Genomic DNA, 288,358 nt, shown 5'->3' on the forward strand with positions numbered 1-288,358 from the left:
CCAAAATCAAATCTCATCCAAGTAAAATACCAGAACAGATTTAAATGAAAGTACTTCACATAAAGCTTTACATTCAATTATTGAACTCACTGCCATAAAATATGTTGTAAGATTATATATGAACTTGCAAAAAAACATTACTGAATTCAGATTTGTGATTATGTAAGAAAATTGGCAGTCAGCAGGTTCAGAAATCTCTATCCTACTAATTGTTGGACCCTGAGGAGATACACATAGATATTCCCTGAGATCCTCCTGCGGCTCCACAGTATCTTCAGCATTCTCTGAAGCCTTTCTGCTTAGGCCCTGGATATGCTCAGAACCCAAAGGTTCAGTGTAGAGCTTTTTCCTAAGGAGGGATTGAACCAGTACAGCAGAAGAAAAGCTGTAGAAAGAGATAATCCCTTTTCTCGCATGGCCTAAAATGCATTGCCAGTTTTTAAGAGAAGCTGGTTTAGACTGAAACAGAGCTAGCCGAAAGCTGTAGCTCTTAGAAAAATCCTGACAAGTAAATTGAAGCAAATCAGAGCAGTGATGAAGAACAGATCTTCCTTATGAAAAAAAGCTAGGAGTAAGCTCTTTCATCAGTACTTTCAACAATCAAGAATGTTGGGGCATATGTCGAAAGAGTAGGATAATTTCTCCATTTTTTGTCTTCTTGCATGTCTAAGTAACAGATGCTTGTTTGGAATTAACATCTCTATTAAATGCTAATATTGTGACTCCATGTGCGTTCCATGAAATTGTTTAGCATACTGTCAATCTTTAACTCTACAAAGGTAATGTAAAAAAATAGCCAGGATGTTAAATGAACATTTGGAGCTACCAAGCCTGAGTAAGATGACAAACTGATCTATGAGCTGGCAGTGTGTCCTTTGGGCCAAGAAGGCCAGTGATATCCCAGGTGCAAATAGGAAGATCAATGCCAGTCTGCCTGTGCCTTTGCTTCTTTCCCTTTAGTTGACCAGCGGTTCCCTACTCAGTCATGCCTGTCTAGAGAGAATCAGGTAAACATAAATCTGTGTGTTAACCCATGCAGGTCAAGACAGATGTCGTGATAACAACCTGCAAAAGGACAGATGTCTGTGGTTTCAGTCATTGCTCAGTATGGAAGTATTGTACTTGGCTGGGTCTGTTCGATTAGGCCCATATCTCTGGAATATTGGCACTGCCTCTCACAGCTCTCCCTCTGCACCAGATAAGCAGGCAGCTTCTCCATCTACCACATGCTGGTGGTTTTGGTATGGTTAAGAGTAAGATGTCAGTCACAACTGTGTCAAGGCATAATTCACAGAGCAGCAGTCACCTGCTGAATCAGAGGCCAAACCTTGCGGACTGGTGCTTTCCTCTGTGACTGTTTCAGTAGAAAATCTCACCCCATGGGAGCATTACTTGCCACTCAGATTTGATGTAGTCTAGACATCAGACGTGCATTTACATGAAGAGGAAAAAAATGACTCATTATATAGTAACGATTCTTCTGGAATGTGCATGCTGTGCAGAGCCCCCATCTCTTCTTGCTTTTTGGAATACATCAGTACAGCAAACTTCTTATTGTGAGGAAATTGATATAGCAACAGGAAGACCTTCTTGCACATAGTATTAAGAGGTTAAGGAAGAGCAGACCACACCTGCCTTCACAAACTCTGCAAAGGACTGTTGGGTCAAACTTACTGATTTTCTAGTGAAATAACTAAATTGTTCTGCAGATTTTCAACTTTTGATTGTGGCATTAAATGCAACTGCTATATTTATCTGCATTTTGCTGCATTGAAAAAAAAATTTGATTTTGAGAGTTTGGCATAAAAGTTTCTGGATGCAAAGTTTTGGCAGAAATATACATGAGATTTGTTTGGGGTTTGAGAGTGCAGGTGATACTAATGAAGACTACTGTAGCTAGTTACAGACAGATAACCTTGGAAAAGTAAGCCTATATTGAATTCCTGAATGTTTGTTAGTATTTTGGTAAAATGATGCTATATTTTCTGTATCTAGATTGTATTTGAAGCTTTTTTAAAAAAGTCCAATGAAAGCATGTGATAGCAGTCTTGTAGCTGTTTAAATCTTGAAGTCATCTTCTATAGTTACATATTCACAAGAGATAACCAGTCCATGTATTTTCTGAGAGAAAGTTATTGGTTTCAGTGTTTCAGTTTAGTTTACTGGATTTACTCTGGGGTAGGTTTTTGTGGTTTTTGTTTGTTTGGTTGGTTGGTTGGTTGGTTGGTTGGTTGGTTTTTTTGTTGTTGGTTTGGTGGACGGTTTTTGGGGGAGAGGGTTGTGGGGATTTCCTGTTTGTGTTTGTTTTGGTTTTGGTTTTTTTTATTTGCTGTTTTGGGTGAGTTGGGTCTTTGGTTTTCTGGGGTTTTTTGTTTGGTTTTTTTTGGGTTTTTTGTTTTGGTTTGGTTTTTTTTTTGTTTGTTTTTTGGGTTTTTTTTCAGGGGAGGGAATTTTGTTCTTGTTGCATTTTTACTTTATTTGCTTATTTATTTATTTTGCTTCAAACTGTTTTAGCACAAAATAGTTTGATCACAATACTTCTACTTATTTCCAAGCAAGACATTCTAGTGATTAAGACAATGAGACTCTTTATTTTGTGCATATTGTCAGGTAATACACCATGTTTTAGTAGATTGTTTCCAGGTTAAACAATGAGCATTCCAAGGTACCTCAGCAGTGCCGAACTACTCATAATTATAATCAGTCATGGTTACAAGAAGTTCTTTGTTCTGCAAACGTTTCAAATTCTGTACTTCAGAAAATTTATTGTGTCAAATGAAACATAATATTGCCTTCTCTATTTGGCAACAGATGCTTTTGCAGGTGCTTGCAAATGAGCTTTTGATTATACCTAGCCAAGACAAATGTAATTTTGGTGGTATTCCTATTCTAGTTTTAATTTAGCTTGCATTAAATTAGTTGCTTGAGATAGTTTCAAGCAGAAAAACTTAAAATACAAACTAAACTGTGTTAGTGTTTCAGTTTACTTGATAAATAACTAGTCCATTCATTTCCTTGACAATTGTTTGGTCAAGTTTCCTTAAGATTATACAGTGGTTGTGTTTGATTTCCTTTAATAGAACACTGGGCCATTTTGATTGGTGATGAGGCAAGCAATTATTCTTGGTGACATGATCTAGACACATCTTTACTAGAACACCAACTTATCCACAGAAACAAATTACAATGCTCAAAGCTGACAACTGTCATAAAAGTTATTCTTTGCTACTTCTATTGCTTTTATTTAACAGACTGATTAATTTTTTTACTATTTACACTGACTATAAAACTCTTACAGTTATCAGTTTAAATTAAATTTTGTAAAAGAACAAGCTTACAATGCTACTCTGTATGTTTAACCAGTTGCAGTGATGTGTAAGTTTTTATTTGAATGGGCAGCATGCTTCTATTTCAGTATAATTCTTTCTGAATTTGTGTCTATTGCACTCTTAAAAGGTTTTGTTTTGTCCAACTCATTGCAATGAAAGTATTGTTAGATTTGGGAACATGTTACTTCTAGTTCTACAAAAGTGAACTGCAACACTAGAAAACAAGATGAATGTTTTGTTGCATTTAAAAGAAGAATCCAAAGACTGGGGTTGATGTGAATTAAGCTGCTTAACAGAAAGGGAGCAAATGTGTGTTTCATAATGGAGAGGTGAAACTCTTCAGCTGAGCTGAATTTATAGTTAGTTAGTCTATTCAAATAGTTCTCCTACCTGTTTTGCAAATTAAAAATTCACCTAGACTTTATCAGGTAGTTGCCAGATGGCTCTAAATGCAGGAGAAGCCCTGATTGCAAAAAGGAGTTTAGTTTTAATGCTCTTTGCTTATGAAGGCTAAGGCTGCACAGTCAATACATTCTTTGACTGAGTGCAAGCTTGACAAAAATTCTGTAACTGGATCAAAGTTCCTTGTATATGACAGGGTTCTGGAAACATTGCATGTAATCTATTATTTGGGAAGACAAAATATTGAAGAACTGGCAAAAGTATAAAAATAATACCATAATTGCATATGTGAAGGTCCCAGCAGAATTCTGCTAAGAACAACACAAATTTGAATGTAAATTTCCCTTTACAGCTAGAACTGATGTGGGCAGTAACAACAAAGCTGATTTAAAAAACATTTTCAAGTCTCTGGACTGCTAATTTAAGAGATGATTAACTAAGAAAGCAAGCTCTCATGTATGGGTTACAGTTCAAGAACACTGAAGCTGAGAACAACAACTGTGTCTTGACTGTTAGTCAAACAGTGTCTGCTCTACATCAAGAGGAGTGTAGCTGCAGCAGCATTCAAATTTTATAATGTAACACAGATATTAATTTCATGAAATATTACATCACTACATCAACTGTGAGTTACTGTGAGAGAAGCAGCACTTCTCAGAAAGCCAAGCCACATAAACCAAAATAAACTGGGGGAGGACAGACAGAGCCCCAGAATGATGTACAATAGGAATTGAGCTTAAAGAAGAAATCTCCTATACTGTGCCAAGAACGTCCCAAACCAAATCAGTTAACTCCATGTAGAACTACCAGGAATTAGATGTATGCCTTCACCTTAAATCAAGAGAGAGTTATTTTACTCAAGACAAATTAATTCCTGCTGAAGTTCTTTTCCACTGGAGATAAGACTGTCTGTGGGGCTATACCAGGGATGAAACCATCCCACTGTACTACTGCAGCATCAAAGAAGCATTATCAGAACTGCTGAACAAAGTTATCTTTGCAACATTTTAGCAAGGTTGTTTTCAAGCTGCTTCTATTAAAAAAATAAAATCTGGATGGTTGCCAACATGCACATAATTCCTCCAGAGAACATAAACCCAGTGCCAATTCTAAGAAGCAAGAGTGCCTAGGAAAAAAATAGACACTGAAATAATTGAACTCAAGTTGATGTGTTACCATCTCCAACAACTGACATGTGGTTGCAGTTCAGAACTCAAATTAAGAAGCAAAAATGAATAATATGAATGTGAGGCTTTCCAGTGAACATGCATATGTATGACAGGGATTAGGCTATAGGAAAAAACATTTTCAGATATGGGTGTTTGGCAAATTATCAGCAAACTACACAGTTGCCTGTAAGATAAAACTCAGCTTATTCAGACCAAAGAGAATATTTTTAATATATTAATGAGAGTGATATATTTTCCCACAAAATAATTTTGTTTCAGAGATCTATGCCTGCTTTTTGCATAGCTAAGGCAATCCTTTGATTTCCTGAGAACAGTAAAAGAGTTCAAAATTTTATTTTTTATGGAGGTTTTTTCAACTAAACTTAAGCAGTAAGTAATAATCGCAATTATTTATTAATATTATATATGACAAGTAGATATTAAAGTAGATTGTTTTTTATTATAATCACTATTTTTTTAATAAAAATCAACAAAGGATAAGACAGGATGTGATCATTTTTAGAAAGTTGTTTTCTCCTTTTTGGCATGGTGATACACAATGAAATACAAACAGCGTGATACTGTTTTTATATGTTACTCAATACACAGAAGCACTTCCATATCTTTTAGTAGATCAATTTTTTTTTAAATTATGTTTCTATGATGTTAAAATCTCAGTCCGTGTATTGCACATACAGTAATTAATAGAGTAAGAACTCATTGTGTACAATATCAGAGAAATATACTTCTGCTTCTATAAGAGTTGCATTTTAGTATTGATTTCTTCAGCCAAAGTTACTGATATTTATTCACCTGCTATCCAGTTTCCATCAGGCTTGCAACACGCATGGCTAGTTTATAACATAATCTGAGATAAAGATACTAATCCTGCAACTCTAAATCTCTAGAGTGTGGATCTCAGAGAAATCTTAAACATGTGGGTTAAATAAATGTCTACTGAATCACACAGACAATATTTCCTAATTTTAGTGGCACTTTAAAGAATCACAAGAGAAAGGTGCAATGTTCTTTCATAAGATATTGGATGGATCTTATGTAGTCCCAGAAATAGCTGAGGCCCTCAATAAAATTGTTTTCATTTAATAAAAGTGACTAGTCAGACTACTTTCCTCTTCCAAACCTTTCTATAAAAATTGCATTCAGTTCAGATTTGCTGGTTAAATATGCACACTGCTACAGACACCTGTAATTCATAAGAGAAATGAAGCAGTGCAATCACATGTGGAGTGGTGCAGGTAACAGCCAAAATTTTTCTTGATGGCATGATGTTAGGTTGGTTGCATCCGCCACTTTTTCTATTTCACTGAAAATTCTTTTTAGTCCTATGAAGGAAAGAAAAGCAAAGAATCATTTTCGGTAAATTTATTTATGGCTATGATCCCTTTCTGAATAAAAGCTGGCCAAATCATAGGAGTTTGGTGTTTAATCAGATAGAAAACTTAGTATATAGAGGCAGGAGGAATTTAAATTTAGCAGCTGCTCTGTGCCAAGTATATAGTCATTTTTCTTCAGGGAATTGGTTGAGTCCAGAAGCATTGGCAATGGGTAAGGGGAAACCTATTTTGCTTCCAGCTGGCTAGTCTATGACTTTATAGCTCAGAGGTTTAAAATATTATGCTGCTTGATGTGGGATGATTGCCTGATGACCAAGTGTGAAGTTGGGAAATAAAAATTACCTATTCTGACAAAGTAGTAATATTTGTATAGAGATTCTGATCTTGTTACCAGTATTATGAAAAAGACAGTCAGGTATGTCTAATTTAGTAAAATAACAGGAATAAAGATGGATAAGAAGTACATCACACACCCTTCCTGTATTTTAAAAGGTAATTGTTTTTAATTACTATTATATTTTCCAAAATGGGTAAAAAGCAGTATCCAACCATACAGTTAATTAGTTCAAGTTAAATTTGACTGTGTTAAAAAAAAATAATTTGGGTTAAAAAAATAATTTGGGTAATCTAGATCTCAAAGTCCTGTGTACCTGTCAAAAAAGCTGAATCTTAATGCATAAGCAGCAAGAGGATAGCCCTTTCCCCATTCTCAGCTGTAATTTAAGAACTTCTCAATTGCAAATACATACTGCTTAGAAATTCACTACTATCAAACCATCTGAATGTTTCAGAAAAAGCCTGTCCAAAAACAAAGATGAGAAAAGCTAGGAATCTGAATTTTAAGACAGTGCTTTAGCCATAAAATAGGATCAGGTTTAGTGGGTTTTTTAATATAGCAAAGCACTATTTTATAGAAAATAAAATAATTAAACAGTAGCCTTGCTTACCTTTCCAATACCAGCATCAGTACAGATTACATTTTTACCTATATATCATTTCACTAAAAAAAACTATATTTAAATCTGTGTAAGTAGACCTGATTAAAATAGTATAATTCTTTTAATATATGAGTTCATTATATTGAAGTCATTAAGCCCACAAGATCTTGCCAGCTCATCCACAGCAAAGTGGTTTTTTGTGTGTGCAAAGTTTTTTAACAAGTTGAGAGCTGGATTAGATACACATACCACTAGTAATGCATGTATTTACCATTCATATTCTTAATATGTCTCAGAGGTCAAGGGAAGAATTCACTTTCTCCTCAACCAGGATCAGAGAGAGAGCCAGAATGAGAATAGTCATGATATATTGCTGATCCCACAGCTGATGACTGTTTATTGTTGGTATTGCTGAACAGTGTCACTGGCTCACCTGAGAATACTGTAAGATTTCATAATTATAGTATTAAATACTTTATAGCCAAGAAAATACAAAATGGTATCCCTTTTCTACAGCTTCTTCATATTGAGTCATACAAGATTAATTCCTGTCTTTCACATAAAATATGTAATGAAAAAATTAGAGGAGCTTCTGAGGCTTAGAGGCCTAAATGTTAGCAGGGGGCAGAAGACACTTCAGTAGCAATGCATGCATCCAGGCACATTTTCTAGGACATATGTCATGTTTATAGCACAAGCACAAGGAGGATTTTTTTGATTAAAACAATCATAGTATCTAATTATACTTAACACAATGTTCATTTAGTCATCCAGAGTCCTGTTCTCAAGACAAAAGTATTCTTTTCTGCACATCATAGTTCAGTCAATTCCCCAAATTCTTGATTTGAATAAAAACAACCCAAAACCAACCAACCAAACAAACAAGACTACAACAAAAACAAACCCAAAACAACAAAAAACCCCACCTGGTTCCATCCTTCTTAGAGAGCAGCAACCAACAGATAACTTTTAATATTCAAAACTATGGTTGTACTTCAAAAGAATTACACTAACGCACATTACATCCATCTTTGCTAAGAAACCATGTAGCTAGTAAGTAATTTTCGTTTGGAAATTATTTTTTTGATTTAATGTAGAGCACAGTATGATGAATGTTGGGCTGAAAACCTGTTTGTTCAAAATTTTTACATGGGCATTTCAAGCTTCTGAATTTCTTTTTTTCATGAAGTCTCAGAGAAAACCTTTGCAGAGACAGTGCACAAAGTGAAATCCCTGGTATTCTTTCTTTTGTTTCATCCCCCAAAAGAAAGACCCCAATAGAAAAGTATTCATTCATGTGCAAAGCCGAGATTCTGGGGCAGAGCAAGAGCAAAGGTTACCCCTTTACCCTCCCCCAAGCCTATTCAGAGAGAATCCCAATTCTCACCTCTGAAAGTCAGATATACTATCTGGGGACAGAGAAAGAGAATGGCCCAGGGACAGCTTTTGGAGGATAAGAAATAGAAACATCCTGTGTCTAGACTTTATATAGAAAGGACAGGCTATACCCACAGGTGATGCTTAAAAATAATACTTCAGAAGAAGTATGAGCCATTGTTAAGGGAATAAGCAGCCCTGCACTGGAGAAAATAGCTGTAAAATATATTTTTACAAATTATACAACATTTTTGTAAATTTATCAAAAGATACTTTGGCCTTAAAATTTGCACCACCTGTAGTGAAGATGGGTTCTGGCATGAATTTAAACTGAGTTATGCAGATCCTTGAATTATGAAAAAAAAAGCTTAATTACACCTCCCTTAATCTGCTACAAAACACCAATGATATCTGGTAAAGCACAAACTAAACTTTCATTTCTGCATTACTCAAACACTAGTTGGCATGGGAAATAGGCAAACTTGAAGATCTGCTTTTAAAGACAGCAGGAAAAAATTCATCATAGATACACAGCTGCAGGTGGGATATCTCTGTATTTGTGCTCTTTATGTGTTTACCTGAATTTTTTGTAAATACAATGTTAAGTTGGCGAAATAGACAAACTTTATACAGAAGATCAGTGTGGGAAGAGTTGTGTAAAGTGTATAATTAAATCTATGCAGAAAACTGTTCTTGCAATAATTAACACAGAAGTTTATTCTATTTATTGTCAGATAACATAATCTGTGAGTGAAATTGTGTAGATGCAACTGTGGATGCAATGAGCTAAAATAAATGTGCAGAATTTTCTCCACACTTGTAGATTTCTTTAGCTGTTACTCCATTTTATTTGAGTACTTTTATGGCTGAGAAATCTCCTGATATAATATTAATTTGAAAGTTTACAAAAATAATACAGGGAAGTTATTACCATTGATTGAGTTTCAGGCATGGTGGGAATACAGAGAGGGGGTGTTGGTAGATTTTTTGTTTGTTTGTTTGTTTTGTTTTGAATAAAAGAAAAACTGAAGTTAGAAGAAGCTAATCTTCCAAGAACTCAGAAGGTTGATGCAAGAACCATGTGAATCCATTCCAGAGTTTGCAGTGATGACCACATAGAGGATGAGGCCTCTTTTGATCTGGATTAATCATGTAAGTATGTGTATGTACAAACACAGGATCAAGTTGCTCTTCCTTTGCCCCCAAGCATCTTTGAACAGTCCCACACCATCATTTTCATATCTCTGCATGGTTTTATGGTTATTTCATGTTAAAACACCAAACTGATAGCATAGACTCTACAAATCACTTTAATCACAGTATTAGGCATCTTGAAAACTTTTGAGAAAACTTAAATATTATCCTTTTGCAGTATAATCTGCATATTGATGTTAATAATCCCCTGATGGCTCTAGCAGGAACAGAAGTATGCCAAACCCAGTTCATATTTCACTTCATAGATTGTGCCCAGAATATAAACCCATAGCTAAGAAAGATAATCTTTTGACTCCTTAGAAACAAAATTTTATTTGTGATTTTAATGTACAGCTGAGTTTTCAGTAAATGTGAAAGAGATACTTTTGATGCTGAAAAACTTACATTGTGACCTTGGATCTTTTATTTCAAGTCTTTTAGTTTTATATTTAGACTGTAGCTGTATCCTTTTACCAAATAGCAAAGAGAAATTATGCAACACTGAGTGTACTTCAAGAATACTTAGAGGAATAACAAAATTATAGCACTAATTACTATGAAGGTGTTAAATAAATCTCAAGCATCGTGGTATTTGCTCTTTCTCTCAAGCTTCATATAAATGTCAGAGGTCTTTGAGAGGTTTATTTGACAAATAGCTGTGGTCATTACTGGAGGACCAGTAGCTGTCCTTTTCTACAACTACTTTTTATAGCTGTTCTCTCATGGGAGATCACTGGTCTCACAGCAGAGCAGCTAAATACAATATATGCACACTCCTGAGCTGCTCCAGTATGAAAGTCAACAGCACAGTGGATTCTTTTCTCTGTGTGTGAATGCCAGTGGATTGCAGCAGGAACTAGTGGGAAGTAGTAGGTGGTTTTACGCTATTGCTCTTACACCCGTACTGAAGGAGTTGAGGATTGCTTTTAAAGTAAGACCAACTGCTGGGTCCTACCAAAAGATTCATCTGGCCCTGGATTTTGAGTCCAAGAACACCTACAAGGAGATAATTTGAGTTATCTAGACAAAAAATGGGACAAGCATATATGGCAGTTCTCCTTTCTACTCACCAATCTCCAGTGTCTAATCACTTCCAGGTTAGACACATAGATGAGGGTCAGAGCACTTACTACTGCACAGACCAGCTTATGCAAAACCAGCCAATCCTAAATAAATCACAAAAGGGAAATGCCGGACTTTTTGAAGAGGCTTTAATAAACTCCTTCAAAGCAGAACACTATTTTCCATAAACACGAGATGTTGGTGCTGTGATAATCCTGTAAAAATGAAAAATGAAATTACTTGTGAGGTAAGAGGAAAGAAACACATTTACTAACCACATTAACATAATACCTTACAGTATTCAAAATAAGTTTTTGCATTTTGGAGTGCCACAGAAAAGTTACAAGGGAAGAAGTGAGTACTGGGATTTTTTTCAATTTTTTTCTCAAGCCATTGTCTTAACAGAATGTATGAAAGATATTTCCATTTATAAACTATTGCAAGACAGTGTGATAGAAAGAATGCCAGAAAACCACCTAAATTAGACAAAGTTGTAAGCTGTGTCCAAACCAGTATGCACAGTATGCTCCAGAATCTTTAATAAATCTTTTCCACCTATACAGTCCAGGAATATGGAAAGTCCAAAATTTTTCCATTCAAAATAAATCTGTGCTCATTTCATGATCTAGTTTTACCATCTCTGACATTGGTGTATGTGTCCACATTTTTATATGAAGCATATCAAGAAAAGGGGAATCACCACATGGTTCAGCAGATACTAAATGAGCAGTTTGTGATGCTCATCAGCGTTCTCCTTCAATTCAGAAACTAAACAAGTCACTCAGGCACCAGAGACCAAGATGTCTAATTCTGCACTAGGAGTGTCATTCCTGGAGCTGAATGCCAGACTGCAAAATATTGCACGTTAATAGCCAGGTTTTCCTGTGAGTTAATTCCAGATTTTTCATTCTAAAACCAAAATAACTGAATTCTTATGTATTTCCTAAGATTTTCTGCACAGCTTTTATATGTTTCTGTGTACACTAATCTTTGAGGAATACCATTTGCCAATTTTTTTCATAGAGATTTTCCACATACACATTTTCCACATATTGTATAATTTGTCTCAGCTTTGCTCTCTCTAAGTCTCACAGATTGTTCAGATCTTATGAACAACTTTCTCTGGAAATAGAAAAATAGCAAAATGAGAATACACAGAAAAACTATAATACATATAGCTGGGAAATGCTCCCTTTAAACATGCCTACTGACCTAATCTTTCTGGTATCTCTCTCTTGACTTGGAAAGTTGGAAATAGACAAAGCAGGAAAAACTCAGAAAAAACCCCAACTCCCTCATCTGCTTTATCTATTTTTTTCTGTTTACTATTGTTCCTGTTCTTGCGTGGAACTTTATTGGATTCGCATTCTTTATCTTCTATGTTAATTTTAATGAGGATAGCATCTGTTTCATCTTATTTGCCTGCAAAATTTGAGGTGATCCATTCTGCTATAGCATTTCCCTAATCAATTTGATGAGTCTAAGATTCCTTATCTCAGGTTTAATAGATATACCCTTCTCACTGTCCATCCCTCCCAAGTTTTGAGCAAGTTTGGGGTGTTACTCTCACTGCCTTCATATTCTCTGATCTCTCTGCCTCATCTGCGTTTACCAGGGAGGAAACTGGCCTGGACATTATGGAGGATGTCAAGCTCACATTAAGTTTTCTAGTTTTATTTCTAAATCTAAAACTAAAATAATCGGGTAGTCAGTTTCACAGGGTCTTGGAGACATAAAGGGGCTTGTGTGAGTATATAAGCCCCACATCAGTACAACACACAGAGCTGCTTGTGGGGGTGCTGTGTTTGGCAAGGCTCTTCTTATTTAAATGAAGACATTCCTGGCAATATTGCTTTGCTGGGCAGAAGTAGCCTCAAAGCCCTACTTGAAGCCAAATGCATCACTGTGAATTTTGTTTTAGAGGGTCATCAAGAAGAGCTCAACTCAAAAGGGATGCATTTTCCAACTGAAAGTACACTTTGATATGCATTCTCCCTCTGAAATGCAATGTAGCAGGCACAATTGAACATACATAGCCTGGGGTCGTTTCTAGAGATGCTGTTAGATCTCCTGCAAGGGAAGGTGAGATTTGTAAGCAGTCTGAATTCGGACTATTTACAAGGAAAAGTCAGTGAAAGACAATGGATCCCAATAGCACCATTACCTTTAAGTACCCCTGGAATCTTTTATTTCAGGGGACTAAAAATGAAGAAGCCCTTATGCACTTTTCTCTGTACAAGCACAGAAAGTACAGCACATACAAATGTTCAATTTGTATATTGCTATTGCTATTAGTATAGCAATACAACAGTTCATAGTTACTGTTTTTTCAACTCTATGGTCAATTGAAGTATTTTAATTATATACAGCATTTAAATTTTACAGTATTTATGTGATTTATAACATGATTATATATAACTCTTAAACAGGTTTATTCTCTCCACAAACCCTGCTGGGATATTTCTAAGTAAGATAGGTTACAGTCTTCAGATCTTCACTGATCAGGTAAAACTACTTGAAAAAAACCCACCAAACCAAAACAAACACACTTTCAGGCATATACATCCAAATGTTTAGGTAATAAAAAGCTCATATTACAGAAAAACTAGTAACTTGCTTTGTCTTCTGTATGTATTTCAGTAAAAAGCAAGATTTCTGGAATTAACCCCAAATACCTCCAAATACATCTCACAATTCTAAATTCAAGTTCAATATGAATATTTCTTTAAACAAAAGAGAGTGCTTCCCAATCTTAAAAGTTATTGGCTAACATCTTAAAGGATTCAAAGGCCTGAAGCCAAGACTGCTTTAGCTACTTACGTCCATGGTCCGCAAACACTAAGAAACTGGTTAAGACATAGAATAATATGCTTTGTGCTCAGTAAGTTTCTAATCCTGCCAGAGCTCCTGAGAGTTGCCAGTTGCCCAAATGGTTTATACATAGTACTAGAATTCAGAGTAAAATTACTATTGCTCATAGAAGCACTTCTAATTGCAGCAAAGAAAAATTTATACTAAGAATCTGTGTAAGACTTCCTGTGTAAGTTTCTTTTCTAAAAAGTTGCAGTTCATAAAAATGTATATATATGGATAATATTTGGGGCGAGGACACTAAAAAAAGTCACCAAATGAGCTCACTATTTTTATCTGAATGAGGTTCACTCTGAATTATTGTTTTATACAATAAAGCAAAGCAGTTAAGTCAAACTACAATGGTAGTTCTGTCAGAAATTCTAATCACAGACAGGAATTTCTAAAGATGAGCCAAAGCTTTTCCTGGTAATAGACCAGTTTTGACTGGTATATATACACCAGTGGGCTTAGGCAAGAAAATGTAGTTGTCTGGAACGGGGAATAAATAACTTGTTGGTCTGAGCAAGCAGCTGGGCTTTGTGAAGTCCATATATCTCTTCCTTGCTTTGCTGGATTTAGAGCAGGGAGCTGAATCCATGTGAGGACCCTAACCAGACAGTGATAAGCTGTCTTTCTTTTTAGCTTGATGAGTATTTATTCAGCTATACACAATGGAGCAGATCCAACCACGAAGAGGCCAGCCTTTAACACCAGAATAGTCCCCAGCTCAGCCGTCAGACAGCAACGTGAACATTCCTGAGTCTGATTCAGGCAGGGTCTGATTTGAAGGCAGGTCTCCCAAATCCCCCGAGGATACCATAGCCATGAGGCAATTGGCTGTGATGCATGTCTGCCTGTTCAAAAGGTTATTTGGTTCTGATGAAGAATGTGTAAAAAAAAAGTTTCTTCACGGTCTGTCCTTTCAATGGGATAGACTGTCCCAGTTCTCTGTACGAACCACTGAGTTTGCAGAAAAGGTTGAGCAGAACCTGTTACAATGCCTGCCCATGGACAGGCGATGTGACTCAGGTACACCTGGCTACATCTGAGCAGGTCGTGCCCTGCGGCTTTTCCATGCGGACATCGCATACAATGATTTGCTGCAGGAGAAGGAACTGTGGAATGCTAACAAAAAATACTCTTCTCAACGTTGGAAATAGCTGTTTTAATGAAGTGGATGTACCCAGATGCACCCATCAAAGGGCAGCTGCTCCCGCACGTACAGGATGAGGAGGAAGAAGGGCGGAACTGCCTCCCCGGGCGCAGCCAGCATCCCTGCACGCCCCGGGCGCTCCCCCCGCTCGCCGACGCAGGATGGCGCTCTCCGTATGAGCAATTAACCCGGGGGGAGCAGGTTGGAGATGCATTTCCAGAATAAAGCGTTTCTTTCCGAATGCCCCTATTTCCAAAGAGCATTGATTTCATAGCTCCGGTTTTCAATGCAGGGATACATTCTACTTCTCCCCTCCCCTAACCATTGTTACATTAATTTGCCCGGCGACGGTAAAAGGATCTCTCAAGTAAGTGTTCACTGTGCTGTTTCAGAATGAATAGTGACAAAGATGACTATTTAGGACGTTGTGCTTATTTTGTTAGAGCTGCAGTTAAAAGAATTTTCACATACTTGTATACAAAATGTAATTTACCTATAGTATTGCTTCATGTTCAAATGTAATTGTGTAGAGTTTATTTGAAACGATGAATGCCAGCCACGGCTCTGATTTCACCATCTCTCAGGGCATAAAGCCAGCCCCTGCTGACCATCAGACTCCTGCTGACTGCTTGACTTTGCAGGCCGATCCTGCTGTTTCGATGCTCGGAGAAGTCCCGGAGTAGCTGTGCTCTTGGACTTTTCCCTGCAATCATTTCACAGTCCAGCCAGTTATTAGAGATTCACCAGAAGTTGCAATTACACCTACTACCTCCGGCTGGGGAGGAAAACCCGCACTCGCACCGTTTGGGAAATACAGTTAGCAGAAGCTTGAAACCTTAGAACCTAGGTTTAGGAAGGATGTATTTTTTCTCCCCCTTTTTCTCTTTTTTCAGCGATCGGAAATTAACTTAGAGGGCGAGTGGGAGTTGCAGCCCACTCTCTCCGTGTGACCCTCTCTCCGGCAGCGCTGGCTTCCCGGAGCAGGGGCGGTTCGCAGGCCGCCAGCTGCCCGCTCCATGCGCACCCTCCTGCCCTGCCGGGCGGGGAGGCGACACCGACCCCCGCCGCAAATGAAACTGAAAGCCCTGTGCGAGCAGGCCCGGGACCCCCGGCCTCGGCGCGACGCTGGCCCGGCTGCCGCTGGCCGCGCGGGCTTCAGACACCGCCTCCGCTCCGCTGGGGATGGCGTTTAAGAGCTTTCCTTTTATTAACGCCTCTAACGGGGCGCAGGACGAGCAGCGCGACGGTAGCAGGGCCATGGCAGCAGGGGGTCGCCCCAGCTCGCCGCCCACCGGCAGCGCCCGTGCCCGGCGCCTGCCGCAGGCACCCCGAGGCTGCGGGGGCGGCCCCCCCGGGCGGGCCGGGCCGGGCCGGGCCGGGCTCCCCTCAGGCGGCTCCGCGCGAGGGTCCCGCCGCCCCGCCCGCGCCCCCGGCTGCGCCCCTGCCCCCCCGCCGCCACGTGACGGGCGCGCATGCGCGGCGGTGCGGGGCACATCTGCAGGCTGACGTCAGCGGGCCCCGCGCCGTCCCCCGGGCGAGGCTGCCAAGGCTCCCCCGCTGCCGCCGCGCTCGGCTTGGCCCGGCGCCGGCAGCCAGAGGAGGTCTGGGGCTACTTCAACCAAACTTTCCTGAGTCCTTCCTGCTCTGCCTGCCTCCCCTCTGCTCCCCCTCTCTTTCCCCCCTTTCTGTCTCCCGGTCCCCCCTCCCCCCCCAACTCAGATGATATTCACATGGTATTTTGCACAGAGGAGGCTGCTCAAGAGGAGGGCACCCACCCCCACCCCAATATAAGCCTGTTTTTCCCTCCTTCCTCCTCTCCCCCCCTTTTTTGTTGGAAAGACAAAATGTGCAGGGTGATAGCTTCGGTGAATTGATGGCATCCTTCCTCCTGCCAAGCCAACCCGTTTTCTAAAAACCCCTTTAGGAAGGCTAGAGAATTCTATTCTGTTGGAGAATAGAACCCTGATGGTTGCTTGCACAGAGGGGAAAAGCAGAGAGGAATACGGGAATCGTCCTGTGCAATCTCTATTGTTTGAAACTTACTTTATATCAGAAATTGAAGATGAAAACGGTAAGGAAGATTTCACGCTATTCAATGAAACTTTTTGCTTTTCTTGTGTCCCGAATAATGGTGCGTGCAGGGCTTTGGGGAGCGGGGGGAGATTTATATTGCATTAGGCGAGGTGCATTTGGAGTAATTTCAGAGAGAAACCTTGAGATGGGGGAAGGGGGTGCGAGGATTTTTCAACCGATAAGAGAGGTGATTGATGAAGTACCATCTCGAATAGTGCACTTTTAAAAAGATTTCTTCTACTTTGAATACTCAGTCGTTGGTAGAAGCAGAAAAAGAAAAACAAAACCAAACCAAAACCAAACAACAGATGAAAACCAAAGCAGCCCCCATACCCCAGCGACAACCCAGGGCTATTCCGGATTGCTGCTGAGTCGAGGACGCCCCGCTCTCGGCCGTGCCGTGTCCGCTGCCGCGGTCAGACAAGTGCACACTTTGTACCGGGGCTTGGAGGGTCGGAGCGGCCGCCGTCCCGCAGCGATGCTGGCGGGGATGTCGGGCTCTCGCTGGGCTCATCAGGAAGATGGAAGCGTGTGGTTTTGATTTACTTCGAGCCGCTTGGGATTTGCCAGACTCTTAACCCCGCGGACTCGTGTTTGTCGGTGTATGTCTGTCTCCGCAGTCGCCCAGGGTTCAAAGGGACTTTGTTTGGTGGGAGGAGGTAAGTGGGCTCTCGCTCCCCGGCGATGTGTGTGCGGATTTTGTCTTCGCTACTTTCTTTCATTGTTGTACAAGAGAGAAGGGAGAGAGAGGGAGAGAGTCAAGACTCTTGTTTTTATTTGGGCTGCCGGTGCAACGCGTTTGGGCCAAACGCCAAGTGTCTGGGTCACACGCGTTTTATCCAAATAGATTCAGCGCTGCTGTCTGGAAATGGGCTGCTGAAAGTTAACTTTAGGATCAACTCCACCACAGCAACCAGACTCTCCCCTTCAGCCTCTCTAGGGAGGACGATTTTTTTTGTTTTTTCCTTCTGAATTTTTTTTGAGGGATGTGTGTCTGGTGACTTCCAATTTTCTTCAGTACTAGTGTTTTTAACTCTCTGTGTGTGCAGACGTGTACAGATAATGTGCATGTGTGTACGTGTTTAACTGTGTGTGTAGCCATGTATTTTCCTAGCCTGTTGACTTTTCGTTTTGGGGGGCTGGGTGTTGCTTTTTCGGTAGATGCAGTGACAGCTGCCCCCTCGGCACGGCCGGCGGGGAGCCTGGGGGCTGGCGGGGGGGTCATACGGTGGCGGCCCCGTAGTACCGGAGGCCCGCACAGCAGTAATTTTACTCCTCACGCCTCGGCTTCTGGTTAATTCCCGGGGTGGAGGGTTCGATCTTTTCCCTTTGTACGTGTCCCTCTCCCCGCCACTCCCGGCGCCCTTTCTTTTTCACCGAGCTCTTCCCGGCGCGGTCTGCGCGTCGCAGTTCTCGCCCGGGGAAGCTCCCGGGGGCACGGCTAATCCCCGGCTTTTGAAGCCCTGCGAAGTTTTTCACGGCCAGCTGCGATACCTGTAATTGAATTTGTGTGATTGATGCCCATCCCCTCCCGCCGCCCTCCCCATTTCCTTAGCAACCACTCGTAGTGCCGGGCGGGCGCACGGCCGCCCCTGCCCGCGCCTCACCGCGGGCTCCCGCCGCCCGCTCGGCCCGGCCACTGAGGGCGGGAAGGCGGCGGGGGCCGAGCCGCCGGGGCGGGGGCCTGGAGGACAGCCCCCTGTCCCGCCCGCCGCGCCGGCGGGTCCCTTTCCCAGTCGTCGCTCTCCTCGACCCCGCCCCGAAGCGTAGCTGCGGTGCGGGAGCTGCGGTGCGGTGCGGTCCGGTCCGGGCGGTGCGGTGCCGTGGGTTTTCTGGCACCGCGGCCGCTAACGGGAAAGCTCGGCGCTGCTGCCGCCCAGCGCGCCGGAACCCCTCGGTTCTGCGGTGGACGCCCCTGGTGTGCCGGTTGTCCTGGGACATCGGTCTCACATGCTGCCCTGTCGTAAATCTTGAGCTACCTTCAGGTTAAGTGATGCCTTAGTTGCCCAAGGCATTTGTTTAGATAGAGGCTCCCATAGTGGCTGCTCTGAGCAGTTTGGCTAGTCGCCTCTTATAGTCCTCTTTATCATGCAATCATATAGGTTGAAGAGGACTTCTAAGGTCATCGAGTCCAACCTATGACCGAACACTACCCTGTCAACTAGACCATGGCACTAAACCAGTGCCATCCAGGCTTTCCTTAAACACCTCCAGAGACTGTGACCACCACCTTTCTGAGCACCCTGTTCCAGTGTCTAATCACCCTTTCCGTGAAGATACTATTCCTTATGTCCAACCTAAACTACCCCTGCTACAGCTTGAGGCTATGTTTTCTCCTGTCACTTGTTGCTTGGGAGAAGAGACTGACCCCCACCTGGCTATGTTTTCAATTGTAAAGAATGATAAGGTCATCCCTGAGCCACCTTTTCTCCAGGTTAAACACCCCCAGCTCCCTCAGACACCTCACATAGGACTTCCACCTCACAATAACTGAGACCTTTTTTCTCCTCACTGAGTGTCACTGGGTGGGAACCTCATGATACCGCTGACAGGACTGCCATGGTTACCTGTGCCTTCACAGAAATGCCAGTGCCATGCAGCTGTTTCATCATTGTCATCAGAAAACATCTTGTACTATTCCTTTCCTGTTTGGCAGAGCTCTTATAGTTAGATGGGATCTGTGGTTTTAGGTGGTGCTTGAGGGCACGGAGCCACACCTATGTTAACCAGTGGGTGAATGTGTAGTTCACCACATGATACACTAGAAGTTTCTTGTTGTAAGCTTAATATTGACCAAATCTTGCATGTTAACAGCAATCTACAGGCTGCCATGAAAATAGGCTGCCAAAGAAGGTGGAAATAAAACAAAAAGGGCATAGAGTCCAGACTTTGATGTTCCTACCAAACGTCATACTTAGAGTATTTTATCTTGAAGTTACCTGAGTGCTTTATCATTCACATCCATTATCACTCTTTAATTGGAAACATTAATATAGCTTTATATGGTCAGCCTGTATCCGTGGTCAAGCTGGCAATAAATATTTATGAAGAAGAGGTAAAAAATTCTGCTGAAACTTTCAGAATGCTTGACATGAAAGGAGATAGGTCTTGTGTGAAGCTTGAAATGAGGGAGACCACTTCAGAGACCTCTGCAAGAACACTAGACATGAGTGACTGTTTGACACTGTTGGCTAACATATGGTTATGGTCCATCATGTGGGCCATTGGTGGGTAAATAATAAATAATGATACTAAATAATGGGTACTGTTAATTTATGTCCAGTATTCTGAGCTATCTAGCTCCTTAGGTACTGCAGTTTCAGGAGGTCCTAATTTTAGGATAACTTTTTTATCAGCCTAACAGTCTGAACATGAGCTCCCTGTTAGGATATTTTGGCTAAGTAGAAGCTGTAAGGCAATATTACCTCTATATATGGTGGTAACAAGCCATTACTGGACTACAGTTCCCAGTTCCAGTGCCTGCAGATAAAAAGGGATGCTGGCAAATTGGAAGCGATTCAGAGAAAAACTGCAGAAGTATTCAGTCATCTGGAAACTGGATTATACAGAATGAGATAAACCAAATAGGTTGAGCTGCTTATCAGGAAGTGTCCAGAGATGCTTGTATCAGAGTATAACTGTGCACACAAGGAAAAGAAACCAGCTCATTGGCAAACGGGGGTAAAGCAAGATTCAGCGACAAGAATTTAAAACTATACATTCTCAGATTAGAAATAAGGCACATTATTTATTGTACTAATGTAGTTGAAAGAGTATTAATTATGGGTTAATTATGTATCTTCAAAACTTGCAAAATTCTAAGAATTCTAAAATTCTAAGAAATGTAACTAAATATTAGCTCGGAAATAAAGGTTTTACATAGCAATGCAAGCAGAGAACTTTTTTATTAACGTGCTTTGAGGCCTTGCCACATGTAAATGGCATCACAAAGTCTTTATGCTTCCCAAGGAAAAAAATACTACTAAGCACAAAACAGGTTTGCAAAGTATCTTTTAGTCTCTTTACAAACCTGAATAAATCCTGTGTGCTGCCTTCAAATATTTTCAAAAGGTCAGATTAACCTCATTTGCCCATCAGCAATTAGATGGGTTTGAAACTGGCTAAGATGTTATCTAAATATTCATTGCAATGTTGGTAAATAGGATTTGGGTGATGATTTTTCTTAATATTTTATGTTACAGCTCTTTATAAAGCCTTCATAAATAATCCATTAGCTCCAGTTCTATTACATGTCTGAATGAATGTTGTAAATCATTCCCAGAATTTTAGAAAGGCAGATTTATCTGGTGGATGTATAAGTGACTCTGTATGCTTGTGGAAATTGGTTTTTAAACAAGCTCCCCTTCTTAGGTGTTCTGTTTCTCCATTGTCTGCTTCAGCAGAGTTTGTGCACAGGTGTGCTGAGAGTGTTTAAGTGGACTGATGAGTACCAGCTGACACAACACATAGTTTGGTATCCCCTGGTACTGGATTGTTAGTTGACTGCACAGATCTTCCATTTAATCTCTGGCTGCACCTAGAGCTGTAGCTCTAGTAAAATAAAGACTATTATTGCAATAGTGTTGTAAATGAAAAAAAAAAATCTGACAACAAATATTTGATATATTAGAATGTGTATGATGAATAGCTTTAGATACTGAAATTTGTTCTTTAGTATTCTAACACGCAGCATTCCTATCTAAGTGAATGCGAATTCTGCCTGCATAAGCAGAACCCTGGCCCTAGTAATAACAAAATACATGCTTCAGAAAGATCAGATAACTACTCTGGATTCCTTTCCAGGTTCTTCCTTTATCTACTAGTATATTGGGATGTGTTATTAACAGTTAAAATAAATGAGTGTGTAGCATTGGTTATAGATGGAACAAGTCTGAACACAATATTTGAGCTATGAGAAACACTAAATAGGTGTAAGAATTCATAAAAATAACATGAAGTTAATAAGTGCATCATAGGTTGTATGAATCTGCTTTTCAAGGTTAATGGTAACTCTTTTTTTTTTTTCTTTCTGTAAGATTGTGACCTTGGATGAGACCATAAAACTGCTACTGAATATTATTTCAAAATATTGCCCTGTATAATTCACTGTCATGGCCTAATATTTTGCAGCATAGATCTATTTTAATAGAAAGAATTTGCCTTGACTCATATTCTTCTGTTTTTCAGGAAAAGAAATGGAACAATTTCAGTAACTGTCCAATCTAACATCTGTCTCATATCTTAAGGAATCTTACAAATACTTGCTTTGAATTGAGAAAATGACTGCAGCTATAGAAGAAAGTACCTGTCCAGAAAGTGGAACATCCTATAGTTAATTTGAAAGTAGCATAAAATAAATAAACCTGTTATGGTGCGATTCTGGAGTGAAGTTAACTCTATAGCACACAGGTAGCTCTCCAAGGAGAAAGAAAAAAGAACTTTCTGTTTTTTCTAAATTATGGAAATTTTTTGGAAGACGTGGACATGGATTTTGAGCCTAGTCATGGTTTCATCGGAATTTCTCAGTAACAGCAGGCTTTCATACAGTTCTCAAGGTAGGGGTCTGATCTCTGCAGTTGGCAAGAAGTGTGTATTTTTGCATTGTATTTGTGTAATATTTTCTAAACTGTGTTTATGTAATTCATGAGCTCATCTGGGCTCTGCTCTTAGTTTTATCATGATTAATTGTCATACAGATAAAATTTCCTTGTTCTAATTTCTCTCTGTCTACTTTTAACTGTAGGAAAGCCTTGCAAATTAAATCTTGTAAAATGTACTTGATAATATTTGAGAGACTTGCCATGATAAAATTAACATGCTTTTAGACTAGGAAGTAAGAATCTAATCTTGTTTTTACAATATAATCCTTTTCATTACTACTGTTTGTATTCTTGCAAGTGGATTTTATAGCTTTTGTCTTTGAATGGTAGTACTGGGAAAAATATGCCCTTCTTGCATTAGCCCCAGTTATTTACGTATTTTTGGTCAATGGGAAAAGATAGGTATTAAACAGCTTTTCTATTTCCAAAGTGATAAGCAAATTAATAGGAAATCAAACACATTTTCTTGACTTACAAAGAAAGAAAATAATGTTTTATTTTATTTTGTAAAATGCTGCATTGTGCACTTACCTGAAGGTGACTTTTACTCATGAGAATGATGAAATTTACCCAAAAATGGTCTATGTTTACACTACTTTTTGTTTCCTGTTATATTTTCTTCTCTTCTATGCCCACTCCCTGGACTGTCTTACCTTGTGATTGATTACAAAGAGGAATTCCTGTCTTACCTTGAACACTACCAACTAACAATCCCAGTAAGGGTTGACCAAAATGGAGCCTTCCTCAGCTTTACTGTGAAAAATCCTAAACCCTCAAGAAGGAGGAGGAGCACAGACCCTTATGACCAAGAACTGGCAGCATCTAAATTATTTTTTAAACTTTCTGCCTATGGCAAGCACTTTCATTTAAACCTGACTCTCAACACAGATTTGGTGTCCAGACATTTTACAGTAGAGTACTGGGGGAAAGATGGACCGCAATGGAAGCATGATTTCTTAGACCACTGTCATTACACAGGATATTTGCAAGACCAACACACTACAACTAAAGTGGCCTTAAGCAACTGCAATGGTCTGGTAAGTCATTATTACATGTTATAGTATAATAGTGTGCTTGTCCCTTTTCAATTACAGAAGAAGAGTTAAATTGGCGTATCTTGCAGTTTTTTGTGTCCCTGTGGGAAGCAAGTAGACAGGAAGGTGTAGAAACCCCCTAAAACCTGAGCTAGGTCCTGGGGAAAAGTAGGTGTCAGTTTCTCAAGCTTAATATAAGTACTGAGACTCAATTCTGCAGTCTTCTAGCAGGCAACCTCTGTAGTGTTCATAGTGTCCATGGTAGGGTTGCAGGATTATGTCTATGCTGAGATCTTTACAGTCATAGGAGCCTTCCAAGCTCAAGGGGCAGGAAGGAAGAAACACTGGATCCTCCAGGGTACTGAATTTCTGCAGAGAGATGTTGATTGGACTCAACACCCACTTTGAGTATTTGGGTTTAAAAACTAAGTAAGTAAAAGAATAGGAATTGCTTGGTGTAGACATCATCATTGCTGTGAATTCAAAATGTGAAAAGTCTTTAGCAAGTAACAGCATTAGAAAATAATTATATAATTATTTTACCAGAAAGATTTTGTTTACAAATTGTAAACTTTTGCATTTAGAAATAGAAGTTCTTACCTAATTTATTCTCATCTCTTCTCTTACTGGTGATCTTGTGATCACATGACAATAGTACATGCATGGAAAAACAAATTAGAAAATGAACACAAAAAAGTAAAAAAGCAGGCTATTGAGTAACAAAATACTAAAATAGAAAGGCATGACTATGAAACATTAAATCAAGAACCAGTGTTTTCTGTAGTAAAAATACACATACATATTATGGTTTCTCATTCTGGTTTTTATTATAGTAGAATGCTGGTCGGCCTTGTTAGGGGTAGGTGATCTAGCTAATTGCTGTTTAAAAAAAAAAAATTACACAGACTTGCTAAACTAATTCCCATTTGTCCTTGGAAGCACCATTGAACAATGCCTCTTGAGATGTTACTTTCAAAAAAGCCAGCTGTTCCAGACCCAAATAGGTTGCATTACACCCAACTACTTGTGATATGCCTGATAAAGGCTAGTTTAACATTTCAGAGTGTTCCTGAAGAAAAATATTTAATGGGAATTTCCAGCGCTAAGTGAACACTTTCAAAGAAATGGAGTTAAAATGATGTTCCATTGAGTGTGGTAATACAGTTTGGTTCATGTAGACTTAGAGCAGATAGGTCTGAATTTAGTACAATTTTCTCTTTGATTGCAGTTTCCATCTAATAGCATTTTTTTTCTGGTCACAGTTCTGGTCACATTCAGGCTTCAAAGCTAAGTATACTCCATCTTTGCTTGAGTTCTTTTCAGCTCAAATTATGATGGAGACAAAGTCCCTTCTTTCAGGACTCATTTCTTTAAAAGAGGCTGCAAGCCTCTTTATGCTAATTGCTGCATGCTAATTGATGCACAGACTAGTTGGTCCCCGTGGAGACTGCAGTAAGTGCCATGGTGATCCCATTTCAGTTTCTCTTTTACCTTGGCTTAGGGAGTGAGCCAAGAACTCCTGCCCTTGCCATAGCTGACTCTTGTTTTCCTTTCATGTTAGGAAAATAAAAGTGGGATGAAGCACAAAAAAGCCTGTATTTTCCCATCGTCTTTTCCCATCTGTTGCTCCTTATGGCACTTCTTTTCTTCTAAAAAGCATGGAAGATGTCATGAGGAAGCAGAATCTTTGGGTTTTTTTTCTTCTGTGCCCAACACCCTGAGGTGACATTTCCCATGTTTTCCCTTTGTCCTTAGGCTGTCCATTTTGCTGGAGTGAGGCTGCCTGTGGTTCTAGGTGTCAGTATGTTTTAGCTTTGTGTTTGTAAATTAACTTCTGTGTAGAGTGTTTCCCACTTAAATCATCATCATCAGTGGCTGTGGTTGTTGTCAGTCCTTATGTGTGTCTTTCAGGTGTTAAGGCAGCCTTAATCTACTCCTTGGGCACACAAATTCTTCATGGTCATGCGTCTTTACTCGAGACTTCACATATCAGGTGTGCACTGCATCTCTTAGGAAGATTTGGTCACAAGCATGTGAGGCTCCTGTGTTGCTCCAGAAACATCAGCAGGGTGACACATGGCTCTATCTCAGAGGCATAAATCCTGCAGAGGGTGCAGCAGTAGTCTTGACTTGGTACCATCCTCTACTGTATGGAAACTCTTCAGTGTTGGCAGTGCCTTCCAGAGCACAGTGTATGGGAGTTACCACTCCATTCAGATAAATGCATCACAAAGTTATTTTTAAATGATGATTCCTACTAATGAATGTTTTGTTATACAGCTGCTGGTTAGAACATGTTTAATAAGGCAATTGGCAGTGAATATTGAAGACAATATTACTTGTTTTAGAGTTAGCAATAGCTCAGAATGCATTGTACTTAAGGTATTTATTGTATTTTCCAGTTTGATTGCTGGTCTGTTAATGACTGCCAATCATAGTCTAATAGTCCTTGATTAACATCTCTATTAAAGCCAGTCATTGTAAGTTTAACTCTTTACCTCTTCTGCAGGTAGTAAGTAATATTTAATAGTGAATGTTGCTCACAAACAAAATGTATGCAATATATTTACTCCAGTTGTCCTGTTAGGTTTCACTGTTGACAAATAGGTTAAATTTCTTCCCCTTATTGAATGTCTTGAATTATTTTTATTAGTTATTCAGAGTGGTTATGTGAGAACATGATTTAAATAACATATGTTGTATGTCTTTGAAGAACACTTACATTTGAGATAAATGTGAGGAGGGCTTTCTCTCAGTTTCATTATAATAAAAGTGACAAGCAGTCAGTTGATTTTTCTATCACTGTTTCTTGTTTCAGCCTCTCCCTCTATATTTCTCATTACCAAGTGCCCTAGAATTACAGGCTGCTACTTACTGAAGTTTCAGTCCAGCAGCTTCCATCTGCTGGGTCCTGGATGTGCTATAAATTGTCTGAAGTTCTGAGTAAAGCTCTATAATCCAGGGAGCATTCATGTGAGGAAATTGAAGGTCTTGTCCACAAGCTAGCTGGCTTCCAAACTCATGTTTACTGTAGTGAATGCTACACTTGTGGGTGGATTGTAGGTTGGGTGTATCATGAAAGAGCCTACAAGGAACAGCATTTTAGAGACTGGGTGTTGGGTACAAGGCAGCAGACTGAGGCATTTTCTAAGCTGACTATTTCATACTGAAGGAAAGAGGAAAAGAAATGGTGGTAGAGTAGCTGAAGAGAGAGGAACTTCACCTTGGGGGAATGGAGTTTGGGAGGACTCCATGGACTCACTTTGGGAGGAGCAAATCTCAGAGAAATTCTGGGGCCTTCAGTAATGGAATCAAGCAAAACCCAAACTTTGTATTTTGACTCATCTTTGTCCTCTGCCATGTGTGAAAGCTCTTAACTGAGTCCTCAAACAAGTTTTGCATGGTAGAAAATTTTGTAATTTTGGGCTGAAAAGGTCTGTAGTAGGAACTATTTTGAGGCTACTGTGGTCCCAAGTAAATGGCTAATGTAAAACATGCATTATTTCCATATATGTGAAGTTCATGCATTGCATGATGTTTGTGCTGGACAGCACAGTTATCTCCATCCAAACAGAAATGATAAAGAAGAAACAGGTAAGTGACTTTTAAGAGCATGAGCTTACTTTTTCAGTGGGGAATTATTTTGCTGGAAGACTTAATGTTTGCCTCGTTTATTCCTAAATACATATATTTATAAATTACTAATATTTTTCTTAAGAGTTAGTTCATTTGGAAGCCATTTTTACTCTAAAGAATGCATCTACTTTTGTAGATCATAGTTTACATATACTGTGATATTTTTGACTCTATGTGAAATAATTCTGCATCAGGGTCTTTAAGGCTATCTTTGATACTCATATGTTTTTGCAGTACATCAGTATTTAGAAAATTATATACAAACTGTCCCTATCCTAGTTTTAAGGTTTTAAGTTTTTGTTAGATTCCATGATGTGCTGTCTCAGGCCAGATCACTATTTTTTTCATCTTTGAGAGCACAGTAAGTTAATGCAATCTTCTTCCTCGGTAGTATAGCCAGCTGTTGACATACTGAACAACACTGACTCGTTTTCAGAAGTTTCCATTACTAGTACTTTATATTAAAGATGGATAAACATAAAGCCTAAAGAGATTCAAGGTATGGAAAAACTGTGAAACTATAGTGCTGTGTAGAAAAGGCATGTGCTTACTTGTCCCCCATAATTCAGTTGGTTTTTGCAACTGATGGATGTCCCCCATCTGAAGGAGGTTAAGGCCCTGGCTGGACAGCCTGACAGAAAAAGATTCTTTTTCACAAATTCAGGGGAACTCCATGTGGATTCACAGATTTGTCTGAGCATGTCAAACTGCTGGAACCAGACCTTGTATATGTTAGCATGAGTTGGCAGTCTGTAGTGAGATTGGATAACACAGGACCTCAAACAATCTGTTTTAGATAATAATCTTGGGAATGTTCCTTGTAGTAACATACTTGGTGCATTCAGCTTGTTTCTTATATCCATGGTATTATGTCAAAACCTTTTCTGGTCATTCTTATGTCTTAATGATATTTCTGATGCTTTGGAGCAGAAGTTTAATTTATGAACTCTTAAAATACAATAGCAACACTTAAAAAGAAAATGAAAATTAATTTTATTAATTCATATTATTTAATGCTTTAAATGGGCATTATTTCAAACTCCTTTTTCAAATGAAGTTCTGTTTTCCTCAGATAGTGGATTATAAATCAAAGCTGATATTTAGAATGTTGGTTTGGATATAATAGTACACTTCCCACTATGTATTAATCAGGCTTTGCTGAATACATAAACAATGCCACTATCTCTAGCCAAATGAATTTTTGAAACTTAGAAAATATGCTGGCCATCACCAAGGTACTTTTTAGTTGCAGTATTTAGAGTGCTTCTTAAAAATCAGTCATTTCACTGTTGAATCATGGTGATTCATCAAGACTGGTTGCATTAATTTAGCACTGGAAGAACAGTTTTGTTTGCAAGCAAAAATACTGTTAGGCTCAAAATGGTCTACCTAAGCCAGGCTTATGGGAAGGGCATATGCAGGGTCGTTGTGTTTCCAGTGCTAAATTGAATCACTTGTCTGACTGCAGCAACTGACCACAAATGTTTTCACTTCCTCCTTGTAGTTCTATGTTAAAATTTATTTGTAGTTCCTTAACTAAGTGTAATTGAAATGTCTTTTCTTAAGCACCCTAGCATTTGGGCAAATGACAACAGATATCAGCTAGGCATTGGAAAAAGTGGTGATGCTGTCCTTACCATTGTCACTGCTGGTACCTGAAGGAATTGTGACCGTTGTTTGCAGATATTCTTTAGTTATTTGCAGGAGCAAATATGCAATTTGTGTAGAGAATTAGTGCTGCAATTAAGAGTTTATGCTTTTTGAATGAACTTAGTTCTGTTGAGGTAGTCTTGCCACTTATAATTTTCAGTATCTGATATAATAATCTCATTTATGCTTAGACTTGCAAACATGGTTGGACTTGAGCACAGACAGGAAGGATGTATGCTCTGGAGGAATTTAAGTTAGGACCCACTCTGTCTCAGACACAGTGCCACTGATTGGATGGTATCTCTGTCTTCTCAGGCTTGGCATGAGGCAGACAGCCTGATGGTGTTGGCCAGAACCACTCCACAGGACTCTCTTCCTGTGGGAACATAATACTAGAGCTTACAATGGCTCAGGATTCACTTGAACCCAGATGTCTGACATGCAGACTGGATGCAGTCCAAACTGTCAAGGTTCTTTCTGCATATCTGGCAAGCCCAGTTACAATTTGTTTTATATTTTCAATACTGTTTAAGCAGCAGTATACCAGTAAATTATTTATTTTCTAGTAAAATCTTAGACTTCAAGTTACAAGAAGGCATTGTAAGAGGAATTTGATACTGGCATCTTCCAGGTGAATTTAGACCCTGATGTTGCCTTCTGAGTTAATAATTGAGTTCATAATGAAAAATACCACCGAAGAGAAACACTTATTTTTGCATTCACAATGTAAGGAAGGAGTAATTGAAAGCTGCAGTCTGTTCATACATATATTTTCACCATTTATAATAGAGTTCTATTTGGAAAACCCTTGTTTCTGATGTATTGCATAGGTTTTTTTATTTTGTAAGTTTTATATGTTGTTTCAGTAGTAAAGAACTGTAGGCATTTTATGTACAAAACAGTAGCAGGACAAGAGCTTTGACCAAGAGTAAAAAGACAAACTCTGATATTTGAAAACAGCTTTAGGATTTTTAGAGCAGATACGGAGTAAGTGGTCTTAAGACTGATCATAGAGGTCTCAAAAAAAGATTCATGTGTAGTATTTGTTTCACAGATAAAAGGTGTGGTAGCAATTTGTGATTCATCAAGTCAGGATATGAATGTAGGAGTTCCTGCTTCCAGGCTTCTGTCTGATGGGTTGCTCTTCCCTGTATAGAAAGTTTGTACACTCAGAATTTTCTACATATGGGTATCAGAATTTTTTATTTAGTGAACATTGGCGTAGAGTCTGTCAGGGCTTATTCCCCAGTATTTCTATATCTGAAAGGATCCAAAACCTGGATTTTCTGCTAAAGTTCAGTTTTAATTGCTGAAGGTTCAGGAAATTGCATAGTTGGCCTGAAGTCTCCCCTTTCTTCCATAAACCACTTCCTGTTTGGAAGAAGCTGAGTTCACAAATGTGAAAGTTATGAGACTAGAATATCTACTATTCTGCACTGCAGTATGAGGAAAAAAAATATTCATTTGTTATGGAGAATGAGGTCTAGTACAGTCTGCCATAACTCTTGTTTGCTAGATTTATGGCAACAGTTTTTATGGAATAAATGCTTTGTAGACAGTATAACTTAAGTTAATATAAATAATTTGATTTCTGTTAACTAGCTCAGTTTTGGGATTGTGTCTGGATATAAAATAAAAATGGTTTCTTTGAATATGTGTTCTAAAATTAATCCTTCCTCGTGTTTGTCTTTGATGAAGTATTTGGCTTTAAGCATCTAGCAATGTGGCATCACAGAGGGATATTGGACTTTCCATTTATACCATTTTGGCTTGGTGTAATTTTTAATGGATATCAATCATGTCATTTCAGAACATCTCGGTGAAGAGATTATTAGTAATATTCTGAAACTATCTCTTGTTTTTTTAACTGCATCTACCAAAAAAAGGTGAAATTTCTCCACAAATAGGACAATGATAGTTCTATTTTTTCTCACTGTATTGTTTATAGGCACCTACTCTGCTCATACTAAATCAGCAGACGAGAGCTGGCTAATGCACTGTTTTATGTGTTAGCTTCTAGCTGTGGATTTCTCCACAGAGAATGTTTTTTAAAGCTAAGTTTTGTGATAGTAGTTCCATATTGTCTATTGTAAGCTTTTGTTTTTTTATTTGCTTCTTTAAGCATGGAGTCATTGCTACAGAAGATGATGAATATTTTATTGAGCCTTTAAGAAATATAACAGAAGATTCTAGTAACTATAATTATGGGAATGGTCATCCTCATGTTATATACAAAAAATCTACCATGCACCAGCAGCACCTCTATGATCACAGTCACTGTGGAGTCTCAGGTAAACAAGAATGAGTGTCATTCCTTTTAAAAAATGGTAATTCGAGATGTTTTTTAAGATCTTGCTTGTTTCACATTTAAGACATAATGAAGAATGTAGCTATGAGAATCTTCATTCTGGGTGATGTAATGTCTTGTTGAAAAGTAGTTTTGATTTTTTTATTTTTTTTTTCAGATTCAGATTGAGAATATAGTGTATTTCAAAAACTAAGACAGCAGGAATAAGTCTTGTTTAATGCCTATATTGTGTACAGTGGAAGAAATGAGCACAGGCTTACGCAAAATATGAATAAATGTACTTCATTTCCCAACAGGAAAGCATGCTTGAATGACTACATGTTACAGCTCAGTGCTTAGTATGTGTTCAATCTCATTTGAAGAAACTTGATATGCAATAAATATGTCAGCATTATGATTATCAATACATTTGGAACTGAGTCCATATCTTTCTTGTTTACAGAGGTTTATAGTGTTTTGGTACTTGTTTTTGGTCCAGTTGTTTGACATTATGACATTATTCCATTATAGTCAAGTATGTGATTTACCTGTGCCTTATAGGCAGGATTATATAGTTTTGATAGAGAGATATTTTCTTTGTAAAGTAGTTTTAACCTCTACAGATACAGGTTTTGAGTACTCTGACATAACCCTTGAATAAACTGAAAACTAACTTCTTGAAGACAGCATGGAGTAAATCTGACAAGTTCTTTTAGAACACAAAAGTAATTTTTTAACGTGCTAGAAAAATGTTTTAACCTTGTCAATTGTTTATATTTCAGTAATAGCTTATAGTATTTCTATAATTTTAAGAATAGTAATTCTTAAAAGTTCAATCATAAGCAGTTGTATTCCATGAAATTCAGTGCATGGGACAGACGGACAATAACTAATCTTAAAATAAAATAAGATAATAGTTCATTGATGTAATTTATTTTAGCTTCTTTTGGAGTTTATAATGTTTAGTGGCACCAGCTGTCTAAGCTTACAGTACAGATTGTCTGCAAGATCCATTCTTGGGAGATAGCTTTTTCTTGAGTGTTTCAGTTAATTGTGTTTATGGAATGTCAGACTTCATGTGTGTAACTTCTGTTTTAGTTTGAGAGCATTATTCAATATACATGCTTAGAGTATTGCAAAACAAATCTCTTAAATGTTACTGCCCGCTAACTGATTGTGAAATAAGGGTACTAGTATATGTTCATTTTCCTGGGAGAGCTCTCACTTAAGCTGTTTGAAATAAGTGGAAGGTTTTGAAATGTAGGTACATGTAATTTTTACCATTATTATATCCCTACAAAAAGAAAGGATCTTGGCCTCTGTTGGATCTTATCTTCTAGAGTAATGCTTAGAAGTCATTCTCCTCCAAGCCATGAAGCAGAGGCAGCTGCTTTTGTCAGGTTGTGTTCAGTTATTCTGGTGGTATCTGTTACATGGATCACAGGTTGATCAGAGCTATACATATTGCATGCATTTTTTGTAAAACATGGTATAATATTTAGCATTTATTACTTAGTATAACTGATGGTACCTTTTTTCTTGGAAGCTCCTGTGCATTCCCTCAGCTTTCATAGCCTGAAGTCCTTAATTATTGAAGTACTAAAGTATTGCTTTTTACAAGCCTGAGAATATTATGATACTCATTCATCTCAGTTTCTCCTTTTCCTGTTGTTCTGTATACTATTTCCACTCCATTAAAATGTCCAAAAAAATTCACTCTCTGCCAAGACTGCAAGGTCTTGCTTTTCCAGATGACATTCTGTTTTACCCTCATGGGTAACAAAGCCTTTTAAACTCATTTTCTTACCACTGTTGCAGCTTTATCTTAAAGGGAAATAGCATACAAAGCATCCTGAAATACCTAAAAAAAAAGGCTAAAAAATAAAGTCAAGTATTAATTTTCAGTTTTGCAGCTTTCACATCGAAGCATTAAAGCCAGGTATTCAGTGATGTTTAGGGAATTTGACTGGTTTTGGAAGTTTTGAATAGTCCAATTTTGTCTTTTAAAATGCAAACATCACAAAGCTGTAAGTACCTTTTGGCAGTGTGTGATTTATTTTGTCTGGAGACTGATTTTAACTTTGCCTTCAGAACAGTTTTCCTAGCACTCTATGCAGGGAGGAATCTGCTTGAGAAACTGTGCCACTATTCATTGTTTGTCAAGTTTCCCCTACTGTAACCTAGTTTATTTTGTACCTCTTCTCCATCAGGGAAATAGTCAGGGTTTTGAAGTGTTGATAGAGACAAGGGCAGTGTAGTTTCTGACCTTTCTGAGAAGAATGACAATAATAGAATAGAAAGTGGAGTACAGAATTTGGTGAAAGCATGATCAGAATTGATTTGGATCAGTAAATGATGGGCCACTTCATAATCAATGGTAGAATTATGGTAGGTAATGCAAGAGGAGAATTGGAGAGGCATGAAGAATCAGATGAGAGCACAGGATACATTTTCATAATTTAAATTAGACTTTAAGCATTTAAACATAAAAATGTTCAAAATATAAAAATGTTGAATTTGTGTTTCATGCATGTATTGTCACCAATTAATTTTGTTAATTTTATTAAATATAGCTGAAATCACTAAGGCCTTGGTAAGAAGTTTTCCACTGCCAAATTCCAATTGCTTCAATGGGGTTTGAGATCACTGGATTATCTTGCAAAATGCTGTATTTGTATAGGATTGAGAAACAACAAAAATTGACATATGAAAGCTGCAGAGTGGCAGATTATTTCTGGATAGTTGTCCTATTTTTTTGATTTATGTAGTGATTTCACTCATGTCAGACTTTACAGTTGGTATATTCTAAAATATGGAATAAAAGCTTGTTAAAAGCATGAAATAATGGTGCTAAAATATTTAGAAAAAACCAGCATAATGTTTTGTTTTGAAATATTTTCATAGTTGCATTTAGCATAAGTTTGCTATTACATTTTAAGATATTTTTCCATTTGTGCTTCTTTCTTTCTACCTTTACCACCACCCAATGTCTTAGATGACTGACTTAGGAATACTTGTGTACAGTAGTTGTGAACTCCATGTCTACATGGGTTTGGATTTCTTTTCAGTTGCAGTTTAAAACCTAATTTCACATTTTTGCAATAATTATTTTGGGATCAATTATAGTATTTTTCTGTGGTTTTTTTCTTTATTTTTCCATTTATTTTTACCTTTCTTTATTTCCTTATAATTATGTTCAATGTTAATGGAGCTTAATTTTTTTCTTTTTTAACTTATGAACGTATTGAAAGAATGATGTTAAGTTGCCACATAACTATTTTCACTAAATAAATAATATATCTTTATTTACTGATATATTTTAGCAGTTATACAATTTTGAGATCAGCTGAAGCCTAAGCTTCTCATCTGATAAGAAAATGAGATATGGTTGTTCTTATGGAGTTCTCTGAGACCTTTGTTTGAAAGATAGTATGACGATGGTTCCAAAATAATATTTTTTTTCCTCTGAAAGTTTTATGTTTGAAATCAGTAGGTTTTAAATCTTTAGAATAGTTTGCATGAATTTTGAGTGAAAATGTTGAATTAATGTGGAAGCAGTACTTTCTAAAATACTTCGAGCACTCCAAGAGCATCAGAAACTATTAGCATTTGTTATTTGAAAAAGAATGAATTTTAAAAAAATTTAGTACAGTAGCTGTCAGAGAGAATTCCAGACATTTCTAAGACAAATAAGTGTGATGAAAGTCTTTGAACAATTCAAGCAACTTTGAATTTTCTAGAGTAGAGGTGAAAACCAGGAGAAAGCTTAGTAGTCATTATAGAATCCAAACCAGGCTTTAATACTCTGTACAGGATTTTTTTTTAGAAAGAATTATAACCATTGGAGAATGAGGACCATTTTGTTACTGGTGTTTTTATAACTAGCAGGTTTACTTAAATTTTTTGACTGTTCTAAAATATGCGCCTTTTAGAGCCAATACCATAGCCTCAAAAATCATGAAACAGTGCAACAGTAGGAATGCTGAAGGTTTGTATTCTTGGTTTTGACCTGAACATACATTCTTTGTGGTGAAGTTTTTCTCTTTGAAATCAGTGTGCTTAGCTGACTTGCATAAAGCATTGGTTTTTTATGGGAGGTTCTATCTCTATTCATCCTTAGCTGACCCTGTTTTAGTAATGATGCAAGAAAATTACTCATTTGAGCAGTCCCGTTCAGACAGCCAAAAATGTATCTATTAATGTTGTTGTGCTCATCTGTAAATACCAAGAATAACTTGGATATTTTGAAATCCTCTTTGGATAAAACCAGACTAACAATATACTTTGCTAAATTTTAGCTTGAGATCTTTGCTGGCTCTTGTGGAAAAGGGATATATGATACACACTAAAAAAGCCAAAAAATTGAATCCATCCTTCCCTTCCTTTGTAGGGAAGGATGGATTCAATTTTTGTCTGAGGACAGGAATTAGAATTCAAAGTCATCTTGTAATGTTTGTTTTGCCAATAATTACAGCTCTTTGGATTTTTAATAATTTATCTCTTGCACAGAAGAAATATTTTTCTATATATTTACCTGAAAAAAAACCCAAAAATCAACACATTTAAACTGAAATTTGTGTTGAAATAACTATGGCAAGTATCCCATGTCAGACCATTTAAAACTTTCTATTACAGTTAATTCACAAGGCAGATAAAATATATTATGATAAGTTTCTGAAGTGAAAATTTATTCATTTTAGGCATGTAAGCCTAATTGCCTAAAAATTACAGACTTTTGCAGGAGGGAAAAAGCTTTTTAGTGTGTTATGAGCATGTTTAATCCTTAGTAATCAGATAATTTTTACAATTATTTTGAATTTTTGGTTTCTAGTATTTTTTTTCCAGAGGTTACAGCTGTTCTTGTTCTTATTCTTAAAATTCTGACGTGTTCTTGTGGTTAATTATAACTAATCTTTACTAGTAACATGAATGTGCAAAATCAGACATATTAAGAGAGGATTTTTGCTTTATCATGCTAATTCAAATTTAAGGGGAGTTGAGATTATTGGTGCTCAAATTTGCCTTTCCAATATATAAGTTAGTTAAAAATAATTTAGAAAAGAAAGAAATTTAATTTTTCTTTGCCTCAAGAAAGACTCATTTGCTAGAAACTTGGGAGATGGCAATCTCAACATAAACCATCTGCATTTGAATGAGTTTTACAAGTGACTCCCTCTCAAGTATTTTAATTGTTTTGGCTCCTAGAAGACCTCACAAGAAGTGGCAAACCTTGGTGGATGAATGATGCATCTGCTTTTCCAGCTTCACGTCCAGTCAATGGCACAGGAAGTAGTCATAGTCGACAGAAGAGATCTGTGAGCCTTGAACGGTTTGTGGAAACGCTGGTAGTAGCAGACAAAATGATGGTGGGATACCATGGACGCAAAGACATTGAACACTACATTTTGAGTGTAATGAATATTGTAAGTTTCATCCTTCTCTGTGTTCGTATCAGTGCCTATGTACTGAAATGATAATGGACCTATCAAGTGTTTATTTATTGCCATGAATTATGCTTTAATATAAGTACTAGCTTGCAGAAATGAATAGTTTAAATACTGGAAATCTTGGCGTTTTGGGAAAATGTCAAGAAGTGTGTTGTGATCACTTTTAAATTGTTGTCTTTAATTTTGAATTCAAATAATTACATTCAGATTATACAGTTCTATTCTGCTTATATCGACACTCTAGATGCTCATTGTGCTGGATGAATTATGAAACAAGGTATAAACAGTTTCAACTGAAAAGCGTGACTTAAAAAGAGGTTTTTTTAACAGAATGGTCATTTTTTTTGGTCAAAAAATAACTTATATTTAGGTGACGTACTTTACATTATGGAACTACATGAGGAAATTGGGCTAATTTTTAACTATTTAGGAAGCAAGTTGTGTTTCTTGTCTGACTTTGTGCCTTTTCTTATTTTCTGGAGGTCAGGTTGCCAAACTTTATCGTGATTCCAGTCTAGGAAACGTTGTGAATATTATAGTGACACGTTTGATTGTCCTCACTGAAGATCAGGTAAGAGCTGTTGTGCTAAGCTTTATACCTTGTGAAATACAAGTTATGTTATTATAGAATGTAGAGTTATTTAAGTATAGATTGAAGTGGCTGCCTCTGAGTTCAAAACCTATCACATAATTTTTCACTGCTTTAATCAAGATGAAGCAGTTCAAAGGAATATTCCTTGCGTATCATCTCAAAGATATGTATTCTTACTTCAGGTGACTATTATTACACCTTCGGGGATGTCAATTTTATTTTTAGATCTGTATTTTGATTTATTTTTTTTTCTGTATTGACAAAATTATTATTAAAGTTGGAGCAGAAAGAATGATGGTTCAGTAATACACAGCTGAACTTGGGGTCAGATTTTACAGAAATAAAATTTGGCAAGAAGATTTTATTCCTAGACACCACTGCTTCTAATTATAGTCCCATTTTAGTTTTCAAAAGGCTTAACAACTGACCTTAGTAATTTGTTTGGAACATTTCTGGTATGCATGTTGTATTGCAGCCAAACTTGGAGATAAACCACCATGCAGACAAGTCCCTCGATAGCTTCTGTAAGTGGCAGAAATCCATTCTCTCCCACCAAAGTGATGGAAACACCATTCCAGAAAATGGGATTGCCCACCATGATAATGCGGTTCTTATTACTAGGTATGGTCATCATAAGTATTGTGTTTATTTTATTTCTTGTAGCTTTCTTGTTCTTAGCATATATATGTCTAGAGGCTAGTTGCAAAATAATATATTTGGTAGGTAACCTTTAAAGGAGGAAAATTAATAGATGGGTTGTCTTAAATATATCAGATTATTAAAGTTTAGATTAAGAATTTGGAAAAGTAAGATCTGCAAATCACTTGCTTCTGCTATTATTTTCACTTGACAATACAAAGTATTACAGTAGAAAAGATGAATCCTATTGAACATTTTATACTTTCATAATTGAAAAGAATTCATAAGATTGCAGAGAAAAAAAGAGAATGAAAAATGTATTATTAACCATGTAAAGTGTTTTTGTAAGAATTTCAAGCCAGAACTTCAACTAGTGTAATAGTATTTCTCTGAAAACAGGTTCTTGCAGATTCCAGCAATATGAGACTCTGCTTTGTAGCTGGTTTGATTTATTATGCTTAATTAAGATGAGAACTGACAATTTTAATAGGTAGTTTCAAAGCCTGCATATGTGCCTATTTGTTTGCTTCTATTTCACTGTTACTCTGATAAATTCAACATAACCTGCACTGTAATCCTGTGATCCTGATAAAGGCATTTGTGTTTCTCCCTTTGCAGTTTGGTGTAGGCAACTGTACTTTACCAGAAGATAAGTCTCATTGTTATTTAAGGATACTATTTATTCTTTTTTGTTTTGTTTAAGTAGCAGCAGGTTCATATGCTCTTTTTTTGATTAGGATCTTTTAATTGTGATTTCTGCTTTCCAGAACAAATTCTGTACTGCTTTGTATGTAACCTATTTTTTTTCTGCATTCACTGCAGAAAAATTGAAATAGTGGTTAAAATAATGTATCTTTTGTATAATTTTGCATAGCATTTGTGGAAGTTGTTTTTTTTTTTTTTTTCCTGAGGGAGGTGGTGTTTTTTCTTGGTTTTGTTTTGCATAATGAACAAATCTTTTTGAGAGGAAATAGAACCTAGTGAATCACTTGTATGTATTTTGTATTAATATTTCAGATATAATTACATATGATCCTAAATAGTACATAGTAAAAATCAGAGTGATTAAATGCTAGAGTAATTCAGAAAGCTTTTAGATTTCAAGAAGTGTAAAAAAAAGATTAAACTCTGATACAAATAAATCAAATGCAATGAAAAATAAAATAGTTTCATTCTAAGGTCTTAATTTTTCACAGAGGCTTTTGTTTATGATCAGTTTCGTGCCTGTAAGTAATACCTTCACTAGGACTTTTGAAGCAGAATATGTGATCACAGCTTTGCTGCACATGAAACTTTCACTGGTATAATTTAGACAAGTGAAAAGGGGTAATCCTTGGGTGGTATCGTTGTGTCAGTTGAAGCTCTTTAGTGTACCTATGCCTAAGTTGTATTGGCAACTCTGTATTTTTACTGCTACAGCTGACTAACCTGACACTTTGTTGGTGGTATTCGGCATTACAAATCACAGTTGCTGTCTTTTGCAGCTGTGCTTTAATGAATTTGATTACTGTATGTTCTGTACTGGCTTCCCTGATGTGGTAGAGTGTTCCAGTGGGATGTTCCCAGTGTAGTTCCAAACAGATCTGTGTTTCCAGACAAAACCTTAAGCCAATGTTGACTTGCAAGCCTCTAAGTGTAAAAGGAGCAAGTTTTGAGAGAATGTGAGTAATAGCTATTCAAAATTATGTTTTTTCATCAAAAACCAATAAATATGGAGGACTTTTTATAGTTCTTCATTATGGGGGCTATAATTATCTAAGTATGTAGCATGTGTATGCTGTCTTTTAAAAGGGATGTAAGAATATTATAACTTCCTAGTTTTCTTCTAAGAAGTTTACACCTCCAAGAATATACCTATATTTTAAATCAGTGAAGTGCCTCAGTGTTGTGCCTGCAGGCTAGTAATACCTACCTTTATAAAGTTCAGTTATAAATGCTTTCACACCAAAATGCTTATAATAATTTATTTATATAATAATATAATAATTCTGAATCCTTAATATAATCACAAGGGCTGCACTAATCAATTTGAGTGGATAAATCCAGCTTTTACTGAAAAGTGCTAGCTATCCCAGCTGTTACTAATAAAATGAATCAGGTTATGTGAAGAATCACTAGTTCTTTTTGGGGTTGGAATGAATAAGGACAAATTTATATTCATATTAGCATGTAAATCCACTACTTTAATAATTCTAAATGAATTGCTGAAATGTTGATACACTTGTTTTCATTCTCTTGTCTATCTTTCACTTGAGAAAACAGATTTAAGGCATTATATGAGAAAGAAAAGGATATGGCTATGGTTCTTTAAAATCATCATGTAATGGAAAGGTCTTTAATGACCACGTCTATCCAAAGGAATTTGAGCCTATACTACCGAAAATTAGGATACTTTTTAGTCACTCCACTAGTATTTTGAAAGCAGTTTCCTGAATCTGTCCCACTGATGCTGCTCTGCTTTGTACGGAGTAATTACATTTTTATTGACTTTGACACTGGAATCAATTTTTTGCTCATTGTGTGTACTTCTACTTTATGGAAAGTAGGAAAGTTTCAATTCAACATTATGAATAGTTTTGTGTTGATTAAAACCAGATTTTTTTAGTAAGTATTGATGCATTTGAAAATATTACTGAGTCCTATCTAAGTATTTAAGTTTGCAACTACAACAGTCTTTATCTGAAATGTGGGGCAGAGGATTTAAGAAAATGAGTCATTCTTTTCAACCATGTAAATTAAGACAGCACTTCACCTTTTCTTTGCTATCCCTTCATGCTGCTTTTAAAGATGTCACGGTCTGATTTGGGAAAAACAGTATTCAGGCAGCACATTCTCTAGGAGCATTTGCTTGACCAATGCAGAAAGACTTTTGTATCCTAAATAAGCTGTATAAGACTTTTGTATCCTAAATAAAACCAGGTAGCCTCACTAGAGTGGAGGTATGTCAAACTGATCTCTTAAGTCCCGCAGAGGCGTTGCCATGCCTACTAAGCCACCAGTCTTTGGACAAGAGCCTGCCTGTGTTTGGTGTGCCTGGTCTGTAGGCTGTGGTTCTGCAGCCACCCTGCAGTCTGCTAAGTGGGTAGGGAATTTGCAGAAAACTTCTTGTTTGCTAATTAAAAATACACAGGCCAGAGGCTGGTCTAAGTAAGACCTTATATTGTGGATCACTTACATTTTTCCTGTAAGAGAATATATTTAGGTGTCAGAATTCAGTGTTTTCTGCTGAAATTATCCAAGTTTGGTTCTTGGAGGCAGGTGGAAGTAAAATACTAAGCAGACAGACTTGAACTATGAGGTTGATTATTGGTGTAATGCTGTTAAGACAATGTCGCCTTTTTTTTCATGAAGATTTTAGATAAACCTAGTGAATCCTTAAAATTATTTTGTACTACAAAATAATAAAAATAGGAGAAAAACTTGAATGGATGTCTAATCTCAAGTCCTTTGATAAAGATAGAGCTCTTGCATTTGGTTTCTGTGTTCTTGCATCATTATGTGATAATCTTGCTTTTTAGCACAATGTCAGATTATTAAATTTAAAAGCCACAATTTTGAGGCTTGTGCATCCCACCCCATCTCTACCCCATTGTAGAGGTATCAATTTGCCTTTTTGAAGTTAGTTCTTATTTGGTGATTTGTTTTTTGAGCCTTCCTTAAGCTGCTTCCTCTTTTTGTTTCTTCAGAAACTCTTTAAGAAATAGGGTCTCCATAGATTGCAAACCCACAAAACTTAAAAGCTATAGTGTACAGCTATTATTTTATTTTTATTTATGTTTTTGAACTAAGCTTCCTTCCATTTTGATTAGTTGCTTCTTTCTCTTGATCTTAAAGATCATAAAGTAGGAATTGTGGCATTCCTTAAGAATGCCTTCATTACCTATACATTATGAACAGAACCATTCCTTTTCCTGTGTACCTACATGGCCAGAAGGTTGGATTCTAGGTTACACTCTGCAACAGTATTGAGAAGGTGAAAATTTTTTTAAAATTTTGTTTTTCCTTTACCCTGGAAGTGTTCTCCAGTGCTACATTTCTCTAAAGCTCAAGAGGGTTAGTTTGATTTGTCCAGGTACTAAATAGTTGTTTATCCAAAGGATGTGTGGCTGACTCTCTAAACATTGCAGCAATGGAGTGTTTTGCTGCTGAGATGGAAGATTACTTTGCCTCCTGGTGTGCTAGTAGATCAAGTAAAAACCTGTACCGGATGGGCCATAGAAAGGAAGGTTTTGGGGGGAAGTTGAGGTGTGTGTCTCTAAAGGGACAGAATCTAATCTGTGAGATGCAATTGTTTTAAACAGAGAAACATTTGAAACCTCAATCACTTAAGGAAACAGTACTTCTCAAAAATTGCTGAATGAAATGTCATCTACTGTTGGTAGTTCACACACCTTGACTTTGTTTTACGTTTTAAAAGGAAAACAAATTCACTATGCTTGATAAAATCATTAAGATCTCTTTGCAGCTAGGGTGCTTTTATGGAAACATTCTTGCAGAAAACTTACTAGACTTAATTTTAAGACTGTAAACCTGTGTGGTTTTATGTAGATATACCTTCTGAAATTCTTGACTTAAATACCTTGAAATACAAAAATCTTTTACTTGGATTGAAATCCACTTGAGCTAAGTTCTCAAGTGGTTTACTGTTTTAGCAACGATTAATTCCACAGCTCCACTGAACTGATATGCTCTGTTGGAAGGATCCTTATTTGATTGAATAAAGAATGAGAGCTGTAGATGTTTTTATTTTGATATAAGCTAATAATTGATATAATATCAACTTTGATAATTGATTAAGTCAAATACACCTCAATTTGCAGGTTGTACTGATAAGAGTAAAAATGCTCAGGATCCCAGATGGCACATTTTTTCTATTTGTCTGGGTCCTAAGTGGGTTTGTATATGTTAATGTTGTGAGACAGTGAATGAGCTCTCTCTTAATAGACAGTTGTATTTTTGCTGGGTACTTGTAACTAGTTAAGTAGGTGTACTGCTAAGCAGTGTGATATGGCTGCTATTGGCATTAACACCAGTATGAGCATGCAGCATTTCTCTAGCAACACTATTGAAGCCCATATGGGAGGCATTAGCAATATTACATGGTGGATTTTTTGAGTGTTTCAAGGAGAGAATTTTACAGAGCTGGTTTATGTTTATTGTATATGCATAAGATTAATTTCATGATGCTTCAATCAGTTTGCTCATTCATGTGCCCTTATGGGTAAGGGGCACTTCCTTTTGTCTGTGAGATGCAAGCAATGTGCAGGCCAGTGCTGCCAGTTTTTCTTAGGATACAGAAAGTATATTTAAATGGCAGCAATCCTAAACCCTTGTAATTCTTGTGGTTCATAATCTAAGAACAGAAATGTTTCTGACATTGCTGTAGATACTCAAGAGGAACAAAATGTTTCTTGTTTCATTTTGCATACCTGTGTTGAGCTGACCACAATCATGCCTTTAATTTTTTTAATAACATTAGAGTTTTTAGGCAGCCAGGGATGGTTTTGTAGTTGCATTGGCCAGATAATAGTCCTAAAAGAAAATTTGTTTAATGGATACTCTTTTCCTTTTGCATGTCAGTTGCAAACCTATAAGTTAGTAGTATATTTTTGTTCTGTAATAGTAAGTAGCACTGCCCCATCAGGTTCTGTACTAGTTAAGGCATTGGGTAGCGAGGTGAGGCCAACCAGCCAGGACTCTGCACATTCCTTTACTCCTGCAGGTCCAAGCTTATTATGCTTCTTTGCTGAGGCATTTTCCACTTTTCTTCTGGGCTTCTTAAGTTGTTGCAAGATTCCTCTTTAATACAAGGTACTCTTATCAAGCTCCATGAGCACAATTTCCCAGCTTTGTCCGATAAATCTGTAGATCCAAAGCATTTCTGTTCTCATGTAGCCTTGTCTTGGATCCTCATCCTGTGGCTAGTTCCTCAGTTTGTAAGAAGAGCTCCAATTTCAAGCAGTAATTCTGTGTCTTGTTTCTTACTTACTTGACTATGAAGTCCATTAAGCAGTTTTCACCCTTGTTTTTTGTGTAGCCTTTTAGCTTTTTCTACTGGAGTTCATTGAGATGAATTTAAGCCCCTGACAGGAGACTATGTTTCCTGATTTGATTTTTGCACAAAAATCATAACAGTGTCCATTGACTTGGTTTTCTTGTCACCACGTGTAAGATTGAGGGAGAGGTTTGAAAAGCAGAGAGGCATGTATTGCCCCTAGTGACTGTCTCTGCAGGTATATAAAATGTATGGAGCCAGCTTCCAAATAGTAGCACTAAATTCCTATGTATCTTTGTTTACAGGGAATTAAAGGGGTCTAAGAGGAAAAAATATATCTGCATATTCAAAATGATGTATTTGGGGAAAAAACCCAAACAAAATTGAAGTCTTCTAGGGCTTTGCTCAGCAGACTGAGGAAAGTGAGGCATTTTATGTTGTGTACAGTGCTTCACATAGGAATGTTTATTCCAGGGTTTCTATACAGGATGCATTCCTCACACTCCTTTTTAGAGACCCGCTATTGACCACTTGAATCAGTCACGTTGCTAGATATGGCACCACTGTCATAGCTTTTATATTTCTATATTCTTACTTCCGTGTCAAAAACATGTTGGGGGTCTTTGCTATCTCTGTTAAGGCATATTCTTTGGAATGATGAGAGATTGATAAAAGAGAAATTGTGATTGAGACATGTGGCATAACAACTGTGATCTAGTGTGTAGATGATTCACTTTAGGTAAATCTGGGTCTAGAGCCATGCTCCATGATTGCAAGCACTGTGTATTCTGTGTGAGGGGGAAACCTACTCAAAGATCTCAGTGAAGAATTCTCTATTACCCATTTTCTGTCTTTTTGTGAGGTGAGAGTCTGTAGGCTGTGACATGACAGAAATCAGTAGATAAAACAGGCAATAGAAGAAAATAGGAAGTAGCTGGAAATAAATGAAATCCCTTGGCATATTATGTAATTCCCCTTTCTGTGACAGTTATAAACATGTTGGGTGGGTTTTTTTATTCCCCCATCTCATGTTCGCAGGATAAGTTTTAAAATATTGTTCAGGTGTCCACTCATGGCTGAGAATGTTTTTATGAGTGCTTTTTTGTTTGGTTGGTTAATTGATTGGATTTTTTTGAGGGGTAGATGGGGGTAAATTTGTCTTTAAACTTTATTCCTAGATTTTGTAGCTGAAGGGAATCAAATAGACTCTGTGGGATTTGAGGGAACTCATGTGGAACAATAAAGTAGCTAGAATGTGAATCTGAAAAACTGCTTATTGCATGGCAAATGTCAACCAGCAGGTTATTTGCAGCTAATTAACAAGCACAACGTGTGAGTGGAATGTTTTCTAATTAATAAAAAGGCTGTTGTTTTTAATTTCTGATGCCATTACTTGACTCTTAGTGTACAGCTGGTTAGTTACAAGATGTGTATTCTGATTTAGTTCATAAAATTTTAGTCTGTGAGGGTGAAAGGATGGAAAAGGTATACCCAGAGTTTGCCTAATCCATTCCAGATGGACAAAATGTGTTCAAACTGTGCTTTATTTAATACCAAATCCAGAAAAGTGACCAATGTCATGGAGTTAAGCTCAGATTTTCATGCTCTGCCTTGAAGTCTGAAAGCTCTTTTCTCTTTTTTTTTTTTTTTTCGGTTGTTGTTGTTAGATTGGTTAAAATAAATGGTACCGAATAAAAAGACTCAATAAAAATAATGTTCTCCTATCTCAACTGAAATAGGCGAGACGGAAATTTTGGGTGTAATCCCACAAATTTATCTTAAGATGTGCTCGCTGAGGGGAGCTGGTTAGACACCTGGTGACTTTCTGAATTGGAAGATTTGAGAATATCTACCAGCACACAGGATGAACAATGCAACTCATAACTGTCCCAGTTAAAGTCTTCCTCTAAATGTGGCAGTGAAACTTTTGGCAATTAATAATGCATCAGGATAAAGCCATAAAATACCAAACTACATGTGCTGCTGATAGTAATGGTATGTTAATGCTTTCTGTAATTTATAAATAATTTTTTCCATTTGTACACTAAACTTATCAGAGAAAGAAAAAAAACAGTGAAAAATACCTTTTTATGTCCTATTCCCCCCCCCTTTTTTTTTTTATCCAGGCATTCACCTTCTGAGTTGCACAAAGGGTCATAAAACTATTCAAATTATAGTTTTTCCAGGAAATGTTTGGTGGTAATAGTTTGGGATATCTGCTAGAACACTCAGTTACTGCTTGGCCAGATATCTGACAAAGGCCTTTCTAGCAGTTTCAAATGTTGTATTTTGCTTTTTTTTTTTTTAATAAAGTACATACACTTGTTTAAAAATATCTCATTTTTAAGTTTTCTTAGTAGTCCAAGTAGAATACTTACCTTCTTCTATGTTTTTCCCTTCTCTTGGGGATGTTATTATTTTCATAACCTACAATGACTGACAGAATAATACATTTGCCAGTATTTGAGTATTTTTTTTTTCATTCTTAACAATCCATAAAAACATATTAGGCTAGTTTATTCCCTGGATTTTGACCAGTTTTGGATTTTGATCTGTTGCATAAATTCTGTCTCTTGCCGCACATGAATATCTATGTACTACAATTTCATGTTTTCTTCACATTTTAAACATGAGTCTGGACTATTTAGGTCAACTTTACAGCTACCTTTTATTAGATTTGTTATGTATGAGTACATTAAAAATGTGGTTTTAATTAGGACGCTGGTTGTAAATTCATTCTTTTAGTGGCAACATCATATCTATTTAGTTTTAGTATTCACTATTCTCTAGTTTCTGATAATTTACTCGAATCTTTCTAATGGAGGGCATGATTCTTTATGCTTTGAGATCACTTGCAGCATGACCATTATTTTAGTAGGATCTGGATAAGATTTCAATTTGAGTTTATGGCTATTTGATTTTAATTATGCAAATAGTGAAGTAAAACCTAAACTGAGCACTGTCTGTTCCATGCTGCTTAAAACTTTCTGAAAAACATTGCAGTGGAATAATGAAGTAATGTGCATGAGTGTCTCAACCTTTTTTAAATTAGGTATGGTATTTTCTCTGAAGAGCTACCTATTTCTGTATTAAATTAATGGCTTTTATAAACTTTCCATCTAATTTTTAAGTATATTCAATGTGTTAAGTGTACTTTCCAAAGTGATTAGCACTACTTACAGTGGGTTTTTTGGTGATTTTTTTCCCTTGCCTGCTTGCTCTCAGTGAATCTATAGCAAAGAAGTGACACCTCAAGGGAAGTGTCTGGAAATTTTCTAGTTATTTTCAAAGAACAGGTGTGAATAGGCAGGAGCAGGATATTACAGAGTCATCTCAAGTAAAGAAATAAATTGAATTTCATGTCTGCAATTGTAACTGTTCTGTTTCACTTTCATAGTGTATAATGAAATGTAACTTTAATAGCTATTAAAATTCTGACAGACATGGATGGTGGAAGTAAAGAAAAAATCTGCAGTTAAAATTATATACTTGAATATTTTGTAATTGCCATGCTGGACTAACCACATGTGCAGGGCTAATTGGTACTGAAGTTGATTTTGAAATCAGATTTACTAAACAAGAGATAAATTTTTTCTAGAAACTCATATAAAATCAAAGTCTTTTGTTTTCTGCTTCAAATACAAATATTTTAATGAATGAGAAATTTGATATAGAAAATAAGAAACCACATTTGTTTACATATGATATATTCAGAATTCAATTACTGCCTATGTTGCATTCCCATTTATTTGTGAATATGCGTTCCCAGTTATTTCCTTGACTGGCATTTCTACTTTTCTAAAGATACATGTTTTACAGTCATTACTGTATGAACTAAGTGTAAGACACATGCTATACAGTCTTTGCTATATAAAGTTAACTCTGGAAAATATGGTTGCTGGAATATGAAGACTGAGATAACACTGAGAACTAACTGAAATTCTGGTCAAACCATTTATATTGTCAAAGCCTGTGAAAAAGCAGTGGTCTGGCAAACTGTAAAGAATTACATGTGCAATTGTAAACACATTGAATGACTAGGAAGTCTTGTGTAGATTTACTCTTTCATACACTATATTCTAGTTCCTCCTACCTTTATTTTTTTCAGTTCTCTTTTATTGCTGCTGCATTGACCTATTATCAGCAAGTGAAATTGTGGCAGTAGGAGTATTCTAAGTGGGAATATACTCTATAGTTGCAACAATTTTTGGGTTTTTTTAATGCTGTAATTCTTACTGATTTCTAGACTTGTAAATCTTTGAACTTCTGATCTGGCCTTTCCTTGCTGTATGGCTTCTCATCAATCTAATGGGGGCTTGCAATAACAATATTATCAACACTGTGAATAAAAAAATCTCTTCCAATACTGTATAATTGAGTGTCATTCTTAAATCACTAGTCATTCATTAAACACCCAAACATGCACTTATGCCAAATTCTAGATACTCCTAATTTAAACTACTAATATGCACTATATGTAGTATTTCAAGTCTGTATTGAAGCAGTCCATGACACCTGCTCTCCTGTGGGCTGATGGGGTCAATCTATCAGAGAGGGAGAAGAGCGTCTTCAGTCATAGGCTTGCCAGGCTGGTGAAGAGGGCTTTAGGCAAAAGTTGCTAGAGGAAAGAAACCTCAATTCATTCCACTCCTACCAGTTTGATCCCAGGGCCAGCAAGACATGCCTAGAGTTTGGAGAGAGACCAGAGGTCAGGACAACATGTGAAGAGCAGCACGAAGGAATTCCAGCTGCTCAAGCCAGTAAATTGGCTTCATCCTTCACCAAGAACCTATTTTAAGTACCTCTGTGCTAACGCAAGTAGCATGAAGAGTAAACAAAATCGAGTCCTGTGCATGCTTTCAGGGCTATGGTCTTACCAGTGTTGCAAAGATGTTGTGGGATGACTCCTATGACTGAATGCTGGAATGGAATGATGAGGCTGTTTCACAAAGACAGACAGTGGAGACAAGCAGAGGGTGTTGCCTTCTGTGTCAGTGACCAGTTGGAATGCACAGAGCTCTGCCTGATCATCTGTGGAGAGCTAACTGTGAGTTTACAGATTAGGATTTAAGGGAGGGCAGGTGACATTATGGTGGGGGTCTGAACAGGAAGACCAGGTGGGTGAGGCCCCCTGTAGACAGATAGGAGCAGCCTTATGTTCCCAAGCACTGGTTGTTCTCATGGAGACTTCAGCCACTAAGAGAGCTGTTGAAGGGACAGCACAGCGGTAGAGTACTGTGGGATAAAGACTTGCACAGGGAAGAGTGGCCCAAGAAATCTGGTTAATATTCAAGTGTCATCTCCTCTAGGTCAGAAGCAATGCATCCTAACAAAGAAGTCAGACAGAAATGCCAGGAGGCCTTCAAAGATGAACAAGGAGTTTCTGGACAAATTCAGACACAAAAATGTAAGCTTGCAGAGGGTGGAAGCAGGGAAAAGTAGCCTGGGAGGAATTCAGAGAGATTGTGTGAGCAGGCAGGGATCAGATTAGGAAAGCTAAAGCTCTGATAAAATTAAACTTGCTGAGAGCTGTCAAAGGCCACAAGGGAAACTTCTCTCAGTATGTCAAGGATAAAAGGAAAACTAGGGAAAATGTGGGTCCTCTCCAAAAGGAAGCAGGAGACTTGGTTACCTGGGATATCGAGAAGGCCAAAGTACTCAATTACTTTTTTTCTCAGTCTTCACTGTCAAGTCCTCCAGCCAACACTGCCTGAATTGCAGGAGGCAATACAGAATTGTATATTGCTGGCTATAAATATCAGTGGCTATCATTATAGAATGTAGAATCACTGGCTGTAGGAGAAGATCAGGTTTGAGACCATTTAAGGAACTTGAAGGTGCATGAGTCCATGGCATCTGCTGGGATGTATCCAGCTGTCCTGAGGGAACTGGTGAAGAAAAGGGTTAAGCCACTATTCATTGTATTTTTGAAACCATGATAGCTCAGTAAAGTTTCCTGTGACTAAAAAGGGGAAACATAACCCCCATTTTTAGAAAAGGAAAAAGAAAATATCTGGAGAAGTACAAGCTAGTCAGTCTCACCTCTGTGATCAGCAAGATCATTGATTGAATGCTCCTGGAAACTATACTGGGACACAAGGAAAATAAAGAGGTCATTGTTGATAGCCAACATAACTTCACCAAGGGGAAATTGTGCCAGACCAATTTGGTGGCCTTCTGTGACTGAGTTATGGTTTTGATAAATAAGGGAAGAGTGAGTGATGTCATCTACCTGGACTTCTCCAAAGCGTTTAGTACTGTCCCCCATGACATCCTCATCTCTAAACTGGGGACACATGGATCTGATGGATGGCCTACCCAATGGATAAGGAATTGTCTGGATGGCTTACACTCAGAAAGATGACTAGTCAACTGCTTTGTGAACACATGGAGATCAGTGACAAGTGGCATTCTTCAGGGGTCAATACTGGGACCAGAACGTTTTCACTTCTCTGTTGCCGGTGTGGGCAGTGGGTTTGAGCACACCTCAGCGAGGTCACGGACAGCACCAGCCTGTGTGGGGCAGTCGACACAGCTGGAGGAAGGGATGGCATCCAGAGGGACCTGGACAGGCTTGAGAGCTGGGCCAGGGCAAACCTCATGGGAGTCAACAAAGCAAAGTATAAGATCTTACACATGGCTTAGGGCTGTCCCAGACATGAACACAGGCTGAATGGAGAATGGATTGAGAGCAGCCCTGCAAAAGGGGTCTTGGGGGATCAGCAGATGAGAAGCTGGACATAACCTGTCGATGTGCATTGACAGCCCAGAAAGCCAATTTTTTCTTGGGCTGCATCCAAAGGAATGTGGCCAGTGGGGCAAGGAAGTACTTCTCCCCCTCTACTCTCATGAGATCCAACCTGCAGTCCTGCATCCAGCTCTGGGGCCCCTATTATATTTGAATTAGGTCCAGAGGAGGGCTACAAACTAAGTCAGAGGGCTGGAGCACATTAGGCTAAGGGATCTGGAGCTGTTTAGCTTGGAAAAGAGAGGCTCAGGTGAGACCTCATGGCTCTCTACAACTGCATGAAAGGAGATTGTATTGGGGTGGGGGCCAATCTCTTCTGCCAAGTGTCAAGTAAAAGGACAAGAGGAAATGGTCTCTAGTTGTGGCAAAGGAGGTTCAGATTAGATATTAGGCGATATTTTTTCACTGCAAGTGTGGATTAGAATAAGTTGCTCAGGGAGGTAGTACAGTCCTCATTTCTGGAAGTGCTCTCAATATGAACTTAGGGATATGGTTTAGAGGTGACAGTAGTTGTGCTGGGTTGGTGGTTGAACAGATGATCTTGAAGACCTCTTTCAGGCTTGATTATTCTGTGATTCTCTAAACTGAAAGAGGGTAGGTACAGGAATGAGCAGTGTGACCTGGCCTCCAAGAGGGCCAAGTGTGTCCTGGGGCCTTTAGGCACAGCATCACCAGCCAGGCAAAGGAGGGATTGTCCTGCTCTGCTCTGCACTGGGGTGGCCTCACCCTGGGTGCTGGGGGCACTTCTGGGTGCTACAGTATAAGAAAGATATTAAACTATTAGAGAGAGTCTAAAGGAGTTCTACAAAGATGGTGAAGGATTTAGAGGAAAAGCCATATGAGGAATGGCTGAGGTCAGTTGGTCTGGAGGAGACTGAGGGACACTCATTGTGGTATACAGCTTCCTCCCAGGGGGAAACAGAAGGACTGGCACTGATTTCTTCTCTCTGATGACTAGTGGTAGGACCCAAGTGAAAAATGGCATTAAAGAGAAGGCTTAGATTGGGTATTAGAAAAAGTTTCCTCAACTTTTTTTCCTCAACTCTGGACACTGGCACAGGATCTCCAGGGAAGTGATCACAGTACCAAGTCTGTCAGAGTTCAGGAAGTATTTGGACAATGCTCTTGGGCTCATGGTGTAATTATTGGGGAGTCCTGTGCAGAGCCTGGAGCTGGTCTCAATGATCCTTATAGATCCCATCCATTTTATGATTCTATTATTTAAATTAGTTATTAGAAAGGAATTCTTCACTGTGTGGGTGGTGAGGCACTGCTAGGTGTTCCTCAGCAAAGCTGTGAATGCCTCATACCTGAAAGTGTTCAAGGCTAGGTTGGATGGAGCTTTGAGCATCTGGTCCAGTGGAAGATGTCCCTGGTGACAGCAGGGGTTTTTGAACTGCATGATCCATAGCGTCTGAGATTCTGTGAACACTGTGGAGACAGCCCAAAGTTGTTGTATGTGCATTGCCAAGGCTTACCACCATTCACACATGTGGTAGTGATACCTCAAGCTAATACATGTAATCAATAATTTGAATTAATTTTTAAAAAATTTATATGCATGTATGTTCTTTTGACTAATGACTGGTCACTTCATTAATAGGCAACAGTTATATTCAAGCAATTTAGAATGGTTTATTGACTCAAAGTGTTAGTTTCTCAATAGTGATGGGTATTCTAATATTTGATAATATGGCACCACATTGTGCTTAGATCCTTTGTACTGAATGTTTCATGCACTTTTGCTCTGTTGCATTTTGTGAATATTTTATATCCAGAGAGAATTTAAGTTATAAATGCTGTTGAACTAGACTTGGAACACTGGTCATGATCAGCATCAACTATCACAAATAGGAAAATACTGCTTTGTATGAAAAGTGCTTTTATGTTCATGGAGCTTTTTATATTTAGGGTTTGCATAGTACCTATAAACTTAAGGTCTTATATAAGTGGAACGAATACTAAAATAAGTAGGGGTGTACAGGTTTTATTTTAACATTTATTTTCGTACACAGCTAGGATGGTAAATTTCAGCAATATGGTAATTAACAATAGAAAATATTAGACCTAGGGCAGGGAACCCTTGGGTAAATAATAGAAAATCTTAGATCTAGTACAGGGAACCCTTGTCAACTCAAACTGCCATGAAGGTGTTTCTGATTATTTGACTTGAAAAATTGACCCAACAATCACTAATTTTTCAGCACATATTGCAATAGTAATTTTCCCTTTCTGGTTTTATGTGAGAATTGTTTCTCTTTCTCTCTGGACCCCAGCCTTAATCCATGATTAAAAATGATTTTAAATACCTGATTTATATCTTCAGAGCAATTCCTGAAGTGTGTTGTTCTTACTTTTGTATACAAAATAAGTAATCTGCAAAGACCAGTCTTAACCAGCTAAAAACCAAAGAACTTTTTTGTCACCTTTGCCTCTCTCTCTTCTCATCTACTTTCATCATGCATGGTCATGAAAGTATTCTTTAATTCTGACTAGAATTCTTTCTGTACCTTATCTGTTTATTCTGTATTAGTCTCTATTTTTTCTCTACTTTGAACTATTTTATCTCTGTACATCCCTTCAAACTGACATATGCTTTTCTTAATGGTTTATAAAAGCTTTTACTTGAAACTTATTCAGGCAAGCACTGAATATATAAAGTGTTTTAGTGTGGAAGGGTGTAGTGGTGAACTTGCATTCTTTCAGAGAGAGGAGAGGTATTTATTTTCAATATGTATTTTCCTGCCTGAAGATTAAAATTTCCTTTAATTTCCTTTATACCACAGTATGATTTTTTTTTGTGGTAGCACAGTGCAGTGAAATATATTGTGTTCTAGTTGGATAAAAATCATTATTTGTTACATGCAGCAGTTTTATTTCAATAAATTTGATATATCTATTTATGTGTAATGGATAAATTGAAGTTGTTTTGACCATTAAAAGAATCAAGAATATATTAAAACATTGAGCTGTTAGAGACACACAGATGCAGTGTGGCTGCTTTGGCTGTAAAAGAAGATTTTAATCTTTCTCAACCTCATCCAAAAGGCCTTTCTGCCATCAGAATAATATCTAATTATATAATTATAATACATAATTTTATCATCCTTTGTGACCTCCATACATGTAACTTCTCTTTAAGTGTTTCTGCTTAGTGAGTTGTCAGGAAGAGTATTTACTATGGCTGCAGTCCTGTATTTTGATCTCTAAGTCAAACTCTAATACTTATGCCAAGTGCCTTAAATATTAACTTGGCTCTGCACAACTATATATATCTAAAAACTAACTCTGCATGAGTATATCATATTGAAGGATTTAGGCCATTTAGAGGGCAGAGTACTTTCTTCTTGCTTATAGGGGATAACAACTAGATTTAGTGTATGGAAGGAGGGGGAGGAACAAAAGAACATTTTGTGTGTTTGCATGTGTGGGGAATGACACCAAAACCACTTTTTCCTTCCACACTTTAAACCCAACAAAACCATGCAGATTCCTCAGCCTGAATCACCAAAGTGTCACTCTAAAAACAAAATGTAATACTTAGGACTTCTTTTACAATGTATAGTGTTACTTTTAAAAAGCATTTCTCCCAACTTGATGGGTTTTTTTCCCCTGCCATGCTTGAGTTCAAGTTATATGACTTCTGTAGAATGAGGAAAGGGAATAAAAATGTTAATGGTATTATGCCTGCAAAATTATATCTGCTATTTCAGTGATGCTATTTCTCTGTGCCTTCTTTTGTTAGAGCTCATTGTTACTGACCTTCTTGTATCTTGTAAATACTGTATGCCATAAGCTCTTCTGCCATCCTAGAGATTCAGATGTATCCTTTGCTCCCTCATTGTGTGTTGAAGAGAGTCTTCTCCCATACAAATCTTAAATCACTTGTGTCCCAAGTGTCTGGTGCAGCTGTATAAAAGTATTTTCTGTGAGGTAGTCTGGAGCAATGTTTTGTGGGACTGGTAATACAGATGTGTTTTAGTGTCCTGTTTCTAAAATCACCTCATCTGTAGAAATAGAATTGCTCTATTGTTAAACAGTTATTTGGAGTCATACACCCATGGCAGTGTGAAATAAATGTGTACTTTGGAATTTTTTTTTTAAAGTCTAGAGACAATAGGTACATAATAAAAACTCACAAAACTGAAAGGTTCATCAAGGTCCTTTGGCTAAGGTTTTAGTTCCTGTGCTTCTCTGTAGTCTTGGGGAAGATTTGGCAGTGAGAAGTCATGTTCAACTGGGATAGATTTTTCTCATTTAAAATTCCTTCCATTCCCATAGGGTATTTCATTAAGGAATTTCAACCTTTTACATCATTGTCTTCAACTTTGGAAATAGTGTTGTCCCTTGATTCTATATAGTTAGAAGTATGCAGTCTATAAAGTCTGTTCAGAGGCTCAGAGGAAAAATGTTTTTATACTAAGACAATGTACAGTCCTCGGTGTGTGAACCTCCTTCATATGAGTGCCTGAATTTTGGATTTCAGACACACTGGTAAATGTATTTGATTTTTGTAAACGACAGGCATATGATGGAATTTATCAGTGTGTGTTTTCAGAGACGATTTTTTCACTTGATCACTTGACACTTAATCAGTTAAGTTGTACCTGTTTTCCCAAGTTATCTTTTACCTTTACTGTTTTAGTGTGCATGGTTTCTTCTAGCTCGCAGTAAAACACTTTGGTTCTGGAACTGCTGTTTCCATTGTGTAATATACTGTTAGGTAAACTACTGTGTAAGATGCTAGATTAAAAACTAGAAATAGATAGAAATTAAAGAAAAGAGTATAATAAAAACTGAAAGATTTTGTGTCTGGTAACACAATATCAAAGATACATATATATGTAAGTGGCAGTTTAGTGTAGTATTTTGAACAAAGGGGATTATAAAGACACAACAGAGAAAAGGTCATGACTATCTCATACATTTGAGGCGATTTCATACATTACCTCTTCTCCTGTCACAACAAGCTCTTGTAAAAAGTCTCTCTCCAGCTTTCTTTTTGGATACTGAAGGGCTGCAGTAAAGTGTTCACAAAGCCTTTTCTTCCCCAAGCTGAACAATCCCACTCTCTCAGCCTGTCCTCCAGGAGAGGTGCTCCATCCCTCTAATCATTTTTGTGGCCTCTTCTGGACTTGCTCCAGCAGGTCCATATTCTTCCTGTGCTGATGCAGCCCTGCAGGTGGGGTCTCAGCAGGGCAGGGCAGAGAGGCAGAATCCCCTCCCTGGCCCTGCTGCCCACCCTGCTCTGGATGCAGCCCAGGGCACGTGTGGCTCTCTGGGCTGGGAGTGCCCATGGCTGGGTCATGTCCAGCCTCAGCCACCAGCACCCGCAAGTGCTTCTCAGGGCTACTCAATTCATTCTTCACCCAGCCTATAGTTGTCCTTGGTATTGCCCTAACCCACATGTCTAAGACCTCCCCACTCATTAACAGCAGTCTGTCTCCTTTCCTTTTAATTACCCTAGGTTGAGACAGGCCATTTTCTTCTTTTAAAAGGGCAAGCCTCCCCTCTCTGAGCCTGCTATGTATTTGTTGTAATATCTTTTATGTAATTGGTGTGAAGAGTTCTGCTTATATATGACTAAACTTACTAAAACCAAACAAATTTCTTTACTGCTACTTGCCTTTATAACTGAAAGATCTGGAATAACAGTAATTTAGTTAAAATTACCAAATGGATAGTGGTCTTCTATGGAAGACCTTGCCTTCCATTTCAGAACTCGTTCTATCATGCATGCATGCTATGGTAGCTCTGTTGAAAAATACTTTCATGTCTGTCATGGACCTCAAAGCAAGGACTGGGGCAACAAAGTTCTACCCACTCTAAGTGAAATGCAAGTTTGTGACAAGCTGGAGAACTGGAACATACATAAATCTATAGGATTTGATGAGATGCACCTCAGAGAATTCTAGTTTTTCAGTGCTATACACTCCCTGAACACTATATGAGACATAATTTTATAGTTGCTCTCAACCCAAAATCTTGATGATCTCCTACTCGATGTGTCTATTTTTTTCTAAATAGTTACCAAGTAATTTCCTGTTACATTTAGTGAGGTTAAGTCCAAGAATGCCAGCTCATGATTGCTTCATATTTCAAATGCAGCTTTTTTTAGGTAACTGTAGAAACATGGTCAGATTTCTGAAGTTTTGCTTTCCACAGATGAAATTTTTTGAATTTTTTCTTTTAAATAGCCATCATAAAGCTGTGGTTTATTATACTTGAGTAAACTACCATGTGTATGCATTTGAATGTGTTTTCCCATTTAGATAGTAAAACACAAGTGAGGCAAGCTATTTGAAAAATGAAACCAGAGAGGTGAAAAATAGAAATTGAACATTTTACAAGTACTGTAATGGTCTTCATGCAGATTTTAAGTTTGGCAAGGGCTCCAGTAGGACAGTTTGCTATGCTATAGTTTTATTATGCTGTATTGGAGAACAAAATTTAATATATACCTATGACCTTTAAAGAAACATTGATTGTACAATTTGTGATCCATTTCTAGTACTTTTCACTGACCAGATTTCAGATTGTATTGTATATTTAGCAAATATATAAAACACAGGAGGAATTGGTTCACAACCATCCAGAACTAATCACTTGCTTTATACAATTTGAGTTAAAGAATTTGAAATCTGTACACAAATAATATTCTGCTATACTTGGCAAAGAGTGTCAAACAGAACACACTAAGAGGTTATGTACTTTTCTTTGACTACTGCATGTTTCTAGAAGTAGTTAATTTTGCTGAAAAGTATGCTTCAGGTTGATTATCAACAAGTTTATTAACCCAAAGGTCAAATAAATTCAGAATATCTTCTGTTACTGATTCTTTATGTTTTTATTTTTTATTTTTTTTTGTCCTCCAACACAGTAATACTCCAAACCAGACTCTTATACGAAGGAAAATAAAAAGGCATAAAGGCCTTTTTCAGTTGTCCCTTTGAGTATCTTCATGTTTCTTTGTCCAAATATGAGGCTTTTTTAAGAGGCAGAATATTCAGAAAGTGACATCTTTTACTTGGAAACTAAAGCTCCTAGATTGTTTAGAAATAGAGCCCTTAGAAGTTATTCAGGCATATTTTAAGTATTAATTCAGCTAAAACACTAGCCTACTAAGAACACAGAACCACCATCTTATAAATGGTAGTAATATTTAAAAATAAAAAGCTTAGATTTTCAATAGGATATAGGAGGCACTTAAATATTGCCTTTAAAACTTCTTTTCTGTTTCACAACAAAAATAGGATTCGCTGGTTGTATTATAATTAAGTTATTGCCTCAGTAGATGGCACTCTTCCCTCTGAGTCACCAAGGTGCTGGGTCATCTGTATGTAAGGTTCCCTTTTTTTACAGTGTGGAATTGATCCTGACTCCCACTGCTCATTAGAACATGAGTATCAGTTGCCATATTCTGACAAAATTTCTATTTAACTGTTACATTTTTGCTTGTCTCAGTCTTTGCTGTGGCTGCTTGATAACATTCTTTTTCTGTGAACTTTCGTGTGTGTTAGTATTAAAATACTTGTTAAGACGCCTCATACATACACTCCTCCACCCTTCACCCCTCAGCTTGCACCTAACAGGGCCTGATTGCCAAATATTTAGTCACCTAAATCTTATGGTTTTGATAGAGTTGTGTTCATGCCAAGGTGAAAATTATCTGTGTGAAACTTACACGTTCAGTTGTGTTGATACTCTGGACTTGCTGAGAGATCCAAACAGGATCTCTTACTATGGGTTCTTATCTGCTAAAAGGTCTGATTGTGGCACTACAGGCATAAATGCAAAAAACCTGTAAATCCTTTAAAATATGAAGTACAGTATTTAAATGCATGCTTTTTGCATGCATGTTATTGAAATTCACTTGGAAATTGAATTTTACAGTGAGTGTGCTTGGGTCATATAAAGTTACAATTCTTACAGTTTTGAATATTAGTACCTTTGTCCATGCCATGCTGCAGATGTCTGCATCCCCTGAACCCATGGCAACAATAAAAAAAGGGCTTACTATCTCTTCATTATTCTTAGTACTTATGCCAAAGATATTGTACTTTTATATCATCCACAGACTTCTACACCACGTACTTTTTCTTTTAACACTTTATATAGCAGATTAGGGTAGTCTGAATTCTTCTGCTTTTGTGCAACCTGGTCATTGAAAAACAGTATCCACACCTTCTTCATACTTTTTCTGTACTTTCCACAGTAAGACAATTTAGCAAGTTACAGGTGGAAATAAGAACCAAGTTTAGAAATATGCCCATATTGTAATGCTGCTCATTCTGTTTTATGATACAGATTTGAAGTAGCATTCTTGGACACATCCAAAGATTTTTGGTTTGTGGTGGGTTTTTTTTTTTTGCTTGCTCATTTGGATTTTTGTTTGTTTGGTTTGATTTTGGTTTGGCTGGTTTTTTTGGGTTTTTTTTGGGGGGGGGGGTGTTTGATTTTTTTTTTTTTTTTGAGAGGACAGTTAAATCAGGAAAGACAATCTTAAGCTTTTTATAGTATTCAGTGAGAGCTTCCACAAAACAGAAAAGAATGCTATATGCTTGTTGTTTATAATTGTGCTTTGATTTATCTTCTGCTGTTCCTCATGGAACATTTAGTTTTACTCTTTAATTGGAGTTTTTCTTTCTCTTTGTAATCTGGTAAAATGAAAAGATAAATGCTCTTCAGCCTCCCAAACAGAAATTACAACTACAGTGTGCTCCTCTGATGTTTTGTGATGTTTTGTTCTTGACACCTGTGATATATTCTCAGCCAGCAATCTGTGGTTGCTTTACTAAAAGCTATCAGCTATCTGCCTCTGGGACTAGTGATCTGTTAAGTGGTGACAAGCACTGAGGAGTAGATTCTCCCAGAATCAAATTTCTTTCTGTGGTGACTTTGAAAGCAGAGTTATTATTTTGTGCCTTTTCCTGCTTTAATGCTCTTTTAATGTACTACCAGTTACACTTTGCATTTTTCTCCAGTTTGGATGGTAGACCATCTTTCTTTCTATAGAATTTTAGATTAGATTTAGACTTTTAGATGTGATTTCTAGATTCCAGGTTTCTAGATTCCTGCCTGCCTGCCCCCTGCCAAAGAAATCTTCACATGACTTGAAATAGTTAATTACTTGTTTTTTCTGCCCAAGCCTTTCTTGGGCAAACAGACTATCCTGAATATGTCCCCACAGCTTAAGTCCACAATCATTTTGAATCAGTACCTTCATGAGTTTTCAGAGTTTGACAATTTACTATTAGTCTGCAGTCTGAGTTTTTGGGCATGTGGTATTGCAGTTTGCTGGCAAGGTACACTTGTGTCCTGGGTACTGCAGAAAAAGGATGTTTTGACACATATGCGCTTAATATATATACATATATATATATATATATATATATATATATATAATAATATTATATTTAATGAGAAATCATTGTAACTTTTATAATTTGGAATTGAAAGCTTTTTATTATCTCTCAGAACATAGTTGTCATTCAGGACAATTCTCTGTTTAGGTAATTAATATAATTAATATTTCTCCAAGTAGAAGAAGATATGTGTCCATGTTACAGAACTTGCTACAGGGACTGACATAGTTTTTTAGCAATTAAACTGCATTAATCTATTAATGATCTTTGTGTCTTGTATCAGTTTTGGAGGGATGCTGCGAAAACACCTCTTATTGTTCATACCAGGTACTAAAGCAAGTCTGTGAATACATGGAGAGATGTTTTTCCCTTGTGAAAGCAAGTCCTTAGGAATAAGAGATTTCATTAAAAATACTTATGTATCTAGAAACAAAAAACCATGAAATGTTAAATTGTTTCAAGTCAAATACTTCTTTAATTTTTACCTGTTTTTTTTTAATTCTGACCCCTGCTGCCTGCCCCCTCCCCCCACTTGACCCCCTCAAGTGTTTTTCAGAAGACCAACAAAATTTCTGATCTTTTGTTGTTTTAAAAAATTGAAAATGTTGTCAGTAGCATATCTTAGCAGTGAGATTTTATTTGGTAGTCTGGAATTTGTGTAACCAGACTTGTTACTCATTCACAAATGATGAAATTTTAGAACTCTTAGTAATGGCTTTAGATTTGGTACAAGACTAACTGGAGTGTCAAATCCTGGTCAGTCTAATGGAGAAGGAAAAATATTCAGATCATTTAACAAAAATATTTTTTCATGTTTTTTGGTTGGATTCTTTCTGAAGTTTAGACATAGTTCATAAATAACTTTCAGTTTTGCATGTTTTGGTGTTTTAAGTACATGTTGACCAACATGACTTTTCTGGGAAGACTCCTAGATCTACACAGAGTAAGGCTCATGCCAGGGAAACATAAGAGTCTGTGTAATAGTTAGACATATAAGCAACAAGATAATAGAAGTTAGCTTAGTCCATGAAGCTGACTGTTTCACTGTCAATAAGCTGAGAGTTAATGCAGTTATGATCTTGGAGGACAAGATGCCTTAAGGTCAGGGCAGGAAGGATAGAAACTGCCAAAATTCATTTTTTCTTTTCCATATGGCAAATAACAAAACCTTGTTTTAAAATTAGCTTTGTAGTGAGTTACAGAATGAATGACTATCCAATACTGCTGTTTGAATCAAATTGCTGCTGTAGGTATTTGTAACATTATGTTAGGACATCAGGTGTAAATTATTAAAGTTAGTATTTTTGTTATTTCTGAACATTTTGTTCAGGTTGTGTTCTGAAAACTGTAGAACTTGTGTTTTTGGGAGCTGATAACATTCAGCTTCCAAATGTATGTGATTCTTTTTCAGACCTTTTAAGATGGCTCTTTGGATAGCACTGAGGTTGCATTTGGATTGCCTTCTCACTACTTCAGCCAGACCCATGTAAATCTCTCATTTATTACTCTCAGCAGCTTGAAAAAGGGAGTGCTAAGTTATTGGATAAATAGGCAGGAAGAGGTACAGGCAGTTCCTTAGCTTGCACATTAATTTAGCTGTAATGAAAGGTATTTGCTTATATTGTTATTTTAGGACAGTTAGTCCTACTTAGAAATTGCAAGGTCATAAGTAATGCTGACAAATGTTCATTGTCCAGATTCTTTCAGAAGAAATTTCTACCCTATGAGCTCTTTCAACCACCTGCCAAAGCAGAGTGAAATATGTTACGCAATTGTGAACAGTGTGTTTGAAATTAGTTAAGAACAAGAAATTGTACTTCAAAAACCAAGGACTTTTTCAGATGTGTGAAATGCAGTATCTTAGGCCATGGAAGTGTTTATGGGTCTTTGACCAAGACTGGTTTTGAAGCTATTCCATTTTAATCACATTTTGGTTATGATTGTTAATTATTTAGTGGTTTAAAAAAACAAGCATAAAACAATAGTAATAGTATGAGATGCACTTGGTCAGGAGAATTGTGATGTTTTGCAATTCTATTTTTGGTTATGTCTTGAGTCAATTAAGCAGATTGTTTGGTAGTCCAAAAACCTTTGTTCCTGTATGTGTCCCTTCCTAAAAATGGCATTCTAAATAGTATGGTGCTGTGCTAGAGGTAGTAACTTCACTGAAACATGTGGGTCTTCTTTATAGTCTGTGCACCACTGAAATCACCATCTCTCCCCTCATTACTGGAAGGAAACTCTTTTCTTGCATATTCTCGTAAGTAGCTCAAGAACTTAAACAGATTCATGACTCTTAATTATATAAAAAATTTAACTAATAAAAATAACATTTTAATTCAGATTTTTTTGCTTTAGGCTTTTACAAGTTAGAATCATAGAATAATAGAATCATTAAGGTTCAAAAAGACATTTAAGATTATCAAGTCCAACTGTCAACCCAGCATCACCACCAATAGACCATATTTTCAAGTGTCATATTCACATGTGTTTTGAACATTTCCAGAGATGGTGATTCCACCACTTCCCTGAGCAGCCTGTTCCAATGCTTTACAACCCTTTCTGTAAAAAAATGTTTCCTAATATGTAATCCAAACCTCCCCTGGCACAATTTAAGGCCATTTCCCTTCATCATGTCACTTGTTGCCTGGAAGAAGAGGCTGACCCTCACCTTTCTACAGCCTCCTTTCAGGCAGTTGTAGAGGGTGATAAGGTCTCTCCTGAGCCTCCCTTTTTCCGGACTAAACACCCCCAGCTCCCTCAGCTGCTCCTCACAGCACTTGTGCTCCAGGCCCTGCCCCAGCTCCATTGCCTTTCTCTATCCCCACTCCATCACCTCACTGATTTGTAGGGAGTGGCCAAAAGCTGGGCACAGCATTCAAGGTGTGGCCTCAGCAGTGCCCAGCACAGGGGGCCAATCCCTGCCCTGGCCCTGCTGGCCACAGCATTGCTGATCCAGGCCAGGATGCCATTGGCCTTCTTGGCCACCTGGGCACAGCCTGGCTCATGTTCAGCTGCTCTCACCAGCACCCCCAGGTCCTTTCCAGCCACTCTGCCCCAGCCTGTGGAGCTGCCTGGGGTTGTTGTGACCCATGAGTAAAACTTGGCATTTTGCCTTACTTGACCTGACACCATTGGCCTCAGCCATGATCCAGCCTGCCCAGATCCCTCTGCAGAGCCTCCCTGCCCTCCAGCAGATCAGCACTCCCACCCAGCTTGGTGTCACCTGTGAATTTGCAGAGGTTTATACACATAATTGATGAAGATGTTAAACAGGACTGGCCCCAACACAGTTCTGAGGAAGACCACATGTTTTTTTCCAGGTTCTTCCAAGCAAAAGTGGGAATTTGATTAAAGTATTTACATTTGTAAATGACTTGTATTTGTTGAATAAAGCTATGCCTGACAATAATAGAAACACTAAAATAACTTAAGCTGAACAAATGAGAACCAGACTACTTTATAAAGCAGAAATTACAGTTAATATATTAAAAAGAAAATCAAATCGTGGTAGTTCCTCCATGCTATCCAACCTTAAATAATCCTTACTTTATTAAACTTCTAAATTGAGCCTTCCTTTTTTATAAATCTGGGAGAATTTAAGTGTTTTAGTTCAATAACTTTACATAAATGAAACTAATAATTAAAAATAATACTTTTATGACCTTAATACAGTGAAATTCTCCCCATTTCTTCAGCCACAATTGAAAGAAATATTTTCTTGGATGTGATCTTGTTTGGAGATCTTACGGTATTTACCTGGCATTATTTATAATGGTTTAGCTACATTAATTTCTAAAAGTTAATGAGGCAAAAAGAAATAAAGCATGCTTATTTTTCTTTCAGCTTCAACTTCCTGGATTTCTTACAGTTAGTGTTTTGGGTGATTGTGTTGGCATTGCAGAAGAGAATGTCCTTTACAGAACAATGTCAGGTGTTTCAAACTTTGCAGTCAACTAATTGGGGAATGAAGTTCAAGAGCTTTCATGTGTAGTTGTTAGGAAGATGTAGCATTATTCCAACTCAGAGTGGAAGGGAGAGGGAACCTCTTCCCCCAGTTTTCTGTACTGCTGAAAAAATTATTTCTATATTTATTATTAATATATTAATACTATATTGTACTATACTATACTACAATATCTATGGTTCTAATGATGCTTCTATTTTGAGTAATGTAATTTACACATAATTTACTTTCCAATGAATATTCTGAAGAGTTGTGTTAGAATGTAATATTTATTTTTTCATAATTATTAATTAAATGATGTGAAGATTTTTAGGTAACTCCTACTTAGAATCTATTGGATTCAGTCTGAAAGGAACCTCTGGAGGTCTTCAGTCCAATGTTATCCTCTAAGCAGAGTGAGCTATGAGATCAAACTAGGTTTCACAAGACTTTACCCAGTCAAATCTTGCAAAACCTTTTTGGGCAGACCACTTTACTGCTTGACTGCCCACATGGGAATAAAGGTTCTCCTTGGAGCCAGCCAAAATTTCTGTTCAGTATTTAAAATTTTATAAAACTCATGGGAATAATTATTTTAATAGTCTCATGGTAATATGCAGTATGTGGTAAAAAATAAAACAGAAGTTCAGGTCAATTTTAATATGAAGGAGTAGATTGTCAATTAAAAAAAGTAATGGAACTTTTCTTTCATAACATCTGTAGGGGGAACCAAACTAATTTTGGAAATATAACTGTAAAAGTTTTCAGAAAAGACAAAGTGGCTAAATACTTGGTGGGCCTAATAAATGTAATAAAGAGGAATTTATTAATTTATTTTCCCACCTCAAGACAGGTTAGCTTTGAAAGACTAGTTTAGAAAGCGAAGTCTTGAATCATGTATGGAAGGTTTAAACCTAAGGAATCACTGATAAATTCCTTTTGACAATCATGTAGTTTTAATATGGATTTAATAACTTAGGTTGAAGAATTCATATACAGAGCACCCTGACACGTGCATCCCTTTGCAGGATAGATCATGGTTTCTGAAGCTCATTTACTTTCCTATCTAGTTCTGTGATTCTTTTCTTTTTGTCAGGAGTAATAAAATAAATTGCACCAGCTTAACTCTTACTTTCTTTAAGGTAAGAGGAAGCAAGGACAGATGCCTGCAGACAGCCTGGATAGATACAGTTGATTAATCCTAACCTGTATACAATAAGAGTGGTGTGGTTTATGAGCAGTGACTGCTGTAAAGTCAGTTAATGTTCTCATGGTATGCAGCCCTTCGTTCACAACAGTTAGTTGCTGTTGACATTAAAATGATTTGTAAAAAATAAGTTATTTTTCCTGAAATGAAAATGATAATGATAAATGATAATAGATGCTACACAAACTTTTTTTGTCTTCAATAGAGCTAATATTTCTTCCTGGCTTGTATTACATAGAAAAGAAGATGAAACAAAGATTTGCATGCAGTTCTGAATTGTATGGATTCTGCTTTTCATGCAGACACACTTCAAAGATCCATGTGAAGTGCAAGTATTCCATTTGCCTGCCCCTTTTAAAAAAACCAGAAAATCAAATTAAGTTCCTTCTGGTCTCAACATGACAGGTTGATGTGCTCTAACCAACTCGGACAAGATCTCTGACATTTCTTTTCTTGTAAACGTGTGTATTTCTTTTAAACAGATCCTCTTTGTTAGAGCAGTCTTTGCCTCTGCTGCCATTTAATTCTATGTATTTCTTTTCTTTTCCATTCACAAGCAGACCACAGAATATGCTAGCTTCAGACTTTATTAGCTGTATTTTGCATGTCATCTGGAAAACTACCACAGATGTCCAGCACTCAATTGGCTTTGTATTGTTCTTTAAGCAATCAGATCAAATTGTTAGCTGACATTTTTTGAAGAGAAGAAATCCTTTATTGTAACTTATTGTAACACCACTTATAGAAAAAAGCACTGAACTTGTAAAATATATTGCTGTGAGTATGCTCGTAAGACAAAAAATTATTTTGATTCTAGTCCGTGTTAAAAATCATTTGGGTGGAATGACTGTTTTTGACCTTTAGAAGAAGTCAGCAAATAAACATTATTGCATTGACTGAAGAAGGTTTTAATTAATGCATTAAGGTACTGAAATTTAGCTCTTTGTGTCAATATAATTTTGTGATTCTTTAGCTGAGTCCAAGCACAGGGTTCTCATTATTTTCAGGAAAAATAAGTTGTGACAGTATATATGTAAGAGTTTCAATCTTTTTCTCAGAAATTTTGTACAAATATCAACCAGAAGTAGCAAAACACAACCACTGCTCCTGTTATTAGATAATATTATTATTTTCCTGGGAACATTTGGACTACTTGTCAAGTATACATTATTAATCCAGCAAATTAAATGTATTAAAGATTATTGGGAAAGAATAAAGAACCTTATTATGCAGTTGGTTAAACTGGGCATGGTATGCCTTGAATAGTTTGTATCACTCTGGCCTACTCATCTCAAGAGGTGTTCAGAGAATTGGAGAAGGGGAGCAAGGATGACTGCAAAATCTGTGACTTTCTTACAAGGAATGACTAAATTGAGGACTCTCTTACTTGAAGAAGTCAACTTTTGGGAAAGTCAAATCTGGGACAGCACTTCAGTGATCTAAACAGTTACACGATTGTATGGGGGGCATAAATGAGGAAAAAATCGTTCATAGCATCTTTCACCACAAGAACTTGAGGCTGTCCAGAAAATAGAGAAGAAGAAAGACTCAAAACCAGGAGAAGAGAGGCAGCCCTTCTTAATGCAAGGTTTAGCTAATGTTGAAACTTCTTGGCAAGTCACTTTATGGAACCTGCACATATGTATAGGTTGAAAGGTTGGCTAGGCATGTTCACAGAAGAAAAATCCATTGAAAGTACTAAATACACAGTAGCACATCTGTCTCAAAATGTCTGAGCCAAAAATAGTTGGGAGAGTACTGGTATAATTGACGTTTTATGCTTGCAGTGGTGTTATTCTTTCTTGGGCCTTCTCTTAGTTCGTTGTGAAGGCAAGGTATTGGGATAGTGGAATCTGTGGTCTGGCCCATGTTGCAATTCTTAGGTTCTTCTGTACCAGGTGTGGTCTGTCATCCTAATGAACTGATACTCTTTACAGCCAAGGCTTAGCCTTTATGCCATATGCAGTGTGAGTAAGGGTAAATAAAGTGGACATTTTGTGTGTAAAGATTTGTGATCTTCTCAGAGATTGTAAACTAATTGTTTACAATATTCAGAAATTTAGGAAAAAGGCATACCCACAGTAAAATCACAGAAAGAAATAATAGAAGAACCCAGAAATATATGTGCAATATGTTATTGCTCTAACTTGTCTACTTTATTTCCATCCAACAGAGCTAAACTTGATTAGTAATCATAGCTGTTAGCTGTGTTTCCCTTCTGCCAGAGGTCCAGACTAGTTGCTTCCTATTTTCTGCTGTGTGGCAGGATGCCCCCAACCACACCTATGTAATTAGTTTTGCTAGCTTTCCTTTTCCCCAGACTTGGTTGCATTAGCACACTCTAAAAAAAACATTGCCCTACAAGCTGCTTAAGCTGTTCAGTATCAATGTCCTTTGAAAAAAAGTTTTATGTGTTAGTTGCTGGACTTATCCTGAATGTACTGATAGAGAAATTACTAACAGTGTACTTAGAGCAGATATGTAGAAGTTTCTGGTTTATTCTCAAGCTCAGTTTGAGCTAGCTACGTCTGTATAACTCCATCTAAATTTTGGCTCAATACTGAGAATGCAATAAAAGTTTAAAATGCTTCTGAGGTTCAGAATGCAACAAATCATCAAGTATTTCCTACACTCTGGCGATAGTACGAATGCCAATCTCTACGTTACCCCTGAATATTATTGAAATCACCATTGTCACGCAGGTAGGTGGCTCTATATTTCTGATGCACTTTCATAGTATTTTTTGTGTGGATCAGGAGTTATTCTGAGTGTCCTAAGGGCACTAATAATAGTACTGATTGTGATAAACTTGCAATTGCTATTCTATTCTTACATTGCTGAAATTGATGAATACAAATGGCAGCTTAATTTTTTTTTTCAGAACTGTGTTTATTTTTACATTTTTGACTGCATTTGCAGTTTGCAGTTTAGAAAAAGTTGTATGGAAGTGTTTCATTTACAGTGCAGTTATTTAAAAGATTTATATAAATCAGGAGAACTAGAACTTATGGCAGCAATAGTTTTTCTGGCTGTAAATCAGAATTTATCCACCCAAGCTAAGTATCAGAATAAAGTCCAATAGAGACAGACTCTGGTTGTCTATGGCAGCATTAAAGACATGGAAAACTAATAATAGAAAAAGCTATTTCTGATGAGTGATGTGTAACATGTATGTTATTCTTTTCCTTCCTTGGTTTAAATAGCTCTTTTTGGTTTGAGGTTTTTGAGGAAGGAACCAAATAAGACATGTTCTTTATTTTAAGGCAGAATGCTGTTGTGGTGTACCACTTTCTGTAAGGCAAAGGATGTGCTGAAGTAAACCTTTAAAAAGACATAAAAAAACTGTGTAGCAGAGAGTATTAATATTGGTAACCTGTGCAAATCTAATGAATGACCAAATTATCTTAGGAGTTATTAATTCCATTGCAGTTCTCTAGTATTAGTGACATTTTCTGCACTTGCAAAATGACCACTTTTTTGATATAGCCATGCCAAAAAACCAAAAAGGGTGAAGGTACATGACAGTCACTGTTTTTTTTTTTCTTTTTTTAGATCTTCCATACTTCAGAAACAGGAGTTGGAGTTGTCAGATAGCCTGAAGGTTTTGATCCATTCAAGAGAAATCTGAGATGCAGTCTGATCTGTTCAGTTTATAGTCATAGGTGTTGGAACTAGGTTAATTTAATTTTTCGTAAGAGGTACCTTTTTGCCTGGTCTTTTACCTTTGTTCAAAAATGGGACAACTATGATTGGGTTCATAGATAAATCATGTTGCACAGCATGAAGATTAAAAAGTAAAAAATATGTAACCCTCATAACTTGTTAGGTATATTGTTGAGCAAGAGTGTGTGAGAAGGATAGTCCTTATTTAAAGAGCTTGTTCTTAAAACATATAATAATTAGAAAGTGAGTGTCAAAAAGTATAATTTGGTTTAAAAGTAAAAAATAGAACCTTGCTTTCAGAGATAACATATTTGGAAATATTCCCTAAAAATGAAATATAATAATTCGTAGTATTTGGCTCTGTTTACTCTTAGCTGGGAGAGAATCAGTTATCTTTATTTTCTGACAACCCTTTCAAGCAGATTAACTGGCAAATTGTCTAGTATTATATATATGAAGTATGTGTTCACCTATCTGAAACTTATAAAGAGCTTCATGTCCAATCATACATATTTGTTGGTTTTGCCTAACCTGAATTTTCTTACTTTTTTTTTTTTACATTTGAATTCCATCCAACTTGGTAGGTTTTCTCTCATTCACTGTGACTGTATTTTGGTCTCATAAAATATTTTCCATTAAGAAATATTCCTTCAAAAGTCTTGGTTATTTATGTTACTATGTATCTTAAATGTTACTCATGCTTATTCGTGGCTCTCAGAGTAGTTTTGGAGTAGTTTGATGTATGTATAAGTAAACAGCTGGTGTTTCATACTGATTTTGAACAGTTTGCTTTTCTAATAAGAATGTTCATGTACTTAAAGCAAAGACATTGTGTGAGTTATTCTTGTTGATTAATGAAATTCTTTAAAGTGTATCTAATACTAGTATTCATGTATGTTTCCAATCCTGTAACAGGTATATTTCTATCTCAGTGTTAATTTGATGCAAATAGTCCCTTCTGGCACACTGGACATTTCCAGTAACATACAGCTAGTAATAATAGTGTTTTATAGAGACTCTTTGCAGTTAATGGGCCAGTTTGGATAATGAGACTGGTAGAAAGGGCAATGTTATCCTCGAAATTATAAATACACATTAACATGTAAGGAGAAATAATTCATTTTGCCTTTGTATCTACTACTGTTTATGCCACTGTTATAATAACTTTTTGAACTGTAATACAAACACTTCAGAAAGTTTGAAAATCCCGTGAGTGCACATGGTAGTGGCAGAAGGGCCACAGTGTAATGGCACAATTCTGAGAAATCCCATATATTAATCTGATTAAAATGAAAATTTAAATAGTGATTTCAAAGGGAAGAAGCTCTACTGAAACAGTGGGACTCAGCTTTGCTGATAAAGGCATGACCATATCCCCCAGACAGACACTGAAACAATTGTTTTTTTCAGAATAAAGAGGATTTCACAAAGGGCTGATGACAGTAAAAGAAAAATCAATTAAATGGTAAGATGCAGTCTCTGTCCGTGAAGTACCCTAAGCCACAGAGCTGGGGACTTCTGTCAGGGGAGGCATCAGTATGAGCGGTCCTGTTTCCTTTGCAAACACTCGCAAATGACTGCTGTGGAGGGAAGGGCAGATAACTGGAAAAACCTCAGTTATCCAGTTGCTCTCAAATTATGCTCTAAATAATTCTTAATGTGAGATTGAATAGCTTTTAAGGAGTATTTTTTAACCTCTCTAGCTTCTAGAATAGATTACTTACATTTTTATGCTAAGGGTGGGTGGAGGTACAATTGAATCATTGTGATGCTTTCATATAATCAAATCTGTGAATTAGTATGTCTCTTTTTTTGAAGTTTATTTTTATTTTTTAATGTGAGAATACACTGGCAATCATGGAACTCTCTGTGAGGTACATAGTTGCACAACTGCATGCATTAGGCCTGAAAATGGACACTTTGCAGGGATCGGGAAGAATCTTCTTTCTCTGCAGGAGACAAATGGCTGTGTTCCCCTAAGGTGCCTGAGATTGGCTATAACTGCAGATAATTTACCTGACAAGTTTGAGCAGTGCTTACAATATTCACAGAGGATTTGTCTTTCTTATCTGTTTGACTTAAGTGTCCTGATCAAATAATCAGTGTCATGCCAGTCACCAGATTTGCAAAGGAAATGGACTTTTTTTCAGGTTAGAGTTACAGATAAGAGAGACTTCTTGAAGAGATAGTCTGTAGCTTACATCTACGCTAATACATTAAATAAACACATCACTGCCTTTTTTATTGCACTGAGTACCACTGGCACAGATCTTGTGTACACACTACTAAGCTGGCGTCTCCAAAACGGATTAGTTTTCTATGTTTTGCCTGTTAAGAATCATGACCATCTCCACAACTTTTCGTGGGAGTTCTTTGAGATCAGTTGTTCTCATGGGTCAAATCTGCACAAGGAGTTTCTTAAAAAATTGTGATAGAGTTTTAAAACAGCTTGATAATGCAAATAGTAGAATTTCACTGTCCAGTGTGATCCCTTTCACTTTTTAATACAGTGTGCAAGTATATTTTAGCATGGTGCCTGTATATCCTGCCAAAAAAGGCCAGGATTTTTCCTTTTTAAGGTGTCCCTGTATGGTGCACTAACTCTTGCTGTTTGATCCATGGCATGACAGGAGTGTACTGCTGCTCCAGTCCTTGACCAGCCTGTTGAGCAGATAAAGGTCTGTCTGTGCAGTTTCCTTCTGGCTGATGTGTCAGTCAGAGTTGTCAGTGACAGTTGTACATTCATCATGCATTTCCTGTCTGTCTGTGCAGCTCTTCAGCAGCCCCACAGGAATGCCCAGCAGTCCCAGACCACTTCCCCATCTGCCTCATGAAACATCTTCTGATTTCTTCAGGGCAGGCATGGCCATGTAATCAACCATCTTCCCTCCTACCTCTTTTCCATTCCACTTCCCCAGTGTGGTCACATTTCAGGGGCACTGCACCCACTTTATTAGGAGTTATATGATCTTCTTTTTTGGCTTGGGCACAGATTTTTCTTGGCTGTCTCAAAATGGTCTGGCTGCCATCTTATCCCAAGTTATTTACCTATGTAACTGTGTTCTTTCATTCAACTTTTGTGTGGTGTCCCTTTTACACCATCTGTCAGTGAATTGAACCAACATTTTTGCAGTTGTCATAATTGTGACTGTTTTCATAATCTTTAATGGTTGGTTGAGATAATTGTTGGCTTGAGACTCTACCTTTTGGGTCTCTTTAGCTCCTTTAGTATTTACTAGGCTCCTGGTGATTAAGCTGCATCTTTGTGCTGCTTTTTTGCGTGTGGGCTTTTTGTTTGTTTGTGGGTTGCCTTTTTATTTTTTTATTTCCCATAGCAACTAGACCTAGCTAATCTCATGGGCAATCTTGATTATTTGTATTTTCAGGGGTTTCTTATCTTAAAATTACTAGCTGTCAAGTATTACATCTGTCTTCTGCATTTGGAACCCAACATCTGAGAACTAAGTGGATTCCTTGAAGGTTCAAAATAAAGTTATAAGAAGTGGTGTCAAAACAAAAAAAAAAAACCAAGTTAGTCTGTTTTTAAATCATATAGAGAAGCAAATGAGGAAGCAGGCAATTTGGTTCATAAGAATGCTGTGAGCTTTCAGACAAATCACAAGGAGAAACCATTCATATGAAAGTAATATGATGAAGAAATGGAGCTGGAAGATGATGTAGATAAAGTAAGTCATTAGACTGAAATCTTTTCCAAAAATTCAAAAAATTTGTTCTTGGGAAACTGGGGGCTAGGAGAGTGTATGAATATCCTTACAGGAAATTAATCATCGTCTATAAAATTTGAATATTTAGTGATGGCTTATTTAGAACATGTCACTACCTAGGTATGTTCTTGAAGAAATAATTGGTGTATTGGAAAATAAAGTTATCTTTTCCATAGTTTTATTATCTAATTTAAGTTTCATTATCATCACATTGTCTTAAAAATGCTAGGTTATGCACAATGAAGAACACACAGTTTCCAGCAGAAACTGAAGAATGCCGTGGTCTTTGTTTTTCAAAAATATAACAGAAGCAAAGGACTTAATTTATATAATTCTCTCCTGTCACAGTTCTTTGTGAAACTCAGCCTAAGGTGAGGAGTAACTTCAGATTCATACCTGTAGGACAATATTTTGATTCAGACCATCAGGAAAGTTTTCAGCTCTGCTGAAGTCAATGACAACATTTTACTTGAGTTGAGTGGAATTGCCTTTATTCTCAAGCATCCATTTTATCTAAGGATGTATGTCTTCAGTTGTTTTTCCTTACTGCCATTGGATATTAAAAAGCAGAAAACCTGTGTATTTCAGAGACTTTTTTCCATTCAGTTCTCAACTATGTTCTAAAGAATTTAGCTAGGGTTTTTCTCACTAAACAAGACTGAGCCATCTGCTTTCTCTGAGGAACAGATTTTGCTTGAACTTCAATAGGATTAGGTTCAGACACTCTCATGAGCACAGAAAGAAGAAGTTTGGTTCCTTAATTATGTAAAAGGCAGGAAAAATTTCAGTAAAAATCCTTCCTTTACTCGAATCCCTGTCATCTTGGAACTTAGGGACATTTCAAGAGAAATAAGAATGCTTTTTTATAAGAATGTTTTCTATAAGACTGCTGATTTGGTTACCTTCTCCTCCTCCAGACAGCAAACAGGAAATCAGTGCACATTTGAACCACCTTGATGAAATTAATGCACATGAATATTTAAGTTCAAAATCATAGCTTAATCTCACAAACTGCTCCACACTCAGTACCCTTTAAAAATCAAAGGAATTCCATGTGGTCACAGCAGTCTGCATGCATAGAGAGTTTACTGGATTTGTTCCAAATTTTAAGCTTTGTTATTTTGTCCATGGATTTGGCTTGCAGACAGACCATAACTCTTTTAGCAGTGAAAGGTATATATCTTGTGATCAGACTCCTATATGATAGCAGTCCTTACAGTATTTTTAGCAGACAATGTCTGGTGGCCCAAAATTAGTAACTATTTGGGTTTAAAATTAAAGCATAAAGATGGTATCTTTTCATGTTTTTTTTCATTTGGCTTTCTAAAGAGTAGAAATTATTCTGAAGCATAGTATGCTTCAGAAATAAAGGAAGTCAATATAAATCCTTGAAAATAAATAGCATTGTGGGAGTGTACTTTTATCACTATCCATATTATAGGATTGCATATTCAAAATATGAAGGTGTAATTAATGAATTGACTGCTGCATGACCACTGCTATTTTAAAAGCTATGCCACAGAAAACATTTTAATTTCATGCTAGCTCCAGATATTTACATATTAACCACACAAAAACTCATTAGCTTCTGTGTTTCAAAGATTGTATCTACAATGACAAAAATTTTCCTTTAAGGAAATATTTCAGCTTTTTGCAGAATTGGTTTTCATTTTATGTTGTTAGCACATATTCTTAGGATACACTGTAATTATGGAAGGATAATGAGAACGGCACTATAATGACAGTTGATAAGATGTTTTTAAAAAATGGTATAATAATTAAGGGTTCAGTTTTTTAAATGGAACAAAAGACTAAGTAGTACAACTTACACTTAATATTGTTTAGTTGATAAGTGTGAGACCATAGGAGGCTTCCAATTATGCTGGATAAGTAAAACTTAGGGTTTAAGAATCAGTAGCAGTCTGTAGCCATGCTGCTGTAACTTCATAAGAGAGTGGTAGACTGCTTTATGGAGCTGGTGATTACAAAGATCCACTTTAACCATTTTTTTCTTGCTGGCAGGTGTCCCACTGGCCTGAGGCCAGCGGCTGTGAGTGTACTGCAGCTTGTGGTTTACACCAGAGTGTAGAAAAGGCCGACACCAGCTGGCTGCACATAATTAAACTGATTGCGGTCTGACAACTTGGACTATGATACAGATATGTGATAAATATACAAAGTATCTTACAAACCTGATTCACTGACATACTTTATCTACTTTTTTTTCTTAACAGATATGATATCTGCACTTATAAAAACAAGCCTTGTGGAACACTGGGTAAGATTATAAAGAGAAATTTCAGCTCATATTTGCTGTTTCCTGGCTTTATACTTAGCTATTGGTTTATTGACTGATTACATCTTTTTAAGTTTGTACTTTCAAAGTTTTGCAGTTTTATAAACATGAAAAATAAAAATAATCTAGGTGGATTTTGGATTTGATATATTGCTGGGAGTTTGAATTGTGTGAGCTGGTGCTGTGTATTTCATCACTGACAGCTGTAATACTGATAAAACCTATGACTCAATTTTACTTCTTACAGAAGAGAACTTGCTGTTTGTTTCCATTTACTGGTGTCCATAATCTAAAAAAAACAGAAGTAAAAATCCTCAGGAAGGTTATAAAACTACCCCCATAAACCTTACAAAAGGAATGGACTCTGAGGTTTACACTATCACCGTGCTGTACACAGCAAGTACAGCTTCATGTTTTTCCTTTCACAGACTTAGAAAAAAAAAAGTACAGTGATAGAAAATACAATAACATTGAAACTACTTAAAACAGTACTTTGAGAATGGAGAAGTGCACACGTCAACCTTAGATTAAGGATGGAGAGCTATTGTTCTCTCCATTCCTAAATGTCACCAGTAGTTATTTACTACTATAAATAACTATAGATGACCTGTAAGTATAGGTTGTTGCCTCCAATGATGCTCTAACATATAAAGGGAATGTTCTTCAAAGATTAACATAGTACTTGTTTAGATTTTGTTTTCAGTTTGCATCCTTTCATAAGCCTGTTTCTTGAAGGTGATTAAAGACAAAATTCTAATTCAGCTACTTCATATTATTAATACTTTTCTCATTCTGAATTCATGATGTATTTGCTTCGTCTTTCCCTATATTACTGTATATCACTATTACTGATAGCCTTAACCCATGTTAATTTTTTCTATAAGTCTCTCACAAGTCAGTACAATGCTTCTGGCAAAGGGGTGTAGTTTACATGGGGAAAGGTACCAGAATTTTGCCTGCTATAAACATAACAAAACCCACAGCATGCTTTAGTAAAAGGCAAATCATGATGATGAATTTCCAAATGTAATTGATTTTATTTGACATTGGAGGTCATGAAACTGAAGAGATGATGTCTTAGAAGTGGCTTTGCAAGTGTTAAAAAAGAAAGGTTGAAAGAGAATACATTCATGCATGAACTATCTGATATTTTTACTTTTGACACAGATCATTAATGTACTAACTCTTACCCTATCAGATTTTGGCATAAAGGCAAATTTTGCTTCACTTGAATCCAGTGTAACAGAGGATAGATTTGGCAAATATTTTATAAAACAAAAAGTTTAATTAAAAACAAATTAAAAATAAGAGTCACATATGGTATCAGTTCCAACTTACTGTTATAGGGGTCTTGGCAACTAAACCATGACAATTTTTCTGCATTATAGGCATTGAATTGGAGAAAAGACTAGGCCCTGTAGTCCTCTTTTGCAAGGCATTTGATATGCTTAAGTTGTACTGACATCCAATAAATAAAGTTAATCATATATATAAAGGAGTCTGTGAAAAAAGCCACAGAGAGGTCTCAGAAGGTCAAAAGAAACCTGAATAATTGGTATTCTAGGAAGAGACAGAAGTAGAAGATTTCATGTGGCATAAACATCTGTATCCTGTTTCAGACACCTGAGGCAGGGAACATTTCATGGAACCCCTTAGAAAAGATCTCAGACATCTGTGCAGTGTGTCTGTGGCTCCGGTGAAGGACAAGTCCTTTTAAAGTCTGAGTCACTGACTGAGTTCTTAGCTTGATCTCTATCACTTTCTGCAAGCATGGTATGGAGTTATTTTACTGTGATCTTCTCATTTGCTGAAGCAAGTCTTCAATTATAAGACCTGAAGATGGAGATGACTTTATCATTCAAATACGGTGGACTTTGCAGGGGAGCATGATAGTTGTATATATATGTATTGCCATGTTTTCTTCAGAATTCTTCAATTTGAACACCATGGGTGAACTATAATTATTGCATTTTTTGCAGGTTCCACACTGCAAACTCTCCAGACACACATTGTCAGCTTTTGCCCACGTCAGTTTGGATATCAGAGTGGTTTTGCTGTGTCCCAACTAGATTTGTTTGGGAGAAAACATAGAACAGATACCCCCCAAATGCTCTACATGTGCCTACAGGAAACCTGAGATTGCCCATGGGGTGTGTTCTCATGATACCCCAGCAATATTTTTTCCCTTCAGGAAGCTTTGAGTCACGTGTGTAGTAATGTTCTGCCTACAGGATTCAACTAGTCCAGAATGGCCAAATCAGCATGCAAAGATATGTGAAGAGCCCCAACTTCTGTGCTTCACTGTGCTGATCCACTCCTATGTCTTCAAATTAATTGCTAATGTGGATACAACAGGAAGCACTTGTCATATTATGACTTCCTTACTGTTAGTCCAAATAGAATAATTTGAATCCCCTACTCATATAAATAGTTTGCTTTCTCTCTTCCCCACTGCCTGTTCCATTCCCCTTATCTCTTGACCAAAGTTAAGTTTTTTCAATTTTTTTAGTTCTTATTTTTGGGGTTGTTTGGATTTTCTTTCTTTGTTTATTTATAAAGTATTATTTTTTCTGTTTTTTTTTTTTTTTTTGTAATGCAGTTAACTCAGCAGGTAACTTCCTTAAAGAAACGTTTACTGCTTCTTTCAGATCAGAAATTCTAGGGGAGAAATATATTAAATAAACCTGATGTTTAAAGCTTTCTTTAATGGCACTAAATTATGACTGCACTATGTTCTGTAATAATCTATTGCTGCAAAATGTGTAAGATACAGAAGAGCCATAGTCAGTTAGTGACAGTAGTGTCCTCTCTCTGAAGAAAGTTTTTAAAAGCCCTTGTAACACAATAAGGTTTTAATGCCAGAAGATAATGGGTGATAAATGGAAAAGACTTCCATGCTTAAATACTTGCTTGTTATTAACATGTCTCCTCTCTTTTCACTGATGCATTCAGTTTTGTTTTTTTAATTTTTTTAAAGTACTATGTGAGGTTTTTCATAGCTAAAAAAGTTGCTTGTATGTTTTTATGAACCCACTAAACTTAAACAGATTTCTTTAGAAAAATAATGTGGATACATTTTGCTTTCTTCAGGCACAAGAATGTTAAAATAGAAATACTTTCTTGAATTCCCTCTCCTGGCTCAAGTTACTAGGTGGTCCCAAGTTACCAGAAGTAAAATTTATAAATCTAACCCCTAGTCTAGACATTTTCCAGCACTGACTGCAGTTCAAAAAATATTAATGTCTAGCCGGCAAAGTGAAATTCCCCCCAGTGATTTTGCAAATGACTAGAAAGTTAACCTTTTGCCAACTGCTCCTTCTGTGCATAGAAGTTATTAAAAAGAATCTAGGCATTTATAACTAGGGCTTTTAAGACTGAAACACCTTGGCATGACCCTTTGTGTCTCCTTCTGTTTATTCAGGCTTGGCCTCTGTGGCTGGAATGTGTGAGCCTGAAAGGAGCTGCAGCATTAATGAAGATATTGGCCTAGGTTCAGCTTTTACCATTGCACATGAGATTGGTCACAAGTGAGTGAGTTTAAAATAAGAATACATTTTAATTTACCACCTCTTTAATATTAGTTAATAATCAGTATAATTTTTTTTCCTGCATCATTATCTATTCTGATGTTCCACGTTTCTGTATATGGTATTCATGAGTAGCGTTTCATTTTATTTAGTATGTATTACCAGGGGCTTTAAATTTAGAACTGAAGACTCATTGTATACCCTTTGATTTCAGATTCCAGTTAAATCTGTCCTTCTGAGACTTGACTCACAACCTTCCTACTCTGTTTAATATTTTTAAATATTTGGCTTTGAAAATATTTTCTCCCCCATTACTTATTTTTGCCTTTCTTTATGAAAGAGAAGTGGTTAAAAGGTAAAATTTTTTTCTATTTTTATTTTGCCTTTATTATAAGTCAAACTACTATCATTGAAACATTGATTCTGTTGTCAATATTGATATGCTTTAAGTCCTCTTTCACTCGAGAATGATTTATATAAAACAGGCATAGAGAAGTCAGCATCACTTGTTACATTTGAAGTATTAGCATATAGTTTTAAAGAGTATGTTGTTATGACACTGATAAAATCTGAGTAGTGTTTGGAAATATTTCAGGCCTCCCATCAAAAGACAGCACTCTTAGTACCATGTGATGATTCTAAAAAGACTGGGCACTTTCTTTTACCAAGATGTTTTTTTTTTATGTACATGGGTTGAACAATACAGAGTTATGGTTGACATGCTTTTCCACCCATTAGTGGATGGAACTGTTGAAAGTTCCAGTGTGGACTGAAATGAAAGCTAGCAATCTGCTGATCAAAAAAAGGAGTTGGAAGTAAACAGTTATTTTTAGCCCACCTATTATATTTGATAATGACCAGGCAACTATCCTCTCGTCTATATTATGTATGAAAAAGCCCTTACACATGTAGTGTAGATGAGTTTTGGAATTCCAAAGCAATTGTATAAGAGCTGAATAATAATAATAATTTAAAAATACATGTAATAACTTCCCCCATCTTCCTTCCTTCCTTCCTTCCTTCCTTCCTTCCTTCCTTCCTTCCTTCCTTCCTTCCTTCCTTCCTTCCTTCCTTCCTTCCTTCCTTCCTTCCTTCCTTCCTTCCTTCCTTCCTTCCTTCCTTCCTTCCTTCCTTCCTTCCTTCCTTCCTTCCTTCCTTCCTTCCTTCCTTCCTTCCTTCCTTCCTTCCTTCCTTCCTTCCTTCCTTCCTTCCTTCCTTCCTTCCTTCCTTCCTTCCTTCCTTCCTTCCTTCCTTCCGCCACTTCCTTCCTTCCTTCCGCCACTTCCTTCCTTCCTTCCGCCACTTCCTTCCTTCCTTCCGCCACTTCCTTCCTTCCGCCACTTCCTTCCTTCCTTCCTTCCGCCACTTCCTTCCTTCCTTCCTTCCTTCCTTCCTTCCTTCCTTCCTTCCTTCCTTCCTTCCTTCCTTCCTTCCTTCCTTCCTTCCTTCCTTCCTTCCTTCCTTCCTTCCTTCCTTCCTTCCTTCCTTCCTTCCTTCCTTCCTTCCTTCCTTCCTTCCGCCACTTCCTTCCGCCACTTCCTTCCGCCACTTCCTTCCGCCACTTCCTTCCGCCACTTCCTTCCTTCCTTCCTTCCTTCCTTCCTTCCTTCCTTCCTTCCTTCCTTCCTTCCTTCCTTCCTTCCTTCCTTCCTTCCTTCCTTCCTTCCTTCCTTCCTTCCTTCCTTCCTTCCTTCCTTCCTTCCGCCACTTCCGCCACTTCCGCCACTTCCGCCACTTCCGCCACTTCCGCCACTTCCGCCACTTCCTTCCGCCACTTCCGCCCTCCCCTCCCCTCCCCTCCCCTCCCCTCCCCTCCCCTCCCCTCCCCTCCCCTCCCCTCCCCTCCCCTCCCCTCCCCTCCCCTCCCCTCCCCTCGCCACCTGCATTCCTTCTTGAAGAAAGAGCTCCTCCAATCACTAAATATTAATAGTTCTCAAATTCCTGTAAATAAAATTTTGTATTGTATAGGTGACCTTGCTGTGAATTTGTCACATATATAACAAAACCCCCTATCTTCCAATAAAGTATTTTCATTCTAATTCCTATGTCATACATCTACATATTCATGGAATCACAGAATTACTAGGGTTGGAAGGGACCATCTTGAGTGAAACTTCTTGTGTTTTAGTTTTTGGCTCCTTGTCCTGTTCCTGGGCACCACTGGGAAGAGTCTGGCACCATCCACTTGGCATCTGCATTTGAGATATTTGTATATGTTTTGTACATAATATTTCCCCACAAAAGTATTTAATATATGCAGAAATTTTATCATGCAAAGATGGCATGATGACCAAAATTTGCTTGAAGAGCTTGGACTGGTTAGAAACTGAAAAAAACCCCAACATATAATGATAGCATATATTCTGTGATCATAGGAATTTTTTTATCATTGTTTTTTTCTGTGTTTCATATCTTTTGGCTTCTTGTATATAAGGTATTTTAAAATTCTGAAATCTCAGCTCTTTGAGGCTTCTAGCTAATTCTTGAGATGGCATGATATGTCAAATGCTAATTTGATAAGATGCAGAAATAACATTCCTTTAGCTTTTATACAAGTTTTTTTGTAAAAAATCTTCAAATTTATGATTTGTGGTAGCCACATCACCTGTCATTCTACCCCTGCGGTGACAGAATGCCTCTACAAATGTCAAAGTTGTTGTTTCCTCTCAATCTCCTAGTTTCCAGTACCTACTAGACATTACTTGCATGTGTGAGTAAAAGAATTGTTTCTGAGAGCCTTATAAACATTTTTCTTTGGCTGTACCTCTTTTCAGACTTAGAATAGGAAATTGAGTTCATTGTTAAGTGAAAAATAGAAGCATTTTAAGGACATACCTACATTGAATATGTAACATACAACAAAAGAGTGCTCAATTACACAGAATCACAGAATGGGTCAGGATGGAAGGGACCTCAGTGTCATCTGGTCCAATCTCCCTGCTCAAGCAGGGTCATCCTAGAGCACATGGGACAGGTGGTACCCAAATTGTTCTTGAATATCTCCAATAAGGGAGACTTTACAACCTCTCTGGGTAATCTGTTCCAGTGCTCACTCACCTGCATGATAAAGAAGTTCTTTCTCATGTCCAAGTGAAACTTCCTGGGCATCAGTTTCTGTCCTATCACTCAGCATCTCTGAGAAGAGCCTGGCTTGGTACCTCCCATTCCTATACCTACAGGCACTGATGAGGTCCCCTCTCAGTCATCTCTTCTCAAGGCTGAAGGGACCCAACTGCCTCTAAGCCTTTCTTCATAAGAGAGATGCTCCAGACCTGTAATTATCTTCACACCCCTCTGCTGGACCCACTCCAGGAGCTCCATGTCTCTGTTGTCCTGAGGAGCCCAGAACTGGACACAACACTCCAGGTGAGGCCTCACCAGGGCTGAGTACAGGGGCAGGATCACCTCCCTCCACCTGCTGGCAATGCTCTTCCCAATGTCCCCAGGATACCATTGGCCTTCTTGGCCACCAGGACACACTCTGGCTCATGGAAGCTTCTTGTCCACCAGGACCCCCAGGTCCTTCTCCACAGAGCTGCTCCCCAGCAGAGCAGCCCCAGCCTGTGCTGGTGCCTGGGGCTGTTCCTCCCCATGTGCAGGACCCTGCACTTGCCCTTGCTGTATTTCAGATGTCCATCTCTCCATCTTCTTTGTCCATCTCTCCAATGTGCTGAGGTTCTTCTGAAGGGCTGCATGGCCCTCCGGGGTATCACCCACTGCTTCCAGCTCTGTGTCCTCAGTGAATGTGCTGAGCAGGCATCTGCCCTTCATTCACCTCTTCATCCATATGATTGATGAATTGACACATAAAAATATGTACAAGTAGTGAGGAACAAAAAGTGAGCAAAAAGAAATAATGCCCTCCCCTCAAATAAATATTTAATAGAAGGTATGACTGAACATTATAATCACAATCAGACTATCAGTCTTTTAATTTTCAAGGAGAAATGCTTTTCTGGATAGCTTTCTAATTAGCTTAGAATGGGACAATTGCACTTTGAAAGATCATGTTTTTACTAATTGTATAGTTGCTATGGAATACCGAGTTTTTAAAAATACTTTTGAATTGAAGATCAAAATTCTTTAGTGATTAAAAGAGAACAATTATGATAATACAATTTTTTGATAGATTATCCACAGTTTCTCCAAAATTCAATTTATAAGCTTCCCTGAGGAAGCAGCGCAACTTGTTGTTAGTACTTTATTGAATTATACAGTGATGAGAAGGCATTAGATCTTCAGTCTGAATTCCTGTATATCATAGTGTGTTAAATTTAACACTTTTAACCTTGTATTGATTCAAATTAGTTCAATTTTATTGAAGAATAATAGGGAAGTACTTCTTGAAACCTTAAAGGAACTGGTAGTCTGATTGTAATAGTCAGTCATACTTTCTGTTAAATAGTTACAGTTTTTTAAAAAAAAAATTTTTGGCTTCCATTCCTTACCACTTGTACTGTTCATATGTATATAACCCAGTTTTGGTACTGTTCCGCTGTGTGAGCAGTTCAGGCTCATTACCAGCTGTTTTTATTGAAGATGGTGGTACACAGTGATAGTTTCTTTCTTGAGGGCATAAACAATGGAGAAACTAACATTTTATGATTGTTTCTCCCTAGCCATGATTCAGAGAGCCTTGTATTACTCTTAGTACTTCTGTGAATTAGATAAAATTAAAAGTTGGCCCTTTAGACTTCACAACAATTTCTCTAGAAAACTGAATTTTATGTTTGACATACAGAATGTCTGCTTTCCTACCATCATATATTTCACACCAAAAATGCTTAAGATGTCTAATAAGCAAAAATCACAAACAGTAACTTCTTGTACCAGGAGTGAGAATTGAGTGTGTATCCCCTAAACTGTCAAAGTTTGACTTTTTCTCTTGGTGAAGAGAGGAACACTCCAGAAGAGTTAGGTGGCTTTCTGCTCTATGCTTTTATATTTGGGTACATTCTAAAATGTCTAGCTTGTCCTATACATGCTGTAAAGCATATTTAGTTAAACTGGTAAGGAATTCCAGATTCCACTGGAAGAGGTGTATCAGGAAAAGAAAGGTATTTTACCATTCACTGTTACAGTTTTGTGGAGGAATTGGCTGAGATTTTGAAAGTGAAAAACAGAGTGAGAAAGAATAAACAGAATAAAAATGGGTTAACAAAGGAAATGTCAAAATATGAGGATAGTGGACTAGGCTTACGACAGAAAGTTGCCCATAAAACTTGGAGTAAGAAAATAATTTACTAATGACAGACAACCATTGAGGGCTGTAGGAGTAGATAAGATTGGTAGCTAAAATAGTTTCGGAAAGTCGGAATTACCTTGACTTATAGATGATGTAATAACACTAAATTTGATAATTTGACAAAAAAAAGTGAGAAATAATAAGAACATGCAGTCCAATTGACTAAATTGTCTTCAAAATGAAGAGCAGCGATACTCTCAAGCACACATTTAGTTCATGCAGCTAAAGTGTGCCTGCAATTCTAGCACTTTTCAAAGTCTCTTTTCAGCCTGTATGCAAAATGAAAAATATTATGAATACCTCTCCTTCTATATGAGAAGGATGGTCTTCAGTGCTGGAGTAAATCTTGTAATCTGGTGGTACTTTCAGGAGGTGCTTCTCTGTACCTCATTCTTCAGTGACCAGTGAGCTTCCTGTCTGAGCAGTGCATTGGGTTTGCATGCCCAGGTTTTAGCAGCAGGCAGGCTACAAGGATGCCTTTTATGAGAAGCTGCCAGAAGTTTCCTCCATGTCCCACAGAGACAATGCCAAGAGACTCCAGGATGGAGTGACAATGGTAGGACAGTGGGCCCATCAGTGACAGTGGTAGGGCTTCTGGGATAACACATTTTAGGAAAGGGATAGAAAAATTGCTATACAACAACAGCTAGAAAAGATGAGAGAGAATATGTGTCATAAACAACTCTGCAGACAGCAAGGTCACTGAGAAGGCAGCCGAGCTGAGGTACCCCTGGTGCAGACCATGGTGAGCAGCTGTGCCCCTGCAACCATGGAGGAGCACAGGGAAGCAGAGATCCACCTGCAGCCCATGGAGAGCACCCTGTTTGGGGCAGGTGGATGCCTGAAGGGAGGCTGTGACCCTGTGGGAGGCCTGTGCTGGAGCAGGGTCCTGGCAGGGCTTGTGACCCTGTGGAGAGAGGAGCCCATGCTGAGGAGGTTTGCTGGTAGGACCTGTGACACCATGGGGGACCCACACAGGAGCTGGCTGTGCCTGGAGGACAGGACCCACCCTGGAGCAGTTCATGAGTGACTGCAGCCCATGGGAAGGCCTCATGTTGAAGAATTTAGTAGAGAACTGTCTGCAGTGGGTGGGTGGGACTCCATGCTGGAGAAGGGAACAGTGTGAAGCAAAAGGAGCAGCAGTGATGTGTAATGACTGTAACACCCATTCTCCATTCAGGAGTAAATTTGGGGCTGGGAAGAAGGGATGGATGGGTGAAAGTTGTTTTAAGATTTAATTTTTATTTTTCATACTCCTACTCTGATTTGATTGGTAATAAAATCAAGCTGAATTCATCAAGTTGAATCTATTTTGCCCATGATGGTAATTGATGAGCAGTCTCTTCCTGTCCCTATTTCAACCCATAAACCTTTCCTGATATTTTCTCTGTCCTGTCCAGTTGAGGAAGAGAGGAGCAGGCACCTGGCATTCAGCCAGGGTCAACTTACTACTATTAGTCAAATCTCAGCTGCATTACAAGACTTGCATTTTAGTGAAAGTAACCTTCACTGAGAGGTTTTCTAGAAGAAATGCATGTCAAGGAATGTTTTGGACAACTAGAAAGAAAATACTCCAGTCAGAGGTACAAGAGACACGTATACCAAACTTAATAATAGCTTTTTCAAAACTAGTTGAAACACAGCTAGAATGAATTGTAAGAATGTCACCTCCTGTCACTTCTCTGGTTGATGCAGGTGTCATTGTTTTCTCTCATTGTCTTCTGTCTTTAACTATGGCAGTCTCTCTCAAATCTACAGTGTATGAACACTTCAACAACAAACAGAATGCATTAAGCTTATTCCTGCCAGAGGTCTAAGAGTGGTGGAGTTCAAATGGTGTGTATTTTTAGGGACAGTTTAACTATCTCTTTTAGTTTAAAAACCCCAAATCAAAACAAAATCCAACAAAATGAAATGAAACAAAATGAAACCAAACCAAACCAACCACAGAAACAAAAACTCCAATGAAATAAAACCAACAAAAACCATAACCAAAATGTGTCCACAAGCCATGTAAGACCATGCATAACTATTTCTCTCTCACTCCCCACCCTCCATCTCCTGCCCTTTTCTTTGTTGCTAAAGGAACACTGTTTTATGTCTACTTTTATAATGTTGCAGGTTTTAAAAAGTTTTCTTTGGGACTTCAGATTTAGTGACGTGCATATAAAATAAAATGTCATGAACAAATGGCAAAACCCCCAATTCTGTGACATGTTTATATTTAAAATACCTTCCTATTTTAAAGTCTTTTAGAAAAGACTTTAAAAATTCTTTAAAAGTCTTTCTCTACATATCTGAAATACTATTTGAAGTTCAGAATTTGCAATACTAAAATAATTTTTCTAACATCAAAGCATTTTTATCAAGGAAACTGAACATTGTAGCACTTCACAGGTCTTAACAAAAGTACAAGAAGAATAAATGGGGATGAAGTGGAAGGTTATCATAACCTTCAGGGCATCTTGAATTTCCAAAGGACATCTGATTTCAGAAGTTTGCTTCCTGATTGGAGCCAATATTTTCCACTTTGACCTACAGCCTAAAGACCTGATGAATTTGCATTGTTGGCTTTGTGTAGCATACAAGCCTTACTTGATGTTACTGTTGTGCCATGAAGGCTATGAAGCTATGGCAGTGTAGTCCAGGAGAAGTTTGTGCTCTACTTTTTTGTAACAGTCTCACAGAAGTCTGTCATTTTCCCATAAGAATGTTCAGGTTTCTGAATGAATTCCATTGTTTTTTAGTAATTTAGAAATTGCTGTGCTTTTAAGAGCCTCATATGTTATTTAATACTAAATGATGCTCCTTTATATAAATTGTTGGTGGGGTGTTTGGTCATCATCCATAACTGAGAGAACAACTATATTTAGGAAGTAAATAGGAAAAATTATGATAGAAGTGTGCTAAAATTATGGCAGCTATGCTTTTTATAAACCTCCTATTATTGAATTAGTTTGTTTCCTAAGTTTTCAGGGCACTAATATATTTCACCCAAGTTTAAAATTCTGCTTTACTTCAAAATAAAGCATTAGGGATACTCCAAACCGCAGAATGATGTCCAAATGCAGGAAGTCAGTAGTTAATGTTAAAATCCATGTTAAGACATGGAAATAGAAAGTGAAGTAACTAATTAACCTTTATTCCTCCCTTCAGGAATATGTAGTGTTAGGTAGTTTCAATACATGCTATCAATGTTTGGATCCTAAAATTAAGAAAATTGATTTTTCGAGACAATACTTTTTGATTATTTTTCCCTTCATTTGTAATGTCATTTAACAGTAAATTTTAATTTTCATGCTGTTATGTAGAAACAACCAATACTTTTATAACATTGGCTAAAATTATAAGGAGGGCTACATGGGAAGAGGAAAATTCTCTTTTAAGAGACAGTATGGGGGAAATATTTACAAGAGTAAAGAAAAAATGCTTACTTTTGTTACTGAGAAAGCATAAAATCTGATGATTGTAATGTCTCCAACATTTACCATAACCTCATAAAAATTGACAAATATTTCACTCCTAGTAGACACAAGAACAATTAATAAAATTACCATGTTCACATGGAAATTGTGCTTTGTTCCAAGTAGCTCATAGCTCTGATATTGTAGGGAAAAAAATTCTACTATTCTTTAATAGTAGTTTATGTTCAGATTCACCCACTTTTTGCTGAACAAAATAATGTTAAAACATGGTAGTTTTCCCTTTCTTCCCTCGTGTATTTTCTACTGACACTAAGAAAAAGCCATGCCTATATTTACAGAAGTAGGGAAGCTAACAGTTCTAATTTTTCAATGTAGGCCTTAAATAGACATTCTAAGCTATATGAAATACATATATAGATTTAAATTACACTTTTTAAACCATTACGAGAATAAGTACAATACAGTGGAAAATTGCTTAATACAAATTTTGTGAAAATTTTGGCCTCTAATATAATAAACTCAGTTTCTCCAAGCAAATTATGATTCACTAGGTCTTCTGTCAAATACAAGAATACTTGCACAAGCATGCCCACACTGTGGCAGAGCTTTACTTTAGAAACTTTTAAAGTGTTTTTCACTGATACACTTTATGACTCCACTCTATCCTTTATGTCAATCTCCATAAATGTTAGGTCAGTGTGAGACACTGGAGGAATTACTTGCAATGTACCTAGGGTCAAGATACTCACTTGAAAATAACCCATTTCACTCTTAGCATGTGTCTTCACCTCCTAGTACAGATGATTAGTATCATCAAACCTCTTTAGGTGTAAGTTGCTTTTCTTTCTCTTAGGAGAAGGGTGCCAATTCTTTATTGTGAGAATATGTACTTTTTGTACATATCCTCACAGTAAAGATGCTTCAGATAATGGACAAGGAGATCCAGTACTTTACTTTACAGTATTTCTCTTGCTTGTGTTCCTGTAACTTTTTTTCCTCACCTGACTCACAATTCTGTCTCTGGCACTCTTCTTCCTAATGCTGTTCTGTGGCAGAGCAACATAAACTGCTTAAAAAAGAAGGGTCAAATTCATGTAACTCATGAATTGGTAAGAAACAAAAAAGCCTAACATTCTCTATTGTATTTAAAGAAATGAAACAATCTGCGCTTTTCTGAATCCTCCAAGCCCTAAGAAAGCTAGGAAATTGTTTAATATGAAGATAATTAATACTTCAGCTGGATAGCAGAGATAATTGGTTGAGAAATAACATTTCACTGGAGTATCATTTTTAAGGTAACTTTGGGGCCAATAAAGTGCATGGAATACAAAATAGATCTCAGTGAAGAATATGGAGATGCATTCAGATTGGCGTGGATCTGTCTTTTCTGGATCTGAAGTGTCTAAGTAATACATAAGGACAGAAGCGTTCTGGCTGTTTCACAAAAATGACTGCTGTAATTTCATATGTATCAGCAATAAGTGTTTTGGCAGCCATAACCACCATTGTTTAGAACTACCAAACATATCAGTAACCAAATGAAACTGTAGGGACCTACCTGTAGTGATGGTTTTCTTGCAAGATAAAGGAAGGGCAGATAAGAAGTTTATATTCACATCCTTCCCTCTGCTTATACTCCAGGGTCTCTGCTTATCTATTGCCCTTTTATTCAATGCAGCTGACATTAGTTATCTCCCCTGTGATTTTTGGGGTTGGATCGTAAGTTGGATGCGTATTACAAATAATTCCCTCAGATAATTTTTTTCAGATATAATGAAAAACATATTGCCAAAGGAAAAAAAAATTATTCAGTTACAGATGTTAGTAAGTGAAACAAGGCAGTGAGCACTACTAGGATATGCTGCTTTAGAATTTTTTAAGAAACATACAAACTAGAGATAACTTGCAGGAGAGTTTCAGTTATAATTTTAAAGTTCTTAAGTGTTCTTATTTTGCACAATTCTTTAATGTAAAGTAAGTGCTCTCCTGGAAATGAGGACCATTAATGCATGAAAATGCAAGAGCTTCTGGGTTAAACATCCTACCTTGACATGGCAGGTGGAAAGATAACTTCATAGAATGACTTCTGTGTCAGCTGAGGAGATTTCAGTTTCTGCTCACCCATCTGGCTGTTCTTGTAAAATTATACTGATAGTTTTAGACAGGCTTTTTAAGCCAATGACAGGAAGAAGTCTGTGTATTTTTAGTGAGCTTGAAAAAGGTAGGCAAATTATAACAGTGGCTCCACAAAGAATATTTTATGTTCCTTACTTTCTTCTCTACTTTTCCATGACAATCCAATTGCAAGCATGCTTTTGTAAAGACATAGTTTTAGTGTAATGATGGCCAAATATGACCAGCTTGTTCTGATGGAAATAAAACCGGTAATTTGGTCAGAAATGTGTTTCCATCTGCAATCCTGCCCACAGGAGGGCAAGTTACTGGACTGTAATGGCATGCTGCCACTACCATCTTTGGAAATGATGACAGTAGTTGTAAAACCCTTCTGCAAACATCAGAAAAAGTTACCTGCACCTCATGATCACATTCCTCTTAAATTCAGAAGCAAGGACAAGTAGAAAAGCCTTCTTGGAAAGGGATGGATGATTTAGGAGAATGAATATTTATAAAGCATACTATTGGCTCATTGGAAAGACACTGATTGAGTTCCCATGTGCGTCAGAAATTATGACTTCCATTCACAGACATGCTTTTTATCAGGCATATCACTGCCACTGTCACCAACATTGTCTTTTTCACAAGGAGAGCAGGTAGAAGGAAGGTTATTAAACTATGAAGTTTGTTCTTTTACTTATACAAAAAGTATAGTGCCAAAAGATAAAAATTTCATTTCCCAGAGAACTGAAGTCTGTAGGATTTTTAACAAATGGAATACGCTAACTAGAGATAAGCTGAATACAAGAATCATCCAAATAGTTTCTATAAAAGAGTAATTTATGGAGATTATTAAAAAATAAGGTTTTCTGTTTTCAGAAATGGTACAGAGACATTTGAAAAAGGAATGTTTCTGTTTGAAGTACCCTAAATTCTAGGAAATAATTGCCGCTGAGAACAGGTAAATAAAACATGTTTTTAATTGTAAAATTCTGGTTCAGTTTGTTGCACAGGACATCTAAATTCTTTCCTCTCCTAATACAAATGGATTTTGATAAGATCATAAGAAATAACACTGGTCTGAAAGTTTAATTGTGTTATGTACATTTCTCAGATGAGTTGATTAAAGCTATGTTTTTAATAAGCAAGGGACATCCTTTATTTGATTATATAATAGTCTAAGGTGTCAGTTTGACTTTTGCAGTGTATAATACTGTATATGGCTTCTGCATTTGTGAGATACCACAAACTGAGCCAGACACATGCGGGCATTGCTGCAGAATATGTATTCCATAGGGACATATCCCATAGGTGAGGCAGCCATGCATTTTTGATTATGAAGTCCTTCCTGATCCTGTAGGAATCATCCATCCTTCACTGATGTTCTTTGTTTTTGGAAGGAATGGTTGCCAACGCCTTTCACTTGTAGGTTGTTATGATCATCTGAAGAGGTGAAATAGTACCCAGTATATTGAAATTCAGGGTAACATTAAACTCTTGGGGTATTATACCATATTCTGGAGCAATATGTTCAGATTAATATAACACAACTGCACTGATTTCAGTGAGTAAAGTGTCGTGAGCTGGTATGAAGTGGTATTTTCAGCTGAACAAAGGTCAGTTTCTTTTCTTCTACTTCTTGTGTGTTCTTGCATCAGCCCTAAATGTTAACAGAAAATCAAAACTGAGTACCTCAATGCATTTGTTTTCCTGAATGATGAGTAAGAAATCAGAGAGTCAGTCCTTTTAGCATACAGAAGACTTCAAAGACAGACTTCTCTGTATGATTCTGGGAGTTCAGAATCTCAGTTTTGGCACTGTTTTAATCTGCCCCTCTGATTTTGTAAGCCTTTGGGAAGGAGTAAATTTGAATAAAGCTTAAAATTTTAAAAAATAAGAAATGAGGGAACAAATTTTTCTCCCCAAGTGATTGAATGGAATTTGATCAAAGACTAAGAACGTGGAGTTTTATAATAATAAGAATAAGGATTATTTTATAATAAGAAGAATAAGGATTCTTTAGGATATTTTTTTACTAGGGTCATATAATTTTTCTTGAAAGTTAATTTCTTTCCTGAAAATCTCTTTTGGCCAAGTTCCATCCAGAGGTTTTTTATTTCATTTTCTGCTGATTTTTAATTGTCTTCATTTTGACATTCTTTGACAAAGCAAAGCTCTGACAGGAGGGATTCAAGTCCCTCTGTGAGTAGATACAGAGAGGGAGTGTCCATACGGGATGGTCCTAGGAATTGCAAAACCCATGTTCTACTTGAATTATCATTAGTTGCACTGTGCCTATATATAGTGTATTGTTACAGCAACAGTACCTATTCTTAGTCCTTTTTTACTAATCCAAGAATCTGCACTATAATAAATATTCCATATCCAGGTACCATAACAAATAAAGGCTTGAGTGCTCTGTATTTGTCTTGCAATAATACTGTTATGTTTTCTCTAAAAGCTTTAGTAAACAAAATGCTTCCAAAAATCCATACAAGGGAAGAGGGTTATGCCATTGTGCTGTATTATGAGACCTGAATAAATTAAACAGAACTTAACTGACTCTCTACTTTGGAGTTCTCCTGCACTGTGTTCTTTTAGGTCCAACGTGATTGCTGTAAAGGCGACATTATGTTTTACGCTATATATGATGCTGTGGAAAAGTAATGGGCTGTTTCTCTCCTATTCTTTTGGGCAGTTTTGGTATGAATCATGATGGAATTGGAAATTCCTGTGGGACCAAAGGTCATGAAGCAGCAAAGCTAATGGCAGCTCATATTACAGCAAACACCAATCCTTTCTCCTGGTCAGCTTGCAGTCGGGATTACATCACCAGCTTTTTAGAGTAAGTAATCTCTCAAGAAAAATGAGTTTTCAAAAAATTGACACCTTTTGGGATCAGTTGTAGCGATACACTGACCTGTTCTGATGGTTTACATTTTTATAATGAATAGACAGAAATACAGTGAGTCATTTAAAACTCTTTATTTCTGTAGAGCATTATTTCAATGTAATGGCAAAAGCTTCTTTTACTCCATTCACCACCTTAACAGTTCTCCACTGATTTTAATCTTCTCAAAAGATTCTAAAGTTCTGATCATACCTCATTACTTCATTAATCTGAGAGTGGGAAATAAAAGAGGGCAGGATTTATCTATGGATCATGTTTTGTTAGCATACATAATGTGAGGGAATCTAATGAAGGGAAGATGGTCATAGCCCTGTTTGTTTTGCATTTAATTCTTCAGATATTTTTCATGCAATCTTGTGGGTTTTTATCTATCAATGTTCTTTGGTACTACAGGCGAGAATATAAAGATTATAGAAGAGGATGGCATAGATCTTTATATTAGTACCTTAAAATTCTGACAACCTCTACTTCTGTGGTGATTTTATCCAGAAGTAGCTTGCTACCTGAAATTTCAGTATGAAAAAAATCAGACAGTCAAAATAGGTCATTCACAGAAATGTATCAATATATACATTTATATATATTGATGATTCATAATGAAGCCTTGTATGTGTTTTAAATTTTGAAGACAAGTACATATAACCATGAGTTCACTGAGAACAGATTCTTAACAGATTTGTTTAGATGCTGAAAGATAGTCTTTATTGGAAGCAAATAACAGCTAGTTGGCAGCTTCAGTGTCATTAGTGCAATCATGCCCTTTAGAAATACAGGTTGTTCAGAAATTCGGACACTCTGCATTTTAAGAGAGGGACTTAAACCAGTCAATTGTCTAACCATGAGGCTACTAAGAAATTAGCATCTACTTTTCTTTTAGGGATCTAACTTCAGAATAAGATGCTGTCTTCTGTATCTTTTCTGAAGGGACTCATCTAGACCCAAACCGTTAGATTTGTTCTAATGTAGTTTCCCTCAGGATGCAGAGAATCACTGGCTTGGGCTGTCAAGGTGCTTGAACTTCTGTAGAGTCAGTGGGTAGACACTAACATTTAAGTATTGCTGCTATTCAGAGGAAGAGGAAGTATTGCATCCACACAGTTTCATATACTGGCTATTTAAGATGAATATTTTAGTCTAAACTAAAGCAGTAAATGAGTAAATCATCCTTACCATATATGTGTGGTACAGATTTCTCACAATATAATTTCATTTGCTAAGGGGATATATATATGTATGTATTAATTTAACTCTAGGATTATTTAAAAAAATATACATAGCTATTTTGTTTTATAATTACCAATTACTTATGTTAATTCAATGCTGTTCCTCTTAGTCGTCTCTCCTCTTTCTAGAATGTCATTGCAGTCTGGTTTTAACTGTGAAAAAGAATATGGTTTTCATATATCTTCTGAGATTATTTCACAGCTTTGTAGTTTTAACTGTAAGCTTACTGTTCAGGTATTATTTTGTAGTATTTGAGAGCTTGTTCTTGTTACACCTCTGCTGTTCTCTGTCTTGTTTACTTCTATTTGTTGCTTCTCACCGAAAAACTAAATTTTGATCCCATAATTGATCCAATAAGTTGTCTGTTAATGAGGACATAATTCAACATAAAGTGAAGATGTATTTCTTATCTATGGATTTAAAGGAAAGGAACATGATAAAATTCTGTGGTGTGTGTTATTCTGCAAATGTAATAGAGCTGAACATTTGTTCATATGCTCCTGCACAGTTTCAAATTTTAGCCTGATGCATGCAGTGGTCTTTTGAATTTTTACTGCCAGTTAAAACATTTTTATCTTGAGCATTTTTACCCTTTTTTTAAAATTGATTTAGTTTATTATTTACTGTTAGCACCTCTATTATTCTTTTCCATTCCATAGGTTTGATTTATGTTTAATTTTGAAATCTGTGGGATGGCAGTGAAATTGTAGTTATATTGCTATAAAGCCAGAAGTACTCTGTTGATCTGGTTCCATAGTTCTAATCTCCTCAGGTTTTTTGAGATACTTCTCTATCATTGCCAGTGTTTGCAACTCTACTCAAATTACTACCAAAAATGAATTTCACAAAAATAATCATTACTGAAGATACTAAGTGATATTTGAACTAGAGAAAAACAACAACCTGTGCATAGGAGATTCAATGATAAATTATTTTTTATAATACTTCAGCTCTATTATTGTAACCTGGAATAAGGATGTTATTTTTTCTCAAAGCCATCTTGGACACATATTATGTTACACATTGCGATTTTTGTAGATTTTTCTGTTGTATAGAATACAGTGTTAAATATAACTTTAATATAACTTTTCTTTCATCTACTAATCCTGGAATCTGTTTTCAAAAATGTCAGATTTCTCAAGCATGATCTATTCATTATAAATCTGTGCTTCTTCTTGTTTGTGGATCTAATATCCTATAAATGAATTGATAGTTTATTCCTTAAAATATTTGATTATTTCATAAGGTAGATAGTCTGTAAAACTGTACTTTGTTTCTCTAGTTTCTAGATTACTCACCAGATTTTATACAATCTCAATGACAACAGGCAGCTGTTAGAGTAAAACATACCTTCAGGACAACTGAACCCAAAATCACTTTTTACCCATTCACACCTTTCCTTAAGACAGAGCAGCTCTGAGAGCAGCTATATTTCAGTTGCAGGTAGTAAACAGTTAGCAAGAATCAAAAAAATAATAGCAAGTTTCATGTGGCAACATATCTGTGATTGCTTTTAGAAGAGTCTGCATCCTCACAGGAAAAATTATTTTTTTCCCCCTAATATTTCTTGATGACTTAGCAACAGGTGAGAAAAATACTGATTTAGAGCTTTAGAGGCCAAGCTGGTTTGGAATTCATTTAGTTGTGTGTAACAAGAAGGTAGGACTTGAGGGTATTAAATGCAGATAACCAAGCAGAAACCAGGTCTGTGAGACCTTTTAAATGTATATCTTTGGACCTCTGCCCACGTTTGGGCCATGCTGTCATGGTACTATGTTAATGCAACTGGAATGAGTTTTGATAGAATTTCATTACACATTTACAGTATTTTATGGTAAGGAAGGCTAATGTGAATTTACTAGTTACCAGCTCAGGTTACCACTTGCTACAGCAGTTTTGCACTGAGGAGTAACCATGAAGTATCACCTGGAGGGTTCAGTCAGATAGTAGTTGGGAAAGCAAATTATTTTTCAGGAGTGCTGGAAAAAGGACGAATATGGCTCAAAGGTTGACCTAAGACAAAACAAAGTTGTAATGCTAATAGGTCTACTAAAACTCTCAGCAAGGGTGATCAACCAGCATAGATACTGAAATGGCCAAAGGAAGTACTTTTTTTCTGGATAAAACATTCCTTGAAGCACATAAAAGCTGTTGTCTGCCAAGCTTAAAATAGCTGTTGTCTATCAAGCTTTTAGGTAGAGTGAAAGATTGACATAATTCAGTTTATCAACTGAATTGTTCATAAGTGCTTTGCAATGGCTTTAATTTCACTAACATTATATGGAACTAATTACTGTAGTACTGACTGAGAATTGGAGGCTGGGAGGGCAGTCTCAGGGGACAGAGACTTCTGTGAGATGAGTAGAAACCTGTAATATCTATTCATAGGAGAAAAGAACCAAGCCTAAAATTTTAGTGGCTGAAAAACAATTAGTATGAATTTAATTCTGTTCAACATGTGTGTGTGTGTATATAACTTCTACATTTTGGTATTAAAAAACTGTGTGATTTCTGAAATCATAGTTTGTTTTTCTTGTCCAGTAATAGGAGAGGAGTTAAGAGAAGCAAGATAGCCAGCTCTGTCTTTCAAAGGCAGGATTGTCTTTTGAAGATGGAGGAGAACCAAGAATCTTAAATTATTTCATTAAGATCTATCACAGGAAATTCTTGGAGACACTCTATGATTGCCATACAGCAGGATTTAGATCTTAGGCCACAACTTTCTAACTCTGGAAGGGAGCCAAAACTATCTTGGTCCAAGCAAGCCCATGCAGACAATATAGGGGAAAAAAAAAAAGCCATCATTCAGTGTTCTGGTCCAGATATCATCTGCCCAAGAATCTTAAATGTACAAGTGGATATGCAAGGTAAATATAGGATATGTCTCATATATTATCTATGGCACACTGGCCAGTTCCCTCATACTCCAGAAATGTAAAGTAACTTTTGAAAAAAAGTATAAACCAAGACTAGCTTTGAAAGATAAGATCAGATCAATCTTATAAAAATTTAATATCTCTTTCTACAAATCAGTGGAGAAAATTTGCATGTGTTGACCTATATTTTGGATTATAATTTACTTATTTTCTTTAAATTATACTAAGATTTAAATTATTTTTTACTAACAGGCAATGAAATAAAAAAAATGTGCCCTGTTTTGATATAGATTTCTGAAACTTTGCAAGTCTTATGTTTTACTTAAAAGGCTCTTTCATTGAAAAAAAGATCTAAGAGTTTCTGTAATTATGGGACGGCAGTATGGCTTTGAATGTTTACTTTGCAAGAATTACTCTTTGTCTACCTTTTGATTTATTTAAATATAAAGAAATTGTAAAGGGCAGAATCAACCTCAGATTTCCATTAACTTATTTGTAGAATATCTGATTAAATAAATGATTGGTCCAGTATTTTATATATTAGTATCTCCTGAACTCTTAAAATTGGATTTTGGAGGGAGGATGATTATGATAGATCCAATAGATTTTTCCTTGTACAGCTGCTGGCTATTCCAATGAATAAAATTAAGCTTTGGAACACAGGAAAGCATGGGGGATAGTATGCATTAAAGAAACAGCAAATTACTACCTCCAAGCAAAAGAGCTCCAAGGAACATTGAGTGTGATGAAAAGATTGTGCAAAATTGCAGAGTCTTTTGTATGAAATAGATACTAAGACAGAGCCAACCTTGGCATAAAAGAATGGAAAGAAGTAGATTTTATCAGAAGAGTGAGAGGTAAATCTGAATTTCCCTAACATTCAAGAAAGTTTTTATTTAGTAATTGCATTTGGCTTCATTTAATTGAAAGTACACCAAATCCAAATCTCAGTCTGTTACTTATGTCCAGATTCTACAAATATTTATGCCTAGATCTGTAGACTACTGAGCAATGTGCAGAGTTTACCCATTAATGTCAAGTAAAGCAGCTTTTGTAACGTGTACAGAACTGTAACCTAGTGCTTCTAAGAGATCAATTTATACTTATAAATATGAAGTAAGGATTCTGTTATGAGTCAGATATATTGGCGTGTAAATAATTAATGGTATGTATATGTAAAAATGCTCTCTGTTTTTGTTAATAATTTTTACTATTGCTTTTTTCATATTTTATTACTAATTTGGGATCCGAATTAAATAAAACATTATGTACGATAGCAGTTTATGTATTTATGTATATGATTGTTTAGCTATAACAGGTATTCACAAATATTTATATTACATTTAATTTGTAATCATTAAGTGTAGCTTGCATTATAATCCACATAATTATTATGAATTAAGCCATTGTGTGACATTCAAAACCAATTTTCAGAGCCAGTGTTCTGGGATATTTTCTTCAGCCATTGAAGGAGTTGAGTTATACTATGTAAGTAGGGATATTTGGGAATAGATACTGTAATAGGAACATAAACCCTGAGAGATCTACATCCATGGTTTTTGCTTTTTCTCTTTATTGGTCCTGAATACAACTGTGATATCTGTGCTGAGGTGGTGATCCTGAGTTTTGTGTTCAGTCTGTAAAGATTTAATCCCTGGTTGATATTAATTTGGTTGAGCAGTTAGTAGTGATCACAGCCTGAAATCTTAAACTTTCCTAGAATGTTCTAGTATTCTTGTTATCCTTTCAAACAGAAGAGTAATTTGCTGTCATGTGATATTAAAATACAAAAAAAAAAGTTTAAATTATATTGTAGAGTGTTTTAAAATGATCTCTGGAGACACTACACTGGAATTCTGGGCTGAAATGACATCAAGCTTAGCTATTTCATAATTGAAACAAGTCCCAGTATGTCCCATAAAACTTCACAAAATTAACCTAAAGTTAGGAAAATGAGAAAAACTGTGAGTACTATTAGTACCTTGTAGAGTAATAGAATGTAATGGTCAGTTCGAGATCATCTTATTTCTGTTGTAGGCATTAAAGATTTATCCACGCCATGTTAAAAAATGCAAATGCTCTGCAGGGATATCCTGTAGATTTTTTGACTTGGTGTATATACTACCTGTAGAAGATAAAATCACAAAGCACAAAAGCAATTATGAGTAGAAATTTTCTAAAAATTGGGGCATTCTTTCCAATCCTTTTTTACATCTACACTTTTATATGCCTGACTGATAATAACTATGAGATCTCTGTTTATAAAGTTCTCCAAAACCATGAATCTTCTTGGACCCTTTTGGTTCATTCCCCTAGATTTAACATAATTTTTTTTCTCAAGTATTTGGGCTTTGCTTTGATGGAACAAAGAGAGAACAGGGCCATACACACAAGAGTATTGGACCATTCCCAAGTCCTGTAAAAGTTTTCTGGAAAGGTTAAATGGTCCTCAGCCTGTATTCATCCTTTGCACAGCTTTGGTCAGACCTTTCATTACCAATGGAAAGTCTCTGGTTTTATTAATGTGTTTATAAAGATCATGCCATTTCTTTTCCAGGATACTTCAGTTCCTGCAATGCAGTATCAAGGGTCAGTTTTGCTCGACTGCTTGAGATAAATAATAGAACTGAAGCAGAAGGAAAGTCAGAAATAAATTTTCAGTCTAGAGGTTGTGATATAATGTAGCTAGTAAGAGAACAACTTCTCAGTAATACTTTTCTTAATTACTACAACAATTTTTCATTAAGCTGCAAATCTGGTAATTAGAGCAGAAGAGTCATATTTTTGTATTCAATGCAAGGATTTATGACTTGCTTTTCTGCCATTGTGTATCTCATAGAGTAGGTATAGATTTGCATTTACAAATTTAAAGATTTAGAATGGGTTCTGTAATCTAATTTGGGCAGGGGTACATATGCCTGTGGAGGGAAGTCACCAAAGGTAATGAGGTTTCTTTAAATGCTGTGTCCTCAGCCGTCTGTTTACAAGATAGCAGTTTACAGCCATCTTGTCAACTACAATCTTGGAATCTATGGAAATGTTCCCATCATATGGCAATACTAGCTCAAGCTGTGCCAAATGCTAAACTTCTCACTGCTTGTTTAAGGAAAGATGCTATCTGTAGTTTAGTCCAGACGTTGCAGAAAAATCAGCTGTATGTCAGTTTTTTAATACTGGAATTATTAACATACATTTCTCATATATGCAAAATACAACACTGACATATTTTAAAAGATTGAAAGATATTTTCCCAACTTCTGCTGCTAGAAAATATATATACTTGCAGCAATTACATGAGGTAAAGGGGAAAGTACACCATTTTTTTTATGTCAGAACCACACAGTTGATATTTTAAAAGTAGATTTCAACTGAGTGGATGCATTGGTGTGGTGTGTGTGCATGCATGCAGGTGAATCACACCGAAATCCTTGGAATTTGTCATCAAATACTGTATTTTTTCCAGTATTTACCTGGTTCTTGCATTAGTTGCTATTTGCCACCTTCTGAAGGTTGGCAGAGGTTGTTTCGTCATTTCTCCAAAGGATCTTTTCTAGTATTTCAAAGACTTGATCAAAATAGATTTAAAATAAGAGCATAAAATGTGTAGTTAAAGGACGCTTTTTGCTCTTTTTTTATCTGCAGATGAAAAGTATAGAAAATTGGAGATCTCCAAAAAACAGTGTAGAACATTCACTTCTGAAATTACGTTCCTTTGGCAAGGTGCATGGAAAAGATTTGGAAAAAAACAGAACATAAGTGCTGGCAAAATTGGTAGGAATGTCGGAAAAAAATTTTAAGTGTTGCCATAAGAATTCTTTGAAAATCCTCACTTATTCACATGTGAAATGAAAGTAAAAAAGCATCTGTCCTCTTTTATGCATACTGACCCAATAAAACTGAATAATTGTATTTAGCAAAGTACAAAGTTTTCTAAACAGAGCTCAGTCTGGTTTTGGCTTTCTTTGTCATTTATTCCACTACACTAAAATATTGTGGTTGAATATGGGCATATTTTGGAAAAAAATCATCAACCACTGAACAAAACAGTGAATATAAAAAGAAGAAAATATTGAAGTTTGCAAAGACGATTCTTTTGGTTCCAACATGAATTTTTTAGGACTAACTATTAGTACAGTAAAAAAAGATCTTGGATACAAATACAAATTTTTTCACTCATCATAGTATAGGTAAACTTGAAGTTCCTGCAGAATTTTTACCTCTGTAACCATTTTCTTCCCTCGAATGGAAGAAAAACTTGGATGTTATGGTCCTGATCCTATAAACATTTTGTCATGTTGAAACTTGAATGTGTTTTAGTTTTACATAAACCAGTTGAACTGCTTCTATCTATAAGATTATATTTTGCTGTTTGAAGGATCAGAAGGGTAATTTCAAATTGTAAACTGAATTTCTTGCATTTGCTTGTTTGTTTTTTTTTCATTCTATGACTAAACGTAGCTGTTCTTCAGTGAAAACAAATAGGAATCCTAAACAAAAAATGAAAATCAGTCTTGTGTGGCTCAGAAATTATCACACTTTTAAAAAGGATAATATATAAAATTATTTCACAATCTAAAATAAGCATTTTTAAAAATAATAATGATGAAAAATTATTTTAACTTCCTAATTCCCTCTAAATATTTTCTCTTGTTTATATGGGTGTACCTTCTTAGTGTCTGTTTATTGCAATCATATTTGTTTCACACCCAGCACTGTTAAAAGTAATAACTAGATACATAATATCATTACTGTGATTTACAGTCAGTAGAATTCCTAATTGATTTGGTCCTTTATGTTGAACAGTTCGGGCCGTGGTACTTGCCTTGATAATGAGCCTCCCAAGCGTGACTTTCTTTATCCAGCTGTGGCCCCAGGTCAGGTGTATGATGCTGATGAACAGTGTCGCTTCCAGTATGGAGCAACATCCCGCCAATGTAAATATGGGGTAAGAAGTCTTAATCCTTATGCTGAGTGTTCTGCTTAGTTATTTGTATATATTCCTTTATAGCATAAATCTGTAGTTAGCTGTAGTAGTGGGTTGCAGATTTCCGGTAGCATGTCCGGTGCCATAATTTGTAAGCAAAGGGTTAATTTTAATCCTTATGCTGCATCTTTTGCTTGAGCCCTTTGTATGTGCTGTACACTAAATGTGGGTAACGATGAGCTGGGTAAGCTGTTCTTTAATTGTAGGGAGAAAAAGAGCCGAGAACACTTGAGCCCAATCCTTGTAAAGTGTAATTGAGAATTTTCACTGACTTCGCTTGATTGAGATCAGGTTTATATTGTATTAATCTTGAAACGTGAAGTCTGTGGTTTTGGCTTTAATCTCTCCATATAAAGCTACATTTTGGAGCCCCTTTTGTACTTGTATTAATTTATCAAATATGATTTTATTTTCTTGTTTGTTTGTTTGCTTGTTTGTTTGTTTTTCCCCTGACATTGAGTCTATTGCATCTCACGTTATTCAGATATCTATTTTGAAAGATGAATTATGGTTCTTGGAATAGATGAACATGAAGCTAGATAGCTGGATAAAATACTGAGTAGCAAAGTACTAGCAAAGATTTGGCTGCAAGTACCAGTCTGCAATAATTAAAGTAAATAAATTTACAGTAGAAATAAAAACTTTCACATGTAGGTCATTGTGTTACAAATATTTACTTAAAATCTTCCAGCCAAAAGTATGCAGTTAAAGGCAAAAAAGCATTCTGCTATGCTTGTTATGAAATAATCAGCTGAGACCACACTAAGTAAACATTGAGAACGTATCTTATGGCTTAAAAGTAAATAGTTTTAATAATTTTAAATTTTTAGATTATTCAGATAAAATAATGAAATAAAACAAGAAATTCCATTTTTAATATTTCTGGGGTGATAAATGCAATATTATTTGGGATGCCTCTTTGGCAGTTTGCATTTTGGAAAGGATCTAAGAACTATGCAGCTGGCTAACTAGTTCTGAGTCTTCTGATTCCTCATCAAGCCTCTTTTAGCCTTTGTTGTTCCTCTTTAGGTTCTCACTTCCCATCACTGTTCTTAATGGCCCTATTTCCTGTCTCTTCATCTAAATCATACCATTTTAGTTTTCTTTTTTCCTTACAAACTTTCACCACAATCTTTTATTTGTAGACTAGGGAAATCTGCAGCTATTTAATCTATGATTTATAGCACCATTTTTGGAGACATATTGCATTCTAAATTAAACTGGAAAGTTCATAATGTGCAAAACCTGGCTTTTCCACATATATGTAGGGTTTTTTAAACACTGTTAAACTGTGTAGCCATTGTTGTGATGATCATACTGTACAGTGCATTTTCTTTCTTAAACCAGTTTCTAAACCAGAAATAACTGTAAGTAATGAAGACATATAGGTTATTTTTGCTTTTTGCCTTCTGCTTTCTTTTTTTTTTTAAAGTTTTTTTTGGGATTCCCTAAGAGTTATGGAAAATATGTTGACACTTAATTGAGGCAATGTCTTCATGAAGTGAAGCTATGTGTTTGTTACCAGACCTCTAAATTGATAGAGGGTGAGGTGTTCCATCACTGTGCCATCAATATGAACATAGTTTCCAAGTGTCTCAGAAAATAACCACACTATTTTGATCACAGGATTCAAACTGCATCTATTAATATATAAGTTATTGTAGAAGTCTTGTAGTATCCATTCTAAGAAATAATATGAATTTAAAATAGTATATACATTTAAAATATTATCTGCCACGGCCATAATGCTCTTTAAATGTGACCATGGTGATTATTATCTTAGAGATTTGAAGTGATAATTTTGAAGCAGGGGGAAACAGTTTTTGGGAGATTGTAGTGCAAGTAATAACCTAGTTAGTGCAAAAAATAACCTAGTTAGAAAAGATTTCTTTATGTATGAAAGGGTTTTGGGACTGAAGAGTGAAACTGGATCTAAATGCCAGGAGAAGCTAAATTGAATACTCTGCTCAACTCTCTTATTATCAAAAGTAAACAGTCATTGCTTTGGATATTTCTTCTCAATGTACTATTCAATGAAGATGCCATTAATAGTTCATGGATCTTTTTTGAAGACACACTTGCAACTATGATGGAAGAACACAGCAAAACCCAACTATTTACAGTGAATGTAGTTCATATACCAGCTCATTTCAAGCATTTCTTTTAGCCCTTTTTATTTAAAGCATCTTATAAAAAAAGGTAGCAGGTTTTCCAACAGGGAATTTTGTGACCCAAAAGGAAATAAATTCCAAGTCTCAGAGAAAATTGCTTGCATTTTTCTCTTGCTCATGTTCTTTGCTGGTTTTTAGTGGCAAGCCATGACAAGAGACACAATTGAACTCTCAAATCAAAATACATGCAGGCAGAAAATCTTCTGTGGCCTGTGATGAACCTGTTGATATAATTGGTGTTTTTAAAAAAACTTGGAAAGTCTTCACATTCTTTCTGCGTAGGAATTCTGCCACAATCTTCTCAGCTTTAGAAAAAGTACTTCTTTCAACCATGTAGCTTTAATGTTAATCTATGTTTCTTGCCTTTTCTCCCTTATTTCCTCATCTGCTTCCTCTGGGTGTTAAGTCAAACTGTTGCTTTAGAACATAGATCCTGTCCTCATTCTGCAATGAATTTTTCACTGTTAAAGTTGGAGCTGTTCTTACATAGGATTGTGAAGTTAAATAGCATGAGAGGTGGTTGACCAATTAAAGCATCAGAACTCAATTGCTAAAGGGACTTCAAGTTTCTGCTTTTATGTGTGTTTGTTTACTGATGAGGGGACAATCTGGCATAAAAAGGAGCTCTTCAGTTTTGGTACTGTTTTGAGGACTACTAATCAAACAGTTTAGTTACATTCAGACAGAACTCTTGTAGCAAAAGCACTGCGGCTATTGGTCAGATTTCTCTGTGTTGTTTAGCATATTAAGTGAGACAAGAAGTCAAGGTGATGTCTTAGCTGTTTGAGCTGAAAAAATAAAGCTGTGTTTTAGCAAGTAGACACTGATCTTTCTAGTGTTACATGTGCATTGTTCTTTATACTATACTATATTATACTGATCAATATACTATATTGTGTCCCTTTTGATACAGGGAAAATGTTTCAGAATTTAGGTGAAGAAATGGGTATTTTGAATATAAAAGTGAAAGGCAATGGCTCAACCTATTTAAAATATTTCATGTTTAGGGTATATTTTCACACTCGGGAGAATGTTAAATTTATGGCTTACAGTGATCCAAATTCTAATGGTGGAAATTGCACCATTCAATACTGATGCATAGCTTTTTCCTAAGGACAATACATGCTTTCAGGTATCTTACTGAATTCACTGCAGTGGAAGGTTTTGAGGTTGTTAGAAACAGTGCTAGTTCCTCTTCAGTTATGTAACTGCTGGATAACCTACATCTACTAGGATGATGCAGTGTGGATTTTCTTCTGCTGATTGTGCGTCAGATGTGTGTCAATTCTCTGCCCTGTTTGTGTTTTAGTTCAGAATAGTTCAGAACCTCCTTTTTAGTCATTTGGTTTAGGTGATTGTAAGGGAAACGTTTTCATTGACTTTTGATCTTAACTTCTGAGCATCTGCTGAGTAACAGTTGGCTGTTGGCTAGCTCTGGGTTAACTCAGGAAAGAATTCCAGTCTTGACTTTTGATTTCTCTGCTTTATGAATTTAAATAATACCTGAAAAATGTCTAACTTACTGATTTTGTGGTTCAAAATAATGCTCTGCTTTAGAGCTGTTCCCTACATTTTTAGGAGAGAGGCTAAAACCTCAGATATTTTAAAAGCAGTTAATACGTTATGCATGTGGTTGGTATTGCTGTGTTGCATTTTACGATCTCTGAAGCTGCTGGCTGCTAGCAGCAGTGTTTCAGAGATAGTACCTTACAATTATTTGGTATATTTTTCTTGCATTTTATGCCTTTCTACTGGCATTGATCAGCTGACTTTAAAATCCAGGAGACTAAATATGATACTATATATCTATAGTTCTAAAATATTTCCACTAGGCCAAGAAACCTGAATTGCAATTGACCCTAGTGATTGGGTGATACAAATTTTAATGTTCATTAATTAAACTGTCGCTTTTCTCTTGAAATATGGATGTGGTTTACTCCAGCTAAATAAAGAGCAGTAGCATTGAGCTTGAGGTAGGGGTTTTATAGGAAGATAGAAGCAGAAGCAGATTCTGGAAGCTGGTGATCTTTCACAAGGAAAGGCAGAGAAGCCACTGTTGTATCTTTTCACCAAAGCTACTCTTTTCCTTTTGTTTCCTCACTGTTGATACTATGCCTAGGATCATGAATTCCGTTGAATTTGGGCATAATAACAACTTACTGTAAAGTGCCTTTTTTGATCCTAGTTTCATATATCATACCATAACTAAGTTGCCCTTATGCTTGTTAGCTGAACATATGTAGTTTCATCAGATGGATTTATTTTGCATTGCTCACAAAGTGATGTTAAAAGTATGTGTAAGCAAAGAGAGGAATTGAAGATACTGGTATCATACTCTGTCATTTTTGTCAACCTTTTTTTTTTTTTTTTCCCCTAGTCAGTTGAAAGAACTCTTGCCACTGTCGTGCAGGCCTTCAGCATTGCAAATTATTAAAGTTTCAAGCTTTTCTTGTGTAAGGACTTACAGGATTGTGTTGTAATTAAATGAATTTTGTTCCCTCTTTTTTCTAAGTTTATGGTGTGTATAGCCGAGGGAAGTCCCAGAAGTTTTCCTCTTTCAGGAACCCAAAGCAGTTCTGCATCCATTTTCAAACGAGTTCCTGCAGTCCCCTTTTTTTCTTCATTATGACTATCTTGTCTTCAAACCCCCCTCTTTTTCCTTCCTTTCTGTCTTTGTTTTTCTCTTTCTCTCTCTTAGAGACATAGATATCAACACCAATGTGCCTGCCTCTTATGAATGCTGTTAAGAAAGTACAAAGAGAAGCTGATGATGAGAACAGGAGAAATACATTAGATGATCATAGAAGCAATAATGGTTGAGATTCCAGATACCAGAATATAGTTTGAATAAAGATGGATATGTTGCATGGGTTTGAAAGGGAAGATGGTACTTGGAGGTGATTGACCTTGTAGGGTTCCTTTAGTTTCCTTAAAGTTCACATAGGCACCCAATGTTTCTTAAAGCATTTTGGAAACATAATACAAAGGTAGGACTTAAGTTTTGTATTCTATTTCACATTCTTTGGTGTGATTCACCACTTAATGAGCTTTTGGTAGTGAAGCACTAAAATGGTAACTTTTGGGTTCTTATCTGGATAAAACTTTGAACCTTCTGAAGTTCACTTATTAATTAGGGTCTTCTAGTTTTAGTCAAGTTGTCATCTTCATTTCAGCAGTGAGCCTGAAAATACTCTGTTGAGGATTTTCAGGTCTGAATTGCAATTCAAGCTAGTTGTTTTTATGCTTTCTTTTAGCAAATGCTCATCAAGAGGTGCAGCATATTATAAATTAAACATGCTGAAGTAACAGGCAAACCTATTTAGGATTTTTAAAATTTTATGAACAAAAGGTGAACCTCCCAAATTATCATAATTTAATATGCCTTGTGAATGTATTTCCCTTCATTCTTTTAAATTTTAATTTTGTAGGTTGAACTACTAACTTTTGTTGGAAGTTTTCATTAGTTTTGAAAGCAAGAACAGCACAGCAATTTGATCTTTACTCATATTACTGAGTTTTCATCGTGCTGTATTATAACAATTTATGATGATTATGATATAGGATGCTTAGATGTTGCATAATTTGAAATGCCTATATGTAACTCTGCATGATGCAACAGAAAGAGGCTCCATCATTTATAATACTTAGGCAAAATGAAGGTAATTTGATTTGCTGTGTTTTTTTCTCTAGATGGGTTCAGCTTTGTTTAATTTACTGCAAATACAAGCATCCGAATTCCAAACTGAAGTCATGGAACCCTAAGATACACCGTTACAGGTTGTCATCTATCTTGTCTTGATCTTGTGAAAGGCCTCAGCTTCAGTTTATGTTTCCTGGATTTTTAAAACTTTTCCCTTGTTTACTTTACAAATTAGTAGTTACTAAATCCAGACAGTTGGAGACTGACTTTCAAATCATTTTTTAATTTTCAGATTATGCTCCTTTCTCTTAGTTTCATTGAGTTATTCAAACAAATATAATGTTGGCCAAATATACATTAGCTTCATCCTTTTCTGAGGAAGAAAAGACTACCCTAAAAGGGTCACCTCTTGGTGGGTGGGTGTGGGTGTGTGTGTGTGTTTGTGTGCTTGTGTGCATGTGTGTGTGTGAAAAAAAAGCACGATACTTTCTATTAGTTATTTTGGGCTTGACTTTTTCAGGGCAGTTTCTTGTATGTTTTTAAGGCTGGCTTATTAAAAACCATTGGTTAGAGGTGTTACAGATAATGGTGGTAGTAAGGAGATATCTCTTGTCAGTAACTAAAGTAGGAGCAGGTATAGGGTTCATGGGGTTGAGCTGGAGAAGAGAAAGCTTTATGAACCTTAGTCAGAACTGCTTTGTTTAACTTTCCAAGGTCAGTTGAAAATAAAGAAGACTTAGCCATAGGAACACCTGGTCTAATTCCATCTTCATTTAATCAAATAACAACACAGATGGATTTTTTACTTCTTGTTAGGTATCTCATTTGTTTTCAAATGGCTATTAATGTTATTTTTCATTTCATGTACAGGGTGATGGAGAGTATACTTCAATGTCTATGTTTTCTTTTAAATGCAGTACAGTGGGGAAAAATAAACAGTATCTTAAATTTGGCTATATTTAAAGATATTACCAAAATACTTTCATTTCTTGGGTTTAATATAAATTACATCTACTTCTGAGCATCTGCTGAGTAACAGTTGCCTGTTGGCTAGCTCTGGGTTAACTCAGGAAAGAATTCCAGTCTTGACTTTTGATTTCTTTTGATTTTGATACATTGTTATTTTTGTGGATCTTTGGTGCTTTGAATAGCTTCTCTTTAAGGAAATATTCTGGTGATTTTAGGATATTGTATATCTGTGTCAAACAGAACTCCCTTCTGATTTAAGGAGAAGTTTCTGCTCACACATTAATAGTATGATAAAGCCCATAGTAATTTTTCAACACTATCATTTTGTCTTTAGGGATTTTACTGAGGTAAATTCCTGTTGAAATTACCATCTGAAAAAGGACTATCAGAATATGTCAGTAATAATATCTAGTTTTGATGTACTGCTTCTCAAAACAATTTAGGAATAAATGTTTTTTTTCATTTTGTGAAGTAGAGAGGTGAGTTGACCTGCTTGTTATCTTCTGGCAAACAGATGAATGACTAAAATAGTTCTGGAGTGCTGTATTCATTAATTCACACTGTTGAATTAAAATGTCAGGCTGGTATTAGATCAGTGAATTAGAAGAGTCTAATGCACCAGAAGAGTCTAAATATACAGAAAGAATCCTATTGAAAGGAAGTTGTCAAATGCTTCATTTGTAGAGACAAATGGTAAAGACATTAATTATTACTTCCACTTACGTGATGTGTAAAAGGTATACTTGTGTAGGTATATCAGAAGTGGGATTCTGCACATAAACTCTGGAGCAAAAACCAGAATTCTAGATTCAAATAATCCTGGAACATAGATGTTTTGAAACTCCAGACTGCTATCCAGACCTGATTTTTTGCTTTTGTCCATATCAGAATGTTCGAAATCTTTGTTTCTTAATGCAGTTGAATGTTTTGCTTTTCAGAACATTGGAGCAAACTGTATGAGTAAGAACAGCTATTAACTTAGACATTTGAACTTGGTCAGATCTAAAAAAATTGAAGGTCACAAGTAGAATTGTCACAGCTGACTCTTTTTTATTTAACAATATAAACCATGTGTGAAGAATGAGTGAGTAAATTACACCCATTTTGTTCATCAAAATGAGGAAGTAAATTAAAGGTTAAAGTAAATAAGGTAGGATTATTACAGGAGGACCTCATACTGTGTCTGAAAATAAGTCATTTTACATTTTAATTTTGTAATCTGTACTGTACTGAAGTTTGGATTCATGGTTGATTTAGATGTGAAATTGTTTTAGTGTTGAATTTTAGCACCTTAGTTGGTTGCTGTTAAATTTGTAATTGAGCTAAATTTTTCAAGAAGCTATGTGATGTATCTTCTGTTACTTCTCTGTTTTATTTTAATTAGTATATTTATTTATGTGTATCTTAATTTGAAGATTTTTCAGCTGAGTGAGAAAAAACAAATTTGCTCAGAGTTTTACGTAAATATTTATACTGCTTGCATTTCTTTGTTGAAAGAAAACTAATTTGAAGAGTTCTGCATTGCCTACAGGTAGACTTTTACAAGGGGCAGTTAATCTCCCAAAACAGGCTTAATAATTTTAAGTTTTCATAGAGTCAGACACTAAATAGGATTAATTAACTTAGGGGTAATTGTCAAAAATGAGATGGAAAGTCCAGAAATCACCAGTTTTCATTCAGTTTAATTTCAAACCGTTCCTATAGTCTATTTTTTTAATGGACTGTAGAGAAGATACCTTGCTTCTGCCAATCATGAAACTAAATACACTGTACTAACATCCCTGCAAGAATGACACCAGCTGTTTTTAAACTTTGTAAATAATTCTGCATTCTTCAAGAAAAGATTCTACTGTTGAATTGTTGCTGCAGCCACTAGAGAGTAATGTATAAATAAATCAATTTTTATATGCAGTACAATGTAAGAAATATGAATCTTGGGGTAAAACATAGCAGTTGTTCCTGGTGATGTGTAAAGAACACATCATATAGGGTGTATAGGTGCCAGATAACTTATTCATTACCTCAGAGAAACAATGAACCTGGAGGGGAGTGGACAATTACTTTAATTCATTCACACTGTCTTTTCCTCTTTCTTTTTCTTTCAAGTTTCACTATAGAACCTATACAAGGATTTTTTGTAGAATATTACTTCAAGCAGCAGTTAAATAAAATGAAATAGTAAGGATTATCATAAGATCGTTTTAAAGATCTTGTTATATTCCAAAATTTAAAAAAATATTTTAAAATATAGAATATGTATAAGGAAGTTGTGAACTTTTGCACAGATCCCAAAGTAATACACTAAATATTATTATGTAAGTAATTTACTGTAAAAGCAAACATTCTTCATTCTTTTGTGTGTACACAGCTGAATCCAGGGGCAACTGAAGCAACTGTGAAGATTTCCGGTGTTCACCCAATTTTGGATCATGCCCACACTATGAATTTCAACCCTTTGCTAGTTTTAACAATTTATCTCCAATATCAGCAGATCTGGCTTAATTTAAATTAATAAATTAATAAATGGACAAAACCAAATAAGAAAATAGGAACAAAAAGATTATTTGAAGATCTCAGTTAGTTTAACACTGACAACATAGGGAAATAGGATAGGATAAATAATTTATGGAAGAGCAGCTGCAAATCTAAAAAGCCTAAAGGAAATATTTTAGTATGTAGGTTAGTTAGTTCTAACTAAACATGCACCGCTTTAACAAGTGTTGCACAAGAGGAATGTGGCTAGTCTGAGCTCAAAAACTTTCTTTTTACATAAAGGAAAGAAAAATAATTGTTGCTGTTTCAAATCTCAAGATGATTGGTATCCTTTTTGGCAGGTAATTTTGAGGCAGATAGCAGCCTTAATGGAGACACTACAGCTCATCTGAAGACTACTTCTGTAACACTAAAATATACTAAGCCCAGTCTTAGCAAAAGTCAAGAAAAAAAGCAATTATAGAACATTACTTACATTGCAGGTGTGAAAAAAATATTATTGTCTAGTTTTGATGCTTCCAGAATGGTTTTTTTTGGGCAGAGTATTCTTAGGCAAAATATAGTGGCTTCAAAATTGCCGCTGTGACAGCTGTCTTTAGATGTTTCTCTGCAGACGATGTCTTAATTGTCTCTGTTCAAAACAAATTTGTGCATACTTGTGTGTATGAGGACTGGAAGAAATTTTAGGCTTTTATTCTGATCAACTTGCTTCTCCCTTCTTTCCTAGGAAGTGTGTAGAGAGCTCTGGTGCCTCAGCAAAAGTAACCGCTGTGTTACCAACAGCATTCCAGCAGCAGAAGGTACTCTTTGCCAAACAGGGAGCATTGAAAAGGGGGTGAGTACAAAAAGTTTTATTGTTTTAAGAAGCAATTTATTGCTGAAAGACAAGAAGAAGAAAGAACTAGAAAGTCAAAGTATTTCACAGAAATTACAACAGTTCAAACAAAAATATTTCCATTACAATGTATACATAATATGTGTACATTGTAATGGAAAGTGTTCTACAGAATTTTTTCACCATTATTTTAAATGTGTAATTTATAAAATATTTATCCTTTCTGTACAACTCTAGAGCCTGGATCAAAAAATAACCCCCAAACTTGTTCTATTTCTTATGTCTATTTTTTGAGTAATTTTTTGTAATTTTTTTTAAAAAACTCTTCGGCTTTAATCTTTATTTGATTTTATACCACTCCTTCATTAAGAATTGTTACAGCTTTAGGCCTGCCATGGACTTTGAAAATGTGCAACATAATCTAGAGTCTGAACTATGTAATTCTGTTAGAAGGGAACAGAATTTTATTTTTTCAGATATATGCCAAATCATACAAGCATATAGAAAAAAGGATGACTCCATAAAAGGATTTTATAAAAGCCTGTATTTCCCAGTGACCTTTCTATTTTGACTTTGAATTATTTTTTCATTATTCAGTTATGCTTGCATAACTGTTTGGCTTTACAGACTTTGATAGAGAGTCAGATAAACTCTTCTACCTAACAGAAAAGTACAGAAAGATAGTGTTGCAATAGATACATTTAGCACTACAATATCTGTCTGAATATGAGAATTTTGATTTTAAAACAATCTCTGTATATCAGTAGTTTCAGACAAGAATATTAGAAGACTGTTTCTCAGTTACAAGGCAAAATCTATACAGATCTTGAAAAGGAGAGAAAAATATTTGAATTGATTTTAAAGATATGTACTGGGGAGGAAAAAATGCATTCTACATACCTTTTTTCAAGATAATCTATTTTATGCAGGTTTGTACAAAGTGAAGAGAGTTTGTTACATTAAACCATTTTGAGTCTCTGTCTGAGAGTGGTTGCATCTGTTCATGAGATTCAGTGATCCAGATTGGATTTTTTTCTGAACATCTATTTTCACTCTGACTTTTGTCATACTAGCTGAGCTGGTTTCAACAAAGATAACAGTGCATTTTGACTTGCAATCTGATGTTTAAACAACAAGAATGAAGGCTTTTGGGCGGCTGTCACAGTTTATTAATGTGTGTTGACGGCTTCATTCAGGACCCATGACCTGGTATAGTTCTGATGGCTTTTCCATGCTGGGTTTGGAAATATTGGTAAACCATGTTAAATAAATTTGTTGAACTGGTCATTTTAAAAAATAGAGTGAATAGAGCTAGCCAATAAAAATAGAGGGACGTTCACAGTTTTACCAAAAATGTTGCCCTATATTAGAGTAATAGAAAATGTTAGAAGCCCTGCTCTTAAATCAGCAGTCTAGGTTTATTTTGGAACCATCCTCCTTTTTGATGACAAAGAGTAATTTACCTCAATTTATGTTTTTTGAACCATGAGACTACAAGTTGAGATTCTTTTAGACACTGTTGATCTATTCCCTTGTCAAGAAGTTTTAATCAGTTTGCTCTCTGCCAAACATCTTTTTCCAGCCACCAGTCGCCAGTATTTTTTTCCATTGTGAGATTTTAGAAGGAAGTGAGAGAATCCATACCATTTTACAAAGATAAACCTGTTAACCTAATATGCCTGTTAACAGCAGAGAATTGTGTCTATAAACTGTATCCACAAAGCTTCCTGTAAATTAATAGTTCCTGGCAGCAATAAACCAGAAATCATGAGCTTTTTCCAAATATGTAATTTCCTTTCCCAAAGAGTAATGTGAAATAAATAGGTTACTGTGCTGTAACACGTTCTTAGTGTTGTAATAATATTGTTATTATTGTTAATATTGTTATTATTATTATTATTATTATTTTGCAGCCATACCTACAGGCCCCAACCAAGTTAAGGCCTATTTTTATGGATTCTGTGCAAATATATAATAAATTAAATTTTCAGCTCTAAATACCTGACAAGATTTCAGAGTATTTAATTGTACTTGTATATTTACTTATGTATTATGTGTACCAAAAAGTCCAAACCATAATTTGATGCAATATATATTAGTATCTTATTGGCAGAATGTGTAGGGATTTCTACAATTAAAACAACCTAACCTTCTATAATAAAACCTTCTTTCAGTTGTTTTTATAGACTTGCCAAGCTTTTAACCCTTTGGGCTGAAATTTTCCGTGGTAGATGTCTGCTTACCCAGGAAGGTTTTTACAATGTTTTCCATAAGAGTTATTCAGCTGTTGTCTGCATACAGGGAAAAGGAATAGAACTGTTTCTTGCTGTTGATGGAACTGTTACATCTGTTCTCTTCTGAAGCTTTAATATATTCATATATTAATATATATGGTTTGGTGAAGGGTTTTGCATATCAGCTGGGTTCAAAAAGGTACACTTTTCCTAATTTGTAATAAGAATTTTAAATATGCATGAAGCTTCTCTGTGGTATTCCTAGAGATGTGCCTGTGAAGGTAAATTAACTGAGAGGTTTTTTAAAAATACTGTCATTAAGAAATTGTGTGTATAAAACAATAAGACAAAACTGATAGGAACACTTATGTTGTGTTTTAATTTACAGTAATAAAAAAGGTGACCCTTTCTATAGATCACAGATTACATCCATGCTGGGGATAGAAAAGAGGGGCACACCATGCAAAAAATGCAAACACAGTGCTGAAAGGATAATTTATGCTACATTGTGGGATGATTTAACTTGTCTTTGGACATTAACATAAAATAAATGTATGTTATTATTGAATATGACGCTTTTTTGCAAAATAATTGTTGAATCAATGATTGAAAATTAGTAGTTAAAACTTACACTAATATTTTTTTTCTTCATACAAAATAGGAAATAAATTTTTCTCTATATTAGAGTACTTGCTGTGTGGTTTTGCTGAAATCATAGTGTTATAAATGTTAATTCTGTAAAGCAGCTAATACTCGTAAAAGTATCTCAAATGTGCCACGTATCATATTTTATTTTCATTAGTTATTTCTTCAGGAAAAATTTCAGAGTGCTTTTATTCACAGAGGATTTGCATATTTTATGTGTATTTGAATGCATCACTGTCATCTTTCTGCTGAAATAATGGAAAATTATTCTTTCAATATTAGAGAATAATTAATATTTCAGATCTAATCTTCTGTGTAGAACTGTTCTTTTAAAATATGTCCTCTTCTTTCTTCATATGGTGATTACTCAATAGTCCTAACCTCATTATAGCAGATGAAGTTGCTGTCATTCTTGGAGGAAACACATTTCTGCAGTCCCATTAGAAGTAATGAAGACTTTTGTAATTTTAAATTATTATGACAGAGATTGTATGCATCACTGGCTTCTAGTGAAAGATAAATTTTTACTAGAAAATTAAGAGACAGAGAGGTGAGGATTAAATCCTCAGATTTAAGTTCAGTAGATGAGAAAACCCAGCATTTATAGAGGTTTTACAGGGGAGCATGGGAATGTGAAATACAATGTTTGCATGACAGTGGAAATTATACATTATAGGGATTTTATACAACTTTGGAAAAATAATGCACCTGTCTATTGTCTCTATAGTTCTAATAGTATGGAATATGATGGTTTACCTCTTCAGTTCTATATCTGTGATATTGTTATGAGTTTAAATCTGAGTAGCTTGTATTTTTTAGCTTGGATCTTGATATGTTTGTAATGTATGTAGTGTAATTTAAGTTAAATTAGTTGATTACAGTTTTACTCTTAGAAGCATTTTCATTTTTAGCTTTTGACTTTAGCATATCTGTTCATGTACTTTTGTGGCATCTCTAATAGATTTTAACACGGAGATTCTTACATTTATTAATAAAATTTCTATCAATTTATCACTGTAAAGAGAAGAAAACCATATGATTTTAGGACTCTTCTAGCTCACTTTATACTCCATCCTTATCGTGTCATGAGAGGCATTGCAAAACATTGTGGTGATGAGGGGTGGACACAGAAGTTGTCTTTTTTTTGGAAATGATCAATACTACAGAAATTTGAGAGAGTTTAAAAACAGCACTTGCTCAGCTTTTGGAAGGGAAATGTGCAGATTCAGGTCATGGTGGACCTGAGTCCATGCTCTGCTCTGTCACCTAAGCCTGCAGTAGTAGGAAAGGGTATCTAATCGAGCTTCAAATTCTCAGTGATATGGTAGACACCAGAATGTGATCAAAATACGGGCTCCAGGTATTTCTGAATGGTGTAGAAAAGGTCTCTGATGAACTAAATTATAAACTTGTTTTAATAGTTAATAATTTGGGTGAATTTTGTCTGTCATTTTGTATTTCTGATTTAAGTAAATAATATTGCAAAGTTTAAATGTTTGCTTGAATGAAGTACATGTATGTGTCCATTCTGCCCCAAACAAGTGGCCAGTCACTATTATAAAATGATTTTCTGTACCATGTCTAATGCTTCAGGACTAGTTTTATTATGTCTATATGTTAGTGAATGAAATACTGAGAAAAATTCCTCCTTCATTGTAATACCCTCCAGATTTTCTTTTATAAAAATAAATACTTTCTTAAAAATGTTATCAGGGGAATTTTTCATTTTCTGTAATGAAGCCTCTACATAAATCTTCAGTAGACGGTCTTTTACCAAACCAGGCTTGGAAATGAATCTTAGTGTTTAAAAGAATGTAAGCAACTTGTAGTTCCTTAATTGTGAAACATTAAGGAGGCTGATGAAATAAAAAATACTTCTGGTGTGTGTTAGGGACCTATAATTCAGGACTGAGTGGAGACATTTAACAAATCACACTCACCCTCACCAATGTCTAAACATGGCTAGAAAAAGTAAAATACTAGTCTTGTTATCTATACACAGAATGCTAATGCCTATAATTGGTCATTGTCTGACCCTTATATTTTTCTGTCCTGATAACTCTGTCAGCCTCCAAGCTAATTTTGTGTTTCTTTTGTGAAATCTTTCAGTGGTGTTATCAGGGAGAGTGCGTACCTTTTGGCACTTGGCCCCAGAGCATAGATGGGGGTTGGGGTCCATGGTCAATATGGGGAGAGTGCAGCAGGACCTGCGGGGGAGGAGTCTCCTCATCTATAAGACACTGTGACAGTCCAGCGTAAGTAGCTAAAGTAAGCCGGAGCCAACAAAAAGACACATTTGGAAATTATTCAAAACTGTGGTTTCACTTGTTATCTGTAAAAATGTTTTGCTAGTTTGCCAACATTTGTCTTCAAAATAGCAGACAGAAATGCTTAAACAGGAGTTCACTAGACATGCTTCTAACATTTTTAATGTATCTTATGTACTGTAAAGATAGCTGGATTTATATTTAGCAGTAACCAGAATGGTTTTCTTAATGCAACGTGTTGTTCATCAAAATATATTTAAATCATGCCTTAGAAAGGTTTCTTTCTTAGGGCATATTTCCTTTAATGCTTGCCTCAGATATAAAATAACAATTTCCAGTTACTTATTAAAAAAATAAACCCCAAACCCAACACAGTATTTCCAAGGTTTTCAATATAACTGTTTACATATAAGCCACAGGTAGTAATATTATATTACATACAATGTATTTGTGTGCTGCCTTGTCCCACATTTCACATGTGACTTCCTACTGACTGTTTAAACAATTCAACATCTTTTTTCCCTGCCACTACTCTCTATTGGTGTATTTGCCCTCTTTGAGGAGGGGCCAGCTTCTCCACTACAGCTTGATCTGTTGTATATATCTGTACTTGTCTTACAATCTGTCTGTTTTCCAATGTCCTGAGCACTGTTCCAGAGAAGTTCTGTCAGGTCAGAGCTCCTCTCTCTGTCATTATCTTTTCTCAAATTAGGAATGCTTATTTCTATTGCTATTCCTTGCTGAATGAATTGCTGCTCTTTTCTGTTTTGGCTTTTACCTGTTCTGATTACCTCACCACAGCTATAGGCTTTCACAGGATAGTTCTATTACTCCATGTTCTCTTCTTGTCATTTCTCATAATCACTATCTCCTTTGCCACTACTGGTTTTTAAGACCATTTCTTCTAAAAGTCATTTGTGTTTCTTTCATGAAAATTCATTCTCTGTCTTTTGTCACTCCTTTTCTTGTCTTCTGCTCTCTGTTCACTTGGGTTATTTGTTTCTTGTATCTGTGTTTTCCAAGCCACGCCATCCAACAGCTTTCCACTGCACTCTGCAAGACAATTACCATAATGTCATATGACTTTTACTTAAGGTGGTCTGTTTGTCCCCTATTTTAGCAATAACTACCTAATCTGGCCGTTATCACTACTTACTCAATGGATACAAAAGCAGAAATTACCTGTATGCATCAATAACACAGTCAGACTGTGTTAGTGAGAGAATAAGATTTTTTTTTTCCAAAGCAGTGTTTAAAAAGCCTAGGGAAATGTTTGTTAGGAGCATGAATAATATCCTAAGATTTTTTTCCAACTTCTGTCACCATATATTTGGGTTGGTATGATGAAAATTATTAAATTTTCAGTGTTTAACAGGCAAATGCATTTGGAAGAGGGTATGTCTACAATAGGAAAAAAACCCAACCCTGTTGATTAAGGATAAGATTTCCTGGTTAAATACTGTAATATGAAAAATAGTATTGATTTGATTTTATAGTTAATTTTAAATTGTAAATATTTAATTTTTTTTATTATTAAACCCTCACAAAGTATTTTTTTTCTTTTTGCTATTAAATTGCAAGCCAAAGAGCTGATGTCTGATTAATCTTCCATATAAGTCTAAGTTAGTTCAATATTTGACCTGTATGGAAGATAGATAATGTTCTTGAGCAGTTTGGGAATTTAACAGTCAATTACCTAAACTAATACAAATCTGCTTACTCTGGAGTTTCCTCAGATTTAATACTGATTAACTCAAATCAGATTCAAATTTCTGAACTAGAATATACAGTGTTTGCTGGTTCTGAGTATAAAACCGGTCTTTGTTGGTTTTCAAGTAAGATGAGATGATTGAAAAAAGAAGCATCATATAGGTTGTTTACATATTTCTCATTTTAATTTTATAAACGAAGTAAATTATTAAAAACAACAGGGATTTTTTTTTTATTATGTTCAAAATGCAATTAAACTTTACTGTTTGGAACTTATGCAAACTACATTAATATTATGAGTAATGATTTTTCAAATACCAAGTAATATTTTGTGTCTGCTGCAATGCATGTCAAAGATGTAATTCTTAACAAAATCTCATTTTAAAACTTGAATGTATTTTTTTTTTTTTAATGTAATGGATATCTCTTGGACTTGGATTAATTATACCTGCATTAGTATATCTCATGCAGTTGTATTTGTTCTAGGGCATACCCTAACATATAAACATGTTTTTCCAGGCCTTCAGGTGGAGGCAAATATTGTCTTGGAGAAAGGAAGCGTTATCGCTCCTGTAATACTGATGTAAGTAATTTTTATTCTACTGTGATCAACTTTACTGGTTTATGATTTTTTCTCCATTTCAGAAAGTGTATGGATTTTGTGTTTAATTAGCAAATAATCTTGTAAGGCACATTTTATTGCAGGCACCCTGTGTGTTCTGGTAAATGTTAGGATCCTGTCTTGATGTGTTGTCTAGCTACTGCCTTTGCATTAAGGCCTGGAGTGAGCTCCACTTGAGTTTCCCCAGAAAATGTGAACAAGGGTAATTCAATAAAGCATATGTGAAATTTTCTAAATATTGACTGACAGATTTCAGTAAGCAGTCATCATGTGGTTGCCAAATTTGAAAGCAAATTCAAATTTGCGTTTTCCTATCAGCCATAAGAATTAGAAAGACACCTGATAAAACTTAATATTTTCATATGTGAACTACAATTACAAAAATATTTTTTATGTTACAAAAATATTTTATATTGTTTATGAAATATTCCAATTACAAAAAAACTACCTGAGTGAAAGTAAAGAGAAAGGTAAATTAATTACTGTGTATCATCTGATAAACCAGATCCATTCAAATTGAGATTGTAGCAAGACATACAAATGCAAAGATACACATCTACAGAAAAAAAATAACACAGTCAAGGTTCCAGAATGGTGCACTGGATTTTGGAGGCTGGATAACTGGAAAAGTTTTACAGCTCCTACTGGACAGCATCAAACTTGAGTTTTTCTGGCTATACCGTGGCCACTTCTTGGCTGTGTGAACAGGGCAGCTGTGATCAAAAGTAAGAAAATAATTTTTAATTAGGAAATTTTTAATGCTGCCTAATAATGAGAATTACCTCCATGGAGAAATTTGCAGAAAAAAAATAATTAATAATGATCATAAATGTATTTTTTCCAAAGAATTATTATATAAACTATTATTTTTTCCTGAATATATTGAAAGATAAATAGGTGAAATAATGTCTCTAGGTTTAGATTATTTCAATGGCACAAACTTCCTTGGTTTAAGATGAAAATTAACATGAATTTAAAGCTAAAATAGTAGGAGAGGTTTTTTTATATTTGCAGTGCTACTGACCTGTAATTTGACTTGGAAACTTATTAGTGAAATTCTTTATAATGTGTATTTTTTTCTGGTTTGAATTTTAAGTTACTTGAGTTTATAATTTAGGTTCATAATTTGACCTTATACATTTATACTGTGTCCAGCCCCTTCAGGGTCCCTGTCCAATGGGTTCAGCTCTAAAGTGGAACTGCAGGATCATTCTGGTAATAGAGTAATTAGCAAATACCTGGTGGCAAAACAGCAGGTTTTGAATACATTTGCACAGAGTGTGTAAGAGGACTGCGTAACACACTAGCACTAAATTTTATAAAGGTATAAAAAGTGTAAGAGGGCTTAAAAGTGGGTTCATGGAGGATACTTTAACTTGTGGCAGTTGATGTGGTACAAATGGAACATTAGTTCCAGCAATCTTTAGAAACAAAGCATTTAGAAACTCAGAAGGTAAACCAATAGAAAAGTTATCCCTTGCCTGTCAAAAGTGTATAATTTATTCCCTTAAAACCTGTTATAAGCCAAAATAATTCTCAATAAACCATTTTTAACTGATGGCTGGGCACCTGACCTGTTTTGAAATACCTCCAGTCCAGGAAATAACATTAAGAATTTTTAATATCCTTATAGTCAGTACAATTTTCATAAGATATTATGTATGTTTTTCAATCCTTTAAGATCCCTACTTACCCCCTAACCCAAATAAGAAGATAACTGGTATTATTCCCTAGATTGGAACCTTTCCTTTGTTTGCAGATTACTATCATGTCTGTTCTTAGTTTTCTTTACACCAGACCATCTCTGTGTCGGTAACCACTGAGATCCCAGTAGCACACCCCTTGGAGCATAGGGCACAAACCACTGCACTAGCTGAGGCCTGTCAGAGAGAACTCCAATTTCAAACTTAGTTTGTCACCTTAGTGATGGAATTCTGTTCATTCATTTTAGTATTTTGTTAATTTTTCTTATGGCAGTGACAATGTTCATTTAGTCCAAGTGGATTCCAAGTGCCCAAAACTCTTTCTTAAAAGTGCTGTTTAGGAGGTCACTCTTCAGCTGTGCCTTCACAGCCAATTGTTCGTACCTGAGTGTAGCAATTTGCATCCATTCAAACCACTGCAACAATCTATTGAAATATTTAAAAATTACAGCACTCTCTTCTGAGGTACTGGTTTCCTACCTATTCTTATATTTCAATCAGTAATTTCAACAAGGTATTGGAAAGGGAACTTTTAATTTCATTGCCTAGGTATGAAAAACAACTGATTGCAAACTCAAGCCAGGCAGTTTGAAAATGCCATTCTTACAGTTTGTGATCCAATTTTTAACATGTTTTTTGGTATGGTTTTCATGTGTGTGAATGTCTTGGTACTTTCAGGAGTCTAAATTTACATTCTTAATGCTTTTGACAATTCTAGTCCATTTCTGTCATATCAATATTTAGGATTCTACATCACTAAGAATCAGAGACACTAGTAGACACTAGTGAGATACTTGTTTCAAGATTTATGTTAGTCCTTAGTGCTTGATAGATAGTCCTTGATAGTTTTAATGGAATAATATGTTGATTAATGTAAGTGAGCATGGAAGAGCATGGAAATCTGTTATTTTTTTAATGAGTAATGTGCTGTTTGTACATTTTTTCTGTTGAAGTTTCTTTTACAGCATCAACATTCACTGCCCATATGTAACTTTCAACATAGCCCTGCCTAAAGTGCCTACCATTCCTAACCCAAAAACCCTCTCATTTTGACTTCAGTGTTCTTGCAGACATAAGTTAGTTCTCTTGTCTTTGTTTTTTTACCATTTTAATCCTTTGGAAGCAGTGCACACACTCCTACTAGACTTATTTCTCATCAAGCACTTCCAAAGCCATATATGACTTCTTAATTCAAAAGGCATCTGCTAATGGAAACATTGAGATCAGCAGAAAATAACATTAGCTAATAAGTTCTGGAAGCATAAGGGTGGTAGAAAGAACACACTAATCAGAAAATTGTTTTCTACCGCGAACCACATTATCTCTAAAAAAAATATGTATTTTTCCAACCAAAGTGTTTTTAATTAAAAAAATGCAGTAGTAAAAAATTCTAGTAGAATGGCAAGAAACATAATTTCTCAGTTATAGTAACTAATTGATTTAAAATATTTATAAGGATGTGAATCTTAATTTGACATACATCTAAAATTGTAAGTGTCCTTTTTAATATATATTATGAGAAACATGGTTTGCTTACAAATTCTGGAAATGTTTCATGCATATACATGTGTAGACATACTTTTAAAAGTTTATTGTTTTTCAGGCCTTTATCTTAGCAGAATGTTATTTTCTTTTTTTTTGGGGGGGGGGAGTGTTCCTTTCATTATGCATACATGCACAGATATTGTTTGCTGCTTTCATAATTTTAGTATTTTCAAGCACTTTTTTTCCTGAAATTAATTAATGTGAGAAGCCACGTAATGTAATAGTACCTGAGTTTGAACTGCTGCTCTTCTGGCTTGTTTCTCATCCTCTCTGAGGGATTGTACAGACCTTTGTTAATAGGAAACAACAAGTTCATTGCTGAAATCTGCCTGACCCCAAACTCCAAGATGAACAGGTGTTGTGTCAGTGTTGGTTTAGTAATTTGTTAACACTTCTTAAACTCAAAACATCTTCTTCTCAGGACTTTCTTCAGACATGATCTTAAGTTCTCATATTCTTGCTGGATTCCTACCTCACAATTTGCAGTCTCATAAAAGAGCATTTGGAGACACAAGCAGTCTTTAGCTTGAGAAGATTGTACTATAATTGGATGAAAAAAGTGAAATATCTTACCCAGTAAAGAAAAGCAGTTATTACATGTTTACTTTAGGAAAAGAACACATAAACAAAGAGATAGTGCCAAAGAATATGACATTTTGTAAATACATTCTGTGGTTTACCTTGTGGTAATCTTTTTGCATTTCTATGCCTAGGATCTTCATAGAGTCTTAGTTTGGAAGGGACCTCAAGGACTATCTGGTCCAACATTTCTCTGCAGAAATATGGTCTGGACAAGATGGCCCAGCACCATGTCCAGCCAAAACCTAAAAGTATCCATGGGTTGGGAAATTACCACTGTTTTGAGGAAATTATTCCAATGGCCAGTTGTTCTCATTGAGAAAAGTTTCTATTCTGTGTTCAATCGGAATCTGCCCAGGAATTACTTGTACACATTACATCTCCTCAATGCCATGACTCCTTGTAAAAGAGGGAATCTCCATCTTCTCTGTAGCCACCCTACAAATACTGTAACATGGCGATAAGGCCTCCCTGAAGCCTTCCTTTCTCAGGGCTGAACAAACCCAGTTCCCTCAGCCATTCCTCACATGCCAGGCTTCCCAGCCCTGTGATTGCCTTCGTGGGGCCTCTCCAGCCTATCCACATCCATGTTGTGCACCAGGAGCCAAAACTGGACACAGAATTGCAGGTGTGGCCTGACAAGCACTGTGTGGGGTGGGATAAGGACTTCATCTCTGCTGGTGAGGCCCTTGTTGGAGCCACCCAGGATCTGCTCCCTTTCTGTGCTGCAGGAACACACTGGGCACTCAGATGGAGCTGAGCCCACCAGGAGCACCAGGCTCCTTCCCACAGAGCTGCTCCCAAGCTGGGTGGATCCCTGGCTGTGCTGCACTCCTGGACTAAGGTTTCGCTTTTCCAGGTGCAAAACTTGTCCTCATTGAACTTCACAATGTTCTCATTAGCCCACTGTTCCAGCTTATCCAGGTCTTTCTGCAGGTGGCTCTCCTTTCACAAGCATCTACTTCCTCGACCAGTATATTAGTATTGGAAAACTGCACCAGGATACACTTGATCCCATCTTCTAGATCACTCTGAAAAATAAATAGTGCTGGGCCCAGAATCAATCCCTAGGAACACCCCTTGTGCCAGGCTGTCAGTTTGGAGAGAAGTGATTGACCACTGCCCTGGGTCAGCCAGGTCCCCACCCACCCTAGGGACCCCTTGTGTAGGCCATAACACAACAGCTGCAGAAGGAGGCTGTGGGAAGCACTACTGAGAGCCTTGGAGAAATCCAGGCAAACAGTGCCCAACACTCCCCCAACAGCAATTAAAGTTACTGTGTCATAGAAGGCAACCAGGATTGTCAAGCACAGTTTTGAATGCATTTCCTGAGATCATGGCCTTGAGTTTTACCTCCTGTCAGATATTGGTGAGATACTAAAAAAAGATAGGGAAATTAGGCAACAAGACTACATCTCAAAGACCAGGTAGCAATAATATTTTTTAGAGTATAAAAAAGAAGATCTTGATCCTTCTTTACTTATCTTCATATTTTATTATTTTGTTGTAGTATAACTATTTAGATAAAGGGTTTCATTATTTACCTTGTAAGGAGAATTCAGTGCAATTAAAATACCAGTTGTGTAGATTAGGAGATGAGCAAATGGGACTGAAGGAGTGTGAAGTGACCAGTACCCGAGAGATTCAGGCTCTAGCTTTAAGGGATGTCAAGACTGATCTTTCCACTGCTTGGGGGATGTGATGCAAAGAGGCAAATTTAGTTTGGGTTACTATTAAAAGCACCCCAAAATAAATTTTTTAAAAATTTATGTGGTTATTTTGAATTCTTACTGTTATAATCCAAAGGATTCTTGCATAAAAGTATAATATAAAGCATAGTTTTAAATAAATAAATAATATAAACTTTTATATAGTATGAAAAGTAGTAAAAGTACTACTCTGTTCTTACCAGCTAATGCATTGTATTTAAAATTGTATTTTTCATTAGAAGGGGTAATAGAGTAATACAGAAAATTAAAAATATAAATACTGTCTAATGTTCACTTTTAAAATTTATATTTCATCAGAATAGCAGAAAAAAAAATTAAAGCTCCTGAATCATATGGCAATGGGCTGGCTATCATGAGATCTTGATTAATGTAAAAAGAGAATCATAATTTTTATGTTTATATTTACATTGTGTGATAAAATTTTATTATAAAAATTTTATAATTTTATTATAATTATTATAAATTTATAATAAATTTATTAAATAATTTTTATTATAAATTTATTTAATAATCCATGTTAATAGAGTCCCTTTCACTTGAATGCATTTCAGATTCCTGGGAAGTGCTAACTGGCTTAGGTATACGTGAAGACAATTAAAATGCCATAAAATGGATTCTTCTTTTGCTCATAAAGTAGTAATGTTTATTAACACCTCTGATGTCTGTCAAAAAAATCCTTTTGTCAGTCACTCTAAACAGGAATTTAATCTGTGTTTTAAATACTTTCTGATGAAGCTTTCAATTTCACCAGGTACTTAAACATTGTTAACAATGTTTAATGAGATGAGGGTTTATTCAAGATAACTTTGAATCTGCTGATGAAAAATGTTATAAATAGAAAAGAATTCTATTTCTCCTGTAATTCTTTCCAAGATAAATTTTACTTAAATCTACCCTCATTCCAAGTAAAAAAGTTACTTCATGGTTTTGTAATTGCTAATGCAAAGCAATGAAAATTTAATGAAAATTTTTATTTCTTGACGCACAGAGACTGGTAACCAGAGCCAGACATACCATCTATTCTCTTTCTCAGTCTTAAAAAAGTACTTTTGTCAAGGCTACAAGTAAGCAGGAGTGATATAGTTCTGTAGAAATTTTTTTTCCTTGATGTCTTAATAATGTGTCTCAATACAGCTGCTTAGTACAGTATAATTGAACCTACAGCTCCAACCAAATATTTTTTCCAGCTGTTTTAAATGTGTTTATAAGAAGGTAGCTGATGGATTGATTATGACACATAGTTTGACAGGATCCTGCTTTTCCAGTTTTATGGAATCTGTTATGTAACACTTACCTTTCTTTAAATTACTTCAGCTATTTCATGCCAGCCTAGGATTGCAAATGGACACTTCAACTGTAAAGTAATAAAGCAAATTTCAGAGTCAGAGCCACAAGACAAAACATTCTAATCACTTGCATGATTGTGTTTGCAGTATAAGCTTCTAAGCATTTCCTTTCATGTTTATATTTGGAATAAATTAATTATTTTGTGTTACTTTTTTAGCCATGTCCTTCAGGGGCTCGTGATTTTAGAGAGAAGCAATGTGCGGATTTTGACAATATGCCTTTCCGGGGAAAGTATTATAACTGGAAACCCTACACTGGAGGTAATGGTTAGCATTGCAAAACCATTATCGTATGTGAAGATTTTGAAATTATATAAATATTTTATAGAGGGTAATGTTTGTAAATATTATGTTTTGACAAAAATAGCATGAGCTAAGATTTTTAAGCTTGTACTTTTGTCCAGTGCTGCAAGTGTTACTGAAGAGCAAAATTTCTTTATTCTAGTAAATTTTTGTTTTGGTCTGAAGGTGAGTCACCATCATTGTTGAGGCTCCACTTTAAAAATATGGAGACACCCGCACCTGTACTAGAATTAGATATTCCATAGGTGATCTGCAAGTGCCTCTTATGCTACAGTGATGAATTTAGTATTAAGTAATCTCACAATAAGTTTGCCTTTACTAAAGTCAGGAACATTTTAGGAAAATGAGAAACAAGTAAAAGCATTTGTAGGCGTCTCTAAAGCCTACTTCAATAATTGCATTATTTGTAATATCATAATTTAATATATTTTTCCTATTCTAAAGCTGGAGGGTATAACTTGTGGTTTTTATACTTTATTGACTTGAATAAAATTATTTACCAGTGATTTTTAGCTTAACAGCCTGAATGGTTTTACAAACAGGTCTTTAGATTAAAAGCCTAAGAAAGGTTGTCATGGTCATGTGGTGTGAGCTATAGTGTATTCTGTTTCTATTCTTCCTTTTGAAATAGTGAAGTGGTATCCTTGTTTTAAGTTGTTTAATAATCATTAGGATTATTAAATGCCAATTTAATATGGCATCATTATGGTCCCAGCCAACCTTGTCATATCTTACTGTATGAAATAACATACAACTCCTTTTTGCGAAAGAGAAGAGTCAAGTAGAGAAATCACTAAGGGGTAGTTAAATAAAGTGTATATCTTGTATGTGTCAGGTATGAGATAAGATTGTAAATTACAGATCTGTTTATGTATAATATTTTTAACTAAACCTTAAATTCGTAAGGTTTCTGTTAATTTTTTTCCCCCTTTCATTTGATTTTGTTGTCCAGGTGGGGTTAAACCATGTGCATTAAACTGCTTGGCTGAAGGGTATAATTTTTACACTGAACGTGCTCCTGCAGTAATAGATGGGACTCAGTGCAATGCTGATTCACTGGATATCTGTATCAATGGAGAATGCAAGGTTACAAACCTTTTATAAAGTACTTATGGATTTCTTTGTTGTGTCTGCTGTTACCTATATTTAGTTACGGTACTTGTATGTTACATGAAAGGGAGTGTTGACAGGTCAAGTTGCTAATAAAAATGTAAGATTGAGACAGAAAGTTTAAAAAGATATTGCATATAATAGACAAGTAATTTGAATTTCAGTAATTTCTCAGAGACATTAGTAGAATCTGCCATTTTATCTTTTTTCTTGCTTTATGGGTTCTGTTGAAGAGTTGATGGAAATGGCAACAGGAGGTGAACAGGCTCCTTGCACTCTTCCAAGACCTGTTCCATCATTTCAGTTAGAACATTACTCTGGCTGAAAAACACTAAATGTCAACATATTAATCTGTTTAACTAGTTGATCCTGTTGCAAAAAATCATGCTGTTAATATAATGGAACAGAAAGTCATCACTATTGCTCTGTGGTTCTAGGAAAAAATATATAATGATGTAAGTATTTGCCTTTTACTAAAAATCTGATTATCTTGTAAGATTCCTATAGAACTGCATTATGAGAATTTAAATAGGATTGGGGTTCTGTGCCATATTTTTTGGTTATTAACATTCCATTTCTTCCTCAGTTTAGCAAAGCATTTAGCTATGTACTTAGGTTTAGATATTTTAATAGTACTATCGACTCTAAAAATTATTTGATTTCAACAAAACCACTGACATAACTAAAGCTTAATTTAATGCTGAAGTGCTTTGTTAAATGGAGGGCTGAACATGTATGTTAATTTATTATCTCTCTAATGACATAGTGAGATCAAAAGTTTTGCCATGTTTTAGTAAACCAGTAAAAAGAATCTCAACTTGAGAATGAACTTAAGAAAGTTTGGTTTCTGTCATCTTAGTGAATCAGTAAGTTGAAATGTAAAGAGTTAAAATAATAATATTTTGTCAGTTATTGAATGTATTTTAACTTTTCTTATAATTTGTGTATTAGCTGTTTACAAGATGACAAATAATAGTGCTAGACAGGAAACAAAGACAGCTGGACAGTTAAGTAGCTACCTTCTTCTTTGTATGAGTCCTAGAAAAATATTGGTAAGCTGCAGTCTTTATTCTGTTCACAACCTCCTTGTTTCATCCTAATTTTTTTTCTTTTCCCAAAGGTCCTGTCTTTATTTTCATTTAATTTTTTTCATCTAATACAGCATGCAATTCAGCTTTTCACTATGTTTCATTCTGCATCTATTCTTACTGTGAAGTCATTTACACTCCACATTCATACCTATACAAATTACAAGTTTCCCCTGCAGCATATGGAAATATGGTCTATGAAGCTGTAATGCCTTAGAATACTACTTATGCTGTCTAAATATTTAAGGATCACACAGCAAATCTTGACCTTAAAAAAGCAACAGAGATGGCATGAAGCTGTTGTAATATCAAGTAACAACATCAGGAATAATTTTTTGATAAGTATAATTATTATATAATATGCAAAACACTGTGAAGTCCCTTCCTAGAAGTCACAGTAGAAATGCAAGGTTCTTATTAATCAAGATTTGATAACAACCCAAAATGCAAATTCCTCTCTTTTTTTATCTCCTTTCATTGTCAAGTGAAAACCCACTTAAAGTACTGGTTATCAAGAACAGGGTAGATAAAAATAAGAACTGAGTATCTCAAACTTGAAAGAAACACTTTAAAGAAACTTTAGAAATAATGATGCATGACCATCATCCTGTAAAAATATTTCTTCTTATCTGTTCTCAGCATGTAGGTTGTGATAATATTTTGGGGTCTGATGCTAAGGAAGATAGATGCCGTGTTTGTGGAGGAGATGGGAGTACATGTGAAGCCATTGAAGGTTTCTTCAATGGTTCATTGCCCAGAGGAGGTATGTACATGTGTGTCCATTCTGTTGCACAATGCTTTTAGATCACTCTTTAGCAAATACCAATGCTGCCTTCTTTCCCAGAGTGGCATTGCTGCTGGTCATTCACTTTGACTCTGTTTTCCTATTGTCTCCTGGTTTTGTGTATTAGTTTGGATTTATCCTGAATACAACTATGTGTTTAGTTACTGAATGCTTAGGTCTGTTGGTGAAGGTTTTTGTTATTATTTAGTTATGGTGGTATACTAAGAGTAATGTTTTGTATTATTTTACTGTGTATGGTAGAATCTGATCGTCATGCATGAAATTTTAGAATAGCAAGAATACAGAAATATCTCAGAAGTCCATAATACTAAGAATTCAGGAAATATATATAGGCTATTATTTTAAAACTTAGCTCAAAAAATATTAATCTTATAGTCCTATAGCTACCAGATTTCAGACTCCATAATTCAGGAAAATGAGTGAAGCACTGCAGTTAGTTCTGTCCAGTGGGGGATCAGCAAGATTTATGGTGGTCTGGAAGTCTTGACCCTCTGTGAGGAGAGGTTGAGAGATCTGGGCTTGCTCAGCCTGGAGAACCCCTGGTTTATTGGATCTGGTATGAACCCTCCAATACTATGAGGAGGTCATGGAGAAAACGAAGCCAGGCTCTGCACTGGTAGGTACATGGTGGGAGCTATAAACTTGAAGGTGACTAACCAAATAGAAGAAAAAACTATTTCCTCAGGAGGACAGTCTAGCAGTGGATCAGATTTCCTAGAAAGGTTATACAGTTTCTATCTTCGGAGTTTTTCATGACCCAGCAGCAGGATAAAGCTCTGAGTAACTCAATCTGATCTCTTAGCTGTTCCTGCTTGTAGCAGGAAGTTGGACTAAATGATTGACTCCTCTAACACTTGAACTATCCTATGTTCCTGAAGACATTTTTAAATGGCTTAATTTCTTAAGATACACTGTTCAAAATGCTTTATTAGCACGTAAAAAAAGGAATTCCTGAATACTTAAGTTCTTGCTATCAGTTTAAAATTTTTGTACGAAGTTTAGAGAGTTTTCTTGCTTAATAAAATTTATCTTTGTCTTACAGGATATATGGAAGTGATTCAAATTCCAAGAGGTTCTGTGCACATTGAAATAAGAGAAGTGGCAATGTCAAAAAACTACATTGGTGAGGGCATTCTTTATATATGATTCTAACATACCAAAAAAGTAAACCCCTCTTCCTCTGTTGCTGTCACACTGGCTCCTTTACTCAAACTAAGACTTTCAAACTAACTCACAGCAAACATCCCATAGTTCCTTAAACTGGAATGGAGTTCCTTTGAAATCCATGACCTGAAGTTTGGAACACAGTTAGGCAATTAAATTAGCTCAGCTAGCTCCTGTCCTCTCTCACCTTGATCTGGCTGATCATTTTTTCACCAGTATCACTCCTAGTTATGTGACAAAATTGGTCAAAAGCCCACTTCTGCAGCTGCACAAATACTACAGTATTTTAACTGATTTCTCCAACAGATAATCCAGCAGCAACAAAACTGTCTGTGTTCAGAGCTGCAGAAAGAACTGCATATTTAGTAGTGCTGTTATCTTCACTTAAATGGCTTGATCCAGGGTGACAGGTGGCTTTATATTCCTCTTATGCTAATTTTCTGTGGGCTTCCTGCATTTCAGGTCCTCATAAATGATTTCATTAGGAATATGAACTTGTTCTTTCTGTCATATATGCTACTAGAATTATGCCACTGCATAATTATTGTCATGTAATAATTGGACTGCTGTTCACAACTGTGGCCTTCACCTGTGCATAACTGACATTAGGTAAATGTACCTAAAGAATGAAAATGCATTTTTCTTTGGCAGGCAAATAAAAAATTAACAGCTTTGCTTCTGAATGTATATTAGTTTAAGCATATATAGCATACATATGTTAATTTTCAGACCTTGTGGTGATAATGGAAATGGTTACCAATTTCTGCTGAATGTCATTGTCACCAGTAGAACAGTACTGCCTCTCTCACTATCTCCTGCTCACATGAATGCTCTCTGATCTGTTTTAGACAACTTAAGCATCACTGAGGCATTTTCCCTAACTGTTTAAGGTAAACCAACTGTCCACACACATGTAGTTCAGAGTAAAATGACAGATAACTGAAGTTGTCTTACTCCTCAGCATTATGATGTGAAATTTTCCCCTATCCAGTAAAATCAGTTATTTGTCTCAATGAAAAATTACGTGCTCTTTGACTATGGGGCTCCAACCATCATTTTTCCTTTAAAAACATGATCTATTTAAAATAAATAAAATATGTAAAACTTGGTAATCTTCACCTTAAATCAAGAAGTCAATATTTAATTAACTGAATATTCACTTTAAGATACAATGTCAGTTTCATATTTAGAAACATAATGTAATATTATTAATAAAATATCAAACTCAGATCCCTGAATAAGATGTGCTTGCCCATCCTAATGGTTGATTAGCTAAGAAGTTTCTATTTTGTCTACAGTACTTTCATGTTTCAAGGCTGTAAACTAAGAAGGGTAAAGTATCTTATCAGATTAAGTAACTAATATTTCAGTTGCTAGTAGAAATATCTTGTATTTGTGCTTTAATAAGGCAAACAAGAACTAGTGGACCTAGGCAACAAAACAACAGCTGACTGGTACCATATGTCAGACTCAACGTTCCTTCTTTTTTTTTTCCTCTGCAACATTGTCTGTGATACCTATTCCATGCCCCAGCCTCTTAATGTAAAGATGAGGTTGATAATAGATTATGCATTTCAGACATGCATGTATCTCATGTCATAGTTCAAGTTGCATGAGGCATTCTGGTTTCATGCAGCATCTGCATATTGAAACCTGCAAAATAATCTGCACATTGAAGATTATTGCAGAGGCAAAATTGTTGAATTGCATGACGGATATTTTCACCAGGACTAAAGAAAAAGCTTTATATAGGTTGAAAAAACAGTGATATAGAACTGAAGCTCACATACTTCTAGCAGATTAGTAGATTAATTTACAATGGCTTCTCTATTATAAATGCTGCTTCCAATTTTTAGGTGGCTTGTATTTTTTTTTAAGCTTTAAAATCTGAAGAGGATGACTACTATATTAATGGTGCCTGGACTATTGACTGGCCAAGAAAGTTTGATGTTGCTGGAACCGCTTTCCATTACAAGAGGCCAACAGATGAACCAGAGTCTTTGGAAGCACTAGGCCCTACTTCAGAAAACCTCATAGTCATGGTAAAGTTACAATAAATATATTTCTGAAATTTGTAATATGTATTTGTGTTCTGAGAAAGGACAATGCCATGAATGAAATTAAATAGGTTAGGTTTACAAACAGTATACAACTTGTTTAGCTGGGACTTTTATGTGAGTGTTTTAACGCACATTGCTTACATTTCAAAATTGACTGGCAAACATTGTGATGAAATGGGAATAAAGTCAGAAGAGCACCAGGAAAACTCACAAAAAATAAACCACATCTCTTTAAATGTGGTCCACAGTAATGGTAGTGAAAATTGTGAATGGGCGATGTATCGTATCTCTGCATACTGCTGACACTTCACAGTCCCTGACAGTTTCTGTGAATTTCCTTAGTTTTAAGCCTGGCCTGAGAGTGACATTTATATATAGCCTTACCAAAGAATGAGTGAAATGGTATGACCCATGTTAAAGTATGTCACTGTGACATACATTGCTCTCAAAAGATTTTATTGAGTATGAGAATGTAACAGAAGATATGACCAGGATCCTGATGCGATCTCTGACAACAGGCAATGGTAAGCATGATGTTTCACTACTACTACTGTTGAGAAGGAGTAGGAGAACAAGTTGGTATTTTCCCAGTGTATTCTGTCAGCTGCCAGATTTGCAGTTCAGTGATTGCTTGAGCCAGATAGGATGATTTTGTAGAGAATAATTGTTGCATGGATATCCACATTTGAGGCAGCATTTTCAAACACTTGAATAACCTTTTTTTTCTTCTGTAGCTGTGCATAAGCTAGAAGGTCCATATGGAATAAGTTTTACAATTATAGTGCCTTCTTTCATTCAGTCTGTGTCACTGACTTTCTTTCTGAAAGTTCTCTGCTCTTTTGCCATGTGGAGATAAGCAGATGTGCCTCTGTAAAATGTAAGAGAAAGTAGAAATGCATGAAGAGTAGCTCTAAGGTCAGTCAGATTGCTTCATCTAACTTGATTTTTTGCTATTAGAAATGAAAAAAAAAGTTTGGTTGAAAATCAAAGGCTAGTGTTGGACAGGTAATCTGTAGAAGTGCAGTTCAAGAGCGAAGCTAGGCAAAAACTCATGGTGATGCACTTTTGCCTGCAGTGATGTAGCTGCAGTGAGAGTTTTGTTATTCTTTTAAAGGAATCACTGGTGTGATTCCACCAATCACACCTTAAGATGTTGGCTTTTGCATAAGGGGATAACAATGGCCTCAGCAACAGTCTGTTGGTGTTACTATTATTACTAGAAATAATGTACTGTAGTCAATAGAAGTGCTAACAAGGGAAGAGATAGTTTGAAAACTATGTGGACTGTACTGCTCACAAGACTTCAGTTAGAACTGCTGCATGTTTCTACAGTAATTTGTTTTTCCAACTTTGACCTCCCATAATTATTCAGCTCTCAAGGAAATTTCCATGAAGACATTAAATTTATGAAAACTAGAAAAATTTTAAAAATTATAAAATTTATGAAACGATCAGAATTATCAAATTTTGTCAGGAATAAGGAAGTGACAGAAATAATAAAGTTGTGTTATGGAAGAAAAAAAAGGATAAACCTCACCTTGGACAATAATATTTTTCTTTTGAATATGTTTTAAAAGCTGGTACAGATTCTTTTGGGGAATATCTAAAAAGAACTACTATGACTTCCTTTATTACTTTCTTCCTGTTCAGCAGAACATAACACATTCCTAGAATAAATGTCACTGTGTTTGCCCTCTGCTTGCCAGCTTTAATGGTATAACCAGTTGTTTTTAACTACAGATTCTGCTGCAGGAACAGAATTTGGGGATAAAATATAAATTCAATGTTCCGATCTCTCGCACTGGCAGTGGAGACAATGAGGTTGGCTTTGCATGGAATCATCTGCCTTGGTCAGAATGTTCTGCCACTTGTGCAGGAGGTAAGACACCAGACAGTCAAGCTACAGGGTAAACTGAATTGCAAGATACACTTCACTGTATAATTATCTAGGTGACTAATTGAAAACATTTCTTTCAGGTATGCCTCAGATTTTAATGAACATTTATTTTAATCACAGCGGATTTTGTTGTTTTCAAGTACCTTTAATGTGTTCAGATCTTTTTCTTAAATACAGCATGTCTTGGCACAGTGTTTCTCTCTGCTGATTCTTCTGAGACTCTCTTGAAGTTGGTATGTTTGTTTTTCCCAGAAGCTTTGTTGATAAAGGACATCAGAAGTTTAAAGTAAGGAGATAAAAAGCAAGAAGGCAAAATAGGCATCTGTAAATAGAGATGTGTCTTTGTGTGTTTGTCGGTGTCCTTCACACAATCCTAGTCAGCCCTCCTATCCTCCAGCCACCAAAGTTTAGGATGCACACTGGCAGCTCCTCTGTAGAAGATGATAACAATTGGATTTTACTTGCCAGCCCGTAGCAATCTGAGAATTGCTGCCCTTGGGCAGCAGTGGGGGATTTGTAGGTTGTCCCATGTGGTTCATCATGGGTGGCTTTTGCCGACAACTTACTATATTCCTAATCCTCCCTCTAGTGGCCACCAATGCAATTCTTTACCTCTGGCTGGGAGAGCAGGACAGTTGGCTTCCTTCAAAGCCAACACCATTGCTGCTGCAAGAACTGGTGAGTAGAAGTGCTGTGTGAACAGTATCTTTCTTCTCTCTGGAGACTGAATGAATCATCTCCCCAACACATCTCTGTTCCAGAAGATATGGGAGAGTGCTTTAAATGTATCCCAGAATTTCAGTTTCTACAGCATGGTGGACAACTCTTATGAAGAAGAAGACACCATATTTTTGTAAAGACTTTGGACCAAATACCTGTTGCTTTCTTCTTTTTTCTGTCTGTGGGAGGTATTCATCATGCCTCACCTTTCTGCTGGAAGCTGGTGTGACTGTTACAAGTTGTATGCAGTTTAAATATAGCCTAGCCATATATAGTACACAAAGAATAGCATGAATTATTTTCTGTGCCACTAGAGAAAGTCTTGAAACAAAATAAAGGATGCCAACTTTCTCTGATATTTTTATTATTCGTTTGTTGGATTCCTTCGTTGGATTCCCTTTGTTGGGTGACAGATTGATTTTAAAACACGATTTTAGTAATGGTAAGTGTGGCAGTGAAAAATCAATTTTGAAAGAGAACTATAAAGAAGAAGCGCTTATCTCATAGAGAAATTAAGTTCCAGTTATCAGAACCTTAAATGTATTGTCAGATCCTGTTTCTTGTGATGGTAATGTGCTAATGATCTTTCTGAAATCCTGGGAAAACAACCATTGATTTAGGTAGAGACCAGATTTTGACCATGGATATTCTGTCATGAAGGTCATTGTCATTTCATTCATTTGACAAAATACAGTGGAAAAAATAATTGTCTCTGAAGGAGTAGGCACTTGTAGAGATTAAAAAATTTGCATGTAATTAATTAGATTTCAAGGGAAGATTTGTGAATCCCTAAAGTGGCATATATTTATTAATTTAAACTCAGAGGAAGTGGAGGAGAGATTTTCTTTGGTAGCTTATGGTGGCTGAACCAGGCATTTTCTCTCCTCTCTTTCAGTTTAATAAAAGGATATATTGTGGTCATTTATTTTCACTGAGCACTCTACTCATAAACATATATTTCATTGTAGCTATAATTCATGTTGAAACATGTATCTACTTTCTCCATGAGAGAACCTGCTCCTGCTATTTCTGTCAATTTATGAAATGCATTTCACTGTATGCCAAAACAAGACAAAATTCTAAAGAGGAGCTGAGTCAGGAAAAAGAAAAGGGAAACAAAGGTTGAAGAGACAAAGACTTTAACTGGAAAATTTAGCTAATGTAAATATTCTATTAAGCAGAGATTTGACCAGGGGCCATATTAACAGGCTGCCTTATGTCCCTGTGCACTGCTTAAGTCTAGCTCTTTCTAAATCAGTTTGTCTGTATCTTCATTGCTTAATGACTTAAGTATGTCTTAATTGCTTAGTGACTCCTAAAACATGGGTATTACTTGATGTAGTAACCAAAGTGAACTTGAGCATATGTGTTGAATGTCATGAAGCAGAGCATGAAGACATTGTGACAGCGCAAAGTTTAAATAGTTTTGGAGTACTTTATATTGCAGAAGTGTCTGATTGCTCTTAAAACACTTCTTCATAGTGTTTTAAGAGCAATCCACTGCATTCAGCTCTTCTTAGACCTGCTAGTATGCCTTATCTTAGTGACTAGAGCAGTCAGGAGTCAAGGAACGAGCTGAAAGCAAGCTGGGAAAAACCTACAATCTTTGACTGAATGCTGTCTTTTCCATTGGACTTCTGTATTATGTTCATCTCTGCTGTGCTGAATATTCATATCAGAAGAATAAAAATGCTTTAACTTTTGAAACAGGACCTCTCTTCTAGGGCCTTTCTTGACTTTGAAAATAGGAAGAACATAGTAAGTGGAATCATAGGAAGTAGAAGAAAGGTTTCCTATTTATGACAGTTTAATACAATGCCAGAACTCTGGATTCCATTTCTGCCTCCTCTCTTATGGTATTGAACAACTCAAAGCATATATTACACTCTTACTAGCTCATTATGAGTTCATTATTATATGTATAGCTCTTTGGAATTTCTGTCCTCTGAAGCATTCAAGGAATTTCATCATCTCATATGAAAACTCACCCAGACACCTGAAATCAATGGGCTCTTCACAGTAGACATTATACCTTCTATCCTCCTGTATTCTCAATACAATGATCTAGGAGGTAAGTTAGAGCTGAAAGAAACAGTTATATGTTTAGATTGCCTCTAAAAAGTGGAAGAAAATCTTTTATGAGAGGCAGCCTTGGCTGTAGCGGCCATGAGATTGTAGAATTCTGTATTGAAGTAAGAGGTAGTGGGACAGCAAGAGCGATTATAACCATGGACTTCAATAACAAAAGAAAATAAAAAAGATAATGTGGGCTCATTATTAAATGGAGATGGGGCCCTGATAAGAGGAGAGGATGAGAATGCAGAGTTCCTGAGTGCCTTTGCATCAGTCTTCCCTGGCAAGACCAGGCCTCAGGGGTCCCTGACTGAGGAGACCAGGGTGAAGGAGTGCTGGGAGGAAGACACTTTCTTAGGGAAGGAGGATTTCATCTGAAACAACTATACAGACCTACTCAAGTCCATGGGCCCTGATGGAATGGATCCATGAGTGATGAGAGAGCTGGTGCACACTGTAACAAGGCTGCTCATGATCACCTTTGAAATATCATGAAGATCGGGAGAGATGCTGAGGACTGGAAAAAAGGAAATCTCACCCCAGTTTTCAAAATGGGCAAGAAATAGGACCCAGGAAACAACAGGCCAGAATCCCTGGGAAGGTGATAGAGCACCTCATTCTGGAGGCCATCTCTGTCCATATGGAAGACAAGAAGGTGATCAGGAGTGGTCAGCATGAGTTCACTAAAGATGATCAGGTGTTTGATTGCCTTCTACAATGAAAGAACTACCTGTATGCATGAGGGGGCAGCAGTGGGTATTGGCTGCCTCAACTGCAGCAAGGCTTTCAATACTCTTTCACAATGTTCTCATAGGCAAACTCAGGAGGCGTGGGCTTGATGAACAGCCTGTGAGGGTCATAATCAGTGGCAAAGGGTCTAGTTAGAGGCCTGGCACTGGTGGTGTCACCCAAGGATCAATACTGGGCCCAGTTTTATTTAGCTTATTCATCAATGGCTTGAAGGGCAGATGCCTCCTCAGCAAGTTCATTGAGGGCACAGAGCTGGGAGCAGTGGCAAATACCCTGGAGTGCTGTTCAGCCCTTCAGAAGGACCTCAGCAGGTTGGAGAAATGGACAAAGAACCATCTGAAATTCAGCAAGGGCAAGTGCAGGGTCCTGCACATGGGTAGGAACAGCCCCAGGCACCAGCACAGGCTGGGGCTGCTCTGCTGGGGAGCAGCTCTGTGGAGAAGGACCTGGGGGTCCTGGTGGACAAGAAGCTTCCATGAGCCAGCAGCGTGTCCTGGTGGCCAAGAAGGCCAATGGTATCCTGGGGGCATTGGGAAGAGCATTGCCAGCAGGTGGAGGGAGGTGATCCTGCCCCTGTACTCAGCTCTGGTGAGGCCTCACCTGGAGTGCTGTGTCCAGTTCTGGGCTCCTCAGGACAACAGAGACATGGAGCTGCTGGAGGATGCTGACAAAAGGATGGATCCAGGCTCTTCTCAGTGGTACCAATCAATGGAACAAGAGGCAATGGAACAAGAGGCATAAACTGATGCCCAGGAAATTCCAGCTGGACATGAGGAAGTTCTTTACTGTGCAGGTGACCATGCACTGGAACAGGTTGCCCAGAGAGGTTGTAGATTCTCCCTCGTTGGAGATATTCAAGAAGTGTTTGGACACAGTCCTGTGCCGTGTGCTCCAGGATGACTCTGCTTGAGCTAGATGACCCACTGTGGTCCCTCCCAAACTGACCCATTCTATGAGAGATTGTAAATTATGTATTTTGTAGTGTCACTTACGTTAAAGGAGAAAGGTACACATAGTTTTTCTGCCACACCTTGATGCTCACTATACAGGGATCATAGTGAGCTGCCACACCTTGATGCTCACTATACAGGGATCAAGAAGGAACCAAATCTCCAAATCTGAGATCTACTTTGATATTTTCTTTTTTTTCCCGTAAAAGAGGATCTTCAGATTTACCAGATAGTTAAAAAGGCGTGTCTGATGACAGAGAAGTCTTATTTATGTAGGATTCCTATACTCATATATAGGACAAGGATATAATTTCACTGATTTTTAATATCAGTACTTTTCTTAGGCTTGGGGATCCAGAATTGCAGCTCTTCTTTTTGTGCGCAAGAACCTCTATTTTCTTCTGAGAAAAAAATTTTATATAACATACATTATATGTATATATATATTACATAATATATATATTATGTATATAATACATAATATACATATTATACATATATATATACATAATATACATATATAATACATAATATACATAATACATAATATATATATGTATATATATATTACATAATAATGTACATAATAATCTACATGTATTCTTCATATTAATCCCCCTTTTTCCTTAAAGTACGGTAAAAACTCTTCTATTCTGAGGTAAAGGTTTATCTCATATAGGTAGGTCTTTATAGCTAGTGTTAAACTTGGATAAGATGATATGAAAGCAATGCCAGAGAATACTGCTATGTACTAAGTGCTAAGTTATCTCTAGAGAGATGAGTGGGAAAGGAGACAACACAGGGAAGTCAGAAAAAAATTAATGGCAACAACAGAAGATTTTCTTTAAAGACCTGAATAGTATTTAATGAGAAACACAGAGAAAATCAAAAAGAAGATATGTAGAAATAGGAACTGAAACAATACAATGAAAATTCTGGAAAGTGAAAGCAAAGGGCACTTATATCACTTGTAGATCACAGAATTATAGTTTATTAACTCTCAGACATGTCCTTCTTTAGGTCTTGTAACTTCCCAAGAGAACGTGTATTACTCTGTTCAGATCCACAAGTGTTCTTAATAAGGCAGTGAACTTCTGGTGGTATTGTTTTAAAAAATCTAGCAAAAGGAACTAAGTCTTTCTTTATGTTTTTTATATTTTATGCATTTAAAAATAAATAACTGCCTACTCCCTTTTTAATTCCTTTCATGTTTAATTATGGCAACAAATGACAGCATTTATTATCTAGAATTTGCCAGTAGTCCTAAGAATTGGTTTGGATTTCATTCATTCTATTAGAGTTCATCTCCAGATGGATTAAATATCTCAGATATTCATAGGTTTTTTATAAAATAGCATACTATTACTATCATAAGTAAATTGATTGCTTCTCAGTTTTCTTTGCTGCTCATAACCCATCTTGAGTGATGCCTACTATATTTTTCTTTCATGCCCTCAGATGAATTATGAAACTATCTTTAGGCAAATAAAACATACTTTTCCTCATCAAAGAAAATATAAGTTTGGCTCTGAGACGAACATCTTGTGATCTGATGATTGAGCTCAGAAAGTATGTCTGGGTTAACCAGCATGCACTAGTTTTAGAGATGCAAGTTTCACTATGTATTGGTACTGGCATCTTTATAATTAACTGTTGCAATCACAAGCCACAAATTTTGGGATTGATTTTAAAAATAGTTACAGCATTTACACGCCTGCAATTTTAATTCAAGAATAAAATGTGCTCCATGTAATTTAAAATTTGGCTGCTGAAAGTCATGCAGACTATTTGTGAATTGAAATCTGCAGAGCATTTCAGTTCTCAGGAGATTATGGTCAATAAAGCACTGGAGTTTTGTTTTCTCTTAGGATTGCATTGACCAGTCATGAGGACATTTTATGTCTTTTATTATAGACTAAAAATCTGTAGATTTGAAAGCAGAATGTTTCTATCTAACCGCTTGTAATGATTCCCCCCAGTATTTAAATGAACATATTTTTCTGTGCTATTTAGATTACTTTTAAAAGAGACTATATACTCAGGGAAGAGTTCATAATTTAAAAATAGTTTTTCAATATGTGGCATAACCAACTTGTATCTATTGTCTGGATAAAAACAGCACTTCTAGCTTTTCCATTTATTTTTCTTGTCTTAAAAGTTATTATCTGTGTTTATTTATCTGAGATTTTTAATAAATAATATTTAAATTAGACAGCAATGATGTAAATTTTATATCCTGTATGACAAGATTCTGCAGAACTTTTTAAAATGGATTGATGTATCTCCTGGCATCAATTAAAGATTCTTCACTGTCAGTGAATAGTGTGTGTACTCTCTCACAGGTGATATGACCAACATTCAGTTAATAACACACTTGCAAATTTTTTAAAGCTGAGTGATAATTTGCAATCATAGAAGTTTAGAATATTTTCTTATTACAAAACTCCTCAAAAATGGATTTGTTAAGAGTGCCAGTTTTTAGCCAAATTTGAGAAGGAAATTTGTCCGATACCAGTAGGAAATGCAGTAAAAATATGACATTAGTATCATTGCTATCCAGTAAGTACATTTGTGAGAATGTTCTGCATTATTACAATGCTTAATTCTAAAGTGTGTATAAATTATTTTGAACCAAATATATTTGAGGAAAATATCATTATGAAGTCCACATTCAGCCTATTCAACCAGGAGAATTAAGGCAGTTTGTGATACAAAGGATAAATTATTAGTCAGAACTCAACATGAATTGTACGTCAGCTAGCTGTGCCACATTACTGGCATTGCTGTTTGGCTTGGCTTGCTAAATATTATTTCTTATTGTGGTGAAATGTGAGCAGAAAATTGCTAGAAATATTCCTGCTTAGGTTGTCAGGTCTGATTTGAATTATTGTCTTCTGTTGGCAGTTTTTGCGTTGAATTATAGTATTCAAGGTGAATCTTGTCACAGCTTCTCGTATATTTAGATCTTTCACTTATTTTTCAAGAGCCAGAGGAGAATATTATTTCCTCCTACAAGGGAAGGCTGAGAGAATAAGATTTGTTCAGCCTGAGAAAGAGACAGCTTAGGTGTGACCTAATTGCAGGCATCTGGGATCCAAAGGAAGCCTACAAAAAAGATGGAGAGGGACTTTTTTTAAGAGCATTTACTGACAGGACAAGTGGGAAGGGCTTCAAATGGAAAGAAAGCAGGTTTAGATTAGATATTAGGAAATAGTTCTTTACTGTGAGGCCGGTGAGGCACAGAACAAGTTGTCCAGTGAAGTGGATGCCCCAGTCCTGGTAGTGTTCAAGGCCAGGATGGATGGGTCTTTGGGCAACCTGGTCAAGTGGAAGGGTCCCTGCCCACAGCCTGGATTTTGGAACTGTATGATCTTTAATGTCCCTTGCAACCAAGTCATTCTATGATTCAATGCATGTCTTAAAAACAGAGATGGCTGTGAGGTAAAGTTAGCAGATATTTGAAGCAGGAGGTTTTAATCCCCATTTAATTATATTCATTTCACATTTTGAAATAAGTTAAATAATTGCTTCTCTTTTGAAGAAAGGTACAGGACTTTTTGAAGATTTTAAGTACAGATAATGCCATTATTTCAGTTTTATTACAATGCATGTTCAATAAAAACTGCATGTGAATTTCAAATACACATTTTAAAAATTCTAATAACCATCTTACAGCATGTTTTTAAGAGAGGAGGCAGGCAGTGTGTATTGCAACAATATACTGTCATCATATCAGTGGTTCTTTACTGATTTAAAAAAAAACCTCAGAAAATATGCTTAATAAACTACCTTATAATGTTCCCTTGGCAGTGATATACCATGTTTTGGCAATAATGATCAATTCCAGATTACCCTGTTGATGGTTAACAATGAAAGAGGAACTGGAAGTGCCAGGCAAAATGAGTATTCACAGAGACAAACTGCCTCTTTCAGAATGAAATATAGTTCTATTATTTTATTTAAAAATAATATAATAAAATATGATAAAAATGTAATAAAATAATAAAAATTGTAGGATAATATATGAAAGTGCAACACTGTTCCCCAGTATTGCTGTTTTGTTTCAAACCAGAGCATATAAACAATAATTTTGCATTGAAGTGTGGTGACCACATTCTATTTGGTGGTGTTTTCTTTGGAAATTTAAGTGTCTTTACTAGGAGAGGATGGCAGACAGAGAATGGATTTTGTGCAATATACAAATAAAAACAAACTTCTAGTAAATCTATAAATATATTCCTTTTTTTTAGAAAACAACAGAATCATAAATTCGTCTCTGAGTAGGATAGCCTGAAATTGAAGGAAAATGAAAAAATTATTGTGGCTAGGGGGCATTCAGTCAATTTAAATTCTCACTGCTGTAGACTTTGGCCAAATAAAGTGGTATGGTAGAATGAATAATCAATGGGTCAAATACAATTATACTCAAAAATAAGAAGAGCAAGAATGATTAATTAATGATCTTTCATTTCATCCCAAGGTGTCCAGAAACAAGAAGTGGTGTGTAAAAGGCTGGATGACAGCTCCATTGTACAAAACAATTACTGTGACCCTGACAGTAAGCCTCCAGAAAACCAAAGAGCCTGCAACACTGAGCCTTGCCCACCTGAGTAAGTCATTAATCACTTAAGATGGACATCATTTTGCATAGAAAGATAAGTCTTCATAATCTGTAATAATTCCTGTTAACCAAATAAGATTCTCATCTAGTATTCATGACCTGCCTTATCAGAAAAGGTATTTGGGTTTGGTTTTTAGTTTCTTGTTTCTCTAAAATCAGCTCTGAAAAATGCATTGAGGATCTCTGCTTGACCGTGGAACAATAGTGATGTTTGAACTACACCAAACACTCTAAGTAAATAGAATCTAGCAAAACAGTTTCTTAGGATATGAGTGTCATACGCAGTGAGTAGTTCACAGAGTAGAACTGGGGACCATTCTTAAGGCAGCAATGATAAAAAAAATGTTGCGGTGAAACTTAACTTTACCCTAGTTATTAATATTGCATCTGAAATGTTTGCCATATTCTAAAGTATGTACAATGTTAACATTTGTGTTGAAGTGTTCACATGAGAAGTGGCAAATACAGAAACTTTCAAGAGGACCATACCATTTCCTGGCAATAGTTTTGTCAAACTTTTTCTCCAGCATATTCAGTGTTGAAGAGTAATGCTGCGTGCCTTTAGGATTAGGTGCTTAGATTCCATTTAGATTTATTTTTAAAGATAGCTGTATGCTATGTATTGATAATTAAAAACTCAGCAGCTCATTTGATCAAAAATGAAGTTTGGCAAGGACACAAAGCATGGCTTACCTGTTTAGAAACAGTTGTGATATTTTGTACTAGAAAATAGTATCAACATGTGACAACAGCTTTCCTTATGCTTTGGGACAAGTAAAACTTGTGGAAAAGGTGGAACCGATACAACAGTTTATTGATTCCCAAGCTCTGGTTAATTTGACTTTGGTGATAATCTGAAGCTGTATTCCAACTGGGTCTGAAAATCATTAATGCTAATTAAATGCAGATATGGCACAATGATGCACAATGATCCAATACTGTGGTCATCTGTAAATGTCTCTTAGAAACTGATAAATTGTAGCATGGAGGACACTGTGAAGAACAAGACAAGATTATTGTGCATTAAATCACAGCAGGTCAATGAGCTTCCAACTGCTTCCCTGGCGTGGTGCCTGGTTGCAGGATGGCAGAACAGTGTCCCTTTCACGTCATGCCCCTGTGTCACCTACCACACTCATTTGGCATAAAGCCAAGTGAAGCCATTGCTCTGCTGTTGCCTTTAAGTGTGAACGAGCTCTGTCAGACAGGTCTAAATTAGGTCAAAATCATTGTCCCCACAGTCTATGTGTAAAAATATGTTTATCCTGGAAGGGTATTAATTTGTCCTCTGTTTAGATAACACTGTTTGACATGCCTCTGAGTGCACCAACTATGTGCACCTGAAGGCAGGACTTAAAAAGCAGTCATGTTTGATCAGTTCCTTTTTACCAAAAACATTCCAATCCCTTCCTTTGTGTGGCTTAGCTATTAGCAAATTAGCATTTTACAAAGTAATGTTAACAAAGTTATTCCAAACTAGTTTAATTTCGGGGGGCTTTTTGTTGTTTTCCTTGGTTTAGTTTTTTGGTTTTGTTTTTGGGTTTTTTTTAACTGACACTACTTAAAAAATTTCCACAAACTAACTAAACTGAGCCCACAAAGAGGGAAGTTTTTGGATTCCCCATCCAGTACAACAGGGACATTGATTAACATGGTGAAAGTCAAGACATCAATGTTCAGAAAATGGGTAGAGTATATTAATTAGCATCTACTTCAACATACCAGAGCAATTCAACCCATGTCTGCCTCCATTCTGATGATCCCCCTAGAATCAATACGAAGTGCCAAACTAAGGAAAGGTTCTCAATTCCTGATTCTGTAAGTAGTCTAGTAGGAGACTGTTCAAATAACAGATAGTTATCCTAAGAAGTTTGGCTGTTTTGACAGAAAGTTTTATCATGCAGTAAGACTTTGTGTTTACATGGACTGGCCAAATATTTCCCTTTTTAATTAGCACAATTCTACTCTTCTCCTGGTGCATACCAAAAGCAATGAAAATTATGTCCTTTCTAACTGAATACCAGTTACATTATACTTGATGTCTTTGAACAGCAGAAGGCTATGTTTATTTTCAATACTTTGTTATTACAATAGGTAACTCTTACATTTCAGATTTCAAGAAAATATAATTTCATATTTCTATGAATTATGAATAGTGCTGTCTTATCATACAGTTTAAATATTAAAGGTACCTGAGAGAAAAGTCGCTCGAGCAAATTGTAATATCAATTAAAAATTAACTCCGCAGCCTCTTGAAAGCTCTGAATAGCTTCAGATTCTCCCTATTGTGGTAAAGGCACAAGATTTTTTGATCTTATGCCTCTTAAGAATCACAAATTAACTTCCTTTTTCTGTGAAAGTAACAACAGAATGTGACATAATTTTTTCCATCTCTGCGTTGATCTAGTTTCATGTTAGGATATATTACATATAATGTAACACAAAAGAGGATAGCAGAACTTTTTTTTGACATCAGCTTGAGAAAAGACATCTTATGAGGTAGCTCCAGGCATGCCTCCGGAACATCCACAATGACTGATATGCCTGGCATTTTTGGCATTTTGGCAACATTTGATAGCATACTAGACTTCAACTTCATCCTTTGCAAGGATGGCACAGGCGAGTAACTAATCAACATATTAAATACTGAAGACCAAATGTGCTCTTCAATATGAAGAGATATTTCTATTTAATTGAGCGGCATTAGTCATTCATAAGTAGGAATATATAATATTACAGCCACATGAATAGCCGCTTTAATCTCTGCAGCAGCACAAATCAATCTAATTTTATTTACAGTTCTTGGTTTCTACTATGTATGCAGAAGCACTCAGAAGTTCCCTCTACAACCTATAGTGCAATTCTTTAAATTTTAAAGGAGCTTGTTGAGATGATTGTTTTTATCAGACGAATTCATGTCTTACTAGTGTTTGCTTCAGTTTAAAAGATGAGAATATTTTACATTTCAGTGTAGCCTTTTATTAATAAGTTTACAAATGTCTCATTATCTGATGAGAATTAACTCTCAAAAAGTCCAATTTTGAGATCAAATTATTTTATTGTAATGATACCAAAGAGGCAAACATCTTGGCTTTTAACTTGTGATGTAACTTTCAGCAATGGTTCCCAAACATTTCCAGTTGCAAACCACTTTCACAGAAATTATTTCAGGCAAGTCCAATACAAATCTACATAAATACCTTCAGTTTTGTCAGGCTCAAACACTCCTTTCTAACTACTGTAGGCTAGGATGGAAATTGCTGCTCTTGAAAAATACAAAGGAGTGTTATTATTGGAAGATATGATTGCAGTGAGGCATAAATTAAAATATTTAGTAAAAAGACCCATAAATTTCTACTTTATATCACCATGAATGTATGTATTGTTAAAAATTACTTCGGTTTAGTGATTTAAACTATTTGCATTCTTGGTTTGTGTAGTTATCAACTCTGTTTCTGAAAAGTGTTTAACTGAGCCTCCTAACGTTTTCTATCCAGATGGTTTATAGGAGATTGGTCCGAGTGCAGTAAGACCTGTGATGGAGGAATGCGTTCGCGGACAGTTCTCTGCATCAGAAAGATTGGCCCCTCTGAGGAGGAGACGCTGGATGCTGCCAACTGTTTAACACACCGGCCTGTTGAGAAAGAGCCCTGCAACAACCAGTCCTGCCCCCCACAGTGGGTTGCTCTGGACTGGTCAGAGGTAAGGAGATTTCACTGTATTATTAGCTCATTGGTGATAGCAGAGGCAGGACCTCTGACCACTGAATAGTAGTACATTTTCTGTCAGGGCCTGCTAAGTAAAGGGTTAGTAGGAAAATTTCCGAGAGGACGTTTCACCTGTGCCTCATTATTTTGTTTCCTGCCTCTTATGAAAATGCCCATGACCTACAGTGTCACTATAGCCCTAAATTAGCTCCTTCTCTCCCACAGGTATCACATACTGGTTACCTAAAGTGGTTTCTCACTCTGTTATCAAGTCTAGGCTTCTATGCAGCAAGATCATGTAATGATTCTGAACAAAATCATTCTAATTTAAAGACTCAAACTCCGCTAAACTTCTGGTTGTGATAATTAATCAGGGTTGTGAAAAACTACCAGGCTTCTTTCTGGTATGAATTTTCTTGTGTAGCTTGGCAGACTGTTTTGACTGATGATACCATTTTAATAGAATGAGAAAAGTTTTTTTAGTTTTTTGTCCTGTTAATGTTTTCCAGAAATGTCATATAATATATTAAAATCCTTATAGTACAATAAATATAAACATTTTTGTATGTGTGTTTATATGAATTTCTGACAGAAACATGAAAAGGAAAACAAGAGTGAATTTAAAAAATCAGGAGTTGAATACTCCTCCCATTTAAACCAATGACAAACCTTGCTAATTTTCTCTGGAATGCAAGATATGAAGTTTTCTTTTCATACTCAAAACAAAGCATATTACAAATAAAACAATTAAAGAACTGTTTTATCTGCTTATCCACTTGTTGACACTCAATATAATTACATGTTCTTAAAATTTTAAGTGATTATTTACAAGAAATTGTGTATCCTTTTGGTCATTTTGCAAACATACTGGTTAGATGAAGTCCTTAGGAAAATGTAAGCCTGGTTTTATCAAATTGAAATGAAAACTAAGGATGTCTTTCCCACTGGAATGTAGTAATTCTTATCTAGTGCCATAAGGTTTTTCACACATTGTGATAGTTGAGCTTTGACAGAATTAATCTACCCCCTCTAAACTACTCCTTTTATATTTTTCAGGATAATTATTAAAAACACCCGAAAAACTATTCTAAGGATTTTTTGGGAAGAGCCTTATCAGACAAACACATATAACTTGTCTTAATGACTTCAACAAAGGCATGAAATTCTAGAAGCATTTAGTAATAGAAGATAATTTTTCCTTGTTTGGCTTATCTAGATATTTTCTTTTCCTTTTCTTTGGAAGCGTACAGTCTTTTTGTTAAATTTTACTGGGGTTTATTATTTTTAGTCATTCAGTATTATTGAAGGCAACTTATTTCCTTCTTTCATTTGCATTTCTGGGATCCAGTGTAGTCCATCTTGGTGGAATTTTTGCTATAACTCCACAAAATGGAGTGTTGTTTTCTTCTTGTACCAATAGCTGGAGAAAGATCTTCTCAGATGGAATCCTACATTTAGATTCAAGATTGTGTCTTCAATTAGTACTAGAAGGAAGATGCTCCTAAACTCAAAGTTTAGTCCTTGTTGCTTGTTTGCTGACATCCTCTGTAGATTATGGAACCTCACAGGTCCATTGTGTTTTGACATTTTGACCCAGCCCTTTCCACATTGTCACTTTTCTGTTTGTTTTGACAGACTGATGTGATTTTTAAGCACTCAGCTGGGAAGGGGCACATACTTCTACATCCTACTTAAAAAATCAAGTGTTTTGTACAAAATACATGTGGGAGAATGTACTGAAAACACTCCTTGGAATTTGAACCCCAACTGATCAGTCATGATCATGACTTCAAAGACCTCACATATTAACTGTCATTGGGTTTTGGTTTCTATCATTAGTATTATTTGTGTAGTTCTACCAGAGATCTTCTCTTACTTCCCTCCTTCATCTGGTTTTCTAGTAGGCAGTGTGCACAAGATTTAGTGTTGAAGTATTAGGACCTTTGAAACTTTTTATGTTTAGTCCTTATCAAAATTCTGAATACTGAATTACTGTATATAAGAGATGTACCTCGGTAGAAAAAGATTGAATAGGGTAGAAAAGGTTACATTTTAAGGATAGTGATTATATATACATTTTGCATTCTGGACTATAAACTTCAAATGCAAGATTCATCTTTATGCAGCCCAGTTTAAGATCCTAAATCCAAGTGGAGATAACATTTGGAATAAACCTTTTCATTCTATATGGACTAGTTTAGGTGCCTCCCTCTGGAGATTTTCTTCTTGTTTTGAGGTATATGTAGATAGAGATGTAAAATTTTACATATTCATAGGGTATATCCTTACATAATACTGTGGAGCTGTTTGAAAATTTCTATAAATTACTCAAAGATACTTTAGGATTAGGCATAAAACTATTAAGTTTGCCTCACTCAAGTAATTTTTTTAATATTAATCTTAGGGGTGTTTCTTTTTTCCCCAGTGATATAGTGAGTTGTTTTGGATGTGTGGAAAGTCTTTGGTATGTGATTTCTTGAATATTGCTCCAGTTCCACCTAATGTTGTTTTCCAAATAATGTTTTGTGACTACGTATTAAAGGCATTTCCAGTCTTGAACAGGTTAGCATAATCTGCATGTAAAGTTTATGCTGTCGAAAACTGATTCTGATCCAAATACTGCAGATATGCTTATGGAATAAAGGTGAGCATGCCAATAAAGGGACTGATTTGGGAAAGTTCTTGAGTTTTAATTTTGCTAGCGCTCGTCTCCTCCTCATTATGCAGTTGAGCTACTGTGTATGACAGTTAATGGTCAGTAGCAAAAACAAAGGAGAATGGCAGTGGCACCATGGTGAAGGAAGATGGCGAAAAGCCAAAGTGATCATCAGCCCTTTTTCAAGTGGCTGTTTTATTGTCTACTTGCTGTCAGAATAGCACAAAAGTGATAAAAGAAGAGAAAACTGTGAAATAAGGGTTAAAATTTAAATAGGAAAGGAGAGGAAAGCATACACTGTAGGAGAGGGTATAATATTTTGATATATCTAAATGATGTGGTTTCTATGAAATCAAATCCAGCATTTCTCTTTCCTTTTGTGTATTGATGAAAAATGTATTCATTATCTGTGGATAAAGTGAAGTGGATGAAGACTGTACTAAGGTGATACTAAGAACAGACTGTCTTATTTTTAATTATTGAAATAGTCAAACTAGTTTCATAATAGTGTTACATGTGGCAGGCCTTTCTACTTTACAGTGTTTTCTTAGGCCTGACATAAATAGTAACACTGTAGTCTAAATATAAACAGCAAAGGAAATTTAAAACTTAGAAAAACTTTACATAATGAAACAATCTTCAGTCAGCTTGTTTGTGTTTCTAAACATTTAAAAATTATTATTATTGTATTGTGATTATAGTTGAATTGTAAGATCAAAAATCATCATGTCCTGCTTTACAAACAGCATTTCTGAGAGTTTCATTGGTGTTTTGCTGAGATTTAAATTATTTATTTGGATAAATATTTTTTTTTCAGTGCACACCAAAGTGTGGCCCAGGATTCAAACACCGAATTGTCCTGTGCAAAAGCAGTGATCTTCTAAAAACCTTTCCAGCTGCGCAATGCCAAGATGAGAACAAACCGCCAGTGCGCATCCGCTGTAGCTTAGGCCGATGTCCTCCTCCTCGCTGGGTTGCTGGAGACTGGGGACAGGTGGGACACTTCATGCAAGTCTTCATTGCTGTTAGTCTCCCACATTAGCACCTCGTAGCCTAAGATATCCCTGGAGGTAGATAAGAGATGGTTCCTATGGCTGAGGGAAACAAAAAGATTCTCCCATTTTGTGTCAGATTGAAACATGATTCTTCATGATGCTTGTCCAGAGAGTAATCTAGTTTCTACCGGATGAGTTTCTACAAGCACTTTAAAGAAAAAAAATCCTTACTTTTTTAGAGTATTTTGGAGATACAACAGTGTTGCAGGGTGTACTATTTTAAAACATGCTTAACTTCCTTGAGACACATGATGGAAATATAAAGCCAATTCCTATTGTAGTAGCAGATCTGTGTATATATCTGTCTCTGAACAAAACCACACTTTGAGATCAATATGATTTTTTACATAAGATATTGAGTTACCATACAGGGAGCTAAATTACCACAGGACAGGCCAAATAATGTCACCTTTATGCAGTGCTTCAAAATATGATTTACTAAGTTTTCTTCTTCACTGATCATGAACAAGATGTTTTTGCATCTCATTTGTGATCAATGGCCAGCTTTTAGAATATTAAATGAATGAATAATTTTCTGTTTGCTGAGCAATTTTCCTCTAATGAAAATGAAACATTTTAGTTTAATTACCCCGTGGAAAATAATTTGCAATATTACAGTCTAGCTGGCTTTTTTTTCATGGTGATTCTTCCAAACCACTTTTATATTTAACTAATATTATACTAAAATTGTAGCTATTTAGTTACAGAAATTAAAAATATTTTGAAACAGCAAAGTCTATTTGTTTGAAAGATCTTTACTTTTCCCTTAAAAAAAGTCCTGTAGAAGATTTGGATTCTTGTTTTCTTTGTTTTTTCTTTCTTTATTCTAAAGTCTCAGTATGACACATGAAATTGAGTAAATTATATTTTAATATCTCAAATCTGAACTTTTCAAGGAGTCAATATTGCATTGCATTTTCTTTTCTTTGAAAGATGAGTACTCATATGTATTGTAAGAAATTCTGGAATATTTTGTGATAATTCTTTTCTCTATTAATCAAACATCTTCAGATGCCTGTCTTCTTTAAAATTTGTGGATGTAGTATGTTTCTGATTGCTTCCTGTTGCTTTATTTTATATTTAAAATTTGGATGCAGGGTTTTACATTTTTTTTCTCCTTCTTTAGTGTTCTGCACAGTGTGGTCTTGGGCAACAGATGAGAACAGTACAGTGCCTGTCATATACTGGACAAGCATCCAGTGAGTGTCCAGAAACTCTCAGACCTCCATCAATGCAGCAGTGTGAAAGTAAATGTGACAGTACTCCCATTTCCAATACAGAGGGTAAGTCTGCCATCTTAACATAATTTATTCTGAAAAGAATAAAGTGACATAGTCAGCATTGCTGCACTGGTAAAAGTCTAGATGCCATCATCTCTCAGGCTGTGAATGACTTTTTAAAAATTATTTTCTGTTTAGTCATTGTAGCTCAATGGTAAAGTCAATGAAAACCTAAATACACATTGTTTTTTTGAAAAAAAATATATAGCTAGCCTAAGTAATGGAAAATACTATTGTTTGTGTCATTGATTTGCTAATCTCTTTATTGGTTCAATGGAAATGTTTATAATAGCAGGGGGAGATGATACACTTTTCATCCACTGACCTTCTACCTGCCTAATCAGTGTTAAACACAACAATGTAGTGGCAAAAAATAGTAAATTCCCTGTTCATTTGAAGACTGGGACCATAGATTTTGTGCTACATGGTTCTTGGAAGAACAAGTCTGTTCTTACACTTTGACATCCTTTCAGCTTCTTCTAACTAACTTGTAATTTTTTTAAAATTTATAATGCCTGTTCAAAATAATTACAGTATTTTTTGCATTATAAAGTCCAATTTAATCAGACTATTGACTAACTTCATCAGAATGTGTTTTTGGTAGTGGATATATGAGATAATATTGTGCAAATAAGCTTATTCATATTTATAAAATACTTCAGATCTGAACGTGTAAATGGTCTAGACCAAGCTAGGTTAGGAAATGCAGACTTCAAAGTAGACTTGGAGTTCTAGGCAGTAAAAAATGTTTCCTCATCGATTATAAAATTGGGAATAGTTGCTCATGAGATAAGTACAATTCCTTTTGTGTGGAAGGGGAGAAGGAATAGAAAATTCTCCAAACTATCAAGAGATTACACAGCAAAAGCAGTCCTTCTAAAACAGTTATTCCCAAATTTTTTATATTACCTAAATTTTGAGTACATGACCACAAGGTTGCTAGTACTGCTGCTTTTAACACAACTCATCTCTGTGCAGTATATAACTGAGTAGTTTTTACACAAAATCTCCTACTACATTGGGGTTTAATGTCCTGTTTATGTGGAACAAATGCTCTGATTTAAATTTTTTTAATGGCAAGTTTGTCCCGTAGTCTACTCAGATTTGGTGGTCATTCAGTGCCTAATCTATCCATCAATGTCCAAGCCATAGATTCAAAATTGCTATAAAAGTCTGGCAAATAGGGATGGAAAGTCTGTGATGAAATGGGAGCATACTAAAATTGTCCCAGAAATACACTTATGCTTCAATGTATGAACACTGAAATTCACTGTTTTTGGTAAAGTTTGCATTGTTTTTGTTTAGTGCTCTCATGAAATCTTTAAGTGATAACTATCAATCTAGGAAAATTTCTGCCTTTTAAATTTCGCAGGCTACATGTTATTTTATTTCCAAACACAGATGTTGATTTCAGTCCAAAGTAAGGAAGGTAATAAATTATTTATAAGTGGACACGATTAAGTTCCAGTCTCCTCTTAATTTCTAGATGACAAGGTCATATTGTTATTTATAGTAATTACACTAGTAATTCTTCAATATTATCAGAAAATATGCTAATCTGTTGTGGAAGAATGCAACTGGGGGTTTTCTGTGTGTGATCTCTGTGGCCTGAACTTCCCTACAGTAGAACTGTGCAGACTAGCTACGTACAGTGAGTCTGTTGGTAATTATGTTTTTAGGGACCCACACCTTCACTGGAAAATTTTTAGGATCCACAAATAGAAAATATTGAAAAACATTTATGCTGTATTCCAGATGGTTGTAAGCTCTTTGGCCTGCACTCTGAGAGAGCCAGGTGCAAGCCAGCTCCTTACTGACAGCTTTCCAGGCTCATTAGCACAGTTAGGGAGAACCAAAGGGGAAAAGATATAGTACAGTATCTTCTGAAGGATATAATTCCCAACACATTGCCACTTAGCATCCCATTTTTGTTTATTTCCCATGCTGGAGGTATTTATCTCAAAATTCATTTAACAGTTTAAAATGCTTTGATCATTTCAGAAGAATTTTGTTGCAATCTGTGAAAGACTAAGGTTGCCCTATTCCAAAATTAGGCAAAAATTCTGTCTTCAAGGTATTTTTTCAATACTTGTACAAGTATTTCTTATATATATATATATATTCTAATTTATACATTTTACAGCTGCTCTTAAATAGTGAATAGTGAATAGGAGAAGTACAAACAGAATTTGCAGAATAATGTGCAGGTTTGACACATTTTCTGCTTTAAAAAAGTCCTGACATCTCTTAGTTCAGTTAAGTGTCAGCCTTTAAACAATGAGGCTTATCTTTTTAACCATCCTGGAGATGATGAAAAGATTTCAAGAGCTAACTAATCCTAAAGAGCACAACTATTTTTGAAAAAGTAGCATTTTCTGTGAGAAATTTTGGAGCTATGATATTTTGTCATGAATCTATTTGTGAGTGGGGCTTGCTGTGCTTCTGTGCTTACTTCTGTCACTCCGCAGCTACAGTGGGATGTGATCTGACTATCAGTACTTGGGTTTCAAGGAAGGAATCAGGTCTCTCAGAGAGAGGGTTTGTCCACTTTGGCATGCATGCATGTAGCAGAGCATACCTGCCCACACACAGGGACTTTGTCCATGTGCCACCTCGTAGCACTGCCTCGTGCTTTGGGCTCCGTGGTGGGGCAAAAGCAACTTCAGCAGCAGCACACTGGTCTGCAGCAGGGTCAGCTTATCCGGGGGGCTCTCTTCCTGTTTCAAACCCCAGCAAACCTGACTCCCTTTGTTTGCTAAACACCTGTGCTTGCAGACTATGGAGCCTGTTCAACAATTTCTTAGCAATTTAATTTTGCTACCCAAAGATAAAATCATACAGGGTTTTGAGGAAGCTTGAGCTACTCCGCAGTGTAATGATCCTGTTGGTGAAGCTTGGAAAATTTTTCTTTGGGAAAGTACATGATGTTTGTGTAAAACAAGAGTCAAAGTTTTGGGGATACAGAATTACTAAAAGAAAGTTACATTGAATCTTGTCATATTTTACATGTGCTTTAACTCTGGGGTTTTCAGACTTTTCATTGGTGATTTATAATATTGTACATGTGGTTTTGATGGGCTGTCACTGATGAGGGTAATGTTGCATTCTCTGCTGGAAGTGAACTATAGGCATCATCTACCATACCACTTGAAACCTATTCAGAATTTTTCTATTCTCTTAAATAACATATATGTTGGCTGAATCTATGCTGCTAAAGCCCATCTAAAAATTTACCTGAAAAATTGTTTTGTCTATTTTTATGTAATTTCAGTTTTTCTTGTATTTTATATGATACCACTTTGCAATTTCTTTGACTGGAGGCACAGTAACATTGTGTGATTTTTTTAAATGTAAAATGATAGTTAATATCATAATATTGCCTGATCTAGTCACAAAGTTCAGCAAGGCAGAAGTTGTGCATGTAGCTTACTGAAACTCATTACCACTTGTTGCTAGAAACAAAAAGAACTCTGCTAGACCTTCTCCATTCAACCACGGTCCTATGAAATATAGGCTACTTCATCAGCCACCATTATCTATTTCAAAACTGATTTCTAAACCAGAAGGTTTGGGAAACTTCAAGATTTTCTCTCATTGCTGTCCAAATGGCATCAGCTGAACAGGTCCAGTTTTACTCAAGAGGAAGAATAACATAAAAGAAACATGAAAAAGAATCATTTGAAGTCCTACTTTTAGCAAAAATTGAGTTACTGGCTTTACATGTGTGTAACTAAACACAGTGTGTTGGAGGGTTATTTTTGTGATTGAGTGAACTTTTTATGTCTTGTCCAGATCAAGTGAACCTTTTTATTTTTCACTTCATTTATAATTCACCATCTGTCTCTCTTATATTCCCAGTCTTCATGAGTATGAGTACCTGAAATGTTTCTGGAAGAGTCTTGACCTCTTTTGTGAAGAGTTTTTGAAAGTCAGTCAAATAAAGTGACCATGTGTGGTTGCTGGTAGAGAAATATATCTGTTTCAACCAGCTACTCACAACATCCTTTTTCTTGTCAATCAATTATGTTTCCATTAAGAATTAAAAAACTAGAAAAGCAGTATGTCAAACATCATTTCATGGAGTGAAAGAATTGCAATGAAAGCACTACGTCTGTGGTAATGAAATTAAAATTTAAATAATTTCCTAACCACTTCTTGCTTAGCTAAAAGCATGCATATTATCAGAAATACTGGTCAGTACAGACCTGGAAGTTCAGCCTCATTAATGTTTTCCTAGGTTCAAATACTGAAAATTCTCATCTGCACTCAATTTGCTACTACAGTATGCTTGTAAGTGTTAATCCACTATCTGTAACAACCTGTCCCACAGCAAGAATCATGTACTAGGAGATTATATGGAGACTGAAGAGCTGTAGAACCTGAGTGTGTCACTGAATTCACAGATGTAGGTCCTTCTCAATCTGTATCAGGATAAGAACTGAGCACGGATCGAACTATTCAACTCCCCATTCCCATCTTCTTTCTACAAGTGCAAAAAATGAGCCAGGGGAGAACTACAGCAAATTCCAGCTCCTGTAATGTACTCACAAAGTCACTTTATATGCAACCTGTGTGGGATGCAAAAGAATGAAACCCTCCTCTGTGGGGCTGAGCTCTGTTCTCCCTTCCTGGGAAAGCTGCATGCTGACACAACAGGGCAGCTGAGGCAGTAAGCCTCAGCATATAGGAAAACACAATTTTGAGAAAGAGCTTTTACGTCTATTACAGGCATAAAAGTGGCTTTCCTTCTAGCATAAAATAAATTGTGGATGTGTGGAACCATGCCTGAAGTACAATCCACCATTCAGTTTGGTCACTGAACTCACCCTCTTGGTACCATTATTTGTAACACTTGTGTAATATTCTCCATCCCTGTTAGCTGAAATGCTCATTCTGTTTTAAGGATTCTTACAAATGCACAGGCATGGTATCAAATAGTGTGAATCATCATAATGATAACCTCTTGTGGATGAATAAAATAACTGCTGAGAAGGAAGTTAAAAGTAATGTAAAAAAAAGAACTCACATGTTCTAACTGTGTAATCACTTATCCCAATAAATGATAGCTCTTCCAAGGCAAAGACTACGCACTTTTAAATGTCTGAAAGCCCTGCAAATATTTTTATGGCTTTTAAAATTTGCAATATTGTATGCACTAGACTGTACTAGAAAGAGTAGTTACAAAGAAAGCAAGATAGATGGATAGATGAGAAGCATGTTAAACATCAGATTTTCTTTGTACTTTAATTTATATATCTGTACTTTAATTTATATATCTAATTTATATTTTTTTCTCCTTAATGTTTTTAATTATTAGAGTGCAAAGATGTGAACAAAGTGGCCTATTGCCCACTGGTGCTGAAGTTCAAGTTCTGCAGTCGAGCATACTTCAGACAGATGTGCTGCAAGACCTGCCAAGGACACTGACCCACAGGAAGCAGAAGAATGTGCCTTGTTATTATCATTGTGGAAGAGTGTCCATCGAAGAGAGCCACACAGTGGAATAAGATTGACGTCCTTGCAAATGCATTACCCTGTGGAAAACATAACCACTGGTCAGCCCCAGCTGACAGGATTTCAATATTATTTTAACTTCTGTGAAGTGGGATTTATTAATCCAAAGTGCTGGACACAGTATGAGGGGATCCCAAATTTGAAAAATTCACACAACACATATAGAATAGCTTACTGTGGAACATTTGTGTTCTTTTGACTAAATCCAATAGTCTGTTTACATCCATGGACCATTAAAATAACTTTTATTATGGACTTAGCAATGACACTGAATCCATTTCTATTTAAAAGTGTTTAAAATGTAGTTCTTATAAGTTGGTTTACTATAGAAGTAAAGAAGAATCAAAAAAAAAGTTAAGTCATAGCTTAAAAATCTTAACTATTTTATCTCTTGACACAGCACCACAATTTAAATTATAAAATGAGCTTGGAAATGTTATTTAAGGAGCAGAAATTTTTTAGAAAAAAAAGTATTTTTCCTTCATTCCACCTATTTCCCTTTGGAGTAATCCATATTTCCTGAACACTGCTGTGAGCCATATATAAAGCTATACTAAATAGAACAACCATGAGGGACTTTAGTTTTAAGAGGTGCAACAGTTATTGCAGTGGTGCATGAAATACAAGTGTGCTATGAAACAAAATGAAATCTTCACTGCAGGTTTATAGCCATCTTACCATTGTACAAGTGAAACAGATCTCCACTGAAAGGAACATATTTCAGTATCATGGGGGAGGCAGACCCCAGCAGTGGTGAAGACTGGATTGCCAGTTCCTTCACTACTACCATAAAGGTTGTTTAGGACTTGACTCCAGCTCACTTTTGTTTACAACACCAGCCACAAAGAAGAAACAACTTTGTAGGCTTCTAGACCTGGTTTACATGTTAGCTTTGATTCTCCAAAACTAAGGAATTTGAATGCAAAAGATAAGCCTACTGTGTAATAGCAACAATCCCTTGCAAAGCTGAAAGTTAAAATGGGTTCCAGATGTTCCCTCCTTTGATACCATAGCAGAGGTACTGTTTATGAGAAGGAATATGTGAATGTTCTATTCAGGAGACTGCATCTGAGTGGCAAGGATTGCAACCAAAGAATAAGTGACTCATGGAGGTATCTAGGTTCTGTTCAAATGAGAAGTCAAAAGTGTGCTTGAGCCAAGAGGCCTGTGGGACTATCAGGAGTAAGGCAGACTGGAAAAGGGATGGCTGTAGTGAATTCTGGCCACCATCACCTAAATGGCCAGGTACCTATGTGAAGCTGGACCATATTTAAGCAAGGGACAGCTTTCAGCATGAGACTGGAACAAACTCATGCCAGTAAATTAGAAGCTAGATGCCTTAACTATTCACTGCCATGCTCCACTCATTCATATTACCCTATTTTTAATATTCACCAAATACTTTGTGTTTTTAAAAGTGAAACCAAACTTCTTAGGCAAGTCACAATTAGGAATATAACATTTAAAACTTAATTGTCATGCTCCTCTTCCCCTTCACTTTTCAGTAACAGTCTCAATAAGGAGATGAGGAAAGTAGGTATTTCTTTATAATAATATATTGTACTTGAACATTTGCATTTTGCAACAGGTCCTTCATGAATGTGATTGTGTGTCCAACTATGACTCCTTTGTTGTAAAGCAGTTAAAATTATGTGAACAATAATATGTGTTACAAATTCTAACTCAAATAGCACTTTTAAAAAAAGGTAATCTTTTCAGTGAAAAATAATTTCAAAATATGAGATTGAAGTGTACCAATGTATTTTACCAATAACAAACCAAATATGTTGCACACTACTTACTAATGTGAATTAACATGGAACAATAGATACTGTTAAGAGGACTCATACTATGAAATTCCCCCAAAATATTGACAATCTGTCAAGGGGTTTTGTGTAGCCCCATGTCTATACTCATGACCATCAAATTCTGTCATCTGCTACCTCTTGCCAGTATTTCCACTTCTGTACACTTGTGACCAGTGGAATTAATTTTCAGTTGGCTTGCATGTATTCACATATGCTTGTTATCTGTTGCTCTCATCACCATGTAAACAACTCCTGTTAAAACTGACACCAGTCGATAAAAACATCCCAAGTTTTTGGGAGTTGCACATAGAGATTAAGGGCCGTACATAGTGCTTGTCTGTTAAGTGAATTGACTTCCTGTATCCTTTTGACAGAACACCTTGGTGCTAACATGCCCTGGTTAGATCAGAAGTATGATGAAAAGGTAAGGGGTTGTTACAACATTCCCTAAGCAAGAGGCCTTTTTGTATCAAGGTCCAGTTTTCGCCAGGGCATGATTTTTTTTATCAGCTAATGTGTCATTTCAGCTAATGAGAAAAGGGTTTTCTCTGTATTGAAAAGAAACCCCTTTTTTTTTACCTCACTTCGGACATGAAAATTGTAAGGAATATTTCCAAAGACACATTTTGCTCTCTTACTGGTGCTAGAACACCGGGGATTCTGATGTTTACTCTGCAATATAACAGCACTGAGGTTGGAATTTAAAGAACTGCCTGGAGCAATGTTGAATTGTATTGTTAAAGGGAACAAAACACAGAATGTATATGGATTTGCAAACTAAGCAACACTACAGACTAAGACTAAAATATGAAACCTAATTCAAAGAAAAATAATTGGTTTCAACAGCACAGTTCATTGCTGCTGCTACACTGTAGCCATCTATATAATCTAAGCTAAATAGTGTTATATTCCTAAATAGTGACAAAAGGAGTCTTTGTGCAGGCTATAAATATAACAGACCTAGAATCAAATAGTAAAATACAAGATGCAGAAACCTGGTGCCAGTACTTCCACTGAGCAATACTATCAGCTGATAAAGATCAAAACAGAAATAAAAATCTAAGATTAATCCTTCAAGGTGTATACATCCAAAATAGTCCATTTCGTTAGGAACTTTATAAAGGAGTGAATGTCACATAGATATCCTTAATAATACAGACTGAAATTACCTTTGTATTATTGTGATTAGTTGCTTATTATTTTATACTCAGTATTAATGTGGTACACTGTTACTTTATTATTATTTTTGCTTTTGTAAATTATATTCTAATTTATTGTCATGTTTCTTAACACTTGTTCTACATGCATTCTCCTGCTTGTAATAAAAACAAAAATATTGTAACACTTGATGCAGTGAAACTCCACACCAGGCACAGATTTGTTTTTAACATAGATAATTTAGTAAAATAAAAGTGCAGCTTTTAAGATTGATACCCATGGTACAGTTGTCTCTTCCCTGACTTACAGTTACTAGAATTCTGTATGCTTAATGTTTGCTTCATCCGATGCATCAAAATATATATAAGGTGTCTTCTTTGAAGTAACATCTATGTTATGCTAGAATCCTGTCCTGGGCAGCAGCAATATTTGTCATATATAAGCAAATAAGGAAATAACAAAAAGGAAAAATCAAGAATATGGTCATGTACATTATTAAGTTATATTTTAGCCTAAGCAGTGATGTAGATCAAGAATGAAATTAATGGCAGCAAAAATATTCTGTACTTCTTGGAATTATTTCGTTTACAGCCAGTCAATAACAATAAAATGTCCTTCTTGCATTGAGCTTTTAAGGTTTTATCTGAAGTTTATCTGAAGCCATGGTGTTTTTATATATAGATGTAAAGAAGTTTTATATAGATATATGTAAAGCTGGACTATATTTATGGTTTTTATATAGATATAAAGAAGAAAGTAATTTCAGTAGACTTGGTGCTTGGGTAACTGTTGCCAAGAGATGCTTCCTTTCTTACCTGGCACAGTGTAAATAACTTGCTATGGAAATCTCTGATCAAGTCCTATGAAATATTTCTTATTTCTGGATTAAAATCTAGTTTCTGGTTTGATGAACATAAACACTCTACTCTTGTGAATAAGATGTTAAAGTACAGAGAACCTTAAATGTATTGATGAGGTATTTATTAATTTTGGTTATTCTTTGTTATTCTATTTACAAATAAGGATTCAAAACCCAAATGCCTGTTTTAAAATTATGGGTATTTTTATCAGTGCTTGATCACAAAATTTTATTGCCCTTCGGATCAGAAGTTAAAGATGGAGTAGTCTTAGTAAATAACACAGTTTCATGACAGTTTTCTCTGTCATTGTAAAGATATTGACTTTCCTCCTGTACATTCACACTAAGTTATAATCTGATAGATTTCCCATTATTGTTCAGTTTGTAGTGTTGCTTTTCTCCCACTGGTATTATGATGACAGACTGAGAACACTGAAATAGAGGCATTTCTCCCTCCTTTTCTCCTGCTACCTTAAACCTGACATAACCCACAGTGACTGTAGAGCTCTGGACACAAAATATTTCCCCCAGTCTTTTTAAAATGCATTTTTTTTCACCAGAATTTGATTCTGGGGCCAATCCTACTATCATAATTCTCTGTTACACTTTTTCAGTTTATTTCTTGAGGAAATGAGCACTGTTTTTACCTGAAATACTGCCTTTTCCTTTCCCTGACTTCCCTTTCTATACTGTTCCTTCTTGAGGATACTTGCTGTTCTATCTGAAGCTCTCTGATGTACAAGAAGCATTTTTACATATCCTCTGTAGAATTCTGAACAGATTTTCATTATTCTCCTGCCTTCTTTATTACTTCTTTATTGTTACTTGGAACTAAGACCCAGGACTCTTCTGGGTCCTCTTCTGTGGAGGTATACTGCAATGGACTTTGGATGAGTCCTGTGAGCCTCATCTGGAGGCAGTCAGTCATCAATCCAAGAGTCTTGTAGAAGGCCATTACTAAGCTGAGGCTATCATTCTGCAAGAATTGACACCCTATCTGGCTGTTTTCCCTTCACCACAAACAATTAGGTGGAAAGGATAGATGACTGCTTCTGTGTGGTCCCTCCAATCTAATTTCTAGACAGAATGGTGTAAGAGCATTTCCATGCAGTAATCAGGATAAAATCCCAAACAAATTTATAAGGCTCAATCAGCCATGCAACAAGGTTCATTACAGAACTAATGAATTGGTCATTTCCCAAGTGTATTTGGCCCAGATAAAGTGGATGTTCATGTCCAGTTTAGGAAAATGAGCCACTCAAAATGTGGGGTGGTGTACATTTAAGGATACTGCATCCCTTAAACTGGCATACCACCTAAGCACCACATGTCGTTTATTTTCTTCTGTTTCTGCATGGGACTGACATTTTCATTGAGCTGGACAGGCTACAGGACACCGTTTATGTTATGAGGTCATATAACTGCCCATCAGAAAATTATTGAAGTCTGTCCTGGAAAAGATACATGTATTTCTGCATTAAGGATTGGAAGCTTAAATTTCTACAAACAGGAAGGCCTTTTCAGAGTAGATCTATCAAGATCAGTAAATAAATAATCTCTCTTCTTTAGTAATCCTGTTAGAAATAAATTTATCAGATCACAGCTTGAGATAGAAAAGGAAGTGTTTTGGAACTAGAAGTGAAGACTCAGCCAGTGAATGCTCCAAGATTTAGTTGCTATGACCACACAGAGAGATGAGATTTGGCCTGGCTGATAAGGAATAAGCTGTGGATTTTGGAAATTGGATTTCTTCATCTGCATCAAGACAATTATATTTGTTTATTCTTCTCCCCAACCCCACCTTGACATCAAAGTCTACAAATGCGCATATTCATGCAGTGTTTACAACAAAATTATCGCTCACATTGTTTGAAAAACCAACCCATCTCACAATATGATTTATTTTTTGCAAGGAAGATCAGTCTTCTGCATAGAATCTACCACCCCTGAGAAGCAATGCTGAGTAATGTTTCTGAGTAACATTTCCTCTCCAAATTAACTGTGAGATAACAGTTCTAGATATGTGGGAATATCTTCCAGTTATATCTCTATGAAAAGACCCAGACCCACTCTAGGGATTTCAGAAGACAAACTTCAGTTGAGAATGCATTTAAAGTTATTATTGTCACATTTGTTCTGAGGTCAACTATGTTTCATTAAGCAAATAAATTTACAGAAGTGCAGTGTGCTTAGTAGGGTCACTGCCTTCTAATATCTTTGAATACTGACCAGAAATAGGGGCAGGAATGTGTATGAATGACAATGTGTGGTTGAAAAGTTTACAATCTATTTCCAGGACACTTTTTCATTTCTCAGACTCCACTCCTCAGAATCCACACACTGGTACAGGATATCTCTTCCCTCCATCATCTCCCCTGGTGGCTGTTTCTCCTCTTTCTCACTGCTTTTACACATCTGTGCATTTGGTGTACAGTACTGCTGTTTTTGATCAGATACTTTAATGTGAATGTTATTGAGATTTTTCACATCTGTCTGTCATTTAACACAGTTTTTTGTTAAAATGCTCATTTTAGGCTGGTTTGTGAATTATTTATTTAAGTATAAAAACAAATATAAAATCTAAATAAGAATTTCAAGAAAAAATCTAGAAATGCATCAATTCTTTTTCAAACAGTAGTTCAAGTAAAAATAATATTTTTTTTTCTACTGCTGTAATTAACTTTTTTCCTATTATGAAAAATACTGAGTTAGGAGCAAATACAAAGAGGAGGAACCAAGCCTCTCTTTTGGTCTCAGATTCTCTTTCACATGGAGCCTTTGTATTGAAATGCACTATCAAAACAAGACCTTTAGCAGCAAAAAAGAATCTCAAACATCTCATTTGGCCTTTCTGGCTCAAAGTTTCCTTGGAAGTTTATTTACCTAAGATAAGGTTACATTGTTGAAACTATCCTGTCAATTAGCAATAACATTTGACTTGAGATGTATTATTCTTCAAAAGCATTTTGTCAAGGATAGGGCTTGTAACTGATTTTCTAGAGAGAAGGGAAGGTATGATGGCTATAATTACATGTATCAATTAACTATAACTTGCTCAGAGTCCTTGTGAAATAAAGTGCAGAACAGCCTATATAATTAAAAGAGGAAAGGAAATTAAACTGCATTCTATACAAGCTTTTCAAAAAGAAAACACAAGGTAAGAATATTCCATTTTGATTTTCAGTGATGTTTAAGAAGCTGGCTCAGCACTGGTTGCTCACTGTACTGTTAAATGTTTTTAAAGCTGAAGACAAATGACCTGAATTCTACTTCCATGGAGGGTTTGGGGCTTTTTAACTCTGTTATCCTAATCCATCTAAGGAAAGCAGCATTCTGTGAAGCATCCCCCCCCAAATCTGCAGATTAGCTATGCTGTTTTTTTCCCACTTCTTGCAGTGGTGATGATCACAAATTTTAATGAGAGAAAGACTAAGAATGATGGGTTTGAGGCCTTGGTCTCATGGCTGTAGGTGTGTCTCCCCACTTCCTTCTCCTCTAGCTGGAAAACTGCTACGTGGCCTTTTTTTCCCCAGTATGAGCAAAGCAGATTTCTGGTACCACAGACTTGCTGCCTGCTCATCTGCAGTGTGGGCAGACACCCATGAAAGACTCAGTGGATGGCTGTGGCATCAGGTATCACAGGTGCCTTGGACCAGTACTGCATAAAATTGGTTCCCATGGAATGGGGCCCTTTTGTCACCTGGCTTTCTTGCTGGGGACAGGGTTCCAGAGCATCTTTCAAATTTGGGCAGCAGCCATCTCTTGGTCTACAGCAGCAGGTGTGCCTCAGGCTTCTTTTGGGGCTCAGCTGCGGCTTGTGGCTGTTCCAAGCTGCAGCCACAGTGGATGCTGGAATGATGGAATGTGCAGTTCTGCCATGGCAGCCAGCAATCCCTAGTCAATCATGTTGGTGTGGAGAGCTGCTGAGCTGGTGAGTTTCTCCTGTGAGCGGCTGGCACCCAAGGTGAGGCCGAGACCTGGGCATGGTTCAGCCTCTCTTCAGGGAGTGCTGAGTCTGGGGAGCGCTGCTTGGGCCGGGCTGCAAACCCTGAGCCTGCAGCTCACCCCAGCTGCCTCTCAGCTGGAGAGGTGAAGGGCTACCCCAGTGAGCAGCCGTGACAGCTCCAAAGGGAGAGCACTCTGCACGGGAACAGGATGGCTTGCGCTGAGGTGGAAGGCCTGTGACAGTGATTTTGGGGAAGCTATGCCGAGGCTGCTAGTTTGGGAAGACTCTGGAGGGGCCAGGACCAGGAAGAAAGAGTGGGGCCATGAGATGGGGCGGGGGGATGTGTAAGGAGCTGAGGAAATCTCAGCAAGGGGATCCTGAGGCAAGAGTTGGGTAAAAAGGTCAAGACCACAGGTCCCAGCCAGAGGTACCCCTGCAGAGGAGAGGACATGGCTTCCGTGGGCAGATACAGAAACGCCTTGAGCTCAGAGATGATCCTTGCAGAAGCTCAGTCTTCAGAGTGGAGAGTCCTTGCAGAGCCTGCAGAGATAGGGTCAGTTTAATCCCTTTGGTGAACTCCTGAATGCTATATATACTCATAACAAAAGAAGCTATGAATCTCTCAGTGAGTTGCAGCAGTGAGCAGAACTCTATACCACTTTGGATAACGTGTTTTAATTGGCCATGCTGTATTTAGCAGATGAGTGAACTGCAAATGAGCACAAAAAGTAGCAGTTGCAAAAATCATATCTGTAAATTTGCCTGCCACAAAGACAGCTGCATTCTTGAATGCCAGATGCTCATTGGGTCCTGAGTAATTCTGCTGAACTGATGAACAAATGCTTACAGGGTGTGTTGATTCTCAGCTGGTAATCAAGATAGTGAAGGGCTGCCAAAGGGTTTGTTGCTCATTAAGAATATGACACTTACAGACTTCAAAACAATGAACCTTGAATTTTCTTTAAAAATAAAAGAGTGAAGTGACGTGTTTTGGTAACTTTGGACTGAAATTTTGATAATTCCTCTGTCTGGCTTGAGAAACTTGATTACAAAAGCAGTGACCTTGCATAGGGTGTCCAGAGTTGTGCAGTGAAGTCTTGTGGTTGCATGTGAAGTCTCAGCTTGATTTTGCTATGTTTTCCTTATTATACCATGTATATTATGTTTTCCTTATTATACATATATATCATTCAACAATATATGTTTATCTTTGTTTTGATTGAGTTCATGCTGGTTTTGGAGGTATGGCCCATTGTTACCTGGATATAATGCAGAGAAGTTTGAAAAGGGCTGGACAGATGAATGATCAACCCTACTGCACAAACTTCTTGAGTCAGAATTTAGAAAAAATCATGCAACTGTCTGTGAGAAATTAACCACCAAACCAAAATCAAACTTCTGAATTACCATTCTCTTATTAGGTTTTTTTTTTCAGTCTTATGATTTACTTGTTTCATATTTTCCTGCTCTGTATACTGAGAAAAGCCAGAAAATCACTTTCCAAGGGGAAGAAGAAAAGATAGGAAACTCAACAGCTAGATTTATGCAACTGAAGTCTTTCACTAGAAAACACAAATATTTTAACATATTACAAGGGCTAACAGGATAATACCCCATTCTGATTAAGAACTAAATACTCATGACACTTCTAAGAAAGTGATAGGCATCTTTCTCTGTGAAGGCAAAGTTTGTAAAATTTCAGGCTTTCACTCCCATTTTATAAAAATAATGACCTGACTTAAGAAAATGCTTCTTCCTTCTGGGTCATTCCAAGGGATTGTCTTCCAGCTGGAAACTCTGAAAGTCCAGGGTAAACTTCCCACATTCTCTTTGTGATCTGCTAGGCAAAGGAAGGCTGCAATTCCAGCTCTGTACTAATTAGTAAACCATCAGCATCAATCTAGGATCATCCTATCTTACTGACATAACTTCTTTCAAGACAGTGGACATGAGCTTGTGCTCTGCTGAAGGATTCCTCAGAAGGTACACAGGCAGCATTGTCTTTGTCCTGCAACAGTCTTGCTGTGCCACATAAGGTGAATCTGGCTCAAAGTCAGAAAACTGATAATTCATAACCAGGTTGGAGTGGACATACACAAAACCAGTGCCTTTGGCTTCCATTTGGGCTGCCTTTTTTTTCCGCCTCCCAGACACTTTCTGGAATGAAGGTTAGAAAAATTGGCTAATTTTGTCTTGGTAACACAGTACCAAAAGATAGTAGATCACAATATAATAATCTTCCTCAAGGTCTCATTCTTAATCAATGCCTCTGTTGTCAGAGGCATCAAAAACATCATCAAAATTTCCCCAGTTGAGACTCTAGATACATCTGCTATAAATACATGCAGAGCAGCTTTAGGCCAACAGAGCATTGTTCCAAATCAGTTTTTAAGCTGAAAAATGTACTTTTTATTAAAAGGTTGAGAAACAGTGGATTCCTGTGCACCGGTAAATGTAATGAGTAAAGTATGTAGAACTAATTATAGTAGAGCATTTATTACAAATCAGCTGTTAAAAATCTTGAGAAAAAAAAGGAAATAAATCACACAGACAAAATTTAAAATCTATTCTAGTAAATAAGCATGGAAAAAAACCCTCAAGCTAAAACATCTTTTGCTGTTTAGAGGCAAATAATCCATTCTTAGTCCAGTGCACAAATTTGATTTACAGTGCATTTCAAAATATTTATCTTCTTTTTAGGGTTTCCATCACTGCCTAAGCCAATAGCCTGATGTGTTTGAAAATGTCTGGGCAGTAATTGTAATTGTTTTTAAAGTTATTTTGGAAAATAGTGAGCTGTGTTGCATTTTGTAGATTTAAGGAATGCAATTATCAACATTGTATATACAATCCAAGTGACCTGCTGGCTTCAGAAGCTCAGACCCATAGAAAAAAATTTAACAACAGAAAAATGTTTGTTTAATTTTTGTTCTGTAGTTGGTCAGTGCTAGGTGAATTATGTTATAGCCAGTTTGGCAATAATATGATTAAATAACAATTCCATATAAGTACATAACAGTGTTGAAATAAACATACAAGGAAAAGAATGATTTTTCTGGGTGGATAATCTGACCTATTTTCATATGTCAGTATTTGATGAAGTACTGTGCTGATATGACGGCATCTGGGTACTCCTGTAATTCATCCAAAATTGTTAACAAACAGCTAGGTCTGAAAACTCAACACAGGGTAATACATCTTAGGAGCTTATATGTAAATATGTTAGATAAGGACTGAAATTTCTTCAGTGTTGTTCATTATAAACTGATAGAGATCTTTCTCAAAGTATTTGGTCTCCTTTTTCTTCTGTTTAAGAAGAAACTTATATGAGGTTCCAGACTGAATATACTTTTCTAATAGGAATCTGTTGAAGAAGTTCTAGAGTGAGGAGATTTGAAGAATATGTTGGAATTTCAGTTCCAATTCAAAAAAAAAAAAGTACATCAGGATTTCTGACTTAGAGCTAAAATTACAAGTCAGTCTATAAAAGCTCTTAGCAGTCTGCTTTGAAAATATATACATGCATTAGGAAAAACACTCACAAAACATTTTTTGGAGAAACAACTTTGAAATAAAATTTTTCACCATACACTGCATAGCTAACATTCAATTGCAGTTTATTGACAGTACAAAAATATTAAAATCAGTTAGGGTCTCATTTCAGTTAAGCCTCACTCTGTTCTTTATTGTACCTTGACACATTTAACAGAAGTCAGTTAATGCTTCAGAAAGAATCTCCCAAGATCATGTGTAAATGAGCATATCCAAGCATGAAGTTATTTATTCACCGATAGTTGCATAAGATATGCATCCATGTTATACATAACCTTTGGGAACTTCTGGCTGTATTGCATGTTGCCTTTTCACAGGTATATTTTTCTGTTAAAATGTTGCTAAAATTTTTTTGGAAAGCAGCTTGGGAGTGATTTTATGACAAAGTTACCTATAACCTCTTTTTTGCAAACTGGCCATTAGCAGTCCTATTTAAGTCTTAAAAGCTACAAGCACTTCATCCCATTGGTACGTGGAATCAAGTGCCAAATTATATGCATTGCATATTTCTAGATTTATTTAAAAATTTTCCTCTTTTCAGATTAGTTACAAGTTTCCTGTTGCTTAGCAGGAATCAATGCAGTGTCACAAGATGCATTTACACTGCTTTCTGGTTAGTATAAAATAAATATATATTTTTACAAATACCTCTTAACAGAACTACTCTTCTCAGAATGAGCTCATTTTAAATGCTCATTTACCTGTCCTGGGCTTTGAGGTACCTGATATTTCTCAAAGTCAAATCAATGAGTTTAGATTTCACCACAAACTTGACTGCCTGTTCCTATATCTGGACTGAGACTTTTCCTTTCTGTTGTCATGCTCACCTCTGGATTTTACTTTCTCTCAAAGAAAAAAACAAATCTCAACCCTAATGAAGCTTTAGGATGTCGCTGTCAATACTGAGCTCATTTTTCTGTTCTGTGTAACCCACAGCATACCCTCTTTTACATTATTTAAGAACTTGCTCGAGGCAAGCTACAATTCTTACTCTTGTGCCATGTTCCTTATGTATAGAAGCCAGCAGAGACAGACACAGGGCAGTGATACCACAGAAAAGAGGGAATGCACTTGCTAAACTGATGCATGGATGAAATTGACTGGAAGAGTTTTGGAACAAAACTGCGTTCCTGTTTAATGGAGCTCTGAGATACTAATTTTGTGTGGCTAAACCAAAAAGCATATGGGAAGTGAACTGATGATACAGTGAGGTGCAGTCCCATGATTAATTTACAAACTCTTCAGATGTTGTACTCCAATCATCTCTCTGATGTGTTACTGCCTGGTTTGGTTCTGTCATTGCAGCTGTCTAAAAGGCCATATACACAGAGAACTGCACACAAACAGAGTCAAGTATTTGCACATTTGCAAATCGGAGACTCCACAATTCTTGTGCAAAAAAAGTAGAACATCAGTCATAATCCAGCTGGGCACCGTAAATACAGACAGGTTTGAAAAAGTTTGGAAACCATTTGTGAACCTTTTGCTGAGAGTTTTGAGAAACCATTTGTCCTAGGTAACCTCAGGCACTTTCTAAAACTGATAAAAGTAGCTGTCAGGCTGTAAACTGGGTTTATTCACACTCTTCCATTTCCTCTCAAAACTGCCTTTGGGTGCCTGTCTCTGTTGGGAGCCTTCCGAGGGGGAGGTCACGGGAGGTTGTTGATGTGTTCTTTGATGTTTTCTTTGAGGTTTGAAAGGCTGTTTCTGGCATTGCTGTTGGAGCAATTCTGTCTGAAGGAAAGCTAAAACTCTTGATGATGTACCTGTGACTTGAGGTTTGAGCATACAGTTCTAGTGAAGAGAAAGTTGCTCCCAAAACTTTTTCAAGAAGTCTTTGTGGTGTTATCATGAGCTGATTTCTTGAAGTGATAAAGTGGTCCATACAGATGCCTGGATTTCACAGGGGATGCCTGATTTGGAGCTGAGAAAAGCAAGCCCATTTAGGTTATGGGGATTTGTGTGGAGCAAGTGATCACATTTAGTCAATTCTAGACATTCTGTTTTATTCATTAAATTTGTATGAGAAAAATTAGGAAGATGCAAAAGCAGATCCCAGGCTGTCCATGATGTTGTGGAGTCCTATAATTTATGCTTTCTCTCTCTATTTATATCTATATATTTAATAATTTTAATATTATGTATATAATTTTAACAGTTAATCTCTTACCCCGTGGGGCATTCAATATTAGGTAAGATATACAGGACAGTTGCTGTTTGTAATCCCTTTTGAAGGTTAGAAGAAAAAGTTCTTTATTATTGATGGAGATTAACAATTTTTCCCTAGCAAGTTACTTGTTTTTTAGATCTCTGCTTAAAACAAACAGGCAATAAAATAGGCTTGGTCTGATCCCATAATACTGGGAGCCCACAACTGACCCTGAAGTCAGAAGAATTTCAGTGCTGCCAAACTTTAAGCAAATAACTCTTTTGGGGCTACAATGACTTAGAGCTGTGATAGTCTTGGTTTTCAGGTAGTTAATGCAGTTTTACTGGTGTTCTTTGCAGGCTGACAAGCAGGTCTCATCACTGATAGAGGCATCACTCATCCTAGAGGCATCTCACATCACTGTGAGAGGCAGCAAGCATTTGGTATCTGGTAATTAGGTGAAAATCTGCCTTTCAGAGGTTGTAGATCATGCAGACATTAGCAGAGCAGGAATAAGTAGAGACTTGGCCTGACTAACCAGGTCTGATGGTCCTTTCAGAAAACGAAGTAATTCTGACTGAGCCTTTGCTTTGAAATCAAACAGTGCTGTGGCAAGTGTGCACATTAAGAGGCAGTTCTAATGGTCATCACTGAACTTTGTTATTCTAGGAGAGTTAGATTCTCCACTTGTGTGATTAGCTATTTTGGGCGGGCCCTGTTGAGACAGACAGAGAAGTTGAAACTCTATTAATACTCTGCTTTGACACAGAACCTATTTTTTCAAAGAGCTGATAAATTGAAAGAGCAGTAGCTTAAATGTTGCTAGGTTTAATCACAGTTGTGGTATTCTCAGTGTTCAAAGAATTATAGATGCTGCAAGCCCAGATGGTAAAAAAACTGTGAAATGTCTAAAGTTGCTGTCTTGCTGAGTTGGTGATCACTTGAGAAACAGGGTGTTATAAAAGAAATCTAGTAATCTTAATAAAAGGACATTGCTAGTGGTCAAACTTATGCCATGTTAGTTAGAAAAGCACAATTGTGTCTTCTCTTCCTTATCCCAGGGAAATTTTAGATCAAAGACAGTAAAGTGAGATTTCCCTCTTTGTATGTTTATAATGTGTTCATTGGCTTCTCTACTAAGATGAAGCCAAAAATCCTTTGGTGTTGTAATTACTGAATTTATGGTGTGCTACTAAACTCTGTCTTATTCTAAAAGCAGTAGAAGTTGAGGTCCCTACTCTTTGTGCCAGTACTTGTGAGATCTATAAAAAAATTAGCTCTAATCAGACTCTCTGTCTAAGTGAGGTTTCACTTGAACCCCACACTCAGAATGCATACTTATCCCATCTAATGCTACTTATAATCACATATCTGTCACTAGCTGTGTGATATTGAAACAGGCAGAAACTTTCTGAAAAGATGAAGTTAAGACATGCCCAGGAAAAACACAGCTCAGAATGTGATCAAAATATAAGCCTTCTAAGATCAACTGAGCAAAGCAGACATAGTATGAGAGAAGAAAAAGGTGCAAATCCAGATGTACCTTCATTGTTAAGTACTACTTTATCTTCACTTTACTTCCTGTTTTCCAACTGTGCTTTTGTAACTGTCAGCATCATTACAGCTTGAGACTGTAAGGATGCTTAAGTTATAGGCAGTAATTTTCTAGATATCCTACAATTGAAGAGCATCCTTAAAAATTAATATGTTTTTCAAATTATTTTCCTATTTCTTTATTTCTAAATCCAAGTGGCAGGTTATGTGACAAAACACCAAAAAGGAGCTCAGAAGAGACAACGGCAGGAGGGGGAGGCTGCCTTGCCCATCAGAGGGGCCAACAGATCACTCAATGCCCATTTGCATACAAGAAGCCAGATCAAGGGCCCCTGAGGAATGATCTTATCTGGTCCCTCCTGAAAAAATTAAGTGACTATTCCTTTATGTAAGGTGTTTGATACAACTCATAGGGTGTTTGATACAACTTTTCGTGATCAGATATGGCAGACCGAAAAACAAGACATTCCTGGAGCATTCTTAATGGAGGGGATATCTGCATTCTCAAGAACCTTCTGATTATTTTTTAGTTTAAATTGGAAATAAAATTTTTATTTCAGATCTGTGAAAACTAGACAAAGGTGTGTCTTCAGCTACAGTCTCATATAAAGGTGGCAAGATGAAATCTGTTTGAATGTGATTCCTGGGAACAGATTAATCGGGCCTCCACCTAAATGATTACAGGCCTACCAAATGTTCTACTTCAGTGTTCCATCTACGAGCATGTAATGGGGCTTTTTATGGCCTTTGATCAACAGCTGTGGCCTTGGTAGGGAGCTAATAAGAAACATGTTACAAAAATTTAGATGGGATTTAATTTCTGTTAATCTGGGCTAGCCTTGTGTCTTTTTATCTTCGGCTTCTAGTTTAGGGAGAAAGAAACTCTGCAGATTTGCTAAGGAAAAGTACCAAGAAGTAGCAATTTATTATTCAACTTGTAAACAAGAGACTAAAATTTGATCAAATTATTTTGATTTTATTTATCTTTACCTTTCAACTCATATATGCAGATACTATGTTGCACTTTTTGTTTACCTTGAACCAAGATGAATATTTCTGTAACATACTACTTTGCATTATAAAACAAGACATATTTTAGAACTAGACATATGAAAATTATCATACTCATTCTATCATACTATTAATTATCAACTTATCAAACTATGATATCTTTTAGAACTGTTCACCATAAGCTAAATCAGAAATGTTGTTGATGTTGCCAACATGTCAAAAACTACAGTTTAAGGAGTGCTTACTTAAACACAGCTTTCTACATTTAGAATTAGAAATTACATCTTCTTGTTTACAATGTTTCCTTCTTAAACCTTGAGGAAGGGAGACAGGCCACTGTCAGACTTAGACATGTAGCTTTTGAGGAAGGGGAGGCAAGAAAAATGGAGTTCGTTATAACCCTATTAGCCAGATATTTACCTCCTTGAACAGACATCTAAAGATAAAACACAGTCCTGTGATTAAAAGTGATTATCAAAGCATGCAAAATTGAGACATGATACCTTAGTCAGGGATCCTTTGTACTAGTTTCTTACACCAACAGAATTGAAGAACTAACCTGTACTTCAACCTAAGTAAACAATCATTCTGATCATCCCCCAGCCTGTATTGATGCTGGGGGTTGCCCCAACCCAGGTGAAAAACCTTGCAGTGCTTGGTCTTGTTGAACTTCCTGAGGTTCATGGGGATCCATTTCTTAAGCTTGTCCAGGTCCCTCTGGATAAAATCCCATCATTCAGGTGTGTCAGACACACCCCTCATGTTGGTGTCATCTCCAAACTTGCTGAGACTGCACTCAGTCTCTTCATCTACGTCATTAGCAAAGATATCAAACAGTAGTGGTCCAATGTAGACCCCTGGGGGACACCAGTCATCACTGATCTTCATCTGGACTGTGGACCAATATTCTCTGCAGGTCACCATCCAGCTTGTCCCTCTAACTGTCCACCCATCAAATCCATTTCTCTCCAATTTAGAGAGAGAAACAGTGGCAAGGTAAGGCTGACAGGTCAGTAGTTTCCAGGATCCCATTCACCTTTTTAAAAAAAGTGTGCAATACTTTTTTCATTGAGGACTGCAGCAATATAAAAATCAAGGAAGGTATGAAGTGTCAAGTAAGCAGGAGAAGAAATAAAACGGCTAATTTTAAGATTAATCCATGTAGGAAACCCACAATTTGTCTGTGAAGAGGAGAAAAATCACTATCTAATTGTTCAGTGTTTTGCAATGATTTTGGATCATATGAAGCCTGAAGCCTTGTGGTCAAACCAGTATCAGCTGAAGGCAGTTTATAACAAAGAAAGAGGAAAAAAGAATAAAATCTTTATTTGACCTAGTAATTAATTGTTTACTTTTGTAATAAAGTTATTTATATTTTACAGACCACAAAGAAGGAATGTACTTTCTGTCCTGAGAAATGAGTTTTAATGCAAACTGCTGAGGTCCTTCTATTAGACATTAATTTTCTAAACAGTTTTACATTTTAAAAAGTTGTAGACTTCTCCTGTGAAACCTGAGAAAATAAACGGGCCTATGACTATTATTTTCTTAGTGTGAGCTCTTTCATTAATGAAGTTCTAAAGATGGAAAAATGTAAATGTCATTTTTTGTGTTTAAGACAACAAAGGGCATATTAGATATATGAGAGATTCAAAAGCTTTGCACAAAATAGGAGAAAATGGCCTCTATCTTATCTTCCTCTAACACTTTATTTGTTGATGACAGTATAAAAATATTAATGTATAAAAATTGTATAATAATTCCACATAATTACTGTTGTTTTTCTTCTTTTGAAATTTAATAATTACTATCCAGCATGACAGTGCTAGCAGGAAAAGTGTTTGGAATTCTGGCTTCTGTTGTTAAAAAACCTCAGCATTTTTAAACAGGTCCTTAATGCAATGTATTTTGCACATAGGGCCAAAAACATTCTGCAGCTTTATTTGCTCTGCAACTTCTGATACTATAACTGTTGATGAAGTAACAAGCAAATCAGCATTAAACCTGACCACATTTCCTGTACTTTTAAAAATTATGCTAAGCAAATAGTTTTATTAACTTTCTGATTGTTTCTTAAGGAAATTGACACAATGGTATCTAAGCATTCTCAAATAATAGTCAAGTATTGCTAATATTTTCAAAACACTTTAAATAGGTTAATAGATCCAATATTTCACAATTTAATAGATCAGAACTTAGTCTTGCAATTCAATGCTATAACTCACTTTGGGTATCCAGTTTCCAAAGTCTTGGATAATTATTTTCTGGTTTTTATTTTTTATTTCTTTCTCTCTTGTCTCCCATGTAGCATTGTATGGCATTGTATAGCATTTACTAAAATGAAAAGTTTTATGCAGATACTGGTCGAGAGAAAAATGCTCCAGATTATCACTTATCAGCCTTGAGTATGAAACCAGACTCTTCTTTCTGCAGTTCTGGCTTTGTTCAACTATTTCTCCCAGTGTTTTTGGCCAAGCAGAGTGCTTTCAGAAGACAGCCTTTTGTACTTCATGTGCAGCCTTGATTCACCCTCCAAGTCTCAAACATACAGAATGGGGCAGAGGTCATTAATGAAAAATTGTTTTGTGATCATTAAAGTATGCAACATAACATCATGGACAGATGAAGGGAGGGAGGATTGCAGACTCATAGGGAGTGTCCTGAGGTTCAGGCTCTCCCTGCTGAAATGCTGTTACTTCCCTCAGTTTAAGGAATTGCCACGTTCACAGGAAAGGAATGCGGTGGTGTTTAGTCTCTTAGGCTGGAATCAACATTTACCCAAGAAAATGTTAGACAAGTAAGTAAATAGCTATTTACCCAACCTCAGGATTAACTCCATAGTTACAATGTTAACTTAGATGAACTCCTAAAGGATTTTTTCCTTTCGTTTGGTGAAGACTTTCATACTTCACGTCAAGACTGAGACTCAGTCCTCCCAAATTCTGCCTTGGATATAAAATGATACATGTAATATGGAACTTGCCCGGAGGTTTTGCTCAGATTCAGCCTCCTCTCTTACTAATACAAGCACAAACAGAACTGAACATCACTTGTTCTAGTGGCTTGTTCACAACCCCTACCTGCCTTGATCTAGAAGGACTCCTGGGCAAGGTTCAGGCTCCCAACAGTGAGCAGAAATTTTAATGACTGTCCTGCTGCTAAAATATACAGAATGTTACACTGTTGTGAGAGGAATGTTGGACTGACGATTTGGGATTTGGTTCTAAGTGTGTGTATAATTGCTTTGTGAACTGAAACCTATTTTTCAAATAAGAAAACTGAGAATTTCAAAAGCATGCACAAATTATTGCTATTTCTGATCTGAAACTAGCCAGGATGGTTTTAAGTAACTTTCTAAATGGTAGCAATTTCGCAGAGAATATTATTAGCCTTGGCTTTGAGAAGTGCCTTTGTAGAAGAGCTATGTCCTTTCAGCTCCCTTCCCTATTAGATCTGACCTGAGCATACATAAACAGGTGGCTGAATTAATGCTGCATAGGTAGGTCTTAGTTTCATATCTTTGTTACTCTTGAATGATTGACTTTGAAAATCATACTGCTTTCTCCAAGATGCTTTTTTCATTCAAAATAGACTGAAATTTTCAGCCCATCAAAGCAAGCGCTTTGAAGTAAGCAAGAAATTGGCAGCAATAATGGGTTGCTGTCCTCTATGTGTATCTTGGATGTTTTGACAGTGGTTTTCATAAATCTAGTTGGTGAGGGAACAGGGAAGTCTAAGATGAGTATTTTCACTAAGATCGTGTTTTTTTAAGCTCTCAATTTTTTTTTCTAACCTTTTTTTGCCTCAGAAACAGCTAGATCATTTTGACTGGAACATTAAGTATGGCCTGCTTGCCTGCAGAGGCTGCTCCTCCCAAGGTCTCAGATTGCATTACTGTCTTACAAAAACCCAAAAAATTGTCAGGGTGTGTGTCTTTACCCCTCACAGATAGGGATACAAAATAAGAGCTAGGCTTTTATTACTAGCATTAGCATAAGTTCTGGGGTAGTGTTATAGAGGAAAATCCTTAATTTTGCTATTTAATATATTGCAAGCAGGCATCCTTGAGGTTTTTTTGTAGTTAAACAGTAAAAAGTTAAATAATGCCAGGATTTAAAGTTGCTTACTGCTGAGTGGAGTTTATCATTTGAGGCTCAATAATGTGCTAAATGCACAGTATGGCTTTTCATTCAGAGCTGGCACATGTCCTGCTGGCTCTGTTTGGGTGGAATTTTCATGTGCCTGCCTGTAAAATGCATGTAAACAAATACTATGGGGGGAATTACCAAGAATATGTAATGGCTAGATTCACAAGAGGGTGTTGTATCAGAGTAATGGGATATCTCCCTTAGTGGCACATGCCTTCACCCGTTGTTTAAGGTATTCCATAGCTTGGTGTTTGGGAAAAAAAAATGAGAAAAAGCATAGGTGAAGTATCGATTCTAAGCCTCAGGACAGACATAAGTACATGCACCCTGGTCTGCACATCCTGGACACTGGTCACTGTTGAGGAGCAGAATGAGTTAAATGACATGAACAGCACGGCTGATTGGCTAAAGCTTTTGCAGCAACAACCTTGAAGCTGATCACATGGCATGAACTGCATCCAAGAAGATGGAACACCTCATCTTGTTTGTGTATGCAGTGTAACCACAGCACCCTCAGTTCACACTCAGGCACAATAACATGTTACCAATAAGCATTAAGTGGAGCATCTTATCACAGCTTTGAAAAGTACAAATATAAGTGCTTGAAACCAATAAAGGACTTTGCATTAACACTGTAGAGTCCATGCCTTGTTCCGCTGTCAGGTTGGAATCACAGGGTAGGAGATGATGATATTTCCTTTGTGTCATGTCTGGAAATTTATGTGGTCTGAGTACATATACCAACAAGTGAGAAAAAGTCAACATCTCTATTCTGAAATTAAGGGTTAACCTAGTCCACCCCTGCCTAATGCAGCTAAAGAGGTATGCATTTAGGCACATACCTTCATCTAAGTTAGTTTCTTAGTAACTTCAGTTATTTACAGATATAGGTAGGAAGGCTTAAGGAATGAGGTTTCCATGGGTATCTAAATGGATGCAAGTCTTCAGCCTCCTTATGAGCTTAATACATTGACTTCCCCTGTACTGATAGTAACCAAAAAATACTTCTCTTTGTTTACCTGAAGGTCATCCTTAAACCATTTTCCTGTGCTTTTGTTAATTAAATAAGATTATGAATGAAAAACCTATCTTTTTTAATGTATTTGTGAGCTGAATGTTCTTGCAAAATTTACTCTGAATTTAAATAATGTCAGAAACTGTTTTAAGAGGGATGAGTCCTGAGAATAAGCATTGATTTTTGTGGGGTCTGACTAGCTAGAATATAGTAACTGGGTGTTTGGGGTCTTTTAAACTGTCTTCCAAGTTTCTCTTAGCTTCTTTTCCCTCTGGAGTAAGTTATGCCCTTTGGAAGCTTGAAAAGGAGGAATAAGATTTGATGCATGTTTATGCAAAACAATTCAGTTAATAGCTGGAGGGGATAGTTCTGAAAAAGTGGCATGATTTATAAAGCACAAGGTCAGCTTGGAGTCTTTGAAGCCTTAAGAAATGGATGATTACAGTGCACCATATGTGATCAGAGATAGCATAGTTTGCACCTGCAGTTGCTTTTTCAACCTTTGCACTCTGTGCATCCATTGATTGCTCAAAGGCCCCTGAGGCTATCCAAGATGATCTGGTCTGACCTGCTAAAATGAAGAATAAAAATATAAGGTAAAAACAAGCAAACAAAAAAATCCCAAAAAACCTACCATGCGACCAACAAACAAAAAAAAAACCAAACCAAAAAAGTAGTCTAGGCAGAGAAAGTGTGTCAAAAGTTGAGTTAGAAGCTATTCTGTGTTGAATCAAAAAGCATCACAGCTCTTATTTGTTTTCGATCTTATTTTATATAACTAGCAAATAGTCCCTATGGCTGTGTAATACTTGAAACATACCTGTGTTAATGTCTTTGCTCAATCAATGTATTCAAAGACTGTAAGAAAATGGTCGAAATAAAGAGTGGAAAGGCAGTCCATAGGTTCTTCGTTTCTAGTGAAGTAAACTGTGTAGTTTAGAATACACAGGTATTAAATGACAGATGATGACAATTCAGAATGGTGCTACATAGAGCTGGCTTTATAAAATATTGCAGATGCTAAGATGGCTATTTTTATTATTTCTCTTCTCACAATTTTTACATTTAAAAATTAGTGGTATTGAACTTCCAGGACTGTTCTTACACATTAGAATTATAAATAGACTTTTCCTAATTCAGCGCACTTCATCTTTTTTCCCAAATGTGCTTTTGCTATCCTATGGTAAATACAGTTCTGAATTTGTGTGTTAATTGGTTTATGACCTTGTATGAAACTTTTGCTGTGATCTTGGTACACAGGTTTGGTACACAAATACCTTATGCATTTTTGGAAGACAAAAAAAGTAATTCCAGATTCCAATTTTCTGGTGCTTGTACAGGCATTTTTTGTTGCATGGTAAATATTTCTTTGCTTTTGATTTTCTTTTCCTCAGTGAATCCAGCTCTTTCTCATCACTGTTGTTATCAAAGAGCAGGCTGCATGGGGCTCTGATTAACCTGGCCTAGTTGGTGGCATCTCTGTCATAGAATCATAGAACACTCCTGGTTTTTAAGGTCCCTTCCAACCCAAACCACTCTATGATTCTATGATGTATGTATTTTAAGCTCATGTTAGTTTTCTGATGATCAGAAATGTTGTCCATAACAAGAAGCTGACATGGTGATTAGGGCAGTTAGAAGTACCACTGAATGAACTAAACATCTCACTGGAACTAAAAATAGTGCTATTTCTTTAATTGTTGCATACTGATGAAGTGTGCCAGTCTTTTAACACCACTTCCCACAGAAACTCTTTCCCCTTCTAGAAAAGATAAATTGTGTGGCAGAGTCTGGACAAGAGTGTGCACAGGCTTGCTGATAAGAAGGGTGAAGGCCTTTATTTAAGTATAAAGGCTGTTTTTGCTCTACCTCTTCTTATGATTATGGCTATGCTTTTCTAAGTTGCATATCGTTTAAAATGCTCATACTTCTGTTTTGAAAAAATATCTTCCATGGGTTTTAGTGCTTTTGTTCACCAGTAATGGGAAGTGGTATGAGAGAAGATCTTCAAAGAAGTTAGTGGACTAATTGCCTACCTGAATCTCAGCTCCATGTGCCAAATCACATTGTGGCAAGAAAATTGGTGTTTGGAGTATTTTAAAATTTGGCAGATCAAATTTTGTACACAAGAGTCTAAATGCACAAATAGAGAACTGTATGTACGTATTTCTGACCTTCTGATCGTAGATATTCCTAAATTACTGAAGCTAGTAAATTTTTATAAATAGAAAGTACAAATTAAAAATACAAACTAATGTCCTCCAAACTAACAGTGCAATTTAGAGGAATTATCTTGTGGAGTGCTTTGGGAGAGAAAGGGGAGGGGGATTGCACACATCCACTTACTGCTTTTAGTCTTTTGACCTTAAAAAAATTAATCTCTTTAATTTTTTTCCCTTTTATCTCACTTTGACCATGCAAATTATGGTGTTTGCATTTATAAAAGTGCTTACTTATTAAAGACACTTCTGAAAGTGTCCCTTCAACATTCAGCTGTGACTCACATGTCTTTCAGCGGTGTTCTGCTGCTGCTCTGTAATCTCTGAGCACTTGTCTTCATGGCTTGTAGCACTTCTGAAATTTCTCTCAAGTGATCAGATGTATCATCAGGGCTATTCAATTAACTTCTGCTTCTGTGAGGTTGGAGCCTGCCACTGGAGTGCACACATTCATGCTGTACTGACTGATGCAGCTGTCTGTGATAGGTGCTTTATCAGAACGAACTGTTCTCTTCAACTAAAAATGCCCTGTGGCAATCAGCACAAATACAGATATGGGATATCTTCTTGCCTTAAACAGAGATAAAGGGCCTTTACTGCTTGTCCCCTTTTCTACTGCTAGGTGAACAGTATTAAAGGTGAGCAGAGAAAAAAACAAAAAACAAGTTTTGAAAATGTGAGTTCCCTGTCTTCCCTTTCTCCTTATTTCCATATCTTGTATCAGTGTCACAGAAATTGTTTATCTTTTCTTGTGAGCCTTTCCTATATCTGTGTCTACAGTTCAATGCATTTGTTCTCTGGTTCCTTCCTTCCTTCCTCAATTGAGTGTGGTAATTGCATCAATTCTTTCTCCAGCCCTTTTGTAATAGCCTGTTCTCAGTAACCTGTCATAAATCTTTTCTATAAGGTTCACAGTTGTCCTCTCTTCCGCTGGGAATTTAAGTCATCTGGGTCTAGTGCTTTGTTGGCTTTCAAGAGTTCTAATTGCTTTCTTATCTGCTTTATGATGAGGGTAAAGCTTTTCAACAATTCACTCCCCCAAGCCTAAGAAAACATACCTCAGTCCCTAGGATGCTTTCTTCTTTCATTATGTGTGGACTGTCAAGAAAAAAAAAAGTACACCTGCAACATATTGACCATCTATCACTAGTTTCCTTCTTTGATCAGCTAGTGTTCCTGCTGTATAATTTCTTTCTCTCTTTTCTCTTTTGATGGCATGCCTTTGTTTTTGTTGTGATTTTGGGGATTCTTTTTTTTTTTTTTAGTTTGGTCTGGTTTGGTTTTGGGGTTTTGTTTTGTTGTGGTTTGTTAGTTTGTTTGCTTGGTTGGGGTTTTTTTTGGTTTTTTGCTATTCTTTCTTAGTAGTTTTTCCATTTATGAACTGTCTTAAGTAATTATATGTTAAATTATATGTTACAATTACTTTGGTTTCATCCCATATGTCTTATTCATTTCTTCTCTGGGAAACATGAATTTCTGACATCTTACTCCCTTTTTCCCTTGTTGATTTTGCTTTCTTCCCAGAATTTTATGTTATTTTATGTTTATGATTCATGTTTTTGGCAAAATGGCACACAAAAAGCACAAATGTGGATCTATACAATTTTACCTATAGCTATTTCAGTAACTCTATCTATTTCCTTGCCAAGTGATTCAAATCTCTTTTTACTGATTGCCTAGAACTAAAAACCAAGAAGCCTGTTGGTCCTATCACTATCCAAACAAACAGACAGTCAAATTGCTTGCAGTTTTCAAAGTTCTCACTGCATGTTCTAAAGTTGATGTGTGGTGTGTTTGGTTTTGGTTGTTTGCAGCTGTTTTTTGTGTGTGTGCTAACACCTTACTCACTGTGGGAGGGGGAATGGAATGAATATTGGCTGAGTGTAAATGTCTGAATCCAAAGGAATTGCACAGGAGACTAGGAAATGTGAACTCAGTCTGAACAATCAAGTCTTATTTCAGCATATGAAAATGAAAAAAAGTAAAAGTAATGTAATGTAATGAAAAAGTATGAATTGTAAAGGTTTAGTTATACTTGTCCTTTCTCTCTGAAATCTATCAAATGATAATCTGCCATTTGCAGAAGAAACAAAGTTATTTGATTTCCAGATACTCTCAGTAAAACATTCCCTTTCATAAATGTTTAGCATCCACATTTATTTATTGCTTTTTAGTGGTATTAAATTTATTTCGCTATTACATTTATTTATTGCTATTCCAGCCTCTATGGCTATTTTTTTGGTAAAAGGTATATAGTCCAGGAGATTACATATTAGTCCAGGAAAGACTGGGTGAAGTCACTGCATGTGGCTCCTGCACATGGAGGGAAGGAGTAGCTGCTTGTTGAAAGAATCTGCAGAAGCACCAAGAGACAGGACGTAATGTCTTTGCTGTTGTTTATTGTTCCTGTTGTTGTTTTGTATTGTTCAAAAGAATTTCTGCCTTCCCCAAAAGGGTAATGTCTTATTTATATCACTGTGATATAAATAAGACTGTGAAGACTGTGATAGTGAATGGGTTTCACTGATCTGGAGATCTTGATTTGAGATTCCTAATTTAAAAACCAAAAGAACTTTGGGTTCTGACAGATTTGTTGTACTTCCATAATAAGTTTTGTCTGAAAGAGGCATCTTTAACTTCATATATATTGCTAATGGTCCTTGTTTGTGTTCTATGTCCTTTTTGAACATCTCCCATTGCCCAAATCCACTAGGGAAGCTGTAGAAGTCCTTTATTTTGAATGGATGGTGAAGGATTTTAGATGATCCCATAAAAGGTGACCTTTCTCTCAGTGTTTGTGACTAAACTGTATCTAATCTGAGCTCATAAGAGAGGGTGGTCCTTGTCTTATCACTTGTTAGTTGGGAAAAGGGACAGACCTCACCTTTTTATGCCCTCCTTTTAGGCAGTTGTAGACAACAAAAAGATCTCTCCTGAGCCTCCTTTTCTCCAGGATAAACACCCCCAGCTCCCTCAGCTGCTCCTCACAGCACTTGTGCCCCAGACCCTGCCCCAGCTCCATTGCCCTTCTCTGGACTCTCTGCAGCCCCTCAGTGCCTTTCCTGCAGTGAGGGCCCAGAGCTGGACCCAGCACTGGAGGTGTGGCCTCAGCAGTGCCCAGCACAGGGGGACAATCCCTGCCCTGGCCCTGCTGGCCACAGCATTGCTGATCCAGGCCAGGATGCCATTGGCCTTCTTGGCCACCTGGGCACAGCCTGGCTCATGTTCAGCTGCTGTCACCAGCACCCCCAGGTCCTTTCCAGCCACTCTGCCCCAGCCTGTGGAGCTGCCTGGGGTTGGTGTGACCCAAGGGCAGGATCCAGCACTGGGCCTTGTTGAACCTCACACCATTGGCCTCAGCCATGATCCAGCCTGCCGAGATCCCTCTGCAGAGCCTTCCTGTCCTCCAGCAGATCAGCACTCCCACACAGCTTGGTGTCATCCAGGACCTGATCAGCAATTACCCAGAGCTATTAGACAGTGCTGGTTCCAGTACTGAGCTCAAGCCACAAGCAGCCACAAGCAGCCAGTTTCTCCAGGGGAATGTGATGGGAGACAGTGTCAAGGGCTTTAGTAAAGTCCAAGCAGACAACATCCTCAGGCTTCTTTCATCCACTAAGTGTGTCACAATGCCATAGAAAGTGGTCAGTTTTATCAAGCAGGACCTGCATTTCACAAATCTGTGCTGGCTGGGCCTGATCCCCCAACTGGCATGAGCTGCATGACCACACTCAAGATAATCTGCTCCATAACCTGAAGTCAGGCTGACAGGCCTGCAGTTCCCTGCATCTGCCTTCCAGCCACTCTTGTAGATTGGCATCATACATACTAATTTACAGTCAACTGGAAACTCCATTAGTTCACCAGGACTAATGGTAAATGATTGAAAGTGGCCAAAAGAAGTAGAGGAAATCTATCTGAAAATAAGGAAGACCGAGAAGAAAGGAACTTTTAGAGAAATACTAAAAAAATAAAAGAAGAGAGAGAAAATGAGAGAGAAATTGAGCTTGGTAATCTATTTTAGTTTTATCCCCTTGTAATTTTTCCTTTTTTTTTGCAATACATAATTCTAAATAGACCTTTTATGCTATAAAGAAGTCCAGTAATGACTCCAGAATAGAGAGTACGATGACAATTATTTTGAAAGAATGACTACAACTTATTTCACACAGTAATTTTTTTTAAATTTCATGGAGTAATTAAGTTTACAGGCTAACAATGAAATTACTTCCTCGGTGACTCCTTGGAGAGGAACTGACTTTCCATTCAACAGTTTCTAAGAAGATGGAGAGAGGGAATAACTTTTCAACAGCAACAATATATTTTTTAGCTGTAAGGTTGATTTATATGAGAATGGATTGAATGAGATCTTAGTTGGATTTTTCTGTCCCATTAGCTTTTAAATATGTTTTTATTTTATGAAACAAGCTTTTCTTTCACTTTCAGAGAGAAAACATTCATATGCCTTACCTTGCAGTTCATAATTAATTTTCGTGCAATGCTGAGGACTAACTCTGTGATCATGCCATAATATGTTGATTGTGGTGAAGGAGAAAAAGCTGTAATCAGCCCAGAGACTTTTCTTTCAGCAGCCTCCAAAGATATATGATGATGCCCTTCAGATTGTTCATGAATGAAGAAAATCCTACTGAATCTCTGTTAATGGTATTCACATTCAGTCTATTTTGTGCATCAAATGGATTTAGAATCATAGAATCACAGAATGGTTTGGATTGAAAGGGATCTTAAAATTATCTTCCAATCCACCTGCCATGGGCAGGGAGACCTTCTCCTAGGCCAGATTGCTCAGATCCCCATCCAGCCTGGCTCCAGGGACAGGGTATCTACCACTTCTCTGGACAGATGGTTCCAGCACTTCAGAACCCTCACAGTAAAGACTTTTTTCCTAACATCTGATCTACACTCTTTAGATTGTCCTGTTACTACATGCCCTTGTAAGAAGTCCCTCTCCTTCTTCCTTGTAGGTTCCCTTCAAGTACTAGAAGGTGATATGAGCTCTCCAAGCACCCTTCCCTTCTCCAGGCTGAACAACCCCAAGTCTCTCCATGTGCTGTGATTAACTTAGTGGCTCTCCTCTGGACTCTGTTCTACAGGTCCATGCCCTTCCTACACTGGGTTCCATATAGATGGAGAAAAATTTTTATGGGGTTCAGTAGGGCAAACTGCTGGGTCCTGCATTTGGGTAACAACAACTCCATTTGCTCCAGAAAAATATTCCCAGAATTCTGGTGAATGAGAATTCAGAAGACTCCTGCTAAACACAAAATGCATTATGATATTTCTTTCTTTTTCTTTCTTTCTCTCTCTCTCTTTCTTTTTTCATTAGAAATGTAGTCTGATATTTAGAGTTGATATTTCAAGACTATATCAGTTTCAAAACTCTCAAGTACTTCAGAATGGCTTTTAGGTCTCTAGCTAGTCTAAAACCAAAATCTTGAGTTTGAGAGTTGATCTTGAAATACCAGGTCAGGACTCAATACCTAAAACTTCCCCTAGTTCTACCTGCATGCAAAATGCAATCAGGGTCCAAGTACTAAATAGGGATATGCTCTGTTGGATTTTAGGGGAATGAAGTGCTGTCTTCAAGGACTTAATTTCAGTTTTGTTAGTAAACATGGACCAGTGTAGCAAGAGACTGCAGCTGTATTATTTTGGAGGTGAGTTAAACTACTTTCAAATATCATTGTCCCTGTCTGTCTTCTGCTTCCCTACAGCTTAAGAGAAATTTGGCATGGGTGCTATGGAAAAATACTTGGTAAAGAGTAAAATGTCATATTAGTAAAACCCATGCAATAAGATAGAAGCTTTAATAAATGTTTTTCTGTTTGGTCTTCTTCCAAGACAGATTTTGGCCAAAAATGAAACCCCAAAACAAACACAGCTTCTTGGTAACAGTAACTTCTAATATCAAGTAAGTAAAAATATGTTAGGTAAAAGAGAAGCAACTGTTTTGATGCAAGCAGTGTATTAAGAAGTAGTGCTCTTTACATCTGACACACTGTGCTTTGCTCTAACAGGAAAACAATTGTTTTTTCAAGGGACAGCATCACAGCATAAAGAAGGTGCTAGTGGACACAGGAGATATGTTAGCCCTATGTCTGAAGCAGCATGCAGATGTTTCCAGCTAAGACAGACTGAGCTTCTGCAATGCGCTCCTCAGAAGTAGGGCCCAGACTGCAGCACTTGACATGGCTGTGTTTTGCCTGAAAGGTTCTAAGTTCTGCTTGGGAGGGGAGAGGCTGGCCATACAATATGAATCCAGCTCAACTCTGATGTAGGACTGCTTTCATTCAGTTATGAAAACATGAATATTTAATCTTTCTCTTTAGACCTGAAAAGATTTTTTTCTGATAATCCTACAGTGAAAGGTTTCAGTCTGTTTGTCATGCTAAAAATCATCTCATTTCAAAAAAATGATACTGGTGTGCCTTTTGTAGGAGATGTATCTCTGACTGTTGTTTGGCCAGCTGTTTCTTATTGTCCGGGGAACAAAAATTTGGAGTTCTAAGGCACAAACTACTCTTGCAACAGCCACATCTGTTCTGATTAGGTAATGCCCACAGAATAAGACTTGTTGAAGAAATGCAGAAGTGTTCATTTATTCAGATGATATCATATTTGGGTCTGAGGAAAGCAGTGGCTCTGTTCAAGAAGTATCTCATTTAAGAAGGGTCAAAATTTTGAGGATGAGAAGGGATAGTTCTACAGAAGGCATCAACAGCAGAACATGAAGGCTATGTTGATACCAAGGAGTAATCACATTATATGTCCAATATCTCTCAGGAAACAACTGTCACTATTTTTTACTCATAATAGGTTGCTCTATTAATTCCCAGGATTAAAGCATTGTATGGAAACCCTATTCCCCTAAACTGTACTGCTATACCAGCAGGAGCACAGAGAGGCCGTTGCTTCCCAGTTCAACAGACTTTTCAAGACAACAGGTATTGTTTTCCTTAGATTTTGTTTACTGAACTAGCAGGTCCCATTCACAAAAACATGCATTTGATTCTGAGAAGATGGCCAAATCGAGCTATCTAAAGTCTCATTAATGTGCAGAAAAATGTGCCAGAATTAAGGGCTAGTTATAGCAAAGACTGCGCTACACAGGACAAATATATTTGGACCTGGATAGTTACAACAGTTCAGATAGAAGATGTTTTCTGATTATGTGTCCAGTATTTCAAAAGATAAAATAGGAGAGATTCACCATCAGCCTGACCACTGACTGAAATAAAAATAAATTCTATTTTCATATTCAAGGTTGGGGATCTTTTTAGAAAGCATCCCACTATCTTACCCTACGTGCAGTTGGCTTTCATAAATGTGAAATGCTGTTTTACATTCACAGTCACCACTAAGTATTTCACACACTTAGCGTCTCCCTTATCTTCCTTCTCTGCAGCCTGTGGGCTTCCTTTCAGTGGCAGTACATTTGACTAAAGTGTAAAAAACCATGCGAAATCCATCTAAGAACAAACTTCTCTTTCCTTGTGCAGACATGGCAGATCAGTCATCAAATGACAGATGAGAACAGATATTCTGACAATTTAATTATTTTCTTTTTCACTTTCTACCTTGGTAAGAGGAATTATAACTATTCATATAAGGACTTACAAGAAATGAAATTGTTTTAGTTACTGTATATATATGACACAATTTGCTGTGTCAACACAAGGAAGAATCCTCTACAGATTCCTTTTTTTCAGAAGGAGTTCCATACCTTTGCTAACATGAAAGATTAAGAAAGCTCAGGAGTGTTTACCTCCTTCACATCATTCTGTTCTGACCCAGAGCTGCCTTTTTATTCATTTCCACACTTTCATCCAGACAGTTTAAAGGACTTGAGGTGTGAGGTATACTAATTCCTGCTGTTTGCAGCCAGGTGTTTTATTACTATTGTTCATGACACACCTGGGGAAGCGAAATGCCTGTAACTGACTGGATAATCAGGCTTTAAGCCTCAACTCTGTATTAGCTTGGTTTGTTGCTGCTGGATTTAGTCAAGTATGAAAAGCAATTCTTATCTTACTTAGTCTATATAATATCAAGGATAAATTGTATCTCAGAATATATTGATTTGACCGGATGGTTTGACCTGTCGGTTTGACCTGTCTCACATGGCATTCTGATAAGCAATCTGTGAAGTATTGAGTTGGCAAAACCACAGCTAGAAGGCCTTCCAAGCACGTTGAGAAGAAGACAAATTCATAACAATTGCAACTATTTGATAAAACACACCAAAAGAACAGAGTGCCGTTCAATATGGATGAATACCAAACACCACTCCTGGGAATAATCAATTGCTACAATTAAAAAGAAAAACACACCTGCTAATCAGTAGGTTAATAGCAAAGAATTTGAGAATTATAAAGGTTCAGAGCTGAACATCATTAAAGAAACCCATGCAAATGGAGGAGAAAGGAAAGCCCATGCTTGGATGCACAGACAGGGCTGTTGTGTGTTAAGATTCATTCCTCTGTTTTTAGCGCAAATCAGACTTTGGTGAGATTGCTGTTTCCTGCTTTCTTTAGGTAACACAGGTAAAGAAAAATGTAGACCAGCTGGGAGAAAAGCCAGAGAAGATTAGTAGGGATGATTTAGAGATATACAAAACATGACTGTTAGGGAGAGAACTAAAATGTTGGGATTGTTTATTCTAGAAGAGAAAAACGACATGATAAATCTTTCGATACATAAAATATTGCTGCAGAGCAGAAAAGGTTATTCATTCAGACTGGTACAAGAAGTTACGGGTTGTGCTAAGCAAGAGAGATTTAGGTAAGATTTTAGAAAAATATTTCTGAAGACAAGAATATTCATTGGAATAAAAAGTGTAGAGTATTGAGGGAGGTTAGACAAATCTCTCTCTTAAATTATGGAAGTATATCTGATTATGTGTTGTCTGTTCTGACTTGAAATGATGTTTAGTGGCTATGTTACTATAACTTGGAAACTCACTAGAAATAGGATGCTATATGTAAGCAGAGAGACAAAAAGCACGAAAGCACGAAAAGAGAAGTTTCAGGAATATTTGTTTCATATGTAGCTCCATTGGTTGTTGGTGTAGCTTTGGTATGTAACAGTCTTGATTAATTCACTGCTGTTAAAGGACTCTAGACTTTTGTTGGGTCCTTTTTGGCATTTGTACAATAGCATACTTTTTGCCCTTATTAGCATTGCAGCCTGTATTCTCCCTTCCTAATATTGCCTATATTTCTGTAGTACAATAATTAGTGTGCAATAGTGCACAGTAATCTGTTCACTAGTTTGTGAATAAATAGCACTTCAGCCTCCAAACTCTCTTTTTAGGTGCATTCATACTGTTTATAAATGTGTACTTTAGTTATTCAAGGTAGGAATCAACAGATAACGCGAGGCACTGAATCTTTCTTTGTGTGAGATATCTTTGGATTTGCCCTCTAACCAAGAGTTTAACATATTTTTCTTCTAAAGCTATATTTCCACACAGGGTGTCCAGAAGCCAAATGTTGTCTGTCCATAGCTGTGTGATACTGTATTGGCTTACTAAAATGGCTCTGAATGTTTGTGGCTTTCTGTGGTCACAAGGGACCACTACTCCAAAACCCACATTGTAGAAATAGCAAACACTTTGTCACTGTGGAAGTTCTTTACTTGCTTCTCCCCCTCCTGTCTGGAATCTGAACTAAACCTGTGGTCTGACAACTGAAAGACCAACTTATATTTGTGAAATACAGATCAGACCAAAGGATCAGAATGGCCAGAGCAGAAAGAGCAACACTCCACTGTCTGCTGCCAGTCTCAGTAATGTTGCTGCTTTGACCACCAGTCTACAAGAAGTATTCTCAAAATTAAACAACGCAAGAGGTTGCTTACCCTGCTGTAGTTTTTATCATATGGTAAAAACTCCCAGATCTCTGCATGTTTTTGGTGCTGTCAGAAAACATGGACTTAATTTAACAGAGGAAGAATGGCAGCTATTCCACAGGTCTGTAGGGTAAATAAACATTAATTTAGCATACTGAAAGCAGAACTATTACAGAATATTATGCAGTGGCCTGTGTGCCATGGTTGCCTGGCTAAGATCCTTACACAGATACAGTACCTTTCCAGCTCCCTCCTCAGCCCTTGGGGTCTCCTATTGTGCTTCTGTTCCTCTAAATCGTAATTACACTTTCCTAATGAGTCTGATATGCTGACATTGTTTGGGTGCCAGCTGATTTTCACATGCTATTATGCTCTGGTGTTTATGGTAGTGCTTGTCTGGTGTGGATTTTTTAATCTTAGCAATTTTCACAATGATTTTAGTCAGCAACAACAGGTTTCAGCCCCCAAAGAATTAGAGTTTGCCAGAAAAACTATTACAAATTGACTAGAAGTAAAGTTGATGGATGAAAATTGTTTTCTAAGAATAGAATTTGAGAAAAAACATGCTTGTTTTACTCTAATTGCCTTCAGAAACACTTGGTCCTGGTACTAATTACTTTGGCTTTGAAGATTGTATTGTCTTCACCTCAGTACTTTTAAAAAGCTTTTTATTTGAGTTCCTGTCATTACTCTCCTATCCCTGTTCTGAGACTGCAGCTGAGAATGTGCTGTCCTGTCTGCTTGTGAAATCATATGTCTGTGTTACAAAGTCCCTTTTGAAAAATATCTTTTTTTGCATTTTTAATATCCAGGTAGCTACTGAATTCACATCTATTTCTCACTTGTGCATTCATATTTCTGGTTAAGGTCAGGAATTCCAAAAATAATATCAGAGAGGAAAACTCAGAAGCTCATTGCTTTTGTGGCTTTTTTCACTGAGGCCAGTTTTAGCCCATGTTGCCAATGATCAGTCTGTACACTTTAGTTCTATATTGTATACTTAAGCTGTGTGTGCAACAAATGATGTTTTCTTAGCCTCTCCATACAGCCTATTAAACAGTGGTTGGAATACTTCCATCAGTAAAGCAAAACCTTTGGCATAAATAATATTGTCATTTGGATAGGCTAGACATACTTTTGCAAAGTGACCTTGTAAAAATATTGTCTGAGGTATGACTGAGCCTAAATTATATGACAGTGAGGTAGTATATTTTGGTCTCTCTGGTATATGAGGTCTCATCTTGTAGCAGTGAAACCACCTGAAATTAAACAAAAAACAGTAATGTGCATCAGATTTAGAAGCCGAAGAAAGCTGGGCTGAGTCTTTTGGGTTTTTTTAATCTATTTGAAAACTTTTATGTAAATTCTTTGTTTGGCAAAGGCAAACATTGCTTACTGTGGTTTTCCTGTCTGATGACTTTTATCTTTGTAAAATAAAATGATATGAAACACTGTGAGGAAAATCTTTTGACTACAGTATAAATATAAGTAAATCTGGAATAGTTGGGTCAGAATTATTTTTTCCTCCCCATTTACAGCTCTTTCAAATGCTTTTTTGTTGTCATTTGGGATAACTTGGTTATTTGGGTGTCCTCGATAAAAATATCTTGCACAAGATGCATATTTCTGTTTCCCCTCAAGGGTCAATCATCCTAAAAACTGCCTTCCTAATCTGTAGGGCAGGGTTAGGTATTATAATTAATGGCCTCATTTACCAGCTCATGCCCCTGAATCGTTATCCAGATGTTCATACTTATTATACCATCCTGCCAAGTCTACTTGAACACTTAGGACCAACTCATGCCCTGACATTTGAAATAATTTATGTGTTTAATGTGTAAACTCTTTGGTTTGTATATTCTGTAAATGTAAGGGAGAGCATACTGTAGCTGTAATGGAAATCTTTTTTAAAATAACTGACCACATACTGACAGTTATTTTCTGCTGTTCCAGTGAAATAAGTTTTTAAATGTAAGGATGCAATACCTCATTATACAGGTCAGACCATGCTTCCCAAGTCTGTAGAGAGTCTCTGTTCAAGCAGGTAAAGGAAGTAGCCTTTGAATGCAATGTTGTATTAAAATCTGTTTGACTCAGAAGTTACTTCTGAAGAAGAACATATGTGATTTTGGAACCAAGTTTCAATAGTGGCTGCAAAAATGTGATCTTCCAGACTGTGTTCAATATAAAGAGGTTCAGCTTTCAGTGCTTTATTGCTGCCAAATAAAGCTGCCAAAACTAAAGGCTATCCTAAGGCCATTTTGTAACTGTGCCCTTTTACTACTACAAACAAATCACAAAGGGCAAGTGTGCAGCTTAAATAACCTTATGAATATTGGACTGGACATTCAAGTGTGTAATACCCACTGACATACAAATATGACCATCATATCATGCTTTGTTCCAAAGCCAATGCATTTCATAAAGTAGAAACAAGAACCATAGTAAAAGCATATGAACCTGTTCATATCAGGACTTGTTTTCTCTTCCATGGGATTGTCTAGGTTAAGAAGTGTAGATTTCCCACCTACCTTCCCTATAAAGCATTTTTTTTTTCATTTAGGTTTGGTGAATTAGTCTTAAAAATGCAATTTTTTTCCTGATGTGTTGATGTTTAGGATTATTTTTTCCCAGAAGGTGCTGTCCTGTTGTCTGTAGTCCTCTTTCATGTCTGTAAATTTAGAGTTGTTAAGGCAGGGTCCTTGTGCTTTTTTAAAACAGCGCTTTAAGAGTAGAAGGTTATTAGTACCAACCAATTTGTGTTTTAAAGAAGACCTTGATTTTTTTTCCAAAAATAGTAGCTTTCAGGCTTTTGTACTGCTTTGGAGCAGTACCAGACAACAATTGTAGGTTACAATCAGCAGATCCTCATTCTGTGGCCAGAGTGGGTACAATGCTATTTTGGTTTCAGGAATAATAATTTAAAAAAGAAAAGATATAGAGGAAGTGTTAAAAACATAAAAAAAAGTTTAAGTATAAATTTCAAGCCTACTGTCTGAAGCTTTGGCTTCATGTTTTTTGCATTTGTAGTATGCACAGAATCTACACAGCACATAATAAAATAAAATGCAGCTTCAGCTCTTGTGTGTGACTTATCTGGTGGTTTACAGATTCTTTAGCTAAGCACTGGGAAGCCAGGAAACATAAAGAGAGCTGGAGAAGACAATGGGGCAGAGGCTAGCTATAAATGCAAAAAGAATTGAAAGGTTGAGGAGGGGGAGGACATAAATTCTTTGTCTGGACCTTGGTAATAGAGGCTGACAGGGAAGGCATGATGATGAGGGAAGTGGTGATGAAGCCTGTGGAGGCAGAAACCAATTCTTATGTGTCAGTGTGAGATGTGTAAGAAAGACATGCCCAAGTGTGCAGTAGCTTTTTAAACACACTCTTCTAATCTGTGACTTATAAATGAAACTTGTGCTGTGTGAGCAGGTTTTTTAAAAACCAAAAGAAGTGAAAAATCAAATGGAAAACCCCATCTGTGATGGATACTGAAGTGGAAGTGAAATCCTGCCTAGAAAAAGTACTGTGAAAATCAATTCAGAGGAATATTTTGTTGTGACAGCAGCTGAGGTGTACAGGGCTCTGACAGGCTGTGTGCCACCTACCCTTCAGAGAACCCCTCTGTGGGTACAAGGTGTCAGTTTGCATGAGGAATTTGGGATTATCAAGCTGGAATAATGCACATCTGCCCAGGATAACTGAAGGGAATCACTTTATGGCACTCAACTGGAAAGTAGCCAACTGCTGGTACTTGCTATACCAGTAGGACAAGACTGTGATACCAAGGGATGATCAGATGCATTCAAAAACTTTCCAGTTTACATTCTCTGTGCTGTATGTACGTCATCAGGAACTTTACAGCTACTATATGATCAGCTCATTCTTTGTTACAGTGAAAGATGTAAGCAAATACTTACATCTTTTACTGAGAACACACAGGTAAGAAGTCCCCTCTTCTTCTAACAGCCCAAATCTGTCATCATTTAAGTAATGACAGATGCACATGTCTCTGCCAGAATGAGGCAGAGTCTGGAGCTATCCTTTCTGTCTGAAGCTAGTTTTTATGTTGCCAAAACATAATTGTGTCTTTTGCAAACTTGATGTCCTCTAGACAAAAGCAGACAACATTGCTGTGTAGTTATTTTAACCATTATGGTTCAGACACTCTTCTGCTGGGGAAAGGAGACAGTATGGGAAAAACCTCTTCCCAAACCTGCTCATGCTGGAAGCCAGTAGCTAAGGGAAAGCTACATAATGTGGCATTGCAGATTACACCCCTAGCAGCCTAGGCATAGTGGCTATTTGACAGAAATAAACCAGGCTCTGTTGTACTTCAGGGTTTTTTCAGCTCCAAAGCAAAAAGGGTACATTGTGCTAGTTGTTGGCATCACTGACAGCATTTGAGGCTCTTCTCGAGGATCTTGCTATTAGCAGATGTGGCCTAGAAGGATCTTATCTACTCAAAATCCAGCTGGTTTGGAAATGAAAATGTTGACTTTACCAACATAATGGTATCTGCAAAGTTTGAAAACCAAAGTTGAATCCCCCACCCACTTCTTTTCAGCTATGAAAGTCACATTCCCTCTTGCAAAATGAAAGGCTCCATTAATGTTTATATTAAAAGAAAGACAGGTATGACTGGAGGGACTGTCTCACAGAACACTTGCCAACACTGGCCCACTGTGTTGGTAGCAAAGCTGATGTATTGAAATTGCAGGTTAGCTGCCACTAAATACTGGTAGACCTTTGGTAGATCTAACTCAAAATTCAGTCACAGCCTGGGCTTATATGATTTTTTAGCTTGATGTAATGAGCATTCAAAAATGCAGGTGGTGATGGTGCGGAAGTAGAGCATATCCAGCAATTTAAAACCCTGACTTGTCTACAGAAATTACTACATATCAGCACTGTGGTTTGCATCTTCAAGCTGGGCAATCTGCGCTCATAATTAGCATTTTTAGGAAGTAGAGCTTCACAAGCAGATGTTAAGACACTACTTTTTTATTGGTAGTGCATAGACAAATGTGCCTAGCTGTATGTTACAACTATGTAGAGATTATGTTCATGTTTATACAGACAGGTGATGTGGTGGTCATAAGGGTGGAACATGGGAGATGCTTAATAAAGACTTAAGGAAATATAATAATTAAAAAATCTCATTACCATCGAACAATTCTTTCTTCAGCCACAAGACCAACTGTTCCTTAAGTTTTCAGCCACTAACCTAGCTCAATATGACTCTTTCGCAGAAAGGGAGACACCTGCCCACATTGTATTTCCCGCTTGATGTTCAGAATTGACAAATAAAAGGTGTAATTATGAGCACACATATTTCAGTCTCTAAAAAGAACACTGCAATGCTGTACCACTCAACATTTTATGTAATTACAGCAATGCCAGATGATGAATGAAATAGGTTTGAGTTAAAATTATTCTCCTAGCCTGCCACTATGGGAAACTGGCAGGATTGTTACTGGCAGAATAACAGGGAGTTACCTATGACACTGCAAACTACTTGTTTCAGACAAGTGTCATAATTTAAACTTCTTTCTGTGAGGCTCTTACTCCTTGGTGTTGACTTTACCTGACTTTTATGAAAATGTACTTCTGACAAAAGCTTTTGTTAACTTTGCTCCAAATGTCTCCTAAATGAAATACAGAACTACTTTTGCTTCAGTGAAATGAATAAAATTTAGATACCTTAGCCTATTTCTAGTCAACTTCATCAATGCTCAGTTGACTAAGTGATAATCTGACTTTCAATGCACACTTAACAAGAAAATGTCAACATTGTCAACATAGTTACTCTCTTGTTCTTGTCAGGTTACCAGTCCTGTGCAAAGTCCAGACTTTTCAAACCTCTTCCAACTGAGCAGAGTCCTAACCCTCAAGTTAAGTCTCCTTTTTGGGCTTCTCTAGTGCTTAAAACTGGGAATCATCTAATACAGCTTACTCAGAGCTGATGCAGGTAGCTGGCAAAAATATTCAGCTAAGAAGGGTGTTAGTCAACTTGTCCATTTTTTGACTCATGCATCCTACTTAAGCTTGCAGGAAAAATACGTAATTAGAACATTTTTTTATTCCAGGGGCAGTAACTGTCGTGGAATTGATTCTCAAGGTTTTTTTCAGATCTACCCCTCACTTTTCCCCATGTTCACCACCTTTTCCTCCTTTCCATCTCCACCAGAATGGGAGTTTGATATGCTCATTTCCTGTAATGACTGATTTAAAATCTTCTCCACAAACAAAGCAAGGAATAGAGGTAACAGCATGTGACATTAGATGTTCTTCACTTTGCCAGCAGCAGCCTGACAGAAATGACTTAATGATTAAAAACCTTTGACTCACTAGTTTGTGAATGGCCATGTTAAGGAATGTAACCCCTCTTAACTTCTTTACACCATGGCACAGTATAATTCACTCAGCCTGAGAGGAGGATAATGACAGCTTTATACAGGATCTCACTTCACACCTCCAAGTTTTCTCCTTATCTCAAAGGTTGCACTATGCATTTAAGCAATAGTCTGTATTAATCTAACCTCTGATATTTGGGGCATATTAACCCACCAATGCAGGTTTATGTATCTCACACCTCAAACCCTATCAAGAAATTTGGCAGTGGCAGCTTGATAAGGACACCATACCTTACTGAACTTGTTCTAAAAACAACAGCAGCAAAAACACTCTCTGGTGGCACTTTTTAATGACCTTGTTCACTCTTCTTTAGCTATTGGCTATTTGGATAATTCATGTTCCCGTGGCACCATAATTGCTGTAAAGGAGCAATGAAAATTCCTGTTTATCTGTAAAAATATTAACATCCAGGGCTGTAAAATATGAGGAAAGTATATAAACGGGAAGCTTGAGTTCAACTGAGTTCAATTTTAGATGACAGAATAATTGTTTAAAGCAGGGTTATATTTTTAATGAGACTGACCATATTTCCTTTGTTTCTGTACTGGACTAATTAAAAAACCAATCTTCATTACCTGCCATTTTACAGTGAAAATTCTACCAAAGGGAACCTTCTGGTATTGCATCAAGTGGTTTAAGCAACCATTACAGCATATTCAGATTCTCTTTTTTTATTCATGTGGTATGGATAGTGAAATAACACACCTAAAATGTATTATCCCAGCTTCCCAAGATGGGATCTATACTGGAATGTGTATTTCAAAAGAAGGAGGCAATAGCCAGATTCTCAAATTAAACTTAGCTTGTTTCAAGTAAGCTGTGACCATTCTGAAAAATAATGCATCATCTTAATTCTGTGTCAGAGTGGTTCAGGCAGGCAAAGGTTTACCTGTCTTTTAAAGAACAATGGAAATAATGAAAATTGTACTTTCATAAAATATTAAAAGCCTGCAGATGGGGTGTCCATGTTCCTACCTGACCCTCACTTAGACAAATTCCCATTCATTATGTTGAAAACTTTTTGATTACCATATTTTGATTAAACAAAGATTTTGACTACTGTAATTAAAACACAGACAAAAGTCAAGTCAATTGTTTTATTAAATACATCATTCTAAAAACCTTTAGAGAAGCTGGATAATGAATGCAGTGAGAGCACTTGACCGTACAACTTAAGAAACAAATGATAGCTCTGCTTCAAAACTGCACGACAGGTTCTTGAGAGATTCCTTTTCACACTTGTCCAGTGGTATTTTTAGGATCAGCTTACAAAAGAGCCAGTGCTTTATTGCAGTCACTTTCCAAGGCAGCTCTGGCTAACTTTACACTCCTTTTATCTCCTTTCCTTTTTTTCTCTCATTATCTTCTTGCTTTCTTCTCTTCTCCTCTTAGTTACGGGATTCCGTGGATCATAGATCTCAAAAGTATCTTCATCCTGCATGCTTGCATCTTTCACCTTTCTGCTTCTGTCTTCAAACTGAAGCACATGTGACATCCTACAAAAAACAAAACTCCAACTCAGTGAAAGAATGGAAGCTACAATTTGTAATTATGATATGCATAGTAAGATTTCTGATTTATTTTTGGTCATAGCAAAAAAGAACTGACCTCGGTTTCTTTTGTTGGTGGGGTTTTTTTTAAATTTCTTGGAAGACCCTTATATTGTAAGGTGATAATTTTGTAAAGACTCCTTTTGAAAAATACAGCTAAATACAGATAGAGTTTTCTCTGGATTTTATTTCACATATTAAATTCTGTTTTCTTGTATTTTTCTATTTAGCATACCTTCCAAAATATATGGCAAAATTTTCCCAGCAACAGGGAGTGTTCCTCAAGTTTTCCTATTAGTCACTTTAGACACCTTTCACCAGGGTGGAGGGTTTTACAAAAGTGGGAAAGAGTTTACATGGAAAATGCTTGAAGTAGGTACACAGAAGATCAAAAAGGGAATGTTTCATGTCCTGCTGCTTCATATTAACTTGGTTCAGATCATGCTTTTTAATTCTCAGAATACTAGACTAAACAAATACCTTGTTCAATTCAATGTTTTTCCTACTGTTCATTAGAAGTTTTCCCCCCATTAGATATTTCCTAATTTCAGCAAATTTCCAGTAATCTGAAAACATCTCTGTTACATAATGGAAAAATGGAACACGTGAACCTCAGGAGATTCAACAAGGCCAAGTACTAGATCTTACACCTGGGCAACTACTGATAACAACACATGGTGGAAGAGGAAGGGATTGAAGCAGCTCTGCCAAGAGGAACTTACAGGTACTGGTGGCTGAGGCTGGACATGACCCAGCCATGGGCACTCCCAGCCCAGAGAGCCACACGTGTCCTGGGCTGCATCCAGAGCAGGGTGGGCAGCAGGGCCAGGGAGGGGATTCTGCCCCTCTGCCCTGCCCTGCTGAGACCCCACCTGCAGGGCTGCATCAGCTCTGGGCTCCCAGCACAGGAAGGACACATGGACCCGCTGGAGGTGACCTCCTGGCATGAGGAGGCCACCAAGATGATCTGAGGAATGGAGCAGCACTCCTGTGAGGACAGGCTGGGAGTTGGGACTGTGCAGCCTGGAGAAGAGAAGGCTCTCAGGAGATCTTATTGCAGTACACAACAGGACCTACTAGGACTGATGGTGACAGATGCTTTAGCAGGGCCTGTAGTTACAGGACAAAGGGTAAACGTTTTAAACCAAAAGAGCCCATATTAAGATGAGATCAAAAAGACATTTTTAAGACAAGGGTGGTGAAACACTAGAACAGGTTGCCCAGATATGTGGTAAATTATTTTTTCAGGGCAAACTCATGTATCTAGGCAAAACCCACACTTAACCTTTGGATTCTGTGTGATCAATTTCAAAAATGTCTTTGACTTTGATAGGACAACTTAAGAACTATACTGATCTGATCAATTTCTATAGAATGTCTTTGTCAACAATCTTCGTGACAGAAAATCCAGGAAAACGAGCAAGTTTCAAAAGGAAAGTTTTGTGGCCAATAAAGCACTGCTTTATTGGTCTCTTGCAACATGTACAACATTCTGAACTAAACAGTTTTCAAAGAGCTTTGAATTTGAGCTAGTGCAAATCTCCATACATTAAGAAAGGGAGGGAGAACCAGCTCAGTTACTGCAGATAACAATATAGTACTATTAACAAAACCAGAAAAAAATCAAAGCTATAGACCATACGTGATCTGCTTGAATGCTTAGAAAATTCCTAAAAACAAAAATTGAGTATTTTCATCACAACTGATTCTTGACATATGTGTTTCATAAATACTTAAAGAGTTGTTTCCAGTGTAAGAAACTTAGGTAGTTTAGTTTATAACCCTGTCCACACTACTAACACCCAAACTTGTTTTTTTAGTCATCTCTACAATTCAGAATAACATAATGTACCATCAAAGTGACTCATGGTTGCATATTTGTAGTTTAATTATAAAAACATTGTCTCACAGTGGAGGGACTGAAGTAATTTATTTTAGCTAACATGCTTTCTGCATTTGTCATATTCTTCTCAATTTATTAAAGATGAGTACACATATCAAATCCCTCTGTCCTAGTATGAATAAAGTACAGGCCTAAGAGATGGAGTCATTCCTCCGTGCATGGTTTTAAAGTATGTTATGGGAGTGTAAGTAGAAGTGTAGTCACACTTAGTCCTTTCATCAACTCAGGTTTTCCAAGAATACTATAGCACAGGACATAACCTGCAGGATACAACTAAGAGGAATTAAAATTAAATGCATCTCTATTTCTTGGATCAGGCCATACAGTGCCCCAAGTAGTTTGCAAATTACATGCAGTAGATTCAGACTAAGCAATATTTACTTCTCCCCAAGAGCTGAAAGAAGTCATAGTCTCTGACTCTTATTCATAACTTTCCACTAAGACACTCCCAGCTGTGATTAAAAATAAGCCAATATTAAGAAACTTTTTGATATTCCCAGAATCAATTTTAGATGCAGCATCTCAGAGGTAAAGCAAAATAAACACAGACTGCAGTGGAGATTTTAAGAAATATTTTCCTTCTGTGACCTTAAATTTATTTTTGCAAGTCACTCATCTTCCCAGGTAGACCTGTTCTGCACCTATATGAACGGTGAATCACAGTGAATACTGTTCTTCAAAAGCAATTAATTTTTTTTAAAGGAACATAGCAAGCATTTAATAATTATTTCTATATTAAGCATTTGAATTTAAATTAATCTTACTCAAGTTCCTCTAACTGAAGTTTGCCTTTGCATAATTTTCCAAGTGCAGAGTTAGGGCGTAGTTCCACAAATACAAGTTTCATAAGACTTTTCCTTGTTCAATTTATAACTCTCTTCCCTTCTGCATGCTCCTGGGTTCAGTGAGGAGCTGGCTGCCCAGTCATGTTTCTGCAGTCACTGTGCTGAAACAGTAACTTTATCTCTGTGTCTCTGGTCTTCAGGAACCCACTAACTTGTGCTTATCACTGACTGTTGACAGCTCATTTTATATAAGAGAGATATTAAATTTTAAAGTCCACTTTTCTTCAAAATTTAAAGGATTAGAAGTAATCAGTTCTACCAAGCAAAACTAAAAAGAAAACAAAACCTCAATTTTGCAGCTTAGTTTTTTTGCTAAAAAGTTGTAAAATAAAATAGCTTGCCGAAACTGATTACTCTGGGTTTGAAGTACCTAGTTGTGCAAGTTGTTGTTCTTCCTAAATAGAAGACACAATCACAAGATTTCTGTTAAGATGCTCATCATCTTAACAAAAATGAACGAGCAATCTTCACACAGATTTATTGCTGAAGAGGTTGATTTTTACCCTGACCAGATGACAGTGTCCTACAAGTTGACCACGGTCCTATCCACGTAATGGGGGGGAAGCTGCCCTGCATTTCTTTCCTTTCATATTACTAAAGAACACTCAGTAGCTGGCTCTCTTCTGTAATCCAAAAATGGAATGTCTTGAAACTTTAGACTGAAATACACAAATTAATTTAAGACAGTTTCAGAGACAGCACAGGATTTCAAAGGTACAATGATACTCTCGTGGCCTAGTGATATTCTCAGGTCAGTGAACAGATCAGGCTCTTTTGAACTACTCTAGTGAGACGGTACTTGTAAGAAAAGATATGATACACTGTAATCCCTCTGCTTTTGAGATGTGTGAGCCATGCACTGGATCTGAACCATATGCCAGCTGCTGACAGCTGGTAGTCATGTTAAGTGTAGCATAAAAAGAAGTCCCGTGGTCCAAAAGCTTTGGCCTTTCCAGAACTCCTTTTGGGAGAAACTAAAGTGGCAATCAGTGAACTGAATAATTTTGAATCTTGGCAAGAGTAAGGAAGCACTATGCTTTTGCTCTACAGATAAAGCTGAAACCTCCAGGTACACTCATGCATCAGTGATTTTTATACTAAGTGAAATGAAAGCGCAAAGCTGTATTGCCTAAGACTACACTTGTTTTTCAAACTGATATAGCTGTTGTTTGCTACCACCTGCCTACTGCCCCCTTTGACTTTCCTTGCATAAACGGCCCTGCAGAGCAAACTTCCTGGTGCCTGGAGGAAAACCTGGGACATTATCTTGCACTCAAATACGTCAGCATCTTAAACAGGAAGTCATCAACAAGTGTGAGCAAAAGTTACATCCTGCCAACTCTGTTGTAAGGGTAGTAGCTTCTGGCAGAGCAGCAGTAAATTCTTAAACAGTTTTAGGCAGGTGCCTGCACTTTGGAGGGGCATGCATAAAAAATTGCAGTTGGTGACATACTCCTTCTTTTTACACTTAAATGCATACAAAATAAATAAAGCAACTAATCATGTTGCTATAAAATTTAGAGTAAAATTTTGAATATTATGGCTGTGTTTTTGGTTCTTTTCATCAAGTTGCCTAAAATGAATGCAGAAGAATTAAGTATCTGTGTCAAGAAATTCAGTTGTATTGTATAGGCTGTCTAAAAAACTGGGACCAATATGAACCATAATTACTAGCAGTACCATTTGTTTCTGAGTTGAACATTGATCACAAGTAACAGGCTTCCTATATTCTTAATTTCACAATGCATCCCATATTTAATTGACATTTAATTTAATATTTAATTGACATTTAATATTTAATTTAATTCAAATGACAATTAAAAAGAAGTATGAATTTTAAATCAAGGCAAGAGAACAAGAGTATGAACAAGGCAAAAAGAATATCAAGGCCATAAAACAAAGGGAATTTTGAAGGAGGAAATACATTACCAACATCTAATCTTCTTCCATTTTTTAGAAAATGTTTTGAATTGAGATGCTTCAAGCAAAATAAGCCTCTTGGATCAGGCTGCTGTCATTATTCCTTGCAAAAGTGTGTCCAAGAGCTTTACAAATAATTTTGTAAACACAATGCAGCAGAAGAGAGGGAGTATTTTTGTGTCTCTAATGAAATCTGCAACTATCACTAAGTGCTCTGTGTCATACGACTCTTGTAAGCAAATTTTGTAGCTTCTGTTTGCCTTATCTCAACATCCAGATTTGTTTTCCTTCTTGTGTAACATAACCCATAATCTCTCTTTCCACACAAAGTAGTTTTGTAATCCAAGTTTCTCTCCTTTATGATTAAAAGAAAATTAAAATAAAAACAATTTTTACCAAGTACTTGAAGTAGTTTTTAATTCTTACAGCAATGAGGGTTGATATCCTAAGTACCATGATGGACCCAGTCTCAAAGATGGATTAATCTCTTTAATTATCACTGTTTCACACAGCCACTTCTGTCTCAAAAAAGATGTTTCAGAAAACAATTTCCTTAAGTATTGTTTGTCTCATTAACTCATAATACTGGAGCTGTGCTAAATTACCTACAAAAGCCTGTATCCCTTTGTAGCACTTGGTATTTAAGCCTTACACTACATCACACATTTCCACCATGCCTAGTTTGCCAAACCAGATGTGATTTCACTTCAAGCAAGTTAACAACCAGAGAACCATAGATACACTGAAGTTGGGAAGGACCTTTTGGATCAAAAAATTTGACCGTTGATCCAGCACTGCCAAGCCCACTAAACCATGTCCTGAAGTGCCACATCTACATGCCTTTTAAATACCTCCAGGGATGGAGCCACTTCCCTGGGCAGCCTGTTCCTATGCCTAACAACCTTTGTGGTAAAGAAAACTTTCCCCAATATCCAATCTAAACCTCACCTGGCACAACTTAAGGCTCTTGCCCTATCACTTGTTAACTGGGAGAAGAGACTGATTCACACAATACTTTCTAGGAATAATTTCTGGTCCTAGGTTTCTGCTGTGATTGTTACCACTAAGAGATTTCACTCTTTCTTTTTTTCAGTACTTGTTTTCATCATTCCACATTCCTTGTTTCTTTTTCCTCATCTCCCTTCCTAATGATCTTGTTCCTTTTTTTAATGCTTTCATAACGCCCTGTATTTTTCATGTTTATTGACTTGATATTTAAAAAGAGAAATACAATTTGCTGTTCAGATCTAGCAAAATCCAAATAATTAGCAATTCCATGCAAGTTTTAAACACTAAAAAATGCCTAGAAAAGTAGTAAGAAAATAGTTATAAATACAGCTATGCGCCATATTGCAAATGTTAAGTATTCATATAAAACACTTACTACTTCGTAAGTAATTACTACTAATCTATGTAAGTGATTATGATACAGATTTTACACAGAAATTAAAAATTTTACTATTGCTATAAACACTATCCCACCCTGCACTCTCCTGAGGTTAACTGCAAGACCCAGAAGAGTCCATTATAGTTTTCAATATTTTAGCTTTCAGCTGTTTGTGCTGATTTTGATTGGGGTAGAATTAGCTTTCTTCACAGTGGCTGATGTGGGGCTGTGCTTTGGATTTGTGTTGAACACAGGATCAATGATATCGTGATGTTTTTGTTATTGCTGAGCATAGCTCACAGAGCCAAGGCCTTTTCTGCTTCTCCTACTGCTGTGGTGGTCTGGGAGGGGACTGGGAGTGCCTGGGAGGTTGGGAGGAGACACAGCCAGGACAAGTGACCCCAGCTCACCAAAAGGATATTCCAGACCATGTGGCATCAAGCTCAGTATATAAAACGGGGGGAAGAAGAAGGAAAGGGAGATGTTTGGAGTGATGGTGTTTGTCTTCCCTACTGTCATGAAGGATGGGGCCCTGCTGTCCTGGAGATAGCTGAACACCTGCCTGCCCATGGGAAGTGGGGAATTAATTCCTTGTTTCACTCTGCTTGTGTGTGAGGCTTTTGCTTTCCCTGTTAAACAGTGTGTATCTCAACCCATGAGTTTTTCAGGTTTTACTCCTCTGCTTCACCCTGCTGGTGGGGCAGTGAGCAAGCAGCTGCCTGGGGCTTGGCTGATGCCTGCATTAAGCCATGACAACAATGGAGGTATTACTGCTGCTCTTGCACAAAGCAAAAATGTCCCCAGTATTAAGCAAGTAAAAGATGAAAACATGCTTTAAAAACATTATACAAAGTCAGCCCATACACTTCTGGTAACTTTAACTAGCCCTTTGAATTTGTGTATTACAGTTACTGGAGGATTGAAAATTGGCTTAACCTTTTCAGAATAACCTGCAAGTTTTGGATCCTTCACAGACTGAAGAATTAGTTGCTTATAACTTCTCTTTGTGTTGGCCTATAGCATAAAATGATGAGAACAGAACTTTTGCAGATATTTCTAATATAATACTTTCTGAGATAGTTTATTTAAACCGTAATATGCTTAGTTTTATCACAAAATAATCACTGCCAAAATTAGAAAAAGAAACTAATAGTTTCACTAACCATGGGACCTCCAGCTTAAAAAGAACCCCTTTGTTGTTTGCAAAGCTAACAACAAAGTAACATACTCTTGGTGAAGACTAATATAGTATTGTATCCTTGGATTGCTCAAGATAGTGCTAAAAATCTTTTTCTCTTGAAAGAACATTTAACTGTAAGTAACCTTCTAAGAGAAGGGGAATCACCTTAACTATGAAAAAGCTCACCTTATTTGTAATAATCTGTGGGAAAATGTGATGACTTTTCAAAGTATCAGGAGAACTATGTTAAACTATGATGACTTACTTTTTCAAGCAAGAAATATTTTTCTGAATAAAATTCAGTTATCCTATCTTGAGTTATCCTATGCTATCTTGATATTGCTTCTGTTCTATAACAATTAATATGTATAGTATATTTACACTACATCCTTGACCCCCTCACAAAATGTTAAGTAGTTTGATGTGAGAAGATGTATGCTTTAAATAGACAACTGCTCCTGGTACAGTAGAGTGGTATGGAAGACTAAAATGCAAATTCCAGACAGCACACCCATAAAGAAAAACTCTACATAGCATTTACTACAAGGACATGGGAGCCACCATGGTGGAACACACCAGTGATCCATCCATTCTAGTATCCTGTCTCTGGCAATAGCTTGTACAACATCTGATACTCTGAAGTCAGTCAGCAAATCACCACCCCAAGTTAACACAAGCAGTCAGGCATTATTTTATCAACACAGCACAGAGCTGGAGTGAAAAGAAAGGAGAGAAGAATATTTCTAGCACAAAAATACTCAGATTTTCAAAACATTCAGATTTTTCTGGACACTCTCCCTTTTCTTTTGCCCTTCCTTCTCTCATTCTGAATATATCAAAAGCCTTACTGCTTAAATTTGTCATTCAATGCAATGAAGTTGGGGTGCTTGGAAAGGTGTGTAAATATACAGGAAGCTTAAGCCAGGCTAATAAAGATTTAGAAGATTGTTTTTTCATTCTGAAGATTGTTTTTTCATTCTTCACTAGATTTTCTGGCAATAAAAAAGATCAGATTTCCAGATAGTAAATCTAACACTAGATATCCCTTAACTGAAGCATGGATCATCTCTGAATTTAAGTCAAACAGTAGTCAAAATTCAGATGCCTAGTCCAAATAAGCTCAGATACAGGGAATTAGCAAAAAATAAACAAGCAAAAAACCCCACTTTAAATGCTCTGAGTTTCTCAGACATGCTGAACAGCTACAGGCAATCAATATACAACGTCAGCAGAAGAACAATTTGTTAATTTGAATTACTGACTGAAGCAGTGGGGTAGGGGGTGGCATTTACAAATCAAGCAAGGTCTCTGACCATATTCTAGCAGTACAGGGGTGAAGGTGGAGACAAAACTGGAGGGAAAAAAGAAAGATTTACAGCAGAAGCATTTTTTTTTCTTCCTTTAAAGGTTAGTGGCAGTACTAGAACCCAAACAAACGCTTATTTTTTTGCCAAACAGAAAAGAAACCTCTCTTTCCAATGTGTTTCTAATACAGACCTCTGGCATTCATTTATCCTTTGTAACAATCAAGTAAGTATTTTGTCAACTTTTAAAAAATGTAGTTGAGTAAATCAATGGCCTTAGCAGGAGAGACCTAATATAGAGCCAGTTTTTCCAGACTAGTGAAGGAACGCTGGCTCAAGTCTGGATGGGAGGAGGGGAGCAAACATGGCTTTAATCCATCTTTGTGCCTCACTGGCATAAATTACAGCAGCACTTTTTCTGTCATTCCCCGAGCAAGCATCAGCATGTAAAACAGACTGCAGCTTAGTTTTCAGGGGTTTTCTGTGTTTGTCAGTTAAGCTTCTGCAACTGAAGCTGCAAAGACTGCTGCTAATCTTGAGGAAGCTGTATTTCATAACCCTAAATTTGAGGTTTTGTAGGAAAAAAATCTGTATTTTATAAAATGTATATTAAACAAGGTTTATAAAAGAAATATAACCAATATTTTAGGTGTCTATCCTGAAGAACTTCACTCTGAAAATTTCAATAGTATACACTACAGTAAATAGGAAATCCTGGAAATAAAATGGAACACATTATCAAATGTATATGGATTAAATACTAACAGTGTGCATTGTGATTTAGTTCTTACTAGAAATTAAATCTTGTAATATAAAAACAGTCTGGCTAACTTCAGCATTTACCAATTCTAAAATTACTATTTCAATTAAAAAATACCCCAGTCCAAACCAATTCTAGCCTATACTCTACAAAAGACATTGAAAAGTGATGCCTTGATACTGTTTTAAGACCCAAACTGCTCTGTTCCAAAACCTTTTACTGTAAGAATACAAGGTAAGTAAAATATTGTCTGTTTCCACTCCTAATTGTGCCATATTTTTCATGAAAGCAATCATAAATCTTCTGAAAGGAAACTTTCTTGTATTATGAACAAAAATGTTTCCTAAAGAAGATAGAGGGCACAACTGTTGATGGTGGATAGAGAATACCTTCATTTAATATACAGATTTATTTTCTGTTTGCTCTAGCGTAAAATGAAACTACCTCTACAAACTGGGTAAAAAATTGTACACTCAAATTGCAATTATTGTCCTGGCAAAAAGAACTCAGCATTAGCACCCAATGCTCCCACAATATTTAAGTGGCCCCACTGAAGTTTTCTGAAATTCAGAATTGGGAACAGATTACAGTATTTGACTTATATAAGCCAGTTTGTACTTTAAACGATTAGCACTGAATTTCTGTGAGTTTTCTGTCCACAGAACCAATAAATTAGTAAAACCAGACCTATTCCTTTCAATTTCTGCTAAAATCAGGTGATCTGATCTATGTAAAGCATCTGATCTATGTGCAGATCAAGATATTTTATGGCCAAGAAGAAGGTATGTTTAAAAGCTTTCTAAGACACATGAGATTTTAAACAGTGCCTTTAAAGTATGCATGTCATTACATTCATTTGAATTGGTTTTAATCCTCATTATCTTACATGAAGTTTTTTACAAATAACTTACAGGACAACACTAGTAATTACACAATATGGACATGAAGCTATCCATTAAGCAAGACATGAAATACCTTTTTGTTTAAAATAGAAGACCTTGACTGTCATGCAGTTTTCAGAACAACCTTTTGTACAAATTGGAAGGTACTTTCAGGTATTGACTTTTTCATTTTGTTTTTAAAAAAAGCCTATTTTTCCTATACCTCAAATTAACCAACAAAGACACAACAAAGGTAAGTAACCAGAAGAATTTTAGACTGAAAAACCATGTGAAAAACTACCACCTCATTCCAAATTCCTATTTTGCTCATTTTTACTTGTCCCACAGTATATCTGAAAGCGGAATGGATTTATTTTATTTCAAATAAAAAGAAAGACCAAGTTTCAGAGTCTAGACATACTTCCAAAAAAACTTAAATGACTTATTTACATTTGTTGCTTAGTTACAGCTGTGACAGCACTCCACAGGGAAGGAAAAAGCTGATCTCTTCTAAAGATTAAGAAGCTTTATGTTTCACATGTAACACCTTACATTCCACCCAGGAAACACTGCAGTTGTTCAGTTATGAAGAACTGGCATCACGTGCTCTTAATTAAATGAACTATGTAGCATGCTGGCAGTCACAGTCAAATTCTGAAAGGCTGCAGAGTGCATTACTGAGAACAGATAAAGGCCAGTGATGAGATCTGAATCCTGAAGAAGAAATCCTAAACTTCTAGCCAGGTGCAGAGTGAAGGAAAAATTACTGGGCTTCACTGTAACACAAACTCTAAAATCAACTGGGGGTCTACTTGCAGCCCTGACTTGTGAACTGATGGGATTAATAAGAGACCAAATCCTTCTACTGAGGATGATACAGATTTTGGCTGATTCCCTGGTGGCAGCAATTTTAATGCACTTCACATAATCATATCCATCTGGTAAGGAACAACTTTCACATATTAATATTTCAGTTTCTACACTGAATATTGAGGGTCCAACAGAATGAATCTGGCATCTTCCATGAAGTCAAAACTGAAGAAGTAACAATTAAAACCGTATTTATCAGAACTCAGATTATCAGCATAGAAATAGTTTTCAAGCAGGAACAGAATATTGCCTCAATGCAATGTTCATATTATAGAATCATAGAATGGTGTGGGTAGAAAAGGACCTTTAAAGGTAACCCAGTCCAACCCCACTGCCACCCCTCTGGGCAACCTGTTCTAGTGCCTCCACCCTCTGAGCAAAGAATTTTTTCCTAGCATCTAATTTAAATCTCTCAATTTAAAATCATCACCCCTCATCCTGTCTCTACCTGCCCAAGTAAAAAGTCACTCTCCCTCTTTCTTTTAATCACCCTTTAATTACTGAAATATCTACCACAATAAGGTCTCTCCAGAGCCTTCTCTTACCTATCCTGAACAACCCCAGCTTTCTCAGCCTTTTCTCACAGGAGAGATATCATTTTTGCATTCCTTCTCTGGACCAGATCACAAGAGTCCCTGTCCTTCCTGTGCTGGGAGCCCAGAGCTGGATGCAGTGTTCCAGGTGGGGTCTCAGCAAAGCAGAGCAGAGGGGCAGAATCCCCTCCCTGGCCCTGCTGCCCACCCTGCTCTGGATGCAGCCCAGGACACGTGTGGCTCTCTGGGCTGGGAGTGCCCATGGCTGGGTCATGTCCAGCCTCAGCCACCAGCACCCCCAATTCCTTCTGGGCAGGGCTGTCCCCAGTCTGAGCCCTTGTCTGGGATTGCCCTGGCCCAGGTGCATCACCTTGGTCTTGTTGAACTTCATGAGGTTCACAAGAACCTACTTCTCAAGGCTGTCCTGGTGCCTCTGGATGGCACCCCATCTTTCTGCAGTGCCACCTGCACTGCTCAGCTTCCTGTCACTGCAGATGTGCTGAGGGTGCACTCGGTCCCACTGCCTCTGTCACTGATGAAGGTACTGAAGAGCATCAGACCCAAGCAGTGAATGAATGGGGATGTGTTTTCAATCAATCCAAAAAATAACCCATCATGATTTCCTAACCTCTGTGTCTTCCATGTATTATAAAGTTCTGTAAACTTTACTGGTTTTGTGTGCAATATATGATATTTTAGTGGTATGGAGTGATGATCATTTTGATTTTTCAGTTACTTGACACAGACAATTAAGTTTTAAGTTCAAGAATGTTGAGGAATACTAAAGTTGATTCCTGAACATTTTTGTGCATTCTGTCTGTGAGAATGTATGGAGATCCTATATAGATATATGCTAAACTGACTTGGCAACCAGGTGAGTTTTCAAAAAGCAGTGTGGTGGCTTCATTACCACAGAAAATTCCACCAACTCTAAAAGTTGTCATAGCACTAGATATACTTCAGTTTTCCAGTAAATCTTGTAGTTTCAGGAAGCCTCCACTTGTTTTAAAAGATCAGAGGGAGAAGAGTTAAGTCCAGATTTTGGTTAAGGACATGATATGTATTTTTATAGCAGAGAATCTGTTCCTTCCACAAAAAACAGTATTCCATATAGGAAAGTGAAGATATATTTCTCACATTTCACAAGCATGTAAGATTCCTAAAAATTCAGCTGGAGAGCCCTGTATTTAGGAGTAGACAGCCATGTTTAATGTCAAAGTGAAAAGCTTAATATAGTAATGGTTGGTTAGTTCATTTCCACTTATGACTATACTGGAGAAGAATATAATTACAAAACATATGTATAATGTGAAGTTTTGAATGTTTATTGGAGTATTCAGAATTCATGTGATTTTGGCAAACAAGAGTAGCAGTATGAAAAGTGGGATACAATTTAAAAAGAGCAATGGCTAAATTCCAATAAGAGTGATCAACAGTATGGGTACAGACAGAACTAAGTTAGGCAACCATTCAATAGGAAAGGATTTGTGGCTTAGAAAGGAATGAAAACCAGGTATGAAAAAAACAGCAACAAAAAAAGTAATCCTTCCACTCAACACAGACAGACTTAGCTGAGTACTGTATTTAGTCTCAGATTTCACATCTTGAAAGAAGCCCTTGGAACTCTCAGAATTACTTGATCGAAGGATGTTTTACAGTACTAAGTATCACTCTTATCCTATTTGAAGAGGAATATTTTGCACAGATTAAGTAAAACAATTTTTGAATGTACTTGACTGCATCAGAATTTTTTTATCCTGTTGCTGGATTCTCTCTATGAAAAATATTTTGTCTCGTGTTCACAGAATCTCCATCATTAGTTTCATTATCTGCAGTTGCTGTAACATCCTTCTGGAATGAAAGCTGTGTTTGACTACAATTGCAACTATTTGTTATTATCATCAGAACTCTGAAGTGTCACTACTACCTGAATGGGTATCACATGCATGCAACTCTCTGTGTTACAGTAAGTCCTACACAAGCTGAGTAGCAGCAGAGTTCTGAATAAGTGTAGCCTGTGCAGTATTTTCTCATTCAAATTCAGGCCTATCAAGTAATCCAAGTGGCAAGTATCAAGCAGATTCCAGCTGGATCTTCTGTTGTGACATATTCGGTTTTCATAATATTAGTCTCTAAGCAAATGACACCTCATTGTCACTGTGATTCACCTCACCTACATTTTTGGGGAAAGTCTTCTTGGTTAAGATTCTAAGCCAAGAATGTAACTGAGTTCTGACAGATAATCTCTACCCACCTCTGCAGCAATTTATACAATCTTTAAGAAAAAAGAATATAGTAATGCATCTGAGTCCTTGTTACTTGGATTGTAAGGAAATAATGAACCACTAGTGATCAAATAGTACTGAGAACATCTAACAAATCATTAAGAGGAAAGCACAAGCACTAGTTGTCAACATGAAGCCAGAAGGAAAATAATGGCTGGAAGAACTCAGATCAAGAATGTCTTTCTAAGGTACCCAGATGCTGTAAAATTGTGTCCACTTACTTATTGTCATACATTTTTATTCTTTGATCCCTTCTTTGAGCAGATACCATGTTTATGATGGTATTTTTGAATTCTGTAAAGGAAATTGGATTTTGATTGCTGCAGACCAATACAAATAATCATTCTCACAGAGCAGTAGAAGTTGCAATAAAATGTCTCAGCAAAGATTCTGATATCCCACATTGAAACTTAGTCTTATGCATTTCTCTTCAGCACTCCTCACAACATTTCCTCAGATGTGTTCTTAGACAGTAAAGTCTGGTAATAATTACCAAACACCATACACACTGTTTACAATAGAGTCATATTTCTTCCTTTTTTATTGCATAAAAAGTAGAATGCTGCTGAAAAGTGCCCAAATGTCTGCTGTGTGCCATGCCAATACAGCAGCTCAGCCAAATATGCAGAGAGAAGTTTGCCAAACTAAAGAAAACATAACAAATTGGTAATGGTTTCTATCTTGACAGAGAATGAAAATTATACCTCAATGTGTGGCCACTCATGGACACATAAAAATGTCTTAGAGGCAATCATTTTACTTCAGATAACATACCCTGACAGTAGAGCAAAGCATACTGGCAGGCTTTCCCTTCCCATAAAAACAGCAACCATGACCTACAAAATGGCCTGGAGGAAGAACATTGTTTGTGTGTACCATATTGCACATGCCATACACTAACTGCATTTCATAAAAATCAAATAAAGTGAAGTCACTGTCTTTTGAGAAATAGATTCAAATGAAAAAAGAATTTTAAAATTTAAAGTCACTATAGTTATCTCAAATATTCCTATACAACAAAGGTACTGAAAATGTAAACACTTAATCCAAAATATGCAATTTAACTTTCCCAGTGCTTCACACAATAATTCATAGCTTTCAGAAGATTTCATTGCTTTGTTAACGTTGTCTATCGCCAATGTGTGGAACATACATTTTACAATTTACTTGGCCTCAAAGTAAATTATTTGAAAACAGACTGCCTGTCAAACACTTGAGTAGGCTTCCTAGAAAGGAGATCAATTCCCCCAGCCTGTCAGTGTTCAAGAGGCAATTGGACAATGCCCTTAACAACACAGCTTTTGGCCAGCCCTGAAGCTGTCAGGCAGCTGAACAGATGATGATTGTAGGTCCCTTCCAAATGAAATAATTGCTCTATAATTTTTGGAGGACTTAAAAGCACTTTGGTAGCTCAGAAGGATCTCAAAATATCAGTGAAATCCAAGGATTTGAAATTTATATTGTATGTTATCTCTCCTCCTCAAAGAGCCTAAGGTAGGAAAAGATGCAATGAAGGAAAAAAACACTGTTTGAAGAAGCAACAAAATAATTTTAAAACATCTGATATACAGAAATACTGGTTGTCTTAAAATATTTGCCAAGAACTTTGTTAAAGTTTCTATTTTATTGGTAATTTTGCTGTAGCTCAAATGGCTTATGCATACAACTATGAAAAAAAACTGTAGGCAGAGACAGCCTATTTTGTTGGACCAGCTGTAGTGTTTGCTTTATAAATGGAGATGGATAGATCCTTACAAAACTTTTTTGCTAGGATTTCTCTTCTTTTTTCCAGGTATTTTATGCATTTTTGCATTATGCCTACTTTTATGAGCATTTAACTGCATGCAGCCTAGACCTTTAAGATTGCACTTCAAATCATACTGATTTTAATCCCCTTGAGGTGGGTAGTTTGTATCAAAGATGAATATGAGACAACAGGGTACAAAGTGAGTCCTTGACTGGGAGGCATTAAGGCAGTAACTTCTGCAATGCTTTATCCACTTCAGTAATATCCCACTGCCTTGGGGTCACCCTACCCTTCAGATGAGTCAGACTATCTCAATCTCATCCATCATTTACAAATACTTACCATGCTCAACACACAGTTTTAGAAAGATTTAAAACTACAGAATGCTAAATGTCATCTGCTCTCATGACATATTTTTCAGAGTGCTAAACCAGTACCTTTTAGCTGACTCCTAATGGAGCAGCTGTCTTCACATTCGGTGTCTTCTGCTACTCAAATCTGTGCATACCAGTGTGACTATGTTAGTACAGCAGGATTTGTATTGGTAAACACAGAAATCCAAAGGAAAAAAACTCACCATCCTTCATCATTATCTACGTCAGGTTCAGACAGCTCATTTTCAGGAGTTTCTTCAATTGCCTGGGTTAACTTTGTTTTAAATCGGTCTAACAATGCCAGTGTCTGAAATTAAACATGGTTTTAGAGAAATTGTATATTTCTACACACCAACAGGCATATACAACATCTTTATTATTTTGAGGAAAAGTACAATGAGAGTGATGTTTCATATGATTTGTAAGAAACACTTTAGAGAGGCAAGTGAGAGAGCAAGAGGTGATGGTGGGTGGGAGAGCAGAACTGCAAGTCCTGAGTGAGTGGGCAGGCAATGCTGAGGCAACAAGAGAAGCAGGGAGGGGCCTGTCAGGTGTGAAAAAACACTTCTCTCACCATCTAGTGAAATAAAAAGGAATATTTAAGGAACAAATACTTGTAGCTACCTAGAGAATAAAACAGCTGATTAAATAACACTGCCAACAATGAATTTTACTTTTTGGACATGCTACTGTCCTCTTTTAAAGTAATCTACTGTATGAATTACAAACCATTCAAGCCTTGAAAACCCAGTTTAACTGATACTTATATACTTTCTGTTGATGATCTTTTAAATTATGTGTGGACATTGAAAAAATTCAATGTTTTTCTCTTAAAAAAAATGAACCAGCTTAAATAATTCTGCAGATACAGGTTCTTATGCTGAATATATAAATCTCACACTCATTTAAATCTGCTGTTTTACTCTCAAACGGCCATTGCCTGATCTTTCAGGGACAATGAAGTCACCAAATCTCAGATGACACCTGAAGGTCATACCATAGTTCTTGTTTCTGATCATCTCAAATGGGAGTTTTATTATACAAGTCATATATCTGAGCCTTGTGATGGTATGGGAGGGGGGGCTCTTCGAAAAAAGGCAAAGAGCTTATGTTTGCACAGCCCACAGCTTTTTTTTTTTCTTTTTTTTTTTCTTTTTTTTTCTGATATTTGAGACATTCCTGAAAAGGAAAGCATCAGGGAGTAAGTGCCTAACTGAATTATGTGGCAGGCTACATTTGATTTGTAGGTGATAGGTTGGCAACCTATGTTGTAAAACACCTCTGTATGGCTGTGTAGTTTTGTTTGGTCAAGTTTTTCAAATTTAAAAGAATAAAAACTAAACAAGAATAGAAAACAGAAATAGGAAATACCAGAAGTGTTCACTGGAATCAAATGTCCTTCTGGGAGCAATCTTAACTTGAGGAGTTTCCTGGCTTTTGAATTCTTTCAAAAACATATTTTAGCACTGCCAAGGGCAGATTTTGACTTTTTTTGCATTTACTTTCTTTATTTTTTTTGTCTATTTTTCTGTTTAAGGTGAGAAAGAGGAAAATTTTGAGGATATTTGGGCCTGCAAATCATTCTAGTTCTGTAGCTTTTCATACTATTGTAAACAAACACTGCACTTGCAACACCTGAGACAGCAAATCTTTGCTGAGGTCATAGAAGGAAACAAACTTAAACTGACCCTTTTAATATGGAACTGTGACCAAAAAAAGCCACTTTCCTTGTGTCTTGTCTATTTTTCTCTAGTGACAGCATTCCTGTGAATAGACCTGATAACAGAAATAATTTTGAAATATCTTAGTAGCCATTTTTTTTGCAGTGAGTCACTAGATGCTATACTGTGCTTTGAATAACTTTATAATTTGATCCTGGCTGAATAGGAGGGCTATTGTCTAGTATTTTTGAGAAAGATACCTTTTCTCCCTCTTCCTTAATTATTGCATTGAGGATGGAAAATGGTATTTGTACTGTAGGATAAGTTACGATGGGTGTGAGACAAGAAGAGGTTCTCCACAAGTGAAATGGATTACAAAGAACTTGATTAATTATTGTTGAATTGTTGCCAGCAGAGTTACGTAAATAAAAATTAAGATCTCTTAGAATACATATCTCTATAATCTCATCTTGTTTTCCGGTGATGTCCAGGACAGGGCTGATATAAATTCATTAGACATGGTTTTAAGTCCCTTGATCCACACTGCCAACAGAGCTTTAGTACTCTTTGATTCAAAGATAATGGGATTTTGAATATACAAAGTTTCCATAAACTTCTTAGTTTAGGGCTAAATCAGCTTGCTGAATATATAAAGGTTTGCCAAATGCTGCTTTGAAGTGACTAAGCCTCAAGTTTCAAATCTCTTCTAGATTCAACATGTGAACAGGAACATCTTTGTAGCTGAACTGACATGCACTTACAAACCAATACGTTTGATGTACAGCACAGATTTTACGTTGATGGTATTTCCATTTCATAGGCAGTTTCATATATTTAACCATTTCAGACTTTCCTATTTTAGAAAAAACAAATGCCTTTGTAAAGCAAACCTTACTTTGCTCATATTTGCTTACTAGAGCCTACAGAAATGCTAACTAATTTTGAATAAGAATTTTAATTGTATGTAAAACAGCGTCTATTTTTACAGTGCTTATAAACCATTTCTTTCATTTCACAACAAGAAGTATCGATGAATTTAATATTTTTAAACTGTAATTTAAAATGTTAAAAACCAAATGCCAAATATGTAAACTTCTGTCCCAGTGTTATCTTATAGCAAGGAAAGCATAAGGTGAAGAAATGCGAATTCTTAAAAATGTAATCAAGGACACCTCTTCATGACTAGCATTTCCTTCCAGAAGATTTTAGCAACTAAACTGGGAGCCCTTTCAAACACACATTGAAAATTCATTTACCTGTCTACCTGGGTAATAAAAATACCTATTTTTATAAATAATAACTTTCTTTCTTTCTTTTAATAGAAAATGAAATGACAGATTTTTAAACTCTGCTTTTATACAAATAGAGATAAACATATTCAAAAATGAACATAGGTAATTTTCTGGATTTTTGTTGCCCAGGCTATCCAACTATTACCTGATCTTCACGGGAAACTCCTTTCTTTGGCTGCTGCTTTCGCTTATCTTCATATTTTCTCTTCTCCTGAAGGTATTCTTCAACAACACTGTTTGGAGCAGGTTCCTCCTCTGAATAAGGAAACATATTTGGTTAAACAAATTTAGTTTGGTTTCATGATTTAGTGTCTTTTTGGAGATAAAATACCAAGCAAAACACTCCCATAAAACATTTCAGTTGTACTGCTTTCTCAGCAGTAGAATGATTTGCTGCTTGCTGAAATGAAAAACACAACACTGCACTGGGCAGAGAATGAGTCAAAAGATTTTTGTTTCAATTATATTTTACTGTGGAGCCAGAGAAAGCAGGATAACAGAAGTAAAACCTCTGATGAAAACTGTTGAAATTCCTTTAACCAGATGACCTTAATTTCTGAAGAACTTGTAGCAGTTGAAATGTTATGTGTATTAATATTCTGTGACTATTTGTTCAAAAGTAAACAAATACCATTTATAGAAAATGTCATAGTTTTCCTCCTTTGTAGGCTGAAATAGCCACAAATCAAGTCCTTGATTTTGCAATACGGAAAAAACTTAGTAACATTTAAATTCTTAACAGAGTCCATGTTGTTAATCAGGAATAAGCTCTTTTTTATATAACTCTTCAGGAATAAAACTATTTCTTATAAAGTGATATATGGATGAGTCAAGAGCAACTTTGTCTTTTTTTAACAGTGTCTGCACTGCAGAGTATGCACTGTCCCATTACATTATTAATGAATAAATTATTCATTAGTAGTTTAATGGGACAAAAACTGAAGTGGAAAATTGATCAATACCATACTTTCACATTAATTTCTTCTTCTTGAACAGCACTAAGACATTGTACATATTGATTTAGTATGCTTAAAATTTATCTACTCATATTTACATAATTGTTATTCCTGGTAACAAACAGAAGAATAAACCTCCTGGATGTTCATTCCAGATGATGAACATTTGCAAATGAAAACATTTTTGGAGAAAATTGTTTCAAGAAATTTCAGGATATATGGCCTGGTGAACTGTAAATCTAAATGAATTTATTGTTATCAGGTTTTTTAGATGACTGCTGACAGCTATACAGAAAAAGTTGCTGATTCCAAACTAAATTTCTCTTGCAACTCAAGTTTTCTATGAAGTTTATAAACACAGTTGTTTGTAATAAAATGAAATAAATTCATAATTATATATCTACATATAAAATAATTCCTTACATATTTCTACAAATAAAATATCTTATTTCCTTTTTATCTTAATTTCTACATTGCATTTGAACAACATTTAAATGCTTTCTACATTGTATTTAACAGGTACCAGGGAAAATAATCGAACATACTTAATACCATTCAGAGCTGGTTTTTTTTTGCTGTTTTCCAATTGATATGTTGGATATAATCATGAACAGAGTCTGACAGGTACCAGCAAGACAAAGAAAGAAAAATCCATCTTCCAGAATGACCAAAATAGATAAATGCATACACACACACATTTAGGGATGATTAAACAGCTGCCTGAATGAAATCAAATCTGCCATAAAATCTTATGCAGCATACTATCAGATGAACTGAGGAGAACAGAAGTTCATAAAAAAACTACCACATATAATTAAAAAGCTCAGTATTTCCCCTTATTATGTCATTTTCTTCTACTAATTAAAAATCATGTTCTTAATTCAAGACCAACCCCTAGTCAAAATAATGCATTAGTTTTAGCATAAATGCATGTATCCAAAGTGTTGACTACCTGGAAGCAACATAATATCTTCTTTTACTAACATTTAGCCCCTATATAAATAAATTGAAGTCAAAATTATTCAAAACAACCTGCTTCCGTATAAAAAACAACCTTTCAGGTGACATTTAGCTAAATGAGTGCTTTAAAAGGAATCACATTTATCCCATGATGAATATAATTGCCCATCTATGATAAGCAGAAGAACTGAGAAGAGCATTCTTGAACATATTTGAAAATGCCAGTCACAAACTGGCCATGAACATTTAAACCTTAAATCCACCCTCTGATATACATGTTCTGAATTTAAAGATGTGATCCTTAGTCATATAGATCTTTTGACTAAAATTTAATTTAATGTAGTGCAGCTCAAATAAAATTCTTAAACAAAAAGGGTGAAATTCCCCTGAAGCTGTGTGCTTGTGTGTTTTTATCACACCCCTATGTGTGCCACTTACTGTTAATACAAGTAATTTAAATTTCAGTTGAAGCCTTCTTTTGGTATTATTGTTTCTTGGGTCTTTGCCTGTCAGAGGCTTTCTAATCCTCAACTTCATGCTCTCTGCCTCCTAGGAAAGCCTTTTCATAACTCAGACAAAAGATAATCAGATCCACTTGAACTAACTTCAGAGTGACTCAACCAAAAGAGCTGTGCCCTTGTACACATCATAGTTTTCCAACTTTCATTAAAATTACTTCAAAACATGCTTGTATTTCTTCATGAAGTCCTACAACCTATCACACACCATTTAAAGCAAGCAACAAAACAGGAAAGACTTTCAAGAGCCTCTAAGCCAATCAGTTATTAACATTTTAAAACTTGAAAACTGCAATGATTACAAAACTATAGAGTGCTTTTTAATAGAAATTATATATTCAGTTTTTGATAAGCAGGAATTATTTGACAAAACTACTTTGTATCTGACTGGTAACTAGCAAGCAAGGAAAAAAGTCCAGAAGAGAGAGACTTGGTGGGAAGAAACCTTTTTAGATGTAAGAGTAGATTGCTGTCTACTACTTCATATCTCCCAGTTTGCAACCCAGACTCCCTGCAAGTCTTTTGCAGCTGAATTGAAAATAAGAGGAACAACAGCACTGTATGATGGACTTGACATTCATATCAAGCTTGACAAATTTAGGTCCAGCTTGCTCATTCAGCAAAAATACAAGGATCGTGACTTTGATATTAATCCCCTTAATCTAAGAGGATTTATTCAGAAAAAAATTAATTAAAAATGGCATACATACACAGAAGTAAAAGAACAATTAAATTCAATTTAGGTATCACAAGGTGCAGAAGATAATTTAAGTTACAGGAATCTTGTTCCCTAGGAGGATCTCACCACAAGTGTAAATAGCATGAAGAAAAGAATTTCTTCTTTAGTTTGAACAAGCTGTTGTATATATTCCATCAGGAAGGAAGGTGAGGGGGAAAAAAAAAAGAAAACAGATTACATTCCTTATTGAAAATACATTTCATCCTACATTCAAAAGAATTTATAAGTAATTAGCTATTTATGTAAGCTAGCTTGTTACCACCAAGAAAGTCTTCATCTTACTGTGTCAAAATAATTTCTTTCAGATAGATTCTTCTATCCTGAAAATATGGCCAGTACATGCCAACATGATGATGTAATCTAACCTAAAACTTTGGGTTTGGGACATGGTTTATAGTGATAGTCTGAAACTAAGGAGGAAATTCCAAAGTCTTTAAAGCAGAAAGGAAGATATTGATTAAAAAAATATGAAAGATCTTATTTTGCTCACACTTAAAACAGGAACAGTTCAAATGATGTCAGTTTTTAACTAACAAATGGAGGAAGTACAACAAAGGCAAAACTTGATCCAATGGCATTGAACTGAAGTGAGTGGATGGTTTAGGAATGATCAGTTCCTAATAAGAAGTGAAGCAGAATAAAAGAAAGCTTGGTAATTTTAAGCTTAATTCCTAAAGCATCTGGTACATTTAACAGCATAACAAACACTCAACAAAAGATGTATCAGAAGTATTGTGTTTTCAAAACTGCAATTTTATCCTCCACTAAATGAAACCAAGAAATATGAATTCTAATTCAGCTGCCTGTGGTAGATCGGAACAGCATGATCACTGCTTATGCTCACATTGGTATTGCTCTTGAAGACTGGGCTCCATTCCTAGCACTGCAGGTAGTGTAACTTTGCCATAACAAGTCCACCAATTGTGGCACAGATAAGGTACAATTTGACACAAATGCAGGTCTGAGAGTATGCATGCAATTTCCCACAGTACAAACTCTTTTAAGCAAACCACCTTGTAGTAATTAGTGTTCTTATACTTAGAATCTGTATGAAACTCTACAGATTTTATTTCCTTTTGAGAAAGAGACAATGAAACTGCGCATAAAATACTTGTTCAAGACCTGTTTAGTTAATGTTGCTATAGCTCTGGCCTGCCTAAGATTCTAAAGAGCCACCGTTTGCCAAGAAGTTAGGTAAGAGTCAGGAAATATTTAGCAACTGTGAACAATTGAATAGATTTGCTTACAGAATGAGCTTCCATGGTTGGACTGATTACTAGATTTTCAGTTTGCTACAGTGAACAAAGCAACAGTTCTAGAACAAAAATACTAGTTCATTTAGCGAACTCAAACACTAAAATCTTACAAGTAATTCCTAGAGGTTCAAAGCACTTATCTGAAAGACCGCAAAACAGTGTGAACTGCAGGTTTCTAGTAAATGCTTTCTGACCTTTGGTCGGCACATGGTCCTAGTCTAATATACAGTTAATTTTCAAGTGTTGGTGGATTTTGAGTACATGTGTAAGATTATTACTAAAATCAAAGCTGGTTTACAGTGAGGTTTTGTCCTCTTTTCTTCTGCAGACAGAGAGGCAAACAGAAAAAAGTAGCAGGAAGGGGATGGCACAGGGATGCTGGGTATTAGGAGATTAAATGTAAAAAAAAAATGTGAACAGTGGGAGAAAAAAAAAGTTTTGCAAAGATGACAGATGAATACTTTGATACAATGCAGCTCTACTGTATATACTGAAAAAATCTCCATACTTAATGCATTTATGCTGCAAAGTTCCCAAACCATCAAAATTCGGATTTTGTTATTTTCAAAATCCTGTTAAAGTCCCAGACTTCAAGAAAGTATCTTTCCATGTGAGACAGGGCTTAATTCTTTGAGTGCCCCTGACATTATCCAGACATTAAAATAAAACATAAATAAAACATAATGTTACACTGGAGCACTTGATTTTGAGAATTTTCTAAACATTTTAATAATTTGATTACCATATCACAATAAAAAACAAATAAAAAATGCCTCAGCACTAGATGTCTCAGTGGAACTCTTATCCTTGAATGTTGGTTTTCACATTAGTTTTAAGGTTTCCCTATTCAGACAGTATTTTACAGCTTTTCTGTTTTCTCATGTATGACAATTAAATTTCATAGTCTACAGATTATTTGCCCATTTACAAAAATGTTCTAACAAGAAAAACGAAAATATTACTTCCTAAATACTTCTACTGTTTAAAACCAACATATAATTAACTGGACAGATGCTGTTTGTCTGAAGCAGATTTCACTGAAGTACATTCCCAGGTTTACTCTACAGAACTTTGAAAATTCAAGAAAATCTTTTTTGAATATTTGACCAAGTACTTCAAAATGCTGAACTAATTCAGCACTCAGTTGATAGCGTTTGATGTAATTTCTGGCATCACTACAACAAATGTCACATAATAGAAAAACATCTTATTTAAAGTAAGGTCTTGACAGCAGTCTGGCATAGTCAACAATACTATTCACAAATTGGAAGACTGGTTATAATCAAACATGTACGGATGGAATTATCTTTTTTCTCTGACCTCTTGAAACAATGTAAACACTTAAATTTTCACTCTCCAGTCTTTCTTAATTAATCTAATCTCCAAATAAAGAAAATATTAGGTAAATATAATAGGAACAATTTGAAGAAGTGATACTAAATGTGATGCCAATACTAATAAAGATCAGTGGAGTAAACTTAAAATAGATGTTTCATGCTGCTGACCCTTCCTTAGCATCCTCTGAGAACAAGACTCAATCTTGTCCAGTATGACTTAAGCGTTATTCTCACCATTCTGTGATCTTCAGTGAAATTCTCCCACTATGGCTGCAAGCTCTGGCTGTGATGTATTGTTTATTAATCAAGCACAGAATCACACTAATGTGGTTACATAGCCTGTGAACTAACATTTTTTCCTAATGCAGCCGGCTTAAAGCATAGGCAGACACAATGCAAGTGTCTGCACCATCTGCACAGGCACACCTGATAAAGTATGACAATTCCCCATCCCAAATTCCCCAACAGGATAGGCAGAGAACAATGGAGAAATCGACTGCTACATAAACATCAACTTCCTGATAGAAGAACTTTTAAAATATGTATAATTTCTCATATGTAAACTAATGTGGAAAAGGTAAACTATTGTATGTTTAGCAGACTGTCTTCCATGTTGATAGCTCTACTGTACTGATGAAAATTCAGGCCAATAAATATAAAATGACTAAGTGCTTTTAACTTTGGCGCAAAATTTGGTACAACACTTCTGTTAGAGTTCATTATATTAAAGATAAAGTCTTTCTAAAGTCTATTCTATCATTCCTCAGTTGTAAATTCTGTTTCACAATAAAGGTATGCTTCATTCCTTTGACTTGAGATTTCACCCTTCCATCCCCTTCCCTACATAAATGACACATATCTTCAAGTATCTTCTAATAAATTTGTCCAAATAGTGTTCTGCTAGTTTTGGGTTGTCTTTTCCATTTTAATTGATTTGTTCATTATCCTTTTTGGTGGTACAATACTTGGAACTGAGTGCAATAGTACAACCACACGTTTACAGGTATTGCATTTGTAGCAAAAACCACACAGTGACAGCCACATCAGAGTGTAAATTCATGTTCATTTTCTAGTACAAACCTAAAATCTTTCACTACATTTTCATTAATAATTTTATCCTTTATTACTTGCATCTATTTAACATCTTTTTAATTTTGCCTTAAATTTTAGTACATGTTTACTTTAAAGATTTTTAGTTAGGTACTCCACTGACTAGGTCAATAGGTTCTTTCCTGCCATCCATCTTTCTCGACAGATACTGGAACAGACCCCTTCCTATCACAAAAAGGAAAGCCAAGATTATTCAAGATTATTTGTACCATAAGCTGTAACCTGCAGATTTTCAACTGATTTATGTCCTGCCTGCTATTTATTTCAAAGAAAATAAAAGCCCCCCCACCAACCCTGGTATATAAGCGCCCTTTGCTTGAATAGAAGGTATCCTTCCAAACTGTACCATAGTAGTAACTATTGCCCAAGTATTACTTTATTCTGTCACTGTAAAGGTGAATTTCCTCAAATAACAAAGTCCACCGACTGGCACCAGAACAGGAAGAAGTTTAAGCAATAGTGTAAGAACTGCCATGGCACTATTCAAGATAATTTATCATATATGTTCATATATGTTCATATATTTATCATATATGTTCAAAAGGACTACACTTTACCTTTGCTATACCTCTACTCACAGTTCTTTTTTACAAGGCTAGTGACAACACTCATTATTTTGTCAGTGAGAGCTTATCTTCTAGTGATTACTAGAACATTTTCAGAGTCAGCAATTCTTAACATTTGGTGCCAGATTACATATACAAATTAATGATAATGTATTTTTTTACTTTGACAAAATGCTGATCAAGTTCACCTGTTATTCAAGAGAATCCAAGTTTTTCTAAAAATTATGTTGTATTTTATACCCCTCTTGCAAATTGTGTGTTATCTGAATTTTGAAAAAAATATTTTTGTATTTTCTTTCATATTTCTATGGTATTGAGAACTGAACTAAGAATTCACTCTAAAAGTGTGTCTCACCCCACAATGTTTAAAGACACTTTTTAGTTTCTTCAGTTTGGCTAATAAAGGGTGTTTCATCCTTCTGGACTAAAATGTGCACTTTACATGCTATTATAAACGTAGCAATTTATTCACATTTAAAAAGAAACAGAATATAAAAATGGTCTGACAAAGAAGAGGGCAGCTGAAGATGCCATTTTGTCAAGGTATAAGGAAAATAAATATGGTAGCAACTTTGTGAATTTGAGTTCCATCAGTGTCCTATGATACATGAAATTTGATGTCAGTAGTTTTGAGTTCAAAGTTAACCATCTGCATTTAAGAACCTTCCCAAGTCAGAAAGTCAAAAAGACCTTGCAAGTCAAGCGGTCACAGTATGGATGTAACTAATGAACACTTAGAAGGAGAAAGACTACCTGATTTGAGAACAAATGCTATCTATACAACTTCCTTACATACTGGCATCATTACATTACTACCATCCCTAGGGAAAGAAAAAAATCTACATTTCAACAGTAGTCCACATTTATGTACATTTATAAAACACAAAACCAAAAAACCCTTTAAAACCAGAATATTAACTGGAGATCTACACAAAACCTCTTACCTTCTTTCTCTTTAGGTCTTAAAGCTCTTTCTTCTTTTTTGTGCTTTGCTTCCAGCAGTTCTCGTTTCAGCTGTCGGGCTTCCTTCCGTAGCTCCTCACTGCAAAGAGAAACATTTACAGGAATATAATCTTCTGAGATATACAACTACTCAGAAGAAACAGAATCAAAGTTAATGGGCAGTAGATTTTTGATACAAACAAAGGGAAAGTATGGACTCACTGATGCTAAGAACATGGCTTAAAAATCACTTAGGACCTCGGAAAGTCCATATTTTCATTAGCAGTGATAACTAAAGAATATCAACAGACATCTTACTTTAAGACCCCATTAGAAATATGTTAAGGAAATGAATAATAGAACAAGAAATCCCCATTTGAATTTTAACATTCCAATTAGCCATGAGAAGCACACGAAATCTGAAACAGAGGTACTGCCAAATAAATATTGCATGTGTTATAAAATTTAGTTTGCTCAAGTAATAAATCTTGGTATTTTTCCTGGATTTTTTGGCTGGACAAGCAATGCAAATTGCAAGCAAGTTGTTCAGTGACAAAGACATGAAACGTATGTAAACATATATTATTAGATATGAAAATTAATTTCATTCTACAAATACCTAATGGGATAACACTAGAAAAAAGAAACTAAAATTTTCAAATCATTGTGCCAATATCAAATGAAACATTTTTCTTCATAAAATCACAATTTGTAAGGGACCTCTGAAGATCAGACAGTCCAGGTTCTTTGTTCAGTTGAGGGCCCAATACAAGAGGATGCTGAGAGCACTCACCAGTCAGGTTTTGAATATCCAAAAATGGAGACTTCAAAAAGTCTCTGGGCAAGTACTTCTTAACCTCCCTCAATGCAAAAAAAGCTCTTCTGTAAATTGAATTTAAATTTTATTTCAGCTCATGCCAATTTGCAACCATCTAATGGTTACCTGTGCAAAAGAACTGATAATTAATTCAAATTATTCTGATGTTAGAATTTGTATTTTGCACTTTAAAATTTTTTTAGCTTTAAATTAGGTTCTGGTTGATTTAAATTTCATCACAATCAATGAACTGCAGGAGTTATTACAATGCAACATGCAAGCATTTTTCCCCTGCACTTGTTTTATGCACCTTAATTTTCATCTGTAATACCACTATGGACCACATCCTTTTCTAAGCAAAAGATTCGAAACTGTTGGGTGATGACTACTTTTGATTTTCATTGTCATTTGTATATATGCACAAATACAGAAAAGCACATGCAAAAAGCACTCCGTCTCTAAACTCCATGGGAGACCCCAGAGAGGCTCAAAGTCCTTGAGGTTACCCTAGCACACAGTCATTCACTGATGCTGGTACAATCAATGTGAAACAAGACCACAGTCTTTCAAAACTGAAATATTTAGGTGGTGGCAAAGCAATACAGATCACCTCACAGCTGGAGCATTTACTGAGATAAATGTAAATTTATAATGGAGGAACAATTCAGAGACTAAACAACAGAAAAATCATGGCATCTTCATCACTGGGCCTGAAGTTTTTCTAGAAAGCAAGTCAAGGTTGAAACAAGAATTAATTCCCGGAAGAGCTGTAGTAATGATTAAATTATGATTTTTGATGGCATAGTATGTTATTTTCCCTTCTTCTTTTTCAGTATTATAATTACATTGCTTATATTTTTTTAAAGACAATTTCCTTCCATTTGCTTTTGCTGCCTTCTCATTCAGTAACATCAAAAGAAAATTATTAACTGGTTATCCTTAGATGGTAACATTATTTAGAAAGTGTTGTTCCAAGTAATCATAACAGAACAAAGAAACCAACCTAAAATACTCTTATTAATTTTAAAAGCAATTCTAGAATGTTATAAATAATAAAAGTATGTTAAGATTATTACATAAGTTTAATTTTGACATGAGCAGAATCCTATAACATCTTAATAAAAAAAAAATATGACTGATGTACTTCAATATTGCTCATGTTAATTTCATAGCATGAGAGATGGATTTTAATTCAGTTTAGATAAACCAAATAAAAACCAAGCTATATTACAATATTATCCTTTCATCACGTAAACTAATAGCCTGGAAGGAAGTCCTGGATTCAATCCCCTCCTATTACAGGCAGTCACATCTTTCCCCAAATGTATTAATTCCATTAAAAGCACATTTCATGTTCTCATGCCTATATTTATTAATGATAATTTTCAACACTCATGATTTATATGGAAAGGTTATTCTAGAACTGACAAGCAGGTACCTTAATAATACCAGAGGCAATGAGAAAGAAAACAGAAATCTCTGTTCAGATAATAGCTTTGTTTTCTGCTAGGCACTCTTGAAAAATGCGTAATATTCTGTTTGAGACTTCCAATTCTAAGTTAAAACACAAACAGTATTTTCAAATAGAGACTCTCAATGATAAAACAAAACAATATAAAATGTCATATTTGCACAATTGCAGAATGTGTGAAAGAATCAAGGTGAATGTTCTGCTCTACACTGTCAATTTTGAAGCCTTTTCTGATATTCCCCCTTCTGCTCCTTGGGGTATCTGTGAACATGCAATTCTTGGAATGGATAGCAAATTCCCCATTTGGCATGTACATCTAAGACTTTTATAGGGCTCAAGAATCTTATTTTTGTCTGGATTGCATTACTGTTCATCTCTGGTACTGCAAGAATTTTACAACTGTAAATATTAGAATAAAAATTATGGATTTGGAATATGCACTTTGTCTCTTTGCCAGACTGGTTTTGCTGTAGAAGTCAGACATATATCTGTCTGTTTTCTGCAAATGGTGTATTGCAACTGTATCTCAAATAAGATGATGATAGAAAAATGGTGGCAAACATATTCAGCAGTTGGAAAACTGTAGATGAAACATTTTGATGTTGGAAAACTGTAGATGAAACATTTTAATACAGCTGCTGGGTCCTGTATGGCCACCTGTGTTAACAGTAAGGCTGACAGTTACTGTTGTGCTTGACTTTAGCAGTAGCTGTTACAGTTTGCAATTAGTACTGCAATTCTGTGTCTTAGAAAGAAAATGTTAAAAACTTCTGCACTGAATTAATTTATGCATGAATCACCAGTATTCATATATTTTACCTAGGAAAGATTTCAATGATGAAATCTAAAAGGACTGGCATGTTTATTAAAGACTACATGGCCAACTGTTACTGTCTTTTCACTACCATCAACCTGAGTGTAAATAGGTGCATCACATCACAACACTTCAGAAAACTGGCACTCTGTTTTAATTATACAAACTGAACTGTAAGCTATGTGGTATGTCAGCAGTCCCAATACTGTGCAGTGAATTGTCACAACTGACACTGATGAAGAATGTTACCACTTGACTCTGCTGGGAGAAACTCTGCAAACAACAGGGCCCATAAGCTGAACATGCAGTATAAATCAGTGCAAAAAAGATACCAAAACAGAGGAAATATATTTTATTATGGTTACTAACACAGATGTAGAAGGAAAAACCCCCACAGGTTTCAGGGCACACGAGCTCTTCTTCAGCTAGTTTTTTTTTTCCACAGTTTGCTTAATAAAAGGTATTAGCTTTCACTATAAACTTTCTTTGCTTACATTGTTCAGTCACCAGTTACACTGCCAGAAAATGCAGATGTATGCATTAGGGTATGTATAGAAGCATATATCATATACCACATATCACATATTAAGGCTGATTTTATGCACTATCTGGACCTTCTATGTTCACAGCAGATCCTGGAACAGATAGGAGACTAGGTTTTCTCAGTTTAAGATGAAAATCTAACTTGGCTTACCGCAAGATAGTTAACAACTGTTAAACAAAACAAGAAAAAGTGGAGACCAACAGCATCTCTCATCCAGACCAATGCTATGTCTATCTGGATTGCAAATGCCTAGCTTAATGTTTGATAGAAGTAAGTTTACAGTTGGTTTTTTTTTTCAATAACATACCTCATTGTAACCCAACAGAACTGTTGCAATTAGGTTTTCCTCTTACTCTGTCACTTCTGAATGATGGGTTGCAGGAGGAACTTTTGGTTTTGTTCTTTATTATGATTCTATGACTCTTAAATTTCACCCTATTTCTATCATTCAAGCTTTTGAGATCATATAATTTTGCATTAGGATATTCCTGTCTCATTAACATTACCTTCCAACTTTATAGTATTTACAAACTTCTGATAACAAACTGTGGTGGGGTTTTTTGTTTAGTATTTAAAGTATTACTGAAAAACCTGGAATTAGAACTAGCCTTAAATTTGAAACAAAACAATAGCTTTCAACATAGTTTATCTTCTCTTTTGACCAGCTTCTTGTTTATTTTGCAGTTCTTGTTCTTCTTCTGTATTTCCCTCTCTTTAATTTTAACCTCCAGATTAATCCCAAATAAATTTTATCATGAATATTTAGCCTAGAGAAAATCCTACATTGGCTCAGGAAATACCTATAGGCTGGTCAATTTATAAGAATCTTTTTTAGTAAATCAATTAACATGTTTTTTCTATTAGTCACTAATAAGCATATTTAATATTCTTGTTTTCATATCTAGATCATTGTCTTATATTGTTCTACAATCTTAGGGAAGCAAACCAAATCTGTAACTCGATATGAAATCTTCGAAGTGTGGTTTCACCAGAAAAGTCAAGCAGGTTCTAATATCTTAGAAAAGGTAATAAACCCTTTAGACGTAGCAAGGGTGTACACAAAAAAAAAATCCCAGAAGTATTACTTGCAATGCAAAACTCACAAAAAAAATGGACCAGAAAGATGAGCAATTAATTAGTGTGACTAGCAAGCAGTAAAATAATTTTTAGAAGAATTTTGCCTCTCTAAACCTAAAGTTAGAGCTGTCAGAATAGATTGTAAAAGGTCTTATGTTAGAAAGTGTATTGAAGGGGCAAAGATGAGTTTTAAAGAGGAAACAGCTGAAAGTTTAATGCTAAAATGACTGAGTTAATTAAAACAAGAAAAGTAAAAGAAGCCAGAGGTCACCAGGTCACATGGGATTAAAGGGAATAATAAAGTAAAATAAAATCACTGCTGATTGGATAAATGATTGATTTGTGTCAGCTTTCTCAAAAGAAGATTCTAGAAAGTAACTCTCCAAGAACTTGATCTGATTTGGACATAAAGATGAAACAAAAACAGAGAGAGAGAAGTGTCAGAATGGTAAATTTAAACCAACTTTAAGTGTGATAAAGTTGCAGAGTACATCCTCAGAAATGAACTCAGAAATTACTGTTTCACTAACTCACCTTAAAACCAACGTTGTACCAGATGACCAGACAGTAACAAGCACTGCATCTCTAGAACAAAAGGGATGACCAAGGACAGCACAGTGGACGTCATGACAGCTTTTGTTTGAAGTAACTAATCAAGTACTCGACTTTACTTCACTCACGTAAAAATCAGCTTGAACAGTGAGTCTCTAAATTTTCTTGCTAATCCAATCCAGTAATTTCATTCAAACATACTGGTAAAGGTGTGGATGAACAAAGTCATGGACAATGGTAAAGGTGTGGATGAACAAAGTCATGGACAATAAGATGAACAGCTTTATGTATTTAAAAAGCCTATACAATGTGCCTTTTACAGAGAGGGAAAAGGTTGAAAAGTGGATTGAAAATAAAGCACAGAGTGAAAAAAATTAGCTAGAATAAGACAAGAATAAGCAGTTATATTGTTTATTTCAGTATAACTAAATTAATACTTCAGGTTAAATACTCTGAATAAATGGAGTGAAATACATTTATAGAAGATCCAAAATCAGGAACTCAGCCAATTCCAGACAAAATATGGTGATTTCTCATGGTTTTACCTCAGGAACATGGAAAATCAGGTTCTCACAAATTCTAATAAAATTATCTTATAAAACTGAAGAAGGTCCTGCAGAGTGAAGTCCTACTCTTTACAAGGACTGGTACTCTAAAGTAACAGAACAAATTCATGAAAAAAGCATACGAACTTAACTAGTAACAGCACAACGAAGAACTCTACCAATCTGTTGTGGAAAACAGTCAGAGAAAATGCACATTTATTTAGGAGAATAAACCAAGAATTATTATAGTGGCTCTACAAGAGACAGCCAATATTACTCCATTTGGAATACTATAAATGAAACAGAACATCCTATGTGAAAATTGCCAACACAGTAATACACAAAACTCCAGAAAAGATGACCAAGATTATTCCCCTCATGAAAAATCACCCCTGACCTGAAGATGAAGAAAAAAGGAATTACTCATTGCAGAAGAAGATGAGAAAAAAGAAACATGAAAAAGTGTAGTAAAACCACAATTTACTGCAAACTTTTACTATCTAGGCAAAGAGACACTCAGTAATACCTCAGTAATTCAGAAAAGATAAAATATTTTTCATTTTTCAGATGAGACCACAGTTTCTTTTGGGTAAAAAATCTTCACATTAATAAAAGTATGTCTGACATTTACATGAAAACCAAGAATATCTATTTAGAACAGTTAGTGCTAAAAACTAATTTCAAAATAAATAGAATACTCTGTGCTTTGGGATCACCTAATTACAAATCACCTTACAGGTATTGCTGATGGATTCCTTTCCCAATTCTCTGAGGCCAATGGTACTGGCCACTGGCCAGACAATTCTACTTGCAGATTCCTACATCATCAATGGAGGTAAAGACACTTCAGACCACAGCATATGCCAAATGGAAATTTTTCTCTACAAGTCTCACTCTGACTCTACATTTTATGCAAAGTGTCATCAGTGCTCATGATTACTAAGCACCAAGATATTTGTATCAGCACCAGTCTTCAAAAGAATATAATATGAGAGATGATGGAAATAGCTTTCTATATGTTCTAGTACTACTGGTATACCATAGGTTATTTAAAACATCTAACTGGACAGATTAAACTAAGAACATAATATATGCCAATTATATATCACCATTTCTTGGAAATTGGATAAAACACTTGCTCTGAGTTTTGCCTGCTGTTTCCCAACATCTGATAAAAATTTTTAACAGATGGAAATGATTGCAAAGTGAACAGCACTCCCTTCATGTTCTCCATTCTGCTGATTTAATCACAAACCCACTGAATCTGATAGTAATGAAACAATAGACTTGTTGCTGATGAGATCACCAAATGGCTTCCATAAAAACCTATCAGACACTGTAAAATATAGTCACGACAGATATAGTTATTTTCTAATCTACCATATTATCTGACAATACAAAATAGTAAATTCTATAATAGAAGCAATGTTAAATAAACAAATTTTATTTGTAATTACATTGAAGAACCATATTAAAAAAAGAATTTCGCCAAAAATCTTTCATAGAGCTGGCTGGCCTAGACATTTATAGATTTTAACATTCTCCCCTATTACAAAATGTCAACATTATTTCTGAGTGAGTCTGCTCTGCAGTCTGTATATAACTGGTATTTTAAAAACCCAAACCATGTTAAAACGATTTGCTACTGCAGACTACAACTGGGAACTCTGAGTACACAGTAGCTGGTAGTTCTAATAATGTCAAAAAGGCTTGAAATTAGGTATGTCTTGAGGTGCTCTCAGGATCAATCCTGAAATGTCTGCAAGATCAGCTAATCATCCTACAGAATCTACCTAATGTATTCCTCCACAAACAACTACAGATTTTTTTTACTAAGACTTTAAATTAGTAGATATCTGAAGAGAAAATAATTTAATTTTTCCCAAATGTCAACTCCACATAAAATTGCTTTTTTGTCCATAAAAATGTCATCAACTTAATGCCAGTTTAAAGACTGTCTGCAGAATGTTTCAAGTCTAGAAACAAACATTGAGCCTCACTCAAAACAAAATCCCCCTCCTTCTTCTAACAGTACTATTTGAACCTCAAAGGATCCAACAGGGTGATTCATCCAGCCTGGGGATCCTCCCTGGCTGCCCCCTCTTCTAGGGGCTCCTCTGATCCAGACAAGAGAGAGCAGACTGGAAAGAATTTTTCTGGCAGCAAGAAAAGAACCTAGCTGCAGCAACTGCTTTTCCCAAGCCCTCTTTTGTCACATGAAGGAACCTCATGTACATGATGTGACAGGGTAGAGATGCAGGACACTATGGGAAAGTCAAAAGCCAGGATTTCCACTGTCAAAACAATTTACATCATACTTCTTCTGAGGAACTCCTGAAGACAGAGATTGCTAGGTACAGGCTGGATAAGATGCTTTGGTAGTGGCATCCTGCTCCTTGTTTCCCTTCTATTTAAGGCAGAAAACAGAGACATACCCAGTAAACACAGCACTTCAGGGAATTACACTCCTGAGTTGCACAATGGAATGCAATCAAAATAAGCCAAGTAATATATTGTGAATTCTCTATCTCTGGAAAAATTATGTAGCTCATTCATTAATCAAGCAGTGTTAGCTCAGGCTACCCCTGCTTCTGTATCAGAACACAAGCTGGTTAAGAGGACCTTTTAAAACCCCCCTGCCTTGATTTTATGACCTTCTCTATCTAAATAAGCTGACAGAAGGAGCAGAACAGTTTCAACTGGGATTTTGGTGAGAATGGGCCATCAAGACCTTCTGGCTGTCCCGTAAAAGAAGAGATCCTCATGTCGAAGTTTGTTCAAAAATCAGATTTCAGACATCAGAGACAGGATGTGATTAGCTATTCTGGCTACAGATATTTTGTGTGGAAGGTGAGTTACAATATAAATGGAGATCTGAATGAGTCTAAAAAATGCATCCAAACAAACAGAAGACAAAAGTATCTTCAACAGAATGTAAGCTACAGGTGTTATTTGCTATTTTTCATACGACAAAGACTTGCGGGTATAAAATGAAAATGCAAAACAGCACATTTAAAAGAAATAAATATTGTCCACACTGCTAACAATTAAATTGAGGAATGTATTACCACAAGACACCAAACAGATCAAAACCATGAACAGGTTCAAAGCAGCTAGGTCTAGTCACAGAAGAAAAATATACCACAGAAGATTAAACAGAAAAGGCCAAATGAACTTCTTGACTAAATAAGCCTTGAACTTCACATTGTTGGAAAAAGGAAAAGTTGCTCAGTAGTATTGTAGCACTATGCTACTTCTATCCACCATGAGAGACAGGACATTTGGCTAAAGAGATCTTTGATCTAATTTGGCATAATTTCTTCTTAAATCAGTTATGGTTTCTAAAACCTGACACTTATTATCTTAACTTAGTAACACACAAGCATGGAGGGATATCTGCCATACTGGAGAGCTCTATGTTTGAAAGTTCATAAATGGATTTTTTTTAAAATGGATTTTAGGAATTAAATACTGCTCATGTAAAAATATTCCTTACAGAAAATGGTTTGTCATTTTCTGTTAATGAATGGAGGGAAACTACGTTTTTTTGCAGCTCCAAGAAAGATAATCCTCCTATTTTATGCAACAACTGTGAGATATGCAGTGGTAAAAAAAAAAGCAAAAGCTTTCTAATTTTATGTAATGCATCAGTGGTCAAACGAGGAAGTAGATTAATAGCCAACAGATTAATTTTGAAATACAACCAAAGCCTGACTCAGTATTTATGACCTGTGGAAACTTCCTCCATATTGAATATTTCATGCTCAACCATCATGCCACATCTGATAGAAAGTTATCTGAAGAATGAAGACTATTGAATTAATTACACCAATGTATACACGATCAGAAAAACTATCCCAGTTTCCTCACAGTGTTATCAAAGCATGTATTTCAGTGCATAGTATGTTCTGTGCATTAGTTGTTTAATTTCAACTATATGAGTCACAAAAACCAGTGAAAAAAAAGCATTGCAATAAGACTACTACAAAAAAAATTATAAAATTAAAGTGACCATTTCTATAACAATTATTATAAATGGTGAAGTCTCTAAATAACCAAAAGTAAGGTCCATTATTTCAGAGTCCTACAAGCACCATTGCGGCTCTAGGTTATTTTACAGAGGAATATTTGAGCTGATCTGCTTCCTACTCCAGGTGGATTTCACATTCTTATGAAGTAGTTTAATTTCTAATCTCTTCCCATTACCCATTCTCTACTCACGTGAAAAAAGAATGGCTCCAAAATGCCTCTTACATTTCTTATCCCACACATCAATTAAGCATGGACTATATGTGAGCCAGAAAAAACATGTTGATAGCTCTTTAGGCTGAATGAAAAGAATTTCTAAATTGAGCTAAAGCACATCTCAAAAATGAATTCAAGTAGCGAAGACGTTTTATTTTTTCAGTAGATCTGAAACCGGACCTGAATCATTATGTTGCAATAGAGGTCTACTTCAGATGATCACCCCACACTCAGGTGTGATTGAAAAGATTTTTAATTGACTAATAATGAACACTATCTGTATCAAGCCAATTTAAGGATGTTCAACAGGATGCTTTATTCTAGTAGCTGTAGCAATTTAGACATAACTAAATAACTAGAGATAATTGACATATACAAGCATGTCAATTATTTGTATTGCAAGCGCAGTCTCCAATCCTTTGGTTTTGTACACTGCTTGATATATAAATAATTCTTCTGGGTTATTATAGATACAGGTTAATGTATTACACCTATCACAAACTGAAATAAAATGAAAAAAAAAACCCCAAACCAAAAAAACAATCAAACAAACAAACAAATGGACATATCTATTAATTGCATAGGCTTAAAATGTTGAGGCTGAAACATTCCCAAACAACTAGCAGTAAGTATACAAGGAAAACTAACCTTATATTGGAACATTTCTAAGACAGGTGCTACCTAGAACACATTTTATACCATATGTAACTGCTTCAATTAGGAAATATTCTGCAAGTTTCATCTTTTTAGGCTTCAGTCAATTAAGTTTTTGTCCTTACTAGTTGAATTTATTATAAAACAGCTGACCAAATTTTATATTTAAGCTGACATAAGGTAACATTTTCACAGCTCATATCACAAGAACAGTTTGATTCTCCTATTAATGCCACCACTGACATTAATTTGATCAGTAGAGGGCTATAGAGGGCATTTATCTGTCACATATAAACATGTTGTCACATAAGTAATATTTTAAAATTGTAAATGTAGTACTTGATTTAATAAACATGCAACTGCTTTACTATAGTTTAAATAATATACTACATAATATAACTCATACACTTTAACCATACAGCATTTTACACTCTATGAAGTAATGCAAATTATTCTTGGTATAGACAAGTTCCATTAAACAGACAAGAAAACCAGCTGTAACACACAGAAATATTTCTATCACCTGCTGAAGGCAGTGCTCATTTGGATTAAGGAACAAAAAGCTAGTAACCAGTTCATCTCTACTTTGGAAACAAAACAGGCTTGTGGCATCATAACAAAGCTTGCAACACAGGTTTTAATTAAGTACAGAAAGATTAAGGGCAAACTCTGTTTCATGAAAAAGTCTTAGAATTTCCAGGAGTCTATTTATCCCAACTCCTAGCACTAAATAGTGCGTTATCTCTAAGCTGCTTGGTATTTAGAATCGGAATGCACCTAAAAATACTAAAGTGTACCGATAAACCAACAAAAATCAGTGCTTAAAAGGTTAGGTATACAGTTGAAATAATAATGATATCTGCACTTAAAATCAAAGGATGCCCCTTTCTTTGAAATTTTCTTACTAAAATTACTGGCAAAGAACATTTATTGACAGTCAATAAAGAAAAAGATAAAAAGATTATACCAAGAACTAGTCTTTCTACAACAACATAAGGTAAAAAAGTTACCAATATTCTTTTTACTTTTCATCTCATGTTTAATTTCTTCACCGCACCTGTTAATCAGTGCTAAAACAATTAGGGATCACTGGACACAGATAACGGGTCTCATGATCCTCAATGTTACTTTTTCCTTATATTAAAAAAATTCCTTTCTATCATGAAGTCTCTGCATAACAACATAAAAAATAATACATATTTAGGGGTTTTTCCTTTAAAATGTAATGTATAGATACTCAATACATAGAGTATATATAGTACAGTGTACTATATAGTATTATAATAGAGTATTAGAGTAATAGTTACTTCTCTTTTATCATTATTAGCATTTTGGTAACTGGTTTTCATTTGCTGATTAGTCAGTCAAATGCTGTTCCTGTTTTTACTGAACTACTAAAGATTATGACTAAATATTATCAAGTAAGGAATGCAAATTGAAATACTTCATATAAAACACTCATGTCACTTAAGTTACCATATTTCAAATTTTTTGTGAGAGTCCATCTGATTTTTACAATTTAAATCTAGAAATACTTGGGAAAATGCTTGCAAACTAAAATCAGCCGTCAATCCTCATTCAAGCCAGCTGTACCACATTTCATTCTAAAAGTATTTTATATCTGTAATATCCTTATAAATAGAAGGTTACAGCTGTATGCTCAAAAGTTCATATTCTAAAGGGTTAAATGCAGAAAAAAGAAAGTGAGACTAAATTGAGGGATGACAGACATGTCAGTTGAAGAAAACAAAATAATGGATTTAAGAACTTCTTCAGTGTTAATAGATTATTGAAATAAGGTTTGTTATTGAGGTCAACAAGTAAGTATTAGATGATATTTAAACACTGAGTGTGTTGATGCCTTTTTTTAGAAAAAGAAAAACTTGAGACACATGTGGCACACAGCCTCAGTTAGGAGGCTGCAAAAGGAGAGCAGGGGATTCAGCACATATTTTATTAACTCGATTTTCTTTTCAGCTTTGCAGTTCACCTTTAAAATAAAAGCTTAGATTCTGCTGAAAACAGCAAAATTTGTGGAAAATCCACAGGGAGGCTCCAAATCCTTGGGATTTGTGGATTTTCTGTTTGAACAGATTTTTATTGTTCCTGTTGATTGCCCCAACACTCACTTTCAGGCACCAGGCAGCTTGAGTTATGTTATCTGTGGGCATTTAAACAGTACCAGCAGGTAGCTTAACTTTCCAAACTCATTTTTCCTAGAAGGTAGAATGCCAAATAACTGTTTGGAGAGACATGAAAATGTAAAAAGAATAATCTGATCAGTTTTGTTAATTTAACTCAGTTTAATAATTGCCATTGACTTGCTAGATATATTAAGTTATAAAAATATTTTTATATGGACTGACACCTCTATTTTCATTCTTTTTGTTATTGCCTGATCACATACTATAGGAAAAATGGCTCTGTCTGGGCTAAATGCCCAGAACATTTGAAGCATCTCATACTGAAACAATAGTACTCTTTGTTGAACACCATCTGCTAGCAGATTTTTTTTTTAATCATTGTGTGTCTGCTAATACAGATGCACTGCACTTCCACAAAAGTGGAATTACATTTAAGCTCAGACTAAATACTATTCATGTAAAAAGTGTTTCATTTCACATAATGATTGAGCTGCAGTTATACTGATGCAACACACACAAGATAACCATGTTATATGTAACCAGATTATTCAGAAATATTTGCTCTTGCTCTTTTGATTTTTACACAGTCATCATTCATTCAGTGCCAGAAATCTTACCTTTCAGTGATCATTTGTGTTGTGAATTTGTTGGTAGTTTTCATAACTCTGTATTTCTTCACTAGCTATTTTGTGTAAACTGATTTGGCTAAATTACAAATCAGACAGTAAACAGTATATTAATAAAAATCTGCTGACACTAAATAATTCTTATCTGCAGTAAGAAACCAGAAATGCATTAACAGGCTTAAAAAATAAAAATACGGGCAGAAATGAACACTGTTTTGAGAAGTGCAAGAAAAAAATCTGGGGAAGATAGTTAAAAGTGCAGTTAAGTCAACAGGAAGAACCATATAGTAGCATGAAACCCACAGACAATGCAAACAAAACTAAAGACAGCATCGTGGCTATATTCACAGTTCTCTTAAAAAAAATTGTGGAATTAATATTCTGATCGTACCAGTCCTGGCTGAAGTTCTACTGCAAAAATGACATGACAAATGTTAAAATGATTCTTGGAACAGATAAAAAGGGATAGTTCAAAATTTGTAGCAAATTATTTTTAAAGCTGGATGAAGAAAATGCAGAAGATCTACTAGGTTACTTAGTTTATCTGCTTCCTTTTTCCGATGAGACACGTACCACTCTTTGGTACTCTTAGTATAAATATCTCAAACAATCATTTCCTTATGTTTCATAATTTGGAAAATATTTCTGATATCCAGTTCAAATATTCTGATTCTCCCTTCCTTTCAGCATCTTGGAACTTTTCTGTTTTGTTCTTTGAAAACTCCCATAAGAAATGTGCTATTGTACATGAGTAGACACTAAAGGTTTAGAGATGACCTTGTGTCCACTGACCAGTTATAACTGTATATACACTCAGGCAGTCTCAAATACAAAATGAAGCATATTAGCTTAACATTAAATTAAAATGCCAACTACTGCTTCTCAAGGCAATTGATCTTGCAGCACCATGTCAATTCAACTATAAGTTTTTTGGAGATTTTTTGTTTAGTACTCAAAATGCATTAAAAATTAAAATGGATAACTGGCTTCTTTTAAAGTTTCCTCATCCTTTAGTAGGTACAGTAAAAAAAAAAAGTAATTTATAAAGAAAAAGCTAGACAGCTATTTTCATGATCCTAATCAATTGATATTTCTAGTGAACAAAACCAGAAATTTCATAATCCACAATTCTACAATTTTTGGGGGTTGTGGCCATTGGAAGACAAATCCAGTACCAAAGCGGAATTACTTATCTTTTAAGTCTCGTACTTTGTGAGTAGCTGATTAATATTTTATATAAATGCCTCCCAACACATACTCCCAAGTGAATTTAGTATTTATACCACCACATCCTTAAAATTCTGACTTGCAAGACAAGGCTGCTGTTCATATTTCACATAATTTAGCTGATAAAAACTGTTAGTGTTCATTGTATTCTGAAGTAATAATGTATTAATAAATGGACTACAGGCCTATAAATGTTTCTCCTGCATAAATAATTTTTAAGTTGTCTGTATAAAATAATCTCCCTTGCATATCTAGTCTCAGAAATGATCAAGCAGTGATGAACCATTGCACATTTTGTTTAAAATATTCTTACAAAAAACATAGAAAGAAAAGATAAATAATGATTTCTGGAACTGACATATATTGCAGAACATTTCACAATTAGTAAAACCAAACTCAGTTCAACAAAGCTTTAATAGCAAAGCAAGTAATACATTAAGAAACTTTCTTGTAACTCATTACTTTCCAAAGAATTTCCCTACTTCAGAATCTTTCTCAACACAGGATTTCAATAACAGCCAATACCTTTTTAAAGTGATCCATTGAAGCAATTACTGTACAACAAAATATTAATAGGAAATCAACAAGTTAAAACCCGGCAAGTAGTTTTTTTTTTGTTTTAAACTGTGGTATATAACACAAGCCCTTAAAAACCAGCGACAGTTTATTGGATTTTTGTAGGCATAACATGATCAAAGTGTTCCCTAAACCATGAAAACACGAAGCCATTAATTACATGTTCAGAACATTTTTCATGTACATTCCATTTAAAAATTGCACATTGCAAATAAAGAAAACCTGAACTCCATATTTATATGGAAGCTGCTGAACTCATGCGTTTATGTCTCACAGCCACATAAATACATAATTTGTGCACGTTGCCTCCACCTACTCTCAGGGCATTTTTTTAAAGCTTGTTCACAGCTTCTTTTGCAGGCTAATCTATTTTTTCCTGATAATGAAACCTGCACTAGGCTGGCAGCTAGTCAGCTCTTTCAGGCACTTTTTTCACTTTCAAGTACTTAACATAACTTCGTGTAGTTTGGATGTAGGGAATGAACTACCCTTTTTCCCCTCACAAGATTACCATTGATTTGTCTTGTCCTTAACAGCTTCTCTTCTGTGTCACTGCAACTACAAGAATCCACTGAACTCTTCTGTTTCACTGTGTTAGCAGATAAGAAAAACACCAACCAGATGATTTCTGACATGAAAACTTAAAACTCAAAAATACATGAAAAATTAAATATCCAGTAAATCCAGTGCTAGCATTTATTTCAGGTACAAAAGTCCTTGATACTTGGTTATTCATCATAAGGAGACATTAATGTGTTTGACATCAGTTTTGGCTCATGGCTCGTGAGTTTTCCAGTAGATACTCTCGCAACAGTTTTCCCTTTCTACCAGTTATTTTTCTTTTCAGACTATTCTACCATCTTCTTTAGCCTTTTAACAATTCATCCTTATCTAAACTATTGCCAAATACTGTCTTTTGTATATTTGCGTTATCATTCTTGCAGAAGATTAAGCACTTGTTGCAAAGAATGCAGTAACCTTCAAATGATACATTATTGCACAATTTTTGATCTGGTATAAAACATAAGAAAAAAAGCACGAATGGATTCATTTAACATTTCTGACTGGTATATGACATACTGAAAAACCATACTATGTATACTTTTATCAATACCTTTGCTAAAACTACTTTGAAAGTCAAAGAGAAGGGCTAATTCATTAAGAACAAGTTTTTCCACAACTAGTTTAAAGTATGCCAAAGATTGAAACCAGCAGCATAAGAAGTGAGTCTTAGGAAAGTACAGCCATGTCCTTCACCCTCCAGGCTTCACATCTGCCCTTCCTAACCACCCCTGACACGAAGCAGATATGTAAGAACCCTATGACAAATGAAAGTAATTTCTTTAACATTCATAAGAAAGCAGTAAAATTGCTCAAGTAGATAGGACAAAATTAATAAATATTTCTTATAGAGGAATATTTAACTTCTTAGCTACATTTCACAAAGTACAGCATTAGAAAAAGAAGTAGTCTTTTAATCACAATTTTCCTCATGATATTCAGCATTTTCTACATGGGGAATTTCATACTAACAGAGAATAAACGCTGCTGTAAAAATTGTGGGTTTAAGTTTCTCTAGAAAGCAAAGCAATGTAGTGAGGGCTTAGCCAGTAACAGATGTCATATAAATACCACTAATATACAGCATCAGATCTATGAAAAAACACAACAAACCAGAAAATTAATTCATTTGGAAAGAGGCATAAGTAGTAACTGCATCTACACCCCTGGCAGTATATGTTGAGGCATTACCTTCAGGCTAAGTAGACTGCAGAAATACAGCTGTTCACAACTCTCCAGAAATACATTCTAGAGCATTTAGGAAATAAGAGACAAGCGAATATGTAATTTTTAAACCTAAGTTTCCTTAAAACAGAAAATCACAATTGTATTTTTAAGGGAATGGAATTTGCTGCTTCTGGAGAGGACTGATACCTTGAAATTACAGAAGTACAAGAGAAATGTATTAAATTTGAGAGAAGAAAAAGAAGCACAAAATGAAATTGACCCTAAGTGATGAATCAAGTCTTGTCTACCTTTGCATTAGAAAAGGCAACATAGGAAAGAAGAAAATAATGCCAGTTTTTGCTATTTTTAGCAAAATTAGCACAAGAGTGTGCTAATTGGTATTACTGAAACAGAGTCTGCCTTGGGTATAGCAATAGAAACAACAAGCTCAAAATGCTACCCTGGCATTCAGTAAATTGAATTTGCCAACACTACATGTCCCCTGTTGATTACATTTGTCCAACAGGAGATCAATCTCACACAACTGTGAGATTGTTTTGACTCCAATCAGACTCTATGGGCACAAGGAATATGAAAATTTGCATTTGTTACAGACAAGTAAAAAGAGTTCAGGCAACTGCCTTTCATGCATCTACTGTGGTGTAAAAAGGTAAGCTGCTGCATTCCCATAACAACCTAGCTTTGTACATAAATGCTTCTCCGCTCCTTCCCCATAAACTCTTTTGCTTTCTGTTTTCCTATCCCTTTTGTCTAGATTGAAATTCTGTGATAAAATACAGACAGAAACTAAAACTTCATCCTCAAAAGCCTCCTGTGTTACTCATCCTCCACCATAATATTCACAAACCCCCAACTGGTACCACGTGTAAGCAGATGTCAGCCGATAGCCCCTTCTGTCCTCTTATTTTTCCCCACTGTTTTTCCCTACTCCCACTTACCAAAACAGTTAACAAGAAGAGCAGAACTACATTAATTTCTAAACACAACCTTGTGATTTTGGACTCTGTATGTGCATGTTGCATCAATGCCCCGACCCCAAATCTCTGATTGCCTACAGCTTGGAAATACACTGGCAAAGACTGTATCCTTTCCATGCTAACACAGGATCCAGCTTGAAATGGCATAAAATACAGTTAAATACCCTCACAGAGGGTATTGATACCCTCACTGTCAATAATCTTCAAGCTATCAACAGAGAATAAATTAATTTTCTTTTTAAAAAACAACTTTGCTGAGTGCTTCAAAATGAGCAGGAATATTAAGCATAATTTTAAAAATCATTATCAAGCGACCATCTTCCAAACAGGCAACACCATCAACTGGCAGAAGAAGAGCCATTTACAATTTTTACATGCTTATTTTGTTAAAAATAAGCAAAATCTACCATCAGGTTGGATTATATATACACACATACAAAAATTAACTTTTCCTCTCCAATTTTAATTGCCAAATGCCTTTAAAGATGACTACAATAACTAAATGAATAAAAAGACTTATTTATAGAGAGTAGATAATGTAAATGGAAAAAACGCCAGTCCTGCAGTTCAAATGCACATCATGAAAGAATATTTCAGGGACCAAATTCAGGGTCTACATCATATTTTAAAAAGTTAATGTTGGAACAATAACTGAATACAGCTCATGGTGTTAGTCTGGATGAAATTACTTCTGGGACAACCAGCAATCTTGCATTCCATGCCAGTGCAAACCAAACTGGCTTATGCAGGTAAGGAATGGCTTTAGGAGTTCTTTAGGAGAAAAAATCAATCTACTTGAGGGAGGAAACCCCACGATTTTTGAAAAAAATCTGCACAGTGGACTACTAAACATTATTTTTAAGAATGAAGACACTACATTTTTAGAGATTGGTAAATACATACAGAATATGTCTAAGTTGCAGTAGGAGTAGAGACCCACTAGCTATGTTGGGAAATGCAGTAATAATTTTGTTTGTGAAACTATCAGTTGCAACAGTTAGCTAACAGCTTGATATCTCATCAGACAGGTGAGTATCCAGGAGAATAAAAAGAGCATATACAATCTCTCATATATACCCAAAACCTGAAAAGAAACACATATTAAGTGATAGGCCCAGGGAAATAAAGGACAAAAGTAACAATTCATTAAACTGCTTCTTAACTGAATAGTTTTTAATATTGAAGATGCACAGATTACATAAAGTATTTTGAGATTATCACTACACATGCATTTTTACTCATGTTTCAGGCCTTTGTTTGGGTGGGTTTTGTATTGTTTTAATTTTGTGTGGGTGTAGGTATCCTATATTTGTTCTTGAAAAATTCCCAATTCGTGATACCACTTGAAGATGAGTTTTACTACTTTGTGTCTTATCTGTTTTGAACTCAAAAACTAAAACCTAGACTAAACTGAAGTGGTATTACATATTTAATATTTTCAATAATAGAAACAGTGAAAGAAATAACTTCCTCTTATGTTTTTCCTGTAATTGGAAACTTCTGGCTTGCCCATGCTCCTTTTCATGACTGTTAGATTAACTCAATATAGCAGCTTTCTCATGCTATTTTTCAATATAGATGAGCAGGAATTACATGCAAAGAGCTTCAAGTCAATAACCTAAAACATAGCAAGCTAAGCTTTATAAAAATGCTGGTCTGTAAATGAGTGCAAAAACATGTGACAAAACAGCAAATGTGAACTGCCTCAAGACATTGCTCACTCAGACTCTTCAGACAGTACTAGCAGTCTTTTTCTGACCACACCTGTCCCACAGGAGTCTCCAGCGGAGTAGTGATGTTATGTTTTAGTCTCAATTCATGAAAAGAAAAAAGCACCCTTTCATCTGCTTGGGGGGCATATAAAAGACATTTCCAGCACACATAGTGAGTTTTCATTAAAATGCATCCTTTTCCTCTAACTTCATTTCCTTAAGATACCTCCAAACTCCTCTCACCTCCATTCTGTGCTATGTGTTTATGTATTTTGTAAGACGTTCTAAGACCTGGACAGTGTTTTGTCTGTCTCCAGTTTCAGTCTTAACAAGCCTCTCCTCTTACCACACAACCCAGTGCGTAGCCTTTTGAATTCAATGAGTCAGCAGCTTTTAGCTGCCACTGAAAAGCCTGCAGAGCATGCTATGTCTCCACCAAAAGGTGAACTGTATACACTGCATGGAGAAACAACTATCAACATTTACAAAAAAAGGAAAATAGAGCCATTACCTACTTCCACTTAAGCTCACTAAATATTTAAACCAATTGTGAATCTTGTTCTAAGTTTTAGAACTCACACTACTACAGTTGTAATGTCGTGATTTTTTTTACTTGCTGTCAGTGTATAAGGCAGTGACAGACAATGCACAGAAACTGCCAACTTTAAGCAGAGTCAACAGCTAGCACCAAAGCAGAGAAACCGATACTGGCCAACTATGTAACTTCTCATAACATGATGTCAAGTGTTTGCACTGAACCATTCATGATTAATCCACAATAATTTTTAATAACAACAAAATAAGTAATTGTTAAAGTATTTATTTAATGTATATGAAAACATTTGGATCAACAATTAAATGAAGGAATTATTGCTTGACTTCAGGGAGAAGGGTGAGAAAGGGTATTTTGTAAAAAGTAAGTGATAGATTTTCAATTATAAAATATTGGTATGGCAAATAGTTAGTTAAGAAGTGCAACTTCATAGGCAGCACAGAAGAGAGCCAAAAAATTATTCAGCTACTGAAGAAAATACTTGGTATAAAGAATCAAAGAAACATGAAGTGCAAAGGGGTTGAAATCAACCTTAATCATCTAGTCCCAACCACTCCTGCCATGGAAAGGGACAACTCTCACTAGACTGGGTTGCTCAAGGCCTTGGCCAGCCTGGCCTTGAACACTGCCAGTGTTGGGGCAACCAAAATCTCCCTCAGCAACCTGTTTCACCACTTGCAGCCTCTTTCAGATACTGGAAGGTTGCTATGAGGTCCCCACACAACATTCTCTTCTCCAAGCTCAACAACCACAACTTTCTCAGCCTGTCTTCACAGGGAAGGTGTTTCAGTCCTCTTATCAGCTTCATAGCCTCCTCTCCACTTGCTCCAGCAGTTTCTTGTCCTTATTTTGGGGGCACCAGAGCTGAATGCAGCACTCCACCTGGGGTCTCATCAGAGCAGAGGGGCAGAATCACCTCCCTTGCCTGCTGGCCATGCTCCTTTTGATGCAGTCCAGGATTTCCTTGGCTTTCTGAAATGGTCAATGTTGAGTTTCTCATCTACCATCACCCCAAATCTTTCACTGCAGGCCTGCTCTCAATCACTTCTCTGCCCAAGCTGTTGGTGTGTCTGGGATTGCCGTGACCCTGCTGTAGGACCTTGCACTTTGCTTTGTTGACCCCCATGAGGTTTGCACTGGCCCAGCTCTCAAGCCTGTCCAGGTCCCTCTGGATGCCATCCCTTCCTCCAGCTGTGTCAACTGCCCCACACAGGCTGGTGCTGTCCGTGACCTCGCTGAGGGTGCCCTTGATCCCCCTGTCCATGTCCCTGACAAAGATGTTGAGCAGTGTCGGCCCCAGCACTGACCCCTGAGGGACACCACTCCTCACTGGTCTCCACATGGACCATGAACCCTTGACCACAACTCCTTGTGACTGGACATCCTTTAGCCAGTTCTTTATCCACCCAGTGGTCCATCCCTCAAATCCATGTCTGTCCAATTCAGAGACAAGGATGTTGTGTGGGACAGTGCTCAACACTTTGTGTAAGTCCAGGAGTGGATGTCAGTAGCTCTCCCCCATCCACTGATGCTGTCATCCCAGACAGAAGGTCACCAGATCTGTCAGGCACAATTTGCCATAAGTGAAGCCATGTTGGCTGTTAGTGAAACCATGTTGGCTGTTATTAATCACCCCTTTGTTTCCATGTGCCTTAGCAGAGTTTCCAAGAGAATCTGCTCCATGATCTTGCCTGGCACAAAGGTGAAACTGGCTGCGCTGTACTTCCTTGGGGCTTCCAGTTCCCCTTTTTAAAGAAACCTTTTTCCAGTTATCTGGAACTTCAAAGAGTACAACACTGTCTATTCTGTCTTTCCAAGAAAAAACAATTAAGAAGATGGACAATATAAATGTACAAATGAAATAAGAGGAAATAATACTGAGACATGAGGACTAACACTAGCAGAGAAGAGCAAAAAGATGTAGTTGCAAATTGGGCACAAATGTTTCACAGAAGGTATACCCACTCACTACCAGAAACCGCTGAAAGAAGTGCATTCTCCACATTTTCTTGTCTTCATATCATGATACCCGCTTCTTCAAAACACATTCTGAACATGTTCTGAAGGCACAACTTCTGCCTTCAAAAAACATGGATTACAGGGCTTATGAAAAGGGTAAGTGGGACAAACTGTGGTATAATGAAGGTCAGACTAGATGATCTAATAGGTCCAAAATCCATGCTTTTTTCCATTACTAGTTTACATGATGGGAAAAAGAAAATATTCACGTTTCCATATCTTTAGCCAAAATAAACATACCTCCTTGCCAAGCATTCAAAAATCTATAGTGCCCAAAGTTAACTAAGATTTATAAAACAGAACACAGACTTTTATATAAAAAGAAATGAGCAAATCATAGATATCTGATCAAAGTTTCCATCACATACTATCTCTTCAGACAATCATTAGTATGAAGGTGAATCAAGCAGGATTTACTAACTCACATAGAGAGAGCATGGTTTGCGCTAACATTGTAATTTTGGATATTTATCTACAAAAAATTCAAAGGGAAATTATGGTGGAAATTCTTTGAATATGCTGTACTTTCCAAAGCTTGAATACTATTAGACTATTTAAGCTCAACTATTCAGACAAATTTAATAAATACCATGGTTACTTGAGTTAATGTCAGAAACATGCAGACCTCAAGGAAATACTCTCCTCCCAGTCTCTTCCAGGCTCTGTGTAATCTATGAAGGATCAAGTTGTTACATCTTATTCGTGACCTACACATTTATAAATGCATGGTAAACTTTTTTTAGAAAATCCATACAATCTTTTTAATAAACAGATAAAACTCCTTCTGTACTCTTCTGCACAAGTCTGATGAACTTGATGGAAGAAATATTCCTGTGTGTACTCATACCTCTGAGACAAAGAGGACTGCTGGACATCTCTGAAAGTACATGATGCTTCAATACATTGAGTCTATTAAGTAGGAGCTTGCCTCACCTAAGGTCCTTGTACTCTGCTGTAAAACTGCAAAACTCAATTTACCTAGACAGACAAAAACCCCAAAACAGACACTTTCATTGAGAGAAAGTATGCATGGGCTGAAATACTTGATTAAGCATTGTGACCGTGTTCACAAGGGTTCTTGGATGAGGGAAGAGATGAGAATGTTGACTCCATGTTCAGAAGGAGTCAACATTGATTTATTATTTTATGATATATATATATTACATTATAACTATACTAAAAAGAAAAAGAAGGACAGGTTTTCTCAGATGCTAACTAAGCTAAGAATAGAAAAGAATGATAACAAAGGCAGCTCTCTCTGACTCTGTCCGAGATAGCTCGGTCCTTGATTGGCCATTAATTATAAACATCCAAGATGGGCCAATCACAGGTGGACCTGTTGGATTCCACAGCAGCAGATAACCATTGTTTACATTCTGCCTCTGAGGCCTCTTAGCTTGTCAGAAGGAAAAATCCTAAAGAAAGGATTTGTAGTGAAAAGATGTCTGCGACAAAGCATAACTGGCTTTGCACCTCTTTGCAATCATAAGCTTAGATCAATTGAGACAGATCATGAAGTACCACAGGTTATCATAAGTAAACAGCATTTAACAGGAGTACTTCATACATGAATGTCAAATACTTCTCTTGATACAAAACCAATCTCTAGTACAAAACTCAGTTGCCTGTTATTTTTTGCTTCCTTTTGAAAGCCAATCTCTCATCCAAATATCTGCTAGGTACCAAATTATGAAGCACTGTAACATGTATACAGACAAGTGGAAAATACAGAGGCATTTAAGGTAAACATAGATTGAATTTCTAAACTGTTATTTAATCCAATGCAGTTTTAATTTATGTCCCTAAAGTTATTTGCAAACCCTAGTCTCAGCCAAATTCAGGAACCACTAAATGCACAAACTGAATGATTTTGCTATTCTAAGTTATTGTATTTTCAAAGCAAAACATAAAATAGCATTTATTGAAATTGATTCAATTGTCTATAATCAACAACCATGTGTGGAGTTCCTCCTTGGATATTTTTTAAAACCTAAGAGCATGAGATGAAGTTAAGGACTACAGCAGTGCAGTGCAAATTGCCAAAAGCCATGTTTTTTTACACCAAGATGCTCAAGTACTCTACTCCACCAAAAAAGGCAAAAACCCCTCAAAAAGCAGAGTGGAGTCTGCTCTGAGAACCACAGCATGATCTCAAACAGCAATCACTGTACAAGTATAGTTATTGACCTTTCTAAGCAACAAAAATCCCCACCCTCCTGAGTAAGCGGATGCCTGTCTACCTCTGGAAGAAGCAGAAGTTCTCACTGAGAGTTCACATGCCTAATCCTGTGTGTCACTGCAGAACTGCTGCTGAGCTCCTGTTCTCCACTGGCTTCCCATGGAGCTCAAAGCTTAACTTGGCAGCTCAGAAAGTTCTCACTGTAAATGGTTCAAACTATTTACCATCACATCCTCCCACACACATGCAAAAAACCACAATGTCAAAAGTCGTAGATATTTTTAAAAAAACACAAAAATCATGGAATCCATCACTCTTATGACAGCCATGACAAAAATGCAGTTTTAGTGATGGGTTGGCAAAAAGTTTATGTAACCCTAGACTCTTCCACGGAGTGTGAGTTAGAGTGCATTGTATGGTTTATTTCACACTATGGAATTTTTTTCCTGTTTTATAAAACTTAAAGCCTGAAAAGAGCATTGGGTGTATATGAATTCCATTTTGGTATATTTTGCAAGAAATCAGTATGAAACAAATGAAGTTTTAAAATTCCTGCTATTAAAAAAATAAAGCTTGTAAATCAAAACACTGTAAATATTTTGAATTTATGGTAGCATACATTTAAAAACTCAAATCAGTCCAAGCAATGGATAACAACTTATCACCAACTGGAGAGGACACAAGAAAGAAACAAAATCCAACCTAACTTAGAAAGAAAACAAATCCAACCTAATTTGGGACAATGATCAACATAACATCAAAGTAGATCAGGCAGAAAAATTAAATAAGAGAAAACTAGGAGAGAAATAAACCATGCAGATTTGAAAAACAGAATAACAAGATCTCACAGTGGCAAATTGCTACAGCAGTACATATGCCACAAAAAGAAAACACAACTTTAAAGTAATCAGTAATTTCTCTAGCTTTCCTTCAAAAACTTTCAGGGAGAGAGGCAAATCAACTTAAGAAAAGTTGCCCTTTTTCAATTTATGTTGATTCTACCTCAACATAACAATGTAAGCAGAAATAATACCATCCAAGCCCTTGAAAAGACATTTGAAGAAGAGAAAAAGTCTGATCATGTATTTGAATTTATCATGTAAGTTCCCAAGGAAATAGTAGGAAGAAGTGTGCTGCTCTGCATTAGGCTATTCTCTTCATTATTGAGAGAATGGTACTAGTGGAAGAAGTGGTAAAACATTGACTGTACAAGTGTGACTGATGCACTCTTTCATTCATATTGGAATAGAAAACTGTTATTGACAACATACTGGAAAAGCATATAAGAAGCTAGATTCTTACAAGTATGCACCTCATGCACCTCAAATTCTAAAGGCAATAAGGACATAATTTTTAAAATAATGGAGATATATTATTCACACATACACTTTCCTTCCATTGAGGCACTGAGGTCTCTTGCCTTTCTCAGGAAACACTATTGTATCTTACTACTACAGGACTGGCTGACATAAAGGGAGAGAAAACTGTACATATGATCTTAAGTTTGGGGTTCCTATGCACTTGGAGTTTCTTTTCCAGGGTGAGTGCTGCAATAGTACCAATTCTACATAAATCATATTATTTCATATTTTTGCAAAGAATAGTTTCTACCATAACAACAGTCCACATTTATCATTCACAATTAAGTAACAACTCTACCTGTAACTAACAAATGAAATAATTTAATGGAAAGGAAAAGATCAAAATATGGGAAAATACTGAATGTGTTATAATACATTTGGACAACTGGAAAATAAAAGTGATATTCTACAGAAAGTATTTGAGATTTAGCAGAACGCATAGATGAAGTTCTCATTAACAGCCCAGCTGTTTTAATAGTCAGCGGACACTGAAAACAAAAGGTATTGCACTACTGTCCCCTCCTAAACTGCTTTTCCTTCATCTACCATGGGATCTAGTTTAGGCAGCCATACTTCTAATGGCTTTTACTAAGTTAACTTTCTTACAGGCAAGTGAAGTAAGTCAGTGTTACTCTGATGAGTGCATGGTAAGCAGTAAGAATGCAAAAGCAGGAGCTGGGGTTACAGGAGTAAGAGAATGATTGAAAAGAGATTGGTAAATTAATCCTGCAGATCTGCTGATTATTATTTGGAACTACCAAATAAATTTTAATTTTTGCTAAGAAATTTGGTCACCTCTCTATTTTTCAGGTTTTTAGGTCATGCTCTAAATACTCATAATCACTAAGCTAGTTTATGGCATTTGCTGGGTTTGTTATCTGTTCTGCTTCTGTCTACCCACATTGAGAGAACATACTGTTTAGCATACAGCCACAATATTGAGAGAAAAAAAAAACAACCATGTGATTATTACTTAATGTTAATGACTTTGTGGTACTAGGAAGTCCCCGTAATTCGATATCTTTTACATCTTCATTTTAATAGTGAAAAAGGTTTCTTTAAAAAAAAATCCTATGTTTTCTAATTCATTAAATATAGATTCCTGTTAACTGTATCAGAGAATCATAGAGTATCCTAAGCTGGAAGGAATCCACAAGCATTATCAAAGTCCCAACACCTGGCCTTGCTTGGGACAACCCCAAAAATTACAGTACGTGCCCAAGAGTGTTGTCCAAGCACTTCTTGAACAACAGAACACCTATTTCCTTTAATTGCAGATTCCTAAGAATGCAATAATAAGATCTTTTTCACTCTTTACATCAATGCTACCACAAAATATGTATTTCTGAGCTAATCTATGGGAAAAAGGACAGACTATAGAAAAAGACTTAAGATAAGAAATAAATTGTTGTACTGTGAAATATGAACACTAGAAGCTAAAACTTTTACTTAGGAGAGTTCCCTAACATATACTTGGAACAACAGTCCTTCAAAATTCCATTTAAGTACACATTTTAAATACAAGTTTTTTTTTTTTTTTTCCTGGCAAATAAAAGGCTTCAAACAGTAAACTAATATCACCATGACTGAAATTAAGCATGAAAAGAAAGTGCAAAGGAGCATATTTAGAAAAGGGAGAAAAGGACTTGGAAACAATAGGACCAAATCTCTTCTCTATTACAGAATGCTATGACACCAGATCTTTTGTCCTAGAGAGGAATGGAGCCTTTCTATGACAAAATTTTTGATTGATGGACAGCATGCATTATTTAGCAAAGCCTAAAATGACAAACCCAGCCCTTTGCAGATGATATGAAGAATCTCAGCTGATATGCAAAGGTTTTCTTAACTCTATGCCTTGTCATCTGTCAATGTAAGAACCTACAGATTTGTGGAAAACAGGCTAGAGCACCCATCATTGCAGTTTTTGAGAGATTCTCTGAGCAGATAATAAAATTCTAGAATTTTTTAGGTTACAGTAGACCTTTAAGATCATTGAGTTCAACTGTTAACCCAGCAAATGCCAAGCTCAGCACTAAACCATGTCTCCAATCCCCACACCAAATGTATCTTAAAAATATCTTCAGGGACAATGACTCTACCCAGGGCAGCTTGATTCAGTGCTTGACAACTGTATTGGAGAAGGAATTTTTTCTAATAACTAGTCTACACCACTCCTGGTGCAACTTGAGGCCATCTGCTCTTGTTCTGTTCTGGTTATGTGGGATCAAAGACTGCTACCCGCCTCACTACAACCTCCTTTCAGATGGTTGTAGAGAGCAATAAAGTCTCCCCTGAGCCTCCCTTCCTACCAGGCTAAAACACCCCAGTTCCCTAAGCTGCTCCTTATAGGACTTACTCTCCTTTACACTGGGGGTAGATGTGTGTCCCACACTTACAAACATGGCTTAGTGGTGGATGCGGCAGTGTTAACTTTACAGCTTGATCCAAGGATCTTAAAAGTCTTTCTCAACCAAAACAACTCTATGATTCTATCCAGTGCACCCTCAGTAAGCCTGCTGACAAGACCAAGCTGTGTGGGAGTGCTGATCTGCTGAGGGGAGGAAGGCTCTGCAGAGGGATCTGGACATTGATAGGCCAAGGACACAGATAAAAGGTTCAACAAGGCCCAGTGCTGGGTCCTGCCCTTGGGTCACAACAACCCCAGGCAGCTCCACAGACTGGGGCAGAGTGGCTGGAAAGGACCTGGGGGTGCTGGTGAGAGCAGCTGAACATGAGCCAGGCTGTGCCCAGGTGGCCAAGAAGGCCAATGGCATCCTGGCCTGGATCAGCAATGCTGTGGCCAGCAGGGCCAGGGCACGGATTGTCACCCTGTGCTGGGCATTGCTGAGGCCACACCTCAAATCCTTGTTCAGCTTTGGCCCATAATCCTATGGACCACAGTCCCTCTTTGGACAAAGTAGGAATGGGTGATGACATTTTGGTAACATAAATGAGAAAACAGTATTTCAAATAGTATTTCAGATTAGTCTTAAAAATCAAAGCAAGAGTGCATCAAGAGCTTCCTTCTGCACAGCTAAAGGGAATTAAAAGATTATGCATGGAACAGGGACTTAGCCTGCAATCGACCACTATTATAACACAGTTTATTCCCCAAGAGGATTTACTGAATTTTTAGAAAATGAGATAATAAAAAAAAAATTGATAAGGCTCAAATAAGTTTCAAGGAGCTAAACTTAAGCCAGAAAGAAATATTTTACTACAGTAAGAGTAACCACAAAAAGTTACTTGAACCTTCAGTTACAAGTCTGAACAATTCTTATTATTTAATAAAATAAATGTATCCAATCCTTCTTTAAGACTGAGTGGCGATATTCTGGTAATACTGTAAGTTATCCAGAATATTTGGAACCATGGAAGCTCTAAAACACATTCATCTGCAACTGCTCTAAAACAGATAATTTCATTCCACTTACATAACAACTTGCATTATTTGGATCTGATTGTAAGATACACTTGATAAAAATCATCACTGGAGACAGAAAAAAAGGAAGAAATAAAACGACATTTTTCATAATAGCTTCTTCAAATACATATGAATCATAGAGATATCTCTTTAAAAACTGCATTAAAATATTACTTCCTATTCAAATTTCACTATTTACACTGTGCTGTTGCGCATCACTGTATTTATGGACAAGATAGGTATGTAGAACTGGCACTTAGGGACATGGCTTAGTTGAGGACTTGGGAGTGTCAGCCTTATGTTTGGACTTACTAATCTTAACAGTCTTCATATCCTCAGTAATTCTGTAATTCTAAATTAAGAGTTTCAACATTTGTTATAAAATTTCTAAAAGTACACATTGCTGTAAAGATGAAATGCTGTAAAGATGAATTCAGAATTCTCTTTGAGAATTTCAAACTTCTGTACACATTAAAATATTTCAAGAATGACACAAAATTTTAAATCGAAGGTATTTTGGAGCATGCGTTTGTATAGCATTATACAAATCACAAATAATACTTATCATAAATGCATTTAAATAAAATTAAGTATCTTTTGGAGTAGGCTAGCAGAGCCTGGTCAAACAATTATGGCATGAATGCTTATCCACAGTTAGCCTGAATGTAAGAAACACTCAAAGATATGCAGGTGTGAAATATGAACATACGATTTAGCCCTTTAGGATACAAATTTCAGTAAGAGCACTGGAAATACATTTATTTAATGGACATTATATAACTCCTTCTAAGGAGTGGATAATGCCTTGGATGTTCTACTATCAAAAAAGTAACATGAAATTTGGGAGAAATAGAACCTCATGAGTTGTAATTCTTTCAAGAATTATCAAAACAGTACAAACAAGTAAGGTTTATTCCTACTTCCCAATAGATACTAGTGGACAAATTGGCTAGCTAAGTGAGAATTCTGCTGACCAATACATGAAGTTTAATACAACTTTTCCCACCCCAAGTCCTTAGGGCTTTTTGTACTGTCATAGTTTATCAGCAAGTTATTTCCATGAACAGGAGACGACATTGTCACTTAATCTTAGCAGGCATTCTTGCTGATCCTCTAGTCAGAGGGTCTAATGCTAACAGAACAATAGCCACCATTCAAAACCATCCTTTTCTGCCAACAGCCTCCAACTATCATTTCATCAGTCAATGAAAAAAAACCAACAATGAGCCTAAAGGTTACTGGGCAGTAAATTTGTGGAGGAAATGCTTGAATTAAAACAGACACCCATGAATGCATTTTTCCCTCACCAATATTCTACTACCTTACTGATGACACAGTTTTTAAAAGATCTGCTTAATCCTTGAACTTACCATCAGAAAATGGCTACAACTACAACTCCAAAGCCTTGCAATGACCTTATAATAATATATCTGCCATGGACAGACTGCAGATAAAATTCTGCAGATGCAAAATAGAAGTATTTTTATGCCTTTGAACAAGTTAAGCTATTTATTTTTGTCTGTCCACTCGAAGTTTCACAGGAGAAACTTCTAACCATACAAATTACAGATAGGATTTGAGGGACAGCCCCTGTAACTCACCTGGAGAGGAATATAGATTATGTGATTAAAAAATTGTCTCTGATTAAGGATGGTCATATTATTCGGATAATTTTTGTTAAAGACTTGCCAAACAAAAATCAATTTATAACAGATAATATAACTGATAATAACTGAATTTTGATTAATACAAAAACCAATATAAATACTGTTTTCTTTGTAGGCATCTTTTTTCAAAGCGGCTTACATTCAGTTACACAGGAAGGATATATGACAGTGCTTTAATAATGCCCTAAAATCTGTTAACATGCCACCAGCTAACAGCTCTTTTTTCTGGGCAGAGGTGTTATTAAAAAATCCAACAGCTTTGATTAAAAGGATTGATTTCACTGAATCATGAACTAATTTTTAAAAATAAAGATTAGTTTTTAAGTCTTTTTTTAATGCTTTTAAACAAATTAAAAATTATTTTCAAATTTAATTCAATTACTTTTTCCACTAAAAATAATTATTGTGAAAATACTGTCCTCACTATGAAATAGACGGGATATCATGACATAAGAAATACAGCTATTTTAAGTAGACTAAAGGTTTTATTTTTCATTTAAGCACTTATTTTTTAGATGAGAAAAAACCACTTTGATGAAACATATAATGCTAATAAGCAATTTCACATTTTAGATGGCTGAAGTGATCTATTTTTCTTTGGATATTTTAACAAAATAGCTAGTTTCAGATACTTTATTTTGTAATCAAAGTAGCTAACAACATGAACTTACCTAAGAAATAATTTGGTAACTTTTTGTCTTAGGCTACTGTGAATGAGTACTAAATTGCTCAATGTTGAATTGTAAGAAAAAAATGAGCACATAAAGTATCTATGAAACAATCTGAAACCTCCATAACATTTTCATTATAAAAATAGCACATTTTGACAGAACACTCCAAAGTATATTGTAATTAATATCTCAAGTAAGTCTTGAAGAAGCTGTCTGTTTGAGTGTTTCACAGAAAATAAGCATTAAAAACAAAAATTTAAAAAATAAAAACACAAAATTGCAGTTCAGAATAAGCTGAACATATTAAGTCCATCCTCTTTTTCTGGTGGTTACTATGCAAGTGCTGACCTCATTCACAATAAGAGTTTTTTCCATTTTGCTTTCTAGTCACTGAAACAGCCACACAACCTACTTGTTTGAGAATGCTGTCTTATAGGAGGAAAATATATTCATAAAATTAGCTTGGACCATATCTCCTACCACAGTAGAAGTATAAATATAAATATAAATACTTAATCTACAGTGAATTACAGTACACATGTACTTAAAATGAGAGTACTACCATAATACCATTTCTGTGACAATGACATGCTATACATAAAGTCACTACTATTTCTAGAGGACTTATTTGGGAAATAATGAAATATAAACACTGTACTCGGTTAGTATTTAATCCACATGCATGGAGAAATACTCTCCAACCCATATACAACTCACAATTTCCAAACTAGATGTTGTGATCTCACAATCAATATTCAAATGTTAATTCAATCATGAAAATCCTACCAATTTACATCTTCTCTAAAAAACCCCACATGATTCCTGTGCTGCAAGGTGTCATAAGAACAGCCCCAGTAAGAACAACTTGGAAATATCCAGGATAAAATGATGGGTCTGACCCAGCAATGTGCAATTGCATCCCAAACAATCAGCCATGTCCTGGGCTGCATCCAGAGCAGGGTGGGCAGCAGGGCCACGGAGGGGATTCTGCCCCTCTGCTCTGCTGAGACCCCACCTGCAGGGCTGCATCAGCTCTGGGGGCACATCATAGGAAGGACATGGACGTGCTGGAGCACATCCAGAAGAAACCCATGAAAATGATCAAAGGATTGGAACATCTATCCAATGAAAAAATGCTTAAAGAGTTGAGGTTATTCAGCCTAGAGAAGAGAAGGCTCTGGGGTAACCTTATTGCAGCCTTTCAGTATCTAAAGGGTTCTATCAAAAAGATGGAGATAGTCTTTTTACAGCAGGACCTGTTGGGATAGGGGTAATAGATTTAAGCTAAAACAGTGCAGCTTCAGATTAGATGTAAGGAAGACATTTTTTACAATAGGTGCAGTGAAACACTGAAATAGATTGCCAAGAAAAGTGGTGGATTTCCCATCCCTGGGGTTCATTCAAGGTCAAGCTGGTCAGGGCTCTGAGCAAAATAATATGGTGGAAGATATCCCTGTTAACTTGCAGAAATGTCAGATTAGGTGACCTTTTTACATCCTTTCCAACCTACCCTACAATTTTATGATTCTCTGGTATTATAACTTTTAGCAAGATTATTTCTATTTAATAAAGAATGTTACAAGAGATGTTTCAGTTAGGTAAACTTATTCAATTATTTTTCATTACAAAAGAGAAACCTACAAATGAATAAATTCTTAAAAAAATCCCTGTGTTCTTAACTAAGCATTGACTTGCATGAAAAGAACAACAGACTTCATTTTCCAGTTCTCTACACCATTCTCATTTTGAGAAGCTCACATCATGAGCTGAAAAGTGACAATCTGGACTTAACAGGCATGACAGGTTGCCAAACTAAGATTACCTCTAACAATGCTTCACAGTGCACCAGACTCTCTCCTGCTGACCTTTCCACACGTGGTTCAGAGACCACTGGATTAGAGCTGTTAACAAATCACAGGTGCAGCCAATTAACCAAGAAATGACGTAACAATGACTTCCAGTTTTAAGCATGAGGCTCATTCAGCAAATAATGCTTTTCCATCAATGAGCTCAGTATGGATGCTTATCAGCCAAACTTAAGAACTTCAAAAGGCCTGTACTGCTGATACACTTCTCATTAAAAAGCGATTTTACTATTAAATTTTCCAACTGTGACTATGGTATGCTTTGCTGTTCCCTAGCTTGGGAAGTTGTCAAACAATGTGCATTAACCTTTTTACTGAGAGGATCACAGATTTGCAGGTGCACAACGAGCCAAAATGTGAACTAATGGAAATGGTGGTAAGAATTATGTTGTTGTGTTTATTGTGGGTTTTTGCTTGGTTGCTTTTTTCTTAATAACACATTCATTTTGTTGGTTGGTTGGTTTTGTTAATTATCTTTCCACCCCATTTCTCCCAGGTGAGTATGTCTCAGTACATTCCACATTCTGGAGCTTTAAAGAGACTATGGAGATATAGCTGGGCACAGCCTAGATTTTGCAGGACTCAATAAGCCACACTGACTCCACACAACATCATGTAGTCCAAAAGAGTCAACCCCACTCTAAGAACGTGTGCAAGAACACACAGCATGTCTCCACATGTTATCTGATAGGCTAGGCATGATTTTAAGACTTCCATTCTACACTGAAGTAACAACTTTTAACAACTTTTGCCCACAACTTTTAAAGCTGAGTTCTCTTTGCAGACAGTTAAGCCCCATTTCTTTAGTAATGCAGAAAATCCACTAAAAGTCAGACTGACTTCTCATTAACTTGTGCAGCAATATGTCCTTCTTTTGTAATATCCCTTAGCTAGAAATGAGTGGACAAGAATAATAGAGCATAACAGCATTCTACACTTTTCTCTCCTGCTCACTTTTATGGTCCTTATCTGTCCAATGCCTCAAAGCATTACCTAATTCACTGGAAAGTGAAGGGGCAGTGCCACTAATCTCAGAGCTCTGAGACCCAGGAGACCTAGAAAACATGTCACAGTGAAAGAAGCAAACTGTAAAATGGAAATTCACATGCTATAGCCAGCTCCATGAAATTGTGTATTTTGAACTGCTAGTCCCACTGCCATTAACAGTGCTACTTGTATTACCAGAGTTATTTCCTCATGCCAGATGCTATAATATCCTAATAACCCCTCAGAGTAACAGCCATTCTATAGCGTTAGTCCAAACCTCTTAGACCTTCTTGGTAAAAAAGGCAGACTCTACAAAATGCCATGCTCTACAGAAACTAGTAATACCTCGTCCAATTATTAGTAAAAGTATTTTAAGACAACAGTAATCTCCAGCAGAATAAGGAGAAGCTACATGAATTCACCAAATCATTTTTCTGTTGGGTGTTCATTCACAGACACACATATTTACAGCTTTTAACATACTTAAACACAAAACCCCACCACATTACTTTATAATAAAAATTTTACTTTAAAAGATGCCACAAACACATGATATTTGGCTTTATACTTTGATTTTACCAGTGTCATGAATTTTATACTTAAGGTCCAGGAAAATACAAAGAATAAACAACTGTACGGAATAAAGGGTAAAGATGGGTATTCGTAATTTGCTCCCAAAGGCCCGAATCAAAAAATGGGACCATATAGGGGAAAAAAAAAGTTTAAACTTAGCCTCAGATTTTATTTCACAGGGTAAAAATATTTTTACATAGAAAACTGATGGTTTAGCAATCATTGTCCATTTATTTACAACAACAGACACAGCTGAAGATATACAGACATTCATCTCTGAGCACATACAGAAACCCCCCTGCATTATTATTGTTGTTTTATGTTAGGGATTAAAACCCCCCCAAAAAAGAAAAGGACTTAAAATGTAGAGAAGAAAAAAAAAAAGATTTAATAGCTCTTTCTGTTCAAGTATCAGAGAAAGGCTGATATGATATCTGAGAATGACATATTTTTCTGTCTTCTTGAATTATCCCAAAACAGAAAGAAAAGCAAGTAAAAATAAGCATCAGAGGGAAAAATGAAGCAACATGGTCATGCAGTTTGCTTCCAAGTGTTTTTTAGAAGGCTTTCTTTGAGCCATGAGGAACACTGGTTGTGAATAAAATGGGAGGCAAAATTTAGAGAACCAGGGGGTGAAAGAAGAAGGGAAAGCAGTAGTGTTATTCTTTACAATGAGAAAATATAACTCTGATAATTATATTACTCAGAGTAATATTATATACTCAGAGTGACAAAGTGTTCCTCAGCAAAAAAACCAGAACTGTAACTTAGATTAATAAAAAAAATTATTTCTACTACTTGCAGACACAGAGAAAAGATAGACTATCAAACCATCTTGTGTGAAGAAAAAAAACAGAGCATAATATTTGATGAAACTGACACATAACGAAAGCTGGGGAGAACTAAAATGCTGCAAAAGAAGGTTAATGCTCAATCTACCTGATGCACCAAGAGAAATTTGGTAGAATTTGCAATTTAAGATATGCTAATAGAAGGCTAGCAGATGAGTGAAAAAGGGTCCAAGAGGAGCAAAAAAGATTGAAAAGCAGTAGCATTTTTATTTACTTAATAAGAAAGGTAATTACAAAAAAAATGTTTGTGGGGTTTATTCTTTACATTAAAATGGGATTTTTTTTTCCACCAAAAGATAAGAATGAGATAAAAGAATTTAGGAGGCTTGCGTGCTCTATTAGGTAAATCACTGGATGAAATGATCATAGCAGCCTTTTCTGCCTTATCCTCACAAGGTTCAGGCTTTTTGGATGTTTTCCACTTTCATAAGATAAACAGCTTCTTCTCATTAGAAGCAGATATACCCTTATAAGGATTCAAGTTGGGTTTCCTTTATTCATGTTGATTTAGATTTTATTCAACCCCTCCAACCTTGCCCATTCTGTGATTCAGATCAGAAAGTTTTGTAATTTATTTTGTTTCACTATTATCAAATTATCAACTACTATTAACTACTAATTATCAGAAATGTAACGCAACATTTTAGGTAATGATTTAATTCCCTTCTTTTTATTTACAAACCATTACTCATTATAAACATTCTGTAACCAGAATCTGGTAACCAACATCACTTCTTCTACACTATATTAAAAATACTTATTACCTGCTTGGCTCTGTAGAAAGGCATGTACAAATAATAAAAATATTGAATTGTAATATGGATTGAATGTCTACAGTTAAACAGCAGATGCAATGTTTAAAGAAACTGTTTGAGTATATTCCAGTCATCCTTCACTGCAGTGCCACTTTAAGATATACCACTCATATTTACAGAAAATATATTCTATCATAGAAAGAAAACCCTCAAAAAGTCTTTTCCCATGCTACTCAATTCTGTTGAAACAAAGAAAGGAAATGGAGCATGAACATTTAGCAATTAAAAAGTACATGGCTCTACCACTGCTAAATCCATCTTGTTATGTTACAAGAATAAAAAAATCACATGTGCAGCTAAACAACTGAGAACTCTCCAACTCTTTGAAATGGTATCTTGCCCACTATATAGTGCTAACAATTCACTGTATAATAAGGATTACACGTTCTCACCTCCCATTATGCTAACTGCATTTTCACGGGTCATATACGCATCCTTTTTTCCAGGTGACTAGACAAATGCACACACAAACTTCACCTAAAAATACACTGATTCTTGCCAAGTAGCAGCAGGATGAAATATACCACAGTAACAATCCCGTCTTTGTCCCAGCCTAACACTCTACCTATTAACAGGCTTTGATGCTTAGCCAAGAAAAATCTCAGTGCTGGGATTCTGGTTTTTGTGCCCAAACAATCTGGGCCTGTGTTTAATATAGTATAGTCTGCTTTTAAGTTACTGCCAATCATTAACTCTACAAAGAGTGTGTCAGGGATTATTTTGCCTTTACAATGAATATTATTAACGTAAAGAAGGGAGAAAAATTTACATTATTTTGAAAAGAATAAGTGAATCGTGCAATCCTTAGCACTAAGAAAATAGGCTTATTCAGAATATAAATGTATTGCTGAAAACAATTCTGAAGTAATCTTTTTATTTTCTGTGTGTCAGTAATATGTGTCCAAAATACTGAATCTCTTGAATAAAATATAAAACTGCAGATTGAAAGAAACACTAGATTCTTAAACTTGCAGATAACTTCAAAACACATTTTTACTAAAGGAAAAGTAGGTAATTGTTTACAGTTTCTTAAACAATTACAGAGACACTATCATCAGTTGAAAAATGACTTAGGAATATATTAAAGAAAAATATGAAACATTACACTTAGATAAACCAAATTATTATTGCTATCCTTACAAAAAAATAGACTGAAGTGAGTGATCCCTCATGCACTGAGGAAAAGAAATATGTAAAGCAAAAGAAATTATCAATTAAATATACTTTTAAAGCATTCATGCTATGAGATAAGTGCAGAAGATGAGAAAAAAACTAATCACAAAATGACTTGATAAAACATATAAAGATTAAAACAAGAGTAAATGTCATTCAAGGCTCTAGTCCCAGCAAGAGGCTGCTCCCATTCCACTGTAAGACTGATATCTTTTATACAGTATACTGTGGACAGAAGGTCATGCCCACCCTCTATACCACTAAAACTTGCTTAGAAGTCTCTTGTCTATGACAGCTTACTTCTGGCCTTGGTTTTTGTAGCTTTTTTAGAATTTGATGTACTGAGATTGTATAAGCAATCTATTCTACAGAGAATGCCACAAGCAAGTAGAATACTCTAGTTGTATAAAAATTAGCAAGAAAACCAAGCCAAGTGGACAGGAACAGAAGACAACAATCTCTTGAGACAGTCTTAAAAAGATAGTCGCTCAATCCCAAGGGTAAGGATGTTTTCTATCATTTTCACCAAAATATTCTTTTCTCTCCTTCATCCTCATACCATAAAATTATTATCAAATTCCAGTCCAAAGCAACTTCATTGGCTGTGAGGTTTATTTATGAATTTTTGTTTACATTAATAGTTTTACTGCAATCATTGAGTCATGTAAACATTTGCAAAAGTGAGCATTTTCATATGACTGTGGATAAATGGTAATTTACAAATTAGGAATTTCATTTCAAATCCTTATTGAATTTATATACTACGACAAGTCACTCAAAGCATAAAAAATACACATTAAGTAATGTAGAATCTTATCAAAATAAACATCTGACATGTGGGTAAGTATGACTGTAAGAATGCATGATCTGTGGGTGACTGTATACAATATAATTACAAAATTAGGATATCAGTACCAAACCAAAATACTCTGAAAACATTTCCCTTCTTTCATACACTTGAAATATATAAAACTAAGTCTCTTCCTTTTTTCTCTTTATATGTGTAGTGAATTTGTGTGTGTGTGTGTGATTTTCTAGTTTAACAGTTGCCATAGTCAATATCAAGTGAAGCACCATAAAAGTATCTAACATTCTTTTCCTGGGGATCTGGTGTATAAAGACGTCTTCATAGATGCCAAAGAACTCCCAAACAGAAACAAAGAGAAAGTTCAGTTTATAAATTACAAATATGTGGAAGTATTTATACCTTCTGAAAGACAGAAATTTAGAACTGCTATTGTATTAACACACTCAAAACTGGGTTTTAAAAGAATATATAAAAAATAAGTTCCTTTTCCAGGATACTTTCCATTCCCACTGTTTTTGATGCCTAGCCAATGAATTCCCACCAGTTAGTGTCTGTGCTTCTTCTTAGCACCACAGGAGAAAAAATAAAGTTTTCAGGTAGCTTCAGATTATGCATATCTGCATACATTGCTGTGGCTATAAAACACAAAATAGTGTTAACACAAGTTACACTCTTTGGTAAAACAATTTTAAATGTATTTAGAATTCAGAAGAGTCCCATCTGCAAACCACTGGAGGCATGTGACATTTTGTCTACTTTATTTCTGACATAATCTCCAAAACTCTTCAAAGGCAGAGCTCCACTTGTGCTCTGAGTACAAGCTGAGTTTGGCATGTGAGGCAAGGATTGTATGTGGGAGCACCTGTAACTACAGCGTAATGCCTGGAAAATGTGTTGATCTTGACAACTGGCAGGTGCTTTCCCTGTCCTTATGCTGTAAAGTCAATGCATAAATAATGGAATTACTTTCAATAATAATCCAAATTCCACCCCTTTACTGAGGCTGAGTGCTGCTCAGATTTCCATAAAGTGCTTCTCTAGCGAAAGAGCACTGTCCTGGTACACACTGAAAATATGTAGGTAAGGTACTACTTGCATTATCTCCTACAACCTTGTCAGGTCTTCACAGTCAAGTTTGCATTCTTGAACTAATACCTTCTCAACAATTTATATGATGAACAAGAAAAACTATCTAATATGATGAACTAAGAAAAAGCTAGTGTTGTTTACTGTATCTAACGCAAATAACTAACCTTATAAAATTCTGCTTGGAAACAGTTCAATCAAGATACAGAACAACAGAAAGACTAAAATACTGCCATACTGTGCTGATACATATATGTATCAGCACATTTCAATGCCTAGTACTTCTCCAAGAATCTTTTCAAAAAACAATTCAAACCAAGAGTGATAGAACAGAAATGGAAATATATTAACCACTGAAGAACAACAAGGAGAACACTTAGAACAGTCCTAAATATGTTTAGTAGTGCAATAAAGGCCACTGAAAGTTACGATTTTAAGAGAAACATTTCAATACCCTGAATTGAAATAGGACTTGCTTATTTGCTCTCTTGAAATTCATCATTATAGGAGCTTTTGCACTCTTACAGAAATACTGGTAAGAATTTTACTCAATATTATTTAAAACTATTTCAGTATGTGATTAAATCGCTACTTTTGCATAAAGGTGAATTTTATCCATTTAAATATAAATTGTTGAAAGCTTTGGACAGTTACTTTAGTGTCAAAATGTCCTGCTTCAAATTAAGTTAAAATTGGACAACAGAAGCTGTTTTGCTAGTTTATTACTAACGATGGCTCCTAGTTTTAAAAGAACATCCATACAAATGGAGCACATTAAACACAGAGTGAACAAGCCTTTTTTGAAATACAGAATTAATGATTTTTAATAAAATAAAAATATTCACAATTTCCCCATGAAACACAAGCATTAGCCTTAACATGAGATACAGAACCATAGAATGGTTTGGGTTGGAAGGGATGGCCTCTGCCATCCAAGCTACTGCCTCCAAGCCCCTACAATGGGCAGGGACATCTGCAACTAGATCAGGTTGCTCAGAGCTCTGTTCTGCCAGACCTTGAACAAACTGCATGGTGGAGCATCCACCACCTCTCTGGACAACCAGTTCAGCGTTTCACCACCTTCATTGTAAAAAACATCTTTGGTAAATGTAATCTAAATCAACTCTTTTTTGAAAAAAAAACCACTAAAACCATTGCCTCTTATTCTTACTGCAAAAGACCCTGCTAAAAAGTTTATTCCCTTCTTCCATACAGGTTTTACCTCCCTTGCCTGGCTGGCCATACTTTTGAAGCAGCCCAGTTGGCTTCCTGGGCTGCAAATGCATGCCTCCAGCTCACGTAAAGTTTCTTGCCAACCAACATCCCCCGGTTTTCTCCTCAGGGTGGCCCTCGATCCATTTTATGCTCACCCTCTGTTTGTGCTTAGGATTGCTCTGACCAAGGTGCAGCACCTTGCACTTGGCATTTCTAAACTTCAGAGTACAAATGAATTTCATTTTGAGAAAAAATTGAGAGGGGAAATTTAGGTTTCAGAGTAGCATATAAATTTTGACACAATCCTATCAGGGAGTTTCTTAATAGAACTAAGCATAAGTTCCTGACTGGCTGCTAACTTGGCTAATTTTAGAGTCAATCCAAAAAAGCTGAAAATGTGCTTCCCAGTACATACGTGTAAGGAAGTCTTAAAAAAAATAGCAACACAAAACAGGCCAAAAGACTATCTTCAAGAATTAGATTACGAAGTTATTACTTAAAATAGTTGTCAGAGGCACATAACCCACTGAGTAGAAAGATACCTATTCACTCCAGGGAACTCTACTAAATCCATTAGTAGTGAATTGCACAAACTGTCACAGTAGCAAACTGTCAGAACTGCTAGACAACCTGGGCTTGCTGAATAAAACAAAACCTGAAGATCTAATTGCCAAAATCTAGGAACTAAAAACCAGAGAAAATGACAAACTAATTCTCAGAGAGCAATGATTGAAAAGAAACTGGAAAGCCCAAGCAACATAAGTGATATCAGTTGAATACCTGTAAGAAGGGCTGATGTGGTCAGCCTGTGAATGAAAAGGGAAGTGGAAGTAAAAAAAAAAAGTTGCTGCTCTCTGCATACAGCATTATTAAAGCTAGTAAGAGATTAATGATGAAAGAGATTTAAAGAATGTTGAAAAATTTGAGATGGAAAAGAACCCAAACCATAAAGTAATTTGAAGACTAGAAAAAAATTTCTTACTGTGAAGGCCAGAAAAAACTCAATGTCTACAGGTTATTGAAAGGACTCACTTAGAATTTAAGTAGTTGAAGTAAGAGAAAATACAGCCTGCTGAAGTGAACTTCAGAAAAAGGCACAGCAAAAAGTAATTCAGTGGCTACAAGCTGAACCCAGACAAGTTAAAATGTAAAACTGGAAGAGGTACCATTAGGAATCATGTATCTAAGTACTGAAAGAGAATACACTCACTGACTAAATATGGAGCAAACTACGCTCTCTTGATATCTAAAAAAAATTATGTCTGAATGCCTTTCCAGGTCAGCTGTAGCCAAACAGTGAGTTCAATACAAGGGTAACTGGCAGTAAATTATGGCATGAGATACACACTTTATCTAATCATCTTATTTGGCTTAAAACACTTAAAAGAATACCTGAATTTGCTGTATGAAAACACCAGCAGTTCTCTAGGTACAGTGAAATTTGAAGCCAGTTGCAAAAAGAGTTTTTATTCAGAACCTCAAAAGCCAGTTTTACTAACATATAATGTCTATTTTCTGGTGCTAAACTGGAAAACCAGGAGACAAACTCTATTGTTGGACAAAGCCTGATAGTAAGTTAACCTTAGTTTAAGAAAACCCTGGTAGGATTAGCAGTACAGTTATTAAATTTAAAATAGTAGTTTTGTGAATAAATATATCTGTTAATATAGAAACAGATAAAAGTTAACATTCCAAAGTAAATAAGTAGCTTTATATATATGGTATTTGCATCACATTATTACATTTATTAACAGCCAACATTAACAGAAAAGTAGTTGCTGAACACAAGATGAGATACTAGATTAAGTTTAAATAAGTAGAAACATATAAATACACATTTTTACTACTTTTCACTGTGTAATGCTTGCATTTTAAGCACAAGGTAACAATCACACAATAAATACATTTAAAACAACATATTTCAACATAAATTATTAATTTACAAAGTACCTAACTCATCATATATAACAACTGCAGATTTATAAAGAGAAAAATTTTGATTTCAAGATCTCTTAAAAAAGATTTCCATGTGATCATGTAAGATTACCTTTGGCTTTTCCACACCACAGTACTATATGAGCACTTTAGCAAAGCAAACTCGTATGCTCAGTGTGGCAATGTTTATTCATGTTGATGCCAAGTAAACGTTGAGGTGTCTTGACAATATTTAATTTTTACTGTATGGCCTGAACTGGATTTAGCATGAACTTGAAACCCTGCCCAGCATTATTAATTATTTTTATTATGATTGTGTCTAGGTGACAGGACTGTGGGGGTGTAAGTTTTTGTCCAAGTTATTTTATGTTGTCTTTCAATAAAAAACTAAGCCTGAGGAAGTACATCTTAAAAACTGTTACATGTTTCTGCTTTAAGGATGAAGGAACTAATTACTTATATATGCACGGAAAATATATAAAGCTTCACATATGATTCATTTTACCCATGACAAGCAAATGGATGTAAGAAAATAACAGGAATGCAAAGGAGTGCCAATAGAGGTACTATAAAATACTTTAATAATTATTAAAGTAGTTAGTAGTAGTAGTAGTAGTATTTACTACTATTCATCTCCTTGGGATGGTAATAGTTTGTAAAACAAAATAAATGTGATTACTTAGTTCAACTGCAAATTATAGGATTATTAAGAGAAAATATACAAGAGGAAAGGCCAAATTAAATTCAAATGATATTAACTACTCAAAAAGCTTCTCTTCCTCAATAGTTTCGCTATTTTAAGCACTTATTTCATATTGCCATTTAACACCACACCCATTAAAAGGATGCAAGTGAACTTGATTATACAGTGAAAAACTGTACAGTCCACTGTATTTCACCCCACACTGCATGTCTTGCAAACAATAAGCACTGAAAATTTTTAAAGCTAGTAAACAGAAATGTGTAGTATCCGAGCTCCACCTACAGGATGAAAAGAAATGTATAAGAAATATTTTTAATTACCAGACTACAAGAGGGCTATTTACTCTGAAGCCTTCAGGTGGTCATCTCAAGCCACTGCCATTTTACAAACTCAATGCAATGCTGAGAAATTTCATTACTTACGCAATGATGGCAAACACTTTTTCTATCTCTAAATATTCCTATATGTAAGCAGCTGTTTCACAGTGTGAAGTGTAGGTTTAAGCTTTCTAAAAAACCGGAGACCAACAGAACTTCTCTAACAACTTGCCAGAATGACTGGGAGGCTCTTTTTCTCAAGTTTCCTTATCTAATACAAAGTTGTCAAAAAAAAGCTATTTTAAAAATATACACAAGAGGTTAAAATGCATACTGAAATGACTAAAATTAACTTCACCACTTGAGCACTTCAAGTATGGTTGCATTTAGAAGTGGTATTGGATCTTAGTACCATGAATTTGAGAAAGTATCTATGGTTTCTATACTGCTTCTCTAAAACAGACCTTACAAATGCATTTGGATTAAAAGAAACTGATACAAATGAATACAGTTTTGCAGAAGATGTCATGCATGTTAAAAACTGCACTCTGAAACAAATGTTGTTAGAAGTTTAATTATTCTACTAGCACATTTAAGTATCTGATGAGAAGAATAGATATCACAAGTTTCTTCACCCTATGATATGTCAGTAGACATTACCCTCAAGCTATGGATAGTCCATCCAACTTTTTGTTTGATATTTACACCTCCTACATATCTGCCTCTGATCAACACAGGCTTTGAGTACAGTAGGTGGTGAACACCCATGTGTGTATTATTAAACGTTGCCAGTACACTGAGAAAATAGTCACTATTTCAGACAATGAAACTTGATATTGTTTATCTTACTTTATCTAAACAGACCCCAAATGTAAAACCACATTATTTATAACAAACAATATTGTGCCTTTGATTTTTGTGCCAGAGGACTGCAGACAATTATTTGGAAAACAGTAAGTCTAGAAATTTATGTTACTTGTGATACTAAGCAGTATTTCCTAAGGCTATGGCTCCCAACTGCTAAAAATGCAACCAATAAAACCCTCTTCTGAGTTAAGATAACCCATTTGGCTTTAATACTATTACTACTGCCTCCCTGAAAGAACAGAATAACCACAGAGCATATTGACTGACCACATGTAGAGCCAGCAGCTCACAGACTGATTACACAAATGTCTCTTAAAATAAGCTATAACATGATGCAAACTTGGGCCTTTTGTACCTCATTCCTATGGGCATCCTCTTGCCTCGTATTCTCTTCATGCTACAAACCTGCCATTACACCTTAGTCAATTTTGTTTCCAGCAGCCATTCTAATAAAACCCCAAGGACAATTAAACAGATTGGTGCACAGGCAGTTGAACTAATAGGTAGGCAGTAAACATGTACAGATTCCAAAGCCCTTTGCTACTGTAAAGAAGTTATTTGGCTGCTATATAGTTCAAGGTTCTTTTTCAGAGAGAGCTTTTCTTAGAGACCTTCAAATTTCTAAGTCCTTGCCTCCACTACTGAATATGGCTGAACTGTAATTGTTTATTCTCCCCAACCAAGAACAATTCACTGACTCTCAGAAGCTTAACATTGTGTCAATCTCGACCACAGGACTAGTAACCAGATTTTGGGATTGAAGTTATCCATCATCCTCATTGATCTCTACTTCCTGGGGACCTGAATCTGTCTACAGCAGCAATACTACAGCCACCAATTCCCAAAGCAACACACATCACAACTTGAAAGACAACAGAAAGAAAAGTCAAGGAGTCTGTTTTACAAGATGTTTTGTACATGTTCTTTAAAAAAATACCTAGTTATGTCTAACATAGCCATAAAATTATGATACTCTATTTTATGTACTGCAATTTATGCTATATGTACTGCTATATGTACTAATATGTACTGCTCTTACTGAAAGAAAGGAAAACTGAAAAATAGAAATCCAGTGCTCCAGAATCAGAGTTTCATGCTGGTTTCAGCTGAGGTAGAGGTAATTTTTCTGCCAGCATGAGGATGTGCTTTGGACTTGTGTTGAACACAGAGCTGTTATACAGAGAGCCAAAGACTTTTTTGCTTTTTTGTACTGGAAGCAGGAGAACTGGAATGCCTGGGAGGTATAAGAAGGCAAAGCCAGGACAGGTGGCCCCAATTGACAAAAGAAGTATTTCAGGCCATGTGACATCATGATCAGTATGAAAAGTGGTGAGAAGAAGGATCATATGAGTTGGAAGGGATGTTCACAAACACTGGCATAACTAAATTACATGACTGTAATCCATGCTGTTATGTCTGCAGAGAAAAAGGGATGTGACCGCTGCAGCGCTGGAAAGCTGGTACACTGCTTTGTGTTATACCAGACTTCACTGGATGACCCTCCTTTCTGTGAGTCTCAGTGGAGGGCGGCTACTAAGTGTTACTACTATGTGTGAACACAGGTACGGAAGCTGCTAAACTCAATCTTATAACTGAGAAGAAAGACAAAGTAAAGACTGACAAATACATATAAAGACACTTTATTTCTAACTCACAGGGAAAAATAAAACTCCCATACAAGGAATCAATAAATTATGAAAATCTTAAAACTGTAAGCAGTCTAAAGAAAAACATCTACCAAACAACACAATCCTTACCTGCGACTAGTTGTTTTCCTTTCTGTCTTGGTTTCCTCCTCTTGAAGTTGCTGTTTAGTATTTTCACTTGTATCAATTTTGAGTTTCTTGGCTATGCGTTCCTTTATTTGAAATCTCTCATTACTAGCAGCTTCATCTTCTACACTATCAGCATCTTCATCATGTTCCTCTTCATCCTTTATTGATTTAAAATGATAAAACTACTTTAGATTTTTTTCAGTACAGAATGACAAATATGGAAATCTTTTTCTTACAAATATAATCTCCTCCAAGAAAAAAGCAAACTTCAAACAATATATCCTTATTTGCTTCAGAGGTAACAAAAATTTACAAACATGACAGTTTCTTTTCCATACACAAATTACTTCTTATCTGTAAGGGTTAAAAAACCTAAACCAGTCTATTCTAGAGTATTAACGTTTACAGCTCTGTTGATGACATCACAGCAGTGTGATATTACCCATACCATTGTTCATGAATCAAAAATTTGATTGAGACAATACCACATGGGTATACTACAGTCATGATGGGATAGAAGAGGTTACCCCATCAGCTCTCGTTAGGGAATTTATAAATACTAAATTGATCATAACTGTGAAATTGTTTTAAGCTTAATGAATTGATCATAATTGATCATAAGCTGTTAAAACCTGTGGAATTGATCATTGCAGCTTGCTACAGAGGTCAAAGGTGAGGCCTCCAGACCTAGCACAGGTAGGCAAAAGGGGATAAAGCACCTTGGATCAAAGATATTTGAAGGGAGAAATAGTTGGAGAATGAACAAGTGGCCTGACTAGACCAAGGGATCTAAGTTTGTCTATCTCCTTCTTTGAAGAAGGAAGTCTGTATGAACCTTAACTGAAGAATGACAGCTTAAAGATGACATGGGATATCTTTTCACATTTACTTTGGTGGGATGCTCATCCCACCAAAGTAAGACGCCACATGATTCTAATTTTAGCCAAAGACAGAAAGGACATTTAGAAATAGCAAGCCAGAGGACTTCACTGGATCCAGGAGACTGCCAGAATGTAAGCACTTGGGAAGGAAGAACATGTACATGTCCTGGGTGTGAGACACAGGTAGGAGGAAGAGTAGCATGAAGACCATGTCCATAAACATGAAGGAGGAAAGAATAAAAAAAGTAAGAGCAGCAAGAGGCAAAATTTGGGAATAGAAGAGAAAAATCAAGAATCAGATTTCAGAAGTTGTAGTGGAGTCACTGTTTAGGAATCTTTAGATTCAAGATTTAGACAAGACAAGACCAGTCAGAAATAAGAAAGAAATCTCTGAATATTTAGCACAGTAAAACAGCTGAATATTTTGCCAATGAAAAGACAGAAAAGTTGTTGGGGGAGTTTTGTCTGTTCCTTTTTAATAGGGAAGAGAAAACTGGAACAGGATCAGCATTTCCCTTAGTTTACCAGAAAGATATTGTTTGACAGAGGAGATAATGAAACTTTGTAGAAGATTTGCTTACATGATAAATTGTCAGAGAGATGGGTGACTACAGACCTCAATAGCAGGGGAAGGTCCAAAAACAAAAGTGACAGGACTGTGTTTGAAGTCTTTAACAGTCAAGGATAAAGACAGGCTCCTGGTGGAGATTTGACTAGGGCTTAGGTAAAAGCATTTCACTGACACACAATCAATTGGACAGAACTTCTGGAATAAAAATGCACAACTCTAGACAAATAGCATTTGCTAAGTAGTAAGCTAGTTAAAAATTGCAGACATCTGAGTAACAGGAAGAGGGTTAAAATTCGAGAGACAAAATGTTTTAACTTGTCCCACTTGGCTAAATCCCCTAGTTCCCAAACCACCCATCAGCCTCAGTTTGCAAAGTATTTCACCATTTTTATTCTAGAAAAACACTGAGAAAATAGGTTGTGCCCTTCCTCCTCAACTGCTTTCCCTCCTACATCTCTACTCTTTTCTCCTACCTCGTCTCCTCCTTCAGTCCTTCTCTCTCATTAAGTCCATCTGATACCAACAAACAGATCTAACAAGAGTCAATAATCCAGACTGAACTGCATGGCACCTCAAAAGGGAAGTGGCTGTTCTGTTGGCTGATAGTAGCTCTCCGTGTGACACAGAAATGCAAAAGTGCTTGCCTGAAAGTTGTACTACTTCTAACTGCTGTTGTTAGCTAGGTGGAGTTGTCCTATTCTCCTCCTTAATATGAAAATAAAAATGGTAATGAGGCATTTTGTGACAGAATGACTACCAGCTACTATATGTAGTATGACTTTCCCGTTTAAGGAGATTATTGAACTGAGGGGTGGATAATTCATTTTATCTACACATAGTACTGCATGAAACTTACTGTTCAGCAACTGACAGACAAATAGGGAGAGGAAAAGAAATTGTGCAGAAAAGTCTCTGGTGAGAAAAAAAATTGTTAATGCATTTCATATAATGTTTTCATTAATGACTTGGGCACAAAAAGAATCCTAACAAATAGCTATGAGGTATTGGTAATACAAAGGCTCTCTCAAAGAATTAAATGTACAAATTTGAGGACTGCAGTAAGAGAAACAGGATGCTATTTACTAGCATGAACAGCAAGGCCACATGCTTAGGGAATACTAACAAGAGTTTCTCTTACATGCTATGGGCTTGTAGGCTGGGGGAAGTAGGAAGATCTGGAAGAATTATTTGCTCCCAGGTTTGGCTATAAAACTACCAACATGTTTCAGCTGTGTAAATGCAGAAGTGATCCTGTGATGTGTTAACTAAAATAACTCCAAGAGATGATTAAATAATAGTACCACTTCACAAGACCCAGGTAACTGCCTGAAGTGCTAGATCTTAGCTAAAATCTTAAATGTAATGAAATCTAAAGAGAACACTTCCCCAGGAAAAAATGAGAAAAAGCCTTTATATTTCCAACTTTGGCTTAATTAGTATATTTATTTAAATTTTTATTCTTCAACTAATAAATCCATGTTCTACACTCCCCAAATCCAGTTTGTTTAAGAAAGGGATATTTGAATATCTGAAGAATTACTAATTAAATAGCATTTTCCAAACCCTTCTAACACTAAAATGCTCCTGCATACAGCAGGAATTATAAAGGAGAAGAATGAAAAAGCCTGAATTCATACTATGCCTTATGAAAAAAGGAAAAGCATATAAGCAGATCGTTTTTTTAGGCATGTGAATGTGACAGACTGTGCTCTTCCTTTACTTCCACTGTGTCAACACACAATATAGTTAATACTTGTGCATGATGGACAGATACAGAAAACAATACTTTCCAGGATTCAATTAGATCAATGGGAGATTACAGTCCTAGTCATATATTACAACCTTATCTCAACAGCAATTCAAAGAGGTACTCCTATGATCTGTGGCTGGAGACAGAGACATATTTCAGGTAACAAGCTTATGCTTACCTGCACCATGTACAACAACTTTCTTGTACTTAAACTGCCTCTGTATTTAGTTCAATGTTACTGCATGACTATTCGACTCCCATGTCTTTCAGAAGTGACAGTCTTCAACAATACAATTTCACTGCTATAATTTAATAATTCACTGAGTTTTTGTTCTCTTGAAGAAATCTTTCAAACAGGACTCTGACTCACATGCAGACTTACCCTCAAACATTGCAATTATATAACTATTCATGACAAACTTGATTTTAATTATTTTTTAAGAAGCAGTTTCGGGGTTTTTATCACTCTGGTGGTTTGTCACCCTGTGGTACACAACCCATATCGCTATGGGTTATTCCTATATAACTAATATTCCTATATAATAATCTACTAACTGAAATACAATACCATCAGTTTCTATAAAAGTAGCAGGTAGTATGCTAATTCTACCCTGATGTGAATAGCCAAACCTGAGAGCCTTCACACTTTTGCCAGAAATCTGACTTGTGCTAGTTCTTAAAGATCTCTAAAGTAACATTTGTTCCCCAAAGGAAATCTTATCTGCCCACAGGAAAAACCAAAGAATTATTAGTAAAAAAAAGTAATACTTGCCTCACTCAAATCCTTTTCTTCATTTGCCACTTCACTAAAAGAAAAAGAAAAGGAACTACTTTGAAGTGCTAGAGGAGATTCAAAGTATTATTTAAAACCCAACATTTCTTAAATAAAAAAATTGTTAGCCACCTGAAATTTTAGTAAACTTCCTACTTTGTATCATCCTTGCATTTATCTTAAAAGTATCAATATTATTTTCTATCATTTGACTATCACAATCTTTTCTAATCAAAAAAGCTTAAAAACAAGAGCATTCATACAATGGAGAAATCCTAACCATATCTTGAGCTATTCAAGCAAAACACTAATATGTACAGTTAAAACCAACAAAACTCAGTTGAGCTGTTTTTGATCTCATTTATCAAACAATTAGTAGCATTTCATTAGTAGCACTGCAACTAGTTTATATTTTGGAAGATGCCTTTTACTGATACTGAAGCTTAATATCAAGACTTAAATTCGTTCTACAGCTACAGCTTGGTGAATTAAAAAAGAACTTTATCTGAACACACTAAGGCTAACATACCCACTGTTAATTATCACAAACTAATAATAAGGGCCCTTGAACCATTTTAGCCCACATTTAAAAAAAAGAAGTTTGCTACAGAAAAACCAAGGAATATTAAATAAGTCTCAGAAGTCAAGGCTTTGAAGTGTGCTCAAAGCAATCAATAAGTAATCAAGATCACTAAAGAAACTCTAGATGTGTTGCAATCAAAGTTGCAATCAATGACATTATTTAATAAAGTGCTGCAGCTGGGTCAGGGCAATTGCTGATACCAATACAGACAGGGGATGAATGGACTGAGAGCAGCCCAGCAAGGAGGACCTGGGGGTGCTGGTGGATGAAAAGTTGGACATGAGCTAACGATTTACACCTGAAGTCCAGAAAGCCAACTGTGTCCTGGGCTGCATCCAGAGCAGTGTGGGCAGCAGGGCCAGGGAGGGGATTCTGCCCCTCTGCCCTGCTCTGCTGAGACCCCACCTGCAGGGCTGCATCAGCTCTGGGCTCCCAGCACAGGAAGGACAGGGACCTGCTGGAGGGACTCTGAAGGAGAGCCATGAAAATGATCACCTCTCCAATGGGGAAAGGCACGATTGCTCAGCCTGGAGAAGGGAAGACTTCAGGGACACCTTATAGCATGCAGCCTTTTCATACTTAACACGGGGCTGTAAGATGGGGACAAATTTTTTAGCAGGGCACATTGTGAAAGAACAAGGGGTAGTGGTTTTAAACCAGAAGGAGGTAAATTCAGACTAAACATAAGGAAGATGTTTTTTATGATGTGGATAGTGAGACACTGGTGAGCAGGCTGCCCAGAGAGGTGGTAAATGCTCTATCCCTGGAAACAATCAAGGCCAGGTTGAATGGGGTGCTGCACAACCTGATCTAGCTGGAGATGTCCCTGCTCCCTAAAGGGGGGGTTGGATGTGATAAATTTTAATGGCTCCTTCCAAACCAACTAGTCTAGGATTCTAAGATGAGCAAATTCTCAGAGTTAACATATTTTCATGGAATTTTCTCACTTTATAGCTCAACTGTGGTTAAAAATCAGAATTTATAAAGTACTAAAATAGATAAGAAAATCAAGTTAATTCAAGCATGCAGATTTATGATTAACCTGGTATTTTGTTTGTTCTTTAGATTTGGAAAAAAAAAAGACATTTTCAAGCATAAGCAGGGTTAGAGGCTGGGGAAAAGCAACCCTCTAGAATAATCACAGCAAAGAACATCTTCAACATGAAGAAAATTTAAGTATCTTTAAAAGTTTAGGCTACGAAAGAGACAGTAGGGGTAAGAAAGACTGTGGTAAAGAGAGGTATAAAAGGGACTGTCAGCTCACTGTCTCTTCCAGAATGTGAGTTAGAATTTACAAAATGCCACTAGTAGCATCCAGGTTCAGAATAAAAAGCGGAGATACTTCCTCTGGTAGTGAAGAGGACGTTGTGAACTGAAACAATGTTACAAGAGACTTAATATACACTTTGAGGAGAGCTCTAGTAAAGGTTACTAAATAGAGGAACCACATCAAACTCTGACAGTTCTCTGAGGTGAAAGCTGAGAGGAAGCTGAGCAACTACTCAGATAAACTTTACATTTGCACTGCTTTCACTCTTTACTGGGCATCCATTGAGGGCCAGTGGTGGTGACAGCTTAGTGGGTTAGAAAAATATTTGGTCTGATCTAGCACTGGCACTCTTAACTTTTTAAAGTGTAACGTGAATTGACATTTCTCATGAGTATACATGTGGATAATTGGGTATAATATATTGAAAGTAGATCTGTTCTAGAAATTGGAAATCACATACTAACCTTTTGACAGCAGGAACTGAGCTAAGATGTGGATCATCCTTCAGGAGATCATGACTACTTTTACTTTTTCCCTTCATGCTCTGTTAAAAGAAAAAAGTTATTATTCATTTCAGTTTAAGAGGCTAGATAGTGAAAATGGATTATGGAAGAAAAACATAACTTGTTTCTTTTCAGCTTTAGCCTATCCAGTAAGCATAAACACTTTTAAGAACAGAAGAAAGAGAAACATCAAACTGACTCCACAGATTTATTTTTGCAATAGCAATGCGCTTAGTTTTAAAGGACAGAGAGAGAGGAAAAAAAAAGATATTGTTTAGTCATGTACAATTATTACACATCATAAAGATGATATGTCTAGCACATATACACTTGAGAGAATAAAGGGGTAAGAACTTAACTTTCCAATAATGACACATGACAATTGAAAGAACCACCATGTACAAAACAGTACTTATTAATTACATTAATTAGATCCCTAAGGAAAAAAAAAAGAACTAACTGCTATACATCAATCTGGAATACATAATTTAAGAATCATTTACTGAAACAAGGAGTCAAATAAATCTAACACATAAGGTCTTCAGGCAGAAAGATCGCAGTTAGAAAGCATTCTACATGCTAATCTAAAAAAAATATTCTTAATTTTCAGAGAAAAATCAGACTGAAAATCTCTCTTACAGGAACAGTCTGTATTGTGACCTGTACTGCGAATGTCTCCATTGCAGATGCATTGTCTAACACTTTTGGGAACACATTCGACGTGTGGACAAAATCTTACTCATTTAAATGCAATTGCAGTTTTTCATTATGTAGAAAACAAAGACTAACACATTCAGCAACATGAAAAGATAATTCCTTCATTAAGGAAGGGGTGGTGTGTTTGGAGTGATGGTGGGGCTGTGTATGGCACAGTGCTCCAAACAGGTACAGACAATGAGCAGTCTGGACACTGAAGGCTAACACTGATCAACAGCCAAATCCCCGACTGCACTAATAGCCTTCATGGGGTTGATAGCTTGAGGGGTTTGACCCAGAACTTCTCTGCCCTTCTAAAACAAGCAAGACTTACTGCATCTAGCACCCACAAAAAGCTCATAGGATTCTAAGTTTGCAGGTGTCAAAGGATCTCAATAACAACTTTGACCTTCCATTTTTCTTATCAAAAACAGAGAATGCAAGTCAGTGCTGATATTCATGTACTTCAACTTAAAGAGATTAAGATAATGACCAGAACTACAGAGACACTGATCTAGACCTATTATGAACAAACAATGAGGTGTCAAAAAAAGGCTTAATTCTGTTACAAAGAATGAAGATAAATTCTTCATAAAGAGTTGTTATGGTTAATTATCTAGCTACAACCAATGCAGAATTTAGTCAGGACAAATAGGCAGATGAGATTTTGAGGCTGAGCTGAAAGAGAGCATTAAAACACTGGAACTAGGCTTATCATGAAAGAAGCATTCTATTTAGACAATTTTAAACTGAAAACAAGTATTTGGCATGAAAAGAAAGGAAGTCCAACCAACTGAATCAAACCCAGTATTATAAGCCAGATAAAAAGCAAGAGCAAAACAGTAGATGAGCATATTAAGGTAAACAAGTAAAATTTGTCTGACCAGTAAGTCAAAAAAAAAAAAGAAAAATAGTTAAAGCTGCTGTTGTAATAAATCTCTACTATCATTCTGACTGATATCATATCACTATAATATTGTCCATCATTATTCACATTATTCATTATTTTCCTTTTGTATTTTAGCTAACTTCTGAGGACTAACAACTGTTTTTTCACTTATGTGCTACAGGATGCAGGACCATGTAGTCTGATCACTAACTGAAGCGGTGAGGTACTGTAGAAAGCCTAGAAATCTAGCAAACAACTTGGTAGGCAGTAGAAATGAAATCAGAAATAATATTTTATTTAAGAAAATATTAAACTAGCCTTATTTAAGTGCCAAGTCAGGGAAGGAAATGTTAGACCAAAGATTACATGTGCAATCCTGGAATGTGAACATTTCACTATGGTGCACTATTAAATTATGATAATGGACTATTTTCTCCACAATAACCACACTTCATTTTGCTCACAGATGGATGAATATGTGTAAGAAAATGGAGCTAAGCGTGCACTGGAAATGCATAAAATGATCCTCAGTATTCAAGTATTTTACCATATAATTGCAATCATAAATAAAGGACATGAAAAAGAATAATGTACTTATTGCTTCCATGACTTTTAAACAGCAGACACAGATTTATACTATGAAACTTTTTGTTCATGGAAATTCCATGCAGTAACTGAAGGTACCGTCACAATCAAGAGAGCTAAAAACTTCTGTTTTTGCAAAATGCTGTAATAGCAGAATCCTAAAAACTGAAGCAACTGCTATTATTATTGTTCAAAATAGATACATAAGAAGAAGACTAAAAACTTTAAAACTTTCCATAAACATGCAGAAAAGGTAATTAGGTTGAAAAGACAAATAATGATAATTTGGTACAATACCTGACTAACTCTACTGACTTCTTCCTCTTCTTCTTCAGCTTCTTCCCCAAAGGAAAGCAGATTAAAATTTCTTTAAAAGATAAAAGAAAATTCCTAGTAAAATTTTAAATATTGTCTTACTAACATTCCACTAACTTTAAATACATTACGTTCATGCTGTACATGACCTTTTAAAAAAACTTTTTATCCTGCTAAATGTACCAATTCCAACCAACTATTGCATTTTGCTTTGCAAAATATCATAAATATTCAGAAAAGCATGTTGTATTATACTCCTGAGATAAAACAAGGATAGCAAAGCATCAGTTAAGACACAATTTAAGAAATCCTGTCTTGACTAGCTTTCCCAGCTGACAGTTCTGTTGTATTTTTTTCTCAACAGAGCAGCATTCAAGACACAAGATTTTCAAGATATGACAGCTCAGAAACGTATCAAATGTGTATACATTCACAGAATGCAATTAAAAAAATTATGAGCTATAATTTATTTTTCAAGAGTTAATTGTTCACAGTGTTGTAACCAGTCAGTTGCAACATGTTCTATTTTTATGCAGCAGAACTGACAGCATGCCCACTTTAGAGTTCCTATAACTTTTCATTGCATGTTTGTGAATTTTCATTCAGAGAAACTAAGATTTCCCATGTCAAAATGTCTGCCTCTTGCTAAGGACTTCACAGGGGGAGAAATGGTATCTGATAAAATAAGTTCAAAAAATCCCAAACAATGGAGCTGTGACCCAGTTACTCCTACCAGTAGGTTTTACCTGCAGTGTCATCTCAGTCAGATGACTGCACTTTGTGGGACATGAGAAAGACAAACTACCTTCTATTATTTTCAACAAACTATCACCATCCATGAAACAGTTACAGCTCAGCAGATGCACAGTAACACCTAAGTCAGAGAAACTAGATTTACAAGACCCCACCTGCTGGAAACAAGGAAGTGCTTCAAAGGCAGAAATGGAAGTAAAAACCTGCCAAGCTACAAATTAAAGGTGAAAGAAAATGAACCACCGTTTCTGTTGCATATATTTACTTTGTGCCTTTTACTTTGGACTTTTTAGTTTCTTCTTCTGGTTTGTCTTTCTTCAGTTTTCTGTTTGGTCGTGGGATAATGTCATCAAAAGGATTAAACAAAACCTGTTTAAAAAACCAGTATTTTAAACACATCTTTAGTAAATATTTTGTCATTAAGTAGCTCAATATTTTAAAACAATATGCAAAAGGACAAGCCAAATTTTCTGAACAGTATGCACAAAAGAATTTTAGAATGTCCCATTTCAAAACAGAACATACTCACCTCACTGCTTCTTATTTTGTGCGGACTGAGAGGTCTCTCTTCCTTGTCAACTTCTACTTCAGCCAGGCGCAACATGTTATATATTGTATCCCCTGTAACCTGGCAAATTCACAAAGAAAGGCTTGAAAGTTCATGACTGTAATCTGTGTTACTTATTCTGCAATATACAAGGCAATTACTATGCAAATAATTTTGTAAGAACAAGTGCTATAGGGAATATTGTAAGCATGTAAGACTTCTAAAAGACAGCAAGTACAATCTACAAAAGTTTGGGTTTTTGAATTTAATGGCAAAAGTTGAAGGAATACAGGTAGTTTTGAGAATGTAGGCAGATGAAGATGTTGAAGTATTACTGTGAGCTATGAAACAGGAAAACAAAAACCACTGAAATAAAAAAAATATTTGCTTTATTTTCTTTTAAGTAAATCATGAGAGTGGCGAATTCATCTCATGTTTTTCATCGTCCTGACTCTTCTTGAGTAATTAGAATCAAATTAATTCTAAACGGAATTTTCTAACATGTCATTAGTATTAGATGAACTGATTAATAACAGAGCCATAATAATACAAATAAGATTATTTAAAGGCAGCACAACATGAAAATACAATTTAGAAGAATAACAACAACAAAACAGATAATAACAGGAACAACCCACAGAAACATTTCTGCCAGATATAGGAAGCAAAGAGAATGGAGAGAGCATAGAAGCACTAAAATAAATTTCAAATGCACATAGCAGCAAACAATATCAAACTGGCCTTCAGAGAAACTTGTAGCAGCTTCTGTCAGACTTAAACTGGGACTCCAATTCACGTAACAGACCTTTCCAAAGATTGTGTGCTTGTTGTTAAGCTCATCTGCACGACCCAATGTAAAGAAAAACTGACTCCCGTTATCATGGGGCCCAGCATTGGCCATAGCAACAAGTCCTCTTCGATTAAATCGCAATCGTGAGTGGAACTCATCCTGGTAAAGGCAGGACAGAAAAGAGAACAACTTCAGTATAAAACTATCTTTTCACTCCTTTAGCTGCAGCGTGATAGGAGATAGGAGTGAGATTACTTACATCAACATGCACACACAGAAAAAAATGCTGCTAGTTTTCTTTTGAATTCAGGCAGTAATAAATCCCAAGTATTTTGAAACTCAGTGCCAGAATTATATTTAAAAGTTCCTACTATGAGTGGCAAAAATTATTTTTAGTCAGTATTTCTAATCCCTAGTGGCTATAATGATGCAAACAAATGAACAATCTTCAAGAGAAACCATAAACGCACAACAAACAAAATTAAAAACTAAATATCAATAACAGAAAGACACATTACTAATTTAAAAAATTCTAAGTTCCGTCTTGTTAATTTAATCTTTTTTCACTTATTTCCTAAATAGCAATTGTTATTCATTGTTTTTATTTGCAGTTGTTACACCCCTAATATTAAGAAAATAAAAAACATTTTAGAAAGTAACTGCATTTCATACATTTCTTGCAAAAATACTATTCTTGACAACAATTACTGTATTTATGTGAAAAATAAATTTAAATCCTAATTCATGTAAGGTTACTAAAAGCACAATAACAGGTTGTAATAGTAGAGTAAAGCAAAAATCCATAGGAAGAACATTTTCTGGAATTAGGAAGACAAAATAGGACTCCTTTCAAAGCAAGGAGAACATGAAGAATACCACTGTAATATCACAATGCTAAACACTGCAATACTGAGATACCACTACTGTGAAGCAGCAATGCTACTACAATATTGGTAATTTTTGCTTTGTTCTCTGCTCAGGTACCATTCCCTCCCACAAACTTCAGGCTCATGCTAGATGTAAAAGTCTAGCAGCAAGAAGGTGGAAGGGTCAGAAATAGGCTTTGCAGCTTCAGTCACAAATTACAGGTGCCTGCCCCACCTGAAATAAAACAGTCAGGCAGAACAGAACACAGCTGCTGAGCCCCCAGGTTTATCATTATACCAGCGTAGCTGGGTCTAAGAACTCTCAATTTAGAAGAGCATATTCAAACACACTGAAGCAGCACATGAAGGCAACTACTGCACATGCATGCACTTCATATAAGATTTGATTTTTCAGAACTTGGTAGGAAGAACAATGGGTAGAGAATACCAAACAAATTAATGTGCAAATTATAGATACACACCTTGAAAGGAGCTCCATAAACTGACTCTCCTCCTGATCCAGTACCAGTAGGGTCACCCCCTTGCACAATAAAGCCAGGCACTACTCTGTGAAATATTGTGTTATTGTAATACTCTAAAAAAAAAGAAAAAATAATAAGATATTAAACTTTGATATAGATCATGCAGAGATGTCCAGAGAGTGAAGTTCCAGAAAGCAAATACTGAAACTAGATTCCACTGTTGGCTTCTATTTGGTTCCCTTCTGTTCTCCACAGACTTATGAAATCACATCCTGTGGTGTCACATGTTTCTTTTGCAAAAAATCTTGCCCATCACTGACAAGATGACCTTGAAGAATTACAGTATTTTCAGCTTTTAAGTTTTTATTACTGTAATGACACTATCAAAATACACCAATTTAAAAGGAGAACTAGAAATACTGTGCTCTGTCCTGGATGAGATCTCACATGCAACATTAGCAATACCCATATACAGATGATTTACACTTTCACTCACCAGCATAGAACACTTTTCATCACCTATACTGCTATACTGTACCTAAACCAATAATTTTTGCAGAATGAAATATGTGGTACATTTTGCTCTCTAAGTTATCTTCTTTAATCTATCTATTTATCTGATAGAGGTTACAAGATCATAAGAAAACAAAAGGAATGAAAACAAGAATTTACCTGAACCAAACCCCTGGTTGATACAACAATAATAAAAAATAAATCTGCAGCATGCTGCAAAACAAAGTAGGGTGTGCAAATGTTGCAGCATAACTAGACACAGTTGTGGATGGTTATATGCTGGGATATTAATGAGAAATACTTAAATGTATTACCAAGCACAAGATGCTATGCAGCAATTAAAAAAAAATCAGAAAGCAAATAAAGCCCACTGAGTATACATGAACCTTTATCATGGGCTAAGGAATTCCTTTACCATTGCAAGAAGTCTCAACATTAGGGAAAAGAGATGGGACAAAACAGACTGGATCTGTGCTGGAGGCACAAAGCCTAGACTGCTATTTTTGTTTAACAGATGAAGGCTAAAAGAACACTTCACAATTCTACAAATGCTTAAATGGGAGAATAACACGAGTTAGAAAACATATAAAGGTATCAAGTCTTTCACAGATTTTTGTTCCAGTTTTCTCAGTAGGGAGCTTCTCATTCTGGCACCCACTACTTCAGTGAAAAGTTTTACAGATTTTTTATCAACAAAAAAATACAGAAATTGAAACATTAGGAGCACTCACAGAAAAAAAAAAAAGGTAGGGTAAATTGTGATGCAGAAATGAGAATTTTGGAGAATGTCCGATATTGCATCACTGTCATTTCATGCACACATTGAAGTTGCTATACTTTGTAGATATTTGCTGGAAGTAAGCCTCTCAAGACTCTGAAAGACAATGTTTCAATACTATGTTGTCAGTTTAATTTGAGAAAACCATCCAAAATTTTTACTTTTTTTCTCCACCAGCTTCACTGGCAACCTTAAAAAACATTTTCTGACTGTAAATTAATAATTCCTTAACAGAAATAAACCTATTAACATACCAAAGTCAAAACATAATTATGACTCTCATTTTACAGAAAGGCACCAAAGATGGCATAGAAATTAATTTCAACAACTCCCATCCCATTCAGTCATTACCTTCCATACATAGCTGGATGAAATTTCTGCATGCTTTTGGTGCTTCTTTCGACCATAATTCTATATCTATCTCTCCTGCTGTAGTTCTCAGCAAAACCTATAAACATACAGATAAATGCAGCCTCAGTTTTATTGTTACTTAGTCACTGATCAAAGAGTATAACTGCCTAAAAAAAAAAAATCTGAATTTGTTATATTTGTAAGAGCGGTAGACATTTAAGTGTGTCAGGTAGCTACTGTTAGTTCTAACATTTCCAGAACTTGAGATAATGCTCTGAATCAATATGTATAATAAAGATGTATAATATAGCTGTAATAACATAACATAACGTGGCTGATGCTTTATAGAAACTTAAGATGCCCTTTATCATTTCTATAACGAAACAACATGGAAAAAAACCCCATAAATATCCAAAGGTATCGCTCTTACAAGGAACATCATTACATTCAGTGAGAGATCATAACAAAATTAAGGAGGTAAGACATAATCGGGAATAGAGGAAATTAAATTAAACGCTCCGAGGACTGCTGTGTTTTACGTCTCCAGACATCACGCATCACGCCTCATGCTTTGACTCCAGCAGCGTCAAAGAAGTAACTTTAACCAAACCAATCCACCACAGAAACAACGACCTCCCCACCCCCAATCACCATGTGTTCCTCTCGCCTGTCCCCCCGTAACCCAACAACATACAACTTCTCCAGGATTTCACCCTGGCAGCCTCACCTTCCCGTTGGTGGGCGGCTCCTGGATGTAGATGTTGCTCATGGTGAGGAAAAGACCAGCCCGGCGGGTGAGCCCTCCCCAGCAGCCGACGCGAGACCCCCTTCCCCTCCGACACTTCCTACCGCCCCGAGCCGCCCGCCATCTTGGGCGCCCGTACGCAGTTCAAAGAAGAGGGGGATGAAGTTGCACAAGCCGGAAGAAAGGATGAAGGAATGAGTCCTCGGCCGGAGCCTCTCCAAGATTCACTGAGAAAGAACGTGTCTCGACAAAGATCCGCAGGCTTCTCCACACATCTGTGGTCCCCCACCGTGGCTCCCGCCCTAGAGGTGCTGAGGTCCCCTGCCTTCCCTGGGAATGGTGCGGTCCGGGAGTGCGCCGGGCAAAGCCTTCCGGCTAGGGAGAGACGTCGCTGCGCGTGCGGGCCGGTGCAGTCCGGAGAGGGCGGTGGGATGTCGCTGCCAGGTGAGGGGCGCCCGTTCGGGGCAGGGGCAGCGCCGGCCGGCTCCGCCCGGCAGTCTGGGGACGGGAACGGGAGCGGGAACGGGAGCGAGCGGCGGGGGCGGTGGACAAGTGGGACAATTGCGCGGGTAGGGCGGGCGGCTGTGCGCGGCACGGGGAAGCCTGCGGGGGGCGGCGGGCGCTGCTCCGGTCCGCGCTGCCGGGGGCAGCGGCAGGGAGATGGAGATGGGAATGGGGATGGGGCCGTGCCCCTGCCCATGCCCGCGCTGGGCAGGGGCAGCGCTGGGGGCGAGTGCTCTTGGGGCTGAGGGGCCCCTCCCCGAGCTCTGGGTGACCCAGCGCTGCGTTCTCATGGCCCCCTCTGAGGTTAGGTGGTTGTCAGACTTGGCTTTTCCCCTCCGCTGCGGTTCTGGGTTAGTGCTTGTGACCCAGTAGGTTGTGCTTGTGAGTCAGGGCAGGCAGAAACACCTGCGCGATTTGCTAGGTGAACGCGATCGCCATTGCTCCGTAGGGTTTTCTTGCCCTGAAAAACCGGGAGTGAGTGGTTCGAGAGCAGCTGAGCAGGCCTGAGCTTTGGTATCTGCTTCTCTGATGAAATGAAGGCCTTCATAAGCTTGTTCGCATTCTAGACGGATTTGAAGATTTGAATGTTTGCATTCAAATGTTTCCAAAGGTTTTCTTTTCAGTCTTATGCTCCACTGAACGAACGAAGTCCTTAGTTTTGTGCCACTTATTGTCTTGAGAATTAAGATGAAGGAAGAAGAAGGAGTGAGAAAGGAAGCTTCTTGCAATGAGTTTGCTTTTAGTCAGCTAACATTTCATCAAGTCTAAACC

At 36.3% G+C, this 288,358-nt stretch overlaps 3 protein-coding genes across 6 annotated transcripts in view; 2 read left to right on the plus strand and 1 right to left on the minus strand.

Moving 5' to 3' along the window:
- The first annotated feature begins 16,326 nt into the window (after positions 1 to 16,326).
- On the plus strand, positions 16,327 to 160,525 carry ADAMTS6 (ADAM metallopeptidase with thrombospondin type 1 motif 6). Of its 4 annotated transcripts, none has more exons than XM_054652324.2 (25): positions 16,327 to 16,903; positions 22,093 to 22,460; positions 23,178 to 23,542; positions 30,948 to 31,116; positions 36,318 to 36,535; positions 37,047 to 37,130; positions 37,627 to 37,772; positions 74,674 to 74,717; positions 78,157 to 78,262; positions 91,746 to 91,892; positions 100,862 to 101,003; positions 111,043 to 111,150; positions 116,139 to 116,284; positions 118,526 to 118,589; positions 125,690 to 125,792; positions 126,787 to 126,920; positions 128,672 to 128,795; positions 129,880 to 129,960; positions 131,880 to 132,043; positions 133,802 to 133,940; positions 142,932 to 143,061; positions 146,570 to 146,774; positions 150,253 to 150,429; positions 151,617 to 151,773; positions 157,088 to 160,525. In XM_054652324.2, the coding sequence occupies exons 2-25, from the start codon at positions 22,364 to 22,366 to the stop codon at positions 157,195 to 157,197; spliced, it is 3,360 nt and encodes a 1,119-aa protein (XP_054508299.1). In that variant the 5' UTR covers positions 16,327 to 16,903; positions 22,093 to 22,363; the 3' UTR covers positions 157,198 to 160,525. The 4 variants fall into 4 exon arrangements, with proteins under 4 accessions (XP_054508299.1, XP_054508300.1, XP_077027447.1 ...); XM_054652325.2 differs by having other exon boundaries at positions 36,321 to 36,535; XM_077171331.1 differs by lacking the exon at positions 16,327 to 16,903 and adding an exon at positions 17,282 to 17,564.
- Positions 160,526 to 198,073: 37,548 nt separating this feature from the next.
- CWC27 (CWC27 spliceosome associated cyclophilin) lies at positions 198,074 to 287,249 on the minus strand. The gene is made up of 14 exons (XM_054651538.2): positions 287,066 to 287,249; positions 286,339 to 286,435; positions 284,697 to 284,809; positions 283,364 to 283,507; positions 282,541 to 282,639; positions 282,277 to 282,380; positions 281,241 to 281,310; positions 278,735 to 278,814; positions 276,418 to 276,451; positions 272,426 to 272,601; positions 225,869 to 225,966; positions 217,628 to 217,737; positions 214,733 to 214,836; positions 198,074 to 198,486 (listed from the first exon to the last, which is right to left on the minus strand). Exons 1-14 carry the CDS (start codon positions 287,105 to 287,107, stop codon positions 198,324 to 198,326), a joined length of 1,434 nt encoding a protein of 477 aa, XP_054507513.1. The 5' UTR covers positions 287,108 to 287,249; the 3' UTR covers positions 198,074 to 198,323.
- Positions 287,250 to 287,262: 13 nt separating this feature from the next.
- SREK1IP1 (SREK1 interacting protein 1) overlaps positions 287,263 to 288,358 on the plus strand; it is a 9,736-nt gene continuing 8,640 nt past the window's right edge. The window contains exon 1 of the mRNA XM_054651540.2: positions 287,263 to 287,527. Coding sequence (XP_054507515.2) covers positions 287,278 to 287,527 — 250 coding nt within the window. The 5' untranslated portion in view covers positions 287,263 to 287,277. The remainder of the gene's footprint in view (positions 287,528 to 288,358) is intronic.

This window comes from Agelaius phoeniceus, chromosome Z (genome assembly GCF_051311805.1).
Source record: "Agelaius phoeniceus isolate bAgePho1 chromosome Z, bAgePho1.hap1, whole genome shotgun sequence".
Taxonomy (NCBI): Eukaryota; Metazoa; Chordata; class Aves; order Passeriformes; family Icteridae; genus Agelaius; species Agelaius phoeniceus.

Excerpts from the sequence above, each read along its gene's own strand:
- ADAMTS6 (XM_054652324.2), top strand. The coding sequence starts at position 22,364 with ATGGAAATTTTTTGGAAGACGTGGACATGGATTTTGAGCCTAGTCATG. Across the intron at positions 36,536-37,046 it reads TTTTGAGTGTAATGAATATT|GTTGCCAAACTTTATCGTGA; the intron begins GTAAGTTTCATC and ends TCTGGAGGTCAG. Across the intron at positions 74,718-78,156 it reads CAAGCCTTGTGGAACACTGG|GCTTGGCCTCTGTGGCTGGA; the intron begins GTAAGATTATAA and ends CTGTTTATTCAG.
- CWC27 (XM_054651538.2), bottom strand. The coding sequence starts at position 287,107 with ATGAGCAACATCTACATCCAGGAGCCGCCCACCAACGGGAAG. Across the intron at positions 282,640-283,363 it reads AGCACACAATCTTTGGAAAG|GTTACAGGGGATACAATATA; the intron begins GTCTGTTACGTG and ends TGAATTTGCCAG. Across the intron at positions 278,815-281,240 it reads AAGTCAGTAGAGTTAGTCAG|AGCATGAAGGGAAAAAGTAA; the intron begins GTATTGTACCAA and ends TTCTTTTAACAG.